Source organism: Falco cherrug, chromosome 6, assembly GCF_023634085.1.
Source record: "Falco cherrug isolate bFalChe1 chromosome 6, bFalChe1.pri, whole genome shotgun sequence".
NCBI classification, from domain to species: domain Eukaryota; kingdom Metazoa; phylum Chordata; class Aves; order Falconiformes; family Falconidae; genus Falco; species Falco cherrug.
Window position 1 is genome coordinate 5,501,914 of NC_073702.1, and position 234,018 is coordinate 5,735,931.

The 234,018-nt window shown below is 42.4% G+C and overlaps 5 protein-coding genes and 1 long non-coding RNA gene across 21 annotated transcripts; 2 read left to right on the forward strand and 4 right to left on the reverse strand.

Annotated features, from left to right (window-relative positions):
* Positions 1-41,012: 41,012 nt before the first annotated feature.
* Positions 41,013-48,807, reverse strand: LOC114014408 (uncharacterized). Its single transcript, XR_008733001.1, has 3 exons — positions 48,659-48,807; positions 48,337-48,394; positions 41,013-46,181 (listed from the first exon to the last, which is right to left on the reverse strand). It is a non-coding gene; the product is annotated as an uncharacterized LOC114014408 (long non-coding RNA).
* Positions 48,808-62,949: 14,142 nt separating this feature from the next.
* Positions 62,950-80,069, forward strand: AKIRIN2 (akirin 2). 5 transcript variants are annotated; one of them, XR_008732767.1, is made up of 5 exons: positions 62,950-63,623; positions 74,430-74,573; positions 75,154-75,288; positions 77,981-79,106; positions 79,385-80,069. XR_008732767.1 is itself a non-coding variant. In XM_055713791.1 (5 exons), exons 1-5 carry the CDS (start codon positions 63,419-63,421, stop codon positions 79,393-79,395), a joined length of 567 nt encoding a protein of 188 aa, XP_055569766.1. In that variant the 5' UTR covers positions 62,956-63,418; the 3' UTR covers positions 79,396-80,069. The 5 variants fall into 5 exon arrangements, 3 of the variants coding, with proteins under 3 accessions (XP_055569766.1, XP_055569763.1, XP_055569765.1); XR_008732766.1 differs by having other exon boundaries at positions 62,955-63,623; positions 75,139-75,288; XM_055713791.1 differs by having other exon boundaries at positions 62,956-63,623; positions 79,035-79,106.
* On the reverse strand, positions 71,256-123,535 carry ORC3 (origin recognition complex subunit 3). Of its 5 annotated transcripts, none has more exons than XM_055713774.1 (20): positions 123,378-123,535; positions 120,708-120,762; positions 117,961-118,058; positions 113,740-113,884; positions 112,308-112,412; positions 111,405-111,565; positions 110,371-110,507; positions 108,107-108,266; positions 107,183-107,296; positions 105,334-105,467; positions 104,847-104,910; positions 101,546-101,662; positions 100,195-100,274; positions 95,857-95,990; positions 93,618-93,697; positions 93,047-93,144; positions 92,016-92,157; positions 88,204-88,320; positions 86,997-87,076; positions 86,037-86,177 (listed from the first exon to the last, which is right to left on the reverse strand). In XM_055713774.1, the coding sequence occupies exons 1-20, from the start codon at positions 123,399-123,401 to the stop codon at positions 86,072-86,074; spliced, it is 2,151 nt and encodes a 716-aa protein (XP_055569749.1). In that variant the 5' UTR covers positions 123,402-123,535; the 3' UTR covers positions 86,037-86,071. The 5 variants fall into 5 exon arrangements, with proteins under 5 accessions (XP_055569752.1, XP_055569751.1, XP_055569750.1 ...); XM_055713773.1 differs by having other exon boundaries at positions 93,618-93,700; XM_055713777.1 differs by lacking the exons at positions 86,037-86,177; positions 86,997-87,076 and adding an exon at positions 71,256-73,424 and having other exon boundaries at positions 93,618-93,700.
* Positions 123,536-123,602: 67 nt separating this feature from the next.
* Positions 123,603-186,555, forward strand: RARS2 (arginyl-tRNA synthetase 2, mitochondrial). 8 transcript variants are annotated; one of them, XM_055713786.1, is made up of 20 exons: positions 123,603-123,744; positions 125,028-125,101; positions 125,698-125,803; positions 137,325-137,408; positions 139,331-139,428; positions 140,540-140,595; positions 141,956-142,039; positions 147,986-148,062; positions 151,250-151,405; positions 153,286-153,392; positions 154,023-154,118; positions 156,497-156,557; positions 160,687-160,763; positions 162,015-162,139; positions 166,224-166,291; positions 166,391-166,500; positions 167,553-167,648; positions 170,361-170,435; positions 171,324-171,387; positions 173,381-174,766. In XM_055713786.1, exons 1-20 carry the CDS (start codon positions 123,706-123,708, stop codon positions 173,471-173,473), a joined length of 1,746 nt encoding a protein of 581 aa, XP_055569761.1. In that variant the 5' UTR covers positions 123,603-123,705; the 3' UTR covers positions 173,474-174,766. The 8 variants fall into 8 exon arrangements, with proteins under 8 accessions (XP_055569761.1, XP_055569753.1, XP_055569758.1 ...); XM_055713778.1 differs by lacking the exon at positions 173,381-174,766 and adding an exon at positions 172,734-173,374 and having other exon boundaries at positions 123,620-123,744; XM_055713785.1 differs by lacking the exon at positions 123,603-123,744 and adding an exon at positions 123,896-124,342.
* On the reverse strand, positions 174,387-190,614 carry SLC35A1 (solute carrier family 35 member A1). Its single transcript, XM_055713787.1, has 8 exons — positions 190,473-190,614; positions 187,301-187,478; positions 181,624-181,783; positions 181,092-181,244; positions 180,213-180,279; positions 176,801-176,977; positions 176,274-176,408; positions 174,387-174,929 (listed from the first exon to the last, which is right to left on the reverse strand). Exons 1-8 carry the CDS (start codon positions 190,486-190,488, stop codon positions 174,799-174,801), a joined length of 1,017 nt encoding a protein of 338 aa, XP_055569762.1. The 5' UTR covers positions 190,489-190,614; the 3' UTR covers positions 174,387-174,798.
* Positions 190,615-191,379: 765 nt separating this feature from the next.
* CFAP206 (cilia and flagella associated protein 206) lies at positions 191,380-214,089 on the reverse strand. The gene is made up of 12 exons (XM_005434075.3): positions 213,816-214,089; positions 211,611-211,694; positions 211,203-211,293; positions 209,910-210,098; positions 209,485-209,643; positions 206,923-207,131; positions 203,446-203,565; positions 200,752-200,950; positions 199,948-200,085; positions 197,734-197,927; positions 196,528-196,671; positions 191,380-193,487 (listed from the first exon to the last, which is right to left on the reverse strand). The coding sequence occupies exons 1-12, from the start codon at positions 213,921-213,923 to the stop codon at positions 193,257-193,259; spliced, it is 1,866 nt and encodes a 621-aa protein (XP_005434132.2). The 5' UTR covers positions 213,924-214,089; the 3' UTR covers positions 191,380-193,256.
* Between the last annotated feature and the right edge of the window lie 19,929 nt (positions 214,090-234,018).

Here is a 234,018-nt window from a genome sequence, read left to right on the forward strand (position 1 = left end):
CCAATAAAAGAAGATACACATCAATGATCAATTTCTTCAAAAGAACTGATTTTTCAAGACAAGAGTTGTGAGTGTATAAAAGCATCCCCCAAGAAATCCAAACCTGCCAAGCTCTGTTTTATTTTGTATTTCTCTAAGTCAAAAGTGTCTGCAGCAAATATTATCGTATTCAGTCTCTGCGAGAGATCTTCTGAGCCAGGTTTCAGCTCAGAAGAAATTGTTTTTCCTGTGAGGAGAGTGAGGAAGTCATTCTGAAAACAGAGCATGATAATGGCCCGGTCTCCTAAAGTTTAGGTATAATATTTCCAGTAGGCACCACCATAATGCACTTTATTGAGGGATTCAGTGGACACAATGGTAACCATGAGAACAAAGCTCAGGGGGTTTGTGTGGAAACTTGAGGTGTGGCAACCCTAACATGAAATATACATTAGCCATTAAAGTGGGTCATTATACATCATATCTCTGAAGGCTCTTCATGAAAATTCATGGCCGTTTTGGAGCAAGCCTGGTTTCAGAACAACAGAGCTGCCATATGTGAGCAACCCCAGCTGGAAATTCAGTGACGGAGAGGCAAAGCGCTGGGTGCCACATTTCCCCAGGGACTGGCGCAGCCTCAGGCAGGACAGGGATGGAGAGTGGTCCTTCCCATTGGGGCTGCAGGTGTTGTGGAGAAGCCCTGGGCAGGGTGGACAAGTGGGCAAAGATTCTCCAGCCTCCAGCCACTGCTCGCCTGTCCCTGTCCCACGGGCCCATGGAATGGGTGTAGGACAGGAGATGGCAGCAGAGAAATGTGGCTGCAATGAACCTGGTTGCAAGCAGCAGCCTGGGGGCTGACCAGGCCCCCCAGCATGCCAATAAGCATTTTATAACTGTATGAGATGCTCAGGGCCTTACCGACAAAAATTAAAACTGAAAGAGAGGTCACGCACCCTCTTGTTCTCCATCCCTTGACTGCAGGATTTCTCCCACCCGCTAATTTTGCTCAGAGTATAGCATGGGTGCTTTTTGCTCAGTTTCAGGCAAACAGGAGCTTTTCCTGTGACTGTTCTGTACAAATTACTCTGTAAAAAGAAAATGATCCAACTCAAGATTGAAACACTCAATATCTGGTAATGCCAAAATTGTGGCCAACGCACCAGCACCCGCTGAAGATGATGCAACTTTTAAGAGGGTGAAAAAAGCCAAGTTATTGCCACTAATAATGCATTTGCATTTCTTGGACCCTTTTCATCTGTCTACAAAAATGCACTCCTTCCCAGGGTAATACAATCAGCCTTTGGATCTAAGAAGTCATTGAGGGGCCACAGGGAGAATAAAACACAGGCTTAAAATTCAGACTAGTTTGGGTCTGACTTATCTCACCTGGCATCACTCATCTACAAGTCAGTCTCTTGATCTTGGCAATGAAGAGAGGCACTTTCAGTTGTCCTCCCCTGAAAGAGATGAGTGAACCAGCTCTCTGAGAGGTGCCTGTCTCTGCTTGGCTGGAGAGGAGTCTTAGACATTTATCTCAGATGAAATGCCCGGTGTTTTTTATATGAGAGGAAACGGTGGCCTTGGAAGCTGTCAAGGCTGTGATTTTTAAACATCTAATTCAAAACACTCCAGTGAAGAGTACGGAACTTGGATAAAATAGACTATAAACAGTCTCAGCTGGCCTCAGCTCCGTGTCACAAAGTAGCCAAGGTGGCCAAAAGCTGCAAAGACATGCAAGAAGTCTCTGCCCTCCAAAAGCACACAGCTAAATCAGGGACCAGAGAGATGTGAGCAACCAGTAAATATTCTCTCTGTCTCATTTAATCAAGACAGCAAGATTTGCTCTGGGGTGAAATTAAATCAATTTTCTGATGAAAAACTGTTAGTCTTAAATTTCCATTAAATATTTCACCAGTGTCTGATTTCCACAGAGATTTTAATTTAGTGTTGCAAAAACCTATGAACAAGTACAGTATTCTTTCAGACGACGACTAAGGTGTTTTGATGCAGAAATGCTGTTATGGTGTTGTACATGGCCCAGTTTCCTCATGTTCCTGTGCTTCAGTATGAGCAAAGCCATCAGCCAGAAAACCTCATTTGTGAGGTGCCACAGCCAGGTGAGCCCCATGGAAACACAATGATCCATCCCAAAACACATGATCACACCACAGAGCCAAAGTGGGAACGCGACACATCTAAACTACCTCGCTCACTGGCTAGCTCTTCAGATCTGAAGTATTTCAAGGTTTTTTTTCTCAAAAACACAAGTGTTTTCTTCTGAACAGGTTTGCCCACGTCCCCTTCACTTTCTTTGGAAAACGTCATAGGGAAATACCCATTTGCTAGCAAGGTCTAATTTGTACCCAGGGCAGGTCTCAGTCTCATGACAAATGTGAGGATGGGAACCTGGACCGGTCTTTCACTGGACCCAACATCCAGAGCACTTTGCGCCTCCAGTTTCAATTAATGTCAGAGGGAACCGGGAATGTGCCACACTAACAGGGCTCAGGTCCCTCTAGGCAGTTAGTTGCACAGTTAACTAAGGATGGAGTACTGGTAGAGATGAGGAGAGCTGGAAGTTCATCCATTGCACTGTCGGTGCTCTAGGAGAGCTGAATTACAAGCAAACCTATCTGCAACCACCCAAGAGCAAAGGTCCATGCTGGGCATTTGTAGGCCTATCAGTTTCATCCTCACTTTGCTATAGTTAAAATGCAGTTTCCATTATGCAGTTTTTAGGGGATTATAGGGAAATGACACGCCCAGGTTCTATGTAAAGTGCTAAAAATACCATCCTGCAACCTCTTCATAGTAGCTTTAACACTGTAGCTAGCAAAACTCTATAAATAAGCTCCTGTGAGGAACTAACAGAGAAATTTTCCTTTGGACCACAGCTGGGAGAGTAAACCGTTCATTAATTTTACGCCTTTTTTAATTTTCTTTCTTCTGAGAGCTTAAGCTTTTTTACCCAGATAGTGAGAGCCGTTCAGCAACAAAACCAGAAATAATTTTTTGAAGAAAAACAGTTTCTTTAAAAAAATCTGGACTAAAGGTATTGTAGAGGTCTAAGAATGTTTCAAAGACAGAAGTAAAGGTGCAAATATAAATATATATATAAATATATATAAATAATAATAATAATTATATATATTATAATTATTATATATATATGTAAACTGTTCTGCAAAATTCATCTGTTTCTGGCTCTGGAGTGGTATCATAGAATCATAGAATACCAGGTTGGAAGGGATCTCAAGGATCGTCTGCTCCAACCTTTCTTGGCAAAAGCACAGTCTAGACAAGATGGCCCAGCGCCCTGTCCAGCCAAATCTCCAAAGTGCCCAATGTTTGGGAATCCACCACTTCCCTGGGGAGATTATGCATCATTCACTTGCAAGCTAAATAAAAGTGGGCATGAAGATTTGAAAAGTGAAAGGAAGAAAAAAGAACAAAGAGTGTTTCTGCAGCATGAATATTATCTGTAACCTGAAGGTAAAACCTGGGAAAATCTCCATGTCTCCATTTTAAGATCTATTACAAGAGCGGTCATTTTCCAGCCTGCATGCACCAATTTCTTTGGCATGGTGACAAGCCCCGAGAACAATATGCAGTAGATCAGGGCAGATGGGATGGACCTTTTCTGGTCAATGGGTGGCCTTGCAGGTCACTCAGGCTCCTAGTCCCACAGGTTTCCTGTGCAAGAGGATGGCCCACGTCTTTTCATCACAGCACTGAAAAAGCAATCCAGTTCCTAAAGCCTCCCAACAGCTACAGCTCACGTAACTGTTCTGGACCCAGAACATCTCCCAAAGCCCAAACAAACTCAGATGCCTTGGAATATACCAAGATACCTATCTCAAGGAGCCGGTGATTTTCAAAGGCTTGATTTTCAAATGGTTGTTAACTGCGATTGACAATTAAATGGACTTCAGCACGTAGCTGCCATTTGCAATGGTTTGCCCAACAGGTGAAAACTTCGGGCCTGATCCGAGCTGAACTTCCTCAGCAGCGAAAGGAGCTAGCTGTGCATCCATCCCGGGGGTGCTGGTAAATCTACCCATATTCAAAGAGTATATGGGGGGGGTTGAAGAGCAGTTGCCCTCCAGGGGAAGGCACAGCTCAAATCTAAGATGGGGTAAACAAACCATGCCTCACTTGCCAGTTCTCGGGGCTGCCTCTGGACGATGCAGGTCTCAGGATTGCTGTCTGGACATAGGAGATGCTCGATCCAGACAGCAGCGGGAACTGAAACAGCACGAGGACTGGTGCAAGCCTAGCGCTGTGCACAGGCAGGTAGGCAAGTGAGGCATGTCGTGCCAAGACCATGGCCAAGCAAGCAGGAGCAGTGGGCTTGGAGGTAAGCCACAGAGAGCCAGAGAGGTGGTGGCAGGTATTTGGGGTTTTGTTTGGAGGTCTGTTATATCTGCATGGAGAAGAGAGAGGTTGGGGTGAAAAGATCAGCTTTGCCGGGGCTGCTGTGGTGGAAGTATGGTGGCGAGCTTAGCCAGGGCTGCGAGGTGAGGCTGGTCAGCATCAAGATGCTGGGCTGTGCACAGCAGGCTCGCAAACACCAGGATGAGTGCATGCATGAGTCTGCATGTATATCCCATGTGCACAGACATAGTGCTGTTGTCACTCAGCCCACGGCATGACTAGCAGAGCCTTTAAAAAGAAACCACACACGCACAAATATTTTATGTGCATGCCTTATACATAAGGCATGGGCCAAACGACTTGCCCACACAGTTCTGAAATGTACCCTTTTAATCTCTTTGGTGCCAAGGAAATGTTGTTGACTACAAATGGTGACAGGGAGAATTGCACAATCCAGTCCATACGTATAAAAACCAGCAGGCTGAGCATAAATGTCTATTTGAAGGAATACAGATGAATCAGTAATGATATTAGAGTGATTAGCCAACTGCCTTAATTGATATGTACAAAACCATATGTGCTTATAAGCTTACAAATGCTAACTCACGCTTGTCACCATCTGCACAGAAAAGCCACAGTAAATTTCCTTTTCCTAAATGCAGGTTCGTAGTTTTAAAAGAGGTGGGCTGGGGAGGGTGGTGGAAGGCTGTGCTATGACATGTCCATCACCGCTGACATGTGAGTCTCTCTCAGACCAGATCTGAGGTTGGTTGTTGTCTAGGTCAGCCCAAAGACATGAGAGAAATTTAATAACCAGATTTTTAAGCCAAAAAATAAAAGCAAGTTGTTATGACAAATTATGAGGAAAGCCTATCGTACATTGGCTCCCCTTCCTCTCCAGCTTTCTCCTTGCTCTTTCCTTGATTTCTGTATGAACCCACAGGAGAAGGCTAAAGAGCAATCCAGAAGTACCTAAGCGACATACAAGTCCACAGGCAGGTCACTGGTCACCAAAACTTCTGGTGGAAAAGCAATGATGACAGGAAATAGTCATGTATTTTTTTTTCCCCAAAGTTACTCTGAAGGCCTTCGGCTGTACATACAAGTCCTTACCACCACAGCCAGGTAGAGCATGGGATCTTGCTGCATTGTTGCAGAACAGTTCATGACCATGGTCCCTCATCAACTCTGGGCAAAATCAACCCATTCTGTTTAAAATCAGGTGTGACGGTAGCTAAGCAAACTGCAAGAAATAGCCTAGAATAATGGTCCCATTCCCAGGGCAATGGTTTGGCCTGACCGGAGTGCTCTTGTGTCCATAAGCCAGCTCTGCCGGCTCTGCTGTGGGACCGCCATGCCAGGAGAAGAGCAGCCAATGAGTTTAAGAAACTACCTCTTCAATCAATCATCAGCACTATTTGCTAGATGAGACCAGGGCTAAGGAGAAGCAAAGGTGCATCTCACCTGACTTCAACAGCAGCAGTGTAGATGTAACCACGTGAGTCTGGTTCCTTCCAAGCTGCTGGGGAGCAGGCTCTTCTAAACTTTAAATCCTGTGCTCTGTTTTGACCTTAGGGTGATGCGAGTCACAGTGCAGACTCCATCAGCTACATCAAACAGATCTCATCTAACTACAGAGGAACCCCAAAGGAACCCCACCAGCTCTGGAGCATTTAGTGTCCCCCACATGGGATGTTTTCACTACTGGAAGTTATTATGCCCTCTGAAGCTGTTTAAATAACACTAGCCAAAGAAAATCGTTTTGCTGGGTTATCTTCACTGGCCATAGGAGGAATTTGCACATATGTTTATATCTGTAAAGTGTTTTATGTGTTAGCAAGGTCTATGTCCTATTTAAAAAGCGGTGGGAGCTTAAAGTTGAGGTGCTATACTCATTCATGCCAAATGTGTGTGTTTTCCCATCCCTTGGCAGTACAAATATGTTCCAGATCACTCACAGTCAAGGGCAATCAGTCATATTTCTGCTAACATAGCCAGAGCACACAATTGCAGTGTTGATGCCAGCTCCATGACTGACCCTGGGGAGACAGCTGACATCCCACCTGGCACAAAGCTCTCAGCATCGTTTGGTCCCTCTGATTCAGCAGACTGAGTATTGGTTTTGTCAAGTATCAGGTGCCCTGTAAGGTTATGGGACAAATACATGAAGATATTTGGGAGCTCAGATTCTGCTTAAAATCTGGAGATAAAGGAAAGAAAGTGCTTATACATCCCCGTGGCCTGAAGGCTAAGTCACTTGCTTAAGCAGCACAGCTGAAATTCTTATCCTGGCTGTCTCCACAAAAAGATCCATCAGGATTTCCTCTGCAGGAGCCTGCCATTTTTGACTTGGGCTTCATGGCAGGAGACTATTAAGAGAGAAAAATTGACAAGGATTCTCCTGACACTTCTGAAACACGGAGGACATGCATGTGTGACAGAGATAGGTGAATTACTCTCGCTTTAAAAATCCTGACAGCGCTGTACATTCATAGTGCCATAAATATTGTATCTGTGCTGCAAAGGAAACTGAGAAGTTGTTATAATTCAGTTGTCACCACTGTGCTGGCACTGTATTGTGTCTGGGTGACCTGCAGGCTCAGAATAATAACGAGGGCGATTCATCAGACCCCACCAGTGACAAAGTGGAGCGGGAGTATGTGATGAGTAAAGGCTTTGATCACATTAGACAATACCAGCTGAAGGAAGGACTGGATGGGAAGGTGCATGTGAAAAGTACAATTTTTAGACAGGTCCTGGTAGTTCTCAAATGACAGGGAATCCCTGGGTGCCAGCAATAAGTGTCAGTCACTGCCAATTTAACAGGCACACCTGAAACAACTCACTCCTGAGGAGCTGGCAAACATAGCAGGGGAGCAAATAAGTAAGAAACTGATCCAGCGCCCCCCCCAAAACACTCCCATCCTACCTGATGCTTCATGTTATTGCACCTGAGGAACAACAATGGCTGGTCAAGCACAGCTGGTATGGGAGCAGACTCCAGGCCACGGTCCAGCTTGGCTGTGGGCAAACTATGTCATAGGAACAGAGATGCCAAGGTCACGTTTTGTGGGCATCAGCACCTTGTGCACAGGGCCAAAGCAATACAGCTTCAGTGCTCCCTAAGCCAGGCGTTTGTAGAGCAAATGAGTCCCATTGGAACCAGCTGCTCTAGAAAGCCCAGGAAGCCACCTCAGATCTGAAATTCTCCAGGTGTTTTCTTCAACTGGGGTATCCCACTTTCCCCATCTCCCTGTGCCCGGCTGCCTCCAGTTATGGAAATTTGTACTCAGGCTTTCATAAGCCCCAGAATAATGTAGCAGGAGCAAGTCAGATGCAATTGCTACTTTGAGAAAGAAGCACACTCACAGGTGCCAAAGAAATCCATGTATCAGGGAGTTTGCCCTGAAAATACATCAAATTAAGAAAAAAAAAAAAAAGAGCTAATAAAGTAGCTGAGGAAGTACTCAGGGTGTTTAGAGGTACAGGCATACATTAGCACCTTGCTCAATAGAAGCCTAGGGTCAATGCTAGAGCATGAGAAAAATGAAATGTATAAATCTAAAGTGCGCTGGCAGTGCTCCAAGGAAGTAGTATCAAAACCAAAGGAACTTTCTGTATTTCCACCCAACCATGGCATTTGGTGTAAAGTCAATATATATGTAAGTCAGCGTAGCACACATTAAACATACTGATGGATTTGAAAATCAATAGTAAATATAAAGCCAGAATCCAATGGCAATTTCTAAAAGCGTTTAGCAAAGCTTGCCTGGGATTCCAAAGCTCAGTTTTATAGCAAATATGGCAAAATAGATCAACAATAGAGCTGTATGGCAATAGGTACACTATAGCAAAAGAGGACCAGAAGGAACTTGAGAGGTCATCCAAATCACCCTCATCTCAAGGAATAATCAATGATACATTTACTAGCCCCAAAAGTGCTTGTTTAACCTATATTTTAAAACCTCCAGTAGCCGCAATTTAAGCTGTGTACTTCTTGTCCTATGGACATGGCAAAGAGGTTGTTCCCAGTCCTTCATTCCTTACACTCTTCCGACCCAGTTAGTTTAGTCCTTTTGTGGAACCCATGTTTTTGAGATCTGTCGGTGCTGGTGTTCTCCTCTGCATTCCCTCCAGCTGATTCACATCTTCTTTGAAGTGCAGCATCTGAAACCAAGCTTAAGGCTGCAGCAGAGGTCCTTCTAGGGCTGACCAGAGCAGGAGGAATATTTCATTTATGTTGCAGGCTAAACAGCTGTCTATATCCCCCACTTTAACATTTACCTCTTTTTTTTTTTTCATACAGATAGTTGACTCATGTTGAACCTGCAATCCATTGAAAACTCTCCTGCAGATTTGCTGAAAACCAAGTATTCACCATTAGATATTTCTGTAGGGGTGTTCCCAAGTGTGCTACCTTGCATTTTTCCTTCTTAAAACTGATCCTCTTTATTTTCAGACAATACCTGCCTTTTGGGAAGACTGTTTCGAATTTCCAGTCCTTTCTTTCAGCATGTTTGCAGTCCCTCACAGGTTCGTATCAGCTACACAAGCACACATATTCTAGTCCATCATCCAAGTCATCAGCAGGAACACAGAACAGAATTATGGCATCATTAGAGCATCTCTTTATAGCATATAATAGTAGTTCATATTTTAATCTAGAAGAAAACCTAAAGCCATGACCAGTAACACTTACAGGTGATACAAATAGTGACGTACTAAATAATGACAAGTCAACTATACAAAGAGATCTAGATAATTTTGTAAACTGGATTCATCTGAAAAGCATGAATTTTATTATGCCAAAATGCAAATCACAAGCATCTTTGGAAATGAAGAATGCAGGTCACACCTGTAGGATGAGGAACTATGCTTTGGAAATTGTGACACTCAGACTTAACCCACTGAAAACGGATCTTGAAGCAAAGCAGCAGCAGGGCATAACAACAACCCTTGTATAAGAAAGCAGTGAATCATGAAGCAGAAAAACATCCAAGGAAGGGATGTTTAAAGAGTCAGAATGTTTCCTACATAAATATTTCCCGAGTCAGAATTAAATTGATAATTCCTTTTTAAGAGGCTGGCAATGCACTTTTCAGATACTTTTCCACCTGTAAGATATCCTATGATAACATATGCGTATCAGCACCTAAGATCAGCAGTGTCAGCATGACTGCTTGCTCAGGGAAAGGAGTGGAGACATTTGTGCTGCCATCGAACACGAGGGCAGAACTCAGATTTGTGTATTTGAGGCACCAGTCAGATGCGTGGGACAAGGAACCAAATGCTGTGGTCCCCAGAGGAGTGTGCAATAATCCATTTCAAACTTTCAGAGTCTTAGCCTGTGGTGCAGAAACTGCACAGACCAGTGGTTTCCATTTCTGAAAGTTTTAAGTGGGAGTCTTCTGATGTAGTCCAGTTTGCCAGTATATCTGATCACAAAAAAGGCATGAATTAAGGACTAGTACGGCTTTACAGCTGTAGAGCCGAGGCTGCGCTCATTAATCATTAATATTGCAGAGCTGAGCAGAGACCACTGAGATAGAGTCACTTGCTCAGAAACAGGTAAAAACGGAAGAACTTATCGAAGTTCTTCAGCGCCTGAACCAAGAAGGTTCAGGACGACCCTACGGCTGAAGCTTTAACCCAGGCTTTATTTGTTCCGCTGCTGGAGCACCAGGAAAAAAACACTAACAGAACATGTCTTCTAAGGATTCATCAAAGACCAGAACTCTTTTTTTAATTCCTTGCTAACAACTTTCCACAAACAGGAAAAAAGACTGCAGGGAAGAGGTGCAGTGTCAGACCCCATACGGCAGCATTCTCAACCAAAAGATGAAAGCACAGCAGGAGTCTGGTTTCTGCAGTAGCCTTACAGATAGGCAATGTCAGACCCTCAGTGGATACGAAGTGCCACCCATCTCACCCAGCCCATTAACCCAAGGATGGCCGCCTCAGATACTTCAGAGGCTGGTGTGAGGCCCTTCCTGTACCAATGGCCACAATTATGCAAGGTTATGCAAGGCTGCACTTGAAAAAAATCTGTTTGAAGATACCATCACAGAGAAGGCCATCTATCTAAAGCCTGCAAGCAGTTTCATCCAAGCGGACTTCAGGATTCAGTGCCCTGGAGCACCTAGGAGAAAGAATTTCAAAAAGCTGGGAGAAGAGTTCTTTTTGCTCCTCCGTGATACTGAGAAAGAAAAGAGCCAGTTTTCCCTAGCTGAGGTGCAGCTCTGAAATCTCCTTTATTTCTACATTTTTAATGTATAACTGCCTGAACTGGTCCCATACAGTACAGTACAGCTCTAACTACTTTCTAATGTATTTAAATGTATGCAATGTAAGTGAGGCTACAGTGCAATTAAAGTGCCATTTCTGTTCATTTTAAATGTCAGTGTAATTAAAGTTCATGGATAATAATATTCATAAATCTGTAGAATTTCCTATGGATTTTTTCAGTCTCCCCATTTAATATTTCTGGATATTTCCATATGTGAAAACTTCAGCTTCTGTTATCACTGGCGCTTGGTTAGTTGCAGTGCTTCTCTGCTCGCTGTGTTTGACCTAAGGCTTGCCTACACTGAATATCTGTTGCAGGCTGATATGCAGTCTGTCATGTAAGACTTGTACCTGTTCATTTTTTATCAAAAATCACCTGCCATTTTACAGTTCTTTAATCTACAAACAACTTTATTGAGATACAGGGATAGTGCATCCCCATGCACGCTGGAAATGGATGAATATCCTTGAGAAACAGCTGCTGCACCTGCAACATTCTCCTTTTGCTTTCACACAGGGCTATGCCAGTGACAGACAACATACAGCCTGATTTTCAGTGTGCCATGCTGTTCTGGGGGTTTTTCTGGCTGCCTTGTACGCTCCCTCTGCCACAGCTAGAGCACAGCCAGCCCCTCACCATGGCTCCCGTCTGAGAAGCCGTGGGAACTCTTGCCTTCTTGCTTGCTTCCCTGATGAAAATCATGAGACTCTTCCCCTCTAGAGACAGCAAATTTTTTTACATGTACGAATTTTCAGGATTCCTCTGAATCCTGACCAGGGTACAAGTGGGTCTCTTGGAAAAGGAATGCCAAAGTTTACATTTGCAGGGCTAAGCCACTGAAGCAGTAAGATGTTCTGGTTAGGTTGTAAGCAGGTTATCACAGCTTTCTCATGACCATCCTACGACCTACAAGTGAGCCTTCCTGCCTTTGGTACTGCTGCAGCACTGGACATATTCTTCATAAAGAAAATCAAAAGTAAAGGTTCTTACAGACTGTGCATACCACAAGTAAAGGTTCTTACAGACTGTGCATACCACTGCAGAATAACCCCTTCAAAAAAACCAAGAAGCCACATTAACTCAGCCAACAGCATACATCAGGCAAGTGTAAAGCCAATCCTATCCCCAGCTTTGAGAGAGATCTTGAAAAGACAAGCACAGCAGGCTTTCTGTGCAAGCACAAACTTCCCTACACCACCTCAAATAGGTTTTTTGGCTCTGCCCAGCTCTGGGTTTGTCCAGTATTTTTAATTCTCACATATTCTAACTTTGCATATCTAGTTCTACATACCAAAAAATAACTGACATTGTCCACATAGTTCTGCTCATCGAACAATTAAGGATGCTTAAGTAAACCTACCACAATCTCCCACAAAGTATGAAGTGAGATTCACGTTATCGCAGTTATAGAGCTAGTTTATGGGAAGTTGTGATGATTCATGTCTAACATGACACCAGCCAAGCACCTAGCTGACATATGGCTTCTGACCAGGGACATGGTGCTCTTGGACCTGGAACTGTTTCCTAGAGACATTTTTTCTGCTATATGCCTTCTCCATGCTTTGGCAAAGGACCCTCACTCCTTCCTTTTAGACTGTAAAACACGCAGGAAGCTGCTGTGTTAGGCTGACAACCCTCATCAGCCTCCATCCACATTTCCTCCTTCTGGTCATTCTCTAGCTACTTACAGTAAGGTGAAAGAGATCCATCTTATCTCTCCAAATGGCCACTAAAAAGCTTCAATTAACCAGAAGAGTAACCAGGTTCCTCACAATGAACAAAGGAATGGGAAAGCACTGAAGTCCATGAGTACAGAAGTTGCATCACCCATTTCAGAAAGTAGCTGATAATACTACTGTGATTTTTCAATAATATTCAGTAATATTCACATTAGTTAATTCACCCCAACAAATATGCAGATCACCTTGCAGCACCGTTGTGAAACACTTTTCTTTTGAGAAAGTCCAGATCCTCCCAGGGGGACACAAAGAAGGGCCACCCTGGTCCCCCCCTTAAAAGAGTACAACCCAACTGCACAAACCGAAGCTTTTCATAACGGTGCCTTGTGCATCTCTTTTTTTAGCTCGTCCCAGGACACCATCGACACACATGGCAGCAAAGCAGCAGTACTGAGTCTCACACATCAGAACCCAAAACCAGTCCCTAGATGGGCTGCTGCAGTAACAAGTCTGGGAGAAGTGTCTGCTTGTCTTAGTCTCACTGTCTTCAGGAGTGTGGCTCTGAAGTCACTGCGTGAATATCAATGTGCTTGCAGCAGGCTGATGAGATTCAGCATCAGTGTGCTTCCTCACTGAAAGCACTTGGGAAATGGTTGTCATTGACTTGCAAAACAAAAAAAACCAGAGGGAAATGGGATAAAACAAAGAGAATTATGCGGATTATTTAACTGGACCACAATCCCCTTAATCCTGTTCCTTCATAGTGCATCAAAGTCCCAGAAATCTGAAGGTTTTATTCCAGAATAGCAGCGTGGTTGACACGATAGTAGTTTCATCACTGTGGGATGATTCATTTCCCCTAAGTGTGGCTGTCTAAAATTCGGGTGTCTCACTGTCTCTGGCCCCTCTGCAAACAGCACACAGCTAGGTACTTCAACACAGCTGTGACAGGAATGAGGGGCTTGAGCCTGGAGGTTTGGATCCTCCTCTATAGATAACTGCCTCCCTCCACTGGCAACCGGATAGCCCATTTTTGGGTGGCAAAAGTGAGTTATGTGGGGTAAACCCCACCCAGCTTAATTGCACTGCCAAAGGTTTTCTATGTTGCCCTGGCACCACTTCTCTCAGGCAGGAACATGCCAGAGCCAAAAAACCTTGAGTGGGATCTTCTCCTGTTCACGCGCCAACACTCCCACCGCAACGCCAGGGGGTTGTTGCCATGTGGGGGTTAAGCTGGGCAGGGAGATGGCTCCACTGCTCACTCTGGGACGATGCCCTGCTCCACCACCTGCCATCCCTCTGGCACCCTGGTACCTGCTGCAGACCAAGCACGCTGCAGTAGCATCTCTCTGAGCTGCAATGTCTGGAAAACACAGCAGAGAACAGAAAACTAATTTAGGAAGCTGGGCCAACACCACAAGGAAGGAAATGCTAGGGTTTATGCACTAAAGAGAAATCCTTCAGGGAGACAGCCCTTTGCATTGCAAATAATGAATATGCATCCTGCTACCAAAGCAGACACCTATGGAACAGCTCATGTAGCCTTACAAAACAAAATATTTCTGTCAGCCTGCTTTGCCTTATAGTAATACCAAAAGGAAAGAAAACTGGTAGACAGACAAAATGACTTGAACATATTTCCGCTGAAGACTGCTGGATCCCAAGAGAATTTTTCTTTCTAATTTAATAAAGTCTGAATTCATAAACAGCTCCTTGAACTGGAATCTCTACCTTGCTGAACTTGCATTCAGCCTCGCTACCTATGTCTCTGATCTTGGCTTAGAATAACAGTTAATTCAGATCTGTTCAAAAAGAGATAGCTCTGTAATTGCTTATGCAAAGAAAGCCTTATCTGTTTCAAGCATAAAGTCTGATGGAAGAGAAAACTTACAATTACAGAGGGTGAATTATACTTTGTCCTTATTTGGGCTGGTTTAAGCTCTGGGGAGTAAAACACAAGGGGGCTGTTTGTTTGTTTGTTTGTTTGTTTTGCTCTGGGAATGCAGCTCTTAAAACAATTAGTCATCTCAGAGAAATTAAACAGAAGAAGCAAATATGACTGTGAAAAAGGTATTATTCATGCCCACATTAATCAAAACACATTTTTTCTTAAAAAAAAAAAAAAAAAAGAGCTGTTATTTGATTTGAAAGCTTATTGGGGCTGTGAAGTGCAAACAACTCAGGGATTTTCAGTGCTCATGTGTCCTTCATGGGCAGGGAAGGACAGCGCACATACCCAGTCAGGAAATCTGCCCACTCCATGTGGAAGCAATGCAGCCAGAAAATGGAATATTTGCAGTAGAAAATGGCACAGAAATGGCACTGCCTTTCAGTGTATTCATCATGAATTACAAGCAGCACACTTGCATAGCTGATAATATTAATATTCTAACCTTAACACTCACATTAATATTCTAAAGCGACCCAGCCAAAGTGAGTTTATAGCTTACGTTAACCTTCCCTCTTAAGCACCCAGCCCTTGTACAACACAAAATCAGAGGGCTGCCAACAGAGACACAGCGGGGATCCCCCAGCAGCAACAATCAGGGTGGGAGGAGAGCACACAGGGATCTCCCCTGGGAAGGGCTCTTCCCCTTTTAGGCACACTTCTTGCCTTCTTTGGGATGGAGCCACAGGGGCACAGGCTGGCTCTGCAGCAGGACCAGGAGAAGCATGAGCATGCAACATGGAGAGCTTTGCTGGCTCAGAGCTCCAAGTGCACCCCAAAATGTATCTGAGCCTCGCACACAGCATTTGGTGTGGATTAGTACCAACTTGGGCTACCAGAAGGATGGTTGGGCTACCAGGGTCACTGAGGTTGCAAAATCCATCTCTGACATCATGCTCACCCAAGCATGAGCCTGGGGTCACTCCCCCATACATCTCACGGGTCTGTTCCTTGGATGACAAAGCAGAAAAACACATCTAGAGATAAGAGAGGGAGATGCCTTTGCTGTTTCCATCACATCAGGAGCATGAAGAAGACGCAAGAGCTGGGGGTGGCCAAGAGCTTTCTCCCTGCCCTGTGCACATATGGGACCAATGGCAGAGCCAGGTGGGCCTGGTGGAGTCTGCCAAGGAGGACAGGTCCTCCTGTTCATCAGACGGGGACCCCCCAGTTGCCATCCAGCATGGAAAGGATGGACTCTGAGGCTGACCGAACAGCCTCCCTTTGCCTCTTACGAAGCTACCAGGAGAATTCCCATCAAACTCTGCCCAAGGGGGATGCCAGGCACTGCTGCAAGTCTCCATGCACAGGTGGAAACCACAAGAAAGGTCACTTTTTCCTTAGATGTTTATATTTTCCAGAGTTATTTAGGGTTAATATTGAAAAAGTTACCAGCTGGGAAGAAGGAAAAGTGTGGCGGAGAGGAACAAGACCACATTGTGTTTGCTAAGAGCAGAGATTATAAAACATTAATGGCCAGCTTTGGATTCCTCATCAGCGATCTTTTGGTCTGCGGTGGCCCACGAATCCTCATTAAACACTGTGTGTGTCACGCTGAGGTCATATTCCAGACAACGCTACTAAATCACACCCAGGTGCCATCCACTGCTGGCGAAACACCAGTGGTTCCCCCTCTATACCAGCTGATGCTCCAGGAATGCTTGGGGAAGCCCTGGCCTACCTGGGACACAGCAGCTTCTCTCCTTTTATTCAATATTCAATATTGAGTATTCAAAAGTTCAATATTACAGAACTTTTGCCTGAAAAGAAATGCCTGGCTACTTTTGGTCATTTTTAACTTCAGCAATTCAGTTGTGTTTTTCTTAAATTCAGGATAAAACATTTACAGTGCTTGCTTTGGATGGCAAAGAGAAAAATGCCTGTCTTTGAGAAAGGCAACAAGGTCACCCTTTTCCTGCTGTGTCTGAAGCTTCCAGGTGAAGAAAGGAAAACTCCTCTTGTGACAAGGGACTCTTCAGGAGATGGCAACTTGCCTCATCTGATCCTGGCAATCCTTTGGCCATACTGTTTGTGTCTGACATGCAACAATACAGAAATATCCAAGATCCTGTTAAAGAAAGCAGCTGGGGAAAGACAATGCAAAGCAACTCATTTTTGTAACAGCCATCTTCACATGCAGCTGTCCCTGGTGTCCAACAGCAGAGCATCACACACTAGTCTGAGGCTATTGGAGCACCCACCTTGAAGATGTGGGGTTACATTGTCCTGCAAGCACACTACCGGGAACGCTGCCTCCTTCTCCATCCATGTGGCTGATGGGGGTAAGCAGCAAGCAGGTGCTCATGCCTTGGATCACAAGGGAAAATTAACACCACGTTGTGGCCTGCCATTCCTCAGACATGTTGAACAATGGCAGTGGACAATCTGAATGAGTAATGGTCAGCAAAAAATAACAGCTTAAAAACGTGTCCTCTGATAACGAACAGAAACAAATGTTGTAAGGTGTGAATCAGAGAGCTTAACCGGTACTGTGGCTTCAGAAAATGGGTGTTGGGGTCAAAAGAGTTAAAAATTGAGATGCTTTACGGGACCAGGCACATCTGGAGACCAGAGCCAAGCAGAGACTGGGCCAATGTCTGGAGTTCCAAAGGAACACCGAGAGGATGGCAGGGCTATTGATGAAAAATAGCTAATTTCTCCAGAACCTAATTACATGGCATGTCCTGTACTACCTACCTGCTGCTGTTTATGATCAAGTGCCAAGTTGAAAAGAAGAGGGCTAGGAGCCCAGAAAGCATGAGGTGGGTCTGGGGTGCTGCCAACCCTCAGGGCCCACAAGGGGAGTCCAGCCCAGGGGCAAGCTTGGGTGCTCTGTCCCGCAACAGAAGCAAACCTACCCGAAAGTCTGCTGCATGCAAAGCTCAACCTAGCAACTTCCATGCATCAGGTCTGTCCCTGCTAGCAGCCCATGTTTCATGTACAGAGAAATGCAACGGTGGCTGGTCCTGGAGGGAAGGGTTTTTCTTGGCACCCTGTGGTGACAATTTTAGAAGCAAACCCCAAGATTTGAATGCCTTCTTTTAGCAAGTGAGACTGAAAGTATGTGATGACCCATTCCAGCAGTCCCTTTTCCAGTCCAGCCTGGTCTGGTGTCATTTCACTGGCTTGATGTCAGTCAGTGCCCCCACTGCCTTGAGGAGAGCTGTGACTTGCATCAGTGAGAGATTAGAGTCAGTTCTTCAGTAGTCCCTGGCAGACGTTGGGACTGGAGGGATATTTTTCATCCTTAATCAAGGCTACGGGATAGCAGGCAAGCAGTTACGAGACAGTCTCCTCCAGGGTCTAAAGGCACTTGAACTGCAAATGGTGTTTGTTCTGTTCTCCTTCAGCAGCCCTTCCATGTGTATGCACGTCTGCACCTGGGAGCAGAAGGCGGCGCCACATGCTTTATCAAAGATGAGTGAATTCAGACTTCATTTTAAAACATTAAAACTTCAGATGGCTTCCCAGAGGTGGCGTTTACGTGAAACAAGTACACTGCTACTGGATCTTCTTTTCTTATTCTTGCGTGACTTTCACTGGGGAAAAGCATATGGAAAGCAACAGCTGTTTTACAAATATTATAGTCCGGGCTCTGATTGTTTACCAAGGCTTTCCATTAAGTGCAGACTGTGTTGAGTAAAAATACTGTGTCAAGGCCAATACATACCAGGTAGAGCTTCATTAAATGCCTTGGCTTTTATTGCCCTGTTTAGCCAAAACCAAATGACACTACCTGTCCTTATCAGAAGATTTAACTTGCATGCAAGCCTGCTTCGATTTTTATTGTTGGTCCTTTTAGGAATCTCAGAGTAAATTTTCAAGCTATTTGTAGGCATAAACACCAGCAGAAGGACGAGTGAGGTGTGCAGGCTGCCTCACGCGCTGCCAGCCTGACAGAAGCAGCAGAGAGAAAGCAGCTCAGCTGCAGCTGAACCCAGGACATCCACATGCAATGGATGGAAAGGTGTTAAAGCTTTGGGACAGTTAGAGCAATCTTTTTGTTGTTGTTGTTTTTTGTTTCCCCTAATACCTTTCCTCCTAGTTCTCTTTCTTTTGATTCTAACCCTTGTTTTTTGGTGAAACCCTTCAACGATGATCTCACCTTGTGCATATCATGTCCTACAGGGACAGAAGCATCACCCCTATATGCCTTATTGTTAATACATGTTGTCCAGGTCAGACAGTAAGGAAAGAGTGTCTTGCCAGGGCTACCAAGGCATTTTTAATTGCTGCATTTAGATGTGAGAGCCCTGGGGCACTCTGCCAAACCATTTTTCCCATACTCATGTGGCTGAAAAATAGGCACAAGGCAACTGTGAGTGTGAGGGAGGAGGAGAGAAGGAAGGTTTGGCTTGAGATGTCCTGGTGCCTGGTCTCCTGCTACCACAGCAACAGCATCCTCCTGTCCATTTCAGAAATGTCACCATCTCCTGACTGGTGCTCCACCTTACCTTATGCAGCTGCACCTAGGGGATCAGCACTGGGGTTTTAGGTTATAGAAAAATTATGTCAACTTGAATGGGCAGGTACCACTTCTGCAAATGTCACCCAGTGAGTGTTGTAGCCTTTTTGGGGCTACAGTGTTGTAGCCTCATTTGGGCAGCCACAAGAGGGCAATAGGACCAAACCTTGTTTCTCCTGGCTGCGATGTCCCTTCCAGCAGGAAAGTACTGGCGGGCAGAGCTCACCCCAGCAAGATGCTGGACACTCAGCAAAGGACGTGTGTGCAGAGCTGCCTGGAGCCAAGAGGGTGCAGCCCTGGACCAGGAGCATCAATTTGGTCCTGTAGCCCCCAGCTAGGTCAGCCCCAATCAGGAGCCATGAGCCCGTCACAGGCAGAGAGCCTGTGCTGATCCACTCCCCTGGCCCTGTCTGGGGCCCGGCAAGGAGGGAACACCACCAGTTCTGGTGCAGGAAGCTTGGTGGGAACTGCTCGCCCACCTTGCTCGATGGGAAGCAATCCGAGTTTCACCACTGCTTTCAGGAGACAACATCTTCCATCTCTGCAACCTACAGCCAGCAAGCACATGGAGCGATAAATGTCAACATACGAAAAAAATCATGTCCTTTGCCCGTATTAAAAGCTGAAGTGGTGTATTCTCACAATAACAAACCCCAGTGGGAACTGGATGAATGTTCTCATCGTGAAAGTACACGCTGTAGCAGGGTTCATCAATTAGCTGCACCAGAATAACGAAGAAACCTGCTATTTGCATAGAACATCACTGCATTTTACTTCTGTGCCTTCCATTTAGCAACCTTCAAACAATTTTTAAAGAGACAAGTAGAGGCAAGGATAAGAGGGAAAGCTGTGTGTTTATATGCTATACACAGTGAGCCTTGAAAATAGCAAAAAAATCATATGACTGTTGAATCCAGGTCAGCTCTGTGTGAACAATCTTGCTAATAGGCCTCATTACCAAAGGGAAAATTAGTTCTTGCTGTTGGAATTGTTACAAACGAGGGCTGTTAAAAGCTGGGATTATTACTGTGAAGCTGGACTGTATTTAAAAATGTTATTGAAGATTTTCCAGTTGCCTAATAATTTTATTAGGAACCACTTAAAAGATCAGCTGAAAATGTGGTAATTTCTGCATAATACAAACAAGATTTATTCTTCAGCATGCAAAGCTACTGTGTTTTTATATTTGGGGTTTATGTAAAGCAGCCATGGAGGTTAGAGATGCTGGTGACCTCCACGTGAGAACTGACTGACAGAACTCAGCCCCACCACTATACTTAACAAGTTTTGACAAGTTCCCCTCCAAAAAGCCTGTGGGGTGGACATCAACATCCAACAGGTTAAAAGGGACACTGGAGACTGGCAATTCAGGTCCAGACAACTGGCTCAAATCCAGACCTAATCATCACTAGATAAAATTAGTTCCAAGTAGCCTGTCTGCCCAGGCGTGATGGTCTATGGACATAAGCCCTCACCAGCAGTCTCGGCCAAAGCTGGAGGTTAAAGGGTGCACCTCAGCTGGCCAGGGTTGTAGAGCAGACACCTGCTAATGGTTCCAGATGTTACACCAACAGAGGACAGCACCCAGCTTCCTAGCTCACAAGTCGATGCCTGCTGGGCATATTTAATTCGGGTTTTAAAGTCAAATCACAAGGCGAAAGGCATGTCATCACTGCAGGATTAACGCTGCAAGCCATTGCCCCAGCTCAAAGACACACCTCCTTGCAAAACCCTTTCCTCTGAGGTGGTCCGTGAAGAAGCACAGACTGGAGCTCATACTAGCACAGTATTTTGGCTGTGGGGACTTGGCCAAGGGAATGGAGATGATTGTCACATCATGGCTGCTCATTCCCACAGAAACCCCTCCAGACCCAAGAGGGAGGGGTACAACACAAGTTTTCCCACTCTTCATGACATGGGAATTCAGGACAACCTTTTCATTGCAAAAACTGGGAAGCACACGATGGGCCTCGCACCATCGAGAGCCACGTTCGCATGGGCGCAACAGCACCGGGGTTCCTGTGCTGGGCGGACACCAGTTCAGCAGCTGGGGAGGCACTCGGCACCAGCAGCTTGGGTAACTCCACAGCAGCAACACAGCCTGCTGTAAGGGATACGGCAGGGACACCTGAGGAGGATTTTCTTTCTTCAGCTGGATGAAGGCAGGTCAAAGCAGGCCACCAGCCTCGTCAGCTGATCTCACAGGGAGAGCCCCCACGGTGCAGCCCGGCAGACACTGCACCCCCTCCCAACTGCCTCCACGGTTTCCTTGAGCCCAGAGTTATGCAAAAGGTTTTGCTCCATTTCCCTCCACGGCTATCATGTCAGTCCCTGGGTGAATTGCCATGACAATTAGGGAGATTAATGGGAAGATGTGACATATGTTTCTTTCCCTTCAGTGTTGCCTGCTGAAAACTGAAACTAAAAGGTACCAGGCAGCTACTTCCCTGCATCTGGAATTTCACAGAGGGTGACTGCGAAGTGTTAAACAGAAATAGTTCCACTTGCACAGACTAAATTAAAAACAATGAAAGTGTGTTATTTTCTTTATAGCAACCCTTGCTTGCAGCAGTTCTGTATGTTTCAGATAAATAGAATAGACGCTGTGAAACCTTTTGGAGGCTAAACAAAACCTCTAACACAACAATAAAATCTTCTCACAGCTGGAGCCAGAGAGCAGCGTTAATATTTACTAGCCGATGAGTATATTTACGTGAAAGAGAGGATTCTAAGAGTATCTTTGATATGCAATTAAGGAATACACATGGGCTGGCAGGAAAATAAAATAAATCTTTTTATTACACCTATGCTAACATCTCCAGTAAAGGACTAATAATTGCAAATTTACATGCAAGGTTCTTGCAGTAAGGAAGGTTTTGCTGCAAACCTTATTCTCATTTACGCACGTCTTGAAGTCAGTTGTGGCTTCTATATTCTGTAGGACACAGAGGAACAAAACCCAAAGGTCTAATTCGCCATCAAACTACTTCACCACACAGCTAGACAACTAGGATTTAGTGTGAGAACTATGGATATATTTCACAAATGCCCAGGTAACAATAAGCATTCAGTTGGTCTTCAAGGCCAGAGAATAATAGATTTGGAGAGCAAAATACATCCCTTTTAACTAGAAAACATGATGCTATATTCCTTTAGGTCTACCCTTGCCTTTGGTGTCAGAGCCCAGGTTGAGATCTGCAGCGATGATGGCCGAGAGCTGTGAGCGTGTACATCTCACAGCCCGTAGGAACAACAGAGCTTGTGAGGTCACCTGGGTTTGCAGCACAGGGCACTGAGATCCGCCAGTCACACCTCTGCCCTTCACAGGCAGCGTGTTTCCACTGCACTGTCTTTTACTGGCACATAACGACAACTCTGTATCAAACTGGAAGAATTAAATGTCCTTAATACATTAAACAATGGACAAAAGCATTTATGGAAAAGGAAGGAGGCCCTGTATATCTCTCCATCACAGCTCTCTCCACATCATCTGCACCTTTGTAAGGGTTTTCCCAATGCATGCTACAGGTCAACACAGTCGCCTTAGGGAGCCAGTTACATTTGTATTGCATTTTTATCATGTGGTCTAACACGCGTTAATGGGCTTGCTTGTACACACAGACCCTACTGATTTACCTGAAGGTCCAAGGTTGCACTAAACTAGGGATATTTTGCACAAGGACACTTCTCCATAAATATGAAAAACCTAGCTTACAGATCTTGTCATTCTACCAATGACAGATCAATCCATAAACATGTTTCCATACCAAATGGTTTAATTATAACAGTGCCGTACTGCATGAGGCTTGGGTACAGTATCTTACGGTGAAATGCTCTGTACATTCATTCCCATTTGTGCCAAGAAGCACCTAACTCCAGGGCTGTTCTGCTGAGAGTTGAATAAGGCTTTGCTGCATTAGGAACTCAGTTTAATCCTGACATTCTAGGCATGTTGTTTTTCATTATTATGTATTTGTTATTCATTTCAATTTCTGCTACAGGAATATCAATAAAATACCCTGTATATCCCAGACCATAACAGCTGAAAGATGGGAAAAGGAAATATTGTCGGTGTTCAAAGAATGAATGATTGCCTACATCATTTTGCCTTGAAATGTTTGAACTTGAAAAACTGAGCATCAGTCTTAACAAAAATTATTGGTTTGGGTCTATCTGTCATTAGTGGTTCCTTCTGCATCTTTCAAGGCTCTGTTATCAAAATGTTATCAAAAACGTATTGCTAATGAAGGTCTTGGGCTTTATCCCTCAGAAAGAGGTTATTAAAAGGGAAAAGGGAAACACATTTAAACATCCAATTTATTTACCTTTTTTTGATTGTTTCTCCCAGCTTAGCTAATGGAAAGTCACTAGCATCAGTTTCATGTTACTGGAATGAATCTCACTTTCAGGTTGTCAGAGCTGCCATATTACCGCTGCCAGCGCAGCAGGAGGATATTTATTGCTTGAAAAACAACATTTCCCACTGGATTTAGAAAACAATATAATTGCAGTATGTTATAGGGCATAAGTTTCATAAATGTGGAGGTGATTGGCCTCTCTCCCCCACACTCAGTGTCCGTTCCCTTCTCCCCCCTCCGTTACCCTCAGGCCAGGTCTGGGACCACTCCAAGCCAGAAATGTTCTCTGCATGACAAGCATGCTGACAAACTGAAAGGAGAACAGCATTAATTGCCAGCTTAAGCCTAAAACCACGCAAGGGAATTGCTAAGCAAGTCTTGGGGTGGGGTACAACCAGCCTTACCCCTCTGAAGACATCAAATGTCACCAGGCTACCCACACACAGAGCACCCTGCTGCAGACCCCAGAGGGACCTGAGCACATCAGAAGGCGGTGTCATGTTGGTTTTCATCTCCCCAAACCAGAGATGCTGATTTTCATTTCGGGGTGAGAAACAAAGGTGAGGCCTTGGAAAAGATTCACAGGTTTGGCTGAAGGACAAATAACTGAGCATTCCCATAATGTGAAGAGTAAAGAAAGCAAGACTGAGGTGAGTTTTTATTTTGTCCGATCTTTCTTTCCAGCATTAGTAAACATTCACTGCAAGCCACATTTTCCAGAAAGTAATCACAGGGGGTGGGCAGGGGGAAGGTAAGAAATGGAAAAGGATAGCACCGTAGAGCTGGCTAGAGATAAGGGAAGTGACTGTCTAATTTTAGGCAGAAAGACAGACAGAAAAGTTAAGAAAATCATCACATTTCTTGCCTGAAAGAAGGAAGGTAAAAAGAGTTCTTTAGAGTGAACAGATGCCAAGAATGAAATCCTGGTCCCTGAGCACAACCCAGCAATTGGTAGAATATTTTCCGTAAGATTTAGAAAGAAATGTCCTTAATTTTTCCATATGAAATGTTTCATACAAAGAATTTCCAAGCCAAAAAAGTCAAAGGACATAGACAGAAGTGCTTTAGTTCTGGGTCTTGAGTAGGGAAGACATAGTTTAAAGTCAACCAGAGAGTCCGCAGGAAGATGCACTCCCCAACACAGCGTAGCAGCATGGTCCTTTCCCCATGGTTCCAGACAACCATCTCCTCCCCATCCCTGCACACAAGTTCTTGCGCACGGAAGGCACAAAATGCAGGTGCCGGGGTGGTTCAGCACCAATGCAGGCTGCAGACGGGGACCTCAGCAACTGCAGTATGGTAATAGCAATGAAGTCTGTCCTAAATGGGATACAGAAAATACAAGCAGATACTCAAAAGCAAAGAGCATTTTTGAAAACGACCACTTATGAGGGGCATTTTCCAAAGCTGCCAAGCGAAATTGTGGAAGCGTCCCGTTCAGAGTTCATGAGATCTAATTTCAGAGATGTGAATGTTTGCAGAAAATAGGGTTTCAGACACAAACTATTTTTTAAAAAGAGAGTCAGAGAGAGATCCTTGGCCCTACAGGGAAGCTGCACAAGCACTCTTAAACGTACCCTACTGAACCTATAATGTACTTACTAATGAAGTAGGTGCTGATTGCCTAAACAGTCCCTATCCAGAAACCCCTTCTACAGAAAGTTCAAGGTGCTGGTTTTGCTCCTGCTTGTGGCCAATGTTTACAGCCAAAGAGGAGAGACAGCACTACTTAAGCTGATAATCAGCTTTTGCTTTTGACACAGGTTTAAAAGGTAGCTGGGCAGGTAAGAGTGTATGACAGGTTTGAATGTGCCCAGGGCTGAATTTATGCTGACACTGGACTGGGCTGTCATGCACAGAGCAAAGACATAAGCCAGGGGTCCTCAAACTAGAGCCTGCGGGCTGGATACGGCCCCCCAGGGTCCTCAGTCCGGCCCCCCAGGGTCCTCAATCTGGCCCCTGGTATTTACAGACCCCCCCGCCCGCCCCCGCCGGGGCTTGGGGGAAACCAAGCAGCCGCAGAAGGCTGCCTGCCACTGCATCCGCGCACCGGCCCCCTGGTTAAAAAGTTTGAGGACCCCTGACATAAGCTATGCAGCTGCTGCAAATGAGCCCTAGGAGCTGGGGTTTTTTGTCCAGTGACTTTTTTTTATCTGACCATGCACCAAGTAGGAGCTTCTCCAGTAAAATGAGCTTGCCCAAAGCCACACTTCACAAAGGGTTATTAGTTATTTTCAGAGGAGACCAAAGCAGGCATTAGTAGAGGGTCAGAGGAGATGTCATATCTGCTCTGACAGCTGCTCAGCCAGGTCAATACTCAACTCTTTGTGGTGGTCTGGATGCCCAGCAGCATGAGATGCTCCAATCCTGTTTATGTCCTCACTTCTCAGCATTTGTACCTCTGTGATCTCTGTGAACTTACAATGAAGTTGTTCATATCCAAGGCCCTAAAGGCATGGCTCTTTGAGGTCATATCTCTAGCAAAGTTGCACCAAAAAGGGAGATGACGGGACCTCATTCTCCAAACTGACTCACTGATTCCCCAACACCTTGATGTTCCCAAGATAAAAGAGAAAGGATTTGATTACCTGCTGCCTGCATTTGTATAGCACTTACCCAAGCTGTGTTTGGTCTCAAGATCAGTGGCCTCACAGCAAAATATAAAAATCTACATTGCAACAGATTGACCTCGTGAGATTTGCCAACTGTGACTTTCATAGCTGCTCTGAGTGAGTCCAAAATCCTAAGGTCCTTCTTTGCTGGCAAAACATCTGGCTTGCAGTCTGTCACCACAGGCTTAGGAGTGCAACTAATTCATTTCATAGCCACTTCATCATGCCTAATGCAACACAAAGGTAATAAAGCAGTTTCACTCTAAAGCACCGGCTCCCAGGTTGGTACAATGGACTAAACTGATTAAATCTGGGCCACATCACCTTCACGGGGCAATTTATAAAGTCAATGGGACATTAACTGTAGGACCTGCCCTTTTGCAGTCAAACCCCATACCACCCACTGCCCGTTGGAGTGCCCTTCTGTAAAGCTCCAGGTCAGGCCATGGGCCCTAGTATCACGCCTGTGAGTCACCACAAAGGACCACCTCACAGAACATTAGGCAACATGCGTGTATCTACAGCTGGTCCCTTGGCCAGTTCACAAAGAAAGGCAAGGAGATAACGCACTGCGTACACAATGCTGACAACATGAACTATTTCACAAAATCCCCTTTCATCTTCCCAGGATGCTTTTGATCAGGTGCTAATGGGGTTTTCCAGATCTGGACTGAACCAGCATTTGCTTCACTTTTGCTCTGGGCCATTTGGAGGTGGTTTCCAGGAAGGTCAGTTCTGCTGCTGCTGCTACCTGGCTGGCAAGCCTGGAACATGCAGCACAGTCCCAGCCCATACCTGGGACTTGTCTCCTGTTAAACCACGTATCTCCCTGCCTGTCCCCACCGTCTCTGAGCTGCCTCTGCCACCACTATCGTGTTAGGAAGCTTCTCTGTGCACCTCAGCACCTCTGCAGGGTTTATTGCACCTAGATTTTGCTTAAAGGAAGCTTGCAGGCAGCCTTCACGTGTCCTTGTCAAGGACATATGGTGGTGGCATAGCAATTACTGGACTCTGCAGAGGCTGGGCTCACAGTCCTTGTAGCCCAGAAGTACCTTTTATGGACCTTTTCCTGAAGCAATGAAGTAAGTTAGTAAAATGCTATCGCCCTTTTATTACTGCTTTCAGATTCTTCACAATTATTCCCATCCACACATACAACCTTCGCTCTCCAAAAGAACAGGTGAGAAGAGCTCTTCTTCCCAACCCACCACACTGAAAGGGTCTCCTTCTCCTCCCACCCTTGGCCCTGCTCCGCCAGCACAGCTGCACCACAGGGCACCTCTGAGCTCTGAAAGACCAAGGGGCGAAGGAAAGCCCATGGCTGAAGGCTCATCCCTGAAAAGATCTGACTTCTCTAACCTGTTTGCATTACAATCTCAAGGGCGTTTAAACTATGTGGTATAAGGAGCCCAGCTGCTGCAGTGCTACTCCAGAAAGAAGCAGTCTCCAATATTAATGGGTATAATCCTGCTGGTTTGTAGATCTCCTCCTCTCTAACTCTCACACAGTCACAAACACAGCACTTATCCCAAGGCCTCCTTTTGAGATGCTCCTCACACAGCCTGCCAAATGTCAGGATGGACAATTACCTCTGGTGATTGACACAAATGAAAAGAGCTTCTGCAGTCATTAGCAGAGGCCTTCACTACAACAAAACGTGCTCATCTCTTCTTCTGCCTTCCTAAAACACAGCTTGTAAAGAGAAGGAAAAAGAAAGGGGGAAAGAAAGAGAGAAAGAGAGAGAGAGAAAGAAAGAAAGAAAGAAGGAAAGAAAGAAAGAAAGAAGGAAAGAAAGAAAGAAAGGAAGAAAGAAAGAAAGAAAGGAAGGAAGAAAAAAAGAAAAAAAGGAAAAGGAAAAGAGAGCAAGCAAGTAGGCTTCTTTTCCCTTCTGTAAACTGAAAGTTCTGTTTCCAGTTTTTATGGTTTTTAGCCTGAGGAACTGTGCAATTCTTTTTTAAAGAAATACATAAACAGCCATTTGATAAAAAGAAGAAGTTTGCTCTCTAGTGGCTGAATTTAAATAGCTCAAAAAAAACACAGGCTGCTGAAGAAAGGGAGAGTTTCATCCAAAATGTGTTCAGTTCCTAATATTTGTGCTACTAAATATTTGCTCTTTGCTAATATTTACTATTGGACAACTCCCCATGACCTGTGTGACTGCATTAAGGAAAACCAAAGTGCATGGTATTAAGAATTAGTCCCATGGAGATTCTAGTCAGAAAAGGAAATTACTTCTGTCCCTACACGCTTCCTGATGTGGGAAGGGGCTAGGGTGGGGTCTGAAGGGTCACTTAGCATGGGAAAGCATGCTGCAAAACCCAGATGTCACTGGCCACAGAACCCTTATGACCAGACCGCTGTGGCAGTGGGTGACTCCTGCTGGTGGCATGTGGCCCTTGACCACATCAGGCCAGCCCTGCACTACGGCACTTCCATCCGTTATCTTGTGCCACCAGCTGGGATGTCGTGGGATGGGAGAGCACAGGGCTGGGGGTAGACAAGGTCAGGAGGGAGCAGGGCTTTCCCCAAGCCAGGAGGAGGACCACAGACAGTGCCCAGGCTCCCACACCCATCCCTGACCCCAGGGCACCTTGCACCTGCACACTCTAGTCAGGGTACGGAAAATACTTCCACGTCTCTGCACATCAGTATTTCTGTCCCTGGTCTTTAGCCTCAGGGATTTCAGAGCAAGAAAACCCAGCCTGCTCCCCGCAGCCAGTCCCTACCCCCCTGTTCCCCATTGCAGAGACCCCCATCGCAACCCCTCCGACCAAATGTAGACCCCAGCGCTTGGGATCAGGAACGTGCTTCCGAGAAGTGCTTTTCCCAGGGTAGTCCCACTGCCCTTGGGAGAAGAAGGTCAGCGGCAGGTTGCCTGTGTGCCACCGCTATCTCATTTCTCTGCTTACAGCACGTCTGGCAGGCGGAGCCTGGTGCCACAGTGCGATGGGATTAGCCCAGCAATAGCAATGAATCAGGCATTTCTATTAACAACTAAGAGGGAGAGGGAAAGAGAAAAGAACTAAGAAACAAACTGAAGCTACAGCCTCACTGAAGGCCAACCCCATGCACTCCTTAAATTTTTTAGTACTACTATTTCACGGAAAAGCCTGCGAGGCCTTATGCTTCAGCAGCCAGATGGAGAAGGGGACGAGGCAGATGAAACCGACAGCCAGGTCTCGACAGCCCACCCACCTGCAAGGCCCATTCCCAGGCACAGTAATTGCCAATCAGAAGCAAACTACTTTATAATTAAAGCATTGTATGAGCAAGGGGATGTCTGGGGCTTTTGCTTAATTGCCAGATGTGGCAGGGAAGCACAGAAGCGCGGAGAGAGGGGCTCAGGCAACACTTGCTGAAATCAGGGAGGGTTTTGCCGTGGAGCTAATCCAGGGCAGGAGCAGAGTGAGGGCAGGCGTGGAGGCACTAGCAGTCCTCCAGCCAAACCCTGCTCTATCTTAGCCCAGGTGAGCACCTACACCACCTCCTCCTTCCATACACCTGGGACAGGCACGGCACGGCCAAGCCCTTAGGGATCTCATTCCCAAAAGAGGCGGCCCATGCATGTTGTCACCATGAGGCATGCAAGTTTGGGCCATGCCCCATCGCTTCTGCGCTCTTTCTTCTGAAAAAGAAGAGCATGGGCCCTGCAAGGTCCTCTGTTGGGGAGTCCTTCTCTTTTCCTCCCATCATTCCTTCCCAGAGGATGGGTCTAGGTTTTTGGCCATGATGCTGGACTACCTCTCCTAGCTGCCCTGCTCCTCATGCTCGGGAAATCCTCTTTTGCAGCTTAAAACCAGAGAGTGCTGTGGTTATCCGATCTGGTCTCCAGAACCTGGCTCACTGGGCCTCTCAGGACCAAGCCCTTCTTGAACCAAGGTGTATCTTTGAGAAATGGCTTTTGTGTAAGAATAAGAGCACGGTGATATGGAAAGCTCATCCCTGAGACAGAGCGCTGTGCATGGGAGAATCTCACCCCACAGAGCATAAATTCTATTACTGGATATGACTGTTGAATTTTGGTCTTGAAACAAATTATGCATACTCACAGAACAAAACCAATCACATCTCAGTCACATTTCATCATTACAGCATTGCACATTTTGGATATTTTTGTTTTAAGTTTGATGTTAGTAATATTGTAGATGGAAAATGCAGAACCACCTTGTGGAACCATTTCTGAGTTTAATCAGACCCCCGGAGATAAGGAAGTGACTACATTAGTTTCTAGGGCTGTATTTGGCTACAGCATCATTTCCTATTATGAGCTACTCCAGAATGGCACAACATCACAGCAGGAACCAGACTTAGGGTTTGGGGCTCTTTGCAAATCCCTAACGTCCCTGACCACTACCCTCTTCCAAGTTCCTCCAGCAGCAGCTGCCATGGTGTGCTTTCTGCACACCATCAGCTGGACCATACAGAGCTGCTTCAGGGAAAGATGCTATTAATCTGACCCAGAAGGGACCATAAACCCATTCTTCCAATACAAGGCAGCAATAATATTACTAAGCATGGAGTTAAGTAGATGTCAAAACCAAAAAAAACAGAGCTATGCCAATGAGACTGGTAAAACAAGACATTCTCCTTCTTGGGGGTCTTCATTTCAAACAAGCCTGAGGAAAATGTGTATCAGCACTCTCCTGCAAATATCAGAGCCCTTCCAGGATGTGAAAGCACCTTGTATTCCCCTTTCTTCCCATCAATCCTTCCAAAAGGTTACACCTACTAGCTTGGCCATAATATTGGACCACCTTCTCCAGCTGCTCTGGTCCTCATGTGATAGAGTCTAACACCAGAAAGGTACCACTCTGAGCATCTTTTCTGATCTCCTACATAACCTGGCTCAGTGGACGTCCTGGAAGGGATCAAAGGTCCACACCTTTAATAAAAACACCATGAATTTTAAGTTTCATGTGAGGAAGAAACCACTCCAATCTTGGTTTTCTGTCACTGAAGTCCAATGACTATTACAATACAATTACAGAAATAAAATACATCTTGGTTTTGTCTGTCTTTCAGCTTCCACCCACTTTTTTTCTGTTCGTCTGCTAGAACGAAGAGCATTCTGCTGTCAAATATCTGTCCTCATCCAGGTGATGGTAAGCAGTGACCAGCCCTCTTCTCAGCTTTCTTTCCAATGAGCCAGACAGAGGGAGGTCCTGGAGACTTTCTAATGTGCTGCCATTTCTGTTCCCAGATCTGTGGCTTCACATTAGACACGTGTCAAAGCCCACGTTGTTCATTTGCACCCAGCTGAACAACTGATCCGACCTGACCTGAAACATTCTGTTATCTGCAGATGTCATCAGCAATGGTTCCTCCTTCTGCAGCATCAATAACACGTTCAGTAGAAACACAGCTTTTGGGTAATGTTCTGTTGTTGCAGCCTACTAGTTTGTGCTTATGGCTTGGTCCCCAGCAGCCACCTGAAGACAAATCTAGTGCTGTTTAGGCAGATCAGAACCAAGACAGTAGGTCTTACATACAGGACAGAGGATCTTGTCTGGGAAGCAGTGATCCCAGAAAGGACATGAGAGAAGGCAGCAGGTTGAACACCAGGTCCTTGGGATGCTGTGACTTTTGCTGGCCAATCTGATACTTCTTTAATGAGGAGAGAGGGCAGATCTTGCCTGCCCTGGAGGTAGAAATCTGGCAGGGCTAAGCCTGAAACTGTGCTTCCCAAACAGCTTCCCCTCAGGAACAACCCCTTCTGCCTGCAGACTGTAGACCATCCTGGGTGAGGAGGACGTGCACATTGAGGTCTCCCCTGGCTTCTGAGACCAGACACACTGTTCCAGATGGAAGGTGCCATCATCCAAGTTGCTGAAATGTCTCTCCTGCACCTTACAGCGTGTGGGGAGGCTGGCAGGAATGGCAAGCAGATCGGGAAGGAGGGGGATGTGTTAGCACAACGTGACAGGAGTAGAAATTACATCGCACCAGGCTTTGATGTCTCCCCTAATAACCTCTCAGAAACAGTTTTTCTGATTTCCTTTCCAGCGCTGTCACACAACTAGATCAGATTTTGCTTACAGACGATCCGACCCAGGCTTCACCAAAACCTAAGGTTCTCTGAACAGGACATGCTGGAAGTTTGTTAGCGTAAGTTACACTTCAGCAAAGCTGAATGTTGCATAAAGCAGCTTTATTTTCACCAGCATTGAATCTGAATGAACTCCTCTTTTGACTCAGCTTTCATTCCCTGGAATCTAAGACCTTACGTCCCTGTTTTTTAAAGGGACTTAGTTCCCGTCTAACTGAAAGTGAAATCAGGGCTGATTAATTCTGTTGACTTGGGTGCTGTGCTGTGAACAGAAGCTGTCTTTTAATGTAGTTCAAACTTCTTTTAAAAGTGTATCTAAGGAATAAAAGTGAATGATGAGGTTGTTCTTATGTATTCTTAGTGTTGCCAGGGAAACCATTTCCTGCCTGTATTTATCCCAATTCATTTCTGTTTTTTCAGGGAGGGGAGGTAAACCTTCCAAAATAAACAGACAATACTCTGAAATGAAGGTACTTATTAATGAGACGGGGTACCCCCAAGATACACAGCATGGGATCTGGTACTTTTCCAGTCGAGGGCACTAGTTGAAATACATCCCAAATTAATAGCTTCTAAAAAAACCCCCACCATATAACAAATGGACAGTCTGTATTGCTGGTGGTCTGCGTCCAGTCCATCTTGGACGGGACTGTATCTTGGGGGGGAAAAAGGCAGTAATCAGTACTGTTGTGTGCACCTGGCTCTCAAAGCCTATTCCCACCTCGAGCTGGTTCTTCCAGACCAGACTTGACACACATCTGGAAAGCATTGCAGGGACTTGGCAATCCTGTGAGTAAGGAGAGGCACTTGAGATGGTCCCACAGAAGCCCTCATGGTGTTCACAGAGCACCTTGCAGAGGATCTGGACCCTATACAGGATCCACAGCACAACTGCCGGCCATGGATTGACATAAAGTGGCCAGGATCCTTGTTCCTCAGGGGTGAACATAATATATCCTTAGAAAAAAAAAAGACAAAGGTGGAATGAAATGTGTGCGGCTGCCGTTGGCTTGGTGGCATTGACTGCACTTAAAGGGTGCCCATCTCTTTCCCTCGTCCCAAGAAGGAGTCCAATACTGAAGAGGGATGGATAGACTCGTGTTTATGCCATTAACCTAGAGCTCAGTTTCTCACTTTTAATGTGCTCTATAACCTCACCTCATGAGAAGTGAGTAACAGCACTTCTCTGTCTCACATAGTGGTAAATACATAAAAGACTGAGACATGGAAATATCATCTTCTTGAGGACTAAAAACACACTTTCAGTGGCATATTGCCCTGTGCTACCAAAGATGACAGCACTGTAATTATCCTCCTGCCTTCTGTCCCCGACAGACAACACATCGCTCCCTTCGCACTTGGTAAAGTCCCTGGCAGCAAGCAGCTCTCTGGAATGGGATCCCCCTTTCTGGACATCTGGAGATCCACCTTGTTCTAGCGGGAAAAAATAGCCCTGGGGCCCTCAGCTGGTGATTTGCACACAAGCTGTGTGCAGACCTGATGAGCCGGTGTCCGACACGCAGCACATCACAAAGTACAACACGAAAGCACAAGTATGAGGACCAGGATGCTGCCACATGATTGCCACAGGTGTTCCCTTTAGGGTCACTGTGGAGTAACTCTGGAAGCCAAAACCCATGACGATGGGGCCAGCAGGAGGGAAAGCAGGGTGGAGAAAAAGGTAACCATGCTTGCTCTCCTCAACTCTGTTCAGGTGTTCGTGTCTCCCTGTGTGTTTTCCATTTTGGTGTCTTAAATATTCCTCGTCGTGTCAGAGCAAGAGTTTAGTGGGAAACCCTCATCAAGAAGATTATATGCAAATACATTAAAATCGGAGCATATTGCTGGAGACGTGCATGTTGTGGATCCTGTGGGTGTGTTTGGTCTGTAGCTTTTCAACTAGAGAGCTTTGGCTAGGCTGAAACCCTAACCCTGTGAAAGCCCAGGGCGTTCTTCCAGTGACTCCAGTGGGTCAGGGATGCAGCTCCTCACATTCAGTGGCCAAGCACTCCTGCTGATGTGTGAAGGAGGTGGCTGGCCTGGCAGGCATCGTGCCTGGCTGTTGGGCTTTGCAGGACCCCGGGATGGGCAACAACGAGGAGGGTGATGAAAGTCTGGGGAGGAAGTAGGCCCTCACATGAGCACCCAGAACATCCTGCTGTTTCTTCTCCTTTCCTAAAAGCATGACCCAGTGTGCAATCAGATCCCTCCTGGAAAGACAACTAAAGCGGTGTTTTGAAAGACAGGCTCTAAAAACGGTGCAAACTTCTGCAGGGACTTTTTCTGTTTCTGGGAGGGTTTACCTCATTTGTCCCGGTTGCCAGCAAACTTAAGACTACATCCCATTAAGCCAAAAGAAGAGTGGCAACAAAGGATTTAAAAGATCAGCTTTCAAATCAGCCTAAATGAAAAAGATAAAACAGCTTTATGGAGACAGGCCATCCACCTGCAGATGTCACAGGCTGGGTTCAATTAGGCAGTCCCACCACACCCCTGCATTTGAGATAGCTCTGAGAGATAGCTGAATGCATATTTAAACCCAAAACAAAAGCAAACACACGAAGCAGGCTCTAAATTCTGAGCAGAAAAGATGGGCCAAGGGTGGAGGCATTTTCTGGGAGGGTGAGACCCCCTTCCCGTGCCCTCTGCTGATGGTTGCCCCTGGGGTATCAGCCCGGGGCTCAGCTGGGGGAATGAGCTGCCAGGGGCAGGGGTGGTGGGGGAATTTCTGGTCCTGGCTGCCTATGAAAGGGAACATGCAGGGCGCTGCACCCTGCACATCGCCTTGAGCACAGGGTGTGTGTAAGGGGAAGGAGCAAGGAGGCAACACATGGAAGCAGACCTGCTGGATTCAGATCAGAAAATGTAACTGCTTGTATAGCTGTGCTGGCTCAGGATGAGAAAAAAATCGTGCTTCCCAGCCCATGGAGCCGTCTGGGGCAAATCAGGGTGAGCACACAGCAACTTCATCAGCAGAGACCTTTTGGCAGCTTATTTTCAGGGAGATTGTAGTGGATAGCTGTACCACAGACACCGACTGCTTTTGGAGCCCTTGGCTGCACCGCCACCATGCCAGCCTTGCTTAATGCGCGGTACTCAGGGCAGACCAGGAGTACTCAGCTCCTGGGATGTGGTTTACATCTTGGTCTTACATCCTGAGATGTAAGGGGGGAGTGAGGACAGAGCTCTGCCAGATCTGTGCTGCCCCTGTGCACAGCCAGCCCGGGCTGCCTCAGCACCACCTTACTGGAGCCCAGGAGAGCACCTCCACGGACGCCCAAGGGCTTAGGGACAGGCCGGGATCCTGAGCCTGGCCCAGCATCAAGCCACCATCAGATCAGCAGGGAGAAAGCAGCAGGGCTCCTGGGACTGAGTGAAGGGCAGCAAAAAGGGGGCAGGAGGAGGGATGGGGAACGGGGCAAGGAGCTGAACCTCCGCATGTACTGAGCATTGCCAGACAGAAAAAAAGCTGAGAATCATCGTGTGGGCAGTCCCTGGAGGGCACACATCCTGACACATCCTGAACCCTCACTGTATCTTAGGAAAAGCCAAGTATGTTCTTGTAAGTAAACACAAACCTAACTTTATCATACTTGCACCTCCTACCTACAACAACCTGCACGACAGTCAAGGCTCGTATTATCTGGATCCAAAAAATTGCTCAATAAGCTACATTTGACCCAGCTATAGCACTGATTTTGGTTCCAACTGTTTATACTAAAGAATTCGTACACATACAGCGTAAGTATTTTATGTTTATAATATTGAACTATTAAAACAGCTTTTGTTTTGTGGTATTCAGAGTAGTTCTTAATCAAGACCTAGTCTGTCTCTTGACAGTATTATCCTTGCAACTTTCTGCTGTTCCATCGATGGAAGGACAAAGTATCATTACGGCTTCTTGCCAACATGCAGTATGATGCAGTTAATTAAAGAAACATAAAGTTCACATGTGATGCTAAAGATCACATCTGTGCCTCTGAATGCACCGTGGCATTAAATCAGCTAGGTAATGATGGGATAATTTTGCTCGCCATTTTAAGCTGAGGTTTATACAGTCCATTTATAGGAAGGAAATGTCATCTTATGATTTAGCTGAAGGTGATGTCAGACTGTGTGCTCTATAATTTAGGCCAGATTTCCAATATTTTGATTTGATGACTCTGAACGGTCAGACTTCTGAGCAGCCTTAAGAATAGGGTGCTTCAATAGCCGGAGATGCCAGAGGAGAGGCTCACAGCCCCACTGCCCCTTTGCTGCCCTGTGTACCTTTGCCTAGCTGACAAAAGCTCTCCAGGGTGGTATTTGCTGTATTTGCACGGGCAACAGTTGGGTGCACACAACAGCCTCCCCCAGACAAGAACTGAGCAGCAGATGATAGGAAGCCTGAGGGTAGGTTTGTCTCCTGCTCGCACCCATGTCGCTGACAGAAAACCGTCAGGGAAGCTGTGGCTTTTAAATCAGCAAAGGCCCGCTGTTAGGGTTACCTTTGGTAAACACACATCTGCAGAGAGACAGGTGACTATATCCAGGGCATCAAGTGGTTTAATACAAAGTGTTGTAAGAAAAACAAACAAAAAAATATTGCATTGCTTCAGTACCAAAAATTTGAAGTTCTCTTTGAATGAAAAAAAGACAACAAAACTCCTTTAGATTTCACATTTCCCAGACTGTGCATAATATTAGCACAAAGCAGAGGCTGTAATTATTTTTTAAAGAATAAAGATACATAAACGATGTGCCAGCCACAAAATCTCAGGGGATGGTATGTCACTTGCCCTCAGCCTCTGCAGCCTGTGCTTGAGAGAATATTGTGCCAGCATCCAGAACGCAACCGGCCCATCCCATGCTGCGAGGCAGGAAGAGCATTTCTAGGTCCTTCCACCGCCAGCTCCGTCATCCTCAGGGCAACACATGCCACATGCCTTGGGACTTTTCTGGGTTGAAAGCCCAGCTCCCAGCAGGGTTAACCTTTTCAGGCTTCAGTGCCCATTTACCTGCCCTGCCAGCCTTGCACATCCCAGCTCTCCAGTCTCTCAGGCTGTGAAGCCTGGAGTGTGAGCAAAACTCTGCATCGACAAGATGCTTGCACAAGGTCAGGGCAACAGGAAAGACAAAAACCTGGGCAAGCCAGGCCATGACTGGCTGCCATACACTGAAAGAATCACTGAAAATGGGAGTGTTTCCAGAAAGGGCACCAGCCACATAATTAATTCCTGACAGAGTTAGGCAGCTGTTACTTAAGCCAGTCCTTGTCATGCCACAGTTCCCTGATAGTACCAGGAACTACACGGACATTTGTCAAAACAGGATGACATCTAAAGATAGCATTGAACCTAAGGGAAAGGAATTTAAAAGAAAACAAATCACCATGGTTACAGTGTAGGTTGAGAAAAGTGTTCCCTCTGTGTGGAAACATGACTTGGGCGACCTTTGCTGAGACAGACTCCTGAGATGGCAATGAGCCGCACAGAGCCAGTGAAAGGAAAACAAGGGAGTCTGAGCAACAAGCAAAGATATTTTAATGTTCAAGGTTGCACAGCGCAGCTGCTGCAAGTCAGACACCCCTGCAGAGCCCAAGGGCTCAGCCCAGGAGACTTGGTGATTTGTAGCCACAGCAGCTGGAGCCACACTCTGCTGCAGCGCTGGCAGTGAAGGCGAACACACTGAAACCTCCACCCCATGGCCAAGCACCTCTGCCAACCCACCCAAACACCTTGGCCAAGCCACAGCTTAGAGCTGAGATCCAGCGATGCACTGAAGCCAGTTACAGAGCCTAGCGCCAAGCCAAATGCCACACGGTGCAAAGTTTGATAAGTTAGCTCTGGCTACTCACACTTGTTTAAAATTGTCGGTGGGTTAACCTTGCACGAGCGTGCTGGTTGCCAGACGAGGCACCGCTCACTCATGCCACTCTGCTTCTCTCTGCATGGCATCCTCCTACAAACAATGTAAGGGCAGCATAAAGTCAGAGGCTGGTCTGACAGTGGTCATGTGCCTGCTTTTGCCCAGGCCCTGCAGAATTACAGCGTGGGTTTATAAAAGCACTCAGGGCTTCCCAAGCCTTGGTATGAGAAACCGGCAAAGGCCAGAGCCTGCTTATCTGTATCAAGAAACAGGGGTAAATTGCCACCCCTCCGTGCCCCTTGAAACAGCAGCTGGGGTACCATCTCAACTCCTGTCACGCCCCATACGTTGACCAGTCTTTATTTTAAGAATGCCGAGCCTTTTGCTACAGCTCTGCAGCAGCTTCTCGCTCAGCCCCTGCCCTGGCTGGGAGAGGGGGGAATGGCAGGGGTGGATCACGCCTTTCCCAGTCACTGGGTTTCCTCCTGCTGCAGCCAGCGCCACAGCCCTGCTCTGGTTTGCAGGGTCCCTGGCCCTTTGGTGATCCCAGGTCTGACCCGGAGGAGGGTTCCCACTGTATGGCTCAGCCTGAGACAAGACATTACATCTCACTACAACCCTTTGACCATCACAGCTACCACCAAGCAAACAGCCCACACGTAAGGCTTCTGGCACAGATGTGAGCTGGTTGTGCTATCAGGGTAGCAAAAACAACAGAAACACTTGTCTACCCAGGCAAATCCAAAGGAAGTTCTTGCTCTTCTCTTCCCTGCCTCCTGCATGCCTCTGTTTTAAACATGACAAGCAGTCACGTACCTTGGTATCCATCTTTCACCACCATGCGAAATGACGAAACCCAAAACAGAAGGATGTTGGTGTGGGAACTACTGGTACTATACGTTCCTGAAACCCTTCTGAGCAACGTGGCCAAGAAAGTCCCGCTTTGGTGACTTCAAAGAGAAAATCTGCACAAATCTTCCACCTCCTGACTTTTTCCTTTGATAGTTTTATGTGGTGTGCCTTTTATTCCCAAGGCACCCTGTGGCAAGCTATGGCTGGATGGAGTTTCTGAAACTGTATGCAGTACTCTGGAGGGGACGGGACAAATTTTTCATAAAAGCATCACTTCCATGCTGAACTCAAAATAGTGTCACATAACCAAACTGTGATGAACTGACGAAAGTTTGTTCTGATGATGTAACCCCAGCTGTGTTAGGTAACACTGAAGGGTGGCATTGCCATGGACACAGAGATGTTGCAACCCTCCCTTTTCTAGCTTACTTGCGCGCTTTATATTTTCAGCAAAGTTTATATTTTGTGTTTCTGACTGGTCTCTATCCTCTTACTACTAAGCAACAGTATGTCCTTAAAGTTTTATTTTTACTGTACACCGGTAGCAGACACAAGCAACTGGATCAGCATACAGCAGCAGTTACTAATTACTATACAGTTACTAAAATTACTATAGAGAATAGCAAGTTTGCAATTACGACTTGCACTCCAGCCAGTGGTGTGCTTCTCTGTGGTGTGAAGGAAGATAGCAAAGGTGCTTTAGCCCTCTGAAAAGTACCTCTCCTAACACCAGCCAGTGCTGCGTCTGCTCTGGTGTCCCACATCCTTCCTCCCAAATGCCAACTCAGCATTTCACCTATGCATCAACCTTTTTTTTTCTAAATCAACAGTCTAAAGCATTTGACTAAAATTCCCTTCAGATTTCACTTCCTACTCTTCTGACATCAGCCTTTCAGTATCTCTCCGGCCATCACAGAGTCCACCCAGAGAGGAAGACTGAACAAATGCAGAAGCAGACAATGAACTTTCCCAGAATTTCTTCATCTGTTGCAAATAAGCCAGCCAGCAAAATGCAATGGGAAAGGACAAACTCTTTGCTGTGTTTTTAATTTGCTACACACCTCCAAGACGTGAGTTAAACCTACAAATGGTTATACTGTATACCTGAACCAAATGCATGACTGAGGTTACAAACACATTTTATTGTTTACATGTGGCCAGTGTATAACCTAAAGCACCTGACCATTTATTTCCCCAAGCCAGTTATATCAATACATCAGAAGGCGCTGGGTATTTTGCAGTTGGGTTTCTGCTGGGGTTTTTTGTTGGGTTTATTTTTGGGTTTGGTTGTTGTGTTTTTTCAGAACTATGTTGCAATATAGTTTTTAGCACGGAAATTTATCAAAAGTATTTACAGATGGTTGAAAGTTCAAAGGGGCAAGATAGGAATTCAGATTAACTGGAAATCTAAACAAATGTAAAGGAAAATGAGGATCGGATTCCAAAACCCTTCTAGTCTACATTGCAAGCCTAACAAATGCTCTTGATTTGTGTTGGTTGTTAAAGAAGTGTAAATTCCATGATAAATTGATGTAGCTCCTGGGATGAATAAAATCAATAATGTAATAACATTGAGTTAATGCCAAGCTGACATTGATTGAGAATGAGTACATAGAATTTGAGGTCTCCTTCCATGCACAAGGAGATATTAGTAAATGAGAGCCAGATTGCCAATTAAAACTTGTTATTTTAGTGTAGTTGGATAAAATAATGTGTGATGAAGAGAGCAGGCTGAGAGTAAAGCTATTCAGGTGGAAACTGAGTGTTCAGGGAGTCTATGATTCCTGACTGGGAGCATGTGAAGAAGTCAATGATGCCCTCAGAAGGCTTGCAGAACCTGATTGTTTGTGATGCCTTTTCCCATAGTTATTTCCATACAGGCAAAGCTAGTGGGGATCATTTCAAAGCAGAAGACCTTCACTCCAAGGAATGGGGTCCCAGTTCACAAATTAGTCTTTGCAGTTTGTCTCAGATTTAGATATATATTATTCCATTTCCTTAGCATATGGTGAAACTGGTTGATGAATGGACCTGTTCCATTCCATTGAAGACCCATTCCCTGGGCATGTTTAGCGTCCTTGCTGCTTATAGTCTACCCTTGCTAGGGGCAGAGGGTTAACACTGAGTGAGCTCTAGTCTTGTCTGGATACCTTGCTGAGAGCAACCAAGGGCCAACAGGAGGATTTTTTTTTTTGTTGCTAGTATACTGGCTTGCACTTCAAATCCTGAGCAAGATTTGGATAACTAGGAGTTACAAGAAAACAAACCAAAAACACAAAAGAAAATGAGTGTGTGCAACAGAATGAGCAAATGAGACCTTGTTTCTTATGTATTTTTATCTGTCCCTCTTTCCCCTTCCCCAATGGGATCCTCTGATATCTGGCAATACTCTCTCAGCAGAAGTGATATTTGAATTGTTCAGTCTCCCAGTTTTATGGAAATGTAACATAATTTTGACATTGCTGGGGCCTCTACACTTAGCTGGAGTTTGGCATCAGCGCAGAAGTCACTGGGAGGGATGAAGAGGCAGATGCACATATAGAGAGCATGAACTGTTTAAAAAAAATGTTTCCTTTATTATGATAAATGAAGTGGATTTGTTTTGAAGCAGGGAAGGGGAAATATCTGCAGAAACTCAGGGTGCTGCCAGGTCTCAGCAATTACCTTTCAGAGCAGACATGGGGAGAGTGCCGGAGTAGCGCAGCTTGCCCACAGGTATGCAGAAGGCCATCAAAGAGCCAGACCTTGGGTTTCTCACTTCCAGCCCTCAGCCTTGAGAAAATGCAAACAAAAGTCTCTCTTTTCCGATAGCTGTGGGACAGATGACTCCTCTGATGAAATATTTAGACACTTGTTCAGACAGATCACAACCTCACCCACCATCTAAAGAAAATCTCTCTGGGGCAAAGACCCCATCGCTACTGTGATGATTCCTTTGTGCCCAGGGTTTGTGGCAGCCTCGGACTCTCCACGAGGGCTGTGCTGGGATATGCGCTGTACTCACCACTGGTGATGAATAATTACTTGACCAGTTACCAAACTCTTCAGACTGATTCCTACGCATGTGCACCCCCCCGCCCCCGGATGTATTGGACTGGAGGATTTCACAGTATGACCACCTGCTCTTGCTTCCATTTGATCCCATGCAAGTTTGGTTACCAGCTTCAGTGGAAAGGGGAGATGAACCCCACTACATGCTCCCCCAGGTACTGTTGTCTTCTAATGGCAATTCACTGTTGTGTGTAACTATAGAGCCTGATAAGTAATGAGGGAGGGAAGATGTCAGACATGAATATCCTTGAAATAAGCTTTTCTAATGATACCACGTTGGGATCAAGAGAAGCACATTATCCTCAAGTCTGTGTGAATGAACTGGGACTATCTGGCAGCTCTGTAACTCATTCAGCATTTTTTCCTCCAAGTAAAATACCAAACTCATTCATTATAGTTGGTTTCAGGACTCCTGGGAGCCACCCTGAAAGCTCTCCATCTTCAGCACAGGCAGCTAATCTGTACAAATAATTTCAAACGGTTTAAGAAACATATTGACCCCCTAGGTAAAACAACCAAAGGTTAAAGGGACATCTTGGTGTGTATCTGTAGAGAATATAAATTGAGCTTTTTATTCCTTCTCTGGAGCCTGTGCAAGGTTCAAATTCAGTTTATAAGCTTATCACCAAAATTCATTTTATAGGGTACCTTAAACATAGACGCCCACTCAGTCTGATCAAAGCTTTTCCAGCATGAAGCAGCTGAGCTACAATTGGTTCCCTTGTTCAGTCAGCCAAGTCAATGTTCTTAATCAGTGTAAAAATATTAGAAGTCAATGGTGGTTTTTAATAAAACAGGTTTGATCAGCTTCCAAAGAAGTGGCAGAGGTCTATGGAAAGAACCATTCCTGCCTGCTCCTACAAAATGCATGTGAGCCCTGTAAAGTGCTGGGCTCGAGAGGACCCTGTGGCTTGCTAATGACTGACCTTGTTATCCTGGGAGGAGGGCACACCCCCTCACCCCTCACTCTATTCCACCTCCAGCCTGAACTCTTTGAGATCCCTACTCCTGAAAACTCATTTGTCGCAGCTCCTTCCACCGGATAATAATCAAGCCCTTGGGCTTTGCCAGAGATCAAAGTATGATTGCCCCAGTTGTCTCAAAATCTATTGCTTCTTCAGATCCTGTTGTTGCTTATTCAGATGAAGTGGCCTTATGCTGATAGGAAAATCCACAGCAGCTGTGGATTAGAGACAGGGCAATGTTTAGGAAGTGATTTATGCAGTGCAGCACCCGTCTGTCTTTCTGGGTGCTTGCTCAGTTGCTTAAGAGAGTGGATGTATGCCCAAGAGCATGGACACGGCTGTCCCCAAAAGCCACTTGTAGGTAGCAGTCCTACAAGTCTTTTGCAAACACAGGCCCATAGATGACAGCCTCTTCTCATGCCACATACGCCCAGACATGCCCCACAGATCAGCACATCTGGCTGGAAGTTAAGGTCCTCTTTTGAACTTACTGAATATAAAGTTGATTCTTCCAGTGGTAGAGAAGGAGGCTGCCTGAAGCCCACAGACCTGTAAAAGTTCAAACACAGAGAAAAGCCATGTCCTGGGCTGTCTGGTCCAGGACACTGATCACCCCGAGTCCACCAGGAAATCAGTTATACTGCTCGAGGCTTCAGTGTGATTTGTGGTTGTCAAACAGCTGGACCCCTCCACATTACAAAATGGAAGAATCAGGACAACATGTCTTGCAATCAGGTCCCTGATGGGCTCCCAACCTTCCTGATGTTTCTGTGCTAGAAATGATGTTGTTCCAAAAGTCTTCAAGCCCCAACTGACAGAAACCATCTTGCTACCCAAGGAATACCTCAGTTATGTGCCTCTACATGGCTGAAATAGAGATGATCAAGAAACATTAATGGCAGTAAGAGTAAGGCTGTTATGACATAAAGTTATTCTCTTGAATAGTTCTAGACTTTCAGCATTTAGGGCCAGAAAACTAATGTGAATCGAATTCTGATCCATGCAATTAAGTTACAGCAAGAAGACAGCAGGGCCATCTTAGATCCATGTGCTGGGAAAAATAAAAATATCCAACTAATGGGGATGCACTTCTGCATTCATGACATCCTCTCCTCCCTCCAAAAGGCTGTCAACGGAAGTGGGCAATAAGACCAATGTAACTGAGATTGTTTGAGGAAGATAGCTTATGGCAAGACCTATTCACACATGCAAGTCGTCAACAAACATTTAAACTGGGAAAACTAACCAAATTTGGCAGGAGGAGCCTTTTTTGCCCTTGGAACTATGCTTGAAACTAAGCATCACTTGCAGTCATCAGCCTTTTTGGGTACATCACTACCCTAAGGAGTTTAATCAGTGAAGCCACAATCACTCTTTAGGATAATTTGGGCAGGTTCTTCTCTCCCCAGGGAGCCACTGGGAGGCAGGAGTGATGTGTCCACGTGCTGGTTGGTGCAGGGAGCAGAAGTGATAGGAAGGAACCTCCAACCAGGAGGCTGGAGTAGAGAGGAAGAAGGTATTTAACAGAAAAAATTCTTTTCCATTTATTTATGTTTTGATGGCTTATGCCTCTGCAGAGATTTTATAATTTTAAAGAACTTCAAATAAAAGACAGGAAAAGTAGCCGACCCATCCTACCAGTTTGTTACACATGATACCAATTCAGGCAACTAGAACAACTCCCACAAAGTCTGAAAGACTGAGCCCTACTCCATTCACAAAATAAAAGCAGGAGGAAGAGAGCAGCTGAAGTTGTCAATGATTCCACACTTTTGAAAATAGGAGCAGTTCCTTGGGTTCCTAAAGACAGGCTTATGATGAAATTTTTACACCCACTTGTTAAAATTTTTATCTGATGCCCTAGCAATATCCTGTGAGTAACCCCTAGCTTCAGGAACTACGTGGATCATGTAGTTTTGTCCTGATGTCATTATCGCTTTCATAAATAGAGCACAGTCTGGTTTTTTTCCAAATCTACAGCACACTGGTGGACTTGAGGAGATGCCCATGGAAACACACAAATCTCAAGAACCCCTCCCCAGGCTGCTGGCTACCTGCTGATAATCCATCTTCTCTCCAACCATGTCACACAATGTCTGTAAATCTACAGAAGTCTGCACACTAAGTGCTGCAGCCACTGCTTTCTTAGGCAAAGTATTCAATCTAAAGGTAAAGGTAAGCAAATTACTAGTTAAACAAATAGAAAGGAAGCACTATTACCCCTCATTTTCCTCTTCCTAAGTGCTCATCAAGCTTATCATTCTCCTTGTGCATCCTCCTTTCTTACCACCACACAGTGACAGGCAACTCAGATTTTCCTCCTGCAAGCCTGATCGCCTTACACGTATCACCGATCTTACAACCCTGACCAGGTGCGATGACCCACCTTGGCACCCGCACAGACCATTTCCATCTGCCCAGCTTCTTCCTCTTTGCTAACAGAAGCATGTTTGTGCTCAGCTGCCATGCTATTGAATCACTGGCAGATACAGGACAGGAGTTGAGTCACAAGATTTCTAGGAATAGTACATCTTTCTTGGGCTGCTGAACTGTCTCTCTGAAATGCTTGTGAATTAGGGATTTGAAGAACCCATTCGTTATTGTATTCATCAAGCAAGATGTATCCTGATTCTGGGTAATGAGATCTCCTCATTCAAATTCCTAAAAGTGAAAAATAAGTGTCTTGTTCTTGCAGTTCTTCATAATATAATCAGTTATGTATCTGTGCATGTAAAATACTGTTCACTTGCATTTTTCACCTGTAGTATGCAATGACAGAAAATGATAATACAGAGGAGCTGCTGCATTGTCATTACAGAACGCAGCTGACAGCCTGGGTTTGGTTCACGTAAAGCCTGCCAACAAGACTTAGAGATGATCATTTTTGATGCACTGTTAACTCCTAGTCACGATATTTATTGTGCTGTATGTGAGATAATGACAGGTTTGATCCTGTACCTTTGATAACAATACAAGGTTTGTCATATATTTCAGAAGGAACGGGATAAGGAGGGTATCATTTATTCTTCATTTTCATTTCAGCTAAGTGAAAGGAATCATGCAGGACATCAACCAGAATAGTTCAGCGTAAAGCCTTCATCCTTCCCACCTCATGCTGGTCACTAACTGTTGACATGGTTAACTAGTGACCTAGATATCAGTGGGATGATGAGAAATGTTCATGTTGAGTGATTCTATCTTTGTTTTACTACACCATCTCTTGCATGTCCTCTAGCAGCCAGCTTTCATCATTGTCTGAAGCAGGATACCAGACTTAATCACTTGGCCTAGCACAGCAACTTCCATCTTCCTATAAATAAGTAGGGTGCATTTCTTCTTCTGCCTCCCAGACTGAATGCAGCATCTGTCTGAACACTCACCAGACTGCTCCTTCCTTGCAGCCTCCACAAATCTAAGTCCACGCTTCCCATACTTGCAGCATAGTGCCACAGTCTGCCTCTTGCTCGGTGACCCCAGGCAGCCAGCAGACCTACCTGGCTGGCCTTCAGCTGCAAAGTGAGTGGATTTGGGAAGGCAGAGTGGCAGAAAGGCAAAAAGGAGTCAAGGAGGTGTAGGAGTTGTCTCACCCACCACAGGCACAGCTGCAGGATTGCTGCCCATCCGTGCTCTGTCATCCAAGGGGCTGAGTGCGGTGTCCCTCCCATTCTGCATGAAGAAGGAGTTCTCTAATGCATCACAGCCAAAGAAACTTTGGGTGCCTGCATTTAACATGAACAAAGAGTGACAGTGTCACTTCTGATTGCAGGCTGAGAAATTTGAACACAGCAGCTTTCACGCAAGCCCAAATAATTATGCAAGGAGTGAGGGTCACAAGGCCTCTGGTGAAAAAAGGAAAAGGAGGCATAGTCTGATAAGATAAGGCTCAGATCCCAAGAAGATGATCAGGTTATGTTTACGTAGCTAGGAAGTTAGTGTGAAATGTGATTCAGATGTTTTTATGAGCCAGATCTGTATAACTACACACTGGAAAAAGCTGCCAGATTTCTATGCAGTTCCATTGTGCTTTAGGGAATTGTCACACCCCTGATGTTGTGCAGAAGAGGAAGAAGGTGACTTCTCCCCCCGGGGAAGCCTAGCTTGTCATGCAACAGCACCCGTATTTTCCCAACCAAAGGCTGCACCAGCCACTTTGCCAGGAATGGGAGAGCCACACCCCATCTGCAGAAAATGGAGGAGATTGCAACAAACAGCCCTTGAAAAAATGTGCAGCTCATAATGGCTGCAGGCCACAGCAGGCCATTTTCTATCCTCCAATTACTGATCTTCTAAATGACTCACCAGTGAGCATTGCATCAAGAGACCTGCAATCTGCAAGGGCCATATCTAAGTATTCATTGACAGGACTGGTAGCACCACTTTTCTGAAGATTGCCCAACTTCTCTTTATAAGGTCCCATTTTCAGTTTGCTTTACAGCTCTTCCAACCCTTTATCAGTTCCAGCTCACGTTTCAAGCTTAATGCCTGCCTACAGCTCACTGCCTGTTTGTTAGGTTTGTGGGTTTTCTTTGATTGAATTCGGGGCAGATATCTTGCTTTCTGATTAACCAGTTCAGCTGTGTCCAAGAGAGGTTTGTCAAAACAGCAACAAAGTTGTGGCTTTCTCCCTATAATTGCTCCCTGTGGCAGAGAACTGAAATTTGTCAGGCTGATGATCCTCAGGTCATGAATCTGCCGTGAAAGCCCATGCCAAAAGGACTCCTGGTGGCAATCAGATTGCAAACGAGCAGCTCGTCGTGTTTCAGCCCACACAGTAGGTGAATCTGGTCCTTCCTTACAGCAGTTACTCCCAGCTGCACCAACAGCATGGAAGCACTGTCATCTGCCTACAACTCAGAAAGCCCAGCAGCTAGGCTGGCCAAAAAAAGCCTTATGAGAGAAAGCCTGAGGAATCTCAGCCAAGCACTGGCGCAGAAGAGAAGTGCTTGGTCGCTTGGGGTTTCATGCAGGGACGGAGCAGGCTGGCCAGTCCCAGCCCCTCTAAACTGATCCCTGTTACTGCATGGCACCTACTGCCTATGTGTGCAGCACTACAACACCATCATGAGCAGCATGTGACCATCTCAGGAAGGGAGTGCTAAACTGAAGAGGGCACAGGCACTACGTGTGGTGAGCAGGCTTGCAGGCAAGAACCTACCCCGTCACTGTGCAGTTTGTAGTCACCAAGTGATCCACACATTCCCTGTGAGGGTGAAATCTGCCTAGACCAAAACCAAGTAAATGACCTATGAGTCTGTTGCTGCTATCACCCTCTGTCATCAGTTTTCTTTTAGTCCAAAGAAATTAATAAAAACTAATTCAGAAGACGCTCTAACTAATTTCTGGAGGTTAATATGTTCCGTATGCTCTGGGTAAATATGTGAGAATGATAGGCATGTGGCTGCTTCTCGGACCTGGGAGATTGTTATATTGATAAGCCACCATCAATCAATCAATTAGCATTGATTAATTAGAGGGGAGGTGAAGGACAGCAAAGATACTGTAATCCTGTTTTCTGAACAATGGATCTGAGCATGTAAACTCCAAGCATTCCTAAGCCATGGGCCCTGGAATATAAGGTGTCTGGAGCAGGATCAGAGACTGTGTGGTGGGAGTAGCGTCCTAGGTGAAGAGGAGTTGTATCCTGGAGGAAGAAGAAAGGCTTTCTGCGGAGAGACCAGGCAACTCTGTGAAGGCAGCAGTAATAAAAGGGTATGGATGGCAGAAGTTTGAAAGCTAAAGCTGGAGAAGGGCAGGGAATAAAGCAAGGGAGATTTATTTGGAGGGAGGACCACTGAAAGCCTGTCCACTTCCCACTCTTCCCCTTTAAGGACTGAAATAGGACTAGAGAAGCTAGGACTAGGTCTTCTTACCTACCTCCCAGGCCAGTCCCATCGGCTCCAAGGCGTATCAGAGGTCCCTTGCCACAGCCAGGCTGAAATAGGGAAAAAGCAGATACCAGTTTCATGAGTCCCCTGTTGGGGTACAGGCTGGTTCCCACAACTGCCTAAGGTTGTGATGGGATGTAGCTCAGTCCGGTACTTGCAGCACCAGAGGGCACCAGACAGCAAGGAGCAGGTGTCAACCAGGTCCTTGGAGCTACAGAGCTAAGGGGGTAGGAACAGGGGGCTGAACTGCAAAAGTAGGTAGGAAGAGCTATATAACATGAAAGTCAGGGTGGCAATGTCAACAGACATACCTATTTTCTTAATTTGCTCTTTGTAACCAACTTGGAATAAAACTCAAGATACATGGCTTCTGGGGTTTCTCTCTTTGCCCTGTCAAATCAAGAAAATGAGGCTACAATGTAAATTTAACCTACCTTCTCTACTACTTCTACCTTCCCTGACCTGGACCTGCCCATACCCAAACGTTTGCATATCCCAAACATGGCTTTGCAAAATGTCAAAGAAAAGGGAACTACCAGAGCTACTTTGCAAGTGTGGTGAAACTTGTGCTGTTAGTCTGTATGGCCAGCACTCATTTACAGCCCTAGAAGCAAGAAGACACAGGGTAAACCTTTCAGCCCTCACACTGCCCCTTGCAGCCCACCCAGCCTAATGCCAGAGATACCATCTGTACTCCCCTGGTGTCTGTCACCGAAGCCATTGGTCTCAGTTGTTTTTCTGCCTTCTGTTAACAATCCTGGTGGCAAGAAGGCCCAGAGGCACTCCCCGTGACACAAATCTCTGCATTGATGCGATCATTTGAACACTGGAAAAATCAGGCTTCCTTTTCCCCTCTGCGTCCTTGTGCTCTTGAAATTAGATTTCGTTTAATGTAGGGTAATTAATGAGTCCTCTCTTCAAAAACAGCACACCAGCTAGGCTACAGACCTAACTCTTCAGCTGCATGACAGAGAGAAGTATTACCTCCTTCCTACACAGCCTGCTCAAAACCAGGTCTCGGGGCTCTAATGGGCTGTGGAAGAGAAGCAGCTGTGGCCAAAGCAGACACCCAGCCTGGGAAACACTTGGGGGAAGAGAAAATACCCTACCTGGCATGATGATTTATGGATGTGTTCAGGGCAAGAGTTTCAACTGTTCCCCAGCTACACAGCCATCTTCCTCTTTCTACCCTACAAATTAGATCCTCTAAATCCCCTGTTTAGCTTCTTTTTCAGGTCGCTTCATTTTTTGTCACAGTAGCTGCTCGGAGCAGCAGAGGCCACCTTTTTGCTGAGGTCATCACAGGGCTTTTCAGCTAAATTAGCTGCTTTTGCTCTGGCAGCCCCTCATTTAAACTCACTCTCTTACTGCTCCTCTCGAGTTTCAAGCAGGCTGGGCCACCAAGAGTGAGAGGATGTGGTCTGCCAATCGCATTGGAGATTAGAAACACCTCAGCTTGGAATGGAAACTAAGAAAAATATGAGAGTGCAGCTGAATAGGAGTAAGTATTCAGAAAACCTTGATGTGTCATCTTAATCATCTTCCTATTCATGAACACACTTGAAACCTCTTACAAGGTTATGATAAGGAGTCGCTCACCAGAGCTACAAGAAGACAAAGCATTCTGTTTTTTTCCAAGCAGCAAGTTGCAACATGCAAGTGAACGCTGGGTGCAGAACACTTCTCACCCCCATGTTCCCATCCAGAACTGTATTTACCCTTACTAAATGATGAACTACATCCTACAGCTGTGCTACATATTTCAGACTAACAAGGGCAGGAGTAAGGTCATACCAATTCTAGAGTGCTGCCTATCGAGACAAAGGCACTCATGCTGTGTCATGCACTCTGTATTTCATGCAGCCTAGCCTTAGACTATTTCCCGAATCCCTTGTTTTCCTGGGGACATGGCAACAGTTCGTGTACACTGCTCTGAAGTTAAAGACCTGGCCAGCTTATGTGTTTTTCCCTTCCCCTACTAAACATTATCTTGTTCCTTTAAACCCTGTTTAACCTTAACTTTGGTTCCTGTTTCTCTGCAGGGCCCATACACCAACATGAGAAGTGAAAGCAGCTATTTCTGTTTCTTTCCACTGCTCTGAGCAGTGCCTGAATGCTTGAAAATGAGTAAGAGCCAGAGACATGTCCAAGAGGCAGAGTGAATCTCCAGTTCCAGCTCTAAACAAAAGAGATCCTTGAACAAACCCTCTGGTGCAGAATCTCTAGCCCTCATCTAGTAATGGGAGTTTGCTCTGCTGCCAACAACGCAGTCAGACTGCACAGGAGCGGAACACTACAGTTGGGATCCATCTTGCTGAACATGAGCTGTCCCAAAAATTCAGATGGTCACCTAGGCCTCTTCAGCACACAACAAAGATGGATAGAAAAAGAAAATTAAAATTAAAAAGAAAAAAAAAAGAGAGAAAGAGAAAGGAAAATAGGAAGAAAAAGAAGAAAAAATGAAAAGAAAAAAGATAAAAAGAAAAAAGGAAAAGAAAAAAAGAAAAAGAAAAAGAAAAAGGAAAAGGAAAAGAAATAGAAAAAGGAAAAGGAAAAGGAAAAGAAAAAGGAAAAGGAAAAGGAAAAGGAAAAGGAAAAGAAAAAGAAAAAGAAAAAGAAAAAGAAAAAGAAAAAGAAAGAAAAAGAAAAAGGAAAAGAAAAAGAAAAAGAAAGAAAAAGAAAAAGGAAAAGAAGAAAAGAAGGGTTCATCACAGCCATGTCACACCTATTTTGGGATGGAACAAATTGTTCCTGGAAGGTGCCTCTTTGTCTCCATAGGGAGTAAAGACTGGTGTGGGCTAGACATTATCAGATGGCTGGGCTCAGGTGAGAGATACCGAAACCATCTTGAACAAGTATGTTTATCCGGGTCTTTTGCCAGTCTGTGCATTTGTCTCTAGGATCTCCTGACACTATTACTTCCCAGGCATCCAGAGGGCAGTTAGGTGGTGCCTCCAGTGACCCCATGTTTCTGTTGCTTTCTGGCTGGTTTTGTTCCCAGGAAGTTACTTCCCTTCAACCAGGAACACGATTCTAGAATTCCAAAGATGATAGGCTATATGGAGGAAAAGAAAATGAGATTACATCTCCCCCGCTCTTAATGGTTCTGAAAAATGCCCAAAAGCTGCCCTTAAATGAGTAGTTCTGTGAGCGGTGTAACCAGTGCCTCCTGATTTCCTATGGATTTCTGTTTATGGTTAAGTTCTCTGATGCTTAATAACATACAAATGCCAATTACAGCTTCTCCTGCACTTGGGGAGGTCATAATGATCCACTCCCACGTAACATGTCTGGTGTCAGCCGTGCGTTCTGCCTGGGCCTTCCCTCCAGAGCACATCCAGGGTATGTCTTCTCCTAGAGAGCCAGCCGCTTTCCTGGTTGGAATTGGCCTACGACTTCAAAGGTCTGGGTGGGGTGGCAGAAACACATGGCTAGTCTTCCAGCAAATACAGCAAGCCTCTTAACAACACAAAAAGATTCCATTTTGTACTGTAAAGAGCTAAGAATGAAAATACTGTTTCCTCTGCATAACTTTCAATGAAAAGTTTTCTTCACCTCTGCCTTTTCTTCCCGTTACATCACACCTTTGAAGGCACAGGCCTGGCAGATGGTAAGAAGAGAGCAGTTGTTTTTGTTACTGTTTAGATACAGAGCACCTTAATGTATGTCAGTAACTGCTGAGTTGGGTGGAAAAAGGATTTCTGATGGAAAATTGTGCCTCTCTTCCCCCTCCCCCCCCAAAAAAAAAAAACCCCAAACAACAGAGGTACTTGGAAAGACAAAGGGTAATTCAGTCTTTTGAATTCTCGTATCGTAAAACTGAATATGAAATAATTACCGTAACTAGTTCCTACACCCTCTGCAACCTGGATGACATCCTTCTGTGTCATCAAAATAAATTTACTTGCAGAAAACACATTGCTTACTACCTTATCTCAGTAACCCAAGCTCACACATACAAAAGAAGACCAAAGCCTTCTAAATCACCTGTCTCTGCAAAGAAATGAACTACAAAGATTCTAACTCTATTTCTTTCTTTAAAACTACTGGCAGTAGGACAGGCATGTGATTTTATCCCTAAACAGGGTGTTCCTTAGGCTGTTTGCCAATTTAATTGACTTATTCATATCCTTCCCTTCCAGATTACCTCAGGGTGATTTACATGTTAGAGGCCTACAAACACTGATGATTCAGTGTGTGAAAACCAAAAACATTGTTCAGTGTCTGACGGGGTCCTCACTGGCTTTTGCCCCCAAATTAATTGTTCTTATTGGAACAGTCTAACTTATAATCAACCTCTGACATCATCCTAATATTATACAAACAAAAGAGCTTCTAAAATACAATGGGACTAATGTAATTTGTTTTTTACTGGTGTTTCCAGGTACTCCATAGGAGCAAGCAACAGGCGAGGTTTTCAAATGGGAAAATACGGATGCTCCCAGCCCAGCTTCTTCAGTTTGCTGGCCATTTTGAAGACTGTCTCCTTCTGATTTTCCATGAATACATCACTCGGACTGAGTGCTAAAGAAATGCAAATACAGAGACAATTTCATTTCCTCTCTCTGCAAAACACAACTTTTCTTACAGCAGTTCAACACCTACTTAATATGGTGTTATTTAGAACAAGCAGGAGGACTTGCAGTGAATTCAGAACAAATTTCTTCACATGTTGAAGCTGAACTCTCTACCTAGGAAATACTTTGCAGGCCAGTTAAGGACAACTCTACCAAATACAGAAACAAGCAAAGATTTATATTCATCAATAAAGAAAAGGCTGAAAGAGGTTCATTTTGCCTCTTTGTTGATTAAATTCTTGGGCTTGCATCTAACTGTTTCTTTCTGTGACATGAACAGTTTTGATAAAATGCACCAGAAAACTTTGCAGAGCATACTTCTTCTCTACATCTTTGTTACAACTTAGTATACTATTGTTTTAGTACTCTCACAAAAAGCAGTCACTCAGTCTCCCTTCAGGGGAAGATTACTAAACCCCGTATTCAAACAGATTCCATTTTCTCCTTACATTATGTGCCCCTACAGTGCCTTTACTAAGCAAGCTCCCTGCTTCTAGAGCAAACCTATTACTGGCCAAACAGCCACTCATGCAAATCCAGTACCCTCCCCGTAAGTTACCATTTGGCTTTCCAAAAGAAATCTCCATGCTTAACACCCATCTCCCTAAGACCATCAACCAGCACTTTTTAATCCATTTCACAGTAAGATTTCCATAATGTCTTTAAAAGCCACAGGTTGCTTCGTAAGTCAGTCCTCACCATCCTGGTACTTGTTTTCACATGGACTTTGGCATATCAGCTGCTAATAAAGTTTGCGTTCTTTAATAACAGAGTTTATGCACTTAAATACATGCCGGAGGATGAACACATCTTCACCATTACAGCTGAAGTATGTTTCAAAGTCCACACTTTTAAACCAGCACAAACACCTTAAAACTAGTTTCCCTGTTTGCACTGACAGTTGTGGTTACAGGTGTTACGCACTTATAAGCTCTGCTTAGATATTAAAACTTGCACACAAAATCACTCGTATTTGCATTCACTGACTGTGCTTATCTACTAAAAATCTGCAATACAGTTGTCATGCCCACATTGACAACATGTTCATACAGAAGTTCTAAGCAACATCACAGAATTACTGCAGTCCACATATGTAAATGCAAGTGAGCCACTGCCTGAAGTTTTTAATATATAATACAGGGGAGCGAACATGTAATGAAATGGTGGGAAGAATGAGAGGTGAACTCCACACAATTAAAGCATATATGTACATAACTTTTATAAACAGCAAGAATGTTTCACTCCTACTGAATACCTTAAGAACACTTACACCACACACAAACCAGTAAATAAGATTCAGATCTCACAAGAAGTCCATTGTAGGACCTGATCATTTAGTGTATAAGAGAGGCATCGCCTAACCAAGAGAAACAAACCCAGCCTGCACTCCAGGCTCACTGCAGGAAAGTGGCTAGCTGGCAGCCCAGAGAATTCTTCCTTGTTTACCCACAATAAAAAAGGATAATAAGGGTGTATGCGCTCACCCTTGTCTAGTTTTCACTTTCTTCAAGGAAAAGAGTTACGCTGATTCAGGGCTCTGGTTGTGGCCCAGGAGAATTTTGTTCTTATACTCCCCACACTAAAAAGTTCTCAAGATTTTCTCTCCCTCTCCTTAATTCAATCAATTCTAGTAACAGACACTTCTTTGTGGCTTGTCACCGAAGTATTTTAAGCACTCTGAATCCTGTCTCATTTTAGACTTGTTTCTAAAGGAGTCAGTTCTGGCCTTCAGCTCTTTGTTTTCTTTCAAAACCTTATTGAACAAGTTGTGCTCCTTTGCATTCATTTGAAGGACACAATGTTTTCTTTTGTCATGATAACGCTCCCTCTGCAACGTCCCAAACTTACAATCAAATGCAAAAATAAAACTATCTTTTCCATTTATTCTTCTTAAGAGCATCCTGATGGCTGTGCATTTCAGATAACCACTGGAAAGGCCATGCTGAGGGTAACAAGGGAGATAACGGTGCTGAATCCTTGCTCAGTGTAGCTCAGGCAAGAAAAGCCCTTAGTGCATTTTATTCAGAAACATCCAGGTTACAGCTCTATATTTACAGCTGCAGTAGGTCTAGGGCCTCCCACCTGCACTGGGCCCACATTAGCAGTGCCTTTTCTAAAACATTAAAGGTAAGCATGTGTTGTGTGAGCGTGGGTATTGTGCAGAAAACCTGCTTCCACCCAAGTCAACAGGAAAACAAAACAGTCTAGGAGTCAGAGCTTTCCTTTCTTTTATTTAAATGCCAACCAGTGTTTTATGTGGTTGTTTATTAAATAATAATACTACAATAATGCCCAGGGGCTCCAATTAGGACTGGGAAGTCACTCCAGTGGGATTGTGCAAAGGCGGAGGAAGGGACGGCGGGCTGGGAATTGGACGGCTCCCCAGCAGCGAGGAGCACAGGCTCCCCTTGGCAGGCGGGGAGGGCTGCTCCCACTGCTCCCCGCCACCGGCAGCAGCTAAGCCTTTTGTTTGCGTGGGAGTTTGATGTTACTTTGGTTTTCAGTTTTATTCGTTTGGGGTTTTTTAATGTCAAGATATAGAATAACCAGGAAGACGTACAAAGAGGTTTTCTTCAAAGTAGCTGAGCCCGCAGAGGGAAAAAGAGAGTGTATGTAGATGTATATGCTAATTCTTATTAATTAAAACCAGAGTGCTGTGCTAGAGCTGTGCACAGGCTTTATTAGCTAATATTAAAACAAAGGGCTGATTCGCCTTCCACAGAAATTTCACCTTGGCAAAGCCCTGTTTGCTGCAGCAGAGTTACTCCTCGCTTCACACCAACGTGAGCCCACGATAAGGCTGGGAGCCCTCAGGAAGGACTCAAAAGCTGATAATAAAACAAAAGGACAAACAGGAGGCACATGGGGAGGACAATACTAAGGAGTGGGATAAGAAGCATGTTGCTCTTGGCAGAAAGCAACTGGCAAAAATTGTGTAGTCAGTCTCTTGCCCAGTTCTTTTTGTTTTGTTATGAAACAGGATTTGTTTTTATTATAGAGGAATGGGATATATTTCAGCAGAGGAATCTGAGCTGGATAGGCTTTATGGCAGAAGTACGTTTTATGGGGAGATTTGAATGAAGACAGCGTGGATATGATTCACAAGATGGGTGCAGTTGTTCCAGGCTTAAACAAAAAGGGCAGCATGAACGAAAGGCCTTGGAGGAAAGCAGGAAGAGGGAAGGAAGGAAGGAAGCAATCAGAGGAAAGCCGGGCTGGACCAGAACATGTGAGAGCAACAACACAAATCCCAAATTAATGCAGCAGCAGAACAATGACGAGCCCAAAAGGTGAGGTCTGAAACTGAAGAGAGGAACAACCCAAGAAGGGGCACAACAGTGACAAGATGCTGTCACTTGGTGAGGAACAAGGGGAAGGAGGGTAGTGAAAACTTTGTCTCCTGGAATGGGGAACAGAGAGACCCTGAACTGAGTGGAAAGAGGAAGCTAAAGCTTCCCTGGGAGAAACTTCTAGAAAGCTCGTAATTTATGAGCATCTGCAGGCTAAAGATGACCTAAGTCTGGGGAAGAATTTTGGAAACAGGGTCTGAGGTGGGGAATCAGGTCGTTGGAAATACTTCACAGAACAAAAAGCATGGCCTAAGACCAGCATTCGTATGGGAGAGAAAAGAGAAGAAATGAGCTTGGGAAATGACAGAATTACTGGTGCGGGTGGAGAAAGGATGAGGAAGGGATTTGCCTGCAGAAAATGGTCATCATCTCCTGTTTTATGAATGGAAAAAGCACGCTAAACTGAGAGGTACCGCATGGGATTGGCAGAGGCGGGCAGAGATGGGGAAGCGGAGGAGTGGATCAGAGGTGGAGAAGCAAGTTAAGCAGTAGGTGTGTACAGATGGTACAATGCACACACATACCACCCGCATGCGAAACTGGGGAGCATCCCAGAGGTCAGCTGCAGAGGCAGGGAGGAGGTTTTTGAGAACAAAATGTAGCCAGATACTATCTGAAAAAACCAGAAGGATGGAAAAGACAAGTAAGATAGTGACAGAGAAGTTGAACCCTTCATACATGATCTGGGAGAGTAAGAGTTTTAATTCAGGTCCTCAGTTCTTCATTGTAGAAGAACTGAGTTTAATAAAAATTTTCAGCTGGCTTCCACTGATTTTCCATGCAAAACTTCCAAAGAAGCAACAGGTTTGCATTGAAAAGTACATGCCCATTTCTTCAATGTGCACACCAGACTACAGAGCTACGTCTTGCGAGTGAACAGAATGGATGGTGTCACGAACCTCCTCCTAGACCTGAGGAAATTCATAGGAACTGGTTAATGTCTCAGTTGTCATTGTGTCCTATGCTGGTTTGTTCACTAACATACTGGCACAGAAGAAAAGCCTGACCTTCACTACATCTCAGCCTGACACAGTTGCATAAGCTCGTGGATGATCCAGGCTACGGTCCACCACAACAGTGCAGACAAGTTCACAACTCTAAATGTATCTGACTTCAATGTGATTAATTCACATGTTCAGTATGACTCACATGATTAACATTTGGCCTGTAATTTTTTTTCACCATTCCAGTTCAATGTATATTTAGTTACTTGATTCTACTCTGCAGTTAATATGTAATACTACGCTGCTCCTTTACCCGTATGAACACTTACGAAAAATTAATGGTCCTACAAAGATACAAAAGAAGATTTTGGAAAAAATCTTTGTATGAGAAATAAAGTTTTCCTTCCTGCTGAAGCACTGTGCCAGTTTTTTGAGATCAAGAGCAAACCAGAATTTAGTGTGGTGCAGTGTTTCTACAAAACTCAGGCAAGGAACGTTATATGTGAGTTTTAAAAATATGCATTCCTTACAATAGAAAAAGGAAGGAAGATAAGAGATAGGCATAATGTAAATGTCTGTGTATTAAAATGTTTGACAGTGGAGGGTAATGGTGTGCAGGATGTGGGGATGTAAGGCATTCTTTCTTTAGGTTGCAGTAACATTTCCAGTACCTCATGACACTGCCCTTCCTACACTCCATTACCATCTTGGTGAACCTACACAAGGTTGTGATTGACAATGGATGGAAAAGCGTGCTGATCCACGCTTTGCTATTGTTGACACTTCTCTGAAATTGTCAAGGTAATTGCAGTAGTCAGAGCTGCAAAATTTTTCTCACTGCTCCCTAATTATTCTATATCCAGGTCCATTAGCACAATTCATATGTATACACGAGTGAGTTCCCTTTATAGCCTCAATGAATTACTCTGAATATAGGTAAATTGACTCAAATGGGTTATTACTGCTTCACCTCCTTGCCAGTTGTCACAGTTTAACCCCCGCCAGCAACCGAGCCCCACGCAGCCGCTCGCTCCCTGCCCCCAGCGGGATGGGGGAGAGAACTGGAAGAGTGAAAGTGAGAAAACTCGTGGGTTGAGATAAAGACAGTTTAACAGGTAAAGCAGAAGCCACGCACGCAAGCAAAGCAGAACAAGGAATTCATTCACCACTTCCCCTGGCACCAGGTGTTCAGCCATCCCCAGGAAAGCCGGGCTCCGTCGTGTGTGACAGGTACTTGGGAAGACAAACGCCATCCCTCCGCACGTTCCCCCTTCCTCCTTCTCCCCCAGCTTTATATGCTGAGCGTGGCGCCATGTGGTATGGGACATCCCTTTGGCCAGCTGGGGTCAGCTGCCCCGGCGGTGCCCCCTCCCAGCTCCTTGTGCCCCCCCAGCCCGGTCGCGGCTGGGGCGCAGTGAGGAGCAGAAAAGGCCTCGGCTCTGTGCAAGCACCGCTCAGCCACAGCTAAAACATCCCGGAGTTATCAGCGCTGTTTCCGGCACGAATCCAAAACATAGCCCCGAATCCAAAACATAGCCCCGTACTAGCTACTGTGAAGAAATTTAACTCTACCCCAGCCAAAACCAGCACACAAGTAAAAAGTTTAGGTCCACTGTGACTTTGTTGTCACCCCCTTGTATTACAAAACAACTGCAAGGACTTCCTGGGTCATTCACAATGGTCTCATGCCACTGAGAGCAATCATACCATACAATCCCTTTTCTTAAAATATTAAGCCTTATCTAAAGACCACCTAAGCTTCATCTAAAGATTTGAGGTTGATTTTGTTTATTTTCACCCCTGCTACTGACAGAGTGCTTGGAAACTCATTCCTCTGGCAGTTACAAATCTTCCTCTTATTTCCAGTTTGGGTGAGATAACTGGCAGTTCCTGTATCGACTCCGCATCACTAAAATAGATCTTAAAAGATCTCCTGAATTCACCTCCTTGCACTTTTAGAGAAGAATCATTGACTTCAACAGTTACTTGGTTGGGCCGATAACCTTTAACTAACAATCCTTTTATTTCTTGCTATAAGTAAGTTTTCTATTTCTGTTTTCCTAATCAGCTCAGTCACCTTTTTCTGGACAAGTTCTGGTTTTAGTTAATCTTTCCTGCATACGTATGAGTGGAGTATATGCAGGATTTTAGAGGAAATAGATGGTTTGAATGTCTTTTATCAGCAAATATACTTCCGTACTTCTGCTGGAAATACCTTAGTACCTTAGGCCTAAGAAACGTATTTGTCCTGTTGAAGGTCACTGCACATTGCAGGTTCAGATCATAATTTCTGGTACAGTTTACCAGTGCAAGACAGCACCTAAAGAAGCAGAGCTGACCTTCACTGACCTCTGGCTTTCATTCATGGTCCTGTCTATCCTTTCCCTTTGCCAGCGCTGTGCCACTGTACAGCAAAGCATATGGAGAAATTAATTCTATTTTTCTTTTGGATGTTTTTCTCACCTTACAATTCCTACACTAATACCCATTTTTTCAACTTAACCAATGCTTTTTCACTCAGCACCACACAAACACTTCACCAAAGTCCTGACAAATAACCTCCACTGCATTTTGTCCTCAAAATCTGCAACCACAGCGTGTACCTGATACATCGGTAAGAAATCTTCAGTATGCATGGCCAAATTCAAGTGGAATGACACTGTTTAAAGTGACTTTTGCTCACTCAGCATGAGATGAAAGAAGCCCTAGAAAACAGCTCAGCTAACTGGTGGTCCCACATCAGCAAGCACAACCAGCTAATGAGAAATGAGCTACTGTGTGAAGTGGGAGGAATATGATGGTTAGACAGCATGAAAGGAAAGGCGAGGATTGTGATATGGACCCTGCATGAAATGAATAGGATGACTCAAGGAAAAGGAAGAGGAAGCAGAGTTAAGATGGTATATAAAGAGAATGAAAGGAAAACGAGGGGAAAAAAAAACAACCACCAAACAAAAAACAATGGGGGAATGGAGAAATGGCAGAAGGGAAAAGAAGACTGCATAAAGGCTAACACTGGTCAACTATGACATTTCCAGCTGAGTCCCAAAGCAATATATTGAAAGGGTTACCTTCCCACCCCATTCAGAGCTGTACAAAGGTCAAAATGTTGCCCTGCATCTGGACCCATCCTTTTAACAGGTGTCATGCTTGAAGTGCAGATCCAATAAAACCAGTACAACAGCAGTTATAAACAAGCTCCCCCATTCCCAGTATTAATAAAATGTGTGGGTACTATTTATTTTAAAAATATGCTTATAATATATAATTTTAAAGGCACACCATGTAGCACATAATGGGACACTGCAAATCGGTTATATAATAAGTAAGCAGAAGAACGAACAATATAAACAGTGGTTTGCAGCCTTGACCCTATGGTGTTTCCTGCCACAATGAAAGTAAAAACACATGTTCCCTGACAACCATCGAGCACTTTGTCACTGCTGTTGGACATTTTGCTGCCTTAGGGCTCATCTACATGCGAAGCTACATTGGTTTAGCTGGGTTTAATTTGCTGCAAAGGGCTCTGTGAATTCTTATTTTGACTTAAATCAGACTTACTTCAGTTTAGCTCAACAAATTAAAGGCCAGATAAAGCCTGAGTAACTGTTGATTAGAACAATCATGGTTCTAATCAATTGCTTAAAATTATAGCGCTCCCTGCGTTGGCAAAAGCTTGCTTTCTAGTAGCTTATCTTGATGAAGTTTTGCCTGATTCCTCAGACTGTTTTAATTGACTGAATGGCCTTTAGGATCTGGTGTCACTCGAGTTAATATAACCAGATCTTTTCTGCTGCTGAATGCAGAATATATATCTATATACAAAATATTAAGTTCAGTGGGACAAATACTAAATTCAGGGGGAAACTGCTGGTTACTCTAGAAATACTTTTTTTTCAATAGCACACCCAAACACAGGCACTTCTCAGCATACAGATGAAGGCAGAAGTGGCTGTCTTGGTCCTGTGTGCGTACAGGGCATTCCAAACTAAGCAAGTGAATCATACACATACTGAGAGACACTCAGGGTTTCCTTAATTCAGAGCCTGCAAGAACGATTTCCATCTTCCTGGGTGAAGTCTTGGTAAGAATACTTAAGACTGTTCACGAACACAGGGAAACTTATCTACTTAAGGAAATGAGGAATTAACTGAATGGAAAATCAGCCATCGTTATTCCAGCCATAAAGAAGAGTGTCCACAGAAGGAGTTATACCAGTATAGTAACAGTAGGGCAATTATAACACTGTAATAACATCAGTACATTTCCTGAGCCTTGTTATGGAGAACCAGAACTTACGTTAGTTCTAGAAAGGCTTGTCAACAACCTCCTTACCAAGGAAATACTCTTAAGTACTTCCTCTACAGAGGAAGAGGTAACAGCAGAGGAATCATTTTGATATTTTCTGTAATTAATATTTGGCCAAGGCAAACCTAGGGTGAATTTCACATAATTGTTCCAACATTGTCACAACCTGTCACAGAAAGCAAATCACGATTTCCATTTTTGCTGGGCAGAAAGGCTCTGCCAGGTCACCCCACCACCTGAAGCCTCAGTTACACCAAGATCTGCAAAACCATATTGCTGGCAGAGACATCAGGTTTGTGTTTAGACTGACTGGGTACTGTTATGGCATAATTAACAATATATGCCACACATCAAACATGTAAAGCAAAAACTGGCTTCCAAACGATAGCAAGGTTTGTTTGATTTTTTTTTAATAATGTCACACACGAAAAGCTAGTTTATATTTCACAAGATAATCAAACCCCACCAAAATGTTAAAACTTTATGAGGGCACATCCTCATTTTGTCTTCCAAAGACAATCTGCCTTTATGTTAATCATTAAATTAACAGGATTACATACAGAAAATCTGAAGATTACATATATTTTGGGTCCTAACAACCTCTGTTAGCTTTTCTACTGGGGTGAACTGCAACAGTTTATTTTCATTAGGAAGCTGAGCAGGAAAGAGCTTCGCTCTTCCCACAAGCAGCTATAGTTCTTGGAACCTCTTCCCTCACAGTCCTCCTTAAGCAAGAAAGCCCTTTACACAGCTGCAAGGAAACCAGTCAGTTACACAAAGACACAACTCCCGACACCATCAGGCCCTTACTAGCATGCCCTTAGCAGTCACCTCCACCTGCTTCGTGCCTGCCTCCTGCACGCTCCCTGCTCAGCCCTCATCATGGAGGCCACTGCACGCACTTTGCCCTTATCTGACGTACAGACAAACGCCCTGCAGAGATACGGCCGCTGTCGGGCCCGCTCAGCACCTGCGGGAACAGGAAGCCCCCAGCCGCAGCCGGCCAGGCCGCAGGGCCTAGCGCAGGCAGCGGGGCTCTTGCCCCCTTTGTGTCTCCGGCACCTGAGGGGAGCCCCCCTACCCCTCCTTTCCGCAGGGCCACGCTGTCTTTCCCCGCGGCGCCGAGGGCGCCTGGCAGCCAACTCCGGAGCTGAGCTCCGAGCCCGCCGCCGCCGCCGCCCCGAGCGCCACAACCCCGTCCCTTAACCCGCACCCTCACCACCGCCTCTGAGGGGGGATTTAAACCAGAACACGGAAGCCGGGGCCGCCGGCGCGGTGCGCGACGGGATTTGGAGTCCCGCCGCCCCAGAGCGCGACCTGCCGTTGAGCCGCGAGGCCGGGGCGGGAAAACCACGAGTCCCATGAGACTCCGCGGCCACCACCGCCCCGGGGCGCAGGCGCAGTGCGGGGGGTTGGTTTTTGAATCCGCGGCGTTGTTATTGACGCCATATTGTTGGTTTGGGAGTCGAAGGGGAGAGCTGCCGCCGCCGCCGCCGCCCGGGCCCTACCGCCATCGCTCGTCATCGGTCGCCGCGGCCTGGGTAGCCGGGCCCGGCCCCGCGCTCCTCGACCCAGCTCACGCCCGGCCACCGGACGCGGGCGGAATTGGCCCGGGCAGGGCAGGGCGGGCGGCGAGAGCAGGGATCTAGCCGGCCGAGCCGGAGCCGCTGGCGGGGCCGGGGCCGCTCCCCTGAGAGCGGCCGACAGGGAGGCGGCGGAGGCCCTGACGCAGCTGCCCCCTCCTTTCCCTGCCGCCCTCCCTTCCCTCCCCTCCAGCCCGCCCCAGACAGCGGGGAAAGCGCCTCTGGGCTGGGCCGGCTGCCGCCGCCGCCGTCGTTTCCCCTGCCCCTCGCTCTGAGCCCCCTTCCTCCGTCCCGCCGCCGCCCCGCGCCATGGCTTGCGGCGCCACTTTGAAAAGGACTCTGGATTTCGACCCGCTGCTGAGCCCGGCGTCCCCGAAGCGGAGGCGATGTGCGCCATTGTCAGCCCCGGCCTCAGCCGCCGCCGCCTCGTCCTCCTTCGCCGCCGCCTCCCCGCAGAAATACCTGCGCATGGAGCCCTCGCCCTTCGGAGAGGTTTCGTCCCGGCTCACCACAGGTGAGGGAGGCGGCCTCGCCGTGCCCGGCAGCCCCGCGGGACGGCGGCTGTGCCGGGTAGGGGGGTGGCGGTGGGTGTGGGGCTGCGGGGCGGCGGCGGGGGGACCTCGGCGGGGAGAGGGGCGGCGGGTGCGCGGGGCAGGGGCCGGGGAGGCGACCGGGAGGGGAGGAAGAAGAGGGGAGGGTTGGGTGGGTCTCGCGTTCCCCTCCAGCCATTTTCTGTTGGGCTGTGTGGCAGGCAGCGGCGGGGGCCGGGGCGATCCCTGCTCGGCTTGGCACCGCCGCGGCGGAGACACAATAGAAATGGCCGTTTGCAGCAGGAGAGGGGGAGGAGGGACGAGGAGGAAGGGGGGGGCGGGTTGAGCTGATGCGGGCGGGTGGCCATAGGAAAGGGGTCGGGGGGGGTGGGGGAGGAATGGAGAAAGGGACCAGAGCGGAGGAAGGGGGGCTGTTGGTGGGGGAGGCTTGATCCGGTAGCGAGGGAAGGGGGAGGCCGGCTTTCCTCGAGTCGGGGCCGGGCACGGAGGGTTTTTTCCCCCCTTCTTCCACGGGTGCCTGGCTATGGCAAGGAGAGCCGCAGGGGCGAGTCAAGCTGCGGAAACGCCGGGGGCGGCGGCGGGGGGGTGGGGGTGGCGGCCGTGGTGTCTCCGGGGGCGGGGATGGGGCTGGGGCCGGGGCCGGGGCTGCCTCCCAGCCTGCGCCCGCAGCCCCTCTCGGCGGGGCCCCCATCGATCCCTCGCAGCCATGATCGGTGGGTCGAGCGTTGCCCGAGCCGAGGCGGCGGCACCTCCTCCCGTTGCTCAGACATCGGGGGGGCGGGTGGGAGGGAGGGCGGGGAGCGCGGCCTGTCATCAATCACCGGCAAAACGCCAGTGGGAAAAGGCAAAAGCAGATAAAACAAAGGGGTAATTCCGCTTCCAGTCGCTTAATGCGGGCCACCGTCCCGGATGACCCATTCTTGGCATCCTTAAAGTTTCGCAGGAAAACCGAGCGATGAAAGCGATTGTGTGCAAGGGTGAGAGTTGCCTTTAGGGCAGATAAAATGGAATCGGGCACTTTCCTCGTCTCGGAAACACTGGGCGAGAACGAACCCCCCTTTCCATTCTTAACGTGTGAGAGATGAGTCAACCGGTGGCCCTAAAAGCTTCAGGTCTGCTTGTGTAATTGTCAAGTAAAAATAAACAGAGTTCGTTTTACCGGCGAGTAGGGAGAGAAGAAAGGAATGAATCTTGGCAGGGCACATAGGATTGATTGGCCCTTGCTGCGGTTAGTCTAGTGGGTAGCTTCCAGTAATGCACTTAAGAACGGTTAAGCTCGCAGCCATGACTGGCTGTAGCGCAGAGGTATGGATGTGTGTCCTTTGTGTGCAGGAAAAAAGCCCTCTGCAGTTGTTGCAGCTGAATTCCTTCTGCTGTTGCGTTCCGTACTCCCTTTTGTATGAAAGTTGCCCCCGGATTACTGCTAGTATTGCCAAGCAGTAAGTTTGCATGTGTTTTCAGATTCCCATCTCCTTCGTGTAGGACAGTGCTGCGTTTCGATATTCTTAGTTCTGAAGACTGTACAGTAGAATAAATTTTGTACTGATTTTAATCAACTAATAAAAAAATGCTGTGGTGGAAATATATAGAGGGCATACAGAGTACCTGATATTTTTTTGAACCTCTAGGAAAAGATCTTGAATGAGTCAGCGGTCTGGGATGGGAGTTGTGATGGATGGCACTCCCTGGTACAGTGAGGCTGAGGCATTACGTATACTTTGAGACAGATGTTTAAAATCAGAATTAATTTGATTCTTTGTAGAGGTTAAGTGTTGCTTCATTGCAAGGATTTCTTTTGGGTTGCTTCTTTGGGATTTGATTAAAGAATATTTAATACAGATATTGTCTGGCCAGTAAATGTGTGTTGCTGAAAGGAGACAAATCAATAAAGTTTTCAGCAGAGATAACCTACACCAGTATTTGAGATAGTACCTGAACTCTTATCTTAATGATTTGGAAGGTCTTAAATAAAATGTTACTGAAACTGGTCACATACAGTTCTCATCTTCTTTTGAGAAAACCAGAGGTGCAGGTGGTAATCCGTGTCAAAAGGTGGTTCTGTACTGATGACAAGGGTGTATTTATGTAAGCCATTTCTATAGTATAATGAAAAGTGAAGGACAGTAAATCGGAATGTCTTGTACAGCATTTGAATGCTCCTGAGAAAACTTGGAGCATTTATAAATTGTTCAGTTTTACATGGGTTTTGCTTAAAAGCTCCCTCTATGGTTTCTGTTAAAAGAAAAAAACCCTTTATACAGTGCTAGTGCAACTGCGACTGTTAAGCAGCTTCCTTAGTTTTTAATTTCAATTGAATTTAGGGGTATTACGACATTGTGTATATTTTTCAACCATCAGCGAACAAATTAGAGCTTATCATTTTAAAGGGGCAACTTGAAAGATGGCGTGAGATTCATCTCTAATTTTATAAATGTACATCTGACCTGATAATTTGTGGTTTTCATGATAGTTGGAAGAAACAGATGGTACGTTCTAGAGCTCTGACTTAGGATGGGGCAAAGTGAGCTGTAGAAATGTGTATTGCTTTGCATTGACTGTACAATGAATTTGCATGACCATTTCTGATGTCTACATTTGGGTCAGATAAATCTTGCTCTCTGTGTGAAAAGAATTCCATTTGGATTTAAAAAATGTTTAGTAACAATAGCCAGAATTCAGTTGACTTCACTTAAGGTTTTCTCAGCATATTACTGTAATGCTTAGGTTTCCAGCATGTAAAAAGTGTCTGTCTGAATTTTGTTTAATGAAGATCAATGTTCATATGAAATTAGAGCTCTGGATATAAAACCTGATGCTGATACTTCATTTTAAGTTCATACTTAAGCGTTTTTCTTCCACCTGATACTTTGTCCTGGTGTTTAACTTCACCAAATGGAGACTATATCAGCACCAGAACTTCTTACCACATGGTTAATAATGTAAAAAATGAATTAATCTGGAAGCAGAATATGGATTGATTGAGGGGAGTGCTTTGAAATAAGAATACATTGTGGTAGTCGGATGAGAAAACAGCTGTCTTTATAGAGTGATCATAGACAAATAAACGATATGTCTGTTTGAGAAGGGGTAGTCTTATTCAAGATGAAATTTATCTCTCGCAAGAGTGTTCTGATATTTTGTGGTTATTTGAACAGCTGTTAGGTCACTTCCAGTTTCTCAATGAATTTGGCAGCCAAACTGTACTTGTGGCTTTTACTGTCTATACTTTCTGCAGAACTGTGCTTACTGGCTTGAGCGTGCTCTTGAGTATATTTGCCTATTTTTGGGTACCATTGTTTGCATCTAGAAGTAAGCTTTTAAAATGGTGTTCATGGTAAGTGGTGCAAAATGTATCTGCCTGGCAATAAGACTTCGTTGAATTTTGACAGAGTGGCTCCTCTAAGGAGTTTTTCATCTAAGTTCTAGCTATAAATGAGGCTGTTCTGTATGATCAGAATAACTGTGCTTGGGTCTGGATGCCTGTGCGTAATGCATTGTACATGTTCGGTTTCCTCTGAAGTCCTGAGGGTGCTGTCCTGTTTTGAAGCTCTTTAATGAATTCTAGAGGGTGAAAGGAGGAAGCAGTGGCAGTGTTATTTTTCTCTTTGCTGAATGTTTTAGAACCATTATTTGCAGCTTTACCCTGCTGAAAGATCATGTTCAGGGTGCAGGGGAATCAAACTACACTTAAGTTGTTTTTTAAATTCAAAGGTAGGAGGACAGTATTAGCCTGCATGCCTGGATATTTCTGAGACAAGCTGTATGAGAAACAAGTCCAAAGAAACAGAGGCGGGGGAGAAGGGAAAGAGAATGTTGACTTTAAGGATTTAAATCCCCTAATTCATGGTAAGTGGTAACTAAGACAAACTGGGATCAGTAGCTTTCTTCCAAACTCCTCATCCAAAATCAGGTTAACTTGCAGCTAGAACTTTGTAAAATTGAAAAGAATGTTGTTTTTAAAAAGAGTTTGTGAAATCACTTTAAAATCTGCAGACTTACATCTGCACATGCAATTTTTTCCTCCATCTGAAACACTGATCTTCCTCAGCACTTCCCAGCAACTCATGTTGCAAACCAAAAATTGTAGTGGGTGGAGTTACTGAGAGCAGTCCTTCAACTCGGGTCACTGGTTGAAATCCAAGCAGAGAGAATGTCAAATGCTTGACAGAATATGGAAAGTATTGAATTTGTGCAGTATTTAGTAATGAGTATGCATAATTTGTATTTGCTGTTCTAATGGCAGTTGTATGGCAAGTGGAGTTGGTTTAAGAGTGCCTCTTTCATGAGGGAGTCTTTACAAGCAGAAGGTAGTTGAATTTGTCTTTAGTGTATACCTTTTTCTTTTACAGAATAATCTGGAAAAAAATTGATCTAATAAACACAAATTTTCAAAGAGTGCAGGAAAATGACTTTGACCTTTTTGATTAGGAAGAACTGTTAAGTCTTCTCTGTAGGCTTGTCCTCCTGTGACCTTTCATTTGCCCTCTTGAGCAAACTGAACTACTTCTGTCTGAAACTTGGTCAGACAGGGGCCAAGCACAGGTTTGGCTTTTAAATGAACACATCTAGTGGCTTCGGAATGTGATGTATTGGTAGTGCTGCATCTCCTTCAGCTTCATTTCTGTTTTGTTAACATTTATCTGCATGTGTATTTATTGCTAAATTATCTTGGCATGATGCCAGATCTCTCATTGTGCTCCAGTACTGCAGAAATCATTAGGATTTTAAAAACCAAAACATTCCCACCCCTCAGGAAAAGAAAAAGGGGGGGGGGGGGGGGCGGAGAAAGAAAAAGCATGTAATGGCTGCATCTGGACTTGATAATTTAATTTATATGAGAAATTTCTATGTAGATGCCTGTGGTGACTGTAAATGTTAAATGTCCTTGGTTGTAGATGTCATAAATGTTGAAGCAATTTTTTGTTTCAGTGGGAAGTCTGATAAATGCAATGTGACGTTTTTTTATGTGAAGAGAAAGATCTAATTGCTATGCCTAATACATTTTGCATTGCTTGATTTATTTTTCATTCCTTAACCCCTTGATCAGGAGAACTGGGATTTCCTGAAATAATACATTTGCAGAATGGGCTAATACATATGTGAGCGTCGGGCTTTTTGTGGGAGATCCAGAACCTTTGTCAGCCTGAGACCTTGAGTACGTGGATCTCGTGAGGTGGCCAGCTCTGTGCTACAGAGTCCATTATGAGCTGCTTCTGTCCGTTTTGTAGCTATAGGCTCTGGCTGTGAAGTGTCAGCATGTACCCCGTTATCAGTGTTCTCTCTGGCTTAGAGTATGCTCCTCTGAGGTGAGCATGATTTCCAAAAGTATACATCCTATTACTGAAATCTTACAGACCATGACTAATAAAGAAACGTAATTGAAGGGAGTGATGTCTGTGACCAAAGCAAGAGAGTGAGAGGAATATCTGGATTATTTTAATTTTGTCTCTACCTGTGGATTCCCTGGTTAAGTAGATAGAAAAGGTGAAGAATAGTTACCCATTGCTCTTCTGCAGTGCTGCCCTTGGGGGTAGCTAGCTTCTTAAAATTAACATTGTATGTCAGTAGTCTGGTGGGGAGAGCAAAGCTAGGAATGTGGTAGCATCGACTGGATGTTGGATCAGGGTGACGGCCTGGTGGAAATGTTATAAATTCAAACTAGGACAGTGAAGCAGTTTTGCCTTAACAGGAGCTGAAATCCCTGAAGACATATATAGTTAACATCAGGATAGCATTTGATTGATTCACTTAGAAGAAATCTCAGGCATGGTTCAGGTTTGAATGCATATGTTGAATGGTGACACTGCAAACTGAAACTTGAGCTTCAGGTTCCATTTCAGGTCAGGAAAACGGCTACTCTGATTTCAGCCTATTGAGTCACCTTCCTATGTGTTTTGCCAAAGTTTCCTTCAGCTAAATGAGAGAAGCAAGGAACTGAGATGAGAGATTGCTAGTTTAAAAATGAAACAAAAGAAAAAAATCCTGCAGGGGAAACAATCAGCACCTTCATAAGCACCTTCATAGTTGATAAACGGTTATTAAAATGGAGAAAATAATTGTTTGCCTTGTTACCTTTTCAAGTTGAACTGCTGTTTCCCTTGTACATAATTTCTAGGTAATTACAGGTCAGGATGAAGTAATTAGATGACAGAACTTTGAAAAAGAATAACTTGCCTTTTTATCATGAATTAAAGGAAGTAAGAAGACATCACTCCTTGGAAATGAGTACTTGACTTTGTAATCCATTAATGTGACAGATCATATTTCAGATGTCAAACTTGAATTCTGATTTGCCCCTTCACATTTCATCCTCTCTTCAAAGCAGCTGAAATGTGAAGTCTTGATTCCCTGCATCACATCTCAGATCCTGAAAGAACACTGGTGTGAATGCTGTCCTTTATCTTAATGCAGTATTTAATGAATCTATGTACTCAACTTTATGCTCTTTGTACACAGAGCTCGAGATTAAAAAAAAAAAAAAAAAAAGAGTATCTATGCATTTCATTACATTCGGGTGTATTTGACTGAATCCCCTATGCCTTTAGTGGTCATGGTGAGACAGTAGCTGTCTTCATTTGGGCATAATACAGTCTTGTGTAACAGGCTAGGATTTGTAGTCATCTTCAATTTGAAATGTCATTTATGAAGTACTAACTCATTTCAGCATGTTAGCAGTGTGGCTTTTTCTTGCTGCTACCCTAGATTCAGCAAGTCTGGTTTTCTCTTACAGTAGCTCTGCCTGGTGCTTCCTGTTAGCTAGCTGTGTGCCTTCAGAGGTACCGCTAACCAGCAGGGAACACTTGAGTGCAGAGGAGAAAGTGAAACAAAAAAGAAACTGAGGGTAGGCCACAGTGATGTATGTTTGATCTTACTAAATACATTCCTTTTGTCATCTCGTAAATTAAATTGTTGCTTGATGTACAATGTCTGATTTGAACTTAAGTACCTATAGGATGGATGCCAGTCTTTATTTAAAATATCTAATCGGTTCTAATATATGTTTCAAGTTCTCACTTCAGTTCTATAGTTTTAGAGAAGCTCACTTAGCTTAGATTTTCTTTAATGAATGTACTTTTCAGATTCTAGATCTGTATGTATAAAATAACTGTTAATTAAAATGTGTGTAATTGTGGAATAGGACAGTTTGGCCTTCCACATTGAGGAACACATTAAAAAAGGAAAACCTGTCCTGCGTTCGACACCAGTCAACTGTAGAGAAAACAGAGCTAATTGGAAGTAAGAGAGGTTAAGAAAATGAACTTGAAAAGGGAGGAAGGCTTTCTGGAAGCAAAACTAGGTTGGAGAATGAGATCCTCTAACTAAGCTTTGTTTAACTGGGCCAGAATTTTAAAGAGCTTTACAGTTAGATGTCTGCCATGTAGGTGTTGTTCAAAAGTTGTCTGGTTTGCACTGCCCTAATATTGCATGGGGTCTTTCAAGTGCTGAGATCCTGTAAAAAAGAATAGAATCTGTTTGTTCATCAAACATATTTCCGTGGAGTTACTAAGCAAAACTGTAAATGCCAGAAGTAACTTGGTGCATTTAATCAATTCTTACTCTCCAAACTGTTAAAAAAAACCCCAAAACTAAATCCATTTGGCATTCAGATTTTCATTTTAAATCAGTCATAAATATTTGCAAGCTTACATTTCACTTCACAGTGAAATAGCTTTGTTTAAAGTCAAAGATTTCATGCCACTGCAGGTTAATAAAAATGTCAACTTGGTCTTTGCTGCTGCAAAAATGCCTGCTTGATTTGAAGCATTACCAGTCTGATCATTCATATGAGAAGTCATTGAACAGTTTGGTGCGGTGTTAAACTTGTGTTTCTTGACTGTTAATCTCCATTTTAGAAATGGTGGAAATCAGGAGGAATAAGATGAGTCGCTTTCAGAGTCATCTTCTTGCCTGCTAGCGGCATGGTACTGAGTAGAGCTTGTAGTCCAGTTCTCTGTGCTGAGTAATAGTGCCTTAAATCTTCTAAGTTAGACTCAATAGAGGGATAGCATTTACCGAACCAGGTTATGCACATGCTTAATGAGTCAGTCAGGGCTACAGATTTCAGGCATTTTCTCCTGGTGCCTGTTAGCAATGTAGAGTGTACTGTCATGTTGAAATAGCCCCCTCCTCCATCCTACTTCGCTGGTTTTTTACCTTTTACCATAAGTGGATCTCCCAATGTATCTGTCAGTGGCATTTCTTGAGATTTTTTGCTTTTCAGAGCAGGATTTGAAGATGGCCAGTTAAAGTGTTGCCAGATCAGAAGTAGATTAAGTTACTGTAATATCACTCATACTTCTGTGTCCACAATTTAATATAATTTGGAATAGAATCATCTGTCCTTGGTGCGTACATCTTAATTTTCTGTTCGTGTTGTTACTGTTTCCCCAAAGTCAGTACGTGATTTCTCTGCTTCCCCTCCATGTCTCTCCCTGTCCCCGTGTTGCTTTTGCTCCATCTGTTCTGGCTGGTATTTTAACATTTTCACTGAATTATTCCCTGTTTAATTTGCAGGGGGTTTTAGGGCTGGAGGTAACCTGGATGATGATTGGTGGTTTTAACTCTTGCGGGTTTATCCGTTGACCAGAATCTAGTTAGTTTTGTTTTTTTTTTCTTAATGATGAGAACATTTCTGCAGAAAGATAATGGAGAGCTGCAGAGACAATTTTTATCAAAGTTGTTATACCTGAAATTTGGCTGATGTTTTTGCAGGTGGTACAGATTTTGGAAAGTATGCCCAGGACCATGTGCATGGTCTGTTACATTCTTCAGTTAATGTAAATACAGTGTGAATGTTTACAGTCACATTTCTCATAGTATAGACATGCCTTAGGACAGATGTTATCTTACGAGCTAATTTGGTTACCATTCAAAATTATGCAGTATTGCTTTAGCTAGAACAGCACTCGAGTCTGAGGAAAAGTATTATTTTACCACCATAATGCTGTTGAGTAAAATGCAGGGCCATTCTCCAACTGATTCACTGTGTGTGCAAATGACAAATTCCACATGGGATTCTATTTAATTTTGGAAGCCTGACTGCATCTTGGTTTAACCTGATTTTGGGTGTTTCCGTACCATGCTGGAATATAGTATGTACCTTGTCCTACAAAAAGCATGAATCCTCCAGCCACCCTTGAGCACTTTTTTCCCCACTTTCTCATAGTTTCCTTCTCTCATTTCCCTACTGTGTGTGTTTATTATGTCTTCTGCATTTGCTGCTTCTTCACAGAGTTGAAAATTGTACAAGCACTGTAGGCATGGTACTGAAAAGGTATAAACTACAAGGCCTCAATCAATGGACAGAATCCAAACAAGAAGCTCCTTTGCTGAAAATGTTGGTATTCCTGTTGACTGGAAACAAGTGTGCTGTCTTTTTATAAATTGGAAGCCCCCAGACTGACTTAGGAAATTGGAAGAACTACGACAGTAGTTAAACCTCTGAACTATGAATTGCCAAATGTTTGCTTGGTCTAGCATAGCCTTCAGCCACTGACTGAGTAAGCTGCTAGCTCAGATTACTTGCTTCACATGGTTGCTTAATAGAAAAATGTTCAAGTATGAGTGCTGAATAGCATACTGTTTACAAGCCTGAAAATTAGTTGAGTTCTTAGAGTATTGTATTGGCAAAATGCTGAACAGAAGTAGGAAGGTACTGAGTGGAGATCCTTTGCAGCTCTGGCATGATCACATGGATTTGTATGTGTTTTGAGTTTTGGAAAGCAGTCTTTGCCAGAAGTCTGGAAGTCTCAGTGAAGCTGATCCTGTAGGGAAGTACTTTTAAATGCATTTGAATATTTGAAAGTAAGAATTCTTCCAAAGAGAGTGTCTTCAGAAGTCTCTGTCTGTGAAGGTCTCCTGTAAAAACTAGAAAATGTTTTGGTTTTTTTTTTTAAAATACTTTACATTGCTAGAGGATATGTAGTTAGGGCACTGATGTACCCGAGAGCCTTTTGGTATGTGGAATTTCAGAGAAGGCACACAGGATTGATAGTTTTATTGCAAGGATTACTTTTCCCCTTGTTATTCTACAATGGCGATGAGATTATTAAAAGCAGCTGCTGTGTATTTTATTCAGTGCAATCAAATGCTGAACTACATATTGCTATACTCCTTTAAAAGAGACTATTGATCCCTCCATTGCATTTTTTTTTTGATAGATCTGAGGCTGTCAAAGATGTGTAAGGCTGTTGTATTTTGCCTGTTCATTTCCAACTCTTTGAGATTTTAAGCAGTAGTTGCATTATGCATACTCTTAAGTTGTGTTTTCCTCTCCACTTTGCTGCCTACATGCCAGTAACACTACAGAGAGGAATGGTATTTCATGTATGTGTTTTATTCTGGAGTCTTTTGTTACCCTTAACTGTATGAATGGTAAACGCTGTCTGCGGGAGAAAGGTGATTGCAAATTACGAAGGGATTTTGATGAATACTGGTAGAAGTTCAATAGCCTAGTTTTTATCCATGTGTGTTGTCTAGTTATAGTTCCAAAATTATAACCTTACGCTGTTTATTTTTGTTAGCAGCACCCTGGCACCAATACCTGACCTTATTTTGCTATTGTTGTCCTGGTGAAAACAGTCTGGAGTTACCTTTCTTTTAGTTAGTTAAATTGTTTGTGTCTTAGGTAAAACACAGTGGTTTTTGCAGGCCATGTTTTAAGAGGCTAAGCTTTCATCATCTGTTAATTTTGCTGTTTGGCAATAAAGTTAGGTGAAATGCTGAAATTTAATTATTTTAGGCTTAATTTTTTATTGTTTTTCTTTTAGAACAAATTCTGTACAACATAAAACAGGAGTACAAACGCATGCAGAAGAGGAGACACTTAGAAAATAGCTTCCAGCAGACAGATCCTTGTTGTTCTACTGATGCACAGCAACATGCATTTCTCCTTACTGGACCAGCTTTGCCAGGTATATAGAAAATTCTGTGTAATTCTGCTACATGTTTTTAGACTCCAGTTGCATAAGTGATTTTTCCCAGTTATCTGGTGGTTTATGGCATGTTCTCACCAGTTACTGTTGCTTTTTTTGGCAATACTAGCATTGATCTGGAAGATCGTAGCCTCTCATTTTAAGGATCAGTAGGACACAAAGCTTGCACTGTTTTCAAGAGACCATCCTGCATACCCTGCCACTAATATAGTAATAGGCTTTTGAAAAGCAGCTGTCTTTGCACAAATATACTGTACTGTAATCTTTACATAAAATAGAAGCTTAAATTTGTAAATAGCAGCTGCCGTGTAAGTGGCTTTCACAGTGTTTGTGTGACACTGTTGGTGTTTTGATACCTGTGCATGTTGTCCGTTGTCTTCCTTTTGAGTATCTAATTTTACTTTAATTATTCAAATGGCAGAGAAAGACTTCCCCAAATCTTCTGTAAAGTCCCTTTAATGTAAAAGATGTGAAGAAAACTGACTAAAAATGGTTCTAAACGACTTGGAAGTGTAAATTGGTATGCCCAAATATTTAATCTTAGGTACTTCATCTGCAGCATCATCACCATTGAAAAAAGAACAGCCTCTGTTTACTCTCAGACAAGTTGGAATGATCTGTGAACGTTTGCTGAAAGAACGTGAAGAGAAAATCCGTGAAGAGTATGAAGAAATTTTGACCACAAAACTTGCAGGTATACTATAGTACATAGTAATGTGTTAGGATGAGTTTGAAAGCTTAAAACTTTTTCTCATTTTTGTGTTACGCTGTGGTTTTTTCCCCTGACCTAATCTGATTAAGGAATGAGATTGCATACAGGACAGAAAAAATTACGTGTAGTCTCTTTGATGGTTTTTTTTCTTCTGTGCTGCCCTGGATAGAAACTGTGACTCCTGGGTATTGCTAATCAGTGGAAACAGTGGTTTTATTTCAGATAGAACTTTCTCTTGCTATGTCTGAATTGATCCTTTCCTCCTTATTTTGTTTTTAGCCAGAAAGACTTTCTATTCTACTGGCTTAAGAGCTCTTTGTGAAAGACTTTTTTCCCCTGCTTGGGAACTGAGTTCCTTTTTCTGGAATTTGGCAAGATGGCAGTACCTAAAATTTCCCTTTTTCTTCCCAGTATTTACCATTACACTGCTGCCAGTGGTGTTTGGTATCTGCGTAAGCATCAGTAGTTCAGCTGCATTTTTGCTCTGTGTTGAACTGTTGTATTTCACACCATTCAGCTGATAGTTTTGGACCTGATGCCAACATACCTTTCTTTAAGGATCACGTTAATGTCAGCATTGTAAACGTGACCTTTCTTTAGTTGTTGGAGTCCTCTACTTATAAGCATCTTGCTAGCATTTGAGCACCTGTATTCTGGTGCATTAGAGGTAGGTGCCTTCACATACGATTCTGTGTCTAATTCGGTATTTAGTGAGATGATAGTGAACATCTGAGTGCACTTTCGGCAGCAAGCCTGCTTTTGAACGGCCGTGGCTGCTGTGCTTCCCATCTGAAAAGACATCAGAATTAAAGTTTGCAGATCTCTTCAGGTGCGGGAATAAAACTTTACAGGCAGGCCCATGCAGAAAGTCACCAGACTTGTGTCAGGCTCGCGGGTTGCCTGTAACAGTATTGTCCCCGTACCTGTTCATGTTTTGTGCTTGCTCCTCTGCCATTGCTATGTAAGAAACTGCTGTGGTTGTAAGTCCCTCTTCAACCTGTGCCTGTTTACAACTATAACCCTAAATACTTCTGTTGCTTTGGGCCTGATGTTCCATTTCTGTGTTTTTCTTTTTAACTTGCTTCAGACTGATGAATTAGGACTCTGTAGAGCTCTTTTCTTCTCATTTTTTATGTATGTTAGGAATTGGGTCATTTCTTGTGTTCTCTTAAATGCATTTCAGTTAGCGGTGATCTTAATAACTATTTGAAGACCAGATGTATTTACATTTGTTCCATACACTTGATGAGTACAAACTTGTATTTCTTTACAAGCAGGAACCCCTCTAGCAAGTTCCTTACATGTGCTCCATCTGTCAGTCCCAGAAGGAACATTTTCTTTCTTGTTTTTGGGAAGGGCAGGGGATGGTTTCTGTTTGTGTGGTTGTGGTTTACAGTGAGGTGAGTTAGACTTGCTTGTTCTTATGATGGTGGTCACCAAAAGAAAGATAGTTACTGCATCCCATATATCAAGACAGGAATACATTTTCAGCATTATATGGGAATTCAGAAAGAGAGAATTAAGAGATCCCTTACATAGAAGGCCAGTTATGTTTTCTGCTGACAGAGTGATTATGTTCTTTTCTAAACTGTACAGTAAGGTGATGCTCTTTCTTACAAACTAGTGAAGTCAGTGGAAATGTTAACTGGAGATTCTGTAATAAATGTCAATTGAATAGCTTCTTTCAAGTGACTTAGCTGAATGTTTGGACCTCAGATATTTTCCTCATTCCTTTCTGAATCACTGTTCTCTTGTAGGTAGTTAGCCAAATACTGCCTTTTTCTTTCCTTCCTCTGTATTCTTTGTGAGCAGAATTGCCTTTCATGCAGAGTGAGTGTTTGATAAATGGAAAACTCAGATTACTGTAATGCCCTGATTTCTCCTCTTACCTCTGCTACCTGAAACTGCTGTGTTAGCATAAACTTGGGTTTGCAAGATCCTTTGCAGATTTTAAAAGCAGAGGAGGAGTATAGGGGCTAAGTGAAACTTCGGCTTGAAAGGTTTTCTAGAATCTGTTTGTGAAAAACAGCTTTTCTACACGAAAGGTCAAGTCGTAATCATATTTGTATTCATGTGATTTAGCCACCTTTTGACTTAACATAGATTTGACTTAAAAAACATACGGGATGTTAGTGATGTAAGTATCTTTACAAGCATTCACTTAGATTTTCAAATAGTTCATTGTAGGTTGCCCTTACTTTGGATAGGTTAGCTTTCTGAATGTGAATGCCACAAGATGGGACTTTTAGAAACGGTGGATTCTTTAAATTTCGAAAACCGTAGTTTTAACAAAGACGATGTTGTAAAGCAACTGTGTTATGTTGACTTAAACTTTTAAAGAAGAAAGCTTGCAAGTTGGTTTCTGGCCTTTAATACATACTTTTAGGAAAAGTTCTAGCTGCTGTTATTTTTGGAAATGGTTTCTGGGCAACAGATCCTTCAGTCTGCTCTTCGTGTTATTTTGTTGTTTGGCTAAGATCCTCAGATGGCTGCTGAAACGCCATCAGTCAGAACTGCAGTGAAACGGTGGTCCTGCCTGTGGGCAGAGGGGAACCTGCCATGAGCCTGGGCCCCGTCAGTCAGGGGTGAATGTCCGTAGATCTTTGGGTCAGGTCCGTACGTTGGGCTGGTGCTGCACTGCTTGCTGATTACTGATACCCTGTTTACTTCGAAGGTGAAGCTCATCCCTGCAAGAGGATGGGGACTTTAATGGGGCAAACCTGTGGGACTAGGAACCACTACAAATGTAACTGCATTTTTGGTTGAAGATTGCCTTCTTTGACCTTGCCCTTTTCTCAGAACACCCCACATTGCTGCACATGTATTTTTCCACAAGGGAGGAAGGGGAATGGAGAGGAGCGGCATCTGGTAGATATTACTCTCCTTGTTCAATTTGCTAATTCTGAAAGGTGATATCCTGCTGATGAGTGCAATATTAAAACTGAACAAAATATTGCGAATGTATTTGTATGTATGTGTGTATAGAAAGAATAATCTTTCTGGGAAATAATGCTTAGTTCAAAGCCAAGTCACTACGTTTGATACCTGAATTTCATTTCAGATTACATAGTAGCCGTTTTCATGAAATCCACAGTCAACTATTTGTCTCCTATTGTTGCTGCTTTTTGTCACTGGAATTAATAGTCGGGTATTAAGTCCCTTAGCATTTCATCCTTTTAGTTTGTTGTTTGCTTTTGATTTTTCTGGTGGTCACTGAAAAGAATTTCTAATTCCACAGCAAGTCCCTTTCCTGTCCTTCCGTGTTCCCATTTCATTAAATCCATTTTCTTACATCTGGTCGTGATAGCAGCAGAGAGAAGTTACATTTCCAACCCTAGCACTGACTTTATTGCCACGTTTGCTTAACTACTGTGCCCCCGTTACAGGTCTGTGAAATGGGCACGCTTGATTCCTTCACAGTACCGTGGCACTTAGCAGGTGTTGGGTATATTGAGCTCTTGGTGTATGTGCAGCATAATTCTCTTGGTGCATATTACTTTCTTTCCTGTTACAGAAGTTTGTAAAGGAAAGTCTTTTAATTAAGGACATGTGCTGCATTGTTGTTCTTGAGGGTGAAAAGGAAATGGCAGCTATGAGCTGTGTAAAACTACTGCTAGTGGATGCGTGATAAACTTACATGATTTGTATGTATAAAAAAGTAGCCTTGAATATTTTTCAGCTTAAGCTAAATTCAGTATACTCACACTTCTAATGCTTCATGCTTGCAGAACAATATGATGCATTTGTGAAGTTCACGCATGATCAGATCATGCGACGATATGGAGAACAGCCTGCCAGTTGTGAGTATCTATTTCTTCTGGTTCCTGTAGCAGCATTAAATTACTGAATGTTTAATAATTTAAACGGCCATTGTTTGTTGTTAAGCTTCAGTGAGGCCCCAAGTTAAAATACTTAAAATTGGTAATATGGAAGACTTGAGGTTGAAAGGAAGATGGCCGATAAAATGCAGTTTTTGTTTTAAAACATTTAGAACTGTCTCCCATAATGTGGTATTTTTTATTTTTGAAGCAGGTTTGTGATAGAGCTATTAACTCCTGGTTTTTTCTTCTCTTTCCAGATGTTTCATGAATCACACTTTCTGCATATGTGGGCTGCCCTATACACCCTGTTCTATTGTTGCAAGCTGTCCCAGTAAAGACTTGCAGCAATGCCATATTTTTTTCCCCCTGTGAACACAGGTTATTTCAAGCTTTTGTCAGTGGCAACCACTCTTATGCAGCAACTGGTTTTGGAGTGCTCCCTGATGTCAGTACCACCTGGATGTGGACCTTTGCTACCTGTAATAATACCAGTGGCCTCATTTGCTGTATCATTACAATTTGGCTTCTTATGTTAATAAGTTTGAAAAAGTTTAAGGATTAAAGCTGGTGTTCTAGAAGTTGCCCTTCACTGGTTGTGTAAATAAAAATGTAGAATGACACTTCTGACTGAAGTTAGTGTGGTTTTCATAACTGTGCACTACAACAAAACTGTAATCACAGTTAAGTTAGAATGTAATCCCAGGACAATTTTAAGCAAATAGCCCACAGTACTGCCTGTGAAATAGTGAAGGAGGGCATTTCTGTATTCCATGACTTTTTTGGGGGTTAAGAATGGGTTTATATGATTTCTCATTTTTGTAGTTTTTATTTATTCTATCAGTCTTTAACAAATGTTTATTGCTGCAATTTTTCAGTGTATCATTGTTTTACTGCCCTTGTAGTACTGGAATTTAGTTGGAAGAATAAAACATTTACTTCTAATCTGTTTGTTTTTAATATGCAGGTGGAACTTTTGCTGTGTATGAATAAACTTAAATCTGAGTGTTTAAATGAAAACTTCATTTACTAGCAGTAGTGGGTGGATCAGAATTTTAGATCAGGAGAAGAGGCTGGATGAAAACCTCATGTAATTCTTCAGAGGCAAAGAAATCTTCCTTAGACTGGCTGTATTGCTTCCTGTTGTGGAAGCACGTTCGGTACTGAACTGACAAGAAACAGTTGATTTAACTTGCCACAGGTGACTCAACAGCTGCACTTGTCTTGCTTCAGATTTAAATGACACATCAAAGGAAATCTGCTCGTAAGATAGAGCAGGCGCTTGCACCACAGGCTGGAACTAGATGGGTGTTGGAAGAGCTAAAGGTGTGTTCAGGGTTAGGAGTTTGTTGGGTGATGCATTCAGCTGTTCCCGACTGCTGTATCGGTGCTGGCTGCCGCCGCCTGGGCCATCCTGAGGCTTGCTGTGGGTTACGTGGCAAGTCGAGATCTGTGCGCTGTGGGGTAGAAGTGTTGCTGACCAAATGACCTGGGCCGCCTGCTTTGGGGACTTTAAAGCAGTTCCAAAGTAATTCTTTGATTATAAACTGTTGTCTTCTCTAACTTACTGTCAGCTTCTGGTCAAGTGGAAGTCTGTTGTGTATTAGATCTTTGTACCACGTCAGATTAATGGAAGAGTTTCAGTTGAAACGCAACCGAAACTTCAGTTGGTAGATAGATGCATTAACTGGCTCAGGCTGATGCTTACGATACCAGAGAAGCCACGCTGATCAGCTGTAGCTCTGGGTGAATTTTTACTGACTTCGTAGTGAGATTACAGGTTCAGAATTAGGCACATCACCACCAACCATGTAATTCCAGGGGTCCTCAAACTACAGCCTGTGGGCCAGATATGGCCCCCCAGGGTCCTCAATCTGACCCCCCAGGGTCCTCAGTCTGTCCCCCAGCATTTACAGACCCCCCCCTGACGCCCCCCCCCCTCCCCCCGCAGCCGCAGATGACTGCCTGCCACTTCATCCGCACACCACCCCCCTGTTTTAAAAAGTTGGAGGACCCCTGTAATTCTTTTCTTCTCCTTTCCTGAAACCTGTCTTAGCTAAATATTTGGGTTCTTTTAACTGTATTTTCAGAACCTCCGAAATGGGAAAGCTCTGCTAGACTCCCCTCTTGGGTCTCATGTTACGGAAGATAAAACCAAAGCTACCGGGACTGCGATTTCTGTTGTCTGCCTCAGGGTTCTCAGTCCCTCTCCTTCCTGCTGCTCATTTTTTGATCTCTTTATTGTTAATTTGCCTTGGGTAGGAAAACCACTACTTACAGGTGGACCACTACCCAAATTCCAGCATCCCAAAACACATCATCACTGTTCTTACTATTTCCTTTGGGATGTTAGGAGTTACTATAAATAAGTGACATCATGTTAGCTCCCAGCCACTCCTGTGCTGCTCCAAATTAATGCATAATGCGCAGTCTCCTGGCAGATTAAATGTAATGCCACCGTGGGTGCTATGCATCACAGGTGTGGTATTCTGCACACTTAATTTGTGCCTGTTTTGATCAAAACAAAGATTCATTCTTTAAAATTTTTAATTTTTTAACCTGCTGCTTGTTCTGTCTTTAGACTTGACTTTAAACTGGCTCCTTTTCCTCATCTCTGTGCCAATACCTTATGTCATGAATTTCACATGAATGGCTTGTTCCAACAGGTGACTTAATCTTCAGTGGGAAAATGGTTGGCTGCTTGGCTGCTGTTGAAAAAAATGGGGTGCTGTGAGGAGCAGGCCAGTACTTAAAAACAAACCTGCTTTGGAGGGCCTTTTCAAAGGCTTTCAGGTAGAAATGGGTAAGAATGAGTAACTGCTCGATTCTTGCTGCTACATTTTGTGGTGGACACATAAGAGAATATTTTTGCCATCTGTATGTAACTGCAGTCTATCCAAAAGCCAAGCAAGCTGAGGGCAGTTAATTGCAAATTCAGAGTGATACCAAAGATCTCGGTTAACCTGTTTCTAAGGCAGTGATGTGTAAATTCTTTTCAAGCAGATCTCAGTTACTGTGTACTTACAAAGCAGCATGTACGTCCCGATTGCGTGTTTGGTTTTTTGTCTAGATGTGAAAGCATATAACCATTAAGATTATTCAGCACTTTTCAAGGGGGAAAAGGAAGGAGGTTGAAGCAATCTTGTGAGCTGATGCTTGAGAACTGCCTGCGTACTCCTGAACAGCAAGACCATTAGCAGATTCTGGTTAGAAACTTGTGAAAGCTCTCTCCGTTCCCGAGTTGGGAATTGGGAAGGAGTTTGCTCTGTGATTCCACAGTGGGGACGAAAAAAACGAGGCTGGTAAAGTATTACAGAGTTTATGCTCTTGTTGTTAACCAGTCTTGTGACCTTTGCCTTGGAAGCCATTCTCTGAGATGAAAAATGTGAGGATGAGCGTTTGGCTTTTAGAGGCACCTGGATTATTCTCGTATTTTACTGCTGTTGTAGTACCAAGATAAATGAAAAGTTGGTGTTTGAAACCAGTAGTGCGGCAGTGTAAAGAGGTGTTGTTGGAGAACATTATCTGCAAAACGGTAAACTATTCAAACAAGTTACCTTACTTCAGGTCTGATTTTGGCAGTAGTTTGTTGAAAGATGGTAGCTGTTGAAGAATACAAACCAGTAACCAGTTCAGAGATGGGAGACTCTGTTCAAGGTTTCAGAGCTAGTACCGTGATGCAAACACGGGCTTTTTTCCCTCCCAGTTGCTTTCAGTGAACACTGCAGACAGAGGTTTCCTGGAGTATCTGCAGAACATGTTATTACTGTGCAGACAGTTCTCGAAACCAACATTGTAAAATTACGTAATATTTGCAGTTGAAATCTCCCGTGCGTATTTCAGCTAAGGTATGTGAGGGTGAGCTTGGAATATTTACAACAAAAAGTATTAAAATAAATTGTATGAGAGGTGCCAAATGTAAAATTCCTACTATATAGCCAGATTATCTGCTAAGAGAAAGCCTGGTGTTACTAGACCCCTAGCAACAGAATTTCATTGGAGGAGGAAAAAGCACAAGGTCCTTTCTGATAGCTGTAGGATCTCTGCTGTTGCCGATGTTGGTTCAGAATTTAGTGATGTTAAGCTCCTTCCAAGCACCTAGGACTCCCAACTGCAAAGTCCAGCCTCTGAAAAAAACTGCAAACTAAATTAAATTTCTGACCAATTCAGTTTGTTTTTAACTGTCCAACCTTCCTGCCCTCCTTGCTGAAGAAAATGAAATTACACAGTACTTTCTATATAATTTCAGTCAAGGATTTTTCCTCCATACATCTTAGTCTGAAGTGCCAAATACTGAATTAAAAATTTGATCCTGAGAAACTGTGTATAGCGTAACAAACATGATTTTAAGCTTCAAAATTTATGTTACTAAGGGAAGAAACAGCCATTATGAATTTTTCTGGTTTTTAATGTCATGTTGCCTGCACTTCAGGGGATTAAAAACCACGCACTGTTGAGGCTTGCTTCTCTTTATTCCCAAGTATTTTTCCCCTCCAAAGATGTGGAAGGTGGATGGTGTGGGCCTGCCGTGCCTTGGGTGAGGGGAGGGGAGGCGAGGTGGGCAGAGGACAGCTGTGCGGAGTGCCTGGCTCTGTGTCCTCTTGCACATCAGCCAGACAGGTGGCTGTGCGGTTGCTCCCTTTCATCAAGGTTTTGTGAGATAAATGGGTGAGTCTCGGGGCAGGACAGAGGAGGCCTGTTCGGCATCCCCCCTCGCCCCCCAGATTCCTCAATTTCCTCTCGCTGCTTGAAAGCCTTACTTATAAAGGGCACTGTGATACCGGGCCCCTAGCTTGGTCTCAGGAGTGAAGAACAGTGGATCCCGTTTACCACTGCGTCTTGGTGGAAAAGAGGAACTTGGGCAGTTGCTCTGCTGAGATCCTAAAAATTCTTGCACCGAATTTTCATTTGTTACGTTTCCCAAGTTGCATGTTTGGTATAAAGGCCGATAAACTACTCATTTGCCTGGCAGCATTGGCAGCCGGGCCCACCTTCAGGTGCAGCAGGAAGCGTTCTGTGTCTCTGCAACAGAGCAAGTGGAGAACGCGTGACTCCTGCCCTCTCTGAGGGCATCTAAACCAGGCCTGACCTCCCTGGTGTACATTCCTCAGCAAACAGCCCGGTAACTTGTAGTAGGACTTCCCCACTGCTGGTACAGACCCGGCTTATGCAAGTGATTCAGTCGTCAGCGCTCCCGGCTATTGTTTTCAGTTGGTTTGAGTAGGCTGAAGTGCCAGTGCAGCTGAGTGGGAGCATTTGGATTCCAGTGACAGCTGAACTCATGCACCAAGAGCAGCACTCAACTGCCTCAAAAGCGAAGTGTGTAATCCTCTTGGTCCACCGAGGAAGTCTGGGAGTTTTTTTGGCAGTAAATACAGTCTTTAAGTAATCACCATTCAACTCCTAAGCAGGCTGGGAGGGATGAAGTCTATATCCTTTTCTCTGAACTCCAGCCCTTTCCTAGGTGCTAAGACTGACCTGAAGTCTCCGCTTATACTGCTGAAATGCATGTCATGGTCCTCGGGCCAGGGCAGCCGTGCGTGCTGTTCTGGAGGGAAACGGTTTTTCCCCCATTGATTTCTAAGGCTTTTTCCATGGTTGGAAAACATGGGACGCTGACGTCAGCATAAAGCCTTTTGCTCCCTAAACCAGGTCTGAGGGAAGTTGAAGCTTAGTGCAGCAAGATCTGCAGCGTGGCCTTCTGAGTGCTAAAGACGACAGACCGGGCCGGTTAGGACATGCCGATGTTACTCTGATACCTGGAGTCAGGCGTAGGTTTTTTCTCGCTTCCCTGGGGCCCAGAACCCCAGCAGTGACCATGGTTTTCCAGTGCTTCTGCACAGCTCGTTAGCGTCAGGCACTGATGTACGACTGACTCTAGGTGGGGAACAGCAGCCTTCGGGTCTAGCCTCACCAAATCAGCAGCAGCTGTGAGCTGTTCCAGTCCAGTGCCCACAAAGAGGACAGCACTGGTGACCTGCAGGCGGGTGTCAACACTGCTCTGTGCTGGCAGAAGAGCGAGAGTGCACGCTGGGCTTGCTTACTGCACAGGGCCAAAGGGCTGAGAAGGTTCTTGGACTAAAGATCTGTCAGATGAGCAGTGGTTTAATGCTCGCCAGTAGCTGTTATTTTTCACACAGCTGTTTCCTTTGCTGGTGTACAGTACAAATCCTCAGCAAAAAGAAAAAAGCTACTGTGTGTACTTTAGGTGTGGGTTTTACTACCTTTCTCCAGCATGAGTGAGTGCCATGTTCGCATTTAGTCTGTGCTGACACAAATCTCCCTGACAGCAAGAGTCAGCAAGTACTAATCAACTTCACTAGAAAAATACAAGGATTTAAACAGTTTGCTTTTGCTGTTCTCAAAGAGCAAAGATTCTAACTTGAAAATTATCCCGTTCCTTTCTCCTCCTCAAGGAGTTCTCAGAGTTACAACCAGTTTGGGTTTGAAACATACGCAGCAGAGGCTGAACATGGAAGCTTGTTGTCTTTTTTAGCATACTGGTTTTATTTATTTTTAAATCTGTAGCTCAAGGATGTGGAAGGCATTTTATAATGATGACTCAAACCCTATCAGCTTATAAGCAAGTTAATAATACTGCTTCATCACTCCTGTAGCTTACACAGCCTCTGTTGTCCTTTTGGCTTGCTAGCCTGAATTCTATCAGTACAGTGTTAAATATCACACATAAAAGATGACTAAAACTGGCACAACATTACAGTATTTGGAACATGAGCATTAACAGAGCAGTACATTACACAGGGAGGATGCGTATTAAAAACCAACACTGCTATTCAAGCCTATCCAGGCACTCGGAATGTATTTCACAACATTCAGTCATCGTTGACTTTGACTCGGTGTGCAAAGTTAGCCACAACTAGTTTAGTGGGAACACAGCCACTGCACAATGTTAGAAAGAACAGGTTTATTAAGGCCCAAGTGGCACATTAACAGCCTCCCCATGTCAACCTTGCCACGTGGTCAGTTTTCTGCTTGCTAGGCTTGATGAAACCTAAGAATATCAGTTCAGAAACAGCTTGAATAAAACGAGCACTGAACATTTCAGTAAAGGAAATTGAGTACACTTTTTATTGCGCATACTGATGGAGACACCGATCTCTCCAGGAGGGGAAGACTTCTAAGTTATGATAAGCACAGATTACACAAAATGTCCTCTTGCACACTGAAATCGTTGGAAATAAGGGTAGAGCATGATTTGCCTACAGAAGCAGAAACCTTCAGTCAAACCCGTATTTCTTTTGCTACACACAAACAATGTGCCAATGAAGGATGCGCTCCTTTTTCCACTGCCAAGAGAAGCTGAAAACCTACAAAGATGCTTATACTAAAGGAAAGATATTAAAGCATATACTCTTCCTGTAGTTAAAGCCTCCTTTTGTACCACCATTCATCTTTTCTCTATGGCAGCACTGCTGTTTGTAGCCATGAGTTTTGGTTTCAGTGCTCATCCTTTAAATATCTACTGTCCCTACTTCTCCATCTGCTCTCTAGGTCACAGCTATCCTCTCGTCTGTTCCCCAGTAATGCTCTCCCCCAATACAGCAGCTGTACCAACTCTCAAATGATTTAACCAAGCAGAATAATTTCAGCTTGTTATACAGCCTGTTGGTTCCATTTCAGACCCAAACAGCTCCTATGGAGAAAAGCTGCTGTCACCTCACCAGCCCCAGCCCCACTGCTTTAGCTGATCTATTTCTGTGATATTGTCAGTACATTAAAGCTGTCTATAGACTAGTCATCTTGTTTTTCTGGAATTAGGTATCAGCGCATGAAGCTGTACTTTAAAAGTCCTGGTTCATTAATCCTGTAAGCATTTGAATGTCAAACTTTAAGAGGAATGAGAAAGGATACTAGATAATATGGTCCACCTGGTCTGAGGAAGCTGTATCTGCCTTTGGTCCCTCAACTGCCATCACCACAGTTGAGAAAGCCTAGAAAGGGAAAAGCAGCCCAGATTTAACAAATTTCATAGACACCCAGCTGCATATAAAATAATGAGCTGTGAGCTGATGACTATCACTTGGGAGGAATGAGATCTTGTAATGATCTGGACATCCATGAGAATGTCAGTTCATCGGCAATCAAAAGAGCGAGCAAGGTCACATACTACCACGGCAGTAATCCAGGATGAAAGACATCACTATGAACTTGTGGGCCTGCATTTTAAATCCCAATACAGTTCTGATCCCTGACCCATTCTCAGAAAAAACACAGAACTGAAAAACATTCTCAAAGTGAGACTGCTTAAACGTTCCAGAAAAAAAGGAGGAGGTAAGCTGGCTTTCAAGAAATCCATAAAATTGAGGGACAGCAAGAGGCAGGGTAGGAATCTTCTGTCCACGCTCATTTCCAATACAGAAACAAGCCAAGAGCAAACAGAACAAGTCAATGGAGCAGCCTCTGCGCTGCATGTAGTGAAGCTACAGAATTTCTTGCCAGAGGATGCTGTGGTTGCTAGGAGTTATACTGGTAATGTAATCCAGGTAGGTTTACAAAATACAGAGGAGCCATTCCAGTTTAAAAAACTTCAGGACTAGAACGTGATTGTTCGGTAGGGAGTATTTGGAGACTGTATCATTATTAATACAAGTTCTGCTTTTGGTCACAGTATGAAACAGGGTACCAAGCTAAAGGACCTCTGCTCTTCCCTAGCACAAGCATTCTCTCCCGAAGCCCCACACTTGCCAAGCAGCAGCACTTGCTTGTTTCCTTAAAAGTGTCACAGAATACCTAAAGACAAAGCTGGGGGGGGGGGGGGGCGGGGGAGTGGAGGTAACTTTGTGAAGCATAGAATCTGATCTGTGCCAAGCATAAAACAAAAGCAGATGCGAAAGATTTTCATCACAGAGGAATAATGCTGGAAAGAAATGATTCACAGTAGTCAGAGGAAGACTCTGGGATGGTAATTGGAGTTACCTTGCGTTCTCACACAGGAAGGACTGAGGTATGCAGCGATTTAAGCTGTCAAAAGGGGCACTAAAGAAAAGCAGACACACAGCAAAAAGATAAAATCAGAATACTGAAAGCAGGTAAAGGCACTGTTTGCATTGTCACATACCTCTAACCAATCAACGAGATTAATCAATCTGCCACACTCCAAATGAAGCTTATATGCTACGCATATGTCAGGGGCTTTATTAGAAATGCTTCCTCCATCACTTTTCAAAGCTTGATTCTGATGAAAAAAAAACCAAACACCAAAGGTTTTTAATCTTCAACAGTTTTAAGGGCTAGATAAAACATTCTCTCAGGAAGTTCACATGGTAGGTATTGTAACCAAATGTTTACTGTTTGTGTGTAATGCAAGTTGACAGTACAAAGAAAAAAAACCCCAGAAAAGTAAGAAAACATACCATTAAAAAACCCCAACAAAAAAACCACCCAGCTACTTCACACCTGATGTTCCTTCTAAAACTTTGTGTACTTACGCAGTCTCTAATGAGTGATTATCTGATTAGGCTTCCCCCCAGTTCTTTTGCTAGTTCTATTTACATATCAGAGAGAAATTATCTGGATTCAAGAAAAGAAACTGGTCCCGATTTGCCTCAGACTGCACTAGGTAGAAAAGTGTCCAGTCCCCTGCCACCTCCATGAAAGGAAAGAGGAAGTCTCAGTATCTATTCAGATGTACTAAGAAGCAAAATTGCTTCTCTCATCTCAGTTTTATCTTTGAAATAATCATTTCTCTCTGGCTTGACACTCAGCACCTATGAAGGCAAAAGTCTGATTTCTCAAACTATTCTGTCAGGAAATTCAGTTCATCAGCACTGAACCATTTACTTGAGAAGTAAAAAAGCCACTTGAGCCAGAAGCAAAAGTCTCTGTAGAGCTGCAGAAATTTACAACATTTTGTATCAGTTCATGATTTTTTTTTCTGTTTTCAGTTTTCTGCACTCCAAGAACCAGGTCTTTTAACATGAAAACAGCCACTGATTGATCATTTCAGGTCACGGGAACTTTTGCTAAAAATGCTTTTATATGCTAGTAAAATACACAAGTTACTTTTGGAAAGCCTATAAAGTCCTAGCAAGGTTACCTTCATAAATAAATGCTTTTAAAGATAGGAAAGAAGGTTGGGCAAATAATTTTGCTCAAGAATCTCCAGCTTACCTTTCATGGACCTCCATCCCTGTAATTTGTGAGACTCAGATTCAGTCTGGACAGCAGCACTTACGAGACATTTCACAATTTCCAGAAAGCCTAACAATTTTCAAGTGTGTTTATTCTGTACATGGAACACACAAGCTGCAGACATTAGGTTCAGTCCAGATGGTGTCCAGAAACGGCTAAATGTTACAATCCAGACGTTAATTTACCAGACTATAACTCAGGAGCATACCACAATGGTTTCAAACACTACAGTGTTACTAACCAGCATAGGTGAAGTTACACCTTCTGGCTGATCGACTGGCTCACCACTGCCCAGAGGGATAACCCTACAGCTTTCTCTTTTCCCTTCTGCTACTTCATCTAACTATGGCTTCCTACCTCTCACCCATGTGCCAACTCTGGCATTGCTGGATACTCTGCATTGATTTCCTAACTGTAAGGCCAGAAGAATAACCACAGCCAAGAGGGGATGCAACTTCTAGAGCAACTGCACTCTCCTGCAACAGGTTCACCTCTAGAAATGAAGAGCTGGACCACACACAAGCGCCGAGAATGGGTCAAGAAAGATATTACTGACTGGCACTGCAGGGTCTCTGCCAGCATCTGAAGGAATTCAGTCTCACTTGTGATAACTAGGCCACCAAGTCTTTACAGCAGAGTGGGAGGGAGCTGCAGCTGCGTGCAGAGAAACCTCAGTTTCCTGAGGCGGCAGCACACGTGCTGTCCGCAAGAGGAAATAACTAGGCTGACTAGCAGGAAGCTGCCCTAGAACGAGCAGCCAGTTGTGAAACCACCTGTACAGCACTGAGGTGCTGTTTCAGAAAGGGAGGAGTATGGGAGCGGGAACCACCCAGAACACTGTGGATGGGGTTTCTCTGGCTTGACCCTGCCCCAGAGGCCAGACTCATACCTTGCTCTAGAATCAATGTTGCTATCTTTCCCAAGGACCAAACGCTACTATCCCCTTTCCCTGATACAGGAGCTCAATTGCAGCTCAAGGGGTTTTGTTTCTGAGCAATCAAAGTATCTTCATGGGTAACAGGGCTCATTCCTTAGGATCTACATGAAAAACCACCCTTCTTACCTAAGGTCAAGAACAAAACTTGCATGACTCTCTAAACCCCAGGAAGATCCATGTTCAGATTTCCTTGTGCTGACACAATAGTAAGCAGTGCCTTGCTGGTATTCAAAGTTACAACTTGTTGAATTTTCAAGGGATCAGTGAAAATAGAACTACACTTTTTTTTTGTGGACTTTTTTCCCCCCAGGACATATAATCCTTGGTTCACATTTTGCTAAATAAATAACAGGACTGGATTCTGTAAGAAATGCATCACGTATCATTTGCTGGAACTCCACAGAAGCAGATCCTGTTCTAGCCTTCTGGAAGGAACAGCTCTAGAGAACTTTGCTCTGGTCATGGCCCAGGAAAGTACAAGCCATGCAGAAGTCATGGACACAATCAAGAAAGAAATATCTCTTAGACTCACACGGATTAGAATGCTAAGCAAGGTACCCAGCCAGCACTGAGTTAAGAAACTACTGTTGTTAGAAACTATGCCAAACCTTCACAATCTACTTAGAAAACATCGGCAATATGTTAAAAGTATCTCAAAGACCAAAGTACAGGATGACAGAGGGCTCTAAATCCTGTCAACTCATCAAAAGAATACTTATTAAACAAATCAGTAGGTAGATTTTGCTAGCTCTGCATTTTTACAGGTTTTCTAAAAACATAAATTACTGACGTTCATATTAGGTCTCTTTAATGGTAACCCACTTGCTAACTACTGTTTTTACAAATAAGCTCTTAAAGTGGTTTTAGAAGTAACTCCTGCACACAGCAAAACTGACAACCCTCATTCAAATACAAGCACAGTGCCAACAAGCCCAATACAACTGCGATGTGGATTTCAAAGACTGATCATTATCAGGAATGATTTCTGATAAGTGCTGGTTTTGACTCAAGTAACATATAATCACTCAGACACAGCTACACCCAATGTTTTCTTAAAAACTGTATTCACATTTTTAAGGGAAATGTTAGTCCATGAGTGTAACTCCAAGTAGCATCTATAATCAAGACAAAATAAAGAAATGTATGTTCACGTGTTCTTTCTTCTGGTCATGCTGTCCATTTGATTTATGAAAGAAGTGGAAAAGGGGCTGGGTTAACCAACAGAATCAATGACAATCCTTTTTTTCGACTTGGAAAAGACAGGATGTCAATACACAATACCGATAATAAAATAAATGTAAAAAGAAAAACAAAGGACTTCTTTAAATATGCTGTATTTAAGCTATTGTTAATGTCATCACTCTACCTGAACAGAGCCTTCACTTTATACAGCAAATACAGTGAGGATTAGGCACCAGCCCTGTAAAGAAAGTGTCTGGAAAGAGCCACAGAAACTGTGTTTTTCCCCATGGACAGTCATCCCATTTGTAACGGAGGACACAATGATTTTTCTGCTACATCTACAGGAGAAAGTAAAGATCGTGACTAAAACAGGCTCTCGAAAAGGGATTCCCTATCTAGAATTCTTTCCGTAATTAGCCTCTTCCTTTCAGCCAGACAGCTTCCCTAGCTCTTTGCAAAGTCCCCAGGTTGCTTATCAACACTTAACTTGTTGGTCCTCTGCAAAACAACTGTATGCGTGCCAAGCTTCATGAAACAGCAAAACTAAGCTTTACACATCATCCTTATGTGTAGCCTCCAGAAACTACTCCAGCACCACAAACAACTTGCTTGTTTCTTACCTTCAGGTAGCAGTACGGGTTATTTAAGGCTGTATGAAGTGCAGTCCTTGGGGCAGCATTCAAGTGCCCACGGAGAACACTGGCTGTGTTGAAATACACTACCTCATACAGAGTCTTGTGGTCTGCAGGAACAAGGTAATTTCTGAAAAAAAACACAACATGAGGTATGGGGGAAGGAGGGGAGATACAAGCTTTATCTTAAGGGAAAAAACAGAAATCTACTGCAGTCAAAGACTACAAGGAGGTATATTTCCCAACCAGTCCTGACAAATCTCTGAAAAAATCAGCAGTGCTGAAACCAACTTTTTAAACAGGTAAGTCAGTTATTATCACCTTGACGCCTAATGGATTTAATGTAGATTTAGCTGGGCCAAGACAACTTCAAAAATAAGGGCAGCAGCTGAAATGCTAACACCAGTCACGTACTCCACAGATCTTGCTTATCCACCTCAAGGTCTCGCGACGGGTCTCTGCTCATATTTGTCTTCATATTTGAAGCTTTTCTCTTGGCACAGTCATATTTTTGTTAACTTCTCTGCCTCCCCCTACCTCCAAGGCTCTATAATTAACAAGTACCTTCATCTCTTCCCCACTTCAAGCCTTTCACGTTTTCTGCTAGAGCTGCCTACAAAATCCTATCTGCTATGCCTTGGCTCACCAAAACAGTTAACAAAATGCACAGGATATCACACTTGACATCTATACAGTTTCATAAGTAGAACAGATCAGCAAAGATTAGGGTAAAAACTCTTTATTTTGCCACATATACCCAGTCTTCCCTCAGCTTTTCCTGTAGCCAAAATAAGTTAGTCAATTCATATGCCAATTACTTCTACTAATCTATGGAAAAGAGATTTTATTTTTTAAATTATTTTTAGAGCCCTCATCAAAGAAGGAATAGGAAGGAAAAAAAAGTGTACTTCATACCACAGGGACCAAGACACAACTTCAACAAGATTAACACGTTAGCAAAATTTCTGTTGCAACTTACGGTGTAAACTAATGCAGGAATATAAAACAGGAAAGCTCACCTTACAAGACTGTCTATATAGTCAACAACTTCAAAACGAAGCATTTCAAACTTTGTCAGTTTCTTAGACCGCCTTGATTCCTTCAACTCCAACAAAGTCTTTAAAAAAAAGTGGTGCATAAAACTACATGGGAGGTAGTTACTCTCTGGAGAACACAATCTATATGTTTAACATGTATAATTAATTTTTGCTGGCATGTATTCACTGATGATGTTTGAAAGTTTGACCGTGCAGTTATTTTTATTTAGGCCAGTGTATTCAGCTCTCAAACTGGTAGGAGTTTGGGAAATTCCCAAGAAATATGTTTTAGGCAGAATGTGTAATTTACAAGTTAAATAAGAAGAAAACCTCTAATTTGCATTTAAAAATTTTAGTTTATGGTAGATATTTTCTATGTGTCAGGTGGGCCTGACATACATAGTTGGTACTTATTTCATTCACATTTAAGAAAAGTTACTTATACACAACCTTTACTCAGAGCTCCAGCAAGCTGGGAAGAACCAACCATGGACAATTACGTCTTAAAAGATTCAGTTCAGGAACTAGTCAGTAAAGCCTACACAGGCCTAACCTTCTGAAGATGGTAAAGGTCCGTCTTCTTCTGAAGCTCCTTTTCTGATGATACAGACACATCTTCTTCGAAAGCTTCTGCTACTAGAACAAAACTAGTGTTTGGTATGTGGAGTAAACTCTTCCTGACTACCTATATAAACCCCCTAACCCAAGCAAACTTGTTCAACACCAAGTGTTCAGTTACTTATTCACATACATGCAAACACCGACAGCTTTTGACACGCTTGCACCTTGCAAAAGATTGTTAACAAAGGTGTCTGCAGTGCAGCTTAACCAACAGTAATTAAGTAAACAAAACAATTCAGCCCTGAGCAAAGATTCAGCACAAGCCTTGCAAATCACCTGAATTCTGCTTATGTCATCCTAGGTCATCTTCTCAACATTTGTAAATTGGACAGATCAGTACTAGATAATACTCATGCTACAGGAGTGTTCAGAAAGTTACACGTTGCCTATTTTTTTTTCTCATTTTAAAAAAAATACTAAGAAAGAAATGAATACTCCCTACTTAATCCAGAAACTGCAATCACAGCAGCAAACCAAAAGCATGGTAAAGTATTTCGTTATCCAGTTTTATTCTCATCTTAATTTTCCACAATTTTTTTTCATAGCCATTTAGTTTGTTGATCAATTGCACTAGTAATTAGTAATTTTTAAGTTAAAGCAAAGCAGCAAAACCTCCCAAAGCACTATCAGTGCCAGGATAAGTGATAATCAAAATCAAAACAGAAGGTAACTAGACTTCTTGCCTTACTTATGAAGATGGTAATAAGAGGAGATTCCACCTACAGATCACAGGTAAAGCACCTATCAGCAGTAACAATCATGATACACAAAAGTTTTTTGGTGACCTACATAGAATGAGTTGGTCTTTTCCAGTGCCATGGAGACATCTGTATTTTTGTTGAAAGCTTCAAAACAGAGAGAACTTCCTCTCTCCACTATTAGCTGATGTATTTTGAGCTATTTTTTATTAAACCCTTCAGCTCAAAATAGACAGAACCATAAGGGTATTTTATTCCTCAAGTTTAATGGTTTTATTTTTTCCAGTTCATTAGACATTCGGGAAGATGAACTTTTTTGTTGTTAAGAGGAAAAAAAAAAACCAAACCAGGGTAAAAAATGTGGGGCTATCCTTTCACTCTAAGGGCTCTGTGGGAGATGCAGGTACATAACATTTTTGGCAGACTTCTGAAAACTCCTGCTAAAGATGAACACAATCACAGAAACTTATGGGAAGGAATCACCTAAATTTGCAACCTATTAATGTAAAATTTATCTTAACTTTCCCTTCTCACTTTTTCATTGTAGCTTAAATCCAATTTGAAAACAAACCAAGATCATTCATGGGTTCATTAGACTTTCTCTGCTTTAAAAACATCTTCACATCATAAGTGAAAATAAATAATGCCTTTTTTGTTTTGCAGTTCTGCATGTTCCTGAATGCACAGAGTTGTTGTTTTTTATTTATTTCTTCTCTCTGCGTAAAAATCCAACTGCTTAAAAGCCTTTTGCTTCAGTTTTTTTTTTCCAAACTAGATGAACCTTCAGGTTTTCCATCGTAGTTCAGATTCTTCAGCGCTGCTACCTTCAGTGACATTTACAGCTTTTTCTAAGTGATCACCTACTCCTATTCCAGAATAAGGAATACCAAGAGTTTCTGTTAACCTGAAAGATGGAAGGCTGCTACTCACTTGCCTTACTAAACTTTCAAGTAAGTCTTCTACCATGAACAATCAATATATGGGCCTGAGAAGTTACAGCATGTCAGCAGAGCCCTGACAACTGGTGCCTGGTGTCCTAGCTCTTACACAAATTTAACTGAATGTGCAGGTGAAATAACTTTATATACATTTGGATTAAATACCATGTTATAAGGAAGTCTGCTCCTATTTTTATTTCAATATCTGCTTTTATTTGTTACATGTTTTTAATGATTGCAACATCTGGTAAACTGCTCAAAATATATGTATGACAGATCTAGTAAGCAATGTTTGCTGCTCTGTCCAATTTCTTATCTTACATCACTCTTCCGTACTATAAAAAGCATGAACCACATACCAATAAAGAATATAAACATTTCCTAATTCTGTGCATGTATTTAAAAAAAGAATCCTGAAAAGTCTGATTGTTTGATACAATGACAGGATATCACCGGGGAAAATTATACCCATTGGTCAGATTATAGAACAGCTTTCACATAATCTGCAACGGAATGTATGATGGTACACACCCACCTTCTAGTTCCTGAAACTGGGTCAAGAACTCCTTCAACTTCTCCACTGTCTTATCAAACTCCTTTCCAGAAGATGACACAAAAATTTCCACACATTGTTGAAGCATGGTTACCAAATCAGACTTATTCAACATCCTAAAAGACAATTGTTGGCTGAAGTTGAAATGCAGAATGAAGAAACAGCTTTCAACATTCTTAGTTGAAAAAAGTTGAATACTAATTTTAAAAACTTCTTTTAAAAGAGAAAACCTCCAAGATTTCAAGCATTCAATCCTGCAGTAAAGTCAAATCTTTTCCTTGCTGTCATTTACAGAAAGAAATAAATTAATTTGGATAGATGTCCTTCACATTTACCTGCAGAAGTGATAATGAAAGTTTTTCTGATATTCTACTCAAACACACCTGCTGGATAGAGTTACAATTTTTTAACCTGTGAGTCATTAAAAATAGCAAAAACCCCCTATAGTAGTGTTCATAACTCATTCCCAAGAATGGTAAATGAAATGGTAAAAAAAATATCATATTAGTATGTATTCACACACCCACAAAATCTATTACTCTCTATGATTCAGAATGATTCTCAAAACAAGATCTGAATTGCTGGTTTTTGTATTTAATTGCTATAAACCTAACCACCACTAGAATCCCAGAATAATTTAGGCTGGAAGGGACCTCTTGAGATCATCTAGCCCAACATCCAGTCTAGCATTTACTTACTTTTAATTATATATTAGGGCATTTTATAAATGTCACCAAGCACCGCTCAAAATCTTTATTATAAAGATAGCAAAGCAAGTTCTTGCAAATATCCATACATGAAATCCAGAATTACAGTCAATGCATCAAGCCAATATCATTACACATGCATGTAACCTTTTTCATGCAGTGCGAGAGGTTCCCATTGCTAAACACTCTGGTTCTGAACAATCACAGATTTGTAATAACCATGTTACTAGAATCCCCACCCCGCCTATTCTTGGCGTTTTGCTTTGTCTTCTACAAAAAAAAAAAAAAAAAAAAGAAAAGAAAAAAAAAAGGTGCAAATACAAAAATACAAAGCAAAAGTGCTAATGGTTTAAGGATTTTAGAAGACACAAAAAACACAGCCAAAAAGAAAAGGGAACATGACAAAAGAATCAAATGATAACGATCAGTGTGTCAGGCACAGTGTCTCCATATCAGTACCTAAACACTGATTAATAAGAGATTCAAGGAGGAATTTAAAAGAGGCCGGGAAAGCTTTATGGATGTCTGGAGGGGCAATTGCAATTCGAGCTCTGGTTTCCAACTGGCAGTTGACATTAAATCACAGAATTACAGAATCATTTAGGTTGGAAAAGACCTTTAAGATCATCAAGTCCAATGCTTGTAAAGGCTAGAATTTGAAACTTTGGTTTATCTGACTCAGGGTTATAGATTTTTTCCAAGTCAGGTGTTGCCTCGAGATACACTTATTTTGTACAGAAAAGCATCAGGAGTTAACAGAAATGGTGACCTAGACCACACAGAAGGGTAGAACACATTTTGAAACTGTCTTACAGAATATAATGCGTAAATAAGATAGCCTTTTTGCAGGCCAGACAAAACACTGCAATAATGAAACACCTAAGATGGAGAGAGGATAACCAGGTCTGGAGATCTGTGAATGTGAAAGAACAAGTTTATTTTAATAATATTATTCAAAAAGAAACTGCAAGTTCTAGAAAAATTTATTTAGGAAAACAATAAGATTACAGGGTCCAAAGAACAGCCCAGAGGATGGTTATCACATGTCAGGAAACAGTAAAGGATCCTTTTCAACCTTTTGGTCTTGAGATTACTACAAGGTATGCCAGGTATCAAAGAGTGGGGTTAAGATTTTAATTTGGTTAAAAGAAAGGTTTACAGCAGAAAGCAAGCTCTCAGATCATCCAAAAAACAGTAAATAAATCTGTCTGTCTCTGATTATTCAGAGACAAGTTATGAAAGAGAAGGAAGGACGCCAGGATGAAGTCCATAAAAAAACTTCTGAATGCTCTTCAGAATCCTTCTGAAAGTGGGGAACATCTGAAGAAGTGATAACAGTCATTGGTCAACAACAAAATGACAAGTCAGGGAAGAGCCGGACTGACAAGCAGTATGTGACAAATGGCATCAGTGATTAGCAGACAAAACCATAGTACAGTATTTAGACAGAAGACAATAGGCCAGACAGTTCTCAGAGATTTGCCCAGTAAAAGCTTGACCAGATATCCCAGCCAGTTAGCTCCCCATAACCAACCAAGTGATACACTCTCCAACATCTCTTAATCTTATCTGTCTTCTGATTGAATTAGTCCAATATGAACTAAAGCTCACATACTCTCCCTGTCTCCCCAAGATATTTTTTTGGACTTTAGACAACTAGATTAACGTAGAATAACTATTGTCTAGATTACTAAAGTTAAATCATCTGAAACACCACCTTTGGCAAGCGCACTTTTAGCAGAAAGGATAAAAGCCAGTCCAAGCAAAGGCCGAACCAGAGAAACAACCAAGCAACCACAAAAGGAACTTAATGCAACAACTGACACCCCCCCCCCATTCAAACATAATTCATGAAAGGCAAAAGAGAGACTTTTTTAGAAATCGAGAAAAACTGATCAAAAGCTTTTCTACTTTTCACTTTCTAAATACAACGAAAAAAAAGATGGACTCCAGAAAAACACTGAAAAGAAGGATAAGGGATGGGAAAGTGTGAACTTAAGGATATACAATGGTGATGTGGCCCCTGGGAAGGCAGAGATATTAAGGAATGGTGAGTAACTTCCACATCTCAGCAAAGGGGGAAAAAACCAGAAGATTGTGAGTAGAAGGGGAAAGATCACATTTTATCATTTTCTTCTAAAAGACAGCAGCAAGATTCTATGCAGAAAAAGCAGAGACAAGAGGAAGTATGTGTAAAATGGAAAAGAGAGTTAAAGCTAAAAACTGAAAAAATAATCATCACAGCTAGAATCCCAAGTATCTGAAGGAATAGTGTTGAAGGACTTTTGTTAGAAAAAAATGACAGAATTCTTGGATGGAAAAAAAAAAAATTAGCTATGAAAGTAACGACTATGATCACTGTATTTCTATCAGAAGGTCCTAGAGTGGGAACCAGGACCAGAGGAAAAAGAGGAGGGAGATAAACAGATAAAAATAACAGGGGAGCAAGCAATAATCTGATGGCAGCATCAATTTTGAGATAGAAGAAGAGGCAGATGAATACAGAGTGGAAGAAAGACAATTAAACATTGGAGGAGAAAAAGTAGAGAAAAAAATGGTCAAAGTTATTAGAAATTAAAGAATAGACAGTATAGGAAAGCAAAACGACGCATTTGTGGGCAAGGGTTGGTATGTGATTGAGTGCTGTCAAGATTCAGAAGTCAGAGAAGGATTAAGGAAAGACTAGAAATGACAAATCAAGCATGTAATCCTTTCAAAGGGACGAGGGTAAAGAACATAGCGCAGTGGCGATGCATAAGAGCCACTCAGTGTGGCAAAGATACAGCTTGAAGAGTATGTCTCCTTGTGTATATGAGCCTAGGTTATCCTCCACCTACCACTATCATGTTTTTTCTACACAATTTTACTGTCACACGTATCAAACCTCACAACCTCATAGACTCCTGAAGAGGCGGTTACAGTAACAGGGTTGCATCAGCTCCTTGTGTGGCAGAACCAAGGTATTATCTGAATGAATGCAGCTATCAGGAAACAGCCACCTGCCATGACAAAGTGCGTTTAAAAATCTGTAGCTGCAACACTGCAATTAAAACCGTTGTCTGTTAAGAAAATTGCTTTAGATGACTTTTCCATTTAAAACACTGACAGACAACGCCAAGTGTAGGCTCTCCTAAAGTCCTAAGCTCACAGTAACACAAAAAATAAACTCAGTCCCTGTACAAACTGTTAAGACAAAGGAGAGAGGGGGAAAGTGGTAAAATAAAAAACCAAGAAAGGCCTCAGCTACTCATTTGGAACAGATTCTAATTTCCACAACAGATTAAAATTTAGGCCAACTAAAACTAATAATTTGGTTGATAATATCTAACACAATCATAGTTTAAAAGACAAAATCCAACTGATGTTCTCATTCACACACAGTAATCTCAGTGCTTTCAGCACAATTACTCAGGGCATAAGAGATATTAGAACCTGGTTGAGTTTCATGGAAAACAGAAGAAAGACAAAATGAAAAGAGCAGTCATTTACACTTGCAAATAACCCCACAACTAGCTGTCAACAGGTAATATCCTCAGCTTTAAGTTCCAGAATAACTGATGACTGATATTCTCCATGTATACAGTGGTATTAAAACAAAATGGAAAAAAGTTACCTTGCTAGCTGAAGAGATGACTCATACTCCTCTGTCTCCCACACTTGGTTTTCCAAACATGCACAATGCAGCTCCCTGATCTGTTACACAGAAGGCGAAGAAAGGATAAAGTGTTTTACAAAGTCATGCAGAACTCTTACAACAAGCTTTTCAAAGTTACATGTGAAACAGAACAAGGTCTTAAAAAAAATATAAAAAATTAGTCAGTATGAGTTTGGTACAATGCTCTCGGTGGTGCTCTGTTTGTGAACTCTGAATAATTAGAAAAGATAAGGTGGGCACCTGAAGGAGATAAGGAGACCATCAAGTCAGGAAATCGTTGAACAAAGAAAATTGAAAGGTCTATTCCACCTAGATCCCACCTATTGTGAATGGAATGATTGGGTGTCAAAATCAAATGAATATGTATGTTAAGATGTTGTGTAACCTCTCACAAAAACTGTATAAAATACCCAACTTTTCACTGAAAACTTTGGAGCTAGTTTGCCTAGTGCGAATCAGCTAGCTCCCCAGCGTTGCATGAAATAAATACCTTTGCTGCTTAAAGACAAAATTCGTCTCTGAGCAGTTACTCTGTGCCGTTTTGGCATCACATGTAATTCCTTTGGAGCTTGTTTTCCACAGATGCAGAATGATTGCAAAAGAAACAGCATTAGAACTAAACTAGTGTTGCTGGAGTCTGCATGTTGCTCTGCACCCGCTTTCAAACAACTAACACGCAGATGAAGGTAACTGCAGAGAACAGAGAGTAACTCCAGTCAAATGCCCCAGCTAAAACATCTTTTCATTCTCAAATACTGGGGCAGTTCATGCTGGTTCTGTAGTTAGTGATAAATTATTTAACATTGTGGAATACATTGAGAACTGACAGACAAGAGGACATGCACAGAATAGATTGCTCTTCTAGTGAAAGGAGAAATTGCTTAGCATGAGAAAGTGGATTTAATGACTTTAGAGCAACATGGCTACTACAAACAACTATCACTGTTCCCTTACTATCATTTTATTCTGCACAGACGGCTGTTAAAACTCAGCCTCTTCACCTGAATTTGCCTAGCACGCTAACAGGTGGCAAAAGAGTATACACTGCCTGCAATACATATAGATAATCCCAGACATGGGAAAGTCAACGTGTGGATTCTTTTGCTATTCTGTGCATCTGCCCCTTCCTGGAAACTCCTTCCTGTTGACTGACAAAGTATCATCCACGACACTAAAGAAACCACATACTGTTGCCCTCTGCCCATAGCAAGAAAGCATCTTTTTCCATTTTAAGAAGCAGGGGGCAAAGCAGCAGAATAATAAACAAAACCCCCTCATGTTTCACTGAAATGGAATAACTGTACATCACCTGCTTGCCCAAAGGATACTTTGGAAGTGAAGACGTGAAAACATGAAGACATCTCAGAACTGAAACATAATTTTCATGGTAAAGTTGCAAGTCCTCCAGCAACTTCTGCGTTACTTCCTGCAGTGACAGAATAATTGTTTTGTAAGTCGTTCTGACTTCCATTTATTTAAAGCTCTCATAAAGTACTTACAATTACTCTGAAGTTTTGACATTGTGTTGTGTGCTATGTTAAATCACCAGTATTAAATTAAAATTAAGACCACTGTGCGAAAAACCTTTATTTCAACAGTTCACTGCAATCACATTGCATATCATTAACTTCTGTTTTCTTACTTCATCTCACTGGAGATTTGTTATTAACATTATTATTTTACCATTTTCAACTATACTTTGACATGTCATCTCACAAAACCAAGACTATACACTGTACCTTTAATAGGCAATGAGAAATTATATAGCTACTTTTACTCAAATCCTCATTATTTGCATTTTTGTTTTACAAATGCATTTAAGAATTTATTTCTTATATTGTGGGTGGCTACTGTTTCTATTCTTTAGGTACGCATAAAAAGACTAGTTCACAGAAAAGAAATACGCAGTTACTGCTCCTATGTGCTTTGACTTGTTTATTCATAGATTGAGAGCTGCAGAAAAAAAAAATATTATGTATTAGGAAAAAATTAACTGCTGCTACTGAATTTACTGGATGGCATCTCATTATCACCAGCCTCCCATGGAAGCATATGTAACAATTCTGGAAAATGGCACTCAAAATTTCTGGTAGCTGTATTAAAGCACTTTGGGCTGACTACTTTTAAGTTTGTGAATCACATTTTCACTCAACTGTTTTTAGTCAGACAAAGAGGAAAGAAACCCACAGGATCTTCTATGTATTTTACTGCCACTCTGCTCAACTCTGAGCAAACTATTCCAAATGGAAAGAGAAAAATAAAACAAGCCACTGAAGTTCTCTAAAGTTAAACTGAAACAAAGGACATCAAAGATTTTTTAAAAAGGAAAACCTTAACTGCAGGAAATATAAGGAAGTACTGAACATGGAAATTTAAGTATCACAATGCAAAGACTGAAAGTAACAAAGACACTTAGTGCTGCAGAGAGCTATCTGATGTTAAAGTTCAACATAATTAAAAACATTGAAGACATTTGTCCCTGTAGCGTTTTTTATCTATTAAAATTGAAGGGTCACTAATGTAACAATTGTTTAAATTACTTCCAAGACCTTAGGGTGGACACTCGTAAGTTTGTATCTTAATTCTAACCAGGATCATTAAAAAAAACCAACTGTCCCCACCACAAAAAAAGCTGAGAGAAGAAAACAAGATCTCTTTAATGCTGCTACTACATCGATCTTGTTCCTCTAAACCCAAAGCATTATATCATCTCTATTTCCCTCATGTCATTTCCAAGCTGAAGACTGATGTAGTTAATATACATAAACAGCAATACAGTAGGACTATGTATTTTACCAAATAACAGAGTTAAAGGGCATATTGTTTTAGAAGAGTTTGAAAACATTATTAGAAAGATTATGCAACATTATTTCCATAAATATAGATTGCCACATTTACATAATTTCAAATCAAATTTGCCATGAAAGCTTTCAGACAAAGCTGTAAGTAATTAGGATGTAAAATTGGTTTTAAAACTGATTATTCTAAATAGGTGGAACTCTTCCCATGGTTATTAAAACCCATGGTAACAACACGGAATATAAATTGCAGCTCACAAAGGGTATCGCAGGTTTACGTACTAAGCTTGAACAGCGAATTTACCTGGTCCAGAACATGAACAGTAAATTTATATGAACTGGTATGAATAGTGACTTTGAAAGTGTTTCCAAACTTAATAATGATACTGTAGATTAGTACCACATATGGAACAAACAGCACCTCATTAATGCAGCAGTAGGTCCTTTTCTCCCTGAGTAAGCTACACTGCCAGCTTGGTAAAGCAATAATAGTCCTACTCCTACTGCAGAGGTGAGAACAAACATCTTCAATTAAAATTTGTCAGAAGCATCACATGCACCTAAGCACAAGAATTCCAGCTTCTTTCCCAAAGTTACAGGATGAGGCTTGTGAAATAAGGGGCACACTATTAAACATATAAAGTTTAAGATGATGAGTATTCAACTCTCAAAACAGCAGCCCATTACATGGTCTTTCAACAAAACAAAACAAAACAAAACAACAACAAAAAAAGTCTCAGCTGCTCATTCCCACTCCTTCCCTCCTCTTGTTGTTTCAATAGAAGCATTTATGTACCTCCAGAGTGAAGTGCATTGGGGAAATCATTCTGTAGAAACAACCCAGCAAAAAAACCTCCCATGTCTTGTCTTTTTTTGTCCAGGTTACTTTAATTTGATTGATACGTTCATTGTACAGCCACACAAGCAGTTGTGCTGGCACATCTGCTGAGCTGTGAATAAACAGCCAGGGAACAGCACCAGCTTAAGCTATGTTTGCCACTGAACACTATGGATCATAAAATCACATATAAATCATGTCTCACCTTGACTACTGTAACTGCACTGCACTTGCAAACTTGCCTGCTACCAACCTCTCTTCCAGCCATTACCATTGTTCTTCACACTTGAAAAGTTCTTACAGACCAGGAAGATCTACTAGGATAAATTAATTGCTTTATCTGTAGTAGTACCCTTTGTCTGACAAGTTAGCTGTACTTGAGATGATGAGTTAGGAGAAAACCTCTACCCTGAGCAAGGCTTCTACTGGGAGTGGTTCAGCTGGTGAAAATAACCAACAGATCTTTGTTGGTCAGTTCCTGAAGGGCTCACAATAGTAGTAGCCTCACTTTTATCACTTGACAAACCTTCAGATAAACATGTAACATAAATACTGCCCTACTGAGTCCAATCAGAAATTACACAGAGGGTATGGAGGTTTTCCAAGATTACTTACAGATTCTTCAAACACTTCACTAACTTTCCAAGAAAGTCAGTCTGAGTAAGCATTAAAAGACCAGGTCATATATAAAGCTTGCAACCTTCTTTTTAAGCAGTTATATTTCTAGACATAGCTAAAAGCTGATGCAAGATAAATTGCGCAGCTTTGCATAAAGGTGTATCAGGCAACCCTAGAGATTTGGAATTTTGACCTGCTGATCCTAATTCTCCGTTACTGGACATGAAGCACAGTATGTACTGCATGAAAGATGTTATACAGAACAATACATCTTAGTCTTGTATTTTGCAATGCTCCACAAATGAATATATTGGGAAAGTTATTTTTGCTTTCCAAAGACATTTTTAAAATTTTACCTTTAAGAAGCTGTCTGATGTTAGCAGTGCAATCTGTTTCTCTGAAACTTGACTTTCCACGTATCTGGTGGCAAGAAAAAAGAACATAAAACTTTTATAATATAAAGTATGATTAAAGATTATAGGGTTAAAAACCCTAAAGTTTAAGCACTATAAGGATTTCTTTGGAAAGATTTGAACAGAGACAGCCAAATTCAGCAAGTTGAAAAGCCACTCCAAAACCCCAGAGATTGTGCTCCAAGTCAGCTTAACAAGTTTCAAAGTGCTTTATGGTTATCTTTCATAATTGTTTCTTTCTGTATTAAGAACAAGAGAAAAAAGTACAAGTCATTACACACCATGGAAGCTGTACTCTCTCTCCTTTTGATTGATTTGAAGTACACAGCAGTGATCTATAGTTTTCACAGAGCTACATATACAGATTCCTTTTATCTTTTTTAAAGCTGACTAAATACAAGACTGTCCAAAAATTTATTTCCCCTTTTACCTTCTAAAAGAGGGCAGTCTTCGAATGTTTTCACACTGGTCATGCGATAAAGTATTTACTCTCTTCTTAGCATCTACCAGCTGGCAACACAGTATACTAAGAGGCTGGGAATAGAAGTGCTCCACAACACAGAGCTGAAAAACAAAGCAAGAACCAGTGATGTTAATAAAATCCATCCTCTCTGCTCTATCTGCCTTTTAATGCTTTCTTATTACTACAGTGCAAGTACCACAATGGCAATAATGGTATTCCTTTAAAAAAATATCATTACAGCTCATAAATATTCCATAAGTCTCTACAGGACACTGAGTATTCAGTTTGAAACACAGTCACATAATTACCTTTTTTTCTGTATGCGCTATTCATCTTCAGTACTTCCTCTTTCCCACCTTTTACATAAGGATAACTACAGCTTGTCAAATATTTTTTATTCACTTACATTGATTACCAGATTCTTTAGATTACATATTCAGCTCCAATGCTCACAAATAACAAAGAATGTGTTTAAAGATATGAAAAACAACTACTGTACACAAGCACGCTTAGTCCTAATTTCAATTTCTGTTTCATGCACACAAAAATACACTGCTAAGTTTTTACCATATAGATGTGCAAACAAGCTTTATCACTGATTTCAGCTGCACTAAATGTTTGTAGCATCAGAGCCTTGCAGAATAGCATCATATACTTATGTCTATTCTTAAAAACAAAACAAAAACCTGATCAAACTACCTCACTAAAAACTTTTAAAACATAAAAACTGTCAAAGAGGAAAGACACTCCGTGTCAGAAGAGTTAATATCACTCCTAGGCATAATGAGATGATGGTGTTCCCTTGTATCTATCACTTAGGAAAGCTGATCTGAAATTGCTTTATCCTTGAATACTTTTAATGCACAAGGACACAGCCATATATGCTCTCAGGGACAGGACTTGTATCTCTTTATCAGGCTAATGGGGAATCATTAAATCCTGATGACTCTTTCAAATAAGGAGCTGAAACTTTCATGTGTAAGTCTATGTAGGTCCATCTGCAGGCAGAGGTACTACTGCCAGGACATTTCTCCTGGACGCATGTAATCATGAGTCTTAGATATCAAAGAATCTGAGATGCTCTAAATGTATATGAGACTAAAAGGGCATATTTTACTAACAGGTTCAAGCACGGAACCAGGCAAGAAATAACTTCACAATCCTGCATTAAACCAGATTTCAGGGACTACAAATTCTTTGGACAACTCTTGTCCACAATCCACAAAAGCTACAAGGAGACTCAGACACAGAAATACATCTAGATATGAAGATCTATATAAGCCAACAAAAATATAATTAGCATGCTCCATATAGAATATTTTTGGAAATCCTGAAGTCTTCCACTTTGTCTCCTGCATTGCCACACAAGCTTGCTTGGAACAAGCACTTCCCTCTTCTCTAGGGAAGAGACACTGCTGCAGCCTACTCACAGCATGACAAATCAGAATACAAGGACCTGGTACAGCAGGTCAGAGCTGGAGAGTTCTGCCAGGGGTGTTAGAAGCTACATATTAATCTATAACAAAACAGAGGTCTTCCAACCCACTAAGGCAGGTCACCCTTTTAAATGTAACCTTTAAATATAGTTTTTTATGGCAGAGTAAGCTTTTACATGCTTCTTCATATCTGTCCCACAAGTTTTCCCCTTAAAACCTTAGCAGTTCAGGTTTTAAAACACCCACCTGTTCAAGATCCAAACTATTCCCAAAGGACATTTTTCCATCCAATTCAGTGACAACATTAGGACCTAAGAAATCTTTCAGTGCCCAGTAACTACCCTTCTTTTTCACAACCATAATTTGTTACCATTGCCTACCTGAAATCCTTTGATAAAATTCTGGACAGAAAAATCATGGTACAAGAATATGTTGATGAGAACCTTCAGAACTTTCTCACCCAGTTTAAATGGACACCGGGCTGTCAGAAGCAGCTAAAGGAGACAAAAAGGAAAAGTACCCATAGCAGAAATTTTTTCCTAAATTCATCTCAGCAAAATTTCTATATACAATTTGATACAACTCTCAGCATGCGTTAGCATTCAACTGAGATACTAAATACCTGCCAACTTCTAAAACCAGTATTTCTACTAAAATATACATGCAAAGATTGAATTGATTTTCAGTTTAATATTTCACTACATTTTTTTAAGTACCTTTTACTTATATGGAACATTTGAGGTTAGCTTTGCTGAACATGATTTTTGTGTTTATTCTTAAAGTTACAAACAGAACAGAGACTGATGTAACAGCCAGGGATACCACTACTTCCAGCATGTGTAACTGATTTTGGAAATCCTGCACGAAGTGGTGTACCAAGAATTGCACAGGCACAGCGTCTATATGGCCTGAACATTTGGATAACTACTAATTTTTGACAGGTGGCAAAATTCAGGCTGAACTGTATTTTTCTATGTTTAAAGCTATCTTTTCTGGAACAAAGTAAAACTCAAATTAAAGTACTACCTTAATGAAGAGGTAGGAATGTCAAAGTGCAAGTGCCCAAGGATGTTTGCACAGATGCCAATGTAAACGAAAGATGAAAGCAGGTATGTGAGCGTGTCTCAGTGTGAGAAGGAAGCTCCTAGTATTAAGCTACTCTGTAGCTGTGAGTAGCAATATCCAAACTCCACAGCTCTCAGGAACAGATTCCATTTCAAAAGTTTCAGACAAACCTACTTTTAAGTCCCTACATGTACACTGTGCTTGAATACACACACACTCCTATACAGAAAGGGAATTACCTTGTCAATTATAGTAGACAGGTGCTCCTTACAGGAAAGGGACTGGAAAAGCTCTATGCACAGCAGAGAGGAAACAGAGTGAGGAAGTAAGCTGTGGATAATCATTGGAGATGTAGCAATTCCAAAAATCAGCGCTAGAGGTAATTCACGGATATGATGACTAGATCATGGGGGAAGGGAGAAAAAAACATGATAGTTACTTATAGAAAATCATGAAACAAATGCATTATGTTCCTACTACAGTACTGAGCTCAGAAGCAGAAAGGGGTAAATTAAAAGATTTGTTGCCAGTAAACCAGAAGAGTTTTGATGTGGAGTAAAAAGAAAAAGAAAGGAAGCTACTTAAAGCTATGAAGTAGAAAAGCAAATTAAAGTTTATTTTAGGATTCAATTTGCAGGAAGTGGCACCAAAAGCACCTTTTCAGTTACAGTATTATACTGGTTCTATCTTCCCAAAAATGTTGAATTCAGAGAACTGAATCTTGTAATAGGAATTATTTTTTTCAATGAAATACAGAAAAAATAAGAAGGGACATTAAACAGCTAACAGTCTCAAGAAAATTTACAAATCTTACACCATTTAATAAAACTAAAATAAATATGAAAACCCTCTAATGTTGGAATTTATTTTTTTTTAAGTATAATGGAAACACAGAACTTCTCCAGGGTCAATCTTTCTTTTCAGATAATTTTTTAGTTTATGCTTTGAGAACTCATAACGAGGACAGAATGCTGTATTCCTTGTGAACAGCCTACAAGTTACCCAAAATACAGTGCTTTCAATATTTTTTCATCATTATTTTCCAGTTTTTATTAATTTCAAGGAGATACAAATTCTTCTATATTAAATATCTTCTAGGTTAAAATTGACAATTTATTCCTCTCCTCTTGTTTTCACCACAGCAACTTTTTGACCTTGGTGTTTTAGGTGTTAATCCGCAATGATTTAATTTCTCTAATTCCTCAAGTCCTTTGCTAGAGACTTAAACATAAAGCCTACAAACTTCATATATTATTGTCAACTGTTCATAACCTAAAAGAGTATCAAAGAGAAATTGAAACTTGTGATTAACAAAATCAGAAGAATCTCTCACATATACCTACTTCAACACTATTACTAAACATGTTTAAGAATAAAACGGAGAGAATAAACCCCATCTCTATAATAATCACAAAGATATTTTACAAAGTATTATGCAACTCTGTCGAGCTTCCATTTCACCCATCTTCTACTTGACATTAATCAAGACAATCTTTAGTTATAAGGTCATTTGAATCCTCTAAACCTTTTTTCTGAAGCATATTAAAAAAGCGTATTTGCAAATAGCAGACTGACAGACTTGAACTGCACTTCACCTACATTCCATATAATCATAAATAGGTACTTATGCTTCCTAAAAAAAGCAAAATAAACCACAACACTTAACCAAAACCTCATACTCCCCTGCCTTACATCCTAATTATTTCCAGATAACATTTCTGATTTTACTTCTTGAAATGTTTCCTAGAGAACCCATGTGCCAGATCTGAAGCAGAAAAATATTTGTGGGTGTCTCAGCAAGTGAAATTGCTTAGCATTGTTTAGAGGGAACATCAGGTGCACACGCTGCAACTAAATTAATTGTACAACTGGGGCCCCAATTTTGCTGCTACTGTAGTTTCAACCTGGGGGCTAAGTGTGAGATGCTCTTTTTTGGAGAACAGCATGTGGTTTTGATTAGAATGCATGAGATGATATCAAGGAAGACAGGTTAAGGAAGGACAGAAGCACAGGAGAACCTGAAGTAGTCAGCTGCTAATTACAGATCCGGCCAAGACTGAGAAATTTTCTGGCTAAGTTTTATATACTCCTACTAGCAAGCTAATGACCTTTAAGCAGCATTACATCAGTAATCACACAAAAAATATACTCTGAAAACAATTTTAAGAGTCTACAGAAGAAATCTAGGCATCTTAAAAAATCAGTTTCACAATCACGAATTCTCTAACAACTAGTCACCAGTAAATCCTCTTATGTAAAGAATTAAATCAGTCACCCAGCAGCTCAACCCAGCCCTTAGGCACTCTGATTCAGAGTCCCAAGCTAGCTTTAGGATAATTTATCCCCAAAACCTAGCAAATAGTTTTTTGTTCAATCACTGCTGCAAAGAAGCAGCATCAGGATTTCATTCCAACTCTCCGCTGGTCTCATTGTTACACTTCAAAACAGTGGCAAACAGAAAACGGGTAAAGGAGTGGAAGACTTAAACTTCAGGTCACATTACCTGCTGATGACTATGAAGTCTTGAAGTACTTTTGTGGTGAAACTTTCCATGTCTTTGAATATAACTACAACTGGAGGAGATTGCCAGTGTCTAGAAGAGGAATTTCTTTTTTTTCTCGTAGTTTCAGAATCTGTTTTCTTTAAAGCCATTCATTAACAAACAGAAGACAGTAAAACAAAAAGACTGAATCACATCTATGATATTATAATGCTCTAAAGCTACATGACTGACTTTTTGCTACAGTTGTATTTATTATTAACACCTATAATTCCAATTTCTTTTCCTTCTGTTTGGCATAGCATGAAGTATAAAGAATAAACACATTTAAAAAACCCACATTCCAAGAAAGACATGAATAGCTCTGTGGGACAGAACTAGTGAAATCGTTGGGATTGAGGGAGAAGACTGGAGTTGTGTACATGGAAATTGCCCATTTCTTGTATTTTTACTCAGTAATAAAAAGAGCATGCACTCATTTAACTTTGGTTTAACACACTGCTCTGACAAAGTAATCAGAAAATGAGTTCTTCATGAGATAAAACTTAAAGTTTCATTAGCTTTAGTAAATACAAAAGATACAAAAACATTTTGAAAGTTATTTTCTCACTGCTTGTCCATTTAGTGTGGGCTGCAGATGACATAATGATGCATTAGCACTAATACAGTGCCTTTCCCCTGGATCACTGTTCTGTCTTACTCAGTACTCCTGGGAGGAAAGCTTCTGGCACAGAGTTGATGCTGCATTTTAAGCTTCTAGTTCCAAATAAAATATAGGATAAAATAGTACTTTTTGCTTGTTTTTCAGAATTCCAATATTCATACCGCATCAGAAACTAACTCCACTTTTATCTATGTTCGAGATTTATATTCAAATCACCTCAATCTCAGTTATTTCTTAGTGTTAAACTAAAAGCTAACCTTTGGCACTTTTTCACTATGGCACAGAAATGTATTTAATTCTTTTTAAAAAAGCATCTAAACACCAGGCATTTCTATAAACTGGTGATAAAAACAAAATATTAAAAAAATCATACCTTCGTTACACTCTTATACCAGTTGATAAGAGAAGTCATTGAACAACGTATTTTATTCTGGGGAACCTGCACATGGCTGTCATCTTCGAATGAGTCCTCATCTATATCTATACAGCAGTTCATAAGCTGCCCCATCAGCTTCTGCATCAGATTTTTTATACCTTCACAAAACATTTGTAGACACACAGGAAAGACATTTGGTTATTTGGTTACACTTTCTCCAACTCACACTCTAAAAAATTACCCCAAATTACCTCTTATTATTTGTCACTTTTCTAACTATCCTCCTCTCTCCAGAATGCACACCTCATGCTCCAGAAAGCTTTAAAGTATTCATGATATGCATGTTGTTAATGCATTAAAAATTATCCTATCATTTTGCCTAGATAGCAACCATTCAGGTTAAGGAATTGGCCCTGTGCCTTTCCTGAATTCTGCCACATGCACTTAGAGCAACCTAAAAATAAGTAAGGCACCCAATCCATAGATCTGGGGATGCTGCCCTATTTTACTTAAAAAATACAAAGGAGCAAGGAGAGTGGGACAAAATTTTATTTGACCCATTCCCACACTGTAATAATGTGACTGTAAGCATACATACATACCAAATCAAACAAAAGGAAAGCCAACCTACAGTATCAACATGCAATACACGAAGCAGCATGCTCTTGACATTTAAGCTACAACTAAGTAGTATTTCAATCTTCATTGTTTTCAAGAGAACTGAATACCTCTTAAAATACAGTAGGCATGATTGCTATGTTAACATGGAATTGAGCAAATCTTTAGAGAGTCTTCAAGATCCCTCCATCCCATTATTCTTACATTTGGGGGCAAAAGCTAAAACTTCTAGTTAATTGATAGCTTATTCAGAAGCAGTAGCAAAGCTATTGCAGTACTCACCTGGGCAATCTTTGGCTTCCAGCAAGGCTACATAAGGAGTAATGTCATCCTGAAGGACTTCCGAAAGACTTTTAAAAGTCATGTCATGATCTGTAACATTTACACCTAGAAAAAACCCAAACATTTCAAGGGCATTTTTCCCGTGATTCGTAACCACAATGATTGAATAATAAACTGAACAGCAGACAAAAGCCAGAAGACCAGAAGATCTCTCAAATAGTCTAGGAAGGAATGAAAAGCATCACACCACCTATGAGGAAAGATGAAAAACTAGCATCAAGATTAGACATACATGTTAATACTAGCTGATTAAAAGGAGGAGGGAATCATTGCAAAGACCCTTCATATAGTTTGTTTTTTTTTTAAAAAACAAAGATTTCTCAAGGGTGCAAACCTGCAAGGAATAGCATTGGTTTTCTAACCTCCCTGCTATTCATACCCTCAGAAGTCATCCACAGTCATCTAAGGCCTGCAGACAAGATTATGAAATTCAACTCCTCTACAAGAGGAGCAGTGCATACACCTGAGACCTGGATCCTCACATAGCTTATGTAAGGAGGAAAATTACTATGAGTTAGTATGAACTATAGTCTGAATTTACCATGAACTGCTCACTATTTGCTGCCTTTGATAACATCCTTAATCAAAAACCAAAAAGAACCAGGCCCTCCAGAAGGCAGTTCACAGCTTCTTCCACAGAAATATTCAGAGTAGGAACTTCTCATTTCCTACTACCTACAAAACAGACCACCTTCCAGGCTTCGTTAGTGCTCACATGGTAAATGTGAATGCAGGCCTGATTTTAAGTTCCCCAAAATGATCCAATGAAAATGCAATCAGGTTGCCTTGAAGCAGGTTTAGGATTACAGTTACAACCCTTTGAAAGAAAGGAGGGGGGGGAAAACCCCCCCACAAACCAACCAAAAAAAAGAGACTTCAGAACTTCACTAACTTCAGTAATATGATCTTCAACTATCTTCTTCACTCTACTTCTTTTCCAAGACAAAGACACTGCTTTCCTACATGTAAAGATGCACTGCAAGAACACGTATCAGAAATACAGAAGCTGTGTAACCGTGTAATTATGTCCACAGTTAGTCATAGAAACCACCAAGCACGTTGGTGGCAGAAGCAGGGACAATCAAAGCATCTCCAGTGCCTAAGGGGCCAAAAAAATAAATAAAAATAAAATATCCCTACTGGCTGCTTAAGACAGACCTTTAAGGAAGGCGTTAACTCACTGGACTATTATGCATACCAAGGGAGAGAAGGTCTTGCCCTGCTTCCTTCTCCCAGCCCAATCCCTCTTGTTAACATTTCTGAAACTGATACTGATCGCAGTAATGGCTGGAAGTCAGCAATGTATTTTTCTTTGATCTCTGTGTCAGTTTTAAGCAGATGTAAGTAACAAAATATATCTTTAAAAAGTTACCTAAGACAAGAGCTGCGGTAGGGATTTCTCTGAACTTCATCTGACAACTCCATTCTGTTGTCTTCTCTTGGAACTCAGAATGAGACCGTCTCAAAAAACTTACTAGATTATCAAGTAACTGCTTATTCAAGTCTTCCTGTATTTGCTGCAAACAGAGAGATTTTATTTATAAAAATGTGGAAACACCAGAGTCTTTTCCTTTTCCTACCTCTTTCCTGCATAGTTTTTAATCCTTCAAACTCCAGAGTAAAATTTTAAGTAACACCAAGTTTTCCTGTGAACTATAAACATGCTAATTTATTCACTGTGGCAAACACAGACATTTCCTATCTTGGAACTTCTGGTCAAAAGCCTCAACAATTACTTGGAAAGCAAATGAGCTTAACTATGTTGTCACACCACAGGCTTTAACAGAGAAAAAACCCCATACTGAAAAAGTATAAACGACATAGGAGGAATAAAACAATACAATTAGTTTCTGGAAGAATGTTCATGAAAATTCCTATTATTCTCTCTTGGATTACGAAACACCTGTAAACATTTTTCCCAGTGATTTAAATGAGAGTAAACCTTCAGCTCCTCCAAATCCAATTCAGGATGAAAGAAAAAACCAAACAAAAAAAAAAAAAAAACAAAACAAAAAAACAACCAAAAAAAGGAAAGCATTAAGTATGTTTTACAGGAAAAAATGCTAAAACACACGACTACCACATTTGCTATACTGTCTTTTGCCCTTCAGAATGATTTACATACAAGACTATGTACACTCAGGAATATATAGGAAGGCGAGAGAAAACGGGGAGATAAAACTTTTAAAGGCAAATATATAGTGGCAGCATTTTGTATTTTGTTATGCATATGCCTTTGAAAAAACTGCCTCTAATTTAAGATATGCCTTCTGCTAGAACAGATTAAAAAAAAATGTACTCTCAAGTTCAGGATATCAATATATACTCTAGAACATAGATGTTAGAAACAAGATTATATCCCTGCCCTCAATAAAATCATCACCAAGATTTATTAGCAACAAGAAGTGACACACACAGCAGTGGCCTTGATTTTAAACAAAGTGGCAAAGGCCAACTACAGCAGCATTGATGAGGCTGCTGCCAAGAGTTAAGATCGCATCTCCAGGAGACTGCACATGATGCCTGCTCAAAAACCTGAGCTCCATTTCCATTAGAACGAAGAGTTCCTGTTGCTCTCCTGAACAACTGATAAAACTGTACACAAAGTAACTTTACTTTTTTAACCCTCTACGTATTAAAAAATATTATTCTGACCTTTCTGATGTCGATTGTGCACCTCTGAGCTTCCACCTGATAAATTCTATGGCAACTCAGAAGAAACTGTAACATGGCATTTTAAAAAGAAGAATTTACGCCATCAGATTCATAATAGCATCATAACAGCTCCTGTATTCCCTATGTCCTGTAACAGTCTAGGCTTCTGCTTCAGAATCCATCAAACCTTCAGCTTCTTCTGATTGTTACTGTACATTTTCACTAAGCTAACAAGAACCTGAATCCTTAACTTTGCACAGTTACAGTATGTATTATTTCTTCCAAAGCGCACTTGTGAAGACAGAATTCAGTCTGCCACAGCACTACACATTTATTTAACTTCTTTAAAATCTATCAGCATCTTCTTGTCAAAACAACTTTGTTACTGGCACTGTTCTGGTAGTGTTCGGGAAAACACACTAGGCTGCTCTGCATTTCAAGTGACCAGCTTTCTCACTTACATGAAACTGCTTACTCTGGAAAAGTTATATGAACTGGAAGTTCAGTCCCTGCAGTGACACTAGGTTTGGCCATGATTATCTATTGAGTGGTCTGAAAACCATTATCTGCACATTAGAGCTAAAATTACCATATTATAGCCCTGCATTTAGGCTTTTTGTTTCTAACCTGGACCCTGGTAGTGCAACTGGAACTCCTCACCTTACAGGAAGGGAATGTGTCTGAAAGCTCTTGATGAGATGGTAAGAACATTTGCAAGGCCACTGCTGACAGCAGGGATCAAAACTGCTTGCAATACTGAAAGAAAAAAGGTCCAGAAATGAAGGACAGTTCCTGGAGTACTTTTGCCAGCTTTTAAGGATGTTATCGTCAGGTGACAGATGATGCTGCCACAATGGCAGCACATTTTTTGATGGACATACAAAGGCCAAGAGTACTCAGCAACAAAGTACTTGGAAGTCAAATCCTCTTCACTCTTCAACACCTAAAGCAGATACCAGAGAACTGGAAAAACACCAGCACAAGCACATGGCCTGCCAACAAACTGTCAGGTAGCAGTATCCTGGCAAAAACTTTGTGGAGAACATCCTGCTAGGCTCCCTTGGCACACTACCGGAACCCCTAGAATGAAAGTCCAAACCAGCAAGCTACACACTCCCCAGGTATTGTGCCATGGATCAGGTTTACTACAACAGGATCTGAAACTATGTAAGAAATAAAATCCTGACTGGATAAATCCCTCACCTACCTGAACTGACCTCACGGATGCTGCTGCTTCAAGCAGGAGTTCAGACTAGAGACTTTCTAAGGTCCCTTCCAACATTAATTATCACACAATTTTATATGTAAGAACAATCATCACCTTCAAGTTTGCCAATGGTGTGACAAAAGGATGGTAATTCAAAGCTCAGTGGAAAAAAATATCAGAGATACTCCACAAGCTGGATAAAAGAATTTCTATGTATAGTAGCAAAAGTAACTGCAGGTAATCTGCCCTTCAGCAAATCAAACTCTAAGGCAAGGTCTACATCAATTTGTCAATGTAGATTGAACTGACTTCCATCAGGAGAAGAACAGAAGAAAGTACTTGACAAACTCCTAGCAACCTCAAAGAAAACAAGGCTAGGAGATTTAGAACAGGAAAGAATGATGATTTTCCAGATGGCAATGGCTCTATGCTTCTGAGTGGTTAAGAAAGGCGTTGGCTATTATGGGCTCTGCCCGCTGCTCTGGGAGAAATCCTTGCAAAGCACTAGGAAAAAAAATCAACACCACTTCTTCAGCCTGAAAATCCTGCAGCCACTGTTGGCAACACAGAAGCACTGTCTCAAAAGCCTTAGCAACACTGTGCCAATGAAAGAAGATCCAAGAAAAGGTCTTCCAGAAGTAGCTACAGAATGTCATCTTCCCTATAGTCCACTGTGTAGCTGACAAGGCAGTTTCTGGTGCAGCTGCTAACATTACTGCCGACGCTGGCAGCTAACCCATCAAGCTGCAGCAGTTGGCAGGATGATACCAAACGTACCTTCACAAACTTCTGTGTTCTCTATAATCAGCACCATGGTATAGTGCACTGCTTTGCACTGGCGAGTTATGGTTTGAAAAGAGTGTTGACTAGTAAAAGTGAGCTGGATCATGGAATAGTAGGGAACTATAATTGGAGGAATTTGTAAGTTTGGCCCAAGGGTCCAGGTTGTAAGCTACAACCAACTGGCTTCTACTGTACATTCCAAAACAAACTTTGGAAAAAAAAATTCTCATAATGTCTAGAACTCAACAGCAGGCAGAGGAATATAGAATACTTGCCCAGAATTCTTGACACTGAATAGAGGAGGAAATCCCTGCTGTATGGAAGCAATTATTCATGCTATAATGCAAGCCAGTTGGCTATAGGGACACGACAACAGCATGCCACCTAACACATAACAATTAAGAGGCCATAGTTCAGTATAAAATTAACTCCAGTCCCCAACAGACAACCCCACTGATACTGCCCATACTAATTCCATAGACCATGCTTGCAGCTGTGTCATTCGGTATCTGACATCCATGCAGTTGTATTCACATAAATCTACAGTGAATCCTGGGCTGCAATGAACTCTTTAACACTGAGGTTAAGGCCAGCCTAAAATCTTCAAGACAGCTGGCAAGCACATAACTGAATTGAAGGTAGAAAACAGCAGTATGCCAGGAATTAATAAAAAGGACAATTAGTACGAAGAGAAGCTTAGAAGCAGCAGCCTGAATCATGAAAAACATGTTAAAAAGTTCTGTCATTAAAAGTAATGTGTAATTGATGGATTTATTATTACCATTTTATATTCTGGACAGGGATTTCAGTCTCTGACAGTATTTCTGGCCCTTTTACTGCTTTAACTAATTGCTTTTTAAGTGTGTAAAAAAGATCTCCAGAAACAAAGAAGCAAACAGCATTGTTATAAATGCAAAAAACTGCTTTAATACAAGGTACAAGACTCACCTCTGTTTCCAATTTGATCTGATCCCATAAAGACTGACAAGAAGCAAACCGCAACTCAGTATCCTCTGAATCATTTTTTCTTTCTGTGGAATTGCTAGCTAGAAAGACGGAAAGGCAAAGGCAAGCACAAATAAGATTATTACAACAAAGCATTTTTTGTCGAGATGAAAAAGTACTACTGAAACAAGAACATCTTAATATACATATATATCTGAAGAAGGTGACTTTTAACCAATTAATTGACTGCTGGTTTCTGGTACAGTAAGTGAGGGAACAACAGAATCTATTACCCAAGTATGCAGGCAAAAGGTAAAGAACTGGCTTCCATCTCCAGTCCCAGATAAGCTAAAGGCTAAATCAGAGGAAACAGCCTTTATTATTAAAATTAAATTCAATTAAAAAAAAATAAATCTTTCCCTTCACAAAGTTTTGTGGGTCTCTCTCACCCATTAAATATTCAATCCTCCTTAACTATTATAGTCAGATATGAACCATCGAGCCTTGTAAAAGACACATGAAAAACCTTTCTGTTCCCCAACGGATTTCTGGAAAATAATAAAGTATACTGGGACGGGACTGTCAGGTTACATGAAATACAGATTTATTTATGTTTTAAAAATACATTTAACTGACACAACTATGTCGGCAAAATTTTTAAGTACAAACCAGACCTACATTTCTGGCTCATCTCTAAATTGCCTCTCACTTCTATACATGTTCTTTATGAATAAGAAAAGGAGAATCAGATCCTTTTTGGTAAAACAATGTATTGGTATATTTTCTGAATACATCTGGATTCCAGATGCTTATCTGCCTCACAGATTCACAGTACAGAAACTTTCCACCGTCTTCCAACTAAGAAGGAAAGACAGAGGTGGGAGTAAAATGGGAGACTGAATAGAAATTAGTATAACTGAGTGAGATCTTTCTCATTGCTTTTCCTCCCACACTCATAGTGTCTGTATTTCCCTTAGAAAAAAAATAAGGTGTGTGTGGGTGGCAGAAAAAGCACAGCCTTGGAACCATCCTTCTACTCCCAGTATAGGCTTAGCAGGCCTGCTATAGCTTTAAGGCTTTACTAACACCACCTGGAAGAACACAAAGACAAACAAAACAAAGTAAACAGCCTGTTAACTGTTGCTACTAGACAACATTAAACATAACAATTGATTTTTTTCTACATGTATGTATATAAAAAGAAGTAATTTGCTAGCCATTAATGTCTATTTGGTGGCCATTCAATGTAGCAGCAGCAGTGGTCTGACTTCTAGAAAAGAATTAGTTGATGAGCACATTCAATCTTCCAAAGCATCAAAACAACTCAAAACAGCTCTGTAAATGAGGAACCAGAGGCATCCCTCATTGTCTCCCCTAAACACCTATTTGCATCCTTAAGAAAAATCAATTAAAACACTTAACATATTCTGATTACACAGGGTCTTAGGCTTTCAGTTGAAGAAAATCCAGCCATCACATGGTAATATACCAAGTAATATACCAATAATACTCTTTTTATACCATCAAAAATCAAACTATAGATGCAAATGCACACAGAAGGCCTTTTGTGAGGTGCAACAGTATTATCAACTATCCATCCTGTGAAGTTTCACAACTTCACACTTGACAAGCTTGGGATTCCAGACTGGATGGATGCACATCAAGGTACTGATTATTTAGAACATTCTAACCAACTAACTGATTGTGAGCAGAAAACTAGCTCACCTCCACCTCTCTTTTAGGGGTAGTTCAGTCAAATTTATTTTTCTGTCTTAAAGCACCTGCTAACTAGAACAACGTGTTTAGCAAGATTTGTCCAAGCATTACTAATCTTGCAGAAATGAAAACATAATATACAGTAAAGGGTAAAATTTCAATGTGGTTTAAATGCATAGGTCTTGATTGTTGATTTATTTAGAAATAGAATGACAGACTGGATTCTATTTCCCTGTCTCTCATTCCCTAAGCTACAGATTTGCCAAGTCTCATAGAAAAAGTAAGTTGGGATTAATTTTAAAGCAGGTTTTACAGGAAGTAATGAATGAGCCTGTGGTGATTTTCACAAAAAGCTGGCCTCATTACTTTCCCCTCCACTTTTGTAATACCAACTGGCCTACCTTTTGACAGTTCTGGTGATGCCAAAAAAGTTTAACCTGGGAATAAGAACAGTAAGTTTCCTAACTGAGTCTCAAACATCAATTATTCAAGCAGCATTATCTGTGGCTCCAATGATTCAGTCCTGTTCAGTCTTCTTCAAATGACAAGAGACATGTATACACAGCATATACGACTGGGGAAAATATATACAACAAATACTAGTGGACAGAAGCCATGGCATCTTCACAAATGGCTTTTTTTTTTTTCCTTCTTTTCCTCAAGAAACTTAGGCAAACTATCCAGAATATGAGACTTACGAATGGGATTTAATTTCTGGTACTCAATGTCTCATTCAGAGTCTTCAAGTAAATAGTTTTGTCAGTCAGTACACAATTTACAGTAGCATGGAAAGGAGTACTCTCATAGAAAAATTGTTCAAAGACAAATCTTTTTTGCTGGAGATGAAAAAAATAAAACATTTACACTAGCCAACCATTTTCTAGGGTCCCTCTGAAGAAATGAGTTTTCAGCAATATCAGCGCCAAGGAAGAACAGAAATCCTCACGCAGCTATGACAGAACTCAACCAGATATGGTAAACCTTCCAGGATTAACCCTTCTCAAGCATAGAAACATGTATCAAAATGCACTAACCTGTTTCCTGACGCACCCTTCTCTTCTTGGAAGGTGGTTTAAAAACAAAGCAGCCCTAGACAATAGTAAAAAAACAAAAACAACCAAACACTTCAATATGAGAACCAATCTGACTGGCTCCTGAGGCCACTTTATTCTGCTTTTATTTCAGTGAATTACCAGCACCTTAAGGATATCAATTTGCATGTTGTCCCTTTATATTCCTGTTTCAAGCTGGAAAACAGTGGAAGCGTTATCCCAGCATATTTGGGATGAACTTTTTCGTATTTCCCTTATGTTCAAGTCAACCATCAACTAGAACAGCTGCAGATTCTTTAAACTTCTCATAACCTCCAACATGTTTAGAATTAAGAGGAAATGATTCCCTGAGGATGTATCAATAGAGTTTTCTTCAGTAGAGTTTTAGTTAAAAAACAATACAAGAAAAGCACAAGAGGCTAGGATGCATGGAAAAGGTAATCCAGAATAATGCAATGCATATTAAGTCACTTACAAAAGCCAATCAGATGCCCTAGCTACAGAGGACAAGTTCATCCCAACTCGAAAAAGCAAAAATGGATAGAAGTGTAATGACAAATAGCTTGGAAAAGGTTCAGATAAAGAAAAACCCTGCCTCCAGTAAGTCCTGCACATAGAAGTCATCTCCCAGTTAGATCCATTTCATCACACAAAGGAGGAGGAAATAAAGCACAAGCATTAAGCTTTGAATTCTGGAAGATTTTTCCCATTTTCCTCCAGAAAATCTGAAATTTCTTCCCACATTCACTCAAATAAAACCTCATCTCTTTAAAAGAGTTATTATAATGATTTCCTATATATCAGAAATCATATGCATTCCCCAACTCTAACTGTGAGGCTTTTGTGCTACAGCAAAGGGAAAGGAAACAGGCAAGTGTTGAAGACACACTGATTCAATCCTTTATTTCTCAATGGAGATGCTCTTCCAAGCAAATATTACTGATCTCAACCTAGGGCAGTTCAGCCACTAGCATAAGAATGATACACTGAAAATAAAACTCCAGAGGTATGTTCAGTTTTGATCCCAGCCACTAGTCTGCTGGGTGACTGCGGACATGTTACTTCCTTTCTTATACAAGTAAGAGATGCCAGTAAAATACTGATAACAATACTGGCCTCCTCTAAAAAACAGCCTTATGAATTGGAGATGCCCTCAGATACCTTCCATTTTACCATGTAAATTAACAACCACCTAAAGCTGGCTCAACAAAAGTTGTGGTTATTCTACAGATCCTAAACACTCTGGAATAATTCCACTACCAAAAGCTATGTTACAGTTGTATTTATGCTACAGTACCCACAATGCGTCAGAACAGTAATTCATGACAGCATAACTGGAATTGGCCAAAGTAACTACAAACCATATATATAAAAGAAGAAACAATGTATGCTTAATCAAAGGAAACACAAATACTATTTAATGCTTTACAAGCACTGGACTTCCCTACCTCACTGCAATATAGCAGAGACCTGAATATAAAAATGGCAAAGTACTAGCAGTACATGGAAGACACAGGAGGCAGGGTGGGGGGACGTTTCACCATCTACTTAAAGGCCACAGCCATTTTTGAAAGGGAAATCCACCTGTTTCGGGTTGAGTTTTAACTTTGTTTGGAACTATTTACTTTTACTCCTGAAAGTAATAACCTGTGCAGCGACTTCCATACCAAAGGATCCACCTGCACGTCACAATTCAGTGAAAAACAATATAAGAGACAGGAGTCTTCCAAAGATAAAACGCACCCCTTCTTGCTGTGAACCGCTGGTGTTGTTCACTACATGATAAAGCAAGAGAGGAAGTTAAACGCTTGACACCACAATTTCAGTCTTGCTACATACAACTCATAGCCTGTTGAATGCACAGCCCGCACTGCCAACCCTGACTACAGGCCAGATAAAAGCTTTCAGCTCAAAAATATCACAGCCACAATAGATATTTAAGATTACGCGTGAGTGACAGCACTTTTTTTTTATTTCTCTATTCAATTACTTTGGGGGGGAAAGACACAGTAAGTGTTTCAAAGTGGCAGCCAGCGATGCCACCAGACTTCAGCTGGAATTGACAAAACCTGCAGCTGCAACACCACTGCCCAATTCTAGCAGAGTTTACCTCAAGTACAAGCGCTTTTCGTGTGCTAACAGGCCAAAAGAGCAAGGCACGAGGGCTGTTTGCCAGGAAAAAAAAGAGAAAGCGCCTTGGGCAAAACGGGACCCCTGAGGGTCTGGGCACGGACAAAGAGCCGCCAAGACTGGACACAGCAAGGGAAGGGGCTGACAGCAGGGCAGGAGGGAGCTGGGCACAGGGGACGAGGGAAACGGCAGCGGGTGAGGACAGGATGAGGAGCAGGCGCAGGGGGAGCCCCGACAACTCTGCGGGCCGGCTCCCTCAGCGCCCGCACAACCGCGCTGCTCTCCTCACGGCGCCCGGCAGGCTCCGCTCCGGCGGAGCCGCTCGGGCGGGCGAAGCCCCCATCCCGCCTCGGCGAGGGCGCAGCCAGCGCTCCGGGCACGCCGGCCCCGCCCGCCCGGCCGCCGCCGCGGCATCAGACCCGGAGCCGCCTCGCCGAGGCGGGTGGGGAAACCCGGTGGCCGTCCGGCGCGCCCAGAGCAGCGGTCGGAGGGCGTCGTTACCCGCTCCCCCCCCCCCTTCACCTTGGAGATGGAGTGCGTGCTCATGTCGCCCCTACCGCCCCGCCGCCGACAGAGACGGAGGGGCAGAGGCCGCGCAGGCCGGCTCCCGCTTCTCCGCGAAACGCTCCGGCCTGCCGCGCTCGCTCCGCCGCTCTACCCCCCGCCCCTGCGCAGTGGAACAGCCCTCTCTGCCTCTGCGCACCTCCTCCGCGCAACTGGGGCCAACAGACTCTTCCTTCCCTTCCCACCCCCATCTCCAGAATGGTACGACCCAGCCCGCCCCTGGGCGGGCGGAAAGGAGACGTGGGGGGCCAGGGACGGCTGCGACCTTCCGCCTGGCGGTGCAGGCATGGCAGCCTGTTCCTTTCGGAGGAGCATCGCTTCCCAGGTACGCCGCTCCCTCCCGCAGCTTGCGTGGGGGCAGGGTGCGCCACAACCGAGACGTCCCCTTCTTGCCCTCGTTCAGATCCCCCCCTCTCTGGGCGTCTGACAGTGGGCCCGACGTTCGCCCAGGGGCTCGGCGCGGGCTTCCCTGCCCCGCCCCTCCCTGGGGGGGAGCACTCGAGCGTCTCCCGCGGCCCCCCCGCTCCTACGCGCGGGCGCGGTGGCTGAGGGGTGCCGTCCCCTCGGCCGGTCCTTGGCGGGCGGCCTGAGGGGACCCCCGTCGCTGCTGTCCCCGCGGTTCGCTCACGTCGCCCTCACGCCACCAGCTCCGCAGCAGGCGTGCAGGTTCCCCCTCCCCGCGGGCTTAGGCCCGTGAGCGGTTAGCCGGGGCGCCCCCCGGGCGGGCCGGTAGCGCGTCGGCGGAGCCCTGGGGGGAGGGGCCGCCCCGGCCCCCGCTCGGTGCGGGGGAGCCACGAGACAAGCCGCTGAAAGCGGGCGAGGGTTCCGTGGTGTGCTTCGGGGCGCGGGGTGTGTGTGTGTCTTGCTTTTTCTGAGGCTCCTTCAACGTTTCTTGGGTTTATGTTACATATTTTTTGGTAACAGTATGACGTGCGGAATTAGACTCTATAACTCGAAAGTTACAAAGTAGGTATGTTTATTGCGCGCAGATGCACGGGGGATCGCTCCTCCACAAGCGTGCATACCCGAAGTGACGAACCATCTCACATTTATACAATGAACAAATGAATATTCAATTAACGCCTATACATATTCGTTACCTAAACCCCGCTTCGTATGTTAATTAGCTTATCAGTCCGTTTCCTGGAACGTGGTCGTCTTGCAGGTTTGTAGGTGATTCATGTTCTTGTGATCATCCAATCTTCTTCAGGTGATTGTGACCACCCAATCTTTCCAGCTAGGAGACTTAGCACTCCCTCCCTCTAGATAGCATTTGAATGTCTCTCATCTTTTCTTATTCTCTTTTAAATAGCCCCTTTGTTAGAGGAAGAGGGGCAGGCGTCTCCTCAAAACTGTAGTTGTCGCCGCACCCATGACTAGTCACCATACCCACATTCCTTAAGCAGACACATACAATCACAATCCATGTCCATTATCCCCATTTCACATTATTTCTCCATATCAAGTAAGTATTTGCTCTTTTTACTTGGGTTGAAATTTGAGTTCAAACATAAATGATTTATCCCCCACGAGTATTGAAACAGGGAGCGCTGATTTTCCTGGACCTTTTTTTGCTTAAGCCACTTGGGTTTTTTGTTTCAAATTTAGCTTTCAAAAGTTCTGGATCTGCCACCAGAAAGTTTAATAAAGTCCATATCTGCAGTTCCTGTCTCCAAAAAAAGGTACTGTTTGCATTTTATCTTACAGTGTTACATTTTGTTATTTTCTGTTGTGCCTATTATTGCATGAGCTTAACAGCAATTCAGGGAAGTAGTACAGAAAAAACATACCTAAACTGATAACCAATACAGTTATAAGAAGATACCTAAATCTAATTAAGTCACTATTTTTTTTCAAGCAAGCTTGAAACAAACATAACTGCTTAAAAAGCTGTACAAATTATAGGCAGTGCTTGAATGGCAAGTGTTTCAGCATTAATGATCTGAATGTGAAACGGCTTAGAACCTAAGTGAAGTTATATTTTTTTCAGTGTCCGCCTTAAGAGTTGTAATGGTGTTAGCAGGTAGATTACACTTAATGCATAAGCTTAATTTTTGTTTTCTGAAATAGTATTCTCACCATGTCTACTTTCTGATTGTATCAGAAAAAAGGTAATATCTGGCCTCCTGTTGCAGCTTTCTGAACATAGTGAACTTTCAGGTACCAAGTTTATGCTTGGCAGTTAGACTTACTATATGCAGAGTCAACTTGGATCTGCCAAATCTCCCCATTGTTTCAACAGATTTTTTTCCTGATTTTCCTGTGTTCTTTTTTTCAGGCATGTTGCTGATTTCCAGCTTTCCATTGCTTCTGTAACAGATAACAGTTCTAGTGGTTGCTTAGCCCGAGACCTTCATCTTCAAGCTGAGAAGCTAGCTGAAAGGGTATGCTAAGACATTAATCATGTATTTATGCAATAATAAACTCACAGACCAGAGCTGTAACAGGCATCATAAGATAAATAGTATTATTTCTCCAAACATCTGCTTGGATCAGTCTAGTTTAATGACTGCACCTATTGTAACCATACACAGAATCTTCACAGGGAATTGGAGAAGCAGTTTTAGTTAAGATTCTTGTAAAATTTTCAAATAGTTTGAGAATTGAATGGTGAATGCTATACCACTTGTCTAAAGGATGACGCGCCTATGTTTAGTTAGGGTCGGGAGATGTCCAGGGATCCTTACTGCAGCATGACGATGCACAGACTGCTAAGTCCTTGGGTTGGTTATCTTTAAAAAGGGACATTTTGTCTTAGATTCCTGTTGTACATGCAACGTGGCGAAGATGGAGACTTTAAACATGACCGCTAAGGAATAGAGTCTGCATAGAGACAATTCCTCAAGGACACTGTCCAGGCACAAGATATGTTAATGTTAACTTGAAGATGTGCTGGGTCCTTGAATGGAATGTGCTGGTTGTCCAGATGTGGGATATGTTAATGAGTTCCTGCAAACTTGATGAATAGGCATGAGTGACTGGTATAAGGAGGGGGCTGAGGGGTTCCCTCGGTGTGCATGACTTCGGTGGAGCGATCCCTCATGCACCCAGCGCTGCCAATAAAGGATACTTAGTCACTAAGAAATTTTGACTAAGTTCTTTAAATCAATCTGGCCACCCAGATGGGACACCTCTCTGCTGGGCTGTAGGACCCGCTGGGGATAGGACTCCCTAGGGTACCCCCGGGATTTCCCGGAGGGACTCCTTGACTCAACAGATCACTGCGGCGGCAGACAAGGACCCCATCACTGTAAGTGACGGTATTCTTTATTTTGGTTTGTTTGTTTGGTAGACCGGTCACTTGGAACAGCCCGTAAGTCAGAAGGCAAAAGTTAACTTCTGCAGGGTGGTGTATACTTTTGTGGCTAGCACCTTAAGTATACATTTGGTTTTGTTGGCATTCAGTTGCCGTTTGGAGCCTGGCAGGTTTGCCTATAGGGCTCGTTCCACATCTGACTTACTGGATGTGGAAATTTGACTCTGATTATCATTATTGTGATTTTGGCTATATTCTTGGTAATAATAGTGGGTTCTTGGTGTTGCTGTAGAAAGGTACCTGCATGTTGCATTTTGTAAGTGTTAAGTGTATTCTGTTAGTGTGAAGTGGGAAAATGGGAGGAAAACAAAGTGGTGGGAGTTTAAAGAAAAGCCCTTTAGGATGTGTTTTGAGTCATTGGAAGGATATTGGAGGATCTGCTGGTGGAAATGCGAATAGGAAAACATTGATAAAATATTGTAATCAATGGTGGCCGCTTTATAAGCTGTAATGTGGAGAAAAGTGGCCTTTTAATTAATAATTACATGGTTATTAATAATTGTTATACTCATGCTGGAAATGTGAGAACATTTTTGTATTAAGTATATTATAAATGTTGGTATGTGGTTATTGTCTTGAACATCCGCGGGGTGAATGTGAACCTCTATATTTTTTAAAGTGTATATGGTGTAAAGAATTATTATATGTATGGGGGGGACAAGAAATTGGAACGCCCTAACTGTAAGGTTTGGACGCCTTGGGACAAGAGAGAGAGCTGTAAGTGAAATTAGAGTCGTCTGTGGCTGGGATAGCGATTGAGATAAAGTGGTGGAATAGTAAGAAAGAGTCTGTTGGGATGTGTTTTAAGTCACTGGAAGGAAATGGGGGGGGGGCAGCCTGGGGGAAGCATGAATAAGAGAACTTTGGTTAATTACTGTAATCAGTGGTGGCCCCTGTATAAGTTAGGGGACAGAGAGACATGGCCCTTAAATGGAACACTGAATTACAATGTTTTATTACAGTTAACGTAAATGGGATGAAGTAATGTGTGCAGATATGTTTGTGTGACAGAAGGAGTGTGGGATTAACACCACTGGATCTTTGATTATGGCTCTAGAAAAGGATAGGAGAAAAAACCCACAAAAAAAACCAAACAAAAAAGAAAACCTGAGACCTAAACTAGGAAAACCTGAGACCTAAACTAGAAAGATGTTCTTGTTGAAATATTTGTGTAAAAAAAAAAAAAATATAGCTCAGGTTGTGGTTCCTTCTGTGGAGCAACCAGAATGAAACGCGTTGTAAGATAAAAACTTGTACTAATGTATGTAAGATCTGAAGCGGGGGGGTGGGGTGGAGAATCAAAGACCCTGTGAAAGTGTTAAAGTATTGGGGTGAGTTTGTACAAACCCCTGTAGCCCCTCGAATGTGCGACTGAGTCATGCTGTGGACGCATGGCAGGGTGTTTTCTGCTTGCCTGCGCAGGCATGATATGTAAGAACACAGATTTAAAGCAACAAGTAGCAGTTTTGCATTCAGGGTAAGAAAGAGTTAAAACAGAAGTGCTGTTGCAGAGGCAGGCTTGTGTAACCTGCAGAGCAGGAAGAGCATCTCCTGCTCCAATCCTTCCGATGGTGAGGAGGAGGGGGTTGCCGTTGCTGACGATTGAGCAGAAGGACCTGACAATGTCACCCCAATTGCTGCAGCATTTGCAGTACAGCAGGACCGGTTACCTGCCCCTTTAGGGCAGGCAGTGGGTCTGAGGAGTATAAAGGTGAATCTTTGATGGGGAAATGTAGATGTTTGAAAGTTGGTTGTGATGAATAGGACTGGACTCGAACGAGTTGATTTTTACTAGGTAATCCTGATGTAGAAAAGTTGATAGAAGGAATAGGGGACGTGTACAGAAGGTAAGGGAAGAAGAGCTGGGTCGTGCTAAACTGGTACAGGAGACGAAGCAGAGACAGAGGAAGAATATCAGGCAGAAGTGAATGAGCATATTGTAGGGAAAGTGGACACTGGAAGCGAGATTGCCCTAAGCTAAAGAACCAACAAGGGGCTCTGGTGAACTAGGGACTAGGAAAAATGAGGTGGAATTTTTAGTGAATACAAAACCAACTTATTTGGTGTTAAACTTCAGTGAAAAGAATTTGTTACAGTTGTGGGAGCTACTGGCCACCAGGAAAACATCCTGAAACCTTTAAAGTACAAACTAAGAAAACAATTGCCAAATTCACCAAAATCTTTACGTGGAAAAGAGGACCTCCCTGAAGTGAAAGAAATCTTTAACCAGGTATGTCTGGAAATAAATTCCAGGTAAGGCAAAAAAAAAAAAAAAAGCTTTACCTGTTACAGTAAAAATGATAAGGGGAGGGCCTGCCTAGTTCAGGTAAAACAATATCCCTTGGTCAGCAGGGCTGTGAGGGATATTGGCACAAAACCTGAGATAAAATACACTCTGTAGTAGTTCTACTAATATAAATCTGTGTTTTACCATGACAGTGACTTGTTATGGGATGCGCAGGTGAAACTCTGCATTGGCAACGAAGTACAAGGAATAAGGTTGGTCAGGTGCTTCCTACCACAATCAAGGGCAAGACTGGGTTGGCCTCTGTGTTTGCCACCAAGAAGAATCTTGAGCTCTGCTGCTGGCTGCAACCCAGTAGGCGCTGAGCGGTGGGAACATAGGCCATGCCAGACCTTGATGTGAGGAATGGCCCCCTCCATTATAAGAGAGTCATCCAGGAAGGAAGAACATAAGATGGCCCATTGAGGCACTGATTTGGAAATTGGAAACTGCCTGGCTGACCATGAGGCCAGATGAGTAGCAGAGGAGGTAGGAAAGGAGGAATTATCCTTAATACCAGACAGTAAAATCCAAACTATAAGTACAGGTCAGGAGCCAAACTATTCTAAAGAAAACTTAAAGCTAATTCAGGACATGAATGATAAAATAAGTAAGTGGGCTTATTTGAGGGATGGTCGTATAGTGGTACCATCCAATTTAATATGACCACAGCCCTAACAGAACATAATAAGACGCATTGGGAGCTGGTAATTTATATAAAAGTCTAAATCAGAAATTGATAGGGTGGAACTTGTATACTGTAACAAAACAGGTGACTCAGTAATGTGAAATGTGTTTGAAAATTAGCCAGGGCAACAGTGGCAAGTTGTTTTTTCCAAACTCCCAAGAAAAGGGGGGTACCGATATTTATTAAATGAATGGACACCCCAACGTGTCATACAGTATTATGGACCTGCAACTTGGAATCCTAATGAACTCCTTAGCGGTGCTTGAGAACCTATCTACAATCTGAATCGTATCATTCGTCTACAGGCTGTTTTGGAAATTATTACTAATCAAACAGCTAAAGCTCTTGACTTATTGGCAGACCAAGCAACTCAAATGTGAAATGCAATTTATCAACACAGGATGGTTCTCAATTACCGGCTAGCCGAAGAAGGAGGTGTTTGTGGTAAATTAAATGTTTCCAATTGTTGTTTGAAAATTGATGACAATGGTGAGGTAGTTAAACAAATCACATCAGAGATAGGGAAGTTAGCCCATGTTCCCATCCGAACTTGGAAAGACTGGAATATTGAGTTGTTTTCCTGGCTTCTCAGGAGCCCCTGGGTAAAACAAATCCTATTTTATTTGTTATGTGGATTAGCCATCTTACTGGTTTTGCCATGTGCTGTTCCATGTTTTATAAGATTAATTCAACACGTTATAACTAACATGCAATTTGCTACTATAGTTTCACCCGATTAAACAAATTAAACAAATTTGATTAAACAAGTTAAACAAATTCGAGTAGTATGCCGAAATGTACACACAATAACAATTTAATAGCCAACAAGAATTTGGGAACAATTGACTCTTAACAATTCAGATAACAATGTAGGCCGAGTAAGAATAAAAATAGAATAGCAGCAAAAACAACCTTCAGGAATGCATAGACGAGGATATGGTAACGCCTTTTATACTTTTCCACCTCCGTCATAAGTTCTTGACGTGTGACAACAGAAAAACGCACCCTCTGCCTAAACAACAACAGGAAGAAGAAAAAAAAAAGTTTTGATCCCCTTTCTAATGAACCATATAGGTTAAACGTTTTGAGAACACTCATGTTACAGAATGTTCAGAGGGGGAAATGTGCACTCTAGACCCTTCTTCCCTGGCAGGTGACGTGGCGGTCTGGTGGTGAGAAAGCATTACGTTGAAAACAGGGACCTATCGTTTGACCATAGTGCCATAAATGTTACCATTAACAGACTTACCGGAGTGGTAAGCTCGGGAAATGGGTCTGGGACTTCATCTGGACACTCAGCAGCCATCTTTTATCACATGAATGATCCGTGTATGCCTTTGAACATGCGCATGTGCAATTTTAAAGCCCCATGGAATGTGTTGGAAAAATCTGGAAAGACCACGCATGTGAAATCTCTATAGTCTAGCCATGATAGTGACGCATGTTAAAAAAAAAAAAGGGAATGTGTTAAGAAACTATAGTGTTTATAGTTCATTTAAATAATATTGATTTTTATTATTACTTAAGTGAAACATACAGCTATAAGTGTTGGTTTTAGGTTTTGTTTTTGTAGGTTATTATTATATGCATTACTGAACCCTTTGGATTTATTTTGAAAACCGTGTGTTTGACGCAAAGTAACTTCAATGAACCACTTGACAACCAGTAAACAACAAATAACAATTTATTAACAAACATGAACTAGAAATTGAATAACAGAATAACAGTCCAGCAAAGTCTCATGTAACGTGAAAACAGACTTCTTCACTCGTGAATCCAGCACAGTCCTGAATAATGTTGGGGTGGTAACTCCATCTGTTCCCTCCATGATAGTCTGTGCCTGGTCCTTGGTATTTCTCTTCACGAAGTGACGAAGATGAACAGAAATAAATAACAAGTCACATGGTAACTTTGCTGGAGATCAACATTTTCGTTTTGTTTATAGAACAGTCTCTTGCACTCTCCTTTGATATCCCACAAGTTCCACTATTTGGGACGAATTGCGAGGAGGAGATCACACTCTTCTATACCGGCGTGACCAAAAGCACTCACAGAAACACATACTGATGGTTACTGTAGTCACGATAATGCAAAGGCTGAACAGCAAAACCGTGCAGAGTGTCATCTCCTGCTCCCATCTTTTCAAATGGTAAAGATTGTTTGTGGTGAGACAAATTGGTCGATGACCTTCCTGGTCGAGGTTCAGGCTAACACCCTGACCAAAACTGCACAATGAAAAACGCATGCACAGCCACAAATTGGGCCCAACCTTAAAGGGGCATAAAAATTTAAATGCCCACCTCCTGGCTCTTGATTCTTAGCGACAATTAAACAAGTATTGGAAACAAGGGCCGGAGGGTTAGATCAACCAGTCCACTCCTTTAAACCTGGTAGCAGGACAACCCCTAGAGGGAAAATGGAATGGACCGTATCAAGTGTTGCTGACAACTCATACTGCTATCAAGATTAAAGAACAACCAGCCTGGATTCACTTATTTGCGGATAAAGAAAGCTCCTGAGAAATCATGGGCCATCACCTCAGCAGGACCCATGAACCTGCTATTAGATCTTAATTGTAGTAGTAATAATTTCTGTAGTTGTAATAACTTCTAGAAACATAATGGACTGTCAAAAGGATCAGGGATATTTGTGTAGGGTTATTCTGATCTTAATTGTAATAACTGTAGAGATTTTAGAAACTGAAGCATGGATAAACAATACCGGTCTTCAAACACTCCAAAGAATTGTTAATGCCACGAAAGCTAAGGAATGTTGGATATGTACCTCTCTTCCTAAGGGAGGCCTGATAACACCCCTGTATGGCGTGGCCTCCCAAAACTGGAATTATCTAGATGGCAAATGGCCTACATGGCCAGACTTTTGGAAAAAGCCAGGCAATGGTAAAGGATACTGTCTATATGATAACAAAACTTATAAGTTGGGTCCTAGATTTGATTTACAAATATTAAATCTAACCACCACGGTATTTATGAAAAGTGATAATAACTGCCATTGGAAAGCTTGAAGTAAAACAGGAGGACCATGACCTGGTAATCCAGGACAAAACACTTGTTTCCAATCAGATGGATGGAATGATTATTGGATAAATTCTTATTTACCATTTATTTATTATTGGATAAATTCTTACCTACCGTCTATGTAGGAAATTGGAATGTGGATCAAATTGGAAACATAACAGTAATAGATTTTTGTAATAATACCCAATTACAAGGTTACAATCCATCAGGACAAGATGCTAATTGGGCCTGTGGTTGGTATAAAGCAGGGAGATTCTTAGGAGCAAATTTAACTGCAAGACATGGACCTTGCAAACTTCCCCAAGGATATTGGTGGTTATGTGGGGATGGATTTAGCAGAGAACAACTTCCCCCAGGATGGTCAGGTATGTGTACCAGAGGATACTTAACCACCCAAGATCGAATTTATAACCAAACATCTCCACCTCCACAAACCTTATCATAATGTCTGGAGACGTGTAAAGAGAAGTGAAAACCCCATTGTTGTGAGACATACTGCATACCACAGTTTTGTTAGGTGGTTTATTCCGTGGTGGAGCTAGTGAATTAGAAAAGACTGTGGTAAATATGTCGGCAGAAATTGAACCGATGTTTAATTTAACAACAGATGCAATCAGCCGATTAAACCAGGAAGTAAAATCTTTGAGTAAGGTAGTACTTCAAGACAGAATGGCCCTAGACTTAATTACCTTAAAGGAAGGGGGAGTATGTATGATAATAAACCAAAGTTGTTGTGTATACATAGACCAAAGTAATCAAATTGAAACAGACATCCTTAAGATACAGAACAAGGTTCAGGTTTTGCATGAAATTACTAGAGACAATTTCTCATGGAGTTTTGAAGCTATATGGATCAAACTGACTTCATGGTTACCTAATTTAGAATGGTTAAAGCATGCTTTTGTTATAATACTTATCGTAGTAGTTTTAGGAATATTAATATGTATATTACTTCAGTGTTCTATTTGGTGTTGTCGAAGAATGATCATAAAATACGATGATTTTCTGTATTTGTAAAAGAATTTACAATAGCTGTTAGAAAAAGGGGGAATGAATGGTGAATGCTGTACCACTTGTCTAAAGGATTGACGCGCCTATGTTTAGTTAGGGTCGGGAGATGTCCAGGGATCCTTACTGCAACATGATGATGCACAGACTGCTAAGTCCTTGGGTTGGTTATCTTTAAAAAGGGACATTTTGTCTTAGATTCCTGTTGTACATGCAACGTGGCGAAGATGGAGACTTTAAACATGACCGCTAAGGAATAGAGTCTGCGCAGAGACAATTCCTCAAGGACATTGTCCAGGCACAAGATATGTTAATGTTAACTTGAAGATGTGCTGGGTCCTTGAACGGAATGTGCTGATTGTCCAGGTGTGAGATATGTTAATGAGTTCCTGCAAACTTGATGAATAGGCATGAGTGACTGGTATAAGGAGGGGGCTGAGGGGTTCCCTCGGTGTGCATGACTTCGGTGGAGCGATCCCTCATGCACCCAGCGCTGCCAATAAAGGATACTTAGTTTCTAAGAAATTTTAACTTCGTTCTTTAAATTAGAATAAACAACATTTGTGAAGTTAGGAAGGTATCTGAAGGGTATGCTGTGGTCTGTACTGTTGCCTAGCACTTTAGGAAGAAATTGAGTATGCAGTGGATTGGAAAACCAAAGACTGCAAAATCCAGCACTAGAATGGCAATGGGTGAATTTAGCCTGTGGGACAAACAGGCCAGACTTCCAAATCCCTAACTGCTTAAGACTGAGGTTTCTTAGAACAGCAATTTTTTCATATATTTTAGGCTGAGAAATGACAGTAGCTGAGGTGTTAAGACTAGCTATAGCATAAAAAAGGAGCATGCAAAACAAGGTCTACAGAAGTGACACAAACCGTGAAGAAATGGAAGGAAATAAAAATTTGGAGAAGTTGGCATGTGTGGTGGACAAAAGTGGGATCAGAAAGGTGATGTTGGGGTTTGAGGGATCATTTGTGCTAAAAAATCCAACTACCTTACAATCTAAAAATGTGTTGCTGATGCCAATGCAGAGGAATATAAACTAGAAAATTGTGGCAAAGTTAGTTGGAAAGCGGAGCTAGATTGAATAATGAAAGTGCAAGTGATTCTTCATCAGCCTCAGAAAGAGCAAGCTTGAGAATGAATCAGTTGGGTTGCTATAGCATGATCAGGATTTAAAAAGAAGAAATAAAAACAGTTGCCATATGCTTAGAAGCTAATCTATTTCTCCACGTCATTCTTTAGTGCTGAGATGTTGAAGAGGTTCATATCTTGGACCCGTTCTTGAAGCAGATTAATATTCTGATTCAGGTGAAAGAACAACAGATGATGCACAGGTGTACAACAAAAAGTTCTGAAACAACTTAAAGATGATCTAGAACCATAAAATAATTAAAGTTGGAAAGGACCTCAAGATGTTATCTGTTCCCATCTCTGCAGCGCAGGTTGTTGAGGGTTTTTCGATGAGGTTGCTGAGGTCTGTTGAAATCTTAACGGGTGCTGAAAGCCTTCAGGGATTTGACAGTCTCCCTGAGCAATCTGTTCCAATGATTGTAACATCACAGTAAAAAGGTTTTTTTCCTTGTATCTACCCTGTCACTTTAAAAATAGCTGCAGTTCCCAGTGTTCAGAAAGCTGGACATTGTCCCTCTCCTTTGTTGTTTGTGACTCATTAAATAAACCTGGGACGCTTAGCCCTACATCTTTACATGGAAGAGCAATTTTAACAGTAAAGAAGATGAGACCATCAATATAAGCCCCAAAACTGAACAGAGCGTGCTGATCAGACAAAAGAAAAAATATTCCATTAATCTCTTGGGAATGTTTTTTCTTGGGTAGTGAATAAAGGAGATGCAATTAGTATTTGTTTAGACTGGTTATTGCATCCACAAAGAAGGTAGGCAATGTAGAAATTAACAAAATATGACCGCATATCAAAAACAAGACAGAAAAACATAGGCAGTTACGAGTTTTTGTCATGATAGAGAGTTGGTGGAGTGCCTCAAGGTTCGACAGTATGTTCTTAGTCACCTCTGAGTAAATAGGTCACTATTTGAAATACAGATATTTAGGTTAGGCAGAAGAGAGAGAAATTTTTCTTGTTGGCTAAAATAGACTAAATAATAAGGCAACATGACACTGAATGAAATGTAACATGCTCTGGTGTGCTGAGAATTGTCTGTCAGAAAGGTCAGAACTGTCTTGTCTCCATGAGCTTTTGATTTCATCTGGCTGGTGCTTCTTGTTTCATCTTTGGACTGTTAGTTCTTTGTGGAGGGGACATTGTTTTGTGGGGGTTTTATGTCTCTCTACAGTGTAGGGGCACTCTGGTCCAAGCCTTAGGCACCGGGAGATATGGTTACTAAAGAACCACAAGGCACTTAGAGGAGAGGTTGTTAAAGCTATGAAGAGGCCAGATAAGCACTCATTAAAGAGAGATAAAAACCACTGAGATGACAAATGACAGATTACGTAGAAAACGTTTAGCAGAACAAATGGTATGGAGAAAGTCCAATGGGAATTTCTGTTTTCTCTCTGCTCCATACACAAAAAGGACCTTTCATAAAAGGATAAGGTGGGAAATCCAGAGTCAGTACGAGAAATATTTTTTTATGTAGCTTGTGAATAAACATTGGAGTTTGTTGTTATTGGAGCTTGTGAATGTTAAATAACTTCAAGGCTAACTGTGATTTTAACTCCTGGTTAAGTTAGTGTCTAAGCTGGAGATGTAGCACAGGGGTAGAACTTCTTCATCCTGATGAGCTTCAGTAGGAACGTAGAGCTTGCCTCTCTCAAAGATGTTAATCAATTGATAAAGTGAGTGTGTCATCTTTTATACGCTTTTCACCCCCTTCCCTTTTTTTTCTACAAGACAATTTCTTGGCTATTAAAACCAGCTAGTTCCTTATTAAACTTTCGTACCTGACAGGTTGAGATCCAAAACTCCCAGCCTGTGAAGAGATGAAAACTTGTGTAAAGAGGAGGTTGAAATTAGGGGTTGGGTGCCCAAATATTCATTATGGGTTCAGAATTTTCAAAACATGTCTCTTACGGAAACTGTAAATGAAATTTTTAATAAATTGGCCTTTAACATCTTTATTTTATATCACTGGATACTGCAGAACGTTGCGTTAAAGTCAGAAACTTCAAGAAACAGCAGTCCAAAACTTCTGTCTCAGGTTTTCTTTCAAGACATTGATCTTGATTTTTTTCTTTTTGTTTTTCAAGTGCTGTCAGGTACTGTGTAAGTTGTCAAATGTGCCTCAGGTTTTGTGTATACAAAGAGATCAACCACTACACAGGCTGTACACATGCAGGGGCTGAGCTAAAATAGACGTGTGACATTTCAGGCTGAGCTATGTTCAGAGCTGTTAAGTATGAATTTGAAATAATAAAATCATCCCTTTTGCAACAGGATTGATTAAATGATCTATTTGTGGTTGCTTCAAACTGATAAATAACATTTAGCATTTGTAGTGGATTAAATTAATACTTATAGTGCATTGAATTACAGTTTTCCAGTTCATATATTTTCATGTAGAGTTTCTGTTTCTTTTTGGTTTTTTAGCTAAAATGTGATGCTGTAGTCAGTGAAATCAGCGCTGGTCCAGGAACAGTGAACTTCATGATAAACAGGGAATTGTTAGCAAAGGTGAGTACTATATTTCAGGTGCGTTAAGGTAAAAGTAAATTCCTCAGTGTAAAACTATAGAACATTTACTGTTTTAAACAGTTGTTTTCTGTGTGAAACTCTTTTGCTAAGTTCTCTTCAAGGATCCCTGTTACTGATTTGTTATGTAGGCCTAATACTTGGAATAAGGCTCACAAAAGTTTATCCTTATGAGGCAACAGTGTACCTACTGTTTGCTGTTGATCATAACTCCTCTCTAAGCTTGGCATCTGCTTTTAGTTTCTACAATATACAACTCAAAAGTTTTGGTCTTACATGTAAAGATTTTTGTTTAAATTAGAAAAAGATATGCAAAATAAAAGTATTTGATAGCAAAGCTATCATTACATACGTTGCTAAAACAAAATAAATAAATACATAAATAAAAAGGGAAGATGTATTCCTCAAAGTCAAATGCCTGACTGAAATTGAACGCTGTGTTTGTTAAAGCAGTAATTTAATGAAAGGAAGATACCACTCAGTCTGTAAGAGTAGTGTCTCAGTTGTACTTTGGATTATTTGCAGGAGCTTCATAAAGGGGAGTGGATGGTTGGTGCTGTTAGTCTGGGGACTGACTGAAAACTTTGCTAAGCCAGTTCAACTAACTTGTGGAGCAAGCTACATTGTGATGTTTTTCATGGCCTTAATCCATAGGCTTAGCAACTCTTGTGGAAAATGATACTGTAGTCTTAGAAAATTAACCACATGTGAATTAGGGGTAAGCTATTATCTAATAGACTCTTTTGTCTCTGTCATTTAAACCACTGGTTGATGTTTAAATATGCTGTTAGTTATGTATGACCAAACCTTCCATGAGCTGTTGTTGCAGTCTACCTGCAGTGAACTGATGGAGAGGATTCTTTAGTAGTTGTTTTGTCTCATAAATTGCCTTTAGTGAAAATCATGAAGACTAGAACTCCCGTACATTTTTGTGAGATTTCCTGAAGCGAAAGAGATGTGTTTGTGTGCTATTCAGGTGACCTGCATATGTGTGGTAATGCTCATTGGATTTCTTGTAGGCCCTCAGTCACGAGGAATATGTGGGAGGTCTGATGCGTCCCAAAGGGTTGGAGCTGCATGATCTGTTGTGCTGTGCACATCTGGTATCCCCTATGTATTACACTTTGACAAAATGCTTGGATATTCCTAGGAATTTCAAAGAAATGGCCAAACACCTCGAAGTGTGCCTAGATAAGATGTATTCATGGGAAGATGTTGCTTTTGAGGAAGCTTAGAAATCTGCTGTGTAGGGTTGTTTTTTTTTTAATTAATTAATAATAATAACAACAAAAACTCGCTGAGAACATTTGGCTGCACAATGAGGTAGATTCTCTAGTGAAGTCTACTGCTCATAAGCTCTCCTACTTTTTCACCCAAACCTATGGTCTAGTTCTACAAGGTACTTTTTATTTTAAAATGTGTTACCTGAGTTTAGGATAGATGAGGGTCCTGGTTAGCATAAGGTAACACTCATATTTACGTGAGAACTCCTTTTTATGTGAGGTCACTGTTCTACCCATGTGCTTAGACTTGCATTTTCTTTTCTGTCCACCAGTTACCCTGAGGTTACTCTCTTGCCCTTTCATTTTATGTAACTAAACAATGATTTTAGTGAAAACTAGGCTTTCCAATTCCTTTTAAGTTTTTACCAGATTCAGCCTTGATTTTCACCAAAACTCTGCCTATAAGTTCTCTAACTTTTTAAATTGATCAGATACAGCTTTCAAAAGTTAATGGCATTTTCATCTGGGTATGAGATCTTGGTTGCTTGGCAGACCAGCCATCTAACTGCTAATGTGAATAAAGGCTGTGGGATCAGTCTCTTGTGTGATTGGTTTTGTTTTGCTGATCGCACTTTCTGCTGTTGAAACACATTTTCTTTTTTAATCTTCCTTATGGTTTAGACTGTGTTGCATCAGGTGTTGAAAGATGGCTTAGAGTATGGACTGAAGAGTGAACTTTTCTCTGCAGTGCCTAGACAAAAGGCAGTGATTGAGTTCAGGTAAGCACGTGATGAGTCCTTTGAGAAAATTGCCTTGTCTGCTTGTTGATATTTTGCTGATTGATATTCATTGCTGTAATGTATGATGCCTGTGAAGTTAAATCATATTTACGGTATTATATTCAGCTGTATTTGATACTCCAATATATTTGCCAAGTAGCGTATAAGTTATATTTAGGGAATTGAGGCTTTTTAGCAGAATGTATTTCTGATATTTAAACAGTTCATGCCTCACACTACCCTCCACTGAGAATATTCTCATTTAGTGCATAATAGCATTCAGATTTTAAGTAGGCTCCTTTTATTTTGTTATCAAGAAACATGATCTGAATTTTCAGCCACTAACCTGTTTCTTTTTTCACCTTAAAACCTTCCTCCCTGACTTGCTGAAGCAGACAGGCATTTGTCTTGCTAAATCTTCTTGGTTGCTGGCCCCAAAATTTCTATCCAGTGCAATTTTGTTCATCGTCACCTACTCATGAAATGAAAAGTGGCTGACTTGGATCTCTTTATGTATAAATATTTTTATTCACTTATACTCCCTCAGCAGGCTTCCATAGTCACAGAAAGTAAGCACTTGGCATGAATTTGGAGGGTGAATTTTCATAGTTGAACTTCCATTTTATTATCAGGAGACAAACAATTATGGGTATGGGGGGTTTTTTGGAGGGGCATTGTTGGCAGAAGATGATGTGATTTTAGTTACTTTTTAGATTGTACACAAGGTCACCTGTCCTGGTATCAGATTTATTTCTAATAAAGGTATGAGGAGAGTGATCCACATGTCCAAGATATGTCAAAACTGAGAAGGCAGTGTAAGTCCTTTGTTGCTAGTATGGTTGGGTTCTGGGGGCTTCTTTGTTGTGAGTGAGGTTGTTTGTGGTTTCTTTTTCCCTAAAACACTGGCTGTTAGCTGATACTGGAGGTAAAGCTGGTTGAATAGGAAAATTTGCTGTCTAGAACAGAAGCTAATCAGGGAATTTTAAGGGAGAATTGAAAATGGTGGGTTTATTTCAGTTCTTTTGCAATGTTCGTGAGCTGAATTCTTTTGACTTGGTGATCTGGCAGTCTTGTACATTAAACAAACATTATTTGTGAAAATTTGTTACAGCTCCCCTAATATTGCCAAAAGGTTTCACATAGGACATTTGCGTTCCACAATAGTAGGTAAGTACACATTTAACTGCCTCTTAAAAGGGCTTCTTTGTCTTCCTCTTTAACTTGACAGGGGAACACTGGTAACCTTTCACTCTTCTAGTGGTGTGGCTGTGTCAGGCTCAACTTGCTAATTAAAACCCTTTTGCTCATTATCCGGTGAAGAAAGGAGTGCGGCGTGGTGCTGGCAGATTTATTAAGTTGCACGTAATACAGTTTTATGACTGTGAACATTAAATGAAGTAGTTTAAAATTGTTCTACAAAGACACCCAGGGCAGTTTTCATTGAGGTGTCATGAGAGTCCTTTGAATTTTAAATTTCCAATTTGCACTGGACTGCAGAGCAGTCAGGTAGTTATGTTTTGGTGACTGTCTTGCAAAAAGCTTGCTTTTATATGTTAATTACTTTATACCAGTATTACTAACACAGCATCTGTACAGCTAATAATGTATTAGGTTTTAATTATACTTAATGTATTTATGTATAATTATTCATTACATAAAGTTAATAATTATGCCTCTTCATGGACTGATAGATGAGTGAAGTCAGGTATTTTGGGCTCTTTATGTTCTGTTTCTGGACCCTTTGCTGTAGAAAAAAATCACTTTTAAAATTTTTTCTGTAGATCAATGTTTGTCCAATAATAAGAGAACGAATTGACTATAGAGAATGGAATCAAAAGTCATTGCAAACTGTAATACAGTTTTACATAAGAGAAGAAAAGAAAGCTTTCTGCATCCTTTTACATCAGTATTTTAATTCAAAGGTATCCTTGAAGCACAAGAAAATAAAGGAAAGGATGTGGGTATTTCTTCTTTGTAATTCTGTGATTGTAGCTAAGCTCAGGTGAAAAATGAAGGTTTTTTGTTGTAATAACAGTTAGAACCAAGATGTGCTTATCTGGTATGGTAAGTTTGGAGCATATCAGAGACATAGTGTGTTAAGTGCAGAGCTCAGTACTGCTCCAGCAGTATATAGAGATTCAGGACTTGATGTTCTCTATTTAATGTCACAGTTAACAGTAGTTTGTGTATTTTGAGTACTTGCTTAACCTCCTAGTATGAGGTTGCCTGACTGTGACAGGAGTTACGTATTCTGCCGCATATCTGTGAGCATACAAGAAGACTTTAAAAAGTGTGTTTCATATTAATGTACTTTGTAGTGTGTGCATGCACATACATGTGTATGTTTTTACTGTTGTGTGAGAAACTTCATGGCACCTTTCAAATGCATGGCCTGTTGCTTTTAGTTGTGAAGTATTTTAGAAAATTTTGTGGAGTAGTTCATCTGACTGCAAAACCAGAAAAACTTTTGTTGACATGAGAGACTATCTACAACTGAATAATAATGCCAATTTTGTTTCCTTACCAGGGAATTTTATAGCAAATCTCAAAGTTGCACTGGGACATGAAGTAATAAGAATAAATTACCTTGGTGACTGGGGCATGCAGTTTGGTATGTTTTAATATTTGTTTCTCCTGTTCCCTTTTCTACTGTATAATATGGTCTAGGTTTCCAATTCAGTTTTTGCAGGCCCATTGGATTCACTCTGGGCTCATGAAGAGTAGTAATATTATGTTTCCATGTATGTAGTGTGTAGTTAATCTCCTTAAAACATGAACAAAACAATCCAGACTGATTCATCAGCAGTATGACCTATATTACTGTACAAGAAATAACAGGAGGAAGTTTACCCAACAGTCCCTCTGTCCCTCAGTAGCTCCTTTCTCAGATTACGTATGTGTAATTTGGGGTTTATTTTTAAAGGGCAGTAAAAATATTTCCTGAGTGTGCTGGTTATACCTTTGGAGCTATCACAGCTGAACAGATTTCTGTTGCTGCCTCCAGATTAAATGTGTACATATTACTATAGCTGTTGCATGTCTACTGTGATGCTGTCCTGCTTGTGCAGATTTTGTATGTGTAACAGTCTGGAAGAGTAAGCTTGCTAATTTACCTATAGAATCCTTTAGGTTGGAAAATACTTCTGAGATCATAAAGTCCAACCATTAACCCAGGACTGCCAAGTCCACCACTAAACCATGACCCTAAGCACCATATCTACATATTTTTTAAATACTTCCAGGGATGGTGAATCCACCACTTCCCTGGGCAGCCTGTTCCAATGCTTGATAAACCATTAGGGAAACAAATTTTTCCTAATATCCAGTTTAAACCTCCCTTGGTATAGCTTGAGGAAATTTCTTCTTGTCCTGTCACTTGTTATCTGGGAAGAGAGACCGACCCCCACCTGCCTACAGCCTCCTTTCAGGTAGTTGTAGAGAGCGATAAGGTCTCCCCTCAGCCTCCTTCCCTCCAGGCTAAACAGCCCCAGTTCCCTCAGCTGCTGCTCATCAGACTTGTGCTCCAGCCCCTTCCCCAGCTCCGCTGCCCTGCTCTGGGCACGCTCCAGCACCTCAGTGTCTGTCTGGCAGTGAGGGGCCCAAACCTGCACCCAGGGTTCAAGGGGCGGCCTCACCAGTGCCCAGTACGGGGGGACAGTCACTGCCCTGGTCCTGCCGGCCACACTGTGTCTGACACAAGCCAGGATGCTGTCGGCCCCCTCGGCCACCTGGGCACACTGCTGGCTCATGTTCAGCCGGCTGTTGACCAGCACCCCCAGGTCCTTTCCCCCAGGCAGTTCCCAGCCACCCTTCCCCAGGCCTGTAGCGCTGCCTGGGGCTGGTGTGACCCAAGGGCAGCACCTGGCACTTCGCTTCATTGAATTTCATACAGCTGGCCTCGGCCTGTCTGTCCAGCCTGTCCAGAGCCCCCTGCAGAGCCCCCCTGCCCGCAAGCAGATCAACACTGCCCCCCAGCCAGGTGTCATCTGCAAACTTACTGAGGGTGCACTCGATCCCCTTATTCAGATCATCGATAAAGACATGAAACAGGACTGGCCCCAGTGCTGAGCCCTGGGGAACACCACTTGTGACCAGTCACCAACCGGAGTTAACTCCATTCACCACCACTCTTTGGCCTCGGCCATCAGCCAGTTTTTTACTGGGTGTAGAGTGCACCATCCAAGCCATGAGCAGCCAGTTTCCCCAGGAGAATGCTGTGGGAAACGGTGTCAAAGGCTTTGCTAAGGCCCAGGTAGAGAAAACATCCACAGCCTTTCCCTCCTCCGCTAGGCAGGTCACCTTGTCATAGGAGATCAGGTCAGTCAGGCAGGACCTGCCTTTCATAACCCCTGCTGGCGCGGCCCGATCCCCAGTTGTCCTGCACATGCTGTGTGATGGCCTCAGGGTGACCTGCTCCACAACCTTCCCCGGCGCTGAGGTCAGGCTGACAGCCTGCAGGTTCCCGGATCCTCCTTCCAGCCCGTTCTGGGGCATCATATCGGCTAACGTCCAGCCTTCTGGGACCTCTCCAGTTAGCCAGTACTGTTGATAAATGGTGGCTCCCCCACCAGCTCCCTGAATACCCTTGGGTGGATCCCATCCAGCCCCACAGACTTGTATGAATCCAAGTGGAGCAGCACGTCATTAACTTTTTCCTTCTGGGCTGTGGGGACTTCATTCTGCTTCTTGTCCCTGTCTTCCAGCTCAGGAGTCTGAGGGTAACTGGTCTTGCTATTAAAGACTGAGGCAAAGAAGGCATTAAGTACCTCAGCCTTTTCCTCATCTTTTGGTGCTATATTCCCTGCCCCATCTGCCACAGCTGTACACATATCAATAGAACAATTGTAACAAAATGTGTATTTTATATTTGGTTGTCTTTGTGTGTGTTTGTGTGTTTTCTTTATCTGTTTGTTGTTCCCTGTCAAAACTAGTTTATTTTTCATGGAGAATAATTACCTTCCACAGCAACTGCATTTTGGCAAGTTGAGGCCTGGAGAGTTTGTAACTAAAGATATCACAGTGCTTCCCCCAAAATACTCAGTTTCCCTTAAAAACGTAGCGAAAGAGAGATGTGTAGGTGGAGAATGTGCAGTAGGCCCTGAAGGCCATCACTCTTGCATGCATGTGAGTTTGCCTGCACGCACATACACACTCCTGCCTCTTCTGGAGTGTCCATCCGTCTTCACCCAGCCCTGTAAAAACTGGATCCCCTGGCCTCCTCCCAGTGTAGACTGCACTTTGTCCCAGTACAAACTGGATCCCTTGGCCCCTTACCAGTACAGACCAGGTCCAGTCCCAGTACAAACTAGAACACCTGGCCTTGTCTCAGTACAGACTGGGACCTGTTGCAATACAAACTGGAATTCCTAGCTCTGTTTATGGTACAGTCTTTGCTTAGTCCCCGTAAAAACTGGATCTCCCTGGCCTTCTCCCAGTACAAACAGGGCTTCATCCCAGTAAAAATGGGATCCCCTGGCCTTATCTCAGTAGGAACTGGGCCCCTTCCCATTACAAACTGTATCCTCTGACTCCCTCTCAGTACAGTCTGGGCCCAGTCCAATACAAGCTGGACCTCCTGGCCTCTTCCCAATACAGACTCAAACCCCTTTAACCCTGTCCCAGTACAAACTGCGGCTGTAGCCTAAAGCAGCTGAGCTTGAGAACAGCTGGGAGTGGGTTGATGTTTGGTTTTAGTGTTGGGGAGCCCTGCAAGGAGCAGAGGTTTGGACTCTGTGATTCTTACGGGTCCCCTTCCAACTCAAGATCTATGGTATCAGTTAAGTGAGGACTGAAAAATTCTTTCATGTGCAGCCTAGCAAGGCTTGATATTTATTACCTGACCAGAGATCATTCATGTCCAATTGCTGGATCTGTAAATATCCCTCTAACGTGCCAGTTGACCCATCCATAGGATTCAAAACTTTGTTGATTTCTGTCGTTAATCTTGCATTTTAAATTCATCCGTATTCTCCTCTGTTTTTCGAATGTCCTCCCAAAAGCTGTTTTTAAAAAAAGGTAATCATGCCCCCTTCCTCATTCCTGAAAGCTGGTACACCTGTGAAGACTGTAGAACTCCCCCACACCTTTTCCAGTAAGTTCTGGAAACAACGTCCATGTATTTATTTTTACATGGCAAACACAAAGTGCAGTGTCTGTTAAGCAGTCACTTTTGCTCATTCCAGCCCTTATGCTGCCTCCTCCTGTTTCACTGGCGCCACTGTTTATGGGAAAATCAATGTTATGAATGGAGCTGGGTAGAAAATGTACTGTAAATACCCTACTTCTGTTCCATTTATATATTCAGATTCAGCAGCGTAGGTAACATAACTATCATATATTCAGTTCTACCTGTTCTCCCTCTAGAGAAAATTCCTGCCTTTTAGACAGTTGAGTGTAACGTTCTTATGACTGTGAGAGCAGTAATAGAGTATTTTTTCCTTTGTTAAATTATTTCCTCCACAGCTGATTTTCCTGATCCTGTTTCTGATCAAACAGCAGTTTATAACAGAGTTTTGCTTCACTTAGAATTTTTTTTTTTCTTTGGAATTGAATACAGAATGAGTTCACCTAAAGTTCAGTAAATTTCATCATTGCATATTTCATTCATTTTTGCCCCTTAGCATAGTGATAAAACTGTCTATTGTATAATGAGTGTGGCAATGACAATTAAGCAATGAAATGCAATGTGGGTAAAGGGCTTCTCAGCCAGCCTCTTTCACTCCGTCTTTGAATATACTAAATTGTACTTTCTAAGTCTATCATGAATTTTCTGTATTTTAATACAAAATTTCCTGAAAGTGTAAAGATCACAATGCCTGTTACTTACTTATGTACCTGTTGTCCAGCCCACAACTGTTAGAATCATGCTTTTAACGTAGCAGTTCCAACTATTTCTTTCAAAAATGGCTGCTCTCTTTATTTGGGCTGGCTCAGCTCAAATGTATGCCAAGTTTTATAACAAATAATATAGTCATGCTTCACAAAATTATAGCATAGGAATATTATGATAATGGTCCTTTCCCAGAAGCAGTGCTATAATTAACAATCTGTCGGCATATCTATTACAGCTGCTATTGTCAGAGGTTTTAAAACGTAATAATTGAAAAAATATTTTGCTGAAACATGGCAGAGAAGTCCTCAACCTTTAGACAGTTTTGGGGCAGGTTTCTTAAGGTAACAAAGCTTATGCAGTCACACTTGTCTTTCCCTCTGTCTTCCTGTCGTTCTGCTCCTAATAAATTTTGAACCCATTGGCCAGCTTCAGCCAGATCTGACAAAGAAAAATGTCTCCAAGAGAACAAATTTCTTTTGGTATTGTGACAGTTGGCAGCTGAGTAGGGGTAGAAATACAATGTAATGCCCTCTGGGAGAGAAAGTTAACTTCTGTGTTTAGCCTCCTGGCTAACCAGTCAGCACATGTAAATCGGAATCAGTCCCAACACATGCTGCATCTTGCCAGTAATTGGCAAGTACAACAAGGGTTGGGGATAGTTCGGGGAAGACAGAAATGTGTGGAAGGATGCGTTTAGGTTGAATAAAAACTGGCAGTCTTGCTGGAGGTTGGAGTGTGAAGCCAGCATTGAGAAGTGGAATATGTAGATACACTAATATCTCAAGAGAGATCATTAGGAAATCAAGCTGATTGCTTATAGAACAAGCTGTCCTGAAAGAAACTCCCTTTGAATAGGATTAGACTGATTTTATTTCCTAGATGCTAACTTGTTTTTCTTACCTTCTGCCACAGCTTCTGCTGTATCCGGCGTTTCAAAGAGGGAATTTCTTGAGACAGTACTATTTGTTCAGATACAGAGGGCTTTTCAAAGGGATACCTGCATACCTATTCCTCAGATGCTGGCTTCACATCAGTCCTGGTCCTTGTCAGCTCAGAGAAATGAGGCAGTCTTAAAAGCAGCCTCAGATAATCTAAGAGGTTGCAGGGTTAATATTGCTAGATTACTGAAGCAGTTAATGGGCTTTTTTGATTTAAACAAAAAGATTGGGATTTGGATTTCTTGCCCTTTCAGATGGCTTTTGGAAAGTGCTAAAGCCAAACTGGATACTTGAAAAAAGCTGCATATTCTCAGCATGCAGCAAAAAGTTTCTTTGAAAATATTGCATGAGCGGTATGTGGAATACCATATTGTGGCCCATTTTCTATTGTCCTTGAAATGGTAATACTGCTGGGGGAGGAAGCAAAACAAGGAGTTTTGAGCATGTTTTGTTGCGGTACGGTTTCCACTGTGTGGCTTTTCATGTACAGCTGCTTACTGTGTAAAAGAGAATTTTCTCTACAAGTCCAGAAACAAATTCTATTTATGAGGAATTGGAAAATAATCAGTATTTCTTACTAGTTTCTAGCTATTATAGTTTTGGGGGTTTTGTAATGCAGTGGAATAACAGGTTATGCTTTTGATTCGTTTTTGTAGCATACACCATTATTTTTTAAAAATGTAAGGCATTGGTTTTATTACAATGTTAAGACTAGACTTGCTTATGAAAACAACAAAACAATACACTCTACGCTGTTGTCTAACTCTGCGTTTAATTGTTATTCAAGGCTTATTGGGTGTTGGTTTTCAATGCTTTGGCAACAAAGAAAAGCTAAAATCCAGTCCTTTACAACACCTTTTTGAGGTAAGTTCAGAGAAGACCAACTAGGAATTTCAAAGGACAGTCCATTTAACTTAGCTGTCAATTTTGCATAGAATGGTGTGTCTGCAGGGTCATGATGAGACTCATGGTGTGTTTAAATGACCTTACTTGAAGGATCAGTGCTAGCTTGGGCCATGGCAGCAGAGACATTTTTCACTAGGCTGTGGCAGCAGAGACAGGTTTCATTAGGCTGAAAAATATGCCCCATAAGGGAGGTGATTATATGGATACTTACGTTGCATTGATTGCTGCTACCACCACAGCTGGCATGACTGATAATCAACTATCTTAACTGGACATAGGTGACCACTGAGCTCCCTGTGATAACTGTAGTGGAAATGGGAGTCTTGCATCTGATGCTGTAGTATGTTGGTTACCAAAGTTGTGAAAAGAAGCGGCATGTACAGTGTAAAATTCCTCTTGTTGCTAGTATTTTTAGAGTAAGTAATATTTAATTTCCATTGCTCAATACACAAACCACTGTGGTTGGGGGAAAAGGATCTTTAAAGTGTTTTGTATCTAATATGGAGCCTTAGCATAATAGGTAAGGAGGAGTGACAGTCACTTTCCAGAATACTGTTCTGACTGCAGAATGCTCTTTTTTCTTCCATGAGTATGAAAGAGCCAGCAGTGTAAGAAATAGTAAAGGCTGTTTGTTGGGAGGTTGCCCTCTTGGTTGCCCACCAGGTGCACCAGCATGGTGTGAGTGCTGTCAATGGCAGTTCTGTGTGTCAGGGACAAAACTGACTCAGTGGACTCTCCAGGTTAGCAATAAAGGTAGTTTAACAAGCTTTGCTTTTCCACGTCTTAATGTTTTTGGTTGTTGGTTTGTGCCACTCAACATGCCTAATACCATCTGAGGTAGTGTTTATTTCTTCCTCTTTACCAGTTCCTGTCACTTCCTGTTTCATACAGTGCAATGAGCAAAAAAGAGTTTTGTCAGTCTTTTGATACTTATCAGTGGTCTCTGGTTGATAACTGTGCTGGGTGTAACATGTATCTAATACACGAGAGAATATGACTTACGTACTTACCTGCACAAAGCCAATAACCATGAGGATATGTGGACAAATTTTTCTGAATGGCTCATGTTCAAGCCCTCATCCTTTAAAAGATCTCACATGTTAATGGGGCTTTGTCAGGGTTTTGTGTGGCGTTGTCAAGTGCTCTCTTATTACAAAGCTGAGCTGTGCTTCACCCTCTGACCTAGATATGGGAACTATTGCTGATGCTGGTGTTCAGGTAGTATGTCATAGGATAACTGTTTCCCTATGCTGGCAAAACTGTGTTTGAATACCACGATACTCTACAGCTGAATGCATATTAGGCAGTTTGTTTATGTGGCAGAGTAACTCCTTCTGAGTTTGCCAGCTTCTTTGACATAGATACATTTTCTTTGCTTGTTCCCTCATCCCTGAGGCCTGCTCAATAAACCTTATTTCTTAACATTCTTAACATGGAGATGTTTTAGAGCTTGTAGGATTGATTTAAAGAGACAACAAGAAGTAGTCATATTCTTGTGGTTGTGTATTGCTGCATATTGTTTCATTTTATTTTATAATTTCAGTCCATTCTTAGGATTTAAATTCTGAATACATGAATTTGGCACTAAAGCTTTAAAATACCATCTATTGCAGGAGCATGTAGACTTTATGACCTTAAAAAAAACTACCTTCAAGTACAGACAACAGTGTTCAGTCAAGCTGCAAAATATTCTAAAACAGTAGTTGTTAGAGACCAAATTAGTTTCTCAAATATGCCAAATTTTTACCTGTTTGTCAGCAGTATTCCTAGTTTATGTCAGAAACTGACATGAAATTAACCTTTCCTATGGTTATTAAAAAAGAAAATTTCCATAGTGCTGGTTCTATATAAATAAATGTGTAGACAAATGTACTTTTCCAAACATTTTTGTACCTTTCATTTTGGAAGAGTCAGATGCAGATATGCCTTTTGCATTATTTTTGCTTTTAAACATCACAAATTGAGGGCAGGGGAGTGCTAGAATGTGTGAAGCTATTGATGCAAGAGGGGGAGCATTGTTCTTGGAAAGGGTTGAATTTTCCCTCTACTTTAAATTTCTCTGTGGCAGAACTAAGCAAACATTAATCTTTGAGGCTTGTCAGCAGTGCTGTCTGTTCAAATTTCTAAAAATCTTGGGACATAAAAGGAAGGGGAAAAGTTGAAGAGTTTTGCTGTGGAAGCTTTTTTTTCTTAATAGGCAGAACCCATTTGAGCAAGGTATTGTTGCCAAACTTACTGTCTGAACGTTGCAGGAGCGAAGTTTTTATAATTAGTTATTTTTTATCAAATTTTTATCAAAATTGCAATGATTTGGGGATTAAAACTCTTACAAAGACTTAAAAGTTAAGCAGCATTGAACTATTTGGGTCTAAATACATAGTGTAACCACTAGTTAATTTAATTATTTTTATGTAGTACTTCAACTTTTTAAAAACTCTTCCACATGCTTTCAAGATGCTGTGTGTGGAAAGCAAGGAATCATTGTCTGGGTGAATATTTGACCTTTAGATATAGAGAAATATGGTAATGAATGGGAGAACCAAATTTGCTGTACATAGGTTAAGTTGGCCAATACAAGAGTTTGTAATGCTTTTAACGAACTGACAGTGCGTATGTGTGTCTAATCAGATGCTGACATTCATATACTTGACTTCAGCCACAGAGAGGCAGCATGTATTAATACGAGTGCAGAGTACTATAAGTAGCTTCTGGGTCAGAAGTGGAATTGGTTTTTATGAGCTTGTAAAACATTGAGTCTATCTAGGATTTTGCTGCTTCAACTGCCATCTGAAGAAAAGTCTCTGGTTTAAAAGTCTGTGATGGTTTCCCTTTCATGTGTAAATCATAAATTCTTCCATATTCTGCTGCCACAGTTGTTTCAAGATTATGAGGAAGATGATAGTGACAGCAGTAAGGAATTATGGCATTAGTCTTGTTTCAAGATAGGCTGCACATTTTCCTATTGGAATTTGGACTGCTCATTCATCCTTTTTAAATGGGAAATGTATTCGTTTATCATGTCTTTAAAATTTTGATGTTCTAAATGTCATCTTTAAATGCATTTGTATTGTTCTTGTAGAACTTTGCTTATTTTTATTGGAGGAGAGGATTACACAGCTTCAACATTTTCAGTGTCATATTTTAGGTATATGTGCAGATTAACAAAGCAGCAGAAGATGAAAACACAAAAAAGCTGGCTAAGGATTTCTTTAGAAAACTGGAGGAACATGATGAGCAGACGTTGTCACTTTGGAAACAATTTAGAGACTTCAGTATTGAGGAATATGTCCGAATTTATAAGGTACAAACCATCCACTACTTTTTCTGTGTTGTTGGTAAAATAGTCTCTATTTATTGCTCCATCAATCTAATTGCACAGCACATTTTTATCTAAGAGACTGCCAAACAGTGAACGGATGTAGGAACAGAGATTGCTTGTAATGTTGTCAATTCATTGCCTTTCCAGTAAACTTTACAGTGTTGCAGGAAAGCTGTTCCTCAGTATGCCAGATTATGCCCTGTTTTGTTTGGAAAAAGCACAGTAATTTATTTAACATCCAAGCAGACCATCGCTTTAGTTGCTGACACTCTAGATAAATTTTATTTAATGTAGTCCATGTAATTGAGCCTTAGATTAATTCTCCCTTCTCAGGCCCTGAAGCTAGGAGTATGATGCTAAGCAACAAAGCAAATGAGTGTTAGATAAATATTGTTTAGTTTTGCTTTACCTTTGAAGTTGGCAACAACCTGCTAAATTTAACAGTTTCCATGTAATAAATTTTATTAGGAGATAACTCTGTTTTCACATTTCTGATCTAATGTTATAATGAAGAGCTGTATATGTTGCAAATTAAATTGAGCGTACAAATTACAGCAGCAGGAGTTTACAGTAGTAATCCGTGCATAAGTTACCTGCAGGTTGAGTTGAGCTAATACACAGCCATGTGTTGCATACTGTAATCTCAAGAATGGAGCCATTGTCCACTGTTTCATGGGAGATGTTTGTGCCGCTGGCCACAAAATGAATATTCTGAATTTGGGAAACAGGAGTCAGATACACCTTCTGTGAATGAATCCAGTCTCATGGTATTAATACTAAGTAATCTTACTCAAGAACCAGCAAAGTCCATCTGAAAAGCAGCTAATGTTTTCCTTTCCCACATCCTTGCAATGAAATTCTGGAATGAGTGCCCAGTTTTGATGGGCTTAGATATTTTTTTTCTAACTTGCAGCTCCAAAGAGTTTGTGACTCATTTTGTGCCAGTTCCTTCTTCTAGTATTATTCTTTACTTAAAATTGCACTTTTCCATCTGCTTCCTCAGAAATTGTTCCCATCTTCTTTCATCCTTGATTGCAAAGTTAGTGACCTGCCCCTTCCTCAATAATCCAGTACCCTGGCTGTGCTTTACCAGATTCATGCCAAGTACTCGAAGTTAAGAGCTCCTAAGTGAAAGACGGACTTGATGATTCTAGTGGGAAGCTGACCCCTTAGGGTGAGTGGGTATTGGGCGGCGTATACAGCTGCATCGTGATGGTCCCTCATCATCGATCCCATGATGACTGGTACAGCTAGATATTTCTCTCCCAACTCCATTCAAACTAAGAAGTATTGAGCTGATGGACTGACAGATTTGTTGCCCTCAGCTGAAACCCTTGTCTTTTCTACGGTTACATTTGACCCAGTTTTGATAGTTAAGGTCATCCTTTCTCTCCTAGGTATACCCTCAGCCTTCCTAGTAATGGTGATTTCTGTATGCTCAGCAATGTTTGTGAGCAGCTCCTTTTTTAAATTTCTTTTAGTATCCTTTTAAAACAGGATTGATTTCACACCCAAGTAACTTCTCTGCAGTCCACTGGTTTTGCCTCCATCCAGCACAGCAAGTTAGAGACCTATCTCAGAATTGTACTAATTGCTCTATCCAGTTTCCACCTGATTTCTCATGAACTTTATATCCAACGCTGTATTCAACTCAGGGAGATTAATTCTAATGCAGAAATCAATTCAATCAAAATCCAAACATTCTTTACTTTTAACAACGAAGTGACATTTCCTGGAATAAAATTAATCTTTGCACTCTGTCTGGTCTGTGACACAGACCTATCGTCTCACTTAATTTGAAGAAATAATTAGCCTCAATCTTAACAATGTTACCGTTCTTTGATATTTTTGGAACTTTTCAGCGTCTAGGAGTGCACTTTGATGAATATTCTGGAGAATCTTTTTACCAAGAGAAGTCCCAGGAAGTTCTAAAGATGTTGGAGGATAAAGGACTCCTTCAGAAAACAATGTATGAACTTGTTATTCAATCTATTGGTTAATACTTAGCATCTATTGTCAATACTTAATATTCAGTTGCATTTCAAATGAGCTATGATGACTGAGGTTTGTCATAATCTAAGGGGAAGTGTTTTCTTTAGATGGTTTTGGTAGCTGTTCTAGTAGAAGACCGACAGGATTTGTGCAGTCACAGCTAAAAATTAAGGTTGCCTTTCCTGTGGCTAGCACAGAAGCTTGGCCATGACAAATTAGGTACAATGACTGTTCAACTTCTAATGGCCTTTTAGGCTGTTAATTGGTTTGGTATCTGATGTGCCATTTAATGAGCAGAATTAGATGAGATCCTTGCCTTGATGAAGGAGCTGCCTGTCTGAGCTGGGATGGAAGCTGTAGTTGTGGAATGCCCCAGAATGTGGGCAGACAGCTCCCTGGCATCAGCAGTGGTGACAACAAACTTAGAGGAACAGTCTTCAAAAATACTTAAAGGAGACAGTCATTCAAAGGAAAAAATGAGATTGTCCGGAGTGAGGGGGGTTCCATGGCAAGGCACCTTTGTTTTGGTTCTGACCTCTGTCTTCTCTCAACTTACCTGTGTTCAGGTCTGGTTGCAGTTACTTCAGTGTTTTCTTTCAACTTACAGAAAGGGGACAGGAATTGTGGATCTTTCGGAAAAGAAAGACCTCTCATCGTTTTCCACCGTCATGCGTAGTGATGGGACATCTCTTTATATAACAAGGCAAGTAAGCTCATCTGTTTGTTGCCATTTATTTTGCCAGTGAACTTTTACACATGGGTACATTTGTAACTGATAGTACAGATTTTGAAGATTTTTATTTCTGACGTGGGACACGTTTGCTAGTAACTTATCATAACTAGAAGTAGCAATGTAACTACGATGGGATGAATATGGCTCAGGAAAAACAACTGCTTTTAAATACTTTTCCTCCCCTTAAGCAGTCTGTTTGTAAATCTCCTCTTTCCATAAATCATGCTTTCTCCAGCTACTGACTTTGAAAATAAAGCTGAGAGATCTCTTCATCTAATAACTACTTGCCATATAATGAAGGTTTTAGGAAGACCGTCGCTTAAAATACTTATTGACAGTGTGATGCAGACAAAACCCGGCTTGTTCAGCCATGTCTTCATTGACTCAGTGGACCACCAGCACTGCAACGTCAATTTTATCACTGTTTTCCTACCTTCTCATCAGTATCCTAAAATTCCCCTTGGGTATTTTCACATGGAAGCCTTAATAGTTTCTTTGTGCCTAGTAACGTAAATAAATTAGATGTCTAGCCCTCAGGGTAAACTGTGTACAGCTTTTCAGGACAAGGGTATTAGATGCTGCAGTCAATCCAATTAGGGAGCTGCTGAATCCTGTAGCCACTTAGAGGCAAGGCTGCCACAGCTCCATGCCCACAGGTCCAACCAGTAGGAAGGCTGAGCCTGTTGTTCCCAGTAGGCACACAAACACAGAGGCAAGAGATATATATATACACACCCCTACATACACACACAGCCAACCAAACAGGGCAACACAGACAAAACCAGTCAGCACTCAGGATGAACAGCCTTATTTTGTTCCCCTCTGGCTGATTATGTTGAAGATCTATTGGTGTGAAATATACGTATGTATGTGTGTGTATATATACACATGTATGTATGTGATATCATTTATCTACATAAGTAATATACATATGTATTGTATGTACACACAACATGTATCCCTCCAGTAGCTGAGCTTCAACGCTCAGGCTGCCCGTTAGCTGGCCCCTGTATTCCCAGGTCTCCCCAGCTGCTGGCACGTGGGGATGTGAGCCCCCATGGCCTGCAGCTCCAGTCCAGTTGCTGGTTACAGGCACAGTGGATCCCTCCAGTAACTGAGCTTAGGTGTGCAGTCCATCCAGCAGCTGGCCCTGGATCCTCACTCTCCCCTGTTGCCTCCTACAACAGAGACACACGGTACACAGGCAGGTTCGGTCAACACCCAGGGCCATGGTCTCTCGGCAGTTGGCCGGGACCCCCTGATGCCAGCAGTACAGACTCATCCTGGAAGGCACACACTTGGCTCCTAGAGAACTTTACCTACGTGCTGGCTACTTCAGCTTGATATTTCCCGTCAGTCATACGTGGGTGTGCATGCCCTCACTCCAGCTGTTGACAGCAGAGATGCCTCTGCCCCAGTGACCCATGGTCAGACTCCAGGTGCTGTCAGTTTCACTTACCTCCAGTCCCTTTGGTTGCTGGCACCACAGATGCATGGCCTATCTGAGCTTTAGTCACCAACTCCAGTTGCTGATACTTAGACCTCCAAACACATATGCACACAGAAGACAGACCTCCTCACCCAGGAAAAGTTTGAAATGGTGTTTAATGGGAAGACAGGGAAGACTCAATAGGTGCAGGGCACAACCAGACAAACATACTAACTAGCAACCGGTTTACAAGCCACCTGTTTCTTCTATCATCTTCTCCCTGTCTTTTCCCATCTTTGGTTCCTCCTCTGAGCATCCCATAATAAGGCTTGGGAAGCTGCAAGCATCCCATAATAAGGCTTGGGCAGCTGCAAAATGCTTTTCCTTTGCATCCCATGTATCCTATGTCCCTTAGGCAGTAACCTCCCTCAGTCAGAAGGCAGTCTGGAGAGCTGCTCCTGGGGACCCCTGAGGTGGGTTTCAGACTGGGACATGGGGCTGGTGGCTCTTCTGTGACAGCCCTGGGAGGGTCTCAAGCAACTTGTTTCTCTGTGCTACTTCATCTGTGTGAAGATGAGCTTTTTATCATACAACCTGACACTGGGGGCTGGGTTAGTTTTCCAGGAGAGGGTTGTTTCTCTCAAGTCCCAGCTGATTGATTGCCCCAGAGGCAAACAGAGACCAGGCTTCCTCTGTGCGCAAGAACTGTTTCCTCAGTAATTTTCATAGCTAGTGGTTTAAAAAAACATTTCAAACATGTCATGAACAAAGTATACATTTCCTCTTTTTTGGTAAGACATACATGGATCCTTCTAATCAGGCAGTCCTCTCCCCTGCATGATTAGGTTATTTTGCTAAGAGGCAATTAATGAGGTATGTTTCAGGGAAAGTCCAAATAGTTTCTCGTTGTCTCTTTCAGAGATCTTGCTGCTGCTATAGACCGAATGAATAAGTATAGCTGTGATACTATGATTTATGTGGTAAGTAATTCTAGATTCACTGAACACTTTTGAGCCTGACTCTCTCAAATAATCCAGGGGGCCTCTTGCTCGCAGTATGACTTTGGCATATGGTATTTTTGGCAGTTAAATAGATGTCCTTACTGCCCAGCAGCTGTGCCTGAATGTGGCAGTGTTTCTTGGTTCCGTTTCAGTTCGTGACCCACAGAATGGCTGAAAAATCAGCTCTGGAGTTACTCTCCGTTATAAAAATTAATTGCAGTTAATTTTAAAGGAACTTTTACTCAATTAACATTGTAATTGCTTTATAAATGTTGTAATTAATATTTAAACAAATCAGGAAAAGTTGTTAGTGTTGTAAAGGGTTGTAAAATGTTAATTTAGAAATGGAGGAATTAATGGTCTAAAATGAATCCAAGAGTACTCTAAAGTCCTGATATCTTATCTGAAATGTAAATTTTTATGGCTTTGAACAATGCCTCAGTTCCATTATGTAGAAATTGCACATAAAGTCCTGCTTAATCAATCTGGATGAAGCAGTTATAGGCAGGGATCTTTTTGTATTTTTTGGTTTGATTATTTTGCTTTTTAACAATTCCAGCAGTATTAGTAACGAATGGCAGGATCATCTCCTCACTTGTGAGAAACTCTTTTTTGCTGTACTGTTACCAAGGTTATATCACATAATGCTCCTAAATCTTCTGTTTCCCAGATTTAGAAAAAAAAATGTTTGAAAACCATGCTCTTTTATGTGAAGTCAATTAATAAGCGGAAAAAAATCTGCATGTTGTTTGTGATGTGTTTGGTAATGCCCATATGTCTTTTCTGGTACAGCTTCTTCAAAAGTGAATGTAATGTTACAAATACCATGATTCAGGGGAGGGGGAGAGATCAGTAAGCATAAAATTAAATATACAGATATTGTAAAGTGGGACTTAGTTAAGTCACATGCCTCCTTTTATCTTTGGTCTTCAGGAAGTTTCCAGTAGCATGCCATTCCCACATGTGGTCATAGAACAGGGATTTTTTTAGTTGTGGTTTTTGGGGAGAATTGCTGGGAGATTTTTTTTGCCTCTACTGACTGGGACATAGTAGGTTCACTGGCATTGAAGAGCAGTGTGGTTGTGAAAGGGCAATACGCAAGGAGTTAAGGAATGCCTCTGTGTATTTCATGTGGGCGGGTAATTATTTATATTTGTTATACTATGAGATAGTAGGGACCAAGGGAGAAGGAACAAGTAGAAAGAAAGAAAATAGTTGGGTGGGTATTTGCACAAATTAGGATGTGGGCTGAATGTTAAACTCATGGAGTGAACACGTGTGGAAGCAATAGTCCTGAGTGGACTGGCTGCTGATAGCTCAACTCCAGGAACTGTTTACTTCCTTGCCTGGGCCTCTTTGATCTGCTCCTACTCCAGATACGCAGCAAAACTGGCCTGTGATGCCATCAGTGTGTCCGTTACAGTCCGTTACAGTCAGTGTCTCGTTCAAGTTGGAGATGACAGATTAGCCTGTCTAGGCCTTGCTAAGGCTGCATATTTTCTGGGTGACATGTTTAGTATTTTTATCACTTCTGACTTTCTGAGGGCTGAGAAACTGGGTCATAAAATGAGAGGGCAATAACATAAACTGTTAGGAGAGTCTGTGGGACAGACAGCCTAATGAGGGAGCTGCCAGCCTTGCTGAGCTTTGCTGCTGTTTTGTGGCAGTACTTTGTAGTGGATTAGGACTTTAGTCAGTGTTACCAGCAGTAGGAAGACTTAATGGATTTAAGTGAGAACACTGATGATTTTAGTCTTTAATTATTAAATACAAATGTGTTTCAGAATCCTGATCTTGTTACAATAAAATTATTTAGAGGCTCCTGAGTCTTACTTCGTACGATCATCTTATTTTCATCAGATCAACTTGTTTAAACGAACATTAAATTGGTTTATTAGTTGTAATGCTGTAAAGCAGTGCATTCACCAATTTATATTTTTAAAAAATCATAGTTATTTCATAAAAATGCAGTGATAAGAGCAAAATACTCCAAACATTTCAAAATGTGGAATGAGTATTAAAGAGATACTAAGATTCAGTTGGATGTTGCACTCCAAACAGGAGATGAAAATGCTTTAATACATGAAGAATTAAATATAATCCACACTGTCAGACTGCAGACTTCCCCCTTAAAGCCTTTAACCACTTAGACATGTTTAATTTGGGGGCCTGTAAGGAAAAAATTGCCATTCTTCATAGTATGTATCTTCTTTTTGAGCATTTGTGTTATTTTTGCCATCCTATGAAGCTATGACAAAAAAGTAGTTTTGTGAAATGGTAATGTCTGCAGGTTCATCTTTTTTAACCTACTTACACATCCATGTTTTGAGTATTACTTTCCAGCAAAGATGAAGTTGTGTGGTACTCCTAATATTTATTTCCATCCTTTTTAAAAAATTTGGTTTTCATGCCATTTTAGTTATGTGGATTGTTCAAGCATAATAAATGCTCATTGTTATGCTTCTTGCAGTATCACACCACATCCAAAACCACAGGAGTTGATGTTTAATTTTCAGGTGGCCAGCTGAAACCTGGAATTCAGCTTGTACTGCCTGATAGATACTCTTATCTTGGCTTTTCATGTTCTTATTTCTGTGGGAGTCTAAAGGATTATTTAAAAAAGCTATTAGATTATTATTAGATTATTTTCTGTTAATGATTTTAAATATTATTCTGTATATTTCTATATATGTTGGTCGAGACAAGTAGTTAGAAACTTAAGTTGGCATTTGGTTTAGTTTTAGCTGAAAATTCTGTTCCCTGAACAGTCATGAAGAAGCAATTAGGTTCAGAAGGATTGGGGTCTTTTGTCAGTGAGTATTGTCATGATTTGTCACAGTATCTACTCACAAAAGACTGCAGTCCTTTAAAGAGGCTTTTAAATGCTGTTTCATGGTCCAGGTGGTGAGGGACAGCGGTTGTGCACACAAAACCAAACCAAACCAGTTTCTGTCATGGAATGTATAATCTCTTGTAAAACAGATCAGAGACAAATTCCGACCTAGGGAGAAGCAGAGGAAACAGCAAGGCAGCATTGGCTGGTACAATGAGCTGGCCTTAGCCTAAACATTGTAAAGTTTATTGTGAGATATTTTAGCAAGAGAGATCTGGCTTTGTTACAGATACAGAGAGCTTCTCTTCTATGTAAGGTGGAAAAGAGCTTGCAAGGCCTTATTTGAAATGCTGACCGCCACTATCCATTTATCAGCCTTGCTTGTGAATTGGCACAGACAGAGGTGATGTAAAGGAGTGAAGCAGTTTATGAGGAATGGTGCAAGAGGAGGCTTCGTGCAATGGGGGAGCTGAGAAAACACACAGATAAGCACTTCACTCACTGCTCACTCCCTGTCTTGGAATGCCAAACAAATAAGGAAATAGTGGTTATTTGGTTATCACTGCGGTGTTTTTTAAGGAGGGATAAAGTAGTCTTGAGTGATGTAGTCAAAGCAACTAGGTAGGAAAGTGAACTTCATGCAACAGCTTTAGCTAGAAACACATCTAAAGATCATTGTTAGCTATAAACTGCTGTCAGAAACTGCTTTAAGTCATAGGAAAGGTGAAAGAGAGCACAAAATGCATCATTAATATGAAAATGTGATTGTACCTTTTTCTTTAATCATGCATGATGTAAAACTTTACAAATCACACTGGAGACAATAGAAACTAGTGGATTCTGAAGACAGAAATCTTAGAGGCGTTGTTTCTAAGCCAAAGGAACCTTAAAGTTTGGTGATGTAAAACATGGGAATATAACAAGAGCATCAAGTTTCTGAAGTGAAAATGGAGGTATTTTGTTTGATGGGCAGTTTGTAGGTTATGTGAAACTAAAGAATGTCGAGGTTTCATTTCACTTCATGGCTTTGTCTTCATGACCTAGGTAGGAATAATCATTTTTGAAAAGGTAGATTACTTTTTCTACCAAGATGCAAAATCCCACTGTCATAGATTCCAGCTCTTACCTGGACAGTCTTACCTGTCTCTATAGGTCTTAATTCTGTTTGCAACGAGTTACTGGTACAGTATCTGTGGTGGTGTGTGTTTGTGTGTTAAAAGCTAGTCTTTATCAAACTTGGAATGTTTTCTGATACACACCAATTCTATTCCTTAGACAGATAAAAGTCAAAGTAATCACTTTCAACATTTATTCCAAATACTGAAGCTCATGGGTTATGACTGGGCAGAAAGGTATGTATTTATGAGTCTTAAATACTTATTTAAAAGAATGGGTAATATGTACATTGGAATTTCAGTAGAGTGCTCTTTTGAAGAGAAACTCCTGATTGTGCCCACCTACACATCATGTACGCATTTTAGACAAAGCTAAGCTAGAAGGTGTGGTGCTGGTGTGCAACTAGTGAATTCCAGACATTTGGCCTGTAAGATCCAACTAATGTTAGTTCAATAAGGAGGAAAAAATAAGAAAACAAACTTCCAGAATTCTGTGCAAATGTGGGCCTCAGGTCCTCGGCACCAACCTTTTCATTCTATCTGTCCGCCTCTGCTGGTCTGCTTTATTTGCAAGTAGAGACATCGCCATGTGTGTCGGATGTGAAAAACAGCCATGTCTCTCATTTAACAGGTTTTTCATAACTGCTTGATATGGAAAAGGGGAGAGACTTTATGGCATAGCTTCTGGGATATGGTGTGGTCATATGTTAAACGATTACTTCTTGAAGTATGATCTTTAAGGAGAGATCTGAATCTGAGTTTAAATCATGCCTCAGGTTTGAAATATCTGTTGCAGGGAAATGTATCCCTGCTGTTATTCATTGTAATTACCAATCTTGTTAGCAGTCTCAGCAAAGGTCAATAATGGATCTGCAGACTAAATTATATTCCTCTCTGATAGACTGCCTGTCTTTTGTGGTTAAATACAGGATTTTAGCCTTCAGGAATTTTAGTCTGCCTCCTTTCACAGTGCCGAAAGTTGCACTAAAATTAACTTAGGTTATGGATCCAGAATAATGTTTAGGATTATTGTGAGCAGAAGCAATGAATGTTTTATTATTAGCAATGATTAATTACACTTTTAGTTTAATGTGGCCACAACAGAATTATTATGACGCCCTTTCTAATCTTATTAACAGATCTGTGTTGCCACTGTAATTTGATCTGTCTACCTCTTGCCTCTCCTCAATTTATTGCAATTTACTGCATTGAGTCCTCTGAACTAAAGCTAGTAGCGAGAGAGGTTCCCAAGAGCACTCAAATGACCAGGTTATCATAATTCTGATCATAATTTTCCCATTATATAAGTATGGAGCTTTGGTTGCTGAAATGAGAGTTTCTGATTATATCACCAAGCTTCCCACGTTGGAGCACTATTTATTCAGCTGTTACTGCTGTTTCCTGGTAGAGAATCCAGCTCTGAACAAACACTGCAAACATTTCTCTTGATTAAAATGTAATCTTAGGTCCTGCTGCTTTTCAACACAGGTGCCAGCATGTGTCTTTTGGTCTAGTTCAAGGGATGAAGACTCGGAGAGGAGAAGTAATTTTCCTGGAAGACGTTTTAAATGAAGTTCGCTCAAGGATGTTACAAAACATGGCTTCCGCAAAAAGTTAGCTTTTTCAGGTCTTATTAATTTCTTTTGATGCTCTGTGTTGATCAAAATTTTGTCATCTTTTCTACCCTTCACTTTTCCCTGGATCAGTGATATCACAGTGATATGCTCTGATCTGTGCATTTTCTGTATCTCCCATAACATAAACAATGTTAAAATAATCCTTTGCAACTCTGTGAACTTCCCTGAATTACAGATTTGCAAATTTTAACATTGAGTGAAACTAATTCATCATGCTTTTGCACTGGGAAGGAAGTACCTGCCTTTGGGGGACAGCAGCTGTTTTTTCTGGAGGAAGGAACTAGTCAATAGTGGGGCTGCGGCCAGAGTTCAGGGAACAGTCAGATTTCATCCAAAGGATTTGTAACTCTTACAGTTTTGTCTGGCAAAATTGACTGTAGGTTGTGTGCAACTGCCCTGTCATTCTCCCAGCCTCGTACCTGTTTCCAGAGCCCCCGGGTCACTGCTCTGCTGCAGGTCTGCTGAGAGGGGGGGACCTTTGCCTGCACCTCGGGCTGGGGCTGGAGAGCTGGTTCCTCTCGATGCAGTGAAGATCCAAGCAGTTCCCAGTGAGATGCTGCCCCCTCTTGTGCTTTCTGGTTACTTGCTGAATCGAATCAATGAACTGAGCCGGTTAAGTAAAGTGCACCTTCCTTGCTCTGCCTCAGTTCTTTTTTTAATCCAGATAATTTTGCTTGTAGAGTGGACAAGGCAAAGGGGGTGGGGGGTGGCAGGCAGAATGATAGAAGGGTGACACTCAATTCAGACTAGTTCTACTGCAGAGAGGAACGGACCTTAGAGCTTCAGTTTAAAGTTAGTATTAGCTGACTGCAAAGGAAACTTTTATGCTGGACTGGACTGACACAGCAGAAGCACAGACCCATGTTCCATTGCACAAGCAGCAGGCAGAACAGCTAAAAGTAGTAATGTATTGCTGGCAGTGCAGCATTACCCAGAGTTCATTCATTAGATGCTAAATCCTACCTGAGCTTCTAGAAATTTCCCCCCTTATATTTGAATTCGTCCCTCACTTCCCCTTTCCTAAATTAGAACTCTTAAATCCCTGACTCATAGCAATGTCTTCAATGTTTGAAAAGTGTTTGGATACACAGTGAAAGGTATTACAAACTTTTGTGTGGCATCAAAATGCCTCACTGTCATTGAAAGTATTTTGGGAGCTGGGCATCTTAAGAACCAGTGCTAGTTTTAAAAATCGTGCCTGTGTGGAGCTTGGAGCTGGTTAGTTAAATGCCTTTGTATAAACTCTTTCATTTCTATTAGCTGTACACAGTTCTTCCACTATTTACGTTTCCGTTATTGGCATCTTTTTTCTTTCTGTTCGTCTCCATGAATCCTGCTGTCCAGGTAAATCTTCTGTATGATGCCTATTTCTTTTGCCACTTTATTTTCTTTTAGATAGCTTTGTCTGTGTCTCAACAAGCATTTAAACAAAAGCCTGAATTCTGAGGCAGTTGTTCTGTTTTGAAACAAATTTCAGATATGAAATGTAATAATATAATCTAAACATATTTGTCTTTGAATGAATAGCCAGTCAGAGACTTCTCAACTATCCCCACACTTTTCAAGCTTAGTCCTTTCTGAATTTTGTAAATAGCAAAGGTATGAGTAGGATGTACTACTCAAAGTTGTCTCAGTTGGCTTTGCTGACCCTGGCACAAAGAAATAGCAAAGCAAAAGACAGAAATTAAATGTACTAAAACTGTACTGCAGAACTGGTGCACCTTAAGTGGTGCCTTAAAAGAACAGCTGCATTCTCCGTATTCTTCTGTTAGTGGGAGATCATCTGGGACATGAAATCTTAAGCTGAATTCTGCAAATTTAATAGATTATATATTCCATGAAAAAAAATTGCACTCGGCCCTTGCTAAAGTGGAACATATTTGCCTTGTAAAAGACTATGATAACAATCCTTCTTTCTTTCCGGTAGAGACAGACAGAAAGAGGAGACCCTGATAGAGCGCACTGTGATCTGAGTTTAAAAATAGAAAGCGTTAGGTATGTCAAAAGCATCACCTTCTTACTAGGCAAGGTTCTGGGTCCAAACGTAAGTAATTGATTTCCCAGAAGATCCAGAATCTAGAGTGCTGTTATGTAGGCAGTTTACTGTACTTCTGATGCACTGGAGCACCAGCTTGGCCCTGTGAACTTCCCTGTGAGACGGGGAATGAAAGAGGCCCTTTGCTGAATTTCTGTACAGAACAGCATGCTGCTTATCTGCTGAAGAATTATTAGTTGAGTTGTGAGAAAGCTGGAAATAGCTTTGCAGACACGTCTCTGCAGCTGTTGTGAGTGCCTTCTCTCTTCGACTCCTCCAGCTTAATTAGGTTTCGTAAGGATAGACTTAAGTTCAGTATTTAGTTAGAGGAGCTTTGGAGAGGTTCTTGTCATGTCTACCCAGGGAGAAGGGCAAATCGTGCCTGACTAATCTAGTGTCCTTCTCTGATGGAGTGACTGCATCAGCGGGCAAGGGAAGAACTACAGATGTCATCTGCCTGGACTTTGTAAGGCCTTTGATACGGTCCCCTACAACATTCTTACCTCTAAATTGGAAAGAGATGGATTTAATGGATGGACTGTTAGATGGATAAAGAATTGGCTGGATGGCCACGTCCAAAGAATTGTATGTCAGTGGCTCAGTGTCCAGGGTGGAAACCAGTAACAAGTGGTGTCCTTCAAGGGTCCATACTGGGACCAATACTATTTAATATCTTCATCAGTGACATAGACAGTGGGATTGAGCACACCCTCAGCAGGTCTGCAGGCGACACCAAGCTGAGTGGTGCAGTTGATTTGCCAGAGGGACCTGGACAGGCTTGAGGAGTGGGCCCGTGCAAACCTCGTGAAGTTCAACAGGGCCAAGCGCAAGGTCCTGCACCTGGGTCAGGGCAATCACTGGTATCGGTACAAACTGGGGGATGAATGGATTCAGAGCAGCCCTCCAGACAGCGACTTGGGGTGCTGGTGGATGAAAAATTGGATGTGAGCTGGCAAAGTGCGCTTGCAGCTCTGAAAGCCAACTGTATCCTAGGCTGGATAAAAGGAAGTGTGGCCAGCAGGTCAAGGGAGGTGATTCTGCTCCTCTACTCTGCTCTCCAAGAGTACTGCATCCAACTCTGGGGTCCCCAGGACAAGAAAGACATGGACCTGTTAGAGTGGGTCCAGAGGAGGGCCACAAAAATTCTCAGAGGGTTGGAACACCTCTCCCGTGAAGAAAGGCTGAGAGAGTTGGGGTTGCTTATGCTGAGGAAGGCTCCGGGGAGGTGGTGTTGTAGCCTTTCATTATATAAAGAGAGCTTGTAAGAAAGACAGAGAAAAACTTTCTACCAGGGCCTGTAGCGACTGGACAAGGGACAGCGGGTTTAAACTGAAAGAGAATAGGTTTAGATTGGAAGGAAGACATTTTTTACACTGGGAAGGGTGAGACAGTGGCACAGGTTGCCCAGAGAAGCTGTGGATGCCCCATCCCTGGAGGTGTTCAAGGCCAGGTTAGATGGGGTTTGAGTAACTTGATCTAGTTGAAGATGTCTCTGCCAGTGGCAGGGGAGTTGGACTGGATGATCTTTAAAGGTCCCTCTTCCAACCCAAATCGTTCTGTGATTCTCTCAGTTCAGATTCTCTTCCAAATGCCTCATTAGCCCTCAGAACAAATTTTCTTTGACTCTTTATGCCTCCATATCACTTGGAGGTTTTTTTACCAGTTTTTAAACAAAATCTGAATTGTTCTGTCATTCTCTTCCTGGTCTCTAGATTGGCTGTCTGAATTGTGAAGAGCAATTTAGCGTAGTCTATCTAGCGTGTTGTAATAAACTACTCTGACCTTAAAATCTGTGTTATACAGGGTAGCAGGGGAGGTGGAAAAAAGACCATCTGAAACAGCTGTAGCTCAACTTTTAAGAAAAATTTCTATCCTGGACTTCTTGCTGCATGCGTCCTGACAGTTTCCATATAGCTAGTTCACAGTTAATGAATATCTGCTGTTTTATTGGCATGTCCAGGTCTGAGCAAGGGAGCTGTCACGCTACTATGGACTTATGATTTCATTTTTTCTGTTTCTCTTCAGCAACCAAAGAGACAGAAAACCCTATGGAAACAGCAGAGAAAGTTGGTCTTGCGGCACTAATAATTCAGGTGAGTCTGAGCTACCTCTTGAGGTGTCTGCATCTTCTGTGAAAAGTTACAAATTGAGATGGAGAGCCATATCTACGTGACATTAATTTATTGTTCCAGGACTTCCGAGGCCTTCTGTCATGTGACTATCAGTTTAGCTGGGATCGAGCTCTTCAAAGTCGTGGAGATACAGGCGTGTTCTTGCAGTACACTCATGCCAGACTCCATAGGTAAGAGGAGCATTTGAATGCAGAAGTACAGTTTGACATGTATTTTAACTTTATTAACTTAACTGCTTTGTTAAGTAGTAGTGTTAACTCCTTCCTTAAATATGACACAGATTCACTTTTTTAGCAGAGGTATGAGTTCACGATAGGAATCACTGAGACTTCCCAGAGGAGCAAGACAATTAAAATGAAATTTTCACCTCATTTCCACAGGGCTGCCTAACTGTTCCTGTACTTCCTCAGGTCTAGGAACAGCCTCTCTGTGGTTGTGTCGGTGATGAAGAACAGTGGCCCTAGGATTAAGGAAACTGATGTAAAACCCAAAATGCCCATACTTGTAAAATATACCAAATCACAGAACTTAAGACTTTTTTGCTGCTGCTGTAGTTAGCGGGGCTTTTTTAACATTCTGTTATTTGCCACTGTTGGTAACCAAGGTTAAAAGCAGACCCCTTCCTGTTGACTCAGGTCAAATACCTGACATGTTTAATTATTTTTTTAAAAGAGCTTCAGAATGGTCCAGTTTGAATAGTTCTGTCAATTATAGTGATTTGTCAGAACACTTCCAATGCAGACATCGATACCTGTTTTCATAAATGCATGTAAGATACCTTCCTGGATTGGGCCAAAGTTCGGTACCAGCCTGGTGTTCTGTCTGAGGCAGCGGTGATAGGAGATGGTATTCAGGGGGAGTGTGCAAGCCTGATCCCTTTCTGTAGTCTGTTTCTCTTGTACTCCCTTGTCATCTAGGTATTGATGGTACTAGGGTACCTTTACTAGGATATTTACTACCTCACTCATCCTTTTAGCATCAGCTTCTGGACCTGTTGTCCATACATATCTCTAATCCTGTTGATACTGAATCGATAGCACAGATTTTAATTTTTTTGTCTTGGTTAAAGTCAGGTAGTCTGTCTCAGTTTCCATTCAGCTTGAGAAGAATAGACATACCCTTTTTTCTTGAAAATACAAATTACTTTTTTTTTTTTTCTCCCCTTCAGCTTTGCTAACAAGAGTTTTTCATCCGACATTTGTTTTTCATGCTTATGTTTTAGTTTAGAACAGATGCATGGGAAAGTGCAGCTAACTGACATTAATGTGGCGTGCTTGCAAGAGCCAGATGCCATCTCTGTTCTTCAGCATCTTCTCAGGTTTGTCTAGTTTTCTTTCCAAATACCAGTTCTCTTAAAATAAGCTTTGGATTTGCTTGGCAACCTGTTGAGCAGGCACAGGCTGCATGATCATAGAAGAATAATGGCTATTTCAGGCAATGGCTTGTCTGTTGGGTTGTACAGATTGCAACAGTACCCCTCACTTGAAATTTTCATGGACTTCAGAAGCCATATGAGGGGAAAAGCAGTATTTGGAACATACTCTGTGTACGTGAGCCCCTTAATTATTTCTTGTCTTCACAAAAATAGGCTAGGCTCTATATAAATATTAGCTGCAGATTTGCTTGGCCTCTCTTGTTCTATTTTTGTCATGTGGGAAAGGGGAGAGGAACTGCTCCTGGGTAAGGTGAAATGGAGGCTCAGCATCTTTCAGAGCTACTGAACGTGCACAACTAATACCTGTTAATAGCAGTAATGCTCTTCATTAGTTCAGTCATAAAGTTAAGCAGTTTCACTATTTCATAGCCGTGTAATTAAAATACAGAGACAAGGGAGTTGTCCATGTTGCACAGCCAATGATGGAGCTGGAAGTAATACAGGCTTTCAGAATTCCTAGTGAGAGGTCCTATGTACTGCATTGCGCACTGCACAGTGCCAGAGAGTTAATGCCCTGGGCCACACTAAGGTCTTCCTGAGGGCATCTGTTTAAAATTTGGACTTCCAAAAGTCATGCCAGAGTCCCAGTGGCTCCTTACAGCCCTGCAGCTGTAAGCTGCAGAGTCCTGCTGTTAACTGGAACAGCCTCAAGAGGTCTGCCTGCAGTGTATCACATGCTGCATGCTCTCTTGAGTAACACCGAGATCAGCCAGCACTCTAAATAAGACCAGTAGTGTTTTTATTTATCCAGTGCAATTGTATTTCACAAAAAACTTGGGGGTTGTTTCTTGGTTTTTATCAGATTAGTGTATAGCTGCCTGTCTTATGTGTGAAAACTGGCAGGGTTAATGTATTTCAGGTTGATCAGCAGGGATCACTCGATCCTCAGCTTGTGTCCCATTTTCAAACAGAGGTGGTTGCTCCACTGCAGGGCTCTTGCTTTTACAGAGCTTCAGGTCTGTTTGTTGCAAAGACCTTCGAATCTGGCCAGGCACCATATGGAATCCGTATGAGACATCGCTTGGGGCCTTTACTTCCATCAGAAAGCAGTATTTACATCATCCATTAGACCAAGCACTCAGTGGCTAACAAACTCATGTTTAAACATGCCATAATTTCAGGAATAACAATTACTGTTCAGTCCTCCTTGTGAGTTGCCATGAGTAGATTCTTCTTGGAAAGCTGCCGTAATAAACACTCCTGAGCTGTCATAAGCTCACTTCCCATGGCTCTGCTTCTGCTGTTTGAAAAGCTACCAAACATTTGCCCTTAAAATTAGCTGACCAGTTCCAAATACCATTAACTTTCAGCCTAATGAATAGTAAAGTAGCATGTATATCCCTGAAAAAGTGGACTTAATTAACTGATAAAATAATCTGACAAGTTGTAGGCCAACACTGAAATGGAGCTTCATGAAGCAACAAAGTTGTTATCAAAAGAAGGCAGCTTCATTTGATACCAACTTTCTTGCTTCATGAAGCTTTATCAGTGGCTGTTTAATGGTGCTTGTTAAATTATTAGTGGTTTTTCTGTACCTACCGACGCTGCTGTCTCGAGGGGCCAATATCTGCTGGTATCTGTGTTGTCCTCGAGACAAGGCAGAGGTTCCCCAGGTTTCGTCTCTCTCACAGCTGTTGCGCAGTGGTATAAAGCCAGCGACCTTCCCTCCCTGAGCAGCAGCTGCCTGGGGCGTGCCGGCTGGGATGGGCTGCTGAACGTGTGGAAGAGATGCTTTTGTAGCTTACGCACCAAGGGAATCGGGAGCACCTCCCTCCCTGGTGCTACAGCTTTACGTGACCACTGAGCCCTCATTATCAGAGCTCGCTCCCCAGTTCTCCTGCAGCTTGCTTTGAAAGGAGGGAGATCCCCGGGAAGTTGGGCTTGGGCATACTGGGGAGGATGGGCCTGGTTGATGTGCCAAGACCAGGAGGTCCACTTTGAAATCTGTTCAGCTGCAGAGGTGTTGGTAGCTTGTTGCAGGCTGTGAAAAAGAGGTTGTGCACAAGTGAAGAGCAGAACACATGAATTAAAAATACGGATCTCTCTGACTCTGCCTGTATTATCCAGTTTAATACTGTCTTACTTAAGTCAGTTTTATTCCAGGATTATGTAAACCCACTTTGTTTTTGTCTTTTCGAAAGTTACAAGATTCCCTTTAGCAGCTTAACATTCTGAGCTGCATTTACTAAAGGCAACATCCTCTAAAGGACTGTTTTGACTGCCTTGGTTATTTAGTATGTGTTGTTTGCTCCTAGGAACTTACAATTAGTGTTGAAATGTAAAACCAGACCTAATGTTCTGGGAGCAAATATAGCTCTTGTGTTCTCTTTGGTAGAGCCTCTCAGAGCTCTGCCATCTACAGTGTGTGCATGATGAGGAGCAGAAGCAATCATCTCCTTCAATAAGTGAACGGGGAAGAAATAGTCAATTGTGTGCTAATCACACAGCTTAGGTCTGGTTCAGAAGACTATTTTTGTTAATTTTGCAGTTGTGGTTGTGTGTGTGTTCTGATGTAAGAAGGTCTGATGAGCCTTATATCTTAAGTATACCTTCCTACTACTTTTAACACCAGACAGTCCTTTTCTTTCTTCACAGGTATGATGAGGTGCTGTATAGATCTTCTCAGGATCTGCAACCCAAGCACATTGTCAGCTACCTCCTCACGCTTAGGTAAGATGATTGCTGATACTGGTGTCCGTCTCTGGTAAGGACAGGCCTTCCTGAGCTGGCTTTTGCAGCCCTCGCATCTGCACTGCTTTGAAGAGTAAAAATAGTGGGAAGATGTAAATTTCTGGGAGAGTTTCTCTGGAGCGGGAAAGGTATAAAGTAGGATAGTAAATAATATAATAAATAGTAGAGGTTGATGTTGGAACCAGGAGCAAAGGAGCCAGAAGCCTCCTCAGAAACTAACTGCTTTTAAGAAAAAACAATCACTTGGCTGTAATGCAGTGCCTGAGCCCAAAATCACACTAGACTTACATAAGAGAAGATTTGACCTGATAATATGCCCTCAAAATTTCAACTAGGAAATTTTGTCCAGACCCCTTTTAACCACTGATCTCAGCCTCTGCATTGAGATGGACAAAGCATGTTATTACTGCAAGTCGTAGTGTGTAATGGGTCCTCCACAGGGACGTGTTGAGTTTAACGGCACAGTGACAGTGGAGTACGTCTGCTGGAGGAAGCTGTGGAGCCTGTGTAGAGGGAGGGCTTGAACAAGTTAGGGAAAATTGTATAAGGAATCATGCACCTTGGGAATGACAGGGCAGTCTGGAGGATCTTTCCAGACCAATTCCGGGTTTTATTTTTTTGGGGGGGAGTGGAGATTGTTTTGGGGCTATTTTACAAGCATGAAGTTGTTGATGGCATGCCCTGACAACATGCAGGCTACAGAAAACGGTGTCCTCCCTCAGCCGGGTGAAAGAGGCTCACGGAAATAAGTCTCTGGCATGCTGCAGTTGTGGCTCTTCCAGTTCTGCTGCTTTCTGTGGCCCAGAGCGCTGCTCTTGATAAAAGACCTGCTTATTCTCGCCATTCTCACCATGTTTTCCATTTCAGCCATCTTGCGGCCGTGGCACATAAAACCCTCCCTGTGAAAGCCAGCGCCCCTGAACTAGCGCAGGTAGGGCACAGCGCTGGGACGAGCCTGCGCGGGGCGGCCCGGGGGGATGATCCATGAGGGCTTTGCCAGCCCAGCTGCGGAACCACTGGGGTGAATGTGCACCCGCGGGCAGGCTGTCCCACTGGTGGCACCGCCTTGAGAAGGCAGGGATGGCTGTTTGCGGCTGTGCCTTCTGGAAGGCTCTGCCTGAGCTTCCCAAAAAAGAACGCTCTATAAGGACAGCGGCTCCAAATCCAGTCAGACCCCTTTTCTTCTCATGGCCTTTCTCTCTGAAATTTTTAAAAGCAAACATTTGAGCGTTTAACTTGCTCATTAATTTCTGATGGATTCTTTTAGTGGTTACGTGGGAAAACAGAGAATTAGGAGGTAACCGAATCTGTCTCCTCACTCTTGCCACCTACATATCCCAGGTTGTCTGTTGCCTTTCTAGCTAAAGCACGGAGGCTGACAGCTGTTAATGTGCAGTTCCAAACACATGAACATTATTTTCTGCTGATCTCCCAGGCAGTGTTTGACCCCTTAACTTCTCAGGAAATTATATACTAATTACACTGCCTTTCTTATTTTCTCTTTCATCTGTTTCAAAAGAAATTACATATCTGACTGTTGTGGGAAATCACATTTAAGTGTTGAGGGGGAAAAAAAATGTGGTGGAATTGATGGAGCTGCACTCAGTATTGGAGCTTAGATGCTGCAAGTATTCCTGCCTTCGAAAATGGACTAAGGCAGTCCAAGCTACAAAGAAAATTTCAGTTCTTCACCCTGTAAAAAAATATTTCTAAATATCTTATCATCTAACAGCTTTCAGGAACTAATTTTTTGGAGCAAGGCTGATGGAGCCCTTTCCAAACAGCCAGCTGTGTAGTAGCTAAGACATCTACATCTTATAGAAGAAAGAGCAGAATTTTCAAAGCAGCCTGTAGTTGCTTGACAGCCTGTAACCGAGGCACAGTGAGCGGAGGGATACTCAGGTTGTAACAGCCTGTGGTACCAGAAAGATTTTCACTTTTTAGTCATCGCTAGCTGTTTTGCAGGCATCATCTCCTCTGGTTCTGTGCCCTGAGGGTGCTTGACTGGGCTGGGCACCCCTTTCCAGTTTCCCTTTGTTGACAGAAGTGTCCCCCTGTTGACACTGCAATGGGCTGTCAACAGCTGGTGTGAATCCTGCCAGCATCGCTGTGTTACTCACTGCTCGGGTTACGTGTGGGTCCAAATCCCAGCGCTCTGCATGGGGACAGCAGGCGCGCGGCGTTCTCCCCTCCAATGGGCTACTCCTGACTGCTGTCCTAAGAACACACGCTATTCCGTAGCAGTACCGTAAGCTGACAGCTGTTCTTGTTTTCCAGGCGAGGCTCTGTCTCTTTCGAGCTGCACGCTTGGTTCTAGCCAGCGGAATGAAACTTCTTGGCATTACACCCGTAACTCAAATGTAATGAGGCTGTATGCAACGTAAAGTCACATCTCTTAGTAAAAGGATTTTTTTCAAGAGAATATAAATACTCTCCTGTGTGTCATTGCTAATGCCATCTGGAAACTCAGCCTGCTCTTGGAGGTTTGCACACTCCACCATACCCCCTGCAGAAGACCATGCATGATGGCACGCCCAGCTGGAGGCCAGGGCTGTCACAATCGCTTTCTCCCAGGCACTTGGTAGGAGTCATGTACTCAAGACACTAACCTACCTGGTATTTCCCATAAAAGAGAACTGCTCTGTATTTGCCATGTAAATATAACACCCTTTTGGTGGAGGAAGTGGTACAAACTGTACTGCCCTAAGCAATCAAAGTTCTCCCCTTCCGCAGTCGCTATTGTGTACTTAGACCTAATGGTACAACAGCTACAGGTGCGCCATATATTGTAACAAACTGGGTTACACCACGCCAGAGAATTTTTTCCTGTGTTTTACCGCAGTCCCCTTCAGTAACGTTAGCCAAGCCCAACTGCCACATCCCGTTCCTCACCCATTCCTCTGTCACACTGATGTGATGACCAGGGAGAAGAGGGTTCGCTGCCCGGCTGGTGGAACAGGAACCGCCGCGCTCCCTCAGCCCCACACGGGCGGTCAGACAGGGCCGGTGCCGTTTGACGCTGAACCGTCTCACTGCTGAAGAGATGTGGAGCATCACAGGGAAGGAAGGTAGCGCAGGTGGCTGCTTCAGCCTCTGGAATATCTGACCGTGCCCACCATCACCAAAGCCTGCGCTCACCAGCGTGGCACTTTGCCTTTTGCCAGCTGTTCTGTCCATCTAGAACAGCGTGCTGCCAAAGAGAAGCATCCTCTCCCGCTGGAACAGAATTTAAGCGTGTTTGTGACTGCTGTGTTGAGTACGCCCCACTTCGCTTTCAAGTAAAATGCAGCTGGTTGACTCATGTCTGAAGGAATCTAACCAGGATACAAACTTAGTCACATTTTTTACTTCACTTTGAATGCAACTAAGTTGCACCGAAGTCAGTTTTTCCCTCAGTTCTGGAAAGGTTGAACTGAGTGAGGCCTCAGAAAATGATCGAGTTGGTTGAAATTATACAGTTGTCGCTCATAAATTAAATCAAAGCCTAACATGCACAACAGGGACTCTCTTCAAGCATCACTCTGTATGCACAAAATGGTTTAGAGAGAAAATGTACAGATAAAAATTTCCTAGTCTGACACTAACTCATTCGTACTTCAGTCAGGGACACAGGAACACGTACGAACCTTTCCCTGTACAACTAGAGTTTGACAAAACACAACTGAACAGAAGATTCCTTTGCCAGCTACAGCAGGTATAAAAAAACATTTGAAAAGTGAAAGAGTATCTGCAACCTAAGAGAACCACCAGTCTTTCTGACTTTGTACAACGAAGAGCAAGCACTATGTCTAAGCACTTCTAGGTAAATGGTGCCCAAAGCACAGTTATTCCTGGTAGAATCGTGTCGTCATCTGCATATCATCTAGAAGAGAAATTTTTCATTTATCAAACTGCAATTGCCAACTAGTTTAAGAGTAGTTGTAGTAGTAATTAAGGCAGTAATTGCTCTTTTTAATAGATTTTTATGAAGCGTTTGGGCTTTTCTGCCCTCAAAGGGCAAGACAGTTTATCAAATACACAAAGACCTGATTTCCCTCCCATTTATGTACATTATATACAACTGAGTGTTCAGTTCCTTCATTCTGCTCTCCTTGTCAATGGGACTCTTCAGTGTTCGATGTGGGTGACAAACACCTCCAATAAAAGACCCATCCAGCTCCTCAGCCATACCACAGCCTCTGCATCAGCCACTGGAAACTCCACGTGTAAAACAGAACTAACTTCTGCTTTTAGTCTATCCCACTTAAATCATTTCATGACTAACTAGCTTAAGGCTATTTTTTTAAAAATGCAGTTCATTTTAAAGTCCATTTTGTCTGTCTGTCCATTTTTATGCACAGTGTCACACAGCAGCAAGTCTTTCTTTTGAGCTCTTAGTCTCTGATGGCTGGATTTTTGTGGTGTCTTGTCGAGGTAATCCATAGAGGTAAATAGAAACACACACCAGGAGAGCACCCAGGGAGAAGGTAACAGCTGAAAGGAGACAAAACAGCTTAAATAAACACCTCTGTAGAAGAAGAAACCTGCAGAAGACTAAGCTATATAATACACAGCCATTCAGATACCATCATAATTTAAAATCACTCAAAACCAAACAGGACCGAGAAGCTGTTAATAATTCACGCAATCTAGACTCATCCTCTGTCACTGAGAACACTTGAGTATTTACAACCCCCACACCATTTCAGTTAGTCTCATATCACCGAGAACACGGTGATGGTCAGGAAAGCAAGTGTGAAACATCTGCAGTTCTACATGCCATCTACAGGCCTGAGTTACAATAAACTTAATGGTAAAGACTGTGTCTATGATAGAGTAGCCTGTAATAAGACATTTTGTTTGCCTTTCCATATCTAGACAGGGTTAGGAAACACTATTCATAAAGCTTTCACGGAAAGATCACCAGTCCAGGTCCGATTTGTGTCAACCATCAAGAACATATCTTGCTCAAGTGAGTTTTTAAAACTAGCTGTGTTTTTCATCACTTGCTTTAAGGTGCTTTTTTTCAGCCAGACACTGATGATTTTCTTCTTATGCAAACTCTCCTGAAGTTCCATCTCTCTAGTTTCATCAGAAAGCTAGTTTTTCCACCATTACACCATACCATCTTTGGATTATGATAAGAAAGTAAAAAAATACCCAAAACTAAACAGTGAAGGACTGAGCAGGAGCAACTGAGTACAGTATCAGACACAGACTTGATCAGGGAGAATATCCTTTGTAGTTGCAGAACAGCCCAAAGCAATCTGCTGTTTCCTCTCAAAAACTTCCACCACATCAGTTACGCATGACCCCAGCTGCTATCTGACTCACTCTCACATGGTGGTGTCCCCCGCAACTGGGGAAGGTAAAAGTTAACACAGAAGGAGGTGTAACTTCACAGGGATGTGTAAAGCCCTTGCAGAAATAGCCGAGGAATTAATTCGGCACTGGCTATACCGAAACCAACAAGAAATGATAACTTATCAACAGCAGTCTCAGATAAACAGCTGTATCACCCACTAAACCACATCAGAAAGTGATCGATGAATGAAGCTGTATAAAGTCGTAAGCTGTTTAAAATGGGAAGAACCTTTCTGTCGGAGGCTGTAGGATGCATCTGAAGACCAAACCATGCATGCCTGTGAAAGCACAGGGTCATCAGGCACCCTACATTACGCAACAGGGACAATGCATTGGTGCGTAGGCATCGTGGAGAAGACGAAGTTAAAACCAGAAGAAGGCATAAATGATCGCTCTGGTACAAACTGCACACAGCCTACTAGCCAGGAAGGAAGCGCACGTGTACAGTCAAATCAACGGCAGAAAGGCACTTACTTATCTGGAGGCCAAAGAGGATGACTGATGCCACAGTAGAAAGAACAATGGCCGCTGCTGCAGAAAAGCCTTTCATAATGTTATCTGTGTACTTAACAACCACCGAAGTGTAGAGGCCACCAACGCTAGCGAGAACTGGAAAGCAGATAACATGCTTCTGTTAGTAAAGGTGGAGTAAGTTACTCTTGAAATGATGCATTGTACTTCACTGCTGTACTCCTTGTCTGGTCATCCTAATGGGCAATTTAACACAATGCTCGGCAAAATGGGATGTCCACGTGGCATCCAGTGGATAAGACTCATTTAAAGATGATCTACTCATTGCTCTCTTATTTAGACTGTTGTTTCAGCACAATTTTAAATTGAAAAGTGAATAATTTCCAAGAAAAGTAATCTTTTAAATAAAATCCCTCAAAACACAGTAAAAAAATGGTGTCGGACTGAATTTGTAGCTTCCTGCAATCAGTTATATCATAGTTAAAAAAGCAAAACAATGTGACAAGACCCTAAAACCACAAGATACTTACAGATGACAAACCAGACGTAGTATGTATAGCCGTAGAAAAACCCTTTCTCAAGAACTTGGGCTCCATCTGACACGTACACACCAAGTAAAGTCAACACAATCCCAGATAAGTACATTTGAATATTTCTCACCCACAAGGAAGTGTCTGAACTCTTTAAGACCTTCTCAAAATAAACTCCTAAAAAAAAAAAAAAAAAAAAAAAAAAAAGAAAAGGTTTCAGTGAGATGAAGTGTTGGAAGTGTTGTCCTTAATGATTCATGGTTCATAGTGTTTTAAAGGCAGACAACACTACTGCAACCAGCTTGTCCTACAAAGTTTCGCAGAAGTTCCCAATGCCGAGGACGCAATGACACACTCTGCTAAACGTGTCCTCCAGAACAGGATCACTCTAATGGGTACATAACATCAAAAATTAATTCTATTTATCTTCACAGTTGTAACAATGAACCTCATCAACAGCTGAAACTACTTCTCATTTCTGTTTGATTTGCCAGGCTTCTGTCCAGCAGTTTCTACTGCACAAAGAAAAAAAAAAAACCAAACCCTACACCACAAAAAAAAGCGTTTCACCTTGGCACCTGGTATTTCATCCCTGGGACAGTATTTATGTATTTCAGTATGACGGGGAACTTCCTCCCCCCACCCCCCTCCACTGGGATACTTAGCAGTAAAAAATTAAAAACAGGGGCGGGACTGTATTACCTCAGTACTGAGACTGAAAATTCCTCAGAAGCCTCCTGCTTGTGAAGTACTTGGCAAAGTGGCGACATTCTGAAACCACAGCTTCAGTGGATTACAAAAGCAAATCAAAACTGATGCCTTCTGTTAATTGAAACTACAGACTGGTTTTGAGGAAATGGAATTCACTTTAATCTAAAGCTCTTGTTCCCCGTGCCAGTGCCACGCTGATGAGCATTACTTTTATGCTCTGCATTACTGAAATACCTTTTCATTATTCTGCTTGGGAGGTGTACATCAGGCTAAAAGGCCAACATTTGACAAGGTCGTCACTACCTGCCTTTTTAACCACTGCTCCCACACCAGGGCTCTGCTAGTCTCTGGAATCTCCTCCACATTTCAAAACAGAGAGAGCAATTTGCAGGACTCAGATCTGCTCAGCCACTTCCATGACCTTCTGGTGTGAGCCCTCCTGACTTAAAAGTTCACTGCTGAGTAACGTCACCCAAGATCTTTCATATGATACGAGAAAAGTACTTGGAACTGACAAAGATGGCACAGAGAAAAGACCTGTAGGTTAGAAGCCCTAAGCACACGCTGCTCCTGAAAATCCTGAGTTAACTTCAAGGAAAGTCTTGCTACACTTTTATTCATGAAAAATGCAATTTAAAGTTTAATATAGTATATTGAATATTTATGGTGAATAAATTAGAGAACAGATTTCTATTTCAGGGGTTTAAATAATAAAAATCCCCAAGGAAATACAGTATTATCTCATATGAATATACATTCTTGAAGTCTAAACAACAATATCAACAAAACCCCCTAGTATTGTTAACAACTGCAGCACTTAAAAGAACCCACAGTCAGCTACCTTGAGATTTCTGCCCACCGAGAAGCCCCACAGAACACAGCCAGATGTAATCACTGCACCAGAAATTTGGCTTGAGTATGAACCGTATTTGTGAATTTTATAAACTAAGAAAACAGTAAGCAAACCAATGAAACTGCTTTCACATTTTGGAAAATGCATAAAAATTACTCCACTAACAAGGTGAAGGAAAGAATGGGTGCCGTTTAGGAAAAATTACTCTTCAGTACTGTTTATAGTTGCAAAGGATCTGCCATTACATACTTGTCCAATGCTTTTATAAGCATTATTGAGGCCTCGGATACTTAGAAGTTATCACAGGATCTGCAGTTTGAGGAAAACTTTGTTTCCGTCTCTGAGAGACAAAAACATTTAATTTCTTTGACTTTGCTGGAATAATATAAAACACTAACATGGTCAGTCCAGAAGCTGAAGGTGTAATGCCAAAACAACTCCTTCATGTGGGTGTGGGAAGGAGGAAGAGGAAAGGAGTTTGAATAGGATGTAAGTTTTCAACATGTAAAGCCCCAAGGGCACAAGGAGCTCCACGGATGAAACACTGTCCTCCCAGCTGCCTCAAAGCTACAGCTGTCAGTGAAGAAACACCCAAGCTGCAATCCTTTTGCAGGAGAAGAAAGCCGTATGTGTCCAAATCCCCTAAAGCTGCCTGCATCAGCCCTTTCAATGGTCTGAATTTGCAGACCTTTACAAGTACAGCTGCCTACCCACATACCAGCCAGAGAGCTTTAGGAGACCCCAAAGGCTTCACTGTGAATGTTGTGTTTTGTCTCATGGCTTGGAAGCATCTATTGAAATGAGTAAATTTATAACCTTCCAGGAAAAGCTGGTTGAGCTCTACACAGCCTTACTTAGTACTTCTGCTTCAGAGTGCCCGTTTCACTGAAAAGACACCGAGCAAGAACGCCACCCTCCTTTCCTCCCCCGCTGACCAGAATGTTTTCCATGAGTAATGAGCATGTATGCGCAGCACAAGATTATTCTTGCAGGACTGTATGGTACTAGAAGTGTGTGACAGTACCTTGTTTTCTTACAGAGGGTAAGAAGAATCCAGTTTATAGCCAGGGAAATACATCCCTGTGAGCCAAATTTCGAATTAAGTAGTAATTTGCATTTCCTTATTTCTCAGCACCAACTCACTTGTCCTCAAGTTCTGGTCTCCTTCTGCAGAAGCCAGAGAAAAACTACTCTGAGGGGAAACACTAGCTGTAGAACAGAACAAAATCAAACAAAACCAAAATTCCTTCATGCCGTTTATCTAGGCTTCCTGTTACTCATCTTCCTCTCTGCCTTATTCCTGCTCCCTCTGCATCTCAGTTAGATTTACCACTTACAGCACTATGGCAATGTGTATTTCAGGGCCGAGCAAGTGCAAGAACTGAGCGAGGAGCTCAGTTCCCCTTATTAAAAAAAAAAAAAAAAAAGGGAAAAGAAAAAAAGAGGCAAGTATCTCACGTGATCGCCATAAGGGAGCTATTCACTGTAAAGCCAACTTTATAAAACTGATGTACATTTATTAATTGTACTGAGTGAGTCACTATGGATGTTCCCTACAGTATTATTCTAAATATTTGAAAGACACTTCGATTTGCAAACCAGCCTTCTAAGCTGCCTCATGTAAAACCAATAGTACATGCTCCTAGTTATTCGCTTGACAATGGCAGTAATCATGTCATGAAGCTGCCATAATTACCACAAGTAGAAGGTAATTATGGGCAGAGGGGATACAGTCCTTTTTTTGTCTTCTAATCAGCGATGACAGTTAACTAATGTAGAATGCTGTTTTAAACATCCTGAGCTCTCCAGTTCCTTTGATGTGACCTGCATACAGAAATAATACTATACCTGCAAATCCTGAACACAGTACAGCAACAGCAATTGCTCCAAACCCTAGCCATGGATTCTGCTCCACCTGCAACATCAACCGTTATTTTAAAAAGGAGGCAACAGTGCAGTAATTTACAATAATCAAATCCAGAGCTACTTCGTCGAGTACAGAAAAATTATTAGCATTTCGTTACAGTATAAATTGTACTTGCTTAGCTAGAGCTGCCCTTCAGATTAGCCTGGTGTAGCTGTGTGGCGTTTTGTTTTCCACGTGTACTCCCACCAATCCTTGCAGTGCTCAAAGGCACCATCTGCTTGGCTGTGCCAGTCTCCCCAGCTGCACGACCTGCCCTTCCCAACTAACGCCGCTGAGCAGCAGCTACCACCTAAGAAACAGAAGACACTTGTTTCTTCCTAGAACAGGATTAGGTCAGTGCCTCTCAAGGGTGTGTTTAAATGACATACCCACACCCACAAGGCATTGGAACTTCCTTCCTAATTCTGCCAAGTGTTTCCATTCCAAGCTCTCTGCTCCAACAATTACAATGATACCAGGGCCAACTGCTGGAAACAATGTATTACTCAGATATTCCTATGATGGTGCATTAGACTGATTGTGGTGACTCTGGTAATTTATACTAATTGTAGCAATTAGTTGCCATTCCAACAAATGAGACTGGAGCAATACCACAAGCCTGCCTGAACTGGTATACAATAAACGTGAAAGTGAATGATCAAACTAGTGACTATATTGTACCCGAAATGGCTGGAAATAGGAAACAGATGCTACTGCGTGGAATGTAGAGACCCTACCTTGACCTCAGCTGCTGGGAAGCGAAACACAAAGTATAAGGCAGTTTATCCTGCGTTGTGAAGAGGCAGACAGTAAACTCTTACCTGTACTTTTGTAGCCTGAGCAGGCTTCCACTGAACAAGGGTAACCCCACCGCACAGCATGAAGACAGAGAACCACTGCAACTTACTAAGGGTACGGTTTAGCATTAGGACTGTACACAAGGCTGTGCAAGGGATCTTCAACTGGTATGTCACCTAAAGAAGAGGGGAATGTAGCACAGAGGATGTGGTTTGATAAACTCCTCCAAAACAAGAAAATAAAACAGAGAATTCAACTACAGAACGACAAATAAAATGTTACATGTATTGATCTACAGAACCTTGGGGTTTTGTACCGCTGCCAATTACAACAAAGTGAATTTGAAGTTACTCTAGCAGTGAGCAGGTTAGCTCAAGAAAACCAGAGCTCTGCAACAACGTGTATACTGCGAATGTAACAAAGCACCACTTGGCTTTTAGCACTGAGGCTAAAGAGAGTACTCTGTGCTAGGCAGACAGGTACCTAGCATGCATGCCTCACGACACAGTAGAGGAAGGTATTTACCGATCAGTTACTGACAAAAACATTTATTACCTGGTAGACTGCCGCATCCAAGTTGCTAAGAGCCACAAATGCCATATTGTTTTGGAAAGCATACACCAAAGAGGGAACACTTAATTTTAGCAATTCTTTAGGACTGCCGAATACATTTTCTTTTAAAGATGTTATTAACCTTGCCAGACTTCCAGTTTCTCTGCAAAATAAAATACATTACTATAACTGAGGGCTCTCTTAAATGGATATTTGAAAACAGAAATAAAATCAATTAATCCTTTGGGAAGACTGTTCTCAACGATCAGTTGTAGCTTCTGCTCATTAAAGAAAAATTAACTGGGAAAAACCAGTGAGGTTATCAACAAGTAGAAACCCCTGAAGGTGAAGATGATGTTCTGGAATCAGGAGGTTAGATGCATTAATGTTTGATAAGGTAAACAACTATGAACACTGTAAACGGTGGAATAAGTCACTAAGTACACAGGCAGTGGGACGACAGAAGGCTGTTGCTCCCCTCCCTCCACCCCCCCTTTTTTTGTGTTAATATTTGTCTGTGATGGCAAATGCCTGTGATTTTCCAGATCCCCTTTAAACTGGGCCACACAGTACAGCCAAAAAAAAGTGTACCCTTGCACACTACTGAGCTGGAAACACCTCTCATTCCTCAGCCAGCCCTGCATCCCTCTTCTCACTTACGCTGCGAGAGATGCTGGACTGGCACCAGCACACAAGAGGTCTGGCAGGGCTTGTGGTGGCTCCCTTTCACCTTGCATCTCCTTCACGGACTTACAGCATGAAAGAGCAGGCAATGGGGAAGAATGTGTTGCTTCTCGCTGCTCTCCCCTTTTGCAGCTTGCTGCTCTGCATTGCTAGTTTTCCCTTACAATTTGTACGTCAACGACATTTCTTGCTTACTTGTTGCTGCTGCTCAGGTTCCACCAGTTCCCTTCCCAGCTCTCCCCAAGTCTCATGTTTCCCCCTTTCCATTCTTCTCTTGCTTGGCCACTGACAAACACCAACATCCAAAATCACTCCTGTCCCCTCCCCTGTACCTTTCAACTTGGAACCTGTATTGCTCTTGAATTCAACACTCCTTTCCCTTCCATTACACATGCATATGAACAAAAGGCTCACATCTTCCTCAGTGCTCCAGAAGCCCAGTTCCCCACATGTCAACCGTATCCCAACTTCTCTCTTTTTCACAAATGTATGTCCAGCTACCTGCCCGAAACTCTTATTAGCAATTACCAAAATCAGCAATCTCTCTGTGCCCCAAGCGTATTCATTAACAACCTTGTTCCAGCGTATTTTCCCTTCCTGATCAACCTCTGACTCTGTGCTTCAGGTTCTTACGCTTTTCCTCTCCAAAGGTTTATGGACTCTACCCACTTCCTCTCACGATCCTTCTGTCCAAGTTTCTCTCCTCCCTTGCCTTCCTCCCTGCCTAAGCACATACCTATATACCTCCTCCTCTCTCTGGTAGCGAGAGCGGTCTTTATACAGGCAGCCGCAAGGGATTTTTTTTGTCATTTTCCAGTACCAGAAAACACACACAAAAACCCCAGAGTCAGGGGCAGTACAGTGACCTAACAGAGGTGAATATGGTTTCCCACGCTCTTCTTGTACAAGTGAGGTCACAAGCAAATCTCTTTCCTAACTTAAGGGGATACTTTGCCTGGGACGGACTTGGTGACACCGAGCATGTCACATAGGTGTCTTGTAAAAGACATGTCTGGCCGCAAGGGTCAGACACTGATGTGAAAAATCTATAGGCAAGTAGCACTTAAAGCAAAGTTTGCAATACAAGGAAGGGGAAGAGTTCATGCTACAGTTCATTGTGGTTAATCGCACTAGGCACAGAACTGCATAAAATGTTAGGAGTCATTGACATTATAGGCAAAATTGTTGGTTTACTTATTCCTCAATGTATTTACTATGTTGCCCAGCATTGCGAGATAAGTTATACAAGAAAACCTAGACATCCTGGTAATACCCAAGTGTAGCTGGACTAAGGTGCTTCTATCTCAAATGTCTAACTGCAAATAAAATATCATTAGCACAGATACAGTTCTACTCTGTGAGAATAAGAAGTCAAATAATACCACATAGTAACGGCTTCTTCCATTCATCAATACTAAGGTGTGCTGTCAAACAAGAAAACAATATTTAAATTATACCTGCTTCTGTTCCAGACCATGCTCAGTGAATTAGCTGATCACACGTTTAAAGTCAAATCACGGCAGTAATAGTAGTTTGTTTACTTTGACTTCTAGCACGGAATTTCAGGAATGAAGAGTAACAGATGTCCAGTAAGCACCATTTTCACTTTAGTTTTTGAGAACAAGAACATGAACTATCTAATAGTCCATCTTTGCAATGGGTGTGCTTTCTAAACATGCACTTATCAAGAATCTCCAGCTGTAAGCTGAATTCAGTACAGAGATCATGTGAAGACAGATTTAAATCTACACAAAAAAGAATTTAAACCAAGCCCCTGAGTACAGCTGATAATGCAAAATAAGGTACCCAAAGATGTACCCTGCAAAATCAAGTAAGAAAATAAAAAATATTCCAGCTTGAATTCAGTGTTCTTGATGTCGATCTAGATTTGACTTAAAAACCATTCTGTTTACTTCATAGGTGTGAATAGGTGAGAGATACTAAAAACAATCAGTTCTGCAACAGAAACATGCATTTGTTAGAGAAGCTGAAGTTAAAACTAGAGTCTGCAAATCAGCTCTATTTTTCTCTATCCGTTGCTAAGTAATTATGCACCATCTACAAATGCAGATAACGTAATTACCAGATGGTAAACTGGACTTTAAATGAATACGGAATTTGAGAGTACAGTTGAGTAAACAATTAACACAGCTTAAACTATCATAAGCTTCCCTTTTGAAAGACAGTCTTCTGGCATTCATCCATTCAATGTGCCTTCCAGGAGAAATCTTAAAAGTAAACACAGCGGAGGCAAAGCGTAAGAATGTGTAAGAAAAATTCTGCAGCCTAGAACAATGTGAGAATCGTAGTCCAGTATCCTGTACACTGCAGTAATCAATGCTGGCTGTTTCAGGAAGAAAAAGGTACCCACCCAAACGTACAGAAAAAACAGATTGCATTCTATCTTCTAGCTGGTTGTCACACAACAAAGGTACCTTGTCTTGGGTGAGACAGATGGGTTAGGACCTTAAAACTGGAGGAAGTTATAAAGGAGACGCTGAAGGAAACTATGCTGGAATTTATGCTGTTCAGCTATTTGTAAGTAATCTAAAACTTGAGATTACTAGGAAATTGACAAATGTTGCTGATTATACTCAATTATATGTCACATCCAAAAGGAAACTTTCAATAGTTGCTGAAGGGTCTCTCACTACACCAAGCACAATTCATCAGATCTTTCGCCATCTGAGAAACAGCTCAGTTACCTGGACAGCAAAGGAAGGCAACCGGACCCACCAGTGAGCGAGACATCCCTCCAAGAAGAGGCGAGCACGGCCTGATGAGGAGCGTCTGCTGGTGCCCATCCCTCTCAACTACAGAGAAAACCACCCCACTAGCTGACCAGATCAGAATACATATCATAACCTCCAAACAGCTCAATGAATGAGATTCACCCCATTTTAACTGGCATATAAAAACTCAAGTTGTCAATAAATGAGAAAGAATCATAGGAAATGACAACCCCAAAACAGAGCCACCATCTCCAAACCAGTTACAGGCCTTTGGGAAAAAATGCGAGTAGCCCTCTGACAGCACCAGCTCAAGGCTCAGCTGTGCTCAGAAATGAGCAGAATGTTACAAATCTTTAGGAAAAGAAACAAGACCAAGACAGAAAGCACCTTCATCCCTCTGCCTAATGACACTGCATGTTCACATCCTGAATGGTGCGCACAGCTCTGCATCCAGTTTCAAAAAGGATGTAATAGTACTGGAAGTGCTGTGGAGATGGATAATAGGATGATCACAGAAGAAATAGGCTAGGAGTCCCGGCTTAGAAAATAAATGAGTGATGAAAACACAATACAGATCTGTAGACGTATGAAAATAAAAATGAAGGGTGAAAGATTATTCATGATGTCTGTCAACACAAGACGCAGAGTACAGTGAAACTGCTGAAGTGTTTATGAGAAAGGACTTTTTCACAGTGTGCAATTACATTGCACAAGTAATTTCACAGATACACTAGGGACTAACATTTCAAAGAGAAACTGGACAATATCACAGAGGGCAGGATTGTTAGGGGCTACAGCTACAGCGTGCACACAGCATCCAGGCTGGGAAATCCATAAGCTTCTGTCACCAGCTAAGGGAAGTTCAGCCCATGCTTGCGCTATTGCCTGTACTTCTGTTCTAAGCATCCTCTGCTGACTGTCAAAGGGAGGATGATAGGCTATCATGGATTTTTGACTGTGCAGGGCTGTTCTAAAAACATAATAGACTCCTGAATTAAAAGTAATTGCCTTTTTACTTATTTCAAGCAGAAGGACCATTCGTACATTTAATGAACGCAGTATTACTGAACCTTAACAAAAGGCAGATTGCTTACCCTGCTGAACTAGGCCTCTCTGGTATACTATAAACAGCCTGGGTTCCAGGTGCACAAGAACAGATTTGAAAAATTATACACACAGGTGGGGCTACCAAATGCCACCCACAGGTTTCTGACTGTTGAGACACGCTGGCTGCTATGGTCTCCAGAAAGCAGGCTGGATCAGGATCCACACTGGCCACAACACTGAGAACCACAGCACAACCACTCGTCAGCAGAGACACTTCTGTCAACATTCTGTGCTGGCAGAGTGAGAAGCTCAGAGTGCCTAAAAATAAAAATTTGCCACTGGTCACACATGTGTTTTCTAATGCATTACATCTAATGAAAGGTTAAACAAAAGGCAGTTTGCCACAGCTGCCTTACCAAATTCAACTATTGCCTCATTTCTAAAGCAAGTAAAATGCCATTTTGATGTTAAGTAGAAAAGATCTGATAATAATCTGAAGTACGCCATGTGACTTCATGATCCTCTAGCACAAACCAGTATCCTTCTGATGTACCAAAAGTCATGAAGACATAGGCAGAGACCCTAGAAGAACAAATTCTACCACAACGGCAAGAACGGGGCTTTGGAAAAGTCCAGAATATAAAGATTCTTCCAAGGAGGGATGTGGCACAGGGAAGCTGAGAGGAAACACAGACTGATGGCCTCCCCACTTCCGACGCTTACGTGTGGACTAAAGTTCTAGTTCTTAGTGGCAGTCTAGGATTACAGAAACTCTAATATTTTCTGACCACAACATTGACTCCCCAGTTTAACAGAGACAACAACGTACCTGTCTCTAACACTGTTTGGGCAAATTTATCAGTAGGAACATTATAGTTTTCTATAACTCAGCAGGTGTTGTCTCACAGTCCAGCTTTCATCTACACCAATATTTTAAAGACCAAAACTTTGTAGATAATCCATGCTGACGTTTTGAACCGACTCCAAAGCATACAAAAATAGAAAATATGCAGAAAGGACACACCTGAATATTGTGCTGTTTACAAAGCAGTTTCAGTTGAGGAGGACTCACAGGCTCTAACCCGCTCTAAAATGACTCTTCCACAGCATGACTATCCAGCCACGTTCTCAAATGTATCTGTACTTCGGTATCTGAGAATCTGAGGTTAGAAGCAAGGACTCGTTTTCAAAACGCTGATTAGCATTCCCGTACTTACTTAGCCAAGATGCCCACACTCAAGAACAACTTGATAACTTCAGTGATGCACACAGCTGTTGTTGAAAAGTAGAGTTTTGTCTCCACGGTCCTAGTGTACCGCAATGCGACCGTGTATGATGCAGCAACCAGGGTCATCACTGTGAGACAGTACAACTTGAACAGTAAGCTGACATTTTCTGAAAGAAAACAAAGGTGATGACTCAGCATGCCCTTCAAGTTAATTTAAGAACTGAAACAGGGCATCCTCCAGCTGGAGGACTGTACCAAATACTACTGTGGCAGCATACAATAATTACAACATTGCGAAATACTTCCTGTAAAAGTTTAAGTTAAATCTTAAAGTCTCTTCTCAAAGAACCTTGCATAGGAACTCCAGGCGTTTGAAAATAAGATGTCCTCATAATCATCCTTCATTCTAGAAAAACTAACGTTTATCTAATAGTAACCAAAAAGTATTTCTGTGCTTTCCTGCTCTTTAGCTGACAGCAAGTGCTCACTGGAACAGCAGCTGATCCTCTCCACGTAGTATACTGCAGTCTGACAGAAAGAGCGTTGGCAGACTAGTGAAAGTAAAAAGAGAGGAAAAGTCCATTATCAGCAAAGAAGGGAATCAGTCTAGCAAATCTGAATAAATAAGGTAGCATCTCCTTCAGCCTTATTTTCCACTTAAGTTAATAAAAGAAGAGAGTTTTGCTCAGAATGGTGATGGGACTTACACAAAGGGCCTTCCTGAAAAACTATTCACTGGAGAAAACGCTAAGGTTACGGCTAATCAAGTAAATTAAACCATGCAGGACTGAGTATCCTCTGCTATTCCCTCTATCTTCCCCCACTGCTATACTCTTCCAACAGTAGCAATTCTTGTAACAGTTTTACCTGGACCAATTACTATCCTGCATAACTTGGGAGTTTGCCTATCCCAGGTCTACTGGTGAAAGGCAGTTTTTCACTCAGCCACCCTCCTCTAAGGCCTGAGAGTTTCATCGGGTGGACGTGGCCAGGCCACACCCGTTCACTTCCATCAGAGAATGGCTAAGGCTGCATCCGCACCAGTAAAGAGAAAGGCACACGACTCCAAAAAGGAGTTCTCTGCATGAAGGCATGACCCTCAACATGAGACATCAGCAAACCTGCAAGTGGTGTCTACAGAGCCATTTTTCAAACTGGTAAATTATTCTTTCAGGCCCTTCCTTATCTGTCGTGTTCTGAATGTCCTAAAGAAACATCCTTTAATTGGTATAAGTTTATGTTCTTCTGCTGATTAGGGAATAAGCGAACAGATAAGCTCCGGGCAGCTCTGTAATAACTTCGTTCATTTAATACGGAAATGAATTGCTGAATCCAATGCAATCGGTGTTTTGGTTCATTTTTCTTTCAAGCCAGCGATGTCTTCTATTGCATAACATTTCTGCAAGGTACAGTTAATACCTCCTGCTGCTGCAATCATTTAAATTAGCTACTTCCTTACAGATAAAAATCTTACCCACGTCAGTAACCACTTTTAAAAGCTAGAGCCAATTAGTTTTTGGACTAACAAGAGACTTACAAGCTGTAATCCATTTTAAAATTAAGTTTGGACTGCAGGGAGGGGCAGTGGGATTCCAAGGACATAACAATCAGGAAATAAAATTAACCTGCTACAGTTTTACAAAATGTATTTTCTAACGGTGTTTTAGCGCTGACAGAAATGACATTAACAACGTGGGGTTTACACATTAAGATTTTAAGTCTATGCACTACTGAACTAAAAGTAAATCTAATCCATAACTATTTAAAAAAAAAAAATGCCCCATTTGGCAACAGTTTGCAAACTTTGGTAAACCAAGCAAATGCAGCAGGACATAACGAATTTAGTAACTATACTAGGTAGTTCCAGCATTATGTAAAAAGCTCTTCGTAGTTAGCTTTCAGCCTGAACATTTCTCCAGCCTGGCTCACGTCTGCATCAGTCCCAGTGCAACACCGAGGGCAGAAGGGAAGCGGAGCTGGGGTGCCCACATCTTCTGGTGGCAAGTCTGGACCAGCTTAGAGTTGTTTTTTTTTAAATGAGCTGAACGAAGCCGCTCTTTCTTTCCCACAGTTTCTCACATTAGCTTCAGTAAATCCCACGCGAATGAAACAATTTCTAGCAAAAGGGGCTAGACAGGCCGAAAGTCTCAGGGTGTAAACGCGTGCCTCCCACGCATCTCCACAGCTCCTCTAACTGCTCTGCCAGGACTCTCTTAAATGGCAGCCCAAGGCCAAGCCTGGCGCACGAAGCACGCCCTGCAGCCCGCCGAAGGCAGCGGGGGCGGCGGGCACCTCCTCACACCCAGCCCGGCACAGCTGCGGGCCACCCCCTGCGCCTGGCCCTGCTCCTGCCAGGGCTCCCCCCTCCCACCGCCACCAGGCCCGCTGCCCGCGCCGGACCCTCTGCGGGGAGCTGGCGGCGGCGCGGGCACCGCCGTCCGGGGGGGTTAAGCCCACCTGGCCGGCCCGAGGGCTCTGGCACCGTCACACGCCCCAGGGGACACCCAGGGCCCGGCGGTGCTTCGGCGAGCGCTGCGGCGCCGCAGGGGGGGTGCCGAGGGGCGGGGGCGGCCCTGCGCGCCGACCTGGGCCGCACGGCTTCGGGCTGCGCCCCCGGAGCGCTGCGCCACGCTCCAGCGCTCCCAGAGCGGGAACCGGCGACGGCGGCGCCGCCGCTCCGGAGGCGGCCGCGGGCGGCCCTAAAGGCGGAGGCGCCGCGGGTGGCCCGGCGAGCCCCGGCCCGGGAGCACCCGCCGGCCCGGGGGACGGCAGCGCGGACGGCGCCTCCCACACGCCGGAGCGGCGGCGCTCCCGGACGAGGCCCCCGCCGGCCCGGCCCGGCCCCGGCCCGCCACAGGCGGCGGGTGGAAAGCGGGAGCGCGGGGAGAGCCTCTCTCCGGCGCGGCCCCGCGCCCCCTCGCAGCCCCCTCCCCCCGCGCCCGCCGTGGTAGCGCCCGGCGCCGCAGCCCCCGGCCTGGGGGACAGTCCCACTCCCTCCAGGGCGGGGGAGGCAGGGGCGAGCCGCGGCGCGTGGGTCGCGCTTCGTCTGGGGGAGTGTGGGGGGGGCGGGACCGGCCCCTTCTCCGGCCGTGCCGCCCCCCGAGAGCCGCGGTGCCCCCCCAGCGGCCCGGCGCCGCCTCGCGCCGCGCCGCCGCCCTCACCTTTCGGAGGCGACATCGTGCCCGCGGAACGCGCCGAGACCGCCGGGCCGGAGCCGCCCGCCGTGCCCCGCCGCTCCTCCCATTACACCATAGAGTACGGCGCGCCCGCCTAGAGCGCCCCGCCTCCCTCGTTTCACCATAGAGTCGGAGGTCCGTCTGGCCGCCCCCCCGGGAGGCGGAGGGCCGCGGCTGGGCCCGGGCGCAGGCTGCCGCCCGGCGGGCCCGCGCGGTGCCGCTTGTGCTGCGGGTCACGGCGGGTGACTGCCCGCGGCGCCAGCCCGACCGCCGTCCGAGGGCAGCGGTGCGCGCCGGCGGCGGCCGGGCCCCGGGGGGGAGCGGTGGGCACGGCTCGGCGCGGGGCTGAGCGGGGCCGCGCCCCGGGCGGGAGGGCAGCGGCAGGGCCGGGCGGCCCCCGCGGTGCTACCGCCACGGCTGCCGAGCCGGCGCGCCCCCGCCGCCGTTGCCCGCCCTCTTGCGCCCCCGCGGCGCGGCGCTGTGCCCGCCCGTAGCCCCGGCCCCGGCGCAGGGCCGCCGCGGGGGGCCGGGAGCGCGGCGGGGCTGCAGCCTGTGCGGCGGCAGTGACAGTCCCCAGAGCGCCCCGTGGCTGCAGCGAGGGTGCTGCTGCGTGCCAGGAGCGGAGGGAAGCTGGAGGAAAGCTTCGGGAGCTCGAGTGAGGTACGCGGCAGCCTGCGCGCCGCCTGCTGCCTGTGTATCTGCCTTGTGCGCCCCGAGCAGCAGCACCTGGAAAGAAGAAAATGCCGAACCCAGCCGTGAAGGCGAAGGGGGCCAGTGGCCGTGCCGAGCGGCCCGTTGAACGGCCCCGAAGCCGGGTAGCCGCAGCGCTCAGCGCCGCGGGAGAGCCAGGCTCGAAGGAAAACCAGCTCGAGTTCAACCGGGCACGGCCTGAACGTTGCCTCCCCTTTCACATCAGTAAAGCCATTTTGAAAAGTAACCTCTCCTTTTTTTCTGAACTATTTGATGGGTAGTAAACACGCAGGAATCTCACACACATCTTTCACATTGCCAGGAGTAAGCTCGTAGGTACCGACATGTTTCTACCCTGCTGAAACTAAGATTTAATTACAATTGTATTGCCCAGTATTTCACAATACTGCAGCACCTTCTCTAGTGGAAAACAACAGAGTAAGTAGGATAAAATGCATTTTTTGCTCATCAGTTTCCTCTTAAATAAATGTACTTACAGATTCTTGAAATACTGGTTTATTGGTTCAAAATAAGAACTTTAACATAAAAGGTTCAAAGCAAATGATGATAAAAATACAGAGATCAATCACAGCAAACGTATTTAATAAAGCAGCAATGGGGTATTCTTCTTTGAAAAAAAAAGCTGCAGCTGGTAAAAGCATTCATATTTTTTTTAATAAATCTGAAAAATGGTGCCAGCTCATAATTTAAAAACATGAAGGAGCAGCACATCTGGCTGCTACTGATTAGTTCGTTTTTGCAAAAGAAAATCACCTAGTGGAAAACCATTTAGCTAAATTCTCTCCATGCTCCCTTCCTGCTTTTTTTTTTTTTTTTTTTTTTTTTTTAAATAATGCCTTGAAAATTTGTCCCAGCTGTGTAACTTTAAAAAACGAAGCCAGATACCTTGGAGACAGTTAAAGAGAATGCTGTCCTGCACAATGCCACAGAAAAATCACCCAGCAGCTTGAATCTTCGATCTCTATTGTCACGAGCTTGTGTAACAATGACCTGGGAAACCATGCTGCACCATGCTGCACCTGACCAAAAAAGATTTAGAAACCTCAGCACACCCTATGCAATCACAGTTGCACACCTGGACATTTTGCAGATAATAACTTGTGGAGCTCTTTGCTGTTGCGAAAAGTATCTCTGTTTTAAAGTACCCCCTACTTTCATTTGAGAAGATGTTTCATCTTAAAGCTCAAATGGTGCAGGTTTTCACAAACAAATGCTAGCTGCAGTTGTGTTGGTTAGACCTAGCACATATTTCCTTGCCACAATGAAATAAAGCTGAAAACCTTTTCCTGCTGTGCTTTGGTTTTTCAAACACAAGTGAAACACAGCTTTCGAGAAGGTCCCTGAAGTTCCCATGGTTTTCAGTGTTTAGCTAATGAACACAGAAATTAGGAGAGACGTAAAAGGCTGCCAGAGCAGTCTGAGATAGATTCCCTCTTCTCCACCTCCCTGCCTCAGCCTACACTCGTAACGCCTGTTACCATGCAAGGGCACGTGTGTTAACAGCACAAATGGACAAGCCCAAGGACCTAGCGTGACTGCAGTTTGCTGGTTTTACCTTTCTGATGATTCTGCTCTAAGGGTGGAGTGGTGACATGTGGGTGACTCTTGGGATCAGTTTTATTTCACACCAATGGGAATTATGTCCCTGCAGGAGCTGCAGCATTGGCCCCATATCTTATAAAACCTATTTGTCTTACATTATACTTTTCATGTACCAAAGGCATCGCTCTTAATGGCAGTATTTCTGCAAGCAATCATTGTATTCAAACTTCAAGAAAATCCTAGAACACACACTACATATTTAAATGTTAGTTTAAGTTAACATCTTTGGGAATATCTGGATTCTAAATTGCTGTTTAAAACCTGGGTGCTTTAGGCTTATCATTTCTACCACTTCACGCCAGCCAGCAGCCCCAACAGATAAGATAAATGAAATAAATCAACTGCTCCTGGAATCAACAGACACAATAAAATCCTTTGTATCTGAAATCAGATATATGCGGAGAGTTTTATATATACATCAATACAAATCTGTATCTTCAGGTTACTCATTTTCACTTAGGTTTCATCTGCTGCTCTTGTTAAGTCTACTTTGACCATATGAGTAGTAGGAGTGGATCCTCCTCGGAGACCTTTCAGGAAAATCTGTGGTCTGGGTACATTGCTTGAGTTGTCACGCTTAGTCTGAGTGCTAACATCTTTTGGCAAGTACACTTGGGTGGAGTTCTCTCTTCTCATATGGCTGAGATCAGTCTGCATGGCATGAGTTATTTTGCGTCGCAAATTGGCCTAAAGACACAAAAAGAATCAGATTAAGCAAAATTTTGTTTAAACATTTTAGCACTAGTGCATACTTAGGTGCATTTTTACATTCTACATCTATGTGCTTCACAGACCTGGAACATGGCCCAATTCACCCTACTGTCATTACACGGTTGCAACTGTGATTTGATAACTCCTGTACGAACAGGATGTGTGAACAGCACTGTACATAGCCCACACAATTTTATGTCAGCCTCTTACAGCTTTTATATTCTCCTTTGGTCATTGTGCTTCAAATTTTGTTAAATGCTGAAGCCTTTGTTTTGTTAGAATAAACAGTTGTTTTCATGGTAAGCTCTTCCAGTGCTTCCAATTAATTTCTATCAATCTGAAAGCACACTGAATATGATAGCAGGCTTGGATAAATCTCTTTGGGCATCTGCAACCTAAATCAAGTTTCAAGATCCTGAATATTGTGGATAACCCAGCTACAGGATCAAATCTTTGCCTGGTTTCTGCCAAATGTGATGAATTGTGGGGGCTGGTGTCACAAAGTATCAGATAAAAGGGAAAAAATGCCTGCCTTCAAGGCATTTCTCATTAACCCCTTTTTGCAAGGGGCAAAAGTTAGGGTAATTTATGACTAAAGCTCTGTTAGTCATAGAAACTGCTGTAGATAGAACAAAATCTCTTCTCACAAAGTGTTAATATCAACAAAATGTTCCTTATTCCACTGAGCCTTCTATGTCAGCAACGACGTAAACCACTTTAAATCATATGACATAATGTTGTCACCAAAATATACAAAATACAGTCCCATGTCATGGGATCCAGACCCTTACATGTAAACGAGAATGTCCCTGGAGTCCAGTCCAGTCAGTGAAGACTGGAGTCAGTGGAAGATGGAGACCCATTAAGTTGGCCAGATTTGGTGTTTGTATCAGGGTGAGTCAAAATATTCTCCAGACTCAACTAGCTAGGTCTCTTTCAACTGAAATTGAAATTAAAGCATCTACATGTAGACACATTTTGCTATCTTAATCTACAACTGAATCTTATGTACAGTGTCATCAAGGAAAATACAGAAAAGAATGAGAAGGAACTTAGAGAAGAGACAGCAAAAGAAGAAAGACAATATTTTAGTCTTTTCCTTCTGAGTGTTTTAATGGCAATCAAAACAAGAGCAGGCATGAGATACTGTTTCTCTGTTAAGTTTATCCCTCTTGAAAACTGAATGTATGCTATTGCAAGGAACTATCCTTGCACAGAGAAACAATTGTGAGCTGAAAATTTTACTTCTAACATCAACTAGGTGTCATATTTTAACACTTCATATCACTACAAGTTTTCTGGCTAAGTATGAACAACAGGAAAAACCCAAGGCATCTGAGCTCATCTAACAAAACCCGCAGATATGTCCGATGCTCCTGTAACGTATCAAATTCACAGATGCATTTTGGTAAGCTATTTCCGTTATTTTACCACTTTGCTTCTAAATGTTATATCACCTCCATATACAAATTCAGCATAGTCACTGTAGACAAAAGATTTCTGCACGCATCTGGGATTTTTTGTTTCAACTCAGCATCACTAATGTCCCATATGGACAGTTGAGGCTAAAACACCCTCAGTACTTTCAAGTACTTTCTTTAAATATTTCAAACTAATGAGCTACAAATTTGCTTGTGAATGGTCTTCATGCTCAGCTACTGGAAAACATCCACATTTGCTTACGCTAAGGACAAACCACTGACCACATCTTACATTTATTTATGTACTTTTGTCCATTACAGAAGCAAAGGAGGCTTTTAGCTAGGCCTCTTGTAACCCTAATTAGCTTCTTTATATACCTCAGTAACAGCTATTACTTAGAATTCTTTATAAGCCAGTTAACACTGGCAAGACTTCTCTGTCCAGAATTTTGGTTTTCTTTTGTAATGTTGGAGATTTCATGGCAAAAAGAAAAACAGAAAGGAAATGGGCTGCACAGCAGATCACAGGCCTCCTTAGTGCATCTGTTCACAGAAAAAACAATCCTGCAGTATTCTGTGTCCAGTTGATATTGGTAACTGCAATATTCCCTGTACTCACAAGTTCATTTTGATTGAATTGTGAAAAATCGATGCTATACTCTCACAACTGGCATGTGCTGGCAAGCTCTAGAAAGAAGCTTTAAAATATATTCTGTTACTTGAAAAGCTTTTATGTATGTGGCCAGCCTTCTGTGCACAGACTGTGATTTCCAATCCATCAGAAAATCATCATGATAGTATAAAAAACATTTCCTCTAGCTTTGATAGTATAAAAACATTTCCTCTAGCTTATATATACTAAAGAAAACCTATTTACTCTGTTTCTTACCTCTCCAATCCTACATAAGAGGATTTATTTAATTTTTTTTCCCCAAAAAAAGCAGAATTGGTTTTAGCAAATATGAAGAATCAGAATAAAAAGAAAAGTATTTCATTACACACACACACACACACACACAAAAAAGCCTCATGCTTTGATACCTTTCAAAGATGGGTAAGTTAGCTCTAAGAAAGCTTCTGCAGGGTCAAACACCAAACCATCCAAAGGTATTCCTAACCATTCTCTCTGCCAGTTACTACAGTTTTCCTCCTCTCATTTGATGGTGATGAATATTAATATAAATTGCTCAACTGGCAATAAAGTTTTGCCTGACCCAAACCTTTCTGCAACCTTTTTTTTTTTTAACAGAGAAAGTATATAGCAATATCTTCAACCTGTTCTATTTATTTGAGCGTAAACAACTTTCAAATTCAATGCTAATCAACAACTTTATTACTTAAAGAAGGCAATGGAAAAATTTGGAATGAATAGATTTAGCAGTGAAAGCACTGCTCAAAAAACTGGGGAAAAATATGGAAAAAGTGAGAAAATAAGAAAGTCTAGAAATATGGAGAGAAAATACCTGGGGAAAAATACTGAGACACTTGTAACATTTGAATATGGTTAGATTTATGTTGCAAGGAGCAAAAGTTTAGAATAATTTATTCTGAACCTTGTTGTCCAACAGTGAAAATCCGGTAATAACAATACAAACCAATTTTAGAGCTTTTCTTCTCAGTTCCCATTCATTCCATTCGTAGGATGTCACAATAGTTGGAGGCAAGATATGAGTATCAGTTTGAGTGCTACTGTCACATTTTGTGGTTGGTTTCATCAAATATTTGTCTGCATTTCTGGCCTGGATAAAAAACAACAAAACCCAAACATCAAACGCAAGCAAGGCATTAATGAGAAGAATACAGACATCTAAGAAAAATAGCATAGGGATATGCTGCTTTTAAAAAGCAAATAGAAATCTGCAAACTCTCAAACCATGAGTGGATAAGGATTTTTACATTCAGCAATGTTTGTTCCTCCTGACCCACTAAAAAGAAGAAACCATTAAGTTTTTGATGGATTTAATTTCTGATAGAAAACTCTTCAGGCAGAGACCACAGCTGAATTGCAGACTCCCACATTCCAAATGAGTGCTTAATCATTGGATTTCGTTAAAAAGGGGTCTCACCACAACCACCAGTATTTTATGATGCAGGCACCTTTGTGTTTATGAATGGACTGAAAATCACAAATCATAATTAGAAGTGTTTACATCTCTGCCAGAGCCAGGATATAAACTATATCTTTCTCACCAAGGGCCAGTTCAAGACTACATTCTTTCCAATGCCAGGGACCTAGAATTCACAATGGATCACAGAGAATGTCTGTGGATTCAATTCAGTTCAAGTCTTTGGATTTCACACAGTAGCACTGTCATACTCATTATTAATGAGTCCTCTTTGATTTTATAATATATTCCACAGTTTCTGTCCCCAGATATCACTATACCCTCATCCAGCACACACTGATGAACTGCTAAGCTAAAGTTCCAGTTAATACCCTATCTGGCTTATCTTCTACTGCATTTATTTACTGTCCCTTTAAGCTACTTCTGCAAAAATGAGGAAAAGAAATATCAGGCACAGAAATATCTTCCTAGGCTAAGGACAAACAGCTTTTATAGCTGCCGGAATCCTTTGGCTTTACATATTCTCCTATGAAGAGACAAGGTGAGAACAAGATTAAGGGAAAATGTTTCTTATCAGCACTCTGAAGACCTGGAAAAGATGGACATTTTATATGATAGGCAGATGATTATACTTCTTTCCTAAAGGTGTGTATCACCTATTCTTTTTATGTTCTAGAAAGGACAGAGCAACCAGTGACACACAGCTGTTCAGCAAGAGGCATGGGCAATGTGTACCTGTGCATACGGAGCAAGGTATTCAAACTGATGATGAAGCTCGAGCAGTTGAATTAGCTCTATATGTTCTTTTGCTTTTTCTATATTCAGTTGAATGAACTTCTCTGGATCTTGAGCAAAGATGTATGCAGCTTCTTTGGAACTGAACACATAACATCTCTCCTTGTGCTTCAAAATCCCAATAGCAGGATTTCCTAGAAAAAACAAAAACCCCAAAACAAACCCCACATAAATAAAATAGTGAACAGTACGATACCCTATACAAAAGACATTTGTAATCAAGATTCTGTGTTTCCCTCAAGTCAGTTTCACTTCCTTTTTTTTTCTGAAATCAGAATAAATCCATGAGAGTAAGGTTTTTTAAATACAGAAAAATCTATTTCATTAGGTCTGTACAACTGCTTTTGATCAGTTCACATCCAGCATGCCTTAGTGCATGTCTGTCCAAAAAACAACAGATAAAACACCTATAGCAAAGGCATAAGACAACAGCCCATACCCACAAATGTGTCCCCTATAATCTCCAGCAAATACATGACTGTAGATCAGCAGTGCGTTTATACCAAAGGGTATAACACTGAAATTTACTGAAGAAGCAGATGAAGCGGCTGAGAAGCTGGACAATAAATTAACAGAGAAAATGAAATGTCATTAAAGGCCAGATAACTTATATAGGAAAACACAAATCTAGCTCGAGGACAGTGGCAGGCTCTGCTTCAGCTGTCATTGCCCAGGAGAGACCTAGAATCATTACAGACAGTGCTTCAAAATACTCAATGGCACTACTCAGTGGCAATCAAAAAAAGCAAAAAGAATGTCAGGAATTATTAGGATGCAAACAGAGGGGGAGAAGAAAACCAACATTGTAACAACCTATATGCTACATTTGTAATACTACAGTTTGTTTCAAAACAACAAAATAAGAAAAAGTAAAATGAAGGGAGTTGGGAGCGACCAGAGGCTTGGAATACCTTTCACAGAAGAAGAGGTTAAAAGAAAGAGGTCTCTTCAGCATTAAAAGGAAGCAAAAGAAACAAAACGATATGATACAGGGTTATAAAACCACGAATTGCATGCTGTATAAAATTACTATTTGCTAATTTTCCTAAAAGAAAGACTATCAGGTCTTTGATGTAATTATCAAGCCAGAGCTTACAACCATCTCAAAAAGAGGTACCTTCTCATACTATATAGAATTATAATTGTGGGACTCTTGACAATAAGAATATCCCATGGCAAACTCTAAATGGATTGAAAAAGCAATTAAATAAATGAAAAAATGTCTATCAAGGATTATTCAACAGAAGGTTGCAGACTCAACATCTAAGGAAATCCCGTAACCACTAACTGCTGTAACAGGGAAGGATATAATTAAGGAAGGATCATTCCTACTTGGTTTCTCATGACTGTCCACACCCAGAAATCAGATACAGGACTAGAGAGACATTCAGTCCAGGACAGTTGTTCTAATATGCAATACTAAAGAAGCGTAAGTAATTTACACTGCCATTAAAATAACTATTTTTTAATACTGCCAAGTAATGGCAATATTTTCCTCCCAAGCTCCTGAGGTTTAAAAAGATTCTGTATGGATAGGTTCTATAAAGGATAGGGAGACATAAATCATGAACTGATGGGGAAGCTGAAATAAGGCTTGCTTTCAAGACAAATGAGCCTAAAAGAGACTAAAAATTTCCTATGATCAGCTGACAATCTAAGTGCACTTTTCCATTCTTTCCAGAGAGGATTTTTAGTACTTTATAATGACTATGTAAAAACGCATACGATGTAGGCATGAAAAATGTGTTTGCAACACACAGATACACGAAACAGAAGGAATGACCATTTTCCTACGTCTATATTAAAGCATTCAAAACAGTAAACAAACCTGCATTCAGCTGCAGTGTAAGTTATACAGATGCACACACAGCAGGAGGAAACATTTATCCGTCCCATCTTGTTTCTGCCTCTGCTTGCTTGTGCCTGCTTTTCTCTTGAAACCCTCCTGCTTTCTATTTAGAGCAGTTTATTTGTGTATTTTTAAAAGGAAAATACTTTAACAGGGGAAACAAGTTATTTGGGGTGAAAATTACAAACATGGAAACACAGTACTCCAGCTCTGACATAAGAGGATGCATTCAGAACATGTCTTTACATTTTCCCTCGAACTCGTGTACATACAAAGTATGAAAAAGACCTAACTGCAAAGCATACCTGGGAGGGTGAGGCCTTTCACACCAATTGCATGTGCACAGAAACCATGGTACTGGATTAGCAACTGATCAAAATTATCAGTAGTCTCTGGAAAAAGCCATTCTTGGTTCTTAAAATCAGAAACATTCACTCTGGTTCCTAAGAAAAGGTTTAACAAAAGAACAATTTCAGTAACAAAACATCAGATGTTTAAAATATAATAATGTTACAGGATAACCAGATGCCTCTGGTCTTCACAGGATGACCTGCAGTGCCACGATCCCACAAGCCAAACTTTAGCCCTGCCTTAAGAGAGATATTACTGGAAAATTAGTCTTGCAGGAACCTTTTTCAGTATCATTAGTTTTCTTTGGAAACAGGGGACAACAACAGGAAGGTGATATCTTATTCTTCTATTTTGTTTTCACCCACTCATGCATTACAAATCCCCTGGAGTATAACTTGGTTGCTAGGGATACAATCTTACAAACAAATAACCAAAGCCCTGTTAAATTAGCTTTTTTATTCCCCTCTTCATTTCAGAAGTTCTGAAAGGTATAAAAAGATACAAAGTAAGTTAATATATTAAAAAAAGTAGAAATAACCTCTGATCATCCTGCCATTTTTATAAGGCGTGTTTTTATCTAGTAGCTATATTTTAATTTTATACATAAAGATAAAAGCCCAAACTATGCTACATGAAAAATAAATCCACGAGACATATTTTAATTTACTGTGCAAATTTAGATTATGTAGCACCTTCTGTAAAGAAAATTCTAACCACAAAATCTTGGAAAACGAAGGATAACAAATAACTTTCAGTACCCATGGTTTCTCGTATCCTTTCCTCATCACTTTTCACAGTCACTCCTTCCAGAAGAGATGTTAGTACTTCCTCAGTAAAAAGCTGTGAGTGGATTTCCAAGAACTGTTGCAGATTGTTAGTCATATTTGTGAGGAAGCTTAGCAGTAGCATCTCATCCTGAAAGCTGGTCCAGAGGTTAGAAAGTGCAACAAAGAGAGGCTAGAAAAATAAAGAAAATGATCTGAAATCCAGATTTGTTTTATGCCTGCAGTGTAACCCAAGTGCTGTGCACAACAATCCCTGCTATGAGCAAAGCGGGGCTTCCACCCCAGCCAGGGTAACTCGTGGGCATTTTAAGAGGAGCTCCCATCACCTGTGCCCAAAGCTCGTGCATCCAGCGTGCAGGCCCACAGGCCAGAATGGTACTTGCCTACATTTTACTCCAGAGCCTTTCCCAAATACGTTACTCTGAGACCATGCCTGCACTTGAGTGCTTCACTGGCAGTACAGTTTTGTAACTGAAAATAAGGTATAGAGGAATAAGAAGGACCAGAAGAAATGCACTTGGTTAATTACCAAATGAAGTAAACCCACACCTGTATGTACAAACTATCAGGTTTTGTTATTTTGTCTGCCCTGCTTCCAGAGTGACTTGGTACCACAGCTCCCAGCCATCACGCGTGTCAAATTAACGGGGTACAAGCCTCTTCAGAGTGGTAATGGGGTTCAGGACAAAACTGGAAGCTGCCATTCCCAGCAGTGATGCTGACAAACACGTGTACACACATACAGAAGAAGCCTACAGTTTCTAAGAGCTGTCTTCAATGGCAAGTGATGTTAAAATGCACCCTGTTTACCTAAACACACACAGCATTTATGGGAAGAGATTCACCAATCTGAAATGCACACTAACAACATTATATTTTATGCATGTTAACAACATGATTATATGAACAGACAACAGAGTTAGCTCTAGAATTCATCGGCATCACTAACACTGTGGAAATGTTATGGTTACAAAAATGGAAGAGACTAAAGGAAGGGCAGCAAGACTGAAATAATTCTTACTAGAATAAACAAAGAATATTAATGAAATCTACTATGTTTCCTAAAATAAATGTTTACTACAAATATAGGCCATATCCTGCAGTTTTTTAAAGCCAGAATACCCTGCTTCTCTACATTGTAGAGGATCCAGCTTCTCAGCAGCTAGCTGAAGACAAGAAAATTTAACACATTTAAATGGCGTGTTAGTAGAGAAACTTCTACCTGCAAAAGACCTAAAATCAAAAGACATCACATATTTTGTCTTCAGCAGAAAAAAACAACTAACTAACCTGAAGAGAGAAGAAAATCTAGGAAGAAAGCAAACAGCAGGCAGCTTCTAAGGAAAATGGTAATGTGTATCAGTCACTTAAGCCCCATGAAGATACAGAAGAGAAAAAAATGCTTTGAGTAGCTGGACGAGGAGGGGAAATGTTCTCCAAATGAGAACATCTGGCTTACAAAATCACAAACACACAAAAACTGAAGCGTCAGACCACATCTGAGATGTACCTCAGTTAAAGTGCTGTTCCATGAGTTTCCAGCTCAGATGCCCTTAGTGGAAGTGTAAAAAATATGCTGAGTAGGTGGTAGGGGCATGATCGTCTTTCCTCCCTCCTCCACAGTAGACTTTATTTTGCTTTCTAGCTATTTGTTTAGAAGGATGAAATAAAACCCAACATATGTATGGACTGTATGCTAGTTCAACAGCTAACTGCCAAGAATTAAAATACAGACAAATCACCAAAATAATGACCATGAAAAGCAAATTATGTGAAGCTGCTCTCTGACATATTGCTCTCCCATTTCCTTTACACCACGCCATCATAATAATCCTAGATTTTCACAGGGTCATCCAGCACCTTCCTTCACAATACCTGCAGTTTGCATCACTCATTCCCTCTTCCTCCAACACCTCCCTCCCATGTCCTGTAGCTCCCAACCAAGGGTGAAACACTACTGAAAATCTGTTTCGTAGAGGTATGTGGCTGCTCACTGGCCAGGCACCACACAAACCAGCAGGGAATTCTGGCATTCCCATTTCAGACCCCATCTTAGGAGGGCTGTGATTGTGTCTCTCTAGTTGCTTGGTTTTTCACAAAACTCGTAGAAAATTATATATTTTGAGATGTCTGGACTCTGACAAATTTAACTGAAACTGGCTAGCAGGTTCAGAAGCCGTTGGGAGGGGCCAAGAGGCTGAAACCTCCATCACAGAAACCTGATTTCTTTAGAAAAATGGGGTCAGGTAGTCACACTGTAATTACAAGAATTGCTCTCTGGAGGGGCTTTAAAAGAATCACATTCTGATGTGCTATTATTTGTCACCTGTTCTAACAGTTTCTGCAAGGAACAGGAGAGAATATTTACATAAAACAGGAAAATATCATTGTAAATCTACAAATACTGACAGATTACTCAAAACACTTACCATAATATACCATTTAATTCCTTCTCTCCCTTTTTGTACCTTGCTTTTCTTTTACTTTGTGAGGGCAAGTCTTTTAACTTACTTGCCCCTTCAAAAATCACAGATTCTGTTAGAGAGGAAATAATGTAGCCTTTTTCTTAACGCAAACTATGCAAAAATACACTGGCAAAGTATTTTGTAATACTTCAGTAATTTTTTATAAGTAAGAAGAAATAGGTTTTCCATTCAAAATACTTACAAAAACTTCTTTGGTATCTGTGGAAACCTTATTCTGCACTGTGTTTTTCAACTGCTCCATTGTTGTTGCAAACTGCACCTTCATCTTTTCAACTTCTTGAGCACTTGTAATTGCATCAGACTGGAAAGAAAACCTCAGCTAAGAAGTATGACAGTAAAAAATTCAAGTATTTAGTAATAAGTATTTACTTGGATCTCTTCAGTTGACTATTTTCATATAACTCTTTTAAGGAACAAAATGCACCCTAACTTTCAACAAAATATATTTTTCCTTAAGTGTTCAGGTATAAAACCAGGTGCTTCTCTCAAACATATACTAGTAATTTTTATAGAAAGCATCTACATTTTTACAATGAAGAGAACTGGAAAAAAATTAAAAGATTTTTTTTCCCTCAGCTTTATGATGTACAGGAAAGACTAGTAAAACCCTGCCGTTTCTCAAAAGACAAATGAAAAATTCATTGTAAATGAAACAAGTTTCAAGAATTTAAATTGTATTCTTCAAAGACTTCTGATGACTCCATATGTGGTGGAGATATCTGCAGACTAAAACTGAGATATTTATGGATTGGACAAGGAATTTTTTTCTCTCACGCCTTTTGAGGCAGAGTGAGTATCAGTATTCAAACAAGGAAAAAGTCCTACTTTTTAAGTCTTTTGTTAATGAAATTAAACCAAAAAAGGAATTTTTGGTTCAGAAATTAAATGAAAGCATAGTCATACTGCAGCAAACAATCAATCCATTTTGTCTTTCACCTGACAGTAGCCAAACCCCACAAGTTGGGTCCAAGTTCAGTATGACAGAGCAGGTATCGTGGTGGGAGTCTGTTACAGACCACCCAAGCGGGATGAAGAGGCAGACGAAATATTCTACAAGCAGCTGGGAGAAGTCTCAAGATCTTTAGCCCTTGTTCTTATGGGGCACTTCAACTTACTAGATATCTGCTGGAAACACAACACATCAGAGAGGAAACAGCCTAGGAGGTTCCTGGAGTGTGTGGAAGATAATTCCTGACAGAGCTGGTGAGGGAGCCAGCTAGGGAAGGTGCCCGGCTGGATTAGTTGCTTGTAAACCGAGAAGGACTTGTGGGTGATGTGATGGTTGGAGGGTGTCTTGGGCATAGCAATCACAAAATGATAAGAGGTTTAATTCTTGGATAAGTAAGGAGCAGGGCCAGCAGAACCGCTACCTTAGGCTTGCAGAGGGCAGACTTTGACCTGTTTCAGAGCGTGGTTGACAGAGCCCCTTGGAGGCAGCCCTGAAGGACAAAGGGGTCCAGGAAGGCTGGGCATTCTTCAGAAGGAAATCTCAAAGGTGCAGGAGGAGGCTGTCCCCATGTGCTGAAAGATGAGCTGGTGGGGAAGAAGACCAGCCTGGCTGAACAGAGAGATCTGGCTGGAATTCGGTGGGAAAAAAAGTTTATAACCTGTGGAAGAAGGGGCAGGCAACTCAGGAGGACTACAAGGAGGTCATGAGGTCATGCAGCAAGAAAATTAGAAAGGCCAAAGCCCAGATAGAACTTAACCTGGCTACTGCCAAGACAGACAATTAAAAATGTTTCTAAAAATATATTAGCAACAACAGGAGGTCTAAGGAGAATCTCCACCCCTTATCAGATGTGACGGGAAACATAGTCAAAAACGATGATGAAAAGGCTGAGGTACTTAGTGCCTCCTTTGCTTCAGTCTTTAATGGTAAGACCAGTTGTTCTCAGGGTACCCAGCCCCCTGCGCTGGAAGACAGGGATGGGGAGCAGAACGAAGCCCCCGTAATCCAAGGGGACATGGTCAGTGACCTGCTGCTCCACTCGGACACACACAAGTCTATGGGGCCAGGTGGGATCCACCCAGGGGCACTGAGGGAGCTGGCAGAAGTGCTCACCGAGCCACCTTCGATCATCTATCAGCAGACTTGGCAAACCAGGGGTGGGTGGGGTGTCCCAGTTCACTGGAAGTCAGCAAATGTGACACCCATCTACAAGAAGGGCTGGAAGGAGGATCCAGGGAACGACAGGCCTGTCAGCCTGACCTCAGCGCCGGGGAAGGTTGTGGAGCAGGTCACCCTGAGGCCATCACACAGCATGTGCAGGACAACTGGGGATCGGGCCCCGCCAGCAGGGGTTATGAAAGGCAGGTCCTGCCTGACTGACCTGATCTCCTATGACAAGGTGACCGGCCTAGCGGAGGAGGGAAAGGCTGTGGATGTTTTCTCTACCTGGGCCTTAGCAAAGCCTTTGACACCGTTTCCCACAGCATTCTCCTGGGGAAACTGGCTGCCCATGGCTTGGATGGTGCACTCTACACCCGGTAAAAAACTGGCTGATGGCCGAGGCCAAAGAGTGGTGGTGAATGGAGTTAACTCCGGTTGGTGACTGGTCACAAGTGGTGTTCCCCAGGGCTCAGCACTGGGGCCAGTCCTGTTTCATGTCTTTATCGATGATCTGGATGAGGGGACCGAGTGCACCCTCAGTAAGTTTGCAGATGAAACCAGGTTGGGTGGGAGTGTTGATCTGCTTGCGGGCAGGGGGGCTCTGCAGGGGGCTCTGGACAGGCTGGACAGACAGGCCGAGGCCAGCTGTATGAAATTCAATGAAGCGAAGTGCCAGGTGCTGCCCTTGGGTCACACCAGCCCCAGGCAGCGCCACAGGCCTGGGGAAGGGTGGCTGGGAACTGCCTGGGGAAAAGGACCTGGGGGTGCTGGTCAACAGCCGGCTGAACATGAGCCAGCAGTGTGCCCGGGTGGCCGAGGGGGCCGACAGCATCCTGGCTTGTGTCAGACACAGTGTGGCCAGCGGGACCAGGGCAGTGACTGTCCCCCTGTACTGGGCACTGGTGAGGCCGCCCCTCGAACCCTGGGTGCAGGTTTGGGCCCCTCACTACCAGACAGACACTGAGGTGCTGGAGCGTGCCCAGAGCAGGGCAGCGGAGCTGGGGAAGGGGCTGGAGCACAAGTCTGATGAGCAGCAGCTGAGGGAACTGGGGCTGTTTAGCCTGGAGGGAAGGAGGCTGAGGGGAGACCTTATCGCTCTCTACAGCTGCCTGAAAGGAGGCTGTAGGCAGGTGGGGTCGGTCTCTTCTCCCAGTAACAAGTGATAGGACAAGAGGAAACAGCCTCAGATTGCACCAGGGGAGGCTTAGATTGGATATTAGGAATTGTTCCCCAAAAGGTTTGTCAAGCATTGGAACTGGCTGCCCAGGGACATGGTGGAGTCACCATCCCTGGAGGCATTTAAAAGACATGCAGATGTGGTGCTCAGGACTTGGCAGTGGGCTTGGCAGTGCTGGGTTAATGGTTGGACTCTATGATCTTAAAGGTCATTTCCAACCTCAATAATCTATGATTCTATATATAGAGATAAATTTTATTTAATTTACTTCAGATTCATTTTTCTTATATTTCTGTCCTGTACAAGTAGGTAATTTGAATACATTCCATCTGCAACGAAAGCTCACAGGATATAATATGATGGTATCTCACCAGAAGGATGCAAAGGAAAGCCTCATATTGTCTCACATGGAACAGTGCTTCTTTTAATTTAAAAGCACTAAGCTGCAGGTATCTGTGTGGGTCTTCCAGCATGGATTCCAACAGAGCTGTGTACTGGTGGGCTAGTGTATGGCAAGTATTAAGACCTTCATCGACCATCCATGTAGCTGATGGAATGGCTTCACTCAGAATGGCTGGCACTATTTGTATAGAATAAATGTGAGATACATATAAAAATAATTATTTAAATCATTAGCAAATGGTTAAAGTGCTGTACTTGAGCAAAGTAGTCTTTCAATAAAATTCTGATTTCTTAATTTTGTCCTTATATTCATGCATTTCCAAATATTTGTGTACTGGATTCAACAACTGTATCTCACTAGTCAAGTGGTTCCAGATAGTCAGAATTACAGGTGTGGAAATACCACAGTCAAGGACTGTGAGAAAACTTGCTTTATAGTAGGTGTAGTTCAGTTGTTACTACTGACATGGTCCTGCGTTTAGCCAACCTGCACAGGTTTCAATTCTGTTTCCTCATTTGTAAAATACTAATAATGATAATAGGCCTCCCGTTTCCTGGGCACTTTGAGATCTAACAATGCTCTAAGAATGAGTCAAGGATTATTATTAAAAACAGAAGGTAGATACTACATGAAAAAATATGCCTATGCAGTTATTAAAATTCAGCATTAGTACTTATAAACGCCACAAATTCCCCCAAATGGCATAGGTCAAAAAACCATATTTCAGCTGATATAAAATATACCAAAAATAATATTTTTTGCTTTAAAATTTCATTATCGACAGTGGACAACCATTACACTGAATGTTTTGATATGTTTTGTTATTTGCTTTAAGCAGACATCTATGCAAGGAAATAGGATAAGAAGGCCAGCCACTTTCTTTAAGTGCACAATACAGCCCTTTGTTACGCGTGTTGAATGTTTAATGGTAGCAACATTGTCAAGTAGCAGTGCAGTAATTAGGCTTGAGGTATGTCTACTCAAAATGCTGTGAGCACAGAAAGGCTAGATTTAACACAGCTAGAATTGGAAGTAAATTTGCACAGGTATTACAAGCGGTCTAACCACTGGTGGAGAAAGCTTAGCGCTTGGCTGATACACTTTTTTGGAAGCAGGGTAAAATGCCAAGGCGGAGCCCTATCCCAGCGAGACTACTGCTAACACTTCAAGGCTTTAGCGGTCTAACTACCGTCCTTAAGCATACAGGCATCCATTTTATCTCCTGGTCTAATAGCACTTATGCTGTGTTTTTTCCATCTGTTCAAAAGTCATATGTAAACAGCTCAGTGCAAAGAAGTCTGTAACAAATGTAACAGGATTAACAATCACAATATCTATTTTAATCAATTACAAACCCCATAGATATTAGAGCGACAAAGACGACAAGATGCAAGTCAAGCCTTTTGTATAACCACAATAGCTGAATGTTTCTTCACACTGTAACTCAGGCCCAATGAACCTAGAGTAGGACCAGCCACAACATAGAAAGGTGACATTTGTGGGAAAGGATATATTATGAAAACAGAAAACCAACAATGCCTTGCTTAGCATGTGAGGAAAAAAAAATAATCACCAGAATCTAGAAAGTTGCTTTCTTCTTTCTCTGATGTGGTAGGTATGTTATTTTTCCTACTTATAATACTTTACTTAAAACACTGTCTAGCTAAGCAAGTCCTTTGCTTTCCAATAAGGCACAATTTCCTTATCAGGAGAGGTATGTGCTGTATTCCAGCACAGATATGTCCCGTATTCCAGAAACGTTGGTGTTTTAAAACAAAATGTTTTCCCCTAAACTTGGGCTTCAGACCTTTTTGATAAAGAAGTCTCCACGCTGACCTACAGTACTATGTGCATATTCACAAACACATTTCCACTGACCAGTCATTTATTTGATTATTACTTTTAAACTTACCAGAAATAATGTGGCTTTTGGGGAAAGTAGAAAATAAGAGGAATGGCAAAGTCTTGCCCTACTCTGAATAAAGCTTTTGAAAAACTTCAGGATAGCCATTGACATTTTTTGCTTATTAAAGAAGCAGAAAGATTCGAAATGCAAAAGATTTTTGAGAACACGTTAAGAATCTGAACAGGTTACTCTAAATTACCAGGATACAGATAATGCCTCAGCGACTTCTATCCCTTCTCACCACACATACTCAACAGAAAAATGTAATTGGATTGACAGTGTCCTTTCAAGATTTTAATTAACTGCTTTTAAAGGCAAACATTATATGTTTAATTCACTTAATGGAAAGGGATCAGGGAACAAGTTATCATGAGGTCAATTAGTGCATGAAGTTAAGACATCTAATCCCTCCACATCAACCACATAAGGCTCCCTCTTAGCTAAAAAGTAGTACCCTACATAGAAACCTAGAAACGATATCAAATATGTACTTTCCCTTTCAGGTTTACAGACCCTGCGTCAAAGCTGTTTATCTAGAGAGATGGGATATTATTGGAGCCACTCCAGGGGAGGCCGGGAAGACTTCATTGGGAATATACAGCCCAAATACAGTTGTCTACTTACAGTCATCAATGCTGCTTCCTCCTTTCCCGCATTCCTTGTTGTACAACTGAATTCCTGTGACTAGCATGGCAAGATTTTTCAGCTGTTGCTCTTTGCTCTTCTTACTGAGGGAGGTGAAAGTAATCACCTCTGTCTGAGGGAATACACTCTGCAGGGCAGCTACAAGCGTTACAAATGGTGAGAACACCCTCAGTGTGAGGGAACAGAAAAGAAAACCATTAAAGCAGCCAAAATACCCTCTCCTGAATAACTGCAAAAAGTAGGAAATCCATAGCAAATTTAGACTTCAAGGCTGAGCAGTGACAGTTTGGATAGTAAGCATTCATCACAGTTTACCAAACCTATATCTACAGATCAGCAAAGAGAAGAGGAAATTTTATTTTTCAAAAAGAATACCCCAGTTTCACAGCTGGGAGTTTACTGACCTGTTACCTCCCTGACAACCTCAATATCTGTTGGGGATCCCAGGCCAGAGCTTAGCAGCACATAGCTAACAATCTTTCGATACACATTCTCCATTTCTTCTTGCACACGAGGATGACTATCTGTGATATCTCTGACCACAGGAGCCAGCCTTCCCTCCAGAACACGGTGCTGCTCACTGAGTAATTCAGCTAGGAAAGAAGGACAGTTAGAAAGTGCTATTGAAATTCTTTGGGAATGGGGTTCTACAGAGGGTGCAAATCATTTCCACAGTCAGAGCACCAACTTAAGGTTTCTGAAGCACAGATATGTGGAAGAGATGTTCAAGGTACCATATCGTTATAATTAACAGTGGAGTTTAACATGATTAGCATGATCAACATCAGTAAGTAAAGTCCAGAGAACTACTCAGACCAAATTAAGCACCAAGTTTCTGGCTCTCTGGACTCCTCTGACTGCAGTAGGACCTAACAAACAAACACACACGCACACACTCTCACTCTCACTCACTCACTTTCATACACACCTTAAGTTACATACCCACGTCTGAACACTACCCAGGATCTCAGAATCTTACTGGACTTACTGAGCTTACCGAGTTTATTGCGTCTAGAAGACTTCGGAGCAGCTTCCTAGCATTACTGATTTTGGCTTTTAGCCCATGACAATAAGAAAAAACATTTTCATGACCTGCCCACACAGAAATGTTTATTTTTTGTCTACACTTGTTCTGTGTCTTCCATTTCCCGGCCAGCACACACTGTCCGGTCGAGATCTGACATTTTCCCCATCTCATTTTTCTTCCACATTCCCATTCTCAGACGATGTGAAATTACCACCGATGAGACCGAAACATACTTGGTTAAAACTGTGATTGCTCAAGATTCCTTATATCTCTCAATTAGGGATATTGATAAAACATCAAATTGTCTTTCAGATACAAGTGCAGTTCTGCGTACTGGTTCTCTTTCAGATACACAGGTGCAGCACAAGTTTTTCTTGCTGAAGGTAGCTAGCCACTGCACCCGAAAACACAATTGTTCTCAAGCTAATTCATTACAATCAGTAAATCTCTCAGACAGCATGAGTGTACTCTCAAATCTAATGCATATTTTTTCCCCTACTATATCCATACTGAGGCACCATATTCCTATATAGTACATTTCTCCAGGGATTTTTATTTTGCTTTGCTGCCAGCAGTCATTTAACAGGAATCATTATTAGCCCTGCAAAGAGAGCTATTAAATTCTTAACCCAGCCATCAACTTCTTCTAGGAAAACATATTTGAAATTACCTCGGTTTGCATAGTTCGTATCAAAGTAAACTTGCATCTTCATTGTGCTCAGGGATGGGTTTGTTGTGTCAAGCAGTTTGGTAACACAGAGCTAAGAAGAGAGAAGAAAAGAGAGTTCTTTCTCATTACTGGGGAAATATCTGAACTCAACAGTGACGATGCTACAGGTTTCACAACAGCTGTAGAGCCTCCTTGCTACCATTCTCTCTATATAAGGCATTTACAAGTATAAGGCATTTATTTACATAGTCCAGTCTTTAGCTACAGAATCATGAGAATAAAGTAGCATTAAAACTTTGAAAGTGTTCATATATTAAAAAAAAAAAAAAAAAAAAGTGGCATTTCACTTACAGGAACAGGTAGCAAATAATGCTATAGTACGAACTCTCAACTTCATGTCAGAATTACCTGGATAAGATCTTGCACATCTTTTTTTGTAAAGGTTTGATCCACGTTAAAGTCATTTCCTGGATCTAAAACAACAGCTTTCACCTAGAGATTGCCAAAAGAAAGCTATTAATTTACATCTCAACATATACTCTTTGAAACTAACCTTTTGTTTTCTGAAAAATTTCAGATGCAGTCAAAATTTCTTTACTATTCTTTTTTCAATCTTTGATAATGAAACCAAGCTACTTCATTTCAGGTGTTGCCAGTTTTAATCTCAGTTCCAGTACAGAAGTGGGAAAAAAATACCTATTTGTGATGCAAACTTTGCAGAGAAATACTTAAACACAGCTCCTTTAAAAATTTCCTGGAAAAATATTTTTCTAAGTAAAATTTTTATAAAAATTCGTAATGGTTGTTTATAAACATATGTTGGAATTATGTGCATCAGTATAAATGTTTACCATTTGGATAAAAAATTCATAGTGTTCTGCATACAGGGAAATATGTGCATGTTTGCAACCTGTATGCATGCTGGGTATCTTGTCAGCCACTTGTACAAGTTTTTTATGCGTTGAAAGTTTCATGCTGAACTGATTAGTGCTGCTTTTAAGCCCAATGTATTTTTTAAAGCCAAGGTGACACCTTTAGGAAAAAAAAAAGCCAGATTAACAATACTGCTGTGAACAATTTACATTCATATGCAAGTTTATCAAGAGCTGATACTGTTCCTTGTCACCAATAAAGAACCTCACTCTATCTTTCTTCAGACACAGCTTTGCAGATGCATTCAGATTTTCTTCTACAGTGGTGCTGTGTCTCCTAAGAAGAGATGCCGAAGTGTATGAAGTTTTTTAGGATACTTATAGTGGTCTACCAGGGACAACACTGAGATTGATTCCATTTAATTCTTAGTTTAAGAGGGATCCAAGCCCACTCTTTCAAATATTCAGCTCATTTATACTACCAGCCCCTGTCTAAACAAAGAAACAAACAAAAGAATCCATCACAAAAGAGGGAAGAGGTAAACCTCAAAGAATAAACATAGCTGCTGCAATAAACATTCAGCTACAAGTCATGCCTTTTTGTTCATTTAGGGGAGTAAGAAGAAGTGTTATTAAAACTTGGCAACAGTTCTCTTTTTCACTTTAGAAAGACAAGAAAAGTTTTATCTGCCTGTAGAAGAAAACTGAGGGAGAACTCTTGAGTCGGAGTTAAGAGTTCCCAGGGCTCAGGACCTGCAGCCTTTCAGGGCCCTATATTTGAGCAGGTAGCGTTTCAGAGGAATTACTTTTCCAGGTTTTTAGGACCCTATACTGAATGCCCTGCCCCTTTGAAACTTCTCAGTGTGGGCAATCAGAAACTGAGATATTTCAAAGTTCACGTCAGCCTGAAAAGCCTCGGCTGCCACCACCCCAGACTGGGCCGGCTGCTGTGGAGCTGCCGTCTGAAGACCACAGGGCCGATTTCTGACCCCAGGGCCCGTTTCTGACCCCAAGGACCACTTCTGCCCTCGCTCCACGCCACTCTGCCCGAGCAGTGTCAGGCAGCGGCGCCGAGGTGAGCCAAGGCATCCTAGCCTGATAAACAAGCACATGCTTAATCAATACTGCACATATAATGCTTTTAAGTTGCTAAGAGTTGTATGTCACGGTAAGTCCGCATAAAAGTCACTTGGCGTTACTTAGGTTTTTCGTTGTAGCAAGTAAGTCGCTTGGCGTCACTTAGATATGTTTTCCATTGTAGCATGTTTGCTGACTACTTATAATCAATGTTTTGCAGTGGAGGTGTGGCCTGGAGCCTGAATATAATCAATGTATCCAAGGTTATGTGTGTTTTTATAAAGAAATGTAACATGTATAAATAGGTCTGAAAATGTTGAAAAGGCGTGCATGATTTTGGTGGGACTCCCCCACCCCGTGCTGCCCAGCGCTGAGTAAACATACCTACTTTACAATCTCATTGCTGTGAAGTCTGTTTTCCGCACGTCAGGGGAATGGGTCACCTTGTGTAAAATTAAGCCCCAACCTCATGAAAGCCTTAAAAACCATTTTGAGCTGCCAAGCGATGGCCACCCAGCCTTGAATCTTCTGATCTGTGTGCTAGCAATACATACTTACCTTAATATTTTATGGTCCGGAGCAGAATTTGGATGCGATTAGAAGAACGGCCAGACGTAGTAACACCCCCCCCACCACCACCCCGAAACATTTAATTCGCGCTTACCACGAACGCCACCAAGGTTTCGGAAGCAGTGTGTCCCCGGGTGGCGCATTCTTGCCTGATTTCCCTCACGATGTCTCCGATGCGGGTCCCGGCCCGGCGACAGGCCATCCCGCCCCGCACGGCCGGCAGCGGGGGTCCCGCCGGGTCTCGGATTGCGGGTGCGTCCCGCAACGCGTCCCCACCAGGGCGGGGGTCCCGCTCCCCCGCTACCGCCCTCGGCCCCGCCGCTTGTCGGGGCACCCCCACACACACACAGCCCGCAGCGCTCCCACAGCCCCCGGCACCCCAAAACGTCCCGATCTCACCTGCCCCCACCCCCGCCACGGCCCGGCCCGGCCGGCGGCAAACGGCGATGGCGGCCCGCAGGCGGGCGCCGGGCGTTGCCATGGGGACGCGGCGCGGCCCCGCGGCTGCGGCTGCCCGTGCGGGTGCAAAGCGGGCCCTGCCACGCACCGCACGGGGCACGCCGAGGAACACGTCTATGTCTGTGTGTGCGCATGCAAAACGTACATACGTACGGTGTCTGCCTCTACAGAGGTGCACAGGAATATATGCAATGTGGACATGCAGATCTGTATGCGCACACGCACCACATATGTGGATGTAGGTATGCATATGTATAAATACGCATACATACTGTACCTAGGTACATGTACCCGAATATGTACTCATATATACAATATATATGTATATGAATAGGCAAAACGCATATGGATGCATATGTATATGCAAAACATACATACAGGCAGATGTAGGTATGTATATGACACATAAGCATGTACGCATATATACAAGCCAAAGCAGTGTGTGCGTCAGAGGCAGCCGGTCCCTGCCTCAGCCGCCATGCCCCGGCAGGTGCCAGGAGGCGGCCTGCCCGCTGGGGCTGCCAGAGGAAGGCCTGGCGGGCGCAGGCCAGGCCCCAGCACAGCGCCGGGACCTGCTGTGTCTTCCCAGCGTGGAGGAGACCACCAGCCTCCAGGTGCTCCGCCACCTCGGCAGGCCTCCGTGCCTCTTCAGCTGTCACTTCCCATGGCGCTGAGGGCAAAACCCACCGCAGGCACCTGCCCAAGCCCTCCCGCACCCCTTCCCACCCGGGAATCAGCCTCCCCACACGCACCCCTCGGCCTCAGCCCCCACCGGGGGGTCCCACGGGCACTACCAAGGCCCCAGGACGGCTGGGTTGGGGGTCCAAAGCAGCGGTAGGTGTTGGTGGGCAGCAGGGGCCATGGGGATGCTTCCGTTACCCTCGCTGCCAGCGGCCAGCTTCCAAACCAGCTGACAGCCCACAGCAGTAGGAGCGTTCCCATTGCACAGAGATGCTGGAGAAGCTGGGGGTCCATTGCAGCATGGCTGGGAAGCCCTGTCCCCTGGGGAGAAGAGGAGGAAGGTGCCATTGCCAACTGCCTCCACGAGATGGTCCCTGGAGCGGTGGGACAGCACTGCAAGGGCCGAAAACCAAGCTCAAGGCCAGCTTTCCTGTAGGTCCCCCTGGGCAAAACACAGCAACCAGCAAAGGCTGACAGCAGCCATCAGCAATCTCTACCACACAACCACACACAGCTATAAATTCAGTCTAGCATGCTCCGATCAGATCTGACATTGTCTCGAACCCCTCCTCAAGCTCCACGCTGAGTGCCATAAAGAACAGTATTGGTTGACACCAGCCACCAGCAAAGCACCCACACAGCTGCTTGCTCACTCCCAACCCCTGCGGTGGGCTGGGGAGAAGAAAGGAAGAGAAAAAGCAAGGAAACTTGTGAGCTGAGATGTAGACAGTTTAAAAAGTAAAGGAGAGAATGAAAAAAACTCAACCAATTAAAAGGCAATGACTCGCCAGCTCCCACAAGCAGATAGATGCCCAGTCTCCGAGCAATGGCTACTGTGGAAGACAAAACCCCCAAAGCCAAACCCTCGTCTTCCTCTACCTCAGTTTTTGTAGCTGAGCATGATGTTATATGGCATGGAATATCTCTTTTGCCAGTTCAGGCCAGCTTTGTGGGCTGCATCCCCTCCCAGCTTCCTGCCTGTGCCTCTTGCCTAGCTGCTGGGGCAGCAGGGTGGGAAAAAGAAAACCTTGAGGCTGTGCAAGCAGACAGCTAAAACACTGTTTTAGCCACAGATCCAAAGCACAGCACCACAGGGGCTGCTGTGAAGAAAGCTGACTCCACCCCAGCCAGACAGATAAGTATGTATACACCTAAAAGTGCATGCAATACACAGGTATACGCACATATATATGTATACGCAAAACGTGTGAGTGCGGTACACTGTTGTGTACTCTGCTGGAGGCAGAGGCAGCACAGATGAGGCAACTTCCCTCTGCAACAAGAGCAAGAGAGTCAAGCTTGCTTGCTCCTGGAGGTGGCAGTTCCCTCAAGTGTGGTGGGGTTACAGCCCACAAGCAGCAGCCCAGTGAGCCCCAAGTTCATCCCCAGCTCTTGCACACACCAGTGAGCATGCTGTTGTACGATAGCGATGCCTTGCTGTAACTAGTTCAGTTAGTCAATACTCAATTAATTCAAGCTTTTCCATGTCAGACAGAGGAAAGAGTAATAGCACCTTAATTAAATTTAAAAGCTGTGTCCCTAAAAGGCAATCAAGTAAGCTCAAAAGGCACAGGGAATGGAGGGATAAGAGCCGACAAGCTACACCGGTTTTCAACTGATTTAATTTTTTCCCTTCAGTTTAAGGTATCAGACAGAGAGTACTCTGCTGAGAATCACGATGAGATCAAGATCATTATTTTTTTTCCCCTCTGTGACCTCAGTCAAGTCACTCTTATCAGTAAAATTAAGATGATACTATGTTACCTGGCAAGTAGCAGCAGGGTTACATCCACATTCTCAGCATGTGTACAAAGGTACAGTGCAATGAGTCCCAGCATCACCTGTGGGAAATGCTTTGGGAAAGTCAGTGGAGCAGGCATCAAAATAATCTTGCAAAGGACATTGTGAAGTCTTAGAATTCATTCTAGTAGCACAGCTAATGGGGCTTCTTAATATGTCTTCTGCATTCTCATTTTAAAAAATCAATACCCTCAGGCTCAGTAATTATAGCAAGACATTTATCAAGAGAACAAAAATCTACAGGACTGCTTTTTTCCACAGGCTGCAGAATGAGAAGCTTTCAGGGCACTTCTTGGAGCAGAAGCATGTTGCTGTTAGTGAGCTTAGGGTCACTGAGATTCCCCTCTGTGCTTCCCAATAAATCACACAAGAACCAGCTCTTCTGCAGTTGCAGGTGGGGAGGAATGAAGGGAGAAGAACACCACAGTTCTGGGGATTAAAAGAAAAGAAAGAAGGTGCCAGGTTTCTCTCTACAAAAGCAAGTTTCAAAAGTCAGTGATAAAACCTGGTGCTCAAAGCAGTGATGCTAACACTTGCTCCTGAAAAGATTATCAGCTAAAACTGGATGGTTTTACGGTGTTTAACCAAACATTATCTGCAGTAGAGATAGTGGTGGAATTTGCAGTTTTGCAGCTGCAGAAAGCCAGTTCCCGTCCTGTAACAGTCCGAGGCTATGGCTAACACAAATATAAAGACAACTTAAAAGACTATTTCAATAAATTCACTTTTCTTCTGGTATCTGTGTCTGTGCCTACATCCGCAGGTAGCACAATCTCTGCAGAGCAAAGCAGTAAGTGCTGAGAACCACAGGGCCACATCACACATGCTTCAGCATTTGTTACTTCAGACTAGCTTTAGAGTGGCCCCAGCAACTGGTGGTGCGTTTGTGGCTGGAGTGCATTAGTGGCTGTCTTGGTTCAATTCCAGCCACCAACCGAGCCCCACGCAGCCGCTCGCTCCCTGCCCCCAGCGGGATGGGGGAGAGAACTGGAAGAGTGAAAGTGAGGAAACTTGTGGGTTGAGATAAAGACAGTTTAACAGGTGAAGCAGAAGCCACGCACGCAAGCAAAGCAGAACAAGGAATTCATTCACCACTTCCCCTGGCACCAGGTGTTCAGCCATCCCCAGGAAAGCCGGGCTCCGTCGTGTGTGACAGGTACTTGGGAAGACAAACGCCATCCCTCCGCACGTTCCCCCTTCCTCCTTCTCCCCCAGCTTTATATGCTGAGCGTGGCGCCATGTGGTATGGGACATCCCTTTGGTCAGCTGGGGTCAGCTGCCCCGGCGGTGCCCCCTCCCAGCTCCTTGTGCCCCCCCAGCCCGGTCGCGGCTGGGGCGCAGTGAGGAGCAGAAAAGGCCTCGGCTCTGTGCAAGCACCGCTCAGCCACAGCTAAAACATCCCGGAGTTATCAGCGCTGTTTCCGGCACGAATCCAAAACATAGCCCCGAATCCAAAACATAGCCCCGTACTAGCTACTGTGAAGAACATTAACGCTAACCCAGCCAAAACCAGCACAGGGGCACTTCCAGAGCATGCCTTCAAATTTAATTTTGCCCAAAAGGTTCACATGCTCACAGCCTGCTTTGCTATACAAACCAAAGCACAGCAGGTGATGACTATCAAGAGGTTCTCTCTGTAAACACATGCCTGATACTAAATTAAAAAACCAGCACCCTAACACACCCGTTCCCCCATCTGAGTTACCAGTATTCACAGTCATGTTAGTTTGGTTGACTATTTCTTGGAGGAGTAATAAGATACAAGAACATCTTACTTCAACTGAAATAACAGACATTCCTTGATAAACCCAATTTTGCTGTTGTCAGTAGGACACCTGCAAACCAAAGAGCACTTGATTCATAAGACAAAACATTGGGAGTAAATACCAGTGGACTCTATTGCAGTGTTACTGCATTCTTTTTGCAGAAGCTTACAATATATTCTGAAAAGCCACTAGTGCTAGCCCGCAGCCATAAATCCCAGTAGGATATGTCCAACCGCCTATACACTTCTGGGCTGCAAGCTGGAAGGAAAAAATATATTTGCACATTGGCTTACTGAGTATTTTAAATATTTTATTGTTTTAAGCGTTTCAATAGTATTAACCTGTTTTTTCAGATAGTACTGGAATTGCAAAATTACAAACTGCCAGCAGCATTCTTATGAAAGAAAGAAAAGAAGCAGACAAAAGAAAGGAAGGAAGGAAGGAAGGAAGGAAAGAAAAAGGGAAGAAAGAAAGAGAAGGGCAGCCAATTATATATTTTCCAAAGAAAAACGTGGTTTCAGGGAAGGCTTCCAGTCTATAATAAACAACAAATTTAACTCAGTAAGCTACTGAAGACTTTAGGTTGCAGAACACTGTTTCATGATCAAAGCAGCTGGACTTCTCCCCTAAAATTAGCATTAACTTTAAGTTTTAAACATAGTTCCTGGAAATGGAAGGCTGGTTTATCCAGTGTTCTTGTAACTGGAATGACAGACCCTTACTGCCCTCCAAAAACTCCCAGGACGCGGCCGCCCTCCGCCGCGGCATCCCGACCTGGCGGCCAGGTAAACCCTGCCCCCTAGCGGTGCGTCCCAGCCGCTGCCTGACAGCGGTACCGAACAGATTCTGCTTGGGGTTTGAGACACAAGGATTTTTTTACATACTAGTTTGAAGGCTCATTAAAAACAACAAAGTAGTTTTAAAATTGCTATAAAGGTAAACACCCGAGTGCTTTCTTCAAGGGAAAGCACATCACCTATTTGACGAGTCTGCTATCACGTGAGACTGGCTATCACATTTAGGAAGCAACCTCTTTTTCCAGCTGTATCCAGAAGACAGGATTCACTTAAGTTGCTCAAGCCTGAGCACATCCCCTCGTTTTGCCAGTATGGGGACAAAGTTGCAGCTGGGTGCTCTTACACCACAGAGCTCAAGGGGAAACAACCTAGAACCAGCTCCGTGACTCAGCCATTGAATTTAGGGCACAGCCTGAGCACTTGGCAGCCACATTAAGCGAACGGAGAGCTTGCACCCCACAAACCACGACTGCCAGGACAGCAAAAAGCATTGCCTTATGAAGCTTCACCCATTGCCCTGTGCCCAGTGGAGAGGCAAGGCTGAGGAAGAGTCTGGCTGCGCTCCACTGACACAGTCACATTCACCAAAGGATTCTGCAAGGACTAATTTTCCAGTCATTCTCACTCATTGCTTATCTCAAAGAGACAGTAATCAAGTTGGCCTTCCAGCTCAGTTAGCGTCTGTCTGTACTCAGGCCTCCTCTGACTGGGTGGCCTGCTAGTGAGCGAGTGCCAGCCCTGTGGCCTCAAGGTCTCCTGCTGTCATAAAAAATGCAAGGCACCAGTTAAAGCTCTTTGAAGATGTTACACCACAGTTGACAATGTGGGATCCAAGCAGAAGCTGAGTCACTGTCCCTTTCCTCATCACTGAAGTTAAAACAAGCTGTGTGGTACAGGTTTTTGTTTTGCTACATTTCAGAGTCCTGTAACTACCTTGCACCTTGATGCAGAAACTAATGTATGCTTGGTTCTTCCAAAGAAGCAGTGCAAGGGAAGTCGGTATTCACGCAAGAATGAAAAGCCTGTCTCTTCCAAGAGGGAAATACACTCAGACTGTCTGGCTTTTATTATTTCCAAAGAGTCGGACAGAAGTCTCACAGTCAGAAATCTACATTGTGAAGGCAGATGTATCGTGCCACCTTCTTCAGTTTGTGTGTTCGTTCACAATAAAACTGACTTTCAAAGCTGAGAATGTTTCAGTGCAAGAATTTTTATTCTTTCTTCCTCCTCAAGCCTGCGCATCAGCAATTGGAAGCCTCTGTGCTTGTGCTGCCTTGCTGGGAGCACCACGGTGCCAGCTGACAGTGCTGACCAGCTCAGCTTTAAGGACACAATCACGCAAGAGTGTGCAGAGGGATTTTAAGTTTCCAGGACTCTCCTGGAAAGCGGCAGGTATATATCCATTTCAGGCTCATTGAGGCACAGCGTAGACTAATGATTCATATGTACAGGAGTCCCAGATGACATCTATAACAATTATTAAAGCTATCATTAAGGGTTTGATCCTCCCTTTCAGACTATGGTAAAGGCACATTAGGGCGCTCTTCTGTTTTCTTCTCCCAGCTCCCTTGTTTTGCTGCAGTAAAGGAAGATGTCTGGGTATGCTAGCACTGCGTCTCCCCCTGATTCCCACTATATCAGACTTTCACTGCAATATGAGGGTACCTAGCAGGGAGCTTAGGCTTACTCATTGTACAGGGAACTCAGATCAGGGAAGCTGATAGTTGTCCCCAGGATGAAAGTGTTGCCAAGGCAGCACAATTTTCCTGGACAAAGAAGCCCAATTTGGCTTTTAACTGAGAAATCAAAAAATTCATTCACAGATAACATGGCACAAAAGGTTTACCCTTCATTTGAACATTTCTGGAAAAAAACCCAGAAGCATAGAAACCCAGCTAATAAATGCACTATTGTTAGCCTGGTTCCCTTAGCAAGCACAATGAATGCACTGTATTTGCCAGGTTACAGACAAGGGTGCAGAGCAAAATTATTTGTCCTTCAAACCTTGAGAGCTCTGGCATTCACTGTGCAGAGGGAGCGGGCAGATTCCACGCATACCATCATCCAGTGCCTCAACTGGAAAGTCCTGCAAAAGATGCATTATTCAGCTGCATTCAGATGAATTGCTACCTAAGGCTCCTAAACAATATTAATGTTACATTAACATTTCAGTCAAAGGCATTAATGAAAATAACAAAGATCAAGAGCTTTTTCCGTTAATCATCCCTCTAAAAAAATCCGCTGAAAATTAGACCTAGGACTTATCATATACTACTTGACACAGATCAAGTAGTTGCCATATATTCCTGCTGAGTTATGTTTCAAAAGAGCTGCAGTTTGGCCAGAAGCACACACTGCTATTTCATGGGTTAGCTAGATATTAACTAGTCTTTATGTCTATACAGATAATAATAACTCAGAAATGTTAATATTCTCTTTACAGGAGACCACTTCTAGTGCAATGCAAAGATGAGTCATTGCAACAGCCCCAAATCCCACCAATATGCAAAAGCAAAAAACAAACAAAAAAAAAGTGATGCAGTAGTTTTCCCACCAGCTGAACAAGCGTAAGAAACAACTGCTGGGCAGCACCCCATGCTGATGGGATCCAGCAGAAGACCCAGGAATGAGGGTTTTCTTCTCAGTTCAGTTCAGGCTATAGGAACTTATTCCAAAGTTGTGGAAACACAACTACCCAGAAAACAGATGAAGGAGAGAATCTTAAAGGAAATGCATCTTATACGTGCCATGCTTAGAGACATGGCTTAGTGACGGACTTGCCAGTCCTGGGTTAACAGTTGGTCTTGATGATCTCAAAGGTCTTTTGCAAGCTAAATAATTCTATGATTCTGAATATGCTCCTGTGGCTCTGACTCCATTAGTGGAGAAGAAAAAATGCACTGATAATGGGAATGCAATTATTCCAGTTTGTAAATTAATTTCTCTCTCAGCTCACTTTCATCCAGCTACACATCTCTCACTGATGTACAAAGATGCTCTTCATTCTTCTGTCAGAAGGGAACAGAATGAGCAGTGAATCAGATAGGGAGGGCAAGAGGATTATTGTCCACACTATTCCAGAGCCCTCCCTGCAGTGTTTTTCCCATGTCAAAAAATGAGCTGGGAACCAAATGGATACTCTTGCAGTTATATAGAAATTTTCAAATCCTTCTCCACAATTCTGAATTTTGTTACCCAAAAGCAATTCTGTTCCCAGTGCAGCTTCTCTCCCCTAGAGCAGTTATTAAGGCTTAAGAGCCTGTCAATTTGTGCTGAATACTCGGCAGAATAACTCTTAAGAGAGCTGTGCCTGTTTGTATTATCTTCAAAAGCAGCGCTAAGGACTAGGAAAAAGTGTGTTTTTAAACATCATGGGATGCCTGGTAACTCTTAGAAAAACAGAATGATTGCTGAATTAGCACTTCTTACCTTTTAGTTTACAAATGAATTCTAAGACTTTTCTACAGATATGCAGCACTGGCCAGCTGTGATTGTTTTTTCAGTCTGGCATGTCAGCTAATCTTGATAACAGACATGAAAACAATATTTAGATAGAAAATACCCTGAGGAGATAGGAAACTAATTTGTGAAATTAGAAGTACAGAAAACATGCGATGTAGAAGTAACCATAGATATAAAATGTGACTGAAAAGGATGGTCGTTAAGCCCATCTTGCTGAAACAAGGACAGGAGTCCTGTTCCTTGGCATGCCCAAGCATTTGAGAAGGACAGTTGATTTTGCTTTGAATCAAAGGCATGATTGTAAGAAGTTTTGAAAGTCCTTTGCTAGGTCAGCTTACCGTGCTGATCTCCTCTGATCTCCCACTCAGCTCCTTCCCATGACAAGGAGAACTGGAGTGAAACTGGAGTTTTCTCCAAGTCTTTACCAAAGCGTAAGCTGGAGGCCGTGCAGATATGCAGACTGACTCCAGTGCACAACCACAGCACAGAGCTCAGGAAGGTTTTGAGAAGAAAATACCTATCCTTTACAGTTTTGGGACAGTTAAAAATGGCTATGCTGGCAGATCATTTTGAGCACAATAAGTCTTAATGGCAGATTAAAGGAGTTTTAAATATTAACAGATGCAGGAGACAAGTGCTGTTATGTATTTCAGCAAGACATCGCTTTACTGAAGAAATACAACGGGAAGCAACAGCTTCCAAAAAGCCCTAGTTCTGGGCAGCTCTTCCCAGTCAGTCATTTGCAACATCTAGGACTACTTGGAAAAAAACAAAAAGAAAATTCCTGCATTCACACTGAATTCTTGCTGCCAAAGCTGTTCCAGTTGCTTCCTCCAGTGTTTTCTCAGTAACAGCTCCATGTGGAGATATGAGGATGCAAAAAACCATGACCATCAGCCATGAGCGTGCCCTGCTCCCTTGAAGTGTCAGAGGTAATCATCATTTCAAGAGAGTCACCAGGCAATGCCACAACCCCCTTGCCCTGAAGCAGACCACACTTCTACATAACAACATTAAGTCTCATTTTAATCAGAATTTCTTCTAAAGATAGCTGTAGTGGTGCCTAGGAAGAAGATTATTAGTAAGTTACACACATCTTGACTACCTTGAGGGAGGTAGTGTGCTAATAGCTATCTTGGTCTGAAGCATCAACCAAGAGGAACAGAGAGCTGTAAAAAATACCTTTAAGCCCAGAGCTACCTAACTGACATCTCCCAGAGTTCCTGGTAGGTATTTAAGTGTCTTCTAACTAGGTAACTGGTTACAGTTGGTTGCATTAGAAACGAAGACTTGATACACTTGACTTGGGCCTCTACCGACTGTAGCCTTCCCTATATCTTTGCAGAACTCACTCACTAGTAGGGAAATCGCCTGTCGTGACTTCTGTTCCTGTTGTTGCCTTTCTGATCTAGGTCTTACCTTGTAACCCAAATCTTCAACCCAAGCCCAAGCAGCAATGAGCTCCTCTGCCCATGCAGACACGGACCAAGAGAAGGTGTGGCCAGTATTTAGCCTCTCAGCAGAAGCGCCCTTGCTGCCTTGTAACGTAGCGGGAGGTCAGGAGGGAAGCAAATCTCTCATTTTTTATTCCTGCTGGAGCCAAGCAATCCTTTCAAGGTTGAACTGCACATAATTTACTCGCTTTTCAGCATTCTTAGCTTTTGCAAGTTTTTTGACTCCTGAAACAGCTACTTACATCCCACTCTGAGGGTGACTTAAGGACTTTCACCTACCTAGATGAGTAGCCCACACCAGTGTTGCAAACTGTGGGCATTCTGCATGTGAGAGAAGAGGTATTATAATCCACTAAAATCTCTGAATATTGGGAGTTTGATTTTTAACTCTACTATAGAATATTGGCTCTGCTTTAGAAGACAACTTAGATTTGGTGTCAGGTGGTCTTTTGAGCTAAAACAAACACCCTTAAACACAGTATTTATGTACAAAAAAAGACCTCCCAATAATTTCTGTTACAACTTGATTTCCTTTGACTAGCTGAACCCCCCTATTTATTGTTCCATTTGAAAACTGACCAGGATTACCTCACTGAAACAAATTTTGAACCAGCTAACCATAAAGCATAATGCTCTCTGCTCAGCCAAGTTTCTTTATGTTATTCTTTGTGGTTAGTTCTAGCTTAATACATGTGCAAATTCATGCTGTTTCAATCTTAAGCCCCTCAATAATGGACAAAGGATACTTGTTCTTAGAAACAGTGAAACTGGATCATCTGGGTGTGGACAGCTTGTAGGACAGACAAGGAAGTTCTTGTTTAGCTTTTCTTCTGTGGCTTTAGTTAGTTTTCTGTGGGTTTTATCTCCAGTCTGGCTTTGTTAATCTTTTTGATATTCATTTCAATCTCTCCACTTGTGTGTCACCATATTGCTGATGTTTAAGCAGCGTGATCTTGAAACACTGCTCCTAGCTCTATTTCATATATTTTCTCTATTCTTAAGTGAGTACAATTCCTTTAATCTCTCAATTATCAACTTAATTTGATTGTAAGTGTTTGAAGGACTGAGTCATTTATGTTAATAAAAGACACATCACATTAGTTGTCTTTAAGCTTGCACACACCAGGCAGAGAACTTCCAGAGATTTTACCTTCAGCTTCACTGGAAACTATAACATAAAGACAATTTAGGACTTAAACACTACTGTGAAACTTCAGGTTTCACAACCTCTTTTCAAAGTTCAATTAGGGATAGAATTAATTTAAAATATAAGTGGCCTCTAGGCTGAGGTTTAAAAGGCAACACATGTTGACATGAGTGTATTTCATAAAGACAGAATTCAGGATTGAGCTTTGACCTACACTATCAAAGCAGTAATGTACAAATTTATAAAAATGGACACTTTGAGCAAAGCAAGGATTTTCATGCCAGTTCCAAGCCTGACAGCTGCACTTGATACAAATCTTTACTTCAGAAGACCTTCAACACCTCCAGAGCTCTACCACTCTGCAAAAGGACATCACCTTTTACTTCACACTGAAGAATATCCTCTTCCTCCTAGAGTAAGAGTTTTTGAAGGAAGCCCACAGTAGCATAAAGATGATTTCTAAGCTTTGTGGACAACCCTGAATGCACAAACTGCTCTCAAAAGTACCTGTGAAACTCTGGCTGAAAGACCACTGGTCCTTTCTTTGACCTCTTGCTTACACTGAAAGCTTCACAGCATTTTAGGTAATAGACATTTAAATGGGGAAATAAATATAGAATATAAAAAGGAAGCATATAACTTTACAGCCTGCTAAGATCTGTATCCTCTCTATATAAGACTTCTTCTAGAAGTGCCTGAAAAAAACCCACAGTGTAAAACCTCCCCAAAAGCTTGAGTTAATAACTACAGATCAGTGGGTATATCTGGCAGTAAACTTGTTTATGTCCCAATCAAGTAGAACCTGCCCAAGCCACACCTTAAAATATGAGCAGCAGATCAAACATTTACACGGTACCAGACTGGAATGTTACTGTACTCAGGGCACGCATGAAATAGCCTCTTGCTTTGTTCCTGCGTTGCATCCCCTACTTTTAATGATTCCTAGCACCCACATCTCTGGTTATCTGTGGGGTGAGATAGTCATTGGACTGCTTTGCTAGTAAAAAATTCCCTATCCTGGTAACTCGGTGCAGTCTTGCAATGAGCAGCAGAAGGGGCTTCTGACCAGCATGTGAAGGAAAAAAGCTGTTTCCATGTCCTGTGGAAGACCTGGGGCTAACTAGAGGCCCGCGGCTAAAGGAAAGATGTTTCCTTCTTATCTGTATTGACAGGAGCAGAGTGAACATTTCCACGATTTGAAGCCAAGAGAAGAAGGAAATAAAAGAGGTAAGAAAACCAAGCTATGCATATAGCATGGGGTGTGTTTGTGAGGGTGAAATAAAGCTGAGAGATGACTATATATGCATATTGTAATTCCTCAGAGATGCTAGTTTGCCAGCTTTCACACATTTCTGTGCTGGTTCTGGTTTCCTTGACTCTTGACTCCAGTAGTTAATTAAAATAATGGAAATAATTAAAAAAAAAAAGTTATGGTGCCTCCCCTCCGCATACATACTGTATATGCATATACAGTGACACTGCACGATGGTCACTTCCAGCGGGAGGGAGAAAGAAACCACAAAAACACTTTCTTCAAGAAGTTTCTGCCTCCAGCATACATTCGGGAAGGTGGCTCTTAAACTGTTGTCAATCCTTTTGACAGTCTGAGCAGACTCACCACTTCTCTAGTCCACACATACCAGATTCATTAAGATAGCTTGCAAGGAAAGGGGAAAGGTGAAGGGTTTTGCCAGCCTGAGACAGAACTCACACTGATACAAGCTGACATCCAGCTTTTCCAGCACATTATGTTTATCATGCCTGCAAGACTTTTTACTGGAAGGATGATCCCAGCTGTTAAAAGATAATTCACTAGAAGGTGCTGTAAGAGCGTTAGTGCCAGGAGTTGTGGAGGGGGATCTGCAGCAGTGCTGGGAGCCTTGCTCATAGTGAGAAATCCACACAGCATGTTTGAACTCGGACACTCCTTAATGCCATAAACTGGAGTTACCAAAACACTTTGTGTCCAAGAGGAAAATGGCTTGACAGGAACATATTGAGAACTAAGGAAAAGCCACTACCCAACACCAGCTGCCATTCTCCCTGTGGGGTCGTAATGATTCTTGCTGTTCCCCTGGGCTTTAGACAGTAGTGTACCTCTCAGGTTTTCCAGTCTGCTTCCTGTGCCAGCATTTGGGTGAGAACAGATCAGTAAATTGCAGAAGCACAGATCTTTTTGTCCTAAGTAAGGCTGCAAGGCAATTAAAGTAAGATGCATACTGATTTTATGTTCAGGATTACGGTATCAAAAAGGCCATTTTTTTTTTTTTTTTTACTACAGGAAAAGAAAGTTTTGGTATTCTCAAAGGAAAAGCAATTTTAGTAAAGAAAAAAAAAAGCAGCAAGCAGCAGGGACTTTCGAAACTTATAGGGCTTATAGAGTTGAACCCATATTATTCCCTTCCAAATGAGCTCAGTTCTTTCAAGCAGTCTTTCAACACCATGAATGTCCTCTTCCACTGCCAGACTTTCAAGACCCACTCCAAGTCACTCGACATATTGCTGCTTAGATAGAACCAAGCACAGGAACAGATGAAACTAAGGCTTTCAGGCTTTTACAGTATTAGAAGCTTTTTTGTTCAGGAGGATCTTTGAACAATGTACATTCCAACATCTTAACCTTGGATTTAAAGCTAAAAAGATCGGGGGCACATACTGAAAGAGCTCTGCTGGTGTGGTGTGCACAGAGAATTCCAGGTTATTTTCCTTCTGAATGGAATAAAAGAAAGTTTTGCTGTCTTTTTGGCAGCTTCCCAGGAATCCTCTGGCAAGATCACAGTGGTCCCACGTCATACTATGAAAGGAATCCAACTCCTCATTGTCCTCGGTGAAAGCCCTGCAGAGGATGGTCTCTACGGAGCTCAGTTCAGAATTGGCAAGCCTGCAAGAGCATGTGTCAGCTTGCACAGCACAGAGACAGATCAAGGTCTCAGTCACACGGGTGCATCTCTAATTGACCAGTAATAACATCAGTGAATTACAGTTCATGTCCCATATGCAGCAGACTGGGTGCCTGGTGGTTTCTGTAACGTTGCAAGCTTTCCAGCAAAGTCAGCTAGGAATTCTCCATTACTACCCTGCCAATACAGCCCCTTTCGGCACCAGAATTAAAAGCATAAGAACTTTTCCTTGGCAGTAAAGTTAATAATTCCAAGCTTTCACTTATGAAGCTCAGTTTACTGAACTGAACCACGTATTACAGCCCCATCCAAGCCATGCTTTGAAACACAGTTTCTTTTACATGGTTTGTGAGGTGGCATGGGAAGTTTCTGCTCTTGCCTACAGCAATCAGTTTCATCTGACATGGTTTGATCAGTCCAGTTTGTGATGCAGATCAGGTTTCTCTCATTTACAAATAGAATATTCCAAACCATTTAGGAGTCCTTATCCGGGAGAGGTCAGTGAGTCTTGTATAGAGCACTATCTGTTTAGTAACCAAGAGATGGACATTATTGAATGTATTTATATTCTTGAGTGTTACCCAGTTTCCATTCTCATTTATCCATAGACAAATTACTATTTATATTTAATCAGTCTCTAAATAGACTGGGTAACTAATATAAGCTGGTTACAAGAATAATGGTTTAACAGCTATTTTCTGATACTGATTAAACACATCAAGAAATGGGAGTTGCAGCTATTTTGTATTTCCTTGAATTGCCTCCTCTTCCTCATCATAGCGATGGCATCTGTTGTCTTTGCTTTCTGATTCTTCTTCATTAACACAAGGATGAAATGTCTGAGAAATATATTTATAGATGAAAGTCAGAAGTCAAACACATTTACAGTTTGTTTGATTTTCTGTTGTGGAATTCAAGAGCTGCCCTGTAAAGACACACATCTCAGGTAGTTAGCTTTAAACCTAGACTCATCAGAGTTATTACTCACAAGCGATCACTAATGTGACTTCCAGTTTCTAGTGGAGAAACAAGTTTTGTAAAAAAATCCAAACCCCAAAACTAACTCAATCTCAGAGGTGAAAGAGTTTGGGAAAAGCTTAACACAAACACTAGAGCAGTGGCCAGCTCCTCCTCTGCATCCCCTGCATGACTGATGATAATGCATTAAACATGCCAGCAAGCATTTACCTTGTCCTCTGCTGAACCAAGAGCAAAGGTCCTGTTTTATAACAAAAGATCTGCATATAAGTGTGCTGCCTAGACTGTCAACTCTCCATGTTTAAAGAGGAATAAGGTTCCTGATCCAGTTCAGAGCACCACAGAGAACAGTGGGGCCAGAATAAAAGGCGGCAATAGGAAGGACAATACTTTAATCCAATTTTATTATGGGACACTTGATTCTGTGAAAACGTGGCCTTACTTGAAGGTAATGATAATGTCTTTTTAGCAAGGTGAGGGTACTTTTATTATCTGATTCAGAAAGTGAAGGACACAATCTGTTTTCAACATGTATCTCCAAGTCCAGAGTAACTTTCCAGTTTTAATGAGGAAACCCTCCTTTTGTACAAATGGGGAGAGTCTGTAAAGGTCCTCTTCACAAGTGCCATAAGCTACCCTTTCCTTTTTCTAGGACTGCCTATCTTCAGATGACTTGCATGCATGTTAAACCATGGCAGCTCCTACCATAACTTGGCAGGAGCCTCCATAAGTTTCTGATATGGATTTTTCACTTTTTCTGCTGAAGTACCAGGTGAGCTGTACAAATGATTAATTTCTAACTCATTATCTTGCACCTATATGTGTTGCTATAAAGATCGTAAAGCAACCTTTGCCATAAAGTGCCTTAAATTCTGGGAGCTGGTGCCCAAAAGAATTAAGTGCTTCTTTCTTTATCTAGCTAAACAAGATTTGAGAGAACATTGCCTTTGAGAGTGCTGTAACTCAAAAGCTTCTGTGCTGGTTCTACTCAACAACAAATCAATTAAAAGACTCAAAGAAGCATTACGATTTCCCTTTGCAGTACCTTTTCAGTGTTATACCTTCCTCTTCCTCAAACACAAAGGGCTCTTTCATTGTGCATTACATTTCATGGGAAAATTTGATTTAAACCAAAATTGGTTTCACTCACATTCTCATGACCATGCACTCATAAGCAAGAGTATCCAGGTGGTCTGGCCAAGATTCACTGAGGTGACAAAGTGGACAAAGGAACACACCTATCATGTCCTCACCATATCTCCTGGGTTAGAAGTCAGGTTAAAGGGAATGGGGCACAAGCACAGCAATAATGCATTTATATAACCATCTAAGAACACTCCTGTCTGAATTCTTGTTTTGTGAAAACCTGTTGAATACCCCTGAATCAAGCTTTGAATCTAGAAAATATGGTTAGGGAGACCTTCTAGCTAGTTTACTTTAGTTAACAAGTGTTAGCATTTCAATTCCTCCAACCTTGCAGCCAGTGAAGGTCACAAGACAGAAAGAGCAAGTATTTGGCAGTCAGAAGTAAGATGTTATACCTTAAAGGAAGCGTTTTGGGACTTTCAAGAGATGCTTTCCAAGGCTATTTAAAGCTATGACTGTAAACAACAGCTTATGTAGATCATTTATCAAGTCAGGCTGGGAATGTAAGAGAACATTTATCCACTGAACAGTATTTTGGAGCCAGACTCCTCAGTCATTTTCTCATGACAGTCAACTCTTAATGGTGCAATTAAATGTTCTAGTCCAGGTATCTTTTCTGAGAATTCATCTCCTCATTACCTTTATTTCAAAAGTCTCCAGATTTCATTTCTATATACAAAGGTGGTGTTTCTAATACAACAGAAAAAAGAAATACAATAGAGAAAACTATTTTCCTCAAAATATAGGAAAGGATACCTTCAAATAGAAACTATTATTGCTATTTGAAATGTCCTTCATAACTGAGAAATGAGATGCAACATCTGAAAAGTCACCAAATGTGAATGGTGATGTTGTTCAGCTCGAAGCAGGAGAGCAGAAAATGGGTTTTGTGGATGAGATGAAACCACCTAGTTGATCCAGAAATAAGCATTTCTTGCAGACAGACAGATTTAGTATTTTAAAGGGAATGTCACAGAAGGGCTGCAGGTGCTCACTGGAATAGTGAAGTGTCTCACCATCAGATTCCTACCAATATAATGAAATTGTGAGATTCTTCAAGGTGAAGTTCAAGGCTGAAGGTCCAGATCACTGACTTTTAGACAGAACTGGATATAAATCAGGATGATAAACCTCATACTAAAGAGGGACTATCAGAAACATCAAAGATGGTTAACACCTTAGGTATTAAGTCAAAGTGGCTCAGATGCTAGCCTCAGAGTTAAACTACTCTTTTTGAGAACCTAACACTTGCAGTACTGGCAGGTAAGGAGAAAAACCTCCACAACAATCAGGAATCATTGTGGGATGCCACAAGCAGTATAGGGAAGGGACTGCAGCTTTTGTGGCAGTAGTACCCAGAGCCCTGCAACTGATCTGGCATCAGCAATATAAGTTCCTGGGAAGCTTTGACAGAAGACAGAATGAAGTGTAGCTTAAGTTCAGCCAGCAACATTCCATTTATAGCGTGGCTTAAGTCTTCAAATAAACAAGCTGAAAGTGCCTGTGCCTTTTTTTGAAGGTTTATTAGAGGAAGGAAGAATTTAATCTTATGAGAAAAATAATGGAAAAATGTGGTGCCTAGACACTTTCATGGGTAGGATTTTTCTCTAGTCACTCAAGTTTTAGAACAAGCATAACAAAGGACTACAAGCTGTATATTGTAAAAATCCAAGTACGCAAAAGAAAGGCAAGATCCAGTAATAAGAATGAGACAGCCATATTTTTAGAAGAAGACAAAATAAAGTGCTAGAGACCGTTCTAATACGAGCAAGACAAAGTGTTAATGATCATCTAGAAGAAAAGCCAAGATGTGGGCATGCCTTGTCGCCATTGGGGTACAGTACTTGGAGTACTACTTGGAATTAGTTTACTAGAAGTTGTTAGTCAAGCTGTTTACCTGACTCTTCGTTTGCCCACTGGACCAAAGAAAGCTAAGGTGATGTGTTAACTGCTAGTCCCAGTAAACGGCAGTGGAGGAGGCACAGGTTTCCTCACTCCCTAGGATGGTTCTATCATTGTTGTTGGCCCAGTCTTCCTTCTAGGATTTGGCTTTCCCTCTGGTCACTGCCGACATCCTCAGGCAGAACCCTGCCTACACATCCCCAAAACATCCATGTACTGTGCCTATTAGCCAATAGTAATGCTAGTTGTTCCAACATCTGCATCTCCCTCCAGCCACTTGATACATTTTGTGATTAGTCACTCACATTCCATTTCTCAATCTGTATTGTAACTTGCATCAAACGTAACACTGAACTGTTGTTAATTAAGCCCAGCAAAGGAAAACACATCAGTAACTTAAATCACAATTACTCGGTTTATATCTGTATGGGTACACTATATCCACGCATAGACAGAGCATATTCATTCTGCAGTCTGTTGCCCGTGAGGCGCTGCAGTTCCTTAATTGCCTCACACGCACAAACAGCGTGCACTCACACTCCAAATGCTACCAGCATGATTAGTTCCTTTCACACTTCATTTCTCCATGCCAGGCATTCAGAGATTTCACAATCTGCATATCCTCCTTTTAAGACATCACAGATCTCTTCTGCAGACCTTTGAGGGACTAACAAGCAAGATGTCTCTAGTTTATTAATTAGCTGCTTATCAGCCGTGTTCCACAGCTCCCTACTAGTTCAGCTGCTCAGTAATTAGAAAACCCACTTTTCAGTCTTTTATAGCATTGCCTTAGACAGAAAGTTTCACTGTGCCTGAGACTATGGTACTTTCTGGCAATTTTAGACATCTCCTGAATGACTAATAGAGAAATCCTGCTTTGTGTATTATTCATCACAGCATTACAGCTCCCTGTTTGAGGTTTTGTCTCATGCACTCTGCTGTCAATATGTGCCATCACTGGCACCCTAGCATCCAGATGTTATCTGAAAGCTTCTTTACATCATTCAGACCAACAGTCAAAAAGCATGTATTCATGCTATCTCTGATTCAGACTGCAAGTTAAGTGGGTAGTATTACTTTTCGTGCTGCAGTCCTCACACAGGAACAAAATCAAGCCAACAAACATATGCTGTCTCTGCTTCATGCAATTAAAGGCTTACTTGTATGTCTGAACTTCCAATTTTTATTAGCTACCAATAGCTCATGTGCTCACAGATTTCGTTAGTTAAGTATCTGACATGCAGAAGCTTACAGAATATGAAAAATGGCCTTTTTTCTTGGCTTGCCAGTCAACCATAATTAATAGTGTGTAGTGAGTACAACTAGAAGGGGAAAAAGAAATCTCTTAAATCAGGCTTAGTTAGATACTTTACCTTCTAAAGTATTTCCTCGAAATACCAGTGTCCATGGCAAATGGCTCTCCAGTTCACACAGCAATTCCACTGCTTGCTTTTTTGTCCATTTATGCTGCAGAGCTATGCACTTAGGCCAAGCTGTGGCTCCTTTCATCTCTACACAACCAAGCACACAGATTTCAGAGGACATGCTGTTTCTAAGCAGAGCAAACACAACTTCACCTTGACATTTGAAAGCAGTAAACCAAAATGGTTTTCCTTTCCCAAAAGGCAATGAGAAGCAATTCCAGTGTCTGACAGCTGTATATGCTGTGCATACACTAGTGAGTAACTCCATCCCAGAACGTGCCTGCAGTATATGTATGTATAGACACAGCTGACCAGGTCTTGAGCCCCTTCCACCTGTCTCCAAATATGCCCCCAAGGCTGTGGGTCAGGAGGGGCATGGGA

Coding starts and splice junctions, on each gene's coding strand:
- AKIRIN2 (XM_055713788.1), top strand. CDS start 63,419: ATGGCTTGCGGCGCCACTTTGAAAAGGACTCTGGATTTCGACCCGCTG. Junction 74,574..75,138: donor TACTGGACCAGCTTTGCCAG/GTATATAGAAAA, acceptor ATTTAATCTTAG/GTACTTCATCTGCAGCATCA. Junction 75,289..79,034: donor TTTGACCACAAAACTTGCAG/GTATACTATAGT, acceptor TCATGCTTGCAG/AACAATATGATGCATTTGTG.
- ORC3 (XM_055713773.1), bottom strand. CDS start 123,401: ATGAGCACGCACTCCATCTCCAAG. Junction 107,297..108,106: donor TGTCTACTATAATTGACAAG/GTAATTCCCTTT, acceptor TGTCTCCTTTAG/CTGCTTCTGACAGCCCGGTG. Junction 86,178..86,996: donor CAGGTGGACCATATTATCTA/GTATCCTTTCTC, acceptor TGAAATGTTCAG/TGCTCGTTTTATTCAAGCTG.
- RARS2 (XM_055713786.1), top strand. CDS start 123,706: ATGGCAGCCTGTTCCTTTCGGAGGAGCATCGCTTCCCAG. Junction 148,063..151,249: donor CTTTACAACACCTTTTTGAG/GTAAGTTCAGAG, acceptor GTCATATTTTAG/GTATATGTGCAGATTAACAA. Junction 171,388..173,380: donor GCGCCCCTGAACTAGCGCAG/GTAGGGCACAGC, acceptor TGTGATGACCAG/GGAGAAGAGGGTTCGCTGCC.
- SLC35A1 (XM_055713787.1), bottom strand. Junction 181,245..181,623: donor TGGATGCGGCAGTCTACCAG/GTAATAAATGTT, acceptor CCTCTTCTTTAG/GTGACATACCAGTTGAAGAT. Junction 176,409..176,800: donor CTACGTCTGGTTTGTCATCT/GTAAGTATCTTG, acceptor TCTGCTTTCCAG/TTCTCGCTAGCGTTGGTGGC.
- CFAP206 (XM_005434075.3), bottom strand. CDS start 213,923: ATGGCCTGTCGCCGGGCCGGGACCCGCATCGGAGACATCGTGAGGGAA. Junction 207,132..209,484: donor AGGAAGCAGCATTGATGACT/GTAAGTAGACAA, acceptor CTATACAAATAG/TGCCAGCCATTCTGAGTGAA. Junction 203,566..206,922: donor CTTTCCTTTGCATCCTTCTG/GTGAGATACCAT, acceptor TTTTCTTTCCAG/TCTGATGCAATTACAAGTGC.